Here is a 279,467-nt window from a genome sequence, read left to right as displayed (position 1 = left end):
TCTGAGGACCTTCACAGCAATCCTAACAATTATTCATAAAGCAGCTGTCATTACTGAGCATAGTTTATCAGGTTATTTCTAGGCATATAATGAAAATCACAATAAATAGCCTACATTATTGAGTGACTGCTAAGAACATGGTAGCATTTCACTGTGTACATCACATATATTAACTATGTAGTTCCCCGCCAACACCATATAAGGCAGATACCAGCACTATTCTAGGTTTATATATGACACAATAATAATGTGGGTAACCTTCCCTAAGTCACATAGTTAAAATGGGCAGAGCTATGATCCAGGCTTCCTGGATCCAGAGTCTTCCTTATTAGTTCAACTGCTTGCTTCCTATGAGAAGTAGAAGAATATAGCAATCTCTGATTGTCAATCCACCCTATATCCTTATAAAGAAGACACTTTTGTTACTGCAATTTTAGAGAAATGCAAAGTGAGCCTCAGAGAGGCAAAGTGACTACGAATAAACAAATATCTGCATCTCTCAGGGTGACAATCTCTGATTGTCAAGTTACCAAATATCCTTACAAAGAAGACATCAAAAGAGAAAGCAAGAGGCAGCTGTAGGTTTTGAAAGTACTGTGATGTAACTCCAAGCCTGTTGCTTTTCAGTCAATACCCTGTAACTGGTTTCCTGAGCCTGGTCTGGAAAGAGATGATCTGAGATGGAGGAGGAAGAACCACCTCCCAATGCCACCCTGGGCCATGCTAGTGTCATCCTGCGGGGTGAGTGCCCCGTGGTCGTCTGGCTGGGTGAGCTTCTGAACTCCTTTCCTATTCAGAATCCATAGAGTGGATGTGTCTTTTTTCAATTTATTCTGACACACTCACTAAATAGTTATTAGGTTCCTTCAGGGAATCTCTATTTGGGAGTCTCAAAGAGGGGCCTCAGCTTATAGAAATGTATCAACTAACACACCAGACAACGGTGGAAGTGTTATCCATGTCCCTGCAAAAGACATGAGCTCATCCTTTTTTGTGGCTACACAGTATACCATGGTGTATATGTGCCACATTTTGTATCCAGTCTATCATTGATGGGCATTTGAGTTGGTTCCAAGTCTTTGCTATTGTGAACAGTGCCGCAGTAAACATACGTGGAAACCACCATTCTCAGCAAACTGACGTAAGAACAGAAAACCAAACACCGCACGTTCTCACTCATAAGTGGGTGTTGAACAATGAGACCACGTTGAACACATGAACACAGGGAGGGGAACATCACTGTTGAGGGGTGGGGAGCAAGCGGAGGGATAGCAGGGGGTGCGGGGATTGGGGAGGGATAAGCATTAGGAGAAATACCTAATGTAGATGACGGGCTGGTGGATGCAGCAAACCACCATGGCACATGTATACCTATGTGACAAACTTGCACATTCTGCACATGTACCCCAGAACTTAAAGTAAAATAAATAAATAAAAAAATAAAGAGTAGGACGAGGAGGAAGAGGAGAAGGAGGAGGAGGAGGAGGAGGAGGAGGAGGAGGAGGAGGAGGAGGAAGAGGAAGAGGAGGAGGAAGAGGAGAAATAAAACAGTGGAAGCAGTGTTGGCTCCTAGACTCTGACCATGGTGCTGAAACTACAGTGCATGGCAACATCCCAGTCAGCACCATGGACAGCGACCACAAGAGCCACTCTCCTGGGACTGGGTCCCGATAGAGGAAATAGGGTGTCTAGGTACAGAGCCAGGTGTGTTGGAGACCTTGAGTAGGAGCCACAACTGAACAGGATGTGGGGAAGCTGAAGAGGTAGATGACATCTAGTTGGACCATGGAATGTTGCTGTCTGGATAGACAATTATTTTTCTACTTTACACCAGGGCAGGCAAAGAGGAAGCCAAGATGGAAGCATCCTGGAACTTCCTTGGTCATATAGAATACTGACTTTCCTTGGTTGTTTAATGAGTGTATATTATGAGTGGAATAAGATTTGAATATGATTATCCCTTAGACTAAAATCTGTTTTTGCAAGGTTCTTCAGAGAAATGGAACTAACAAGATGTTTATTTATGTATATACCTATCTATATGTCTAAGTATCTATTTCTCTAGGAGTGTACATTATGAGTGCAATGTGGCTCCATTTACTGTGGGCCAACTTTTGCTCCATGTTTTAGCCAATAAACCAGACAGACTGTTAGAGCCACGTGTGGCCCACTGAGATGCAGCATTAATTGCAGTGTCTCTTCTTAGTAGGTCCATATCAATAACATTGAGCTGGCTCATCTTTATCTTCCTTTCACCATTATCCAAAACCCTTATGTCCATTTGTACACATGTTCTCTAGATTTGTATGTTTATAAATCAGAAAAACTTAGTAGTCACTTTGCAGTGTAGCACATTTCCTCAGGGATCACACACTCAGCCTATGGCTTAGAAGCAAAGATGGGTAGCGGGGGTGGATCCTGAGGAAGATTAGCACTGTCTTGCATGGCAACTGCCTGGGGGGTGCATTATTGTTTCCTCTGACAGTGCAGGGTTAATCTTCTCAGAGGCAGCTGGAGGGAATGCTTCCATTGTCAAAGAGAATTAAGGAGCTCACTGTCTTTACCCTCTTCAGGGTCTTTCACACATCCCTATGCCAAATCTCAAGATTCCATACCTTCCCAATCAGTGCCCTCAAAGTAGACACCCTTTCAGGCTGGGAATTCCATTTGCATTCTAATTCAGCCCTTGAAGGATGAGTTTCTGGGTTTGATTTTTCAAAATCCTCAGCCCTGTGGCTACAAACAATGAGTATCTTTTAGGATGGACATAGAAACTTTAGGTCATTTATGTTTGCACTTGAAGTGAAAATTCAGATCGTTGAACCCACGCTCTTCCTTCCCCAACTTTGTCCAGTGGCAACCCAGCCAGTCTCATTATGCTCATTTGTTTACAAAACCATTTAAAGGTATTATGTACAGGCAATGGGATATGTGTAGCATTTTTCAAAAGAAGGAATACACATGGCCAAAAAGCATATGAACATATGTCCAGCATCACTAGTCACCAGAGAAATGCAAATGGAAACCACGGTGAGATATTATCTTACAGTAACCAGAATGGCTATTGTTAAAATTATAAAGCATATGACAGATGTTGGCAAGAATGTGGAGAAGAGGAAACTCTTACATGCTGTTGGTCAGTATGTAAATGAGTATAGCTTCTGCGGAAGACAGGATGGAGATTTGTCAGAGAAACAAAAATAGAAACACCACTTGATCTAGTGGTCCCCCTACTGGGTATCTACCCAAAGGAGAAGAAACAATTATGACCAAAAAAAATGTCTACGCATATCCCTTTGCCCATACATTAATATCTTTGAATGGTTTTGAAAATGAGCATAATGAGATTGGCTGGGTTGTCACTGGACAAAGTTGGGGAAAGAAGAGTGTGTACCTGTATGTTTACGGCAGCACTGTTCACAGTAGCAAAGGTATGAAATCAATCTAAGAGTCTGTTAATGAGTCACCGGATTAAGAAAATGTGGCATGTATACACAATGAAATACTATTTAGCCACCAAAAAAAAAAAATGAAATCATGTCTTTTGCAGCAACATGGATGAAACTGGGGGCCGTTGTTTTACATAAAACAACTCAGAAAGACAAATACCACATCTTCTCACTCGCTGGGAGGTGAGTAATGTGTCCACATGAACATAGAGTATGGAATGACAGACAATGGTGACTTGAAATCGCTCTGTGATGAGAGGTCGGGGACTTCTGGAAATGGGTCATGGCGGGCAGCCAGTACCACCTCTAGTCTTTCCAACCTGAGCCTGGCCTTTCATGTTCCCAAGTCAGTACTGATGCTGCTTAAATGTGTCCCCTGTGGGCCTCTGTGCAATGAATGGGAAGTGGCTTCTGTGGCCTGGGCTCTATCTGCAAGCTTCATGTAGAGTTGCAGTTACCACCCAAAACCCTGTTGTGGTCTCTCTGCCTCGTCTGTCTGTGTCTCTTTCTGTATGTTTTCTCTAGGTCTCTTCTATCAGCATCTCTGGCTGACACCCCCATGACCATCTGAGTCTCCCCGGATGTGGTCATTGTAGTCCATCTGAGTCCCACTATTTGGGGAAGAGATAGCTTCCTCACCTGTGACAGAAATGGGCAGTGGGTCACTTGGGGCTGACCACTCTTAGGAAGTGTCAGGGAAAGAGCCGAAGCATCTGTAGGTCCCTCCGTGAGTGGCAGGGTCCAGAGGGAAGTGGGCCTGCAATGTTCCACTGACATTCAGCACTGCAAGGAGCCTATGTTCAGGGGCCTCCCCCTCCCTGGATAGATGGTACAGGTCAAACCAGTTCCAGAAGCTGCAGGACAAGGTCACGTTTTCTCCTGGCCGAACCGTGGGGCCCGGCTGGGCTGAGAGAGAAGGTTTCCTGTATCGACCTGGAAGGAGAAGAGGCAGTTTACTGAGGAGGCTCTTCCCTGTCACAGCTCTTTCACACCTGAGCTGAGAACTCATGCCCCTGCTCTGTGAGCTAATGCTCTCTCACCCTCCAGCCCGTCTCTCTTCATGTCTGTTTTCTCCTTCTACCTTCCCTGTCTCTCTAGGTCTCTCCCCTCACTTCGCCACCCGAGGTAGGTTTTCCCTTTTTGTACTGTTTTATTCTCTCTGATGTTCCTTGGAGTGGTTGACTTGATCTTCCTTTTTCCTTCCTTGTCAGTCTCTCACTTTCTGTCTTGTTCATAACTTTCTGCATATTTCTATTATTTATCAATCTATCTACTTATCTATTTGGTATCTACAGATTTTCTCTCATCTAAGCAATGTAACATCTATCTCTCTATCTTTCAATTCTCTATCAGTCATCTGTTATCTATAGCTATGTGTCGTCTGTCTGTATTCATCATCATCATCTCTATGTATCATTTATCTGTCAATCACTCATGTATATATCTGTAACCTATCTGTATATCTATAACCTATGTGTCATCTACCTATTTATCATCGATCTATCTCTGTCTATCCATCCATTTATCGTCTGTCTCTTCATCTCCTTGTCTTTCTCTGCCTCTCCATCTCTCTAGTTCTCTTTGGAATCTCTGCAATCCGTCCCACATCTCCATCTTTCTCTCTCCTTGTGCCCCTCCCGCAGGGCCCTGATTTTAGGGCATTTCTCCGCTCCCTTCCATCATTCTCTCCACTACTCTGCCCTCTTTTCTCTCCCTTGATGTGTCTATGAGTCTCTCAATCCCCTTTCCCTGGCTCATTGTGTGTGTGTGTTCATGTCTTTACTTTTTGATGTCAGTGATTTCTCTCTGTGTTTCTCTATGGGAATTTGTTCTCAGTAATCTTATATTATGTGGGGTTATTTGGAATATGAGCCTCAGAATCCAGTCTGGGGACCCCAAGTACACACAGCACACAGGGCTGGTGTTCTGGGGCCATGGTATCCTGGGATCCACTGCACGGAAGGCAGAGGTGTCAGAATAAACACGGTATCTGTAGGTGCCACGAGGTCGCAGGACCCAACTCAGGCCAGATTCATGTGTGTCTTTGGGTTCTCCTGGTAGAGAACACTTTGTGGAAATAAAACAGAAACAAAACTTCTAACCTGTGCCAGGTCTCTGAACAGAGCCAGCCTGGAAGGACCCCTCTCCCTGTGACGTGTGTCCTTCTCTGTGTGTCTCCTTGACCTTTTCTCTTTTTTCTCACTCCCTGTATGGCCCCTGTGTCTGTCCTCTATGTTACGATGTGTAGCCAGTCTCTGTTGGTACAGACCTCACCAAGTCAGTATAAGAACCCCACTCTCATCTTCCTCATGACCACGTGCTGCTTCCAAGTTGTGGATCATTCACTCTGTGTCCCAATGACAATGAGAAGAATGTGTGGGCACTCTCACCTGTATGACGATGTCCAGGGGGTCACGGGGAGATGACCACTCACAGGGGGAGTGAGTGACAGAAGCGTAGCATCAGTAGGTCCCTACAAGGGCAGGCATCATGGGACCTATGGAGAAGTTGGCCTGGGAGCCACTATCACGGGGCTCTTCAGTGGGGAGCAAGGGGTCCTCAGAGATCCCCTTTCGGGGCAGAAGGAAGTGGTCAAACATGGTGTCTGACAAACATTGCAGGATGACCGTCTCTCCTGATTTCACCAGGGGACCTGGGAGGGCCTGGAGGGAAGGTTTTCTGTGGAATCCTAGGAAGAGAGGTCGTGAGTTTAGAAGGCACCTTCCTTGGGACCTGGAATAAATGAGGCTTCCTCTCCCCGGTGTCTGACTCTCTCTCCCTCTCTGCGTCTCCGCGCTCTTTTCTGTGCCCATCACCCTGGTGCAGGTCCCTTCATCTGTCTCCCTCCCTCTTCTCTGGCTCTGTCTCTAGCAGCCCCTGACTCCTTCCCACTGGGCTCAGCCTCGTCCCTTGGGCTGTGGTTTCTGTTTCCCACTAATCTCTCTCTTCCTGTCCATGTGAGGGTGGAAGAGGAACCACGACAGGCCGCACGTCCAGGCTCTGAACAGCCTGGTTCAATCTGTTGTGGACAAAGTGGAATCCCTGGCAGGAGGTATGAACTGATGAGTAAGGCGGGCACCAGTGTCTGCACACCCTGTTCCTGGTGGGGACTGGGAGCCTCTCCTGCCATGTCTGTGCTCCTCCATGGTCCCAGCTTCCATAGGGTGGCCCCTGGTGCTGGTTCCAGGAGCATCGACCCCTCCCTATGTGGATCGAGCCTGGTGGTGGCCTCAGCATCCCACCCTTGCTGACCTCGGGGTAGCAACCCTTCTTCTGGTGTGGGTTCTTAACTTGTCCTTGCCCTGGGGTTTCTATATTTGTTTCCTGTTGTTGCTGTAGAAAATTATCCCAAACATGGCGTCAGGAGAGAACACACTGAGCCCTTCCACTTCTGGGGACAGAAATCAGACCCAGTCCTCCTGGGCTATAATCAGGGCATCTGCAGGGCTGCGTTCCCTCTGGAGACTCAGGGGAGAATCAGTTCCCTTGTCTTCTCCAGCCCCTAGAGGCCACCTGCATTCATGGCTCCTGGCCTTCCTCCACCTTCAGAGCCCGCAGTGGCTGCTGGATTCTCCCTCCCACTGCGCTGCTCTAATCCCCACTCCCCTCTTCCTCCTCCTCTCGTGTGGGCCCTTGTCATGACACTGAGCCCAGCTGGACAGTCCAGGCAGCCTCCCCACCTCAAGGTCAAGTCGTCAACAACCTGAGCTCCATCTTCCCTCTTCAGTCCCCTGCCCTGTAACAGAAATAGTCACAGGCTCCAGGGATGAGAATGTGGCCATCACTCACTGGGGGACAGTTATTCTTCCCCCGGCACTTATTTCTCTGTATTCAATTCCCCTTTACCCCATGTATAGTCAGGGCCTGAATAATCAGAACCTGATGGACACCTCACCAGAAGCTCTGGGATTCAGGAGGTGGGACAATGAGAAACCCAGACAGGAGCCCTCTGACCTGTGACTGTGATCTCTGACCCAGGCTGGAGTGCAGTGGTGCAATCTCGGCTCACTGCCACCTCGGCCTCCTAGGTCCAAGGAATTTTTTTTTGTTGTTTTTTGGTCCAAGCGATTCTTGTGCCTCAGCCTCCCAACTAGTGGGGATTACAGGCACCAGCCACCATGCCTGGCTAATATTTTCTTTTTTTCTTTCTTTCTTTATTTTTTTTTTTTAATAGAAACAAGGTTTCACCATTGGCCAGGCTGGTCTCAAACTCCAGATCTCAGGTGATCTGCCCACCTCAGCCTCCCAAAGTGCTGGAGGAAACTTGATTTTCTATACCATTATGTTACTGGATATTCCTGTAAAATTTAAAATGAGGGAAAGAGAGAGAGAACCATTAGTTTGGACTGTGGATTTGGGTTATGAGACAAATTCTAGATAAAACTACAAAATCTAGAATTTACGTGTTGTGTTTTTGCTAATAAAGTACAGTTCTAAGACTGTAAGTAACTGGAAAATCCTTCCCTGGAATTTAAATCATTTTAACTTCTTCTGGCTTAGTACAAGAAATACGAGCAAGAAAAATACTAGTGATTTTTTGTCACAATTACTGTAATAATGCTGATAATACCTATTAGATATTTTGCATACTACACATGCAGAAGAGTTTGAATCTCAGAAAAAAACAAAAATGCATCAAAAGTCTTCAATATCAGCACAGATTCAGTCACGTCGTGTGTGAGAGATTGGATGGGAGACGTGTTTTGAGTTGGTCATGGTGAAGGAGACGAGGTTACGATTCTGGTCAGAACAGTTTCCAGGAAGCCATGTTCCTCTCTTGACCGAACGCCCAGTGGGCCTCATGCGAGGCGGAAAGAGCCTGCGTACGTCACCATCCCATGATGTGGTCAGCATGTAAAGTGCACGGGCGGGGCACCAAGCAACATCCTGTGCGCTGCTGAAGGGGCTGGGGCGCAGCCGCCGGTCTGCACAGGCAGCACCATGGTGCTCACGGTGGTCAGCATGGCGTGTGTCGGTGAGTCCTGGAGGGAATCCAGGGAGGGAGCGATGGAGTGGGGATCTGGGCCTGGGGTGGGGATATGGGCCTGGGGTGGAGATATTGGCCTGGGGTGGAGATATGAGCCTGGGGTAGAGATATCCCCTGGGCCTGGAGGCTGGGCCTCTGCACAGCCCAGAGCCCTGTTGTCTGGGGTCAGATGGGCAACGAGGCTGAGTTTACCTTCAACCTAAAAAGCTCCTGGCTGCCAAGGCACACAGCCCATTCGGGGCAGCAGGGCAGGCCTGGTGTGTGTGCAGATGGATCGTCCATCATGCTCTTTCTTTCCAGAGTTCTTCTTGGTCCAGGGGGCCTGGACACAAAAGGGTGAGTCCTTCCCCAAATGTTAGGGTGTCATCTCCCCACATAAGGGAGTTTCCTGAAACAGAAGAAACATCCTGTGGGGGAGTCTCTCATAAACTAGGAAGAGGGGGCCCTGGGGTGCTCGGCGCACAGTTCTGACCCAGCCCTTCCCAGCCTTGCCTTCCCTTGGCTGAGTCAAGCTCTGCGGGGACTGGGGTGAGACTGGGGTGCTCCAAGCTGGGCTGTGCGGGGAGGAAGTCGTGTCACCGGCAGAGGAAGGGAGGGAAGCAGTGCTAGGGAAGGCCGACCCTCTGAGGACAAAGGTGTAACTCACACCCTCCAGCATCTCCATGACGGGAGGGGCTGCCGTGTGGCTGCTGGCATTCTACCAGAAGAGGTGGGGGAACCCCAGCCATGAGCTTCGTGTTCTAAGTCCTCTGATGGGGGCTCCGTTGTTTATTGTGGTTCACGCAGTGGCCGATACTCCATTCGCAAAGGACGTGCCCTGCAGCCCATGTCTACTTCGTGTTGTTTTATGAAAGCAGTTTTGCTGTGTTAAAATCTACTAAGAGTCCCTCATTCAGCACTTGCTCAGATTTCTCTGCTAATGCGTTTGTTGTAGGGAGACGCCATGTCTGTGCAGGATGGGTCCTTCCTGTATCTCTGAGCACCCAGGTGTGGCAGGAGCCTTAGGAACGTGGAAAGGGAGAGAATCTCCTGAGCACGGGGAGGGAGGGGCGGCTCCACATCTTCCTCTCTAAGGCGACACCTCCTTCTCCCCCAGGTGGTTGGGACACGCCCTCCCTGTCTGCCTGGCCCAGCGCTGTGGTGCCTCGACAAGGACACGTGAGTCTTCAGTGTCAATATGGTGGTGGATTTAACAACTTTACCCTGTACAAAGAAGACAGACTCCATGTTCCCATCCTCCAGCGCATTGTGTCCCGAGAGAACTTCCTCATGGGCCCCGTGACTGCAGCACACGCAGGGACCTACAGATGTCGGTGTTCTCACCGACACTCCCCTACTTCATGGACGGCACTCAGCAACCCCCTGGTGATCATGGTCGCAGGTCAGAGGGCTCCTGTCTGGGCTTCTCACTGTCCCACCTCCTGAATCCCAGAGTGGAGTGTCCAACAGGGTCCGATCACCCAGGCCCTGACTGTATTTGGGGTAAAGGGGATTAAATACAGGGAAGTGGGTGCTGTGGTGGGAGGAATAACTGTCCCCAGTGATGGCCACATTCTCATCTCTGGAGCCTGTGACTATTTCTGTTACAGGGCAGGGGACTGAAGGGGAAGATGGAGCTCAGGTTGTGGATGAGTTCACCTTAAGATGGGGAGGCTGCCTGGACTGTCCAGCTGGGCTCAGTGTCATGACAAGGGCCCACACGAGAGGAGGAGGAAGAGGGGAGTGGGGATTAGAGCAGCGCAGTGGGAGGGAGACTCCAGCAGCCACTGCGGGCTCTGAAGGTGGAGGAAGGCCAGGAGCCATGACTTCAGGTGCCTATAGGGGCTGGAGAAGACAAGGAAATTGATTCTATCCCGAGTCTCCAGAGGGAACACAGCCCTGGAGATGCCCTGATTTTAGCCCAGGAGGACTGGGTCTGATTTCTGTCTCCAGAAGTGGAAGGAGTCAGTGTGTTCTCTCCTGCTGCCATATTGTGATAATTTTCTGCAGCAGCAACAGGAGACAACACAGGAACCCAGAGTAAGGACAAGTTAAGAACCCACACCAGGAGAAGGGTGGCTACCCCGAGGTCAGCAAGGCTGGGATGCTGAGGCCACCACCAGGCTCGATTCACATAGGGAGGGGTCGATGCTCTTGGAACCAGCACCAGGGGCCGCCCTGTGGAAGCTGGGACCATGGAGGAGCACAGACATGGCAGGAGAGGCTCCCAGTCCCCACCAGGAACAGGGTATGTGGACACTGGTGCCCGCCTTACTCATCAGTTCATACCTCCTGCCAGGGATGCCACTTTGTCCACAACAGATTGAACCAGGCTGTTCAGAGCCTGGACGTGCGGCCTGTCGTGGTTCCTCTTCCGCCCTCACGTGGACAGGAAGAGAGAGATTAGTGGGAAACAGAAACCACAGCCCAAGGGACGAGGCTGAGCCCAGTGGGAAGGAGTCGGGGGCTGCTAGAGACAGAGCCAGAGAAGAGGGAGGGAGACAGATGGAGGGACCTGCACCAGGGTGACGGGCACAGAAAAGAGGGCGGAGCCGCTGAGAGGGAGAGAGAGTCAGACACCGGGGAGGGGACACCTCACTCCTTCCAGGTCCCATGGATGGGATGAGAAAGGGAGACGCCTTCTAAACTCACAATCTGTTTTTTTTTCTCTTTTTTTTTTTTTTTGTCTTTTATTTTTTTCCTTTTTGTGGAGAACGGGATCTCGCTATATAGCCCAGGCAGGTCTCGAACTCCTTGGCTCAAGCTATCCTCCCACTTCTGCCTCCCTAACAGCTGGGATTACAGGCGTGAGCCACAGCGCCCAGCTAAACTCACAATTTCTTTTCTTAGGATTCCACAGAAAACCTTCCCTCCAGGCCCTCCCAGGTCCCCTGGTGAAATCAGGAGAGACGGTCATCCTGCAATGTTGGTCAGATGTCGTGTTTGAGCACTTCCTTCTGCACAGAAAGGGGATCACTGAGGATCTCTTGCACCTCGTTGGAGAGCCCCGTGATGGGGGCTCCCAGGCCAACTTCTCCATAGACCCCATGAAGCCTGACCTTCAAGGGACCTACAGATGCTACGGTTCTGTCACTCAATCCCTCTATGAGTGGTCGGCTCCCAGTGACCCCGTGGACATCGTGATGACAGGTGAGAGTGTCCAGACATTCTTCTCATTGTCACTGGGACACAGAGGGAATGATCCAGGAGTTGGAAGCCCCAGGTGCGCATGAAAAAGATGAGCGTGGGGTTCTTACGGAGAGAGACTGACTTGGTGAGGTCTGTACCAGCTGAGACAGAGAAACAGGAGACCCAAGTAGAGACCACACATCATAACAGAGGACAGACACGGGGGCCATACAGGGAGTGAGAAAACAGAAAGAGGTAAAGGGGACACACAGACAGACATGTCCCAGAGAGAGGTGTCCTTCCATGCTGGCTTGTTCAGACACCTGGCACAGGGTAGAAGTTTTATTTCTGTATTTCCTCCGTGAAGTGTTCTCTACCAGGAGAACCCAAAGACACCCAGATTTCTGACCTGAGTCGGGCTCTGTGGCCTCAGGCCTTGCGGCACTTACAGATGCCATGTTTATTCTGACACGTCTGCCTTCTGTGCAATGGAGGTGTAATCGTCCCAGGATACCACGGTCCCGGAACTCTAACCCCAGCGTGCTGTGTGTACTTGGGGTCCCCAGACTGGATTCTGAGGCTCATATTCCGAATAACCCCACATAGTATAAGATTACTGAGAGACACAGAGAGAAATCAGTGCTATCAAAATGCAAAGACGTAAACACACAGAGAATGAGCTGGGGAAGAGGATTGAGAGACTCACAGACACATAAAGAGAGAGAAAAGAGGGCAGAGAAGTGGAGGGAATGATGGAAGGGAGCAGAGAAATGCCCTAAAATCAGGGCCCTGCGGGAGGGGCACAAGGAGAGAGAAAGATGGAGATGTGGGACGGACTGCAGAGATTCCAGAGAGAACTAGAGAGACCAAGAGGCAGAGAGAGACAAGGAGGTGGAAAGAGACAGATCATAGGTGGAGAGATAGCGATACATAGATGATAAAGAGGGAGATGACAGATCACAGATAGGTTATAAATACATAGATGATTGATTGACAGATGATACATAGAGATGATGATGATGATAGATAGAGATAGGCAGACAGTCAGATAATAGAGAGATGATGCATAGATATAGATAATAGATGATTGACACATAGATAGACATGTGATCAAGAGATAGATAGACAATACATAGATAAAGATGATAGATAATTTGTAGACACCAAATACAGAAATAGACAGGTACATAATAGAAACAGGCAGAAAGTTATGAACAAGACAGAAAGTGAGAGACTCAGGATTAAAGGAAAAAGATCAACCAATCCAAGTAGAGTCAGAGAGAATAAAACAATACAAAAAAACAGAAAACCTACCTCGGGGTGGGGAAGTGAGGGGAGAGACCTAGAGAGTCAGGGAAGGTAGAAGGAGAAAACAGACATGAAGAGAGACGGGGTGGAGGGTGGCAGAGAGCGTTAGCTCACAGAGCAGGGGCGTGAGTTCTCAGCTCAGGTGTGAAGGAGCTGTGACAGGGAAGAGCCTCCTGAGTAAACTGCCTCTTCTCCTTCCAGGTCAACACGGGAAACCTTCTCTCTCAGCCCAGCTGGGCCCCACGGTCCGGACAGGCGAGAACGTGACCTTGTCCTGCAGCTCTTGGACCTCATTTGACGTGTACCATCTATCCCGGGATGGGGAGGCCCCTGAACTCAGGCTCCCTGCAGTGCCCAGCGTCAGTGGAACATTCCAGGCCCACTTCCCTCTGGGCCCTGCCAGCCACGGAGGGACCTACAGATGCTTTGGCTCTTTCCGTGGCACTCCCTACCACTGGTCAGACCCAAGTGACCCACTGTCCGTTTCTGTCACAGGTGAGCAAACCCCATACCTGTCCCATGTCTGATGATCCTGGAGCCATAGCTGAGGAACTTCCTGCTGATGATGGAGGGAAGCATGGACAGACGCAGAGAGAAGACGAACCCTGGGTGTGAGGGCGGGGTCAGGGGCACGATGGCAGACAGGGCACCTCCAAGCCCTGCTCCACGGCCCGCATGGAGGCCCGTGTTCAGGGCTCCGGGCACCCAGGCAGATGGAGAGAGCGGTCAGGACAGGCCCAGAGGAGGGGAGACGGGGCTCAGTTTGGGGAGATCAGAAGTTCCCTCCGCCCCTCAACCTCACCCATTTCCCAGAAGCCCATCCTGGCCTCTCACCCACAGAGAGACGTCATCACCAGCAACCCCCATGCCCTTTTCTTTCCATTTAGAAAAATATTTCTTGAGGTTAAATATACCTGTATAATTTACTGCCTTTACCTTTTCTTGAGACGGAATCTTGCTCCATTGCCCAGGCTGGAGTACAGTGGCATGATCTTGGCTCACTGCAACCTCTGCTTCCTGGTTTCAAGCAATTCTCCTTCCTCAGCCTCCCAAGCAGTTGATCCCAACAGGTGGACGCCACCATGCCCAGTTATTTTTTGTATTTTTAGTAGAGATGAGGTTTCACCATGTTGGCCAGGCTGGTCTTGAACTCCTGACCTTGTGGTCTGCCACCTTGGCCGCCCAAAGTGCTCAGATTACAGGCGTGAACCCCTGCGTGCGGCCTCACTTTTACCATTTCTAAGTGTAAAGTCCAGTGGTCATGGATACATTTATATTCTTTTTTATTGTTGTTACCCTCTCCGCTTCGCTTCCTGGGCCCCTGTAGCCACCATTCTCTCTACCTTCATGAGACTCACCTGTTAGCTCCTGCACGTGGGTGAGAAATGGCAATCTGTGTCATGCCCTCCTGTTCCATCCTGGTGGCTGGAAGTGGCAGGACGTCATTGCTCTTATGGAGGAGGGTTCTCCACTGTCTGTATGTGCTACGTTCTCTCTATCCACCCATCCACTGATGGGCAGGTGGGTTCACTCCACACCTCGGTTATTGTGAATTGGGCTGCACCAATCGTGGGAGCGCAGATGTCACTGCGATTCACTGATGGCCTTTCCTTTGAGTGTAAACCCAGTCGTGAGATGCAGCGGCACCATCTTGGCTCACTGCAACTCTGTCTCCTGGGTCACAGGATTCTCCTACCTCTGCCTCCCTAGCAGGAATTTTCCCTCTTTGATACAAGGGCCCTCCTTGCCATTGACCTTAGCTAAACCATGGCAACTCATAAATAGTGGAAACATGAATGAATTAAAAGCTTTCCTTAGTTTTGTAACTAATACTAGCACGTTTTCTTAGTCTCTTTCCAAGTCCTTGGAAATTACAGGTGCACGCCACCACGCCTGGCTAAGCTTTGTATTTTTTAGTACAGACAGGGTTTCGCCAGGTTGGCTAGCCTGCTCGCAAACTCCTGACCTCAAGTGAGGTGCCCGCCTCGGTTTCCCAAAGTGCTGGGATTACAGGCTTGAGCCACCACGCCTGGCCTCTTTTTAGCTTTTTTTTTTTTTAAAGACCTTCCACACTTTTCTCCATAAAACAAATTTCCATTCCTGCTGACAGGGTACCAGTGTTCTCCTTTCTCTACCTTCTTGCCAGCATTTGCTTTGCCTGTCTTGCAAAAAAGTCATTTTAGTGAGGTGAGAGGAAAACTCACTGTGATTTAAATTTCTCTGACGATGCGTGATGCTGAGCACTTTGTCATAGACGTGATGGCTATTTGTATGTGTTTTTTCTGGAGAAATGTCTGTCCATGGCTTTTGCTCTTTTTTTAATTAAATTATTTGTTTTATTGAGTTGTTTGAGCTCCTTATATTTCTAGTTTTTCATTTGTTTTTTTTTTGTTGTTGTTGTTTCATTTTGTTTTGTTTTGGGACGGAGTCTCTGTTGCCCAGGCTGGAGTGCAATGGTGCCATCTCGTCCCACTACAACCTCCCTCTCCCAGGCTCAAGGCTTCTCCTGCCTCACCCTCCTGAGTAGCTGGGATTATAGGCATGTGCCACCATGCCCGGATGATTTTGTATTTTTAGTAAAGACAGGGTTTCTCCATGTTGGTCTGGCTGGTCTCAAACTCACAATGGCACCCTTGTCAAAGTCCACTGAACGGGCTGTGCATGGTGGCTCACACCTGCAATCCCAGCACTTTGGGAGACCAAGGTAGGTGGATCACCTGTGACCTGGAGTTCGACACCAGCCTGGCCAACATGATGAAACCCCTTCTCCACTACAAGTACAAAACTTAGCTCACCATAGTGGTTGGTGCCTATAATACCACTAGTTGGGTGTCTGAGGCAAGAGAATTGCTTGAAACCAGGAGACGGAGGTTGCAGTGACCTGAGACTGCACCTCTGCACTACAGCCTGGGTGACAGAGCAAGATTCCATCTCAAAAAAAAAAAAAAAAAAAAAAAAGCCATTGGCTGTGAATGCATGGGTTATGTCTGCGTTCTTCATTCTCCTCCACTGTTCTATGTGCCTTTCTTTATGCCAGTGTCATGCTGTTTTGCTTACTACGGCTCTGTAACATATTTTTAAGTCAGGTAGTGTGATGCCCCTGTTTTCTCCTTATACCTTGAAGTCTCAAGACAGTGGGCATCACATACAATAGTTATGGAGCAGAGGACCCCAGGACTCCCAGGCCAGGGCCCAACATCAGATAACAGAGTGTGGGCCATGAACCGACCTCACAGATTTCCACTGAGTACAAGACAGGCATCCTCATTGCCACACCTCTCTCCTGTCCCGTGTTCTAGGAAATCCTACAAGCGGTTGGCCTTCACCCACTGAACCAAGCTCCAAAACTGTTGAGTAAAGGACCCTCCTGTCTCTGCTTTAGGAAACCTGGGGAGGCGGAAGCCTTGGATTCAAGTGTTGGCTCAGCACCTCTCAGCTCGGTGACTGAGGGCCTGTCTTCTACCATCTCTGAACCCCAGACACTCCAACAGTGCAAGGGATCTGGGGCCAGCGCAGGGCTCAGTGAAGTCTCTTACTCTCCAATTTTCTGCAGCTGAGACCTCCTTGAGGCTAGAAGAGTGATTGCAAATCTGACATCCTTCTCAGGAAAAAATGCAGTGTTTGTTCTGCCTGCATTCCTAACTGGAGGATAAATGCCTGGGGGGCTGGAGAGGGAAAGAAAGGGAACATCTGATGAGGGTGGGCGTTTTAGAGAAGTTCCACTTGCCAAGGAATTAACTCCTGTGGGTCATGATGCAAACCTGGCTGACTCAGCGGAGCAAGAGCGTTGGAGTAAGAGAACCGAGCTCACGCACGTACACTTTGACTCCATCACTCACTCGATGCAATCACTCACTGCAATCTCCGCCTCCTGGGTTGAAGTCCCTCCGCCTCCTGGGTTGAAGATGACTTCAACCCAGGAGGCGGAGGTTGCAGTGAGCCGAGGTTGCAGCACTGCACTCCAGCTTGGGTGACACAGGGAGGCTCCATTTCAAAAATCAAAATTAAAAAATACGTAAATATTGTATAACACACACAAATGACAAAGGCACCTGAATTCCAATCATCATTTTTCTACTTCTCTATAATTACTGTTTTGATCCCTAATCTTATACATTAGAAAATCAGCCTAGACCCTCTTCCCTATTTGGAAAGCATCAGATCATATGGAAAATGGGAAAGCCCTCGACCCACCAGCACAGGTCCTGAAATAGAGAAAGTGCTCTATTCATGGCATAAAAGTTGCCCCCTCACCCAAATCCCCGCCTCACCCCTACTTCCAATCACGTGTGGAGATACAGATAGATGATGGGGGGGGGGGGGGAAACTAATATTCTTTGAGTGAGCTCAGTTCTTGGACTCAGAGAGCAAAGCCAGCACTATCTCCTGGTCCCCTTTCCTACTAATTCACAGAAGGACAGGCTGTATTTTGAAGCAATAGATGATGGAGGGGGTTGTTCCTCCCCCTGCCTCTCAGGTAGACCAGCAGCCTATTATACGTCTCACGAGATCACACAAAGTAACACGTTGCCCACAGGCTTCTGCACTATTTCCTGGCTGTTCCATGTAAGACAGTTCTATTTCACTTCTTTTGATTTCGATTTCACTTTTTTTTTCCTTTTCTTGGAGAATGTAATTTGTTTGAGTCAAGGGCGTTGTGGATGTAGAAGTTGTAACGCACGTTCACTGTGTATCAGTCCCCGTCCAGTCTTCCTGGAGAAGACTCTGAACACCTCCTGGCCTGCACCTGGCGCCATGCCAGTTTCTATCACTGACAGTCACTCCAGGGAGACAGAGCACAGACAGAATACATTACATAAAGCAGGTTCATTACTCACAGATCAGCGGCAAGTGACGGCAGAAGCCTACCTTTCAGGGCCAGCCAGTCCCCCGAGGCTCAGAAAAGCTGCCCAGGACACACAGAGTCACCCCATATGCAGTGTCCCTGGGGGAACTGAAAAGCAGCCCCGCCTGGGTTTTGCATCCTGGAGCCACAGGAAGCACTGGGCTAAAGCACTGCATCACACCCTCCTCTAGGAAGAGCAGGAGAAGAGCCAAGGCTGTTCTGAGACGTTCCTCCTGATCTCAGGACGGTGCTGTCTTAGTCCATTTTTGTTGCTGTCAAGGAACACGTGAGCCTCGGTAACTTCTAAAGAAAACAGATGTGTGTGGCTCACGGTTCTACAGGCTGCACTAGAAGCATGGCACCAGCCTCTATTTTTTGTGATGCCTCAGGCTGCTCCCACTCTGGCAGAAGAGAAATGGAGTGTGTGTGTGCAGAGACCACAGAGATCACATGGCAAGAGAGGGAGCAGGAGGTGGAGGGGCGATGGAGCTTCAGGGTTCTCTTTCACAACCCACTCTCCAGGAACTAGTAGAGGGAAAACTTGCTAATCTCGTCTCATGGGGACAGCATTAATCTATTCATGATGGATCCACCCCATGAACCAACCACCTCCCACTAAGCCCAGCCTCCCACACTGGGGGTGAAATTTCAATGTGAGGTTTGAAGAGGATCAAACATCTAAACCAAAGCAGTTGTATCATCAGCTCTTTCTGTGGTTACTATGAGAACTGTAAGTGAGAAAGCAGGAGAAAGCCGAGTCTCCCGCCACATGGGTGCTTGTCCTAAAGAGACGTTGTGTGTGGTTACCTGGCAATGAAGAGATGAGAGACAGTCCATGTAGAGGAACTGCTGTGGTCAGCCTCTTCTTGGATTCCCATCTTCCTCCAGGTAACCCCAGACACCTGCACGTTCTGATTGGGTCCTCAGTGGTCATCATCCTCTTCATCATCCTGCTCTTGTTTCTCCTTCATCGCTGGTGGTCCACGAAAAACAGTAAGTCTCATGAAGCAGAGGCCAGAGACCTCAGGGCCATCTGCAGAAGCAGGATGGAGCACACAGGTGTGTGTTCCTCACTGGCAGGATGGTCCCTGGCCCAAGTCAGGAACCGCAGAAGCAGGGCTTTCTAGAGAGAGCACCAGACACCCTGCCCCTGCTCACAGATCATTGCCTGATTCTGAACTGTATCCTCACCCCTCCTCCAGCCACTGACATCAGGAGAAGGTTCCATGCCAGGCAGCAAGTGAGAGACAGAATCAATGGGATGGGAATTGCAAGCTCTTCATGGGAGGGGTCCTTGTACTCAGAGAGGTAGAATGTGTGAGTCAGGCTGTTGGCAGCGGAGGGCCCTCAGGCACCCATGGCCTCCCCCTGTGTGTTGGTGTCTGCACATGAAATGAGGACCCAGAAGGACCCTCTCAGGTGTTTTGATGACTTCCGTCTCCTTCAGATGCTGCAGTAAAGGACCAAGAGCCTGAGGCAGACAGAAGAGTGAACAGGGAGGTAGGTGCTCCTTGGCCCAGCCTCGGGGATGGGGTCTTATTCCCTAATAGTCCCGAAGAATGTGAGCCCCTCCCTCACTCAACATTTCCCTCTCTCCAGGACTCTGGAGAAAAAGACCCTCAGGAGGTGACATACGCACAGCTGGATCACGACGTTTTCACACAGAGAAAAATCACTCGCCCTTCTCAGAGGCCCAAGAGACCGCCACCAGAAACCAGTGTGTACATGGAACTCCCAAATGTGGAGCCCAGATTGAAAGTTGTCTCCTGTCCGTGAGCCACAGACAGGCCCTGAGGGGTCCTCTAGGGAGACAATGGCCCTGACTCAAACCCAGCTTGCCAGCTCCAGTGTAGCAGCAGCTGGGACCTGAAGGCGTGAGTCTGTGTCTTAGGGGATCGCTCTTCCTCACACCATGAATCTGAACGTGGCTCTCTCTCGCTTACAAATGTCTGCGGTCCTCGCTGCCTGCTGGACAGAAAACACACTCGGCTTAACACAAAATTCTCCATTTCACTTGACCCCTGCCCACCTCTCCAAACTAACTGGGTTACTTCCTGGTCCTACCTGAGGCTGCAGTCACAGTGAGAAACTCACAAGTCCAGACTTCCAGACATACAGGAGGCTCCCTCTTAACACAGCACTTAGACACGTGCTATTCCACCTCCCCTCATGCTGTTCCACCTGCCCTCAGACTTTGAGGGATTTTGCAGCCTTCTGTCATCAGTAAAATTTTTAAGCTCTTTTTATATATAATTTCAATGTCGTTCTCTTCAAATAAACACGTCTGCCCTCATGAGTTAGGTAATGTGAGTCTTTTTTTGCCTAAGCTTTTGGTGTTATCATGACTATTTCCATATAACCACATATGTTCTCCACTGGGTTCTCATCCCTGGACTGGGAGCTTCTGGAAACAGGTGGAGCCTGGTTTGTCCCTGGGACTCCAATTTCCATCCAAAGATGCAGCACATAGAAGATCCCAGAACCGTGAATCAGATGGACACGTGCTCTTCTTACTCTCTGCAGACCTGGAAAGCTCACAGAGTAATTCCAAGATGAAGCATCTGCTGGGTCATCGCCTTGTTAGTCTCATCTCCACGAGGACACTTATCAAAACACCATCTTTCACAGGATAAATACACAGTCGGTCCTCCGTATCTGTGGGGTTTACAGCTGTGTATCAAACCAAGTATAAAGCAAAAATATTCAGAGGAAAAAAATCCACAAAGTTCCAAAAGGCAAGACTATATTGAATGGACCCGAGTGAAGCTGTGCGTAGCCTGTATCAGGAATTATAAGTCATCTAGAGAGGATCCGACGTATACAGGAGGATGTGCAGGGTGATATGCACTCACTAAGCCATTTCATGTAAGAGGCTGGAGCATCTGCAGATTTTGGCATCTGAGTGAGGATCCTGGGACCAGTCACCCAGAAGAGTAAAGGACAACTGTATGTAATTTTTATTTGTCAATTTTATAAATAAATCGTAAAATATTTACAATAAGAAGATAAAAAAGAAGCAGTGTTTTCACAAGGCCAGAATACATTTACATTTATGTTTCAGACAAGTCACTCTTTGGTCCAGTGTTATTTATTGAGAAGACATTCTATTCCACCTTAAAGCACATGGCAGCCTTTGTCAACTCTAAAGGGCCTATGTGTGCACGGATGTGTTTTAGACACTGTTTTCTGCTCACTGGCTGTGTCCACTCTCATTAGGATGCTGCAGTTTATGTGACTTTATACAACCCCTTAAAATTTGGTAGCCTGAGTCCTCTAATTTCTTATTAGAGGCTGTTTTCCAATTTTTTTTTTTTTTTTTTTTTTTGATACAGACTCTCCATCTCTGACCCAGGCTGGAGTGCAGTGATGCGATCTTGGCTCACTGCCACCTATGCCTCCTAGGTCCAAGCGATTCTTGGGCCTCGGCCTCCCAACTAGAGGGATTACAGGCACCCACCACCATGCCTGGCTAATTTTTTTTTTTTTTTTTTTTTTTTTTGCGTATAAACAAGGTTTCACCATATTGGCCAGGCTGGTCTCGAACTCCAGATCTCAGGTGATCCACCCACCTCATTGGCCTCACAAAGTGCTGGGCAAAAGTTGATTTTCTATAGGATTATATTACTGGATATTTCTGCAAATTTTAAAATGAGGAAAAGAGAGAGAGAGAATCATTAGTTTGGACTCTGGTTTTGGGTTATGAGACAACTTCTAGATAAAACTACAAAATCTAGAATTTACAAGTTGTGTTTTTGCTAATAAAGTACACTTCTAAGACTGTAAATAACTGGAAAGTCCTTCACTGAGAATTTAAATCATTTTACCTGCTTCTGGCTTAGTACAAGAAATACGAGCAAGAAAAATACTAGTTTTTTTTGTCACAATTACTCTAATAATGCTAATAATAGCTCTTAGGTATTTTGCATACTACACATGTAGAAGATTGGATCCGAGACGTGTTTTGAGTTGGTCATGGTGAAGGAGGCGAGGTGACGATTCTGGTCAGAACAATTTCCAGGAAGCCATGTTCCTCTCTTGACCGAACACCCAGTGGGCCTCATGCGAGGTGGAAAGAGCCCGCGTACGTCACCTGGCTGCATACGTCACCGTGGCTGAAGTGAGGTGTAGGACAGCTCCAGCCCTCAGCTCCCCATCCCAACCCAGCAGGCCCTCAGGACCAGCTTGTCCCTCCCACAGAGTCTGATCCCCGGAGTGGTGAGTGAGGGGCTCTGAGTGGGAGGTGGGCGGGGAGGGGGGCAGGGTCCAGGTGAGGCAGGGCTGGGTTCTGTCATTGGATTAAGGCTCCTCTGGAGATGGTGACGTGGATAGGCCCCTCCCCTATTTGGGCCTCAGTTTCTCCAAGTGTAAAGGAGAGAGGCCTGTGCTGTGGGACTGTGACTGGGGAGGGCAGGGCCCCTCGGCTGGGGCACTGGCGACTGGCAGCTTTGGGCACAGGGCCCGCTCACACTTCCCTCCTGAAGAAGTGGCGCTCAGTTTTGCTCTGGGGACACGCAAATGTGCCAGGTTTCTCCATACTCTCCCTGGACCTGGGGCAGCAGGGGCCAAGGCAGAGGTGGCAGTGAATTCAAAGGACTTCTCAGGGGCTTCTGAGAATGGGGCTTTCAGAGGGCATCCAGCCAGGGCCACAGTGTTCAGGTGGGGGCGGGACGGGTACACTGGGGCCCTGAAGCTGGCAAGCCGCATTTAGCAGGAAGGAAGCCCCATTTAGCAGGAAGGAAGGCCCATTTAGCTGGAAGCAACAGAAGTGAGCGAGCCATGGGGTGCTCAGCTTGGCTGCTTCTGTGCCCCAGCTGTCATATTTATCCTCGGAGCCCACAGAGGTGCCTGGCCTCCTCCCTCCCCGCTAAGGCAGCGGCAGCTGGACCCAGTCTGCTCAGCGATCAGAATCCTGTGAGATTCCATGTGGGCTCTGGAGGCACCTCTGCCAAGTCTCCAGGAACTCCTTGTGTGCCTCTGCAGGCCAAGGTGGGTCAGGGGTTCTTCTGTGAGCAGGATTGCAAAGGGCCAAGATAGGGGCGTGGATCCCAGGGCTCACACCCACTCACCTCTTCCCAGTGTTAGGGAGCCTCTCACCCACTCACCCCTTCCTCATGTTAGGGAATCTGTCACTCACTCACCACCTCTCCATGTTAGGAACCTCTCCTGGCTCTCAGCTTTTTCCTGTGCTTTCCATGTCCTCAGTCTCTGCTGAGCCCCAGTGCGCTCTCTTAGAAGATCCTCTTGGTATTTTGGTATTTACTCACCATTTTGATTCCTCTTAACGAGAGAGGCACATGCCAGCTATTTCCGTTCAGCCAACTTGAACCTGAACCCCCAGTCATTTTTCCTCCACTTTTTCCTTTGGGAAATCCAGTCCCAATGTGCTTGTCATTCATTTCAGAATAATTTGTATTTTCTCCAGTAGTTTTAAAATGACTTTTTATTTATTCTAAATATCCTTCACTCTACCACAGTAAGACATTAATTTCATTTATAAATTTATGCACATTAAGATTATGTTCTTTCATCATTTCTGTAAAAATGTCAACTATTTTCTTTGCAGGTATTTACTGACGAACATGCCCCTTATTTCTTTCATTCTGAAAGTGTGACACAGAGATATCAGCTCACTCCTGTCATTCTATTTCTTGTGTGCATTAATTATCTTTGCTATTTTTTTCATTTCTAAGGTTTCTCTGATGACTTATGAAAATTTTAATAATATTCTACACCAATATAGTATTTATCATTTTAGCTGTGTCTTGTTCTTGCTGAAATTATTTCTAAGTACGTTAATATAATTTACTATTTTTCATCTGACAATATCTATCCAATTCATTTCTATAATTGCCTGTTTTTTCTCTAATGGACTCTGTGATTTTCATTCCTCTGGGGTGGTTTTCCTCTCACACACCTGATCTTCCATACAGAGTTTCTCCCAGGGCTGACTCAGGAATGAAAACTCATGAGGTATTGCTGTAGCCACTCCTGCCCTGCAGTGTCCACACTCCCAAGCTTGGAATCAGCTCTGTGACATGCCCAGCACGGCGGGGCCCACGTGAGCCTCACACACATGTGCGAGAGATGCCCGGTCCAACAATGATAAAGCACTTCTGTGTCATGTGCACCAGGGCGAGGTGGCTCTGTGCTGAGTGTGGCCTGAGTCACTGAACTGAGCTATTCCAGATTCTGTCCACAAACACAGATGAGGGGGAGCCACGGTCTCCCCAGGGTCCCACGGTTTCCTCCACTTTTCTCTTTGTTCTGAGAGAGAGACAAAGGGCCATGCCTGCTCTGTGGGCTGGACGGATGCATGTTTTACCTGCAGCCTTGAACTCAAGCTGAGGTCTTGAACATTCCCAGTTTCTGATAAAGCACCTTAGGTTGTTTCTAGAAAACACTGAAAAATTAATCCTTTTGCTATTGGTGTGGAAACAAGCCCTGCCTTGAACCAAACTCCTGAAATTCTCAGGTTAAATTTCATTACCCAATCCCCTCACTGCAGGCACCCAACAGAAAAGTCACAGATGCAGGATGAGATGACTCACTTTTAAAACGGGGAAGCTGAGAAGGGAACTATTTTGTTGAAAGGAAACCCACAATCCAGTGCCAAGAAAGAAGTCAACTTTTCTTCCCATTTCCCTGCATCTCTTCTCTGTGCTCGCGGCCACACGCAGCTCAGCCTGGACTGCACGGCCAGGTGTCAGGTGCGTCTCTGCTGACCTGAGCCGGCCTGCAGCATGGACCTGCATCTTCCCTGAAGCATCTCCAGGGCTGGAGAGAGGACAGCTGTGGTAATGCCCCTGCACTGCTGTGCAGATGGACGAGGTGAGGGAGGGAGGGAGACCCCATGGGGAGGCTGTGAGGAGGAAGGGGAAGCCCTCGCTCACCCTCGTCTGGAAGGGCAGATGTAGAAAAGCACCAGTTCTATTTGCTGCTACATCCCAGCTCCCAGTGAGATGAAAACAAATGAGACAGACAGTGGCTGGTGGTCAGGAAAGACCCCATTACAGTCTGAAATGTCTGCATAGGGGTTGGGCCCACCCCCACCTCAGCCCTAAAGGAATGAGAGCCAGGCTCCTGGGGAGGGCAGTTTTGCTTCCTGTGTGGGTGCAGATGACACAATCCCATGACAAGAAGGACGCAGCCTCCAAGTGTCCACACCCTGTGTGTCTCTGTCCTGCCAGCACCGAGAGCTCATCCATCCAGAGAGCAGGGCAGTGGGAGGAGACGCCATGACCCCCATCCTCATGGTCCTGATCTATGTCGGTGAGATTTGAAGAGGGAGCTGAGATTCTAACCTAGGAGGGACCTCACCCCACAGCCAAACTCTGGTCCATGAGGAGACCCCAGGGCTCACGAATACCCCAGGGAGGGACGGACCTGCTCAGGCTTCAGGGGCAAATCTCTCACAGGAAACTCTCTTCCAGGGCTGAGTCTGGGCCCCAGGACCCACGTGCAGGCAGGTGAGTCTGTCCCCAGCTGGCCCAGGTCCTCCTCCTCACTGGGGACAAGGGCCTCCCCCGTGCAGCTGGGGAGGGGAATAGCAGTTCTGGGCTGACTGATGGGGGTCTGGAGGGTCCTGGGCTGAGAGCTGGAATCTGTTGGGTTGGATGGAAATGACTTAGAATCTGACCTCTGCTTTCCTGCCAGGGACTGTCCCCAAGCCCACCCTCTGGGCTGAGCCAGGCTCTGTGATCACCCCGGGGAGTCCCGTGACCCTCAGGTGTCAGGGGAGCCTGGAGACCCAGGAGTACCGTCTATATCGAGGAAGGAAAGCAGCATCCTGGATAATGCGGATCCCACAGGAGCTTGTGAAGAAGGGCCAGTTCCCCATCCAGTCCATCGCCTGGGAACACACAGGGCCGTATCGCTGTCAGTATCGAGGACGCACTTACTGGTCAGCGTTCAGTGACCTCCTGGAGCTGGTGGTGACAGGTGAGAGGACACTCGGGTCCCAGCCACAAGCTCTGAGGGGGTCTGCATTCAGGGGCATCTCCCTTTCATAGCCCAGCCCTGGGGATCATGTGGGAGGTGTGAGCCCCACTTAACACGATGCCTCCTTCTCATCTAGGAGCCTACATCAAACCCACCCTCTTAGCCCTGCCCAGCCCTGTGGTGACCCCAGGAGGAAACGTGACCCTCCAGTGTGGCTCACAGGTGGCATTTGATGGCTTCACTCTGTGTAAGGAAGGAGAAGATGAACACCCACCATGCCTGAACTCCCATGTCCGTACCCATGGGTCGTCCTGGGCCGTCTTCCCCGTGGGCCCCGTGAGCCCCAGTCGCAGGTGGACGTACAGGTGCTATGGTTATGGCTCAAGCTCTCCCTATGTGTGGTCTTTACCCAGTGATGTCCTGGAGCTCCTGGTCCCAGGTGAGAAATTCACAGCATTGCCTGGAGATCCCTGAGTCTCTGGGCAGGTGGGGAGGAGCCGCGTCTCAGGGCAGCTCCAGGTGGGACGATGTTGGGGTGAGAGGGCTCAGGGCTCCTGGGTCAGAGACACAGGAATATCAGCAGTGGTGAGGCCGAGGGAGAGGGAGGATTTGTGGGGAGCCTGAGGGTCGGCTCCTGGAGACCATGACCACCTTTCCCAGGTGTCTCTAAGAAGCCATCACTCTCAGTGCAGCCGGGTCCTGTCGTGGCCCCTGGGGAGACCCTGACCCTCCAGTGTGGCTCTGATGTCGGCTATGACAGGATCGCTCTGTACAAGGAGGGGGAACATGACCTCCTCCAGCGCCCTGGCCGGCAGCCCCAGGCTGGGCTCTCCCAGGCCAACTTCACCCTGAGCCCTGTGAGCCACTCCCACGGGGGCCAGTACAGATGCTCCGGTGCACACAACGTCTCCTCCGAGTGGTCGGCCCCCAGTGACCCCCTGGACATCCTGATCGCAGGTGAGGAGCCCAGCGGGTTCAGTCAGGGGCCCAGGCTCTGCACAGGCCCTTCCAGGGAGCCCAGGTGATGGCCGGGATGAGGGGTGGGGGTCCCAAGGGAGGGAGAGACAGACAGAGACAGGGGATGGGCGGGGAGGGGGAGACTCAGAGAAAACAGAGACTGAGGGTCCCAGAGAGAGGCCTGGGGAGGTCTCAGCTCAGAACAAGTTGGGGCAGCCCCTCACGCATCCTCTTCTCTCCAGGACAGATCCCTGACACACCCTCCCTCTCAGTGCAGCCGGGCCCCAGGGTGGCCTCAGGGGAGAACGTGACCCTGCTGTGTCAGTCACAGGGGTGGATGGACACTTTCCTTCTGACCAAGGAGGGAGCAACTGATGCCCCACTGTGTCTAAGATCAAAGTACCAAGCTCATAAGTACCAGGCTGAATTCCCCATGAGTCCTGTGACCTCAGCCCATGCGGGGACTTACAGGTGCTACGGCTCACGCAGCTTCACCCCCTACCTGCTGTCTCACCCCAGTGAGCCCCTGGAGCTCATGGTCTCAGGTGAGGGCCCTGACCCTGTCCTCTCTGAGCTCAAAGGCTCAGCTCAGGCCCTGACCCCAGGAGAGCTCTGGGCTGGGATGGAGGGAGGGGGCTCTGAAGGAGGCTCAGCCAGAGGAGCCTCAGCCCTCAGAGGGAAGGAGGACAGTGGGGCCCTCCCAGGCACACCCACCCTCAGCCGCATCACCAGCATCAGGAAGGCGGGGGGAGCAGACGGGAACTTGGCCTCCCCCAGGGCAGTCCTGAGGCTCCCAGAGGATCCCGTTCCTCTCAAGGACCAAGCACAGACTTCCCTCCAGGGAGCTGGACAGAGACAGAGCGAGGACCACAGGCTCCCAGGGGCTCTGAGGCTGCGCTGGTGAGGGGTGGGGTTGAGGCAGTGGGAGATCTTGGGGCCCAGCCTGGGCGAGGAGCAGCCAGGCTGAAGTGGGGAGTAGGACAGCCCCAGCCCTCTGATCCCCATCCCACCCCAGCAGGTCCTCAGGACCAGCTTGTCCCTCCCACGGAGTCAGATCGCCGGAGTGGTGAGTGAGGCGCTCTGAGCGGGAGGTGGGCGGGGAGGTGGGCAGGGTCCGGGGAGGCAGGGGTGGGTTCTGTCATTGGATTAAGGCTCCTCTGGAGATGGTGACATGGATAGGCCCCTCCTCTGCCTGGGCCTCAGTTTCTCCAAGTGTAAAGGAGAGAGGCCTGCACGGGTGGGAAAGTTCCTTTCAGCTCTGACTCCCAGGTTTGACCTCCTGGGAGAGGAGGCCCCCCAGGGAAGCCTCCAGACCTGATTCCTCAGGGGCCTGGGCTGTCCCACCTGCAGCAGTAACGGCTACCTGGGGCAGGGGAGGGGAGCAGGGCCCTGGGTTGGAGCATTCAGGCTCTTTCCCTCAGCTCCGGGGCTCGGCTCAGTGCATGGAAGAAGGGCTGCAGGTCAGACTCCTGGGTCCCCTTCCCAGCTCTGCCACTTCCTGGCTGGGGATCCTGGGGCAGGTGATTCCCCTCTCTGAGCCTCAGGTTTTCATCTGTAAAGTGGGTTGGGTGGATGTTTCAATTCCCCAAGGTAATCCTGTGTCTCCCAGAAGATCCTGTTCCCCTCAAGAACTCAAGCATGGGCTTCCCTCCAGGAGCTGGGCAGAGACAGAGGAGGAGCCACAGGCTCCAGGGGAGGTTATATAAGTTACATCTAACCTTACATACCACCTGTTATATAACTTATATCTGAATATGTCTCTCCTCCTGGTTTTGAGTCTCAGGAGCAGCTGAGACCCTCAACTCATCACAAAACAAGTCTGACTCCAAGGCTGATGAGGGAGGAGATGCTTGAGGTGACGGAGCTGGCACAGAGTGTTGGGTCCTGTCAAGGGGAGGTGGGTGCCCTGGGTGGACATCCAGAGGTCCTGGGTGATGCTGATCCTCCTTGATCTCTGTGACCTCTTTGTCCACTCTCCCCAGCCTCACAGCCCCAGGATTACACAGTGGGGAATCTCATCCGCATGGGCATGGCTGGCTTGGTCCTGGTGGTCCTCGGCATTCTGCTATTTGAGGCTCAGCACAGCCAGCGAAGCCCCCAAGATGCAGCCAGGAGGTGAACAGCAGAGAAGATAGTGCAGCCTTCAGAGTGCTGGAGCCTTGGGAACAGATCTGATGATCCCAGCAGGTTCTGGAGACCATTTAGGGCTGATGCTATCTGGACTGTCTGCTGATGATTTCTAGAGGGAGGAAATCAGAGTTCGAGCACAGAGACATTTTCCAGGGTGATCCATGGAGGACCATGAACATGTGATACTTTCCTCTCTATGAATGTTGACTTCCCATCGTTGGGTCCCCTTCTTTTCCTCCCCCACACATGAGGCTCCATCCCACGTGGCAGCCTCGGGTCCGCACCTCTGCACACCGGCGTGCTCTGGTCCATGGCGTGTAACACAGTCTTCCTTATTCATCATTGCCACACTCCCTGGTGAGAATTATTGAGCCTCCATCTCCTCAGTTCAGAGTTCCAAATGTGGTCCAGTAAATAAATCAATGGGAGAGCATTGGATTTCAATCAGGAAAAGATCAATCCACCCGGATGCCCCAACACCCTCTCCAGACCCTACGAGCCCTTCCTTCTTTCTCAGATGCTATCTCTGTGACTTCCCCTCAGATCATTGTGTGACCATCACTGCCATCCTGTTCCACAGCATCATCCTCACCTGACACCCGCTCAGCAGTCACTCCCATTTCCTCTCCCTCCAGCACCTGGTAACCACGAGTGTGCTTTCTGTCTCTATGGATTTGCATATTCGGTCTGAAAACATTTCAATCCACCCATGACCTGTGAGTTCCTCACTTCATGACGTCCCGCCTTTCTAGGCAGAGCCAAAGTACACCGTGTGAAAACAATGATAAGCATTTACAATGTGTTGGTGATCCACGGAAGGAAAATCACGGAAGTAGGAGAGACATCCAGCTGAAGACGAGACCTCAGGCCAATGAATCTTGTCAATGGGTTGAGCTGTTTCTTTCTACTCACTGTGACAGTCAGATAGAAACATGCAAAAATGACTGAGGCTGATTCTTCTCTGACTTCTCCCAAACAGCAAGAGGACTTGAGTCCCAGCATTAAAGCGTTAAACTTTCCTAGGTCAAAGACCACTGTGTCTGAAGGATGTAAAACAGCCTCATAGGATGGAATGGTTGGGGGAAGGATCCTGAGGGACCAAAGAATCCTGAACTTTCTAGGACAAAGGGAACAGCCATTCCCCGTTTACCATGTAGAATAAATACATTCCATTAGGGACATTTTCAAAGACTCAACAGAATATGAATGATTACAGTATTATGGTTATAGGTAAAGCATAATATTGTATACATGTTAATATTTGAGAATATCTTCCAAGTCATAGTTTGATTGTGCCAAGCCAAAAACTTGAGCCAGATTTCAGTGATGTCAAGCGGGAGACTATGGTATCTGTCACCAATTACCTTCCTGCATACCTGGCCACCAGCCTTTCCCATGGATCCACGTGTGTCTCGTGACTCTCTGATACGAATCCTGTGAACACACTGACCTCTGCCTTCTACGTGACTGACTTGTAGGGTACTTTTTCAACATCTCCTGGCCTTTTGTTTTTCTGTTGGGAAGTCCAATCCCAATGTGCATGCTACTCTACTGACAGGCTGAGTTGAAAATCACAGAACACAAACATGCGTTTTAGACTATACAATTTATGCCGGACAACTTGAGTCTAGCATATATACTTTTTAATCTACTCCTGATATTTTTCAATGTATTGTGGTAGGTCAAGATTTGCATTTCACGTTTAAATGTGTGCACCCTAGCACTTAATTAGTCTTCCCTCGTCTCTGTCGAATGTTCAACTCTGTAATTCGTGAGTTGTTGCCTGATGTCATTCCCCCTTCTTTCCTTCTGACATGTGCAGTAGATATGAGGTCCTCCCTCCTCACAATATTCCCCCAAGGATGGTGAATTTCCACTTTCGGTGCCTCCATGGTGCATTTTGGAAAATTCTATTTTGTTTTCCAATTTCATAAATGTCTCTTCAGCTGTATCTTGACCCTGATAGAATAAATATTTTGATTGTATTCTTCAATAGAAATTTTCACCTCTAGGATTTCTTACTCATTTCTCTGATGCCCATTTTTCACCAGGATAATCCATATTTTTGTCTCAAAAATTTAATTTCCTCTTTTTTCAGATATTTAAACATGTTTAAGTGAAGAGGGGTCTCATACATTCCTAGAATTCTATTTTCTACACTGTTGTAAATAGTGCTGTAACAAATATAATGAGTGCTGCTGTCTTTTTTATATAATTACTTTTTTTTAAGCTGGATACCATGAAATGGGATTGCAAAGTGAAATGGTAGTTTTATTTTTAGTTCTTTGAGATAGCTCCCTACTGTTTTCTGTGAAAGATAAACTCATTTACATTCCTACCAACAATGTATCCTTGCTAACATCTGTTGGTTTTGACTTCTTAAGAGTCGCCATTCTGACTGTTGTCAGTTGATATACTCAGTGTGGTTTTAAGTTGATTTTCTCTGATGATTAATCATGTGGAGCATTTTTTAATGTGTTTGTTGGCCACCTATATTTCTTCTTTTGAGAAATGTCTGTTGATGTTGATGTGCTTTACTCAGTTTTCTATAAATCTGTGGGCCTTTCCATGTGGTTTTTCACGTTCATGAAGTTGTTTGTGGTTTTTTTTTCAGGTGGAATTCTTTGACTTCCTTGTAGATTCTGGACACTAGTCTTTTGTTGATGGCATAATTGGCAAATATTTTCTTCCATTTTGTAGGCTGTCTGTTCATTCTGTTGATTGTTTCTTTTGCTGTGCGGAAGCTTTTAATTTTAATCATGTCTCATTTGTATATTTGGGGTTTTTTTTTTTTTTTTGCATTTTTAAAGAGTCTTTATCATAAGTTCTTTGCCTGGGGCAATGTTCAGAAGAGTTTTTCCTAAATTTTGTTTTAGGATTTACATAGCTTCCGGGTCTCACATTGAGGTCTTTAATTTATCTCGAGTTAATTTTTCTACATGGTGGGATTTAGGGATCCAGTTTTACTCTTTTGCAGACAGCTACCCAGTTTTCCCAGCATCCTTTATTGAATAGGGTGTCTTTCTCCATTGTTTATTTTTGTTGACTTTAGCAAAGCTCAGTATGTTGTAGGCAGGCAGCTTTATTTCTAGTTTCTCTATTCTGTTTCCTTGGCATCTCTGTACATTTTTGTACTACTAAATGCTGTTATAGTTACTATGGCCTCATAATATAATTTGAAATCAGACAGTGTAACGCTTCCAGGTTTGTTCTTCTTGCATAGAATTGCTTTAGCTGTTCAGGCTAATTTTTGCTTTCAAGTGAATTTAACAATTGCTTTTTCTCTAATTCTGTTAAAGAAATGACATTTGTAATTTGATAGGAATTGTGTTGAATCTGTAGTATGCTTTGGGCAATATACTCATTTTAACAATATTGATTCTTCCAATTTGTGAGCAAGGAATGTTTTTCTATTTGGTTGTGTTGCCTAAAGTTCCTTCCATCTGCGTTTTGTCATTCTCTGTGTAGAGGTCTTTCACCTGCTTGGTTAAATATACTTCTCAATCTCTCTCTCTCTCTCTCTCTCTCTCTCTCTCTCTCTCTCTCTCTCTCTCTCTGTGTGTGTGTGTGTGTGTGTGTGTGTTCTTAATTTGGTTCTCAGCTTGAATGGTACTGATGTATAGATAGGCTATTGATTTTTCTACCTTGATTTTGTATACAGAGACTTTACTGAAGTCATTTATCAAGTCTACAAGACTTCTGGAAGAATCTGCAGGATTTTCTAGGTATACAGTCATGTCATCAGCACACACAGATAATTTCACTTCCTCTTTTCCAATTTGGATGCGCTTCCTTCTGTTGCCCGAGTGCTCTGGTGAGGACTTCTATATCTGTGTTGAACAGGAGTGGTGAGAGTGGATATCCTTATCTTGTTCCATTTCTTGGGAAAAACTTTCACTTCTCCCCCTTCAATTTGATGTTGGCTGTGTGTTTGTCATGCAGGGCTCTTATTATTTTGGGCTGTGTTTCTTTTATGCCTAGTGCATTGAGGGATTTTATCATGAAGGGATGTTGAACTCTATTGAATAGTTTATCTGCATCTGTTGAGATGATAAAATGCTTTTTGTTTTTAGTTCAAGTTTATATCATGAGTCACCTTTGTTGACTTGCATATATTGAACCATCCTTTGATCTCTGGAATAAAGCCAACTTGATCATGATGAATTATGTTTTTGATACACTGTTAGATTCCATCTGTTCATATTTTCTTGAGGATTTTAGCATCTGTGTTCCTCAGGTCTCTTGGCCTGTGGTTTTATTTTTCTGTTGAGTCCTTGTCTGACTTTACTATCAGGGTGATACTGATTTCACACGAAGAGTTAGGAAAGAATCCCCATCCTCGATTTCTTGGGAATAGTTTCAGTATGATTGGTGTCAGCTCTTCTCTGTATATATGGCAAAGATTGTCTGTGAATCCATCTATTGCTGGAAGAAGTTTTAGTACTGATTCTTTTTCATTAATTATTGTTGGTCTGCTTAGGGTTTCTATTTTTTCCTGTGCAATCTTGGGAAGTTGTATGTGTCTAGGAAGTCATCCATTTTCTCTAGGTTTTCTGGTTGATGTGCATAAAGGTGTTCACAGTTTTCTCTGATGATCGTTTGTATTTCTGTGGTGTGAGTTATAATGTCATCTTTATCATTTCTGATTGTGCTCATTTAAATCTTCTCCTTTTTTGGTTAGTGTAGTCAGCCATCTGTCAATATTGTTTATACTTTCAAAAAACCAACTTTTTATTTCATTGATTCTTTGTAATGTTTTTGTCTTAATCTCATTCTTTTTCTGTTCTTTCAGAGTTTCCATTGTTTTCAGGGTCTGATGCTAGAGAGTGAATGCGATCCTTTGGTGGTGCCACCATATTCAGATTTTTCACACATCAGAATCCTCACACTGATTCCTTCTCATCTGGACAGGCTGCCACTCATTCTCTTTGGATTTATTGTCACTGGGATGGGGTTTCTCTGCACATTTCCCCCAGCCCCGCAGGGAGTGTGACTGTAGAGCACGTTGGGAAGAGTCTCTAGGCTTTGTCCCATAGTCTTGGGGGCTTCTGCAGCAGGGTTTGTGTTGGGCTGTGCGGCTCAAATGCAGGCCGGGAGCTGGTGCTTAAGGGGAAGAGCCAGCCTCTGCACAAGCAGGTGGGTGTGGACCTGCCGCTTCCTGTGAAGTGCTGTCTGTTGTTTCAGGTGAAGGGCTGGACTGTGGAGTGTCTGGAGCCCTGAGCTTCCTGTTCCGCGGGGTGAGGAAACACAGCTGGGCAGAGCCGGAACCCCTGGTTTGCCCACAAATACCCTAATGATGAGTGCCGGCCGCAGTCCTGAAGCGTGTGGCTTGGGCAGCATGTGGGAAATGCCCTGAGGTCTCTGTTGGGGGTGAAGGAGCTACATCCATTTCCAGTCCCATAGGGAGGAACATCACCTGTTTCTCTATCACACGCCTGCTCCAGGGCTCTTGAGTCTCAGTTCAGACACACACTGTTGTCCCTCCCCAGGCCACTGTGTGGCTGACAGCCATGGGAAATACCTGCCTGCCACTCTCTGCAGGAATCATCCCAAGGTAGAACCTCCTGACTCAGCGCAGTGCAGACCCCTCAGCGGCTGCCTGTGTCTGACGTGGTCACGCTGCTGCTTCATGCAGCTGGGATGTGGGGCTTCTGCCTTTCTGGCTGGACAAGCGGAAATCAGTTGTGGTGTTGCTGGCTGGGGGCACCCGACCTCAGGCCCTGGGGTGAGTGGTCAGGTGCCAGCAGAGTGGGAAAGGGCTGGCAGTTCCCCGGATCACATGCCTCTAGGTGGCCAGCTGGACAATGTGAGTCCTAAAGGGGCTGGACTGGGATTTGGCTGTTCCAGGGTTCAGGTGCCGGCTGTGATCAGGAGGGATGGGCCGGTCCCCAGGTCATCGGCAGAACTCTCAGGCGGCGCAGGCAGAACGCTTAGGTGGTAGAGTCCCGGGGCAGATCACAGGCCTGTGGGGACCGGGCTCTCAGAAGAGCTGGAGGCTTCGGCTGAAATGTCCAGGTGGGGGCCGGGCGGCTGTGCTGTGGGCCTGTGACTGGGGAGGGCAGGGCCCCTCGGCTGGGGCACTGGAGACTGGCAGCTGTGGGCACAGGGCCCGCTCACACTTCCCTCCTGAAGAAGTGGCACTCAGTTTTGCTCTGGGGACACGCAAATGTGCCAGGTCTCCCTACTCCCTCCCTGGGCCTGGGGCAGCAGGGGCCGAGGCAGAGGTGGCACTGACTGCATAGGGCTCGTCAGGGGCCTCTGAGCATTGGGCTTTCAGAGGGCACCCAGCCAGGGCCACAGTGTTCAGGCGGGGGCAGGACGGGTGCACTGGGGACATGAAGCTGGCAAGCCCCATTTAGCAGGAAAAAAGTCCCATTTAGCAGGAAGCGACAGAAGTGAGCGAGCCATGGGGTGCTCAGCTTGGCTGCTTCTGTGCCCCAGCTGTCATATTTATCCTGGGAGCCCACAGAGGTGCCTGGCCTCCTCCCTCCCTGCTAAGGCAGCGGCAGCTGGACCCTGTCTGCTCAGGGATCAGAAGCCTGTGGGATTCCATGTGGACTCTGGAGGCACCTCTGCCAAATCTCCAGGAACTCCTTGTGTGCCTCTGCAGGCCAAGGTGAGTCAGGGGCTCTTCTGTGAGCAGGATTGTAAAGGGCCAAGACAGGGGTGTGGAACCCAGGGGCTCACAGCCACTCACCCCTTCCCTTTGTTAGGGAGCCTCTCACCCACTCACCCCTTCCTCATGTTAGGGAATCTGTCACTCACTCACCGCTTCTCCATGTTAGGAACCTCTCCTGGCTCTCAGCTTTTCTTCCCTGTGCTTTCCATGTCCTCAGTCTCTGCGGAGCCCCAGTGCGCTCTCTTAGAAGATCCCCTTGGTGTTTTGGTATTTACTCACCATTTTTATTTCTCTTAACGAGAGAGGCACATCAGCTGTTTCCGTTCAGCCAACTTGAACCTGAACCCTCAGTCATTTTTCCTCCACTTTTTATTTCGGGAAATCCAGTCCCAATGTGCTTGCCATTCTTTTCAGAATAATTGTATTTTCTCCAGTAGTTTTAAAATGACTTTTTATTTATTCTAAATATCCTTCACTCTACCACAGTAAGACATTAATTTCATTGATATATTTATGCACATTAAGATTATGTTCTTTTGTCATTTCTGTAAAAATGGCAACTATTTTCTTTGCAGGTATTTACTGACTATCATGCTCCTTATAAGTGTGACACAGAGATATCAGTTCACTCCTATTTCTTGTGTGCATTAATTATTTTTACCAATTTTTTCATTTTTAAGGTTTCTCTGATGACTTATGAAAATTTTAATAATATTCTACACCAATATATTATTTATCATTGTAGCTGTCTCTTGTTCTTGATGAAATTATTTCTGAATATGTTAATATAATTTGTATTTTTCATCTGACAATATTTATCCAATTCCTTTCTGTAATTGCCTGTTTTTTCTCTAATGGACTCTGTGATTTTCATTCCTCTGGGGTGGCTTTCCTCTCACACACCTGATCTTCCATGCAGAGTTTCTCCCAGGGCTGACTCAGGAATGAAAACTCATGAGGTATTGCTGTAGCCACTCCTGCCCTGCAGTGTCCACACTCCCAAGCTTGGAATCAGCTCTGTGACATGCCTGGCACGGCGGGGCCCACGTGAGCCTCACACGCATGTGCGAGAGATGCCCGGTCCAACAATGATAAAGCGCTTCTGTGTCATGCGCACCCGGGACAGGAGTTCAGTGCTGAGTGTGGCCCGGGTCACTTAGTTGAGCTATCCCAGATTCTGTCCACAAACACAGACAAGGGGGAATCACCGTCTTCCTAGGGTCCCATGGTTTCCTCCACTTTTCTCTTTGTTCTGAGAGAGAGACATAGTGCCATGCCTGCTCTGTAAGCTGGATGGATGCATGTTTTACCTGCAGACTTGAACTCAAGTTGAGGTCTTGAACATTCCTAGGTACTGATAAAGGAGCTTAGGTTGTTTCTAGAAAACACTGAAAAATTAACCCTTTTGCTAATGATGTGGAAACAAGCCCTGACCTGAACCAAACTCCTGAAACTGTCAGGTTAAACTTCATTACCCAATCCCCTCACTGCAGACACCCAACAAAAGTCACAGATGCAGGATGAGATGACTCATTTTTAAAACAGGGAAGTTGAGAAGGGAACTATTTTGTTGAAAGGAAACCCACAATCCAGTACCAAGAAAGAAGTCAACTTTTCTTCCCATTTATCTGCATTTCTTCTCTGTGCTCGCGGCCACACGCAGCTCAGCCTGGACTGCACGGCCAGGTGTCAGGTGCGTCTCTGCTGACCTGAGCCGGCCTGCAGCATGGACCTGCATCGTCCCTGAAGCATCTCCAGGGCTGGAGAGATGACAGCTACGGTAATGCCTTTGCACTGCTGTGCTGATGGACGGGGTGAGGGAGGGAGGGAGACCCCATGGGGAGGCTGTGAGAAGGAAGGGGAAGCCTTCGCTCACCCTCATCTAGAAGGGCAGGTGCAGAAAAGCACCAGTTCTATTGGCTGCTACATCCCAGCTCCCAGTGAGATGAAAACAAACCAGACAGACAGTGGCTGGGGGTTAGGAAAGACCCCATTACAGTCTGAAATGTCTGCAGAGGGGTTGGGCCCACCCCCACCTCAGCCCTACTGGGGATGGCAGCTTTGCTTCCTGTGTGGGTGCAGATGACACAACCCCATGACAAGAACGACCTAGCCTCCAAGTGTCCACACCCTGTGTGTCTCTGTCCTGCCAGCACCGAGGGCTCATCCATCCGCAGAGCAGGGCAATGGGAGGAGACGCCATGACCCCCATCCTCATGGTCCTGATCTGTGTCGGTGAGATTTGAAGAAGGAGGGGAGATTCTAACCTAGGAGGGACCTCACCCCACAGCCAAACTCTGGTCCATGAGGAGACCCCAGGGCTCACGAAGACCCCAGGGAGGGGCGGACCTGCTCAGGCTTCAGGGGCAAATCTCTCACAGGAAACTCTCTTCCAGGGCTGAGTCTGGGCCCCAGGACCCACGTGCAGGCAGGTGAGTCTGTCCCCAGCTGGCCCACGTCCTCCTCCTCACTGGGGACAAGGCCCACCCCCATGCAGCTGGGGAGGGGAATAGCAGTTCTGGGCTGACTGATGGGGGTCTGGAGGGTCCTGGGCTGAGAGCTGGAATCTGTTGGGTTGGGTGGAAATGACTTAGAATCTGACCTCTGCTTTCCTGCCAGGGACCGTCCCCAAGCCCACCCTCTGGGCTGAGCCAGGCTCTGTGATCACCCAGGGGAGTCCCGTGACCCTTAGGTGTCAGGGGAACCTGGAGACCCAGGAGTACCATCTATATCGAGAAAAAAAAGCAGCATCCTGGATTAGGCAGATCCCACAGGAGCTTGTGAAGAAGGGCCAGTTCCCCATCCAGTCCATCGCTTGGGAACACACAGGGCAGTATCGCTGTCAGTATCATGGACACACTCACTGGTCAGAGCTCAGTGACCCCTTGGAGCTGGTGGTGACAGGTGAGAGACACTCAGGAGCCCCAGCCCCAGGCTCAGTCCAGGAGGACGGTTGGCTCTCAGGGGCATTTCCCTCTCACAGCCCAGCCCTGGGGATCATGTGGGTGTGAGCCCCACTTAACATGGTGCCTCCTTCTCTCCTAGGATCCTACAGCAAACCCACCCTCTCAGCCCTGCCCAGCCCTGTGGTGACCCCAGGAGAAAACGTGACCCTCCAGTGTGGCTCACAGGTGCCATTTGATGGCTTCAATCTGTGTAAGGAAGGAGAAGATGAACACCAGGCCCGTACCTGTGAGTCATCCTGGGCCGTCTTCTCCGTGGGCCCCGTGAGCCCCAGTCACAGGTGGACGTACAAGTGCTATGGTTATAACTCTCACTCTCCCTATGTGTGGTCTTCACCCAGTGATCTCCTGGAGCTCCTGGTCCCAGGTGAGAAATTCACAGCATTGCCTGGAGATCCCTGAGTCTCCGGGCAGGTGGGGAGGAGCCGCGTCTCGGGGCAGCTCCAGGTGGGACGATGTTGGGGTGAGAGGGCTCAGGGCTCCTGGGTCAGAGACACAGGAAGATCTGCAGTGGTGAGGCCAGGGGAGAGGGAGGATTTGTGGGGAGCCTGAGGGTCGGCTCCTGGAGACCATGACCACCTTTCCTAGGTGTCTCTAAGAAGCCATCACTCTCAGTGCAGCCGGCTCCTGTCGTGGCCCCTGGGGAGACCCTGACCCTCCAGTGTGGCTCTGATGTCGGCTATGATAGGTTCGCTCTGTACAAGGATTGGGGAACTGACCTGCTCCAGCGACCTGGCCGGCAGCTCCAGGCCGGGCTCTCCCAGGCCAACTTCACCCTGAGCCCTGTGAGCCGCTCCCACGGGTGCCAGTACAGATGCTCCGGTGCCCACAACCTCTCTTCCGAGTGGTCGGCCCCCAGTGACCCCCTGGACATCATGATCGCAGGTGAGGAGCCCAGCGGGTTCAGTCAGGGGCCCAGGCTCTGCACAGGCCCTGCCAGGGAGCCCAGGTGGTGATGGTTGGGATGAGGGATGGGGGTCCCAAGGGAGGGAGAGCCAGAGACAGGGGGTGGGCAGAGATGGGGAGACTCAGAGCAAACAGAGACAGAGACTGAGGGTCCCAGAGAGAGGCCTGGGGAGGTCTCAGCTCAGAACAAGGCGGGGCAGCCCCTCACCCATCCTCTTCTCTCCAGGACAGATCCCTGACACACCCTCCCTCTCAGTGCAGCCGGGCCCCACTGTGGCCTCAGGAGAGAATGTGACCCTGCTGTGTCAGTCACAGGGGTGGATGGACACTTTCCTTCTGACCAAGGAGGGAGCAGCTGATGCCCCGCTTCGTCTAAGATCAAAGTACCAATCTGATAAGTACCAGGCTGAATTCCCCATGAGTCCTGTGACCTCAGCCCATGCGGGGAACTACAGGTGCTATGGCTCACGTAGCTCCAACCCCTACCTGCTGTCTAACCACAGTGAGCCCCTGGAGCTCGTGGTCTCAGGTGAGGCCCCTGACCCTGTCCTCTCTGAGCTCAAAGGCTCAGCTCAGGCCCTGCCCCAGGAGAGCTCTGGGCTGGGATGGAGGGAGGGGGCTCTGAAGGAGGCTCAGCCAGAGGGACCTCAGCCCTCAGAGGGAAGGAGGACAGTGGGACCCTCCCAGGCACACCCACCCTCAGGGGCATCGCCAGCATTGTCAAGAGCAGAGGCGGGTTGGGGAGGGGACTGGAGGGCCACAGGGCCAATGTGGAGAAATTTGGTTTGAGGTGGAGGCTTCAGGCAAGACTCAGCTCCTCCGCCTCCTCTCATTCTTTACCCAGGACCCTCCAGGGGACCCAGCCCCCCATCCAGCAGTCCCACCCCCACATCTGGTGAGTGACTAAGGCCTCTTGTTGAGGAGGGACTGTGGCCTCCCCCAGGGCAGTCCCAAGTCTCCCAGAGGATCCTCAAGGACTCAGCACAGGCTCCCAGGGTCCCTGAGGCTGGGCTGCTGAGGGGTTGGGGCTCGAGGTAGAGGGAGATGTTGGGGCCCTGCCTAGGGGAGGAGCAGCCGGGCTGATGTGGGGAGATGGACAGCCCTAGCCCTCACCTCTGTGTCCTGACCCAGCAGGCCCTGGGGACCCGCTTGTCACTCCCCCGGATTCAGATCCCCAAAGTGGTGAGTGAGGGCCTCTGAATGGCAGGTGTGCAGGGTCCAGGGGAGGCAGGGGTGGGTTCTGTCACTGGATTAAGGCTCCTCTGGAGATGGTGACGTGGACAGGCCCCTCCCCCACCTGGGCCTCAGTTTCTCCAAGTGTAAAGGAGAGAGGCTTGCACAGGTGGGAAAGTTCCTTTCAGCTCTGACTCCCAGCTGTGACCTCCTGGGGGTGGAGGCCTCCCAGGGAAGCCTTCAGACCCGATTTGTCAGGGGCCTGTCCTGTCCCACCTGCAGCAGTGACAGTGACACTGACCTGGGGCAGGGGAGGGGAGCAGGGCCGTGGTTCAGGAGATCAGGCTCTTTCCCTCCAGCTCTGGGTTTCAGCTCAGGTGCAGGGAACAAGGGCTGCAGGTCAGACTCCCGGGTTCCCTTCCCTGCTCTGCAGCTGCCTAGCTGGGGGGCCTGGGGCAGGCAACTCCCCTCTCTGAGCCTGTTTTTTGTCTGTAAAGTGGGTGGGGTAGACATGTCAATTCTGTGCTGCTCGACTGTTGTGGGGGTTGGAAATGAATGAGGGCCAGCAGTCACCTGCACACAGTAGGCGCTCAATCAGTGACATCACCCCATTCCTGACGTCATCATGCTCAAGGTCTGGGAAAGCACCTGGGGGTTGTGACCGGGGTCTCAGTGGCCCTCGTCCTGCTGCTCTTCCTCCTCCTCCTCTTCCTCGTCCTCCGACGTCGACGTCAGGGCAAACACTGGACATCTGGTGAGTACAGAAGGGGGGATTCTGTGGGCCGACCGAGGGTGGGCTCAGGGCAGCAACCAAACAGAATCCAAAGCACTGGGAAAATGCAGCTTTGCGAAACTGTTCCAGCATTTCTCACCAGGCGAATCGAGAAAGCACTTAATGTCAGTCCCCACGTACAAATGTAAAGTGTCCTTCGGGCTCTCTCCGTCTGAGACATTTGGAGCATGGAAGCAGGAGTGTTTCCAGGTTTCCTCCCTTACCTTTGAGCTGCGTGTGCAGGGCAGGTGTTCCCAGGGCTGAGACTCTGTCCTTCTTCACGCAGCCCAGAGAGAGGCTGATTTCCAACATCCTGCAGGGGCTGCGGAGCCAGAACCCACAGGCAGAGGCCTGCAGAGGAGGTAATTCTGCCCGAAGACCCCAGACTCCCCCCACCCCAGCCCACACACTGCTCCTAAAGCTCCCGTGTCCTCTCCTAGGTCCAGCCCAGCTGCTGACACCCAGGAAGAAACCCTCTGTGAGTGAGAGGAAGAGGAGGTGACCCCAGCCAGGAGGGAGATGGGGGCCCACAGTTTCCATAGCAATGGGGAAAGGGCACAGGCTGGAAGGGGTCTGAGGCTCAGGGTGACAGGATCTCACCCCACACTGTGGGACCTCCAGACATCACAGCCCCTCCCTGGATCTCAGTGGCCGGGTCTGGGAGCTGGGCAGGGGCTGGTGGGGCTGAGAGGTCCCAGGGAACCTTCCCAGGAGATGAACCCCTTGCTCTGCCCAGCAGATGCTGTCGTGAAGGGCACACAGCCTGAGGATAGGGTGGAGCTGGACACTCAGGTGAGACCCCACCCCTGTCCCGGGCACCAAAGGCCTCCTGGTGCCGGATCTAAGCCAGCAGGACTTCTCTGTCCTCCTTCCCCTGCTCTCAGCATCATCCAGGGTGGACCCTCCATGTCCAGCATGCTGCCTCCCGCCTGCTGTGACCTCACTCTCTCCTGGTGTCCTGGGACCTCGTGGGCCTCCTCCCGGGTCCCCTGCCTGCTCCTCATCCTCTGTTTGGCCGTCTGGTTGTTAGAGGACTCCCCAGGCCTCAGGAGGATAAGGAATGAACCACCCCGGTGCCTTGGGCTCCCCTTCATTCATTCACCCAGCGAGTGTTCCCAGGAGCTCACTGTGGTTGGGGCTCCCCGTGGGAGCTGCAGACACAGCAGGGAGCAAAGCCGCCCCTGCCCTCCTGAGCTCACCTCGTGGTGGGAGACAAAATGCAAATAAACACACAGTGTCCAGGAGTGCGACGTGCTGTGAGGACAATAAACCAGGGAAAGGGCAGAGAGTGCAGGGCAGTGGGGCCAGTCTGAATGGTGAGGGGAGGGCTGTCTGGTCAGCTGTCATCTGAGAAGCCCGGACGGAGAGGGCCACACCATCCTCTAATGGACAAGCCCCTGCAGGCAGAGGAAACAGCAGTGCCAAGGCCCCGAGGCAGCAGTGAGCTCTTGTGGGAAGGCGGGTGTGAGGCTGCAGCCAAATGGGCAAGGTCAGAGTGAGGAGGAGAGGCCAGAACCGCAGGGACTGAGCAGCGAGACCCTCCACAGCCTTAGCGCGTCCCTGAGATTCCATCAGGAAAGGGATGTAAACGGATCACTCTGGAAACACTGGGAGAACTGACTCCAGGGGGTCAGGGGGACTCAAGGGCACCCCCCACCACTGTCTCTCCAGCACAGCCCACATGATGAAGACCCCCATGCAGTGACCTATGCTAAGGTGAATCACTCCAGACCTAGGAGAGAAATGGCTTCCCCTCTTTCCCCTGTCTGGGGAATTCCTGAACACAAGGGACACACAAGCAGAAAAGGACACGCAGGACAGGCAGGCAGGTCCTTTCCTCTCTCTCACCCCCACCACGTTTCTTCCCTCTCATTCTCCCCTCTCTGCAGGCTGCTGCATCTGAAACCCCCCAGGATGTGACCTACGCCCAGCTGCACAGATTGACCCTTAAACGGGAGGCAACTGAGTCTCCTTCGTCCCAAGCAGGGGAACCTCCAGCTGAGCACAGCATCTACGCCACTGTGGCTGTCCACTAGTCCAGGGAGGACCCAGACTCTACACACTATGAAGACTCAGGACCCCAGAAGGCATGGAAGCTGCCCCCAGTGGGCACCATTGAACCCCAGCCAGCCTGAACCCCTAACATAGACCACCAGAAGATTCTGGGAACTTTGGGAGTCACCTGATTCTGCAAAGATAAATAGTATCCCTGTATTATTAAAATAAAGAAGCAGGCCTCTCAGTTCACAATGAGTTAACTGGTAAAACAAAACAGAAGTCTGAAAATGTTTTTAAATTGATTGATCATGTAAATATTACACATCAAACCAATGACATGGGAAAGTAGCTTCTAATCAGGACAAACAAAAGATAGAGGAAAAAGTAATAAAGTCAAAAGGTTTATTCTTGAAAACATAACGATACATGAATCTTGGTCACAATGAGGAAAAAAAAAAAAGAGCAGGCACACATTTCCATACAGGAACAAAACAGGAGGCAGCACTACAGACCCTACACACAGCTTTACAAGGTGAAAGAAAACTGAGCAATTCTGCACTGACGTAACAGAAAACGCAGATGAGATAGATGAAATATTCAAAACTACAGTGTATTTAATGAACTTAAGGATAAATGGAAAATCTGAATCATCATATGTAAACATATATAAAATGTATTCATCCTGTAATCAAAAATGTTCCCACAAAGCAAATGTCACTTCAGGAAGGTTTGTTGGTGGCTTTTTCAAACACTTATGCACTCAAGAAACACACACACACACACACACACACACACACACACACACACCCCATACCGAAACTTGCATAAATTTTCCCTGAGAATATTTTGTATATATTTACATGAATAAATTTTATCACACTAGGAACAAATTGATACCAAAACTTGACAAGGAAACTACAAAATGGGAAAGTCATAGAAGATCTCTCAAAGAAATTTAAATCCCTTAACAAATATTAGCAAGTAAGATTCATGTCTTTATAAAATAGACAATATATCATGACCACACTGTTTTTTATTATTTTTTTATTTTGTTTATGAAAAGCAAGAGTAGCCAGGGGAGGGATAGCAGGGGGTGGGGAGGTCGGGGAGGAATAACATTAGGAGAAATACCTAATGTCGGTGACGGGGATGGAGGCAGCAAACCACCATGGCATGTGTATACCTATGTAACAATCCTGCAACATCAGCACATGTACCCCAGAACTTACAGTAAAATTAAAAAAACTCAATGTAATTCAACCTTTTTTTTTTTTTTTTTTTTTTTTTTGAGACGGAGTTTCGCTCTTGTTACCCAGGCTGGAGTGCAATGGCGTGATCGCGGCTCACCGCAGCCTCCGCCTCCTGGGCTCAGGCAATTCTCCTGCCTCAGCCTCCTGAGTAGCTGGGATTACAGGCACGCGCCACCATGCCCAGCTAATTTTTTTTTTGGTATTTTTAGTAGAGACGGGGTTTCAACATGTTGACCAGGATGGTCTCGATCTCTCGACCTTGTGATCCACCCGCCTCGGCCTCCCAAAGTGCTGGGATTACAGGTTTGAGCCACTGCGCCCGGCCTGTAATTCAACCTTTTAACAAAATTAACAAAAATGACCAACTCAATAGACAAAGCTTTTGTCTTAGCACTTTTTCATATACATGCTGACCATTTGCATGTCTGCTTTTGAGAAATGCCTGGTAAGCTCCTTTGCCTGTTTCAAGTAGTTTCTGGTTTGTTGCTCTTTCGTTCTTTTAGTTCCTCATATATTTTTGAATATTAATCCTTTATCAGGTATAGAGCGTGAAACAATTTTCTCCCATGTCTGCATTGTCTCTTGATTCTGTTGTTTGCTGTGCAGAAGCTGTTTAGTTTGGAGCCACACCCTTTGTCTATTTCTGCTTTTGTTGCTTGTGTTTTCAGGGTCATATCCAAAAAACCTTGCCCAAACCAACTTTTTGAAGCTTTTCTTCTGCCTGTTTTGTATATGGGATAAGATAAGGGTTTGATTTCATTCTTCTTCATATGAATATTCCGGGATGTGACCTGTGCCCAGCTGCACAGCTTGACCCTCAAACAAGAGATAACAGAGCCTCCTTCCAGGAAAGGGAACCTTCAGCTGAGCCGAGCCTGTATGCTGCTCTGACCATCCACCCGCCCAGGGAGGAGCCAGACCGCTTGGCTAATTTTTGTATTTTTAGTAGAGACGGGTTTCACCACGTTGGCCAGGATGGTCTCGATCTCTTGACCTCATGATCCGCCCGCCTCGGCCTCCTAAAGTGCTGGGATTACAAGCGTTCCGTTTAATCTTTGAAGCTGGTGATTTCGGGAGTGTCTGAGTGACGTTTTTTTCTGTTGAGTTGGAGCTGTACCTCTTTTGGCCTGTAGAGGGCGGTGCTGGGCTCTCGGGTTCAGGCAGGTTGCTGGGTGGGCGGGCCCTCCCTGGAGATGGTTTGCAGGTGGGATGGGCCCCGCCTTCCCTGGAGATGGTTTGCAGGTGGGATGGGCCCCGCCTTCCCTGGAGACGGTTTGCAGGTGGGATGGGCCCCGCCCTCCGAATAGCGTCTCCCAGAGCTCCAGCTTCCTGGTTGGGGTCAAGCTGGTGTATTTGCGGCCTGAGTTCTGCGGAGGTGCGGCCTGCCAGGCCTTAGGGTCTGCTTCCCTGCTTTCATCTCTGCCCCCCTCTGTGGGATGGTCAGTCCTGCTGGCCTTGGTCCAAACTCCGCCCAGGTCCCTGCGACAACGGGCCTCATCCCGAGGTAGCTGCTGCTCCGGTTTGCATGGCCCACCCGCAGCGCCCCACCGTCTGGCGCGTCTCTCGTGGACCGGACCGTGGGTTGCAGGAGAGATGAGGTAAGCACAGGGTACGAAACGGGGCAGCGAGGGGGTTAAGTCCCCCAACCCTCCCAGCCAGCTGCACATTTCAGGTGGGGACGTGTCCCCAGCCCCGTCTTTATTTGCCCTCCTTGGGCAGCTCTCGCCCTGCGGCTCCTTCTCTGGGTCTATTTTAGGGTCCTATCAGTCCCGCAGAAATGAACCTGGCACCTTGTTCAGAATCGTGAAGTCCCTTAGCCCTCTGAGTCTCATTCTGGGGGAGCTGCATTCCGGTGCTGGCTTCTCTGCCATCTTGGTACCGCCCCCTCCCACACACATTCTCACTTCTTTTTCTAAAAGGGTAACAAATTATCTTCAGCTTGCACCCCTCTGTAATGCACTCTAAACCCTGGAACTTCCTTCACCTCAAAACTTTAAAAAGAAGGGACTCATTTTCTTATGCACAAGGGCATGGCGTCTTTACTAAACCTTTGCAAGTGTTGTAAAATCAAGCCAGCTATTTTACCAATCATACCAGGCAGGCCTAGGGAAATAGTTCTCCAAATTAGAAGAGCAACTTTCAGGGGAACCATTGAATAACCCCCCTTATGTGAAGCCCCCTCAAGTTCCCTTCTCATTACAGAAGCTTAGGCAAATAAACGGAAACTTAGGCCAATTTTCTAAAAACCCGGATGGTACATAAAACTTTCCAAAATTTAACTCAGGTGTTTAACTCATGGAGGGATGTTATTTTGCTCCTAAACCAAACCCTAAGAGCAACTAAAAAGCAGGTAAGGCTGCAAACAGCAAATAATTTTTTAAAGATAAGCAATATGTCTTCTGTCACACACTAAAAGGGGGGAAAACATAGGGAAGGCAAAGAAATAGCAGAAACACCATTTCCGAAAGGGAGGAAAGCAGGCCAGTAAACAACCGTAACTGAAACCCCATAGCTCAGAAAATAAATGGAAAAAGAGGCACTTTTTAATATGCATTTGAAAAGGCCTACGGAAAACCAGGGCCAAACCCTCAATCACTCTAAACTGTCTATAATGGACCAAAAGCCGAATAAAAATCCTGTAGCCTTTAAAAATGGCTAAAAGAGGCTCTAATAAGGTGCACCTCCTTAGCTCCAATTTCAGTTAAGGCCCAGCTCATCCTGAGGACAAATTTATTACACAGACATCTCCCAATATTTAAATTAAAAAAAAAGAAAGAAAAACAAAACTACAAAAGCAAGCTGTAGGGCCAAATAGCACCTTTAAAAGCCTCCTGAATGTGGCCACTTCGGTCTTTCATAACAGGTACCAGGAGTCGTCCCAAAAGAAAGAGAAAAGCTCAGGAGAAGGACAAAGCCTCTTGCAGCAGCTTTGCAGGCTCGCGAAGTCCAGGATCACCAAGGTGCATCCCCTAGTTGCTGTCAGTGTGGCAGGCCAGGGCATTTTAAAAAGAAATGTCCAGGGAGCAAAATGAAACAACCTCGACCCTGTTCAGCCTGTGGCCAAAACCACCGAAAACGGAACTTCTCCCAGAAGTGGACGCCACTGAGTTCAAACTCCAGCCTCAGATGGTCCAGCGAAACTGAGAGCTCCTGGGGCTTGAACCTTGGCTCCAGTGGCTCAAGCTGCCCTTACAGCACAGGAGCCCTGAATAATTCTGGAAAAAAAGTTAAAGAAAAGTAGACTTCCTTGTAAACACTAAAGCCAGTCTCTCTTTTCTCTAACCCAGGCCTCCCTTCTTCCCATAGCACGACCATAAGGGGCATCTCGGGAAAAAGTCTAATCCAATATTTTCTCAACCTTAGTTAACACGTGTTTTGAAGCTACTGTCATGATAGCTCTACTGGTCAGAAAAGCCCAAGTTAACCCTAGAGAATTATTTAACTGCTTACAATTCTCATAATGGGGCAGGATCACTGTCCTCTAGGGGGCGCTCTTAGCTGATAAACAGGCGGTAAATCAAAAAGTACATAAGGCAGAAGCAGCAGGAGTTGCTCTTCCCAGGCCAAGCACTCAATTAGCTGAGCTAACAGCTCTTACAATAGCACTTAAATTAAGCAAGGAGCCGGGCGCGGTGGCTCAAGCCTGTAATCCCAGCACTTTGGGAGGCCGAGGCGGGTGGATCACGAGGTCAAGAGATCGAGACCATCCTGGTCAATACGGTGAAACCCCGTCTCTACTAAAAATACAAAACATTAGCTGGCCATGGTGGCGCATTCCTGTAATCCCAGCTACTCAGGAGGCTGAGGCAGGAGAATTGCCTGAACCAGGAGGCGGAGGTTGCGGTGAGCCGAGATCGCGCCATTGCACTCCAGCCTGGGTAACAAGAGCGAAACTCCGTCTCAAAAAACAAAACAAAAAATTAAGCAAGGAAAAGGTAGCTAACGTTCCCACTAACTCCAAGTATGCTTTCTTGGTTCTCCATGCTCATGCTGCCATTTAAAACAAATTTTTTTTCTTACTGTTAATAAATCTCCTATAAAAATATCACCCAATGGGCGGGCATGGTGGCTCACGCCTGTAGTCTCAGCACTCCACCTGGCCTCGGAGGCCAAGGTGGGCGGTTCACCTGAGTTCAGGAGTTCAAGATCAGTCTGGCTAACATGGTGAAACCCCGTTAGTACTAAAAATACCGAAAAAAAAAAATTAGCTGTATATGGTGACACACACTTGTAATCCCAGCTACTGGGGAGGCGGAGGCAGGAGAATTGTACCTGGGAGGCAGAGGTTACAGTGAGCTAAGAGCGCACTATTGCACTCCAGCTTGGGCAATGAGCAAAACTCCGTGTCAAAATAAATAAATAAATAAATAAATAATCAGGTTATTATCCTCAGTTTTTCTTCCACAAAAATTTAGCAGGGATACATTGTCAGAAACATGAAAAAATAAGGTGGCTGAAAGAAAGAAATTAGCCAATCAGGCAGCTAATTGGCTTCAAGACAGTAACACACTTGAAGCTCTTTCTAATCTAAAAAGGCTTCTCAAGAGAAATTAAACCTCAGTATTCCCCTTAAAAAGAATAAACCACTTCTCGAGGGCATACTTTTCAGCCCTTAGGATGGCTACAGTCAGGATGGCAAACTCTATTTGCCAGGCCCTAGCCGAAAGAAAGTCCTTAAAATCCTTCACCATGCTTTTGACTTGGGAAATGATAAAACTTATCAATGTGCTCAAGAATTGTTTTCAGGCAGGAAACCTCTAACGTGGTTAAGCATGTAACCTCTCTAGCTCACTTCCAGCAAAAATTAGCAAAACTAGCAGAAGCCCATCCTCAGGAAATAAAACCACCTTTATCTAACCCAGGAAATTTGGTATTAGTAAAAACTCTCACCTCTGTTGCCTTCCCTAAGCGAAGCTAAAAAGGGCCCTGCTCCGTTCTTCTTTCCCCCTCGGCAGCAAAACTTAGAGGAATCCATTTCTGAATACATCATGCTCAAGTCAGAGCCCAGAAAGCTAAAAAAGTAACCCTTAACAGCCTCCCCAACCCCGAAAAAAAAAATACTAAATAGCAAAGTAAAAACTAGAAAATCTTCAGCTAAAAATTATTAAAAAAATAACTAAGGGCCACTCCTCTTACTCAGTCCCACTCCTACTCACCAAATAGTTTTCATTATTTCTAACTTTTCCTCACAAAGTTCACTGCCACAGTAAAACTCCTTTTTAATGCATATTTGCAGGGAAATTAAATTATTCATAGAATCGCATTTGTAACTTTATAAATCCCCAAAGGAAAATGTTATATCTTGGCCAGTAAAGTTTTTTGTTTTGTATATCTATATCACCTATCTATATATATATAATTGTGTTTTAGGTTATGGGGTACCTGTGAAGAACATGCAGGATTGTTGCATAGGTACAAACATGGCAATGTGGTTTGCTGCCTTCCTCCCCATCACCTATATCTGACATTTCTCCCCATGCTGTCTCTTGCCAACTCCCCACTCCCCACTGTCCCTCCTCTAGACTCCCTCCACAGACCCCAGTGTGTGATGCTCCCCTCCCTGTGTCCATGTGTTCTTATTGTTCAACACCCACCTATGAGTGAGAACATGCGGTGTTTGGTTTTCTGTTCTTGTGTCAGTTTGCTGAGAATGATGGTTTCCATGTTCATCCGTGGCCCTACAAAGGACACAAACTCATTTTTTATGGCTACATAGTATTCCATGGTGTATATGTGCCACATTTTCCCTGCCCACTCTATCATTGATGGGCATTTGGGTTGTTTTAAACAAAATTATTTACTATGCCACTCTTATGAAAACTGTTGTAGTCATGCTACTATTTGCAATAAAACTATACATGGTGGCATCCACAAGGTAGAATTCTGGTTGTAAAATTCTAATTGCTATAATATTTTGCCTGATTATCATCCTAATAACAAAATTAATAATTGCAGAAAAAAATTAGTCAAGGTGGTTATGCTTATAGCAGAAGTAATAGTAATGAATAAAAAGCAAGCATAAAAGTGTACTGTCATTAAGTTTAGTAAAACTTTTTTAAACTAAACTGTCATTAAGTTTAGTAAAACTTTTTAATAAGGTTCATAATATAATACACTCTAAGCTATAAAAAGGTTATAAAAATTTACATAAAGAAGGATTTTGTACAGTAAATACTGTCCTAAAAGGAAACACATGGTTGTTTAAAGGAAGAATATTTAGGACAAGTCAAAAAGTTTAAGTATATTATAAGAGGGTCAGTGAAAGTCATAAAGAAATTTAATAGTAAACAAATGTCAAAATTAATGCTAAGGTCATTTAACCACCCAATATATATTTCTCCCAATCATATTTCAAGTTGTAAAAATGGCCTAAGCCTAACGTTGTTATCTAATGGCAAATTCAGAAGGAAATGCATGCTTTTCTCCAGGTAAAGGTTGCTTTTATAGTAACGTTTCTGGTGATGGACAGCAGCATCTACTGGAGGCAAACCTGTATTTCAGTCCATTGGTGAAACTAGCAGGTGTTAAACTCCACTGTAGTTATGGTCTGTAGGGCCCCCACTAACAATAGTAATCTTCTTCTCCCCCCACCCCCGAGACAGAGTCTTGCTCTATTTCTCAGGCTAGACTGCAGTGGCACAATCTCACCTAACTGCAACCTCCACCTCCTACGTTCAAGTGATTCTCCTGCTTCAGCCTCCCAAGCAGCTGGGACTACAGGCACACGCCACCACGCCCAGCTAATTTTTGTATTTTTGGTAGAGACGGGGTAGATCACTCTAACGATAGAGGAAATTGCATTTCTCCTATTTCTCTCTCGTCTGAAGCTCCAACCATTCATAACTACCTGGTGCTCCCTGAGTATACTGAGTTCACTTTCATTGGGGTTGTTCTCTACCTTCACCTTCTTCTTCCTTCTTTCCTGGGTCAGATGCTGCTTCTTCAGGTATCACCTGAGAACTTTCCACTTCCAAAAAGGTTAACCCCAATTCTTAGGGGAAAAAGTGCTTCCTCCCTTGTGTTTCATCACCACCTAATCTTCCAGGAGCATCATTCTATTATTAAATTGTGTTTGTTTTCAGATTCAGAGTCTGTTAAAGGCAGTGAGCAAAGGACATGAGCTCATCCTGCATTGGATGTGGCACATCAGAGACCCAGGAGTTGTTTTCTAAATGAATCTAGGAATAAACAAATACCAGGATCCCTCAGGGCTGATAGAGTCTAAAACATCATATGGAGAGTCTGGAACATTAGAACATAAACCAGAGAATGTGTCAGATGTCTAAAGACCTTCACAGCAATCCTAGCAATTATTCATAAAGCAGCTGTCATTACTGAGCATAGTTTATCAGGTTATTTCTAGGCAAATAATGAAAATCACAATAAATAGCCTACATTATTGAGTGACTGCTAAGAACATGGTAGCATTTCACTATGTACATCACATGTATTAACTATGTAGTTCCCTGCCAACACCATATAAGGCAGATACCAGCACTATTCTAGGTTTATATATGACACAATAATAATGTGGGTAACCTTCCCTAAGTCACATAGTTAAAATGGGCAGAGCTGTGATCCAGGCCTCCTGGATCCAGAGTCTTCCTTATTAGTTCAACTGCTTGCTTCCTATGAGAAGTAGAAGAATATAGCAATCTCTGATTGTCAATCCACCCTATATCCTTATAAAGAAGACACTTTTGTTACTGCAATTTTAGAGAAATGCAAAGTGAGCCTCAGAGAGGCAAAGTGACTACAAATAAACAAAGACCTGCATCTCTCAGGGTGACAATCTCTGATTGTCAAGCTACCAAATATCCTTACAAAGAAGACACCAAAAGAGAAAGATAGCAAGAGGCAGCTGTAGGTTTTGAAAGTACTGTGATGTAACTCCAAGCCTGTTGCTTTTTAGTCAATACCCTGTAACTGGTTTCCTGAGCCTGGTCTGGAAAGAGATGACCTGAGATGGAGGAGGAAGAACCACCTCCCGATGCCACCCTGGGCCATGCTAGTGTCACCCTGCTGGGTGAGTGCCCAGTGGTCGTCCTGCTGGGTGAGTGCCCCGTGGTCGTCTGGCTGGGTGAGCTTCTGAACTCCATTCCTATTCAGAATCCATAGAGTGGATGTGTCTTTTTTCAATTTATTCTGACACACTCACTAAATAGTTATTAGGTTCCTTCAGGGAATCTCTATTTGGGAGTCTCAAAGAGGGGCCTCAGCTTATAGAAATGTATCAGCTAACACCCCAGAAAACGGTGGAAGCGTTATCCATGTCCCTGCAAAGGACACGAGCTCATCCTTTTTTGTGACTACACAGTATACCATGGCGTATATGTGCCACATTTTGTATCCAGTCTATCATTGATGGGCATTTGAGTTGGTTCCAAGTCTTTGCTATTGTGAACAGTGCCGCAGTAAACATACGTGGAAACCACCATTCTCAGCAAACTGACGTAAGAACAGAAAACCAAACAGTGTAGTTCTCACTCATAAGTGGGTGTTGAACAATGAGACAACGTTGAACACATGAACACAGGGAGGGGAACATCACTGTTGGGGGTTGGGGAGCAAGGGGAAGGATAGCAGGGGATGGAGGGATTGGGGAGGGATAGCATTAGGAGAAATACCTAATGTAGATGACGGGCTGGTGGATGCAGCAAACCACAATGGCACATGTATACCTATGTGACAAACCTGCACGTTCTGCACATGTACCCCAGAACTTAAAGTAAAATAAATAAATAAATAAAGAGTAGAAGGAGGAGGAAGAGGAGAAGGAGGAGGAGGAGGAGGTGGTGGAGGAGGAAGAAGAGGAAGAGGAGGAGGAAGAGGAGAAATGAAACAGTGGAAGCAGTGTTGGCTCCTAGACTCTGACCATGGTGCTGAAACTACAGTGCATGGCAACATCCCAGTCAGCACCATGGACAGCGACCACAAGAGCCACTCTCTTGGGACTGGATCCTGATAGAGGATACAGGAAGGGTGTCTAGGTACAGAGCCAGGTGTGTTGGAGACCTTGAGTAGGAGCCACAACTGAACAGGATGTGGGGAAGCTGAAGAGGTAGATGACGTCTAGTTGGACCTTGGAATGTTGCTATCTGGATAGGCAATTATTTTTCTACTCTACAACAGGGTAGGTAGAGGGGAAGCCAAGATGGAAGCATCCTGGAACTTCCTTGGTCATATAGAATACTGACTTTCCTCGGTTGCTTATGAGTGTATATTATGAGTGGAATAAGATTTGAGTATGATTATCTCTTAGACGAAAATCTGTTTTTGCAAGGTTCTTCAGAGAAATGGAACGAACAAGATGTTTATTTATGTATATACCTATCTATCTGTCTAAGTATCTATCTATTTCTCTAGGAGTGTACATTTTGAGTGCAATGTGGCTCCATTTACTGTGGGCCAACTTTTGTTCCATGTTTTAGCCAATAAACCAAACAGACTATTAGAGCCACGTTTGGCCCACTGAGATGCAGCATTAAATGCAGGTCTCTTCTTAGTAGGTCTATATCAATAACATTGACCTGGCTCATCTTTATCTTCCTTTCACCATTATCCAAAACCCTTAATGTCCATTTGTACACATGTTCTCTAGATTTGTATGTTTATAAATCAGAAAAACTTAGTAGTCACTTTGCAGTGTAGCACATTTCCTCAGGGATCACACACTCAGCCTATGGCTTAGAAGCAAAGATGGGTAGTGGGGGCGGATCCTGAGGAAGATTAGCACTGTCTTGCGTGGCAACTGCCTGGGGGGTGCATTATTGTTTCATCAGACAGTGCAGGGTTAATCTTCTCAGAGGCAGCTGGAGGGAATGCTTCCATTGTCAAAGAACAGAATTAAGGAGCTCACTGTGTTTACCCTCTTTAGGGTCTTTCACACATCCCTATGCCAAATCTCAAGATTCCATACCTTCCCAATCAGTGCCCTCAAAGTAGACACCCTTTGAGGCTGGGAATTCCGTTTGCATTCTAATTCAGCCCTTGAAGGATGAATTTCTGGGTTTGATTTTTCAAATCCTCAGCCCTGTGGCTACAAACAATGAGTATCTTTTAGGATGGACATAGAAACCTTAGGTCATTTATGTTTGCACTTGAAGTGAAAATTCAGATCGTTGAACCCACCCTCTTCCTTCCCCAACTTTGTCCAGTGGCAACCCAGCCAATCTCATTATGCTCATTTATTTACAAAACCATTCAAAGGTATTATGTACAGGCAATGGGATATGCGTAGCATTTTTCAAAAGAAGGAATACACATGGCCAAAAAGCATATGAACATATGTCCAGCATCACTAATCACCAGAGAAATGCAAATGGAAACCACAGTGAGATATTATCTTACAGTAACCAGAATGGCTATTGTTAAAATTATAAAGCATATGACAGATGTTGGCAAGGATGTGGAGAAAAGGAAACTCTTACATGCTGCTGGTCAGTATGTAAATGAGTATAGCTTCTGCGGAAGACAGGATGGAGATTTGTCAGAGAAACAAAAATAGAAACACCACTTGATCTAGTGGTCCCCCTACTGGGTATCTACCCAAAGGAGAAGAAACAATTATGACCAAAAAAAATGTCTACGCATATCCCTTTGCCCATACATTAATATCTTTGAATGGTTTTGAAAATGAGCATAATGAGATTGGCTGGGTTGTCACTGGACAAAGTTGGGGAAAGAAGAGTGTGTACCTGTATGTTTACGGCAGCACTGTTCACAGTAGCAAAGGTATGAAATCAATCTAAGAGTCTGTTAATGAGTCACCGGATTAAGAAAATGTGGCATGTATACACAATGAAATACTATTTAGCCACCAAAAAAAAAAAATGAAATCATGTCTTTTGCAGCAACATGGATGAAACTGGGGGCCGTTGTTTTACATAAAACAACTCAGAAAGACAAATACCACATCTTCTCACTCGCTGGGAGGTGAGTAATGTGTCCACATGAACATAGAGTATGGAATGACAGACAATGGTGACTTGAAATCGCTCTGTGATGAGAGGTCGGGGACTTCTGGAAATGGGTCATGGCGGGCAGCCAGTACCACCTCTAGTCTTTCCAACCTGAGCCTGGCCTTTCATGTTCCCAAGTCAGTACTGATGCTGCTTAAATGTGTCCCCTGTGGGCCTCTGTGCAATGAATGGGAAGTGGCTTCTGTGGCCTGGGCTCTATCTGCAAGCTTCATGTAGAGTTGCAGTTACCACCCAAAACCCTGTTGTGGTCTCTCTGCCTCGTCTGTCTGTGTCTCTTTCTGTATGTTTTCTCTAGGTCTCTTCTATCAGCATCTCTGGCTGACACCCCCATGACCATCTGAGTCTCCCCGGATGTGGTCATTGTAGTCCATCTGAGTCCCACTATTTGGGGAAGAGATAGCTTCCTCACCTGTGACAGAAATGGGCAGTGGGTCACTTGGGGCTGACCACTCTTAGGAAGTGTCAGGGAAAGAGCCGAAGCATCTGTAGGTCCCTCCGTGAGTGGCAGGGTCCAGAGGGAAGTGGGCCTGCAATGTTCCACTGACATTCAGCACTGCAAGGAGCCTATGTTCAGGGGCCTCCCCCTCCCTGGATAGATGGTACAGGTCAAACCAGTTCCAGAAGCTGCAGGACAAGGTCACGTTTTCTCCTGGCCGAACCGTGGGGCCCGGCTGGGCTGAGAGAGAAGGTTTCCTGTATCGACCTGGAAGGAGAAGAGGCAGTTTACTGAGGAGGCTCTTCCCTGTCACAGCTCTTTCACACCTGAGCTGAGAACTCATGCCCCTGCTCTGTGAGCTAATGCTCTCTCACCCTCCAGCCCGTCTCTCTTCATGTCTGTTTTCTCCTTCTACCTTCCCTGTCTCTCTAGGTCTCTCCCCTCACTTCGCCACCCGAGGTAGGTTTTCCCTTTTTGTACTGTTTTATTCTCTCTGATGTTCCTTGGAGTGGTTGACTTGATCTTCCTTTTTCCTTCCTTGTCAGTCTCTCACTTTCTGTCTTGTTCATAACTTTCTGCATATTTCTATTATTTATCAATCTATCTACTTATCTATTTGGTATCTACAGATTTTCTCTCATCTAAGCAATGTAACATCTATCTCTCTATCTTTCAATTCTCTATCAGTCATCTGTTATCTATAGCTATGTGTCGTCTGTCTGTATTCATCATCATCATCTCTATGTATCATTTATCTGTCAATCACTCATGTATATATCTGTAACCTATCTGTATATCTATAACCTATGTGTCATCTACCTATTTATCATCGATCTATCTCTGTCTATCCATCCATTTATCGTCTGTCTCTTCATCTCCTTGTCTTTCTCTGCCTCTCCATCTCTCTAGTTCTCTTTGGAATCTCTGCAATCCGTCCCACATCTCCATCTTTCTCTCTCCTTGTGCCCCTCCCGCAGGGCCCTGATTTTAGGGCATTTCTCCGCTCCCTTCCATCATTCTCTCCACTACTCTGCCCTCTTTTCTCTCCCTTGATGTGTCTATGAGTCTCTCAATCCCCTTTCCCTGGCTCATTGTGTGTGTGTGTTCATGTCTTTACTTTTTGATGTCAGTGATTTCTCTCTGTGTTTCTCTATGGGAATTTGTTCTCAGTAATCTTATATTATGTGGGGTTATTTGGAATATGAGCCTCAGAATCCAGTCTGGGGACCCCAAGTACACACAGCACACAGGGCTGGTGTTCTGGGGCCATGGTATCCTGGGATCCACTGCACGGAAGGCAGAGGTGTCAGAATAAACACGGTATCTGTAGGTGCCACGAGGTCGCAGGACCCAACTCAGGCCAGATTCATGTGTGTCTTTGGGTTCTCCTGGTAGAGAACACTTTGTGGAAATAAAACAGAAACAAAACTTCTAACCTGTGCCAGGTCTCTGAACAGAGCCAGCCTGGAAGGACCCCTCTCCCTGTGACGTGTGTCCTTCTCTGTGTGTCTCCTTGACCTTTTCTCTTTTTTCTCACTCCCTGTATGGCCCCTGTGTCTGTCCTCTATGTTACGATGTGTAGCCAGTCTCTGTTGGTACAGACCTCACCAAGTCAGTATAAGAACCCCACTCTCATCTTCCTCATGACCACGTGCTGCTTCCAAGTTGTGGATCATTCACTCTGTGTCCCAATGACAATGAGAAGAATGTGTGGGCACTCTCACCTGTATGACGATGTCCAGGGGGTCACGGGGAGATGACCACTCACAGGGGGAGTGAGTGACAGAAGCGTAGCATCAGTAGGTCCCTACAAGGGCAGGCATCATGGGACCTATGGAGAAGTTGGCCTGGGAGCCACTATCACGGGGCTCTTCAGTGGGGAGCAAGGGGTCCTCAGAGATCCCCTTTCGGGGCAGAAGGAAGTGGTCAAACATGGTGTCTGACAAACATTGCAGGATGACCGTCTCTCCTGATTTCACCAGGGGACCTGGGAGGGCCTGGAGGGAAGGTTTTCTGTGGAATCCTAGGAAGAGAGGTCGTGAGTTTAGAAGGCACCTTCCTTGGGACCTGGAATAAATGAGGCTTCCTCTCCCCGGTGTCTGACTCTCTCTCCCTCTCTGCGTCTCCGCGCTCTTTTCTGTGCCCATCACCCTGGTGCAGGTCCCTTCATCTGTCTCCCTCCCTCTTCTCTGGCTCTGTCTCTAGCAGCCCCTGACTCCTTCCCACTGGGCTCAGCCTCGTCCCTTGGGCTGTGGTTTCTGTTTCCCACTAATCTCTCTCTTCCTGTCCATGTGAGGGTGGAAGAGGAACCACGACAGGCCGCACGTCCAGGCTCTGAACAGCCTGGTTCAATCTGTTGTGGACAAAGTGGAATCCCTGGCAGGAGGTATGAACTGATGAGTAAGGCGGGCACCAGTGTCTGCACACCCTGTTCCTGGTGGGGACTGGGAGCCTCTCCTGCCATGTCTGTGCTCCTCCATGGTCCCAGCTTCCATAGGGTGGCCCCTGGTGCTGGTTCCAGGAGCATCGACCCCTCCCTATGTGGATCGAGCCTGGTGGTGGCCTCAGCATCCCACCCTTGCTGACCTCGGGGTAGCAACCCTTCTTCTGGTGTGGGTTCTTAACTTGTCCTTGCCCTGGGGTTTCTATATTTGTTTCCTGTTGTTGCTGTAGAAAATTATCCCAAACATGGCGTCAGGAGAGAACACACTGAGCCCTTCCACTTCTGGGGACAGAAATCAGACCCAGTCCTCCTGGGCTATAATCAGGGCATCTGCAGGGCTGCGTTCCCTCTGGAGACTCAGGGGAGAATCAGTTCCCTTGTCTTCTCCAGCCCCTAGAGGCCACCTGCATTCATGGCTCCTGGCCTTCCTCCACCTTCAGAGCCCGCAGTGGCTGCTGGATTCTCCCTCCCACTGCGCTGCTCTAATCCCCACTCCCCTCTTCCTCCTCCTCTCGTGTGGGCCCTTGTCATGACACTGAGCCCAGCTGGACAGTCCAGGCAGCCTCCCCACCTCAAGGTCAAGTCGTCAACAACCTGAGCTCCATCTTCCCTCTTCAGTCCCCTGCCCTGTAACAGAAATAGTCACAGGCTCCAGGGATGAGAATGTGGCCATCACTCACTGGGGGACAGTTATTCTTCCCCCGGCACTTATTTCTCTGTATTCAATTCCCCTTTACCCCATGTATAGTCAGGGCCTGAATAATCAGAACCTGATGGACACCTCACCAGAAGCTCTGGGATTCAGGAGGTGGGACAATGAGAAACCCAGACAGGAGCCCTCTGACCTGTGACTGTGATCTCTGACCCAGGCTGGAGTGCAGTGGTGCAATCTCGGCTCACTGCCACCTCGGCCTCCTAGGTCCAAGGAATTTTTTTTTGTTGTTTTTTGGTCCAAGCGATTCTTGTGCCTCAGCCTCCCAACTAGTGGGGATTACAGGCACCAGCCACCATGCCTGGCTAATATTTTCTTTTTTTCTTTCTTTCTTTATTTTTTTTTTTTAATAGAAACAAGGTTTCACCATTGGCCAGGCTGGTCTCAAACTCCAGATCTCAGGTGATCTGCCCACCTCAGCCTCCCAAAGTGCTGGAGGAAACTTGATTTTCTATACCATTATGTTACTGGATATTCCTGTAAAATTTAAAATGAGGGAAAGAGAGAGAGAACCATTAGTTTGGACTGTGGATTTGGGTTATGAGACAAATTCTAGATAAAACTACAAAATCTAGAATTTACGTGTTGTGTTTTTGCTAATAAAGTACAGTTCTAAGACTGTAAGTAACTGGAAAATCCTTCCCTGGAATTTAAATCATTTTAACTTCTTCTGGCTTAGTACAAGAAATACGAGCAAGAAAAATACTAGTGATTTTTTGTCACAATTACTGTAATAATGCTGATAATACCTATTAGATATTTTGCATACTACACATGCAGAAGAGTTTGAATCTCAGAAAAAAACAAAAATGCATCAAAAGTCTTCAATATCAGCACAGATTCAGTCACGTCGTGTGTGAGAGATTGGATGGGAGACGTGTTTTGAGTTGGTCATGGTGAAGGAGACGAGGTTACGATTCTGGTCAGAACAGTTTCCAGGAAGCCATGTTCCTCTCTTGACCGAACGCCCAGTGGGCCTCATGCGAGGCGGAAAGAGCCTGCGTACGTCACCATCCCATGATGTGGTCAGCATGTAAAGTGCACGGGCGGGGCACCAAGCAACATCCTGTGCGCTGCTGAAGGGGCTGGGGCGCAGCCGCCGGTCTGCACAGGCAGCACCATGGTGCTCACGGTGGTCAGCATGGCGTGTGTCGGTGAGTCCTGGAGGGAATCCAGGGAGGGAGCGATGGAGTGGGGATCTGGGCCTGGGGTGGGGATATGGGCCTGGGGTGGAGATATTGGCCTGGGGTGGAGATATGAGCCTGGGGTAGAGATATCCCCTGGGCCTGGAGGCTGGGCCTCTGCACAGCCCAGAGCCCTGTTGTCTGGGGTCAGATGGGCAACGAGGCTGAGTTTACCTTCAACCTAAAAAGCTCCTGGCTGCCAAGGCACACAGCCCATTCGGGGCAGCAGGGCAGGCCTGGTGTGTGTGCAGATGGATCGTCCATCATGCTCTTTCTTTCCAGAGTTCTTCTTGGTCCAGGGGGCCTGGACACAAAAGGGTGAGTCCTTCCCCAAATGTTAGGGTGTCATCTCCCCACATAAGGGAGTTTCCTGAAACAGAAGAAACATCCTGTGGGGGAGTCTCTCATAAACTAGGAAGAGGGGGCCCTGGGGTGCTCGGCGCACAGTTCTGACCCAGCCCTTCCCAGCCTTGCCTTCCCTTGGCTGAGTCAAGCTCTGCGGGGACTGGGGTGAGACTGGGGTGCTCCAAGCTGGGCTGTGCGGGGAGGAAGTCGTGTCACCGGCAGAGGAAGGGAGGGAAGCAGTGCTAGGGAAGGCCGACCCTCTGAGGACAAAGGTGTAACTCACACCCTCCAGCATCTCCATGACGGGAGGGGCTGCCGTGTGGCTGCTGGCATTCTACCAGAAGAGGTGGGGGAACCCCAGCCATGAGCTTCGTGTTCTAAGTCCTCTGATGGGGGCTCCGTTGTTTATTGTGGTTCACGCAGTGGCCGATACTCCATTCGCAAAGGACGTGCCCTGCAGCCCATGTCTACTTCGTGTTGTTTTATGAAAGCAGTTTTGCTGTGTTAAAATCTACTAAGAGTCCCTCATTCAGCACTTGCTCAGATTTCTCTGCTAATGCGTTTGTTGTAGGGAGACGCCATGTCTGTGCAGGATGGGTCCTTCCTGTATCTCTGAGCACCCAGGTGTGGCAGGAGCCTTAGGAACGTGGAAAGGGAGAGAATCTCCTGAGCACGGGGAGGGAGGGGCGGCTCCACATCTTCCTCTCTAAGGCGACACCTCCTTCTCCCCCAGGTGGTTGGGACACGCCCTCCCTGTCTGCCTGGCCCAGCGCTGTGGTGCCTCGACAAGGACACGTGAGTCTTCAGTGTCAATATGGTGGTGGATTTAACAACTTTACCCTGTACAAAGAAGACAGACTCCATGTTCCCATCCTCCAGCGCATTGTGTCCCGAGAGAACTTCCTCATGGGCCCCGTGACTGCAGCACACGCAGGGACCTACAGATGTCGGTGTTCTCACCGACACTCCCCTACTTCATGGACGGCACTCAGCAACCCCCTGGTGATCATGGTCGCAGGTCAGAGGGCTCCTGTCTGGGCTTCTCACTGTCCCACCTCCTGAATCCCAGAGTGGAGTGTCCAACAGGGTCCGATCACCCAGGCCCTGACTGTATTTGGGGTAAAGGGGATTAAATACAGGGAAGTGGGTGCTGTGGTGGGAGGAATAACTGTCCCCAGTGATGGCCACATTCTCATCTCTGGAGCCTGTGACTATTTCTGTTACAGGGCAGGGGACTGAAGGGGAAGATGGAGCTCAGGTTGTGGATGAGTTCACCTTAAGATGGGGAGGCTGCCTGGACTGTCCAGCTGGGCTCAGTGTCATGACAAGGGCCCACACGAGAGGAGGAGGAAGAGGGGAGTGGGGATTAGAGCAGCGCAGTGGGAGGGAGACTCCAGCAGCCACTGCGGGCTCTGAAGGTGGAGGAAGGCCAGGAGCCATGACTTCAGGTGCCTATAGGGGCTGGAGAAGACAAGGAAATTGATTCTATCCCGAGTCTCCAGAGGGAACACAGCCCTGGAGATGCCCTGATTTTAGCCCAGGAGGACTGGGTCTGATTTCTGTCTCCAGAAGTGGAAGGAGTCAGTGTGTTCTCTCCTGCTGCCATATTGTGATAATTTTCTGCAGCAGCAACAGGAGACAACACAGGAACCCAGAGTAAGGACAAGTTAAGAACCCACACCAGGAGAAGGGTGGCTACCCCGAGGTCAGCAAGGCTGGGATGCTGAGGCCACCACCAGGCTCGATTCACATAGGGAGGGGTCGATGCTCTTGGAACCAGCACCAGGGGCCGCCCTGTGGAAGCTGGGACCATGGAGGAGCACAGACATGGCAGGAGAGGCTCCCAGTCCCCACCAGGAACAGGGTATGTGGACACTGGTGCCCGCCTTACTCATCAGTTCATACCTCCTGCCAGGGATGCCACTTTGTCCACAACAGATTGAACCAGGCTGTTCAGAGCCTGGACGTGCGGCCTGTCGTGGTTCCTCTTCCGCCCTCACATGCACAGGAAGAGAGAGATTAGTGGGAAACAGAAACCACAGCCCAAGGGACGAGGCTGAGCCCAGTGGGAAGGAGTCGGGGGCTGCTAGAGACAGAGCCAGAGAAGAGGGAGGGAGACAGATGGAGGGACCTGCACCAGGGTGACGGGCACAGAAAAGAGGGCGGAGCCGCTGAGAGGGAGAGAGAGTCAGACACCGGGGAGGGGACACCTCACTCCTTCCAGGTCCCATGGATGGGATGAGAAAGGGAGACGCCTTCTAAACTCACAATCTGTTTTTTTTTCTCTTTTTTTTTTTTTTTGTCTTTTATTTTTTTCCTTTTTGTGGAGAACGGGATCTCGCTATATAGCCCAGGCAGGTCTCGAACTCCTTGGCTCAAGCTATCCTCCCACTTCTGCCTCCCTAACAGCTGGGATTACAGGCGTGAGCCACAGCGCCCAGCTAAACTCACAATTTCTTTTCTTAGGATTCCACAGAAAACCTTCCCTCCAGGCCCTCCCAGGTCCCCTGGTGAAATCAGGAGAGACGGTCATCCTGCAATGTTGGTCAGATGTCGTGTTTGAGCACTTCCTTCTGCACAGAAAGGGGATCACTGAGGATCTCTTGCACCTCGTTGGAGAGCCCCGTGATGGGGGCTCCCAGGCCAACTTCTCCATAGACCCCATGAAGCCTGACCTTCAAGGGACCTACAGATGCTACGGTTCTGTCACTCAATCCCTCTATGAGTGGTCGGCTCCCAGTGACCCCGTGGACATCGTGATGACAGGTGAGAGTGTCCAGACATTCTTCTCATTGTCACTGGGACACAGAGGGAATGATCCAGGAGTTGGAAGCCCCAGGTGCGCATGAAAAAGATGAGCGTGGGGTTCTTACGGAGAGAGACTGACTTGGTGAGGTCTGTACCAGCTGAGACAGAGAAACAGGAGACCCAAGTAGAGACCACACATCATAACAGAGGACAGACACGGGGGCCATACAGGGAGTGAGAAAACAGAAAGAGGTAAAGGGGACACACAGACAGACATGTCCCAGAGAGAGGTGTCCTTCCATGCTGGCTTGTTCAGACACCTGGCACAGGGTAGAAGTTTTATTTCTGTATTTCCTCCGTGAAGTGTTCTCTACCAGGAGAACCCAAAGACACCCAGATTTCTGACCTGAGTCGGGCTCTGTGGCCTCAGGCCTTGCGGCACTTACAGATGCCATGTTTATTCTGACACGTCTGCCTTCTGTGCAATGGAGGTGTAATCGTCCCAGGATACCACGGTCCCGGAACTCTAACCCCAGCGTGCTGTGTGTACTTGGGGTCCCCAGACTGGATTCTGAGGCTCATATTCCGAATAACCCCACATAGTATAAGATTACTGAGAGACACAGAGAGAAATCAGTGCTATCAAAATGCAAAGACGTAAACACACAGAGAATGAGCTGGGGAAGAGGATTGAGAGACTCACAGACACATAAAGAGAGAGAAAAGAGGGCAGAGAAGTGGAGGGAATGATGGAAGGGAGCAGAGAAATGCCCTAAAATCAGGGCCCTGCGGGAGGGGCACAAGGAGAGAGAAAGATGGAGATGTGGGACGGACTGCAGAGATTCCAGAGAGAACTAGAGAGACCAAGAGGCAGAGAGAGACAAGGAGGTGGAAAGAGACAGATCATAGGTGGAGAGATAGCGATACATAGATGATAAAGAGGGAGATGACAGATCACAGATAGGTTATAAATACATAGATGATTGATTGACAGATGATACATAGAGATGATGATGATGATAGATAGAGATAGGCAGACAGTCAGATAATAGAGAGATGATGCATAGATATAGATAATAGATGATTGACACATAGATAGACATGTGATCAAGAGATAGATAGACAATACATAGATAAAGATGATAGATAATTTGTAGACACCAAATACAGAAATAGACAGGTACATAATAGAAACAGGCAGAAAGTTATGAACAAGACAGAAAGTGAGAGACTCAGGATTAAAGGAAAAAGATCAACCAATCCAAGTAGAGTCAGAGAGAATAAAACAATACAAAAAAACAGAAAACCTACCTCGGGGTGGGGAAGTGAGGGGAGAGACCTAGAGAGTCAGGGAAGGTAGAAGGAGAAAACAGACATGAAGAGAGACGGGGTGGAGGGTGGCAGAGAGCGTTAGCTCACAGAGCAGGGGCGTGAGTTCTCAGCTCAGGTGTGAAGGAGCTGTGACAGGGAAGAGCCTCCTGAGTAAACTGCCTCTTCTCCTTCCAGGTCAACACGGGAAACCTTCTCTCTCAGCCCAGCTGGGCCCCACGGTCCGGACAGGCGAGAACGTGACCTTGTCCTGCAGCTCTTGGACCTCATTTGACGTGTACCATCTATCCCGGGATGGGGAGGCCCCTGAACTCAGGCTCCCTGCAGTGCCCAGCGTCAGTGGAACATTCCAGGCCCACTTCCCTCTGGGCCCTGCCAGCCACGGAGGGACCTACAGATGCTTTGGCTCTTTCCGTGGCACTCCCTACCACTGGTCAGACCCAAGTGACCCACTGTCCGTTTCTGTCACAGGTGAGCAAACCCCATACCTGTCCCATGTCTGATGATCCTGGAGCCATAGCTGAGGAACTTCCTGCTGATGATGGAGGGAAGCATGGACAGACGCAGAGAGAAGACGAACCCTGGGTGTGAGGGCGGGGTCAGGGGCACGATGGCAGACAGGGCACCTCCAAGCCCTGCTCCACGGCCCGCATGGAGGCCCGTGTTCAGGGCTCCGGGCACCCAGGCAGATGGAGAGAGCGGTCAGGACAGGCCCAGAGGAGGGGAGACGGGGCTCAGTTTGGGGAGATCAGAAGTTCCCTCCGCCCCTCAACCTCACCCATTTCCCAGAAGCCCATCCTGGCCTCTCACCCACAGAGAGACGTCATCACCAGCAACCCCCATGCCCTTTTCTTTCCATTTAGAAAAATATTTCTTGAGGTTAAATATACCTGTATAATTTACTGCCTTTACCTTTTCTTGAGACGGAATCTTGCTCCATTGCCCAGGCTGGAGTACAGTGGCATGATCTTGGCTCACTGCAACCTCTGCTTCCTGGTTTCAAGCAATTCTCCTTCCTCAGCCTCCCAAGCAGTTGATCCCAACAGGTGGACGCCACCATGCCCAGTTATTTTTTGTATTTTTAGTAGAGATGAGGTTTCACCATGTTGGCCAGGCTGGTCTTGAACTCCTGACCTTGTGGTCTGCCACCTTGGCCGCCCAAAGTGCTCAGATTACAGGCGTGAACCCCTGCGTGCGGCCTCACTTTTACCATTTCTAAGTGTAAAGTCCAGTGGTCATGGATACATTTATATTCTTTTTTATTGTTGTTACCCTCTCCGCTTCGCTTCCTGGGCCCCTGTAGCCACCATTCTCTCTACCTTCATGAGACTCACCTGTTAGCTCCTGCACGTGGGTGAGAAATGGCAATCTGTGTCATGCCCTCCTGTTCCATCCTGGTGGCTGGAAGTGGCAGGACGTCATTGCTCTTATGGAGGAGGGTTCTCCACTGTCTGTATGTGCTACGTTCTCTCTATCCACCCATCCACTGATGGGCAGGTGGGTTCACTCCACACCTCGGTTATTGTGAATTGGGCTGCACCAATCGTGGGAGCGCAGATGTCACTGCGATTCACTGATGGCCTTTCCTTTGAGTGTAAACCCAGTCGTGAGATGCAGCGGCACCATCTTGGCTCACTGCAACTCTGTCTCCTGGGTCACAGGATTCTCCTACCTCTGCCTCCCTAGCAGGAATTTTCCCTCTTTGATACAAGGGCCCTCCTTGCCATTGACCTTAGCTAAACCATGGCAACTCATAAATAGTGGAAACATGAATGAATTAAAAGCTTTCCTTAGTTTTGTAACTAATACTAGCACGTTTTCTTAGTCTCTTTCCAAGTCCTTGGAAATTACAGGTGCACGCCACCACGCCTGGCTAAGCTTTGTATTTTTTAGTACAGACAGGGTTTCGCCAGGTTGGCTAGCCTGCTCGCAAACTCCTGACCTCAAGTGAGGTGCCCGCCTCGGTTTCCCAAAGTGCTGGGATTACAGGCTTGAGCCACCACGCCTGGCCTCTTTTTAGCTTTTTTTTTTTTTAAAGACCTTCCACACTTTTCTCCATAAAACAAATTTCCATTCCTGCTGACAGGGTACCAGTGTTCTCCTTTCTCTACCTTCTTGCCAGCATTTGCTTTGCCTGTCTTGCAAAAAAGTCATTTTAGTGAGGTGAGAGGAAAACTCACTGTGATTTAAATTTCTCTGACGATGCGTGATGCTGAGCACTTTGTCATAGACGTGATGGCTATTTGTATGTGTTTTTTCTGGAGAAATGTCTGTCCATGGCTTTTGCTCTTTTTTTAATTAAATTATTTGTTTTATTGAGTTGTTTGAGCTCCTTATATTTCTAGTTTTTCATTTGTTTTTTTTTTGTTGTTGTTGTTTCATTTTGTTTTGTTTTGGGACGGAGTCTCTGTTGCCCAGGCTGGAGTGCAATGGTGCCATCTCGTCCCACTACAACCTCCCTCTCCCAGGCTCAAGGCTTCTCCTGCCTCACCCTCCTGAGTAGCTGGGATTATAGGCATGTGCCACCATGCCCGGATGATTTTGTATTTTTAGTAAAGACAGGGTTTCTCCATGTTGGTCTGGCTGGTCTCAAACTCACAATGGCACCCTTGTCAAAGTCCACTGAACGGGCTGTGCATGGTGGCTCACACCTGCAATCCCAGCACTTTGGGAGACCAAGGTAGGTGGATCACCTGTGACCTGGAGTTCGACACCAGCCTGGCCAACATGATGAAACCCCTTCTCCACTACAAGTACAAAACTTAGCTCACCATAGTGGTTGGTGCCTATAATACCACTAGTTGGGTGTCTGAGGCAAGAGAATTGCTTGAAACCAGGAGACGGAGGTTGCAGTGACCTGAGACTGCACCTCTGCACTACAGCCTGGGTGACAGAGCAAGATTCCATCTCAAAAAAAAAAAAAAAAAAAAAAAAGCCATTGGCTGTGAATGCATGGGTTATGTCTGCGTTCTTCATTCTCCTCCACTGTTCTATGTGCCTTTCTTTATGCCAGTGTCATGCTGTTTTGCTTACTACGGCTCTGTAACATATTTTTAAGTCAGGTAGTGTGATGCCCCTGTTTTCTCCTTATACCTTGAAGTCTCAAGACAGTGGGCATCACATACAATAGTTATGGAGCAGAGGACCCCAGGACTCCCAGGCCAGGGCCCAACATCAGATAACAGAGTGTGGGCCATGAACCGACCTCACAGATTTCCACTGAGTACAAGACAGGCATCCTCATTGCCACACCTCTCTCCTGTCCCGTGTTCTAGGAAATCCTACAAGCGGTTGGCCTTCACCCACTGAACCAAGCTCCAAAACTGTTGAGTAAAGGACCCTCCTGTCTCTGCTTTAGGAAACCTGGGGAGGCGGAAGCCTTGGATTCAAGTGTTGGCTCAGCACCTCTCAGCTCGGTGACTGAGGGCCTGTCTTCTACCATCTCTGAACCCCAGACACTCCAACAGTGCAAGGGATCTGGGGCCAGCGCAGGGCTCAGTGAAGTCTCTTACTCTCCAATTTTCTGCAGCTGAGACCTCCTTGAGGCTAGAAGAGTGATTGCAAATCTGACATCCTTCTCAGGAAAAAATGCAGTGTTTGTTCTGCCTGCATTCCTAACTGGAGGATAAATGCCTGGGGGGCTGGAGAGGGAAAGAAAGGGAACATCTGATGAGGGTGGGCGTTTTAGAGAAGTTCCACTTGCCAAGGAATTAACTCCTGTGGGTCATGATGCAAACCTGGCTGACTCAGCGGAGCAAGAGCGTTGGAGTAAGAGAACCGAGCTCACGCACGTACACTTTGACTCCATCACTCACTCGATGCAATCACTCACTGCAATCTCCGCCTCCTGGGTTGAAGTCCCTCCGCCTCCTGGGTTGAAGATGACTTCAACCCAGGAGGCGGAGGTTGCAGTGAGCCGAGGTTGCAGCACTGCACTCCAGCTTGGGTGACACAGGGAGGCTCCATTTCAAAAATCAAAATTAAAAAATACGTAAATATTGTATAACACACACAAATGACAAAGGCACCTGAATTCCAATCATCATTTTTCTACTTCTCTATAATTACTGTTTTGATCCCTAATCTTATACATTAGAAAATCAGCCTAGACCCTCTTCCCTATTTGGAAAGCATCAGATCATATGGAAAATGGGAAAGCCCTCGACCCACCAGCACAGGTCCTGAAATAGAGAAAGTGCTCTATTCATGGCATAAAAGTTGCCCCCTCACCCAAATCCCCGCCTCACCCCTACTTCCAATCACGTGTGGAGATACAGATAGATGATGGGGGGGGGGGGGGAAACTAATATTCTTTGAGTGAGCTCAGTTCTTGGACTCAGAGAGCAAAGCCAGCACTATCTCCTGGTCCCCTTTCCTACTAATTCACAGAAGGACAGGCTGTATTTTGAAGCAATAGATGATGGAGGGGGTTGTTCCTCCCCCTGCCTCTCAGGTAGACCAGCAGCCTATTATACGTCTCACGAGATCACACAAAGTAACACGTTGCCCACAGGCTTCTGCACTATTTCCTGGCTGTTCCATGTAAGACAGTTCTATTTCACTTCTTTTGATTTCGATTTCACTTTTTTTTTCCTTTTCTTGGAGAATGTAATTTGTTTGAGTCAAGGGCGTTGTGGATGTAGAAGTTGTAACGCACGTTCACTGTGTATCAGTCCCCGTCCAGTCTTCCTGGAGAAGACTCTGAACACCTCCTGGCCTGCACCTGGCGCCATGCCAGTTTCTATCACTGACAGTCACTCCAGGGAGACAGAGCACAGACAGAATACATTACATAAAGCAGGTTCATTACTCACAGATCAGCGGCAAGTGACGGCAGAAGCCTACCTTTCAGGGCCAGCCAGTCCCCCGAGGCTCAGAAAAGCTGCCCAGGACACACAGAGTCACCCCATATGCAGTGTCCCTGGGGGAACTGAAAAGCAGCCCCGCCTGGGTTTTGCATCCTGGAGCCACAGGAAGCACTGGGCTAAAGCACTGCATCACACCCTCCTCTAGGAAGAGCAGGAGAAGAGCCAAGGCTGTTCTGAGACGTTCCTCCTGATCTCAGGACGGTGCTGTCTTAGTCCATTTTTGTTGCTGTCAAGGAACACGTGAGCCTCGGTAACTTCTAAAGAAAACAGATGTGTGTGGCTCACGGTTCTACAGGCTGCACTAGAAGCATGGCACCAGCCTCTATTTTTTGTGATGCCTCAGGCTGCTCCCACTCTGGCAGAAGAGAAATGGAGTGTGTGTGTGCAGAGACCACAGAGATCACATGGCAAGAGAGGGAGCAGGAGGTGGAGGGGCGATGGAGCTTCAGGGTTCTCTTTCACAACCCACTCTCCAGGAACTAGTAGAGGGAAAACTTGCTAATCTCGTCTCATGGGGACAGCATTAATCTATTCATGATGGATCCACCCCATGAACCAACCACCTCCCACTAAGCCCAGCCTCCCACACTGGGGGTGAAATTTCAATGTGAGGTTTGAAGAGGATCAAACATCTAAACCAAAGCAGTTGTATCATCAGCTCTTTCTGTGGTTACTATGAGAACTGTAAGTGAGAAAGCAGGAGAAAGCCGAGTCTCCCGCCACATGGGTGCTTGTCCTAAAGAGACGTTGTGTGTGGTTACCTGGCAATGAAGAGATGAGAGACAGTCCATGTAGAGGAACTGCTGTGGTCAGCCTCTTCTTGGATTCCCATCTTCCTCCAGGTAACCCCAGACACCTGCACGTTCTGATTGGGTCCTCAGTGGTCATCATCCTCTTCATCATCCTGCTCTTGTTTCTCCTTCATCGCTGGTGGTCCACGAAAAACAGTAAGTCTCATGAAGCAGAGGCCAGAGACCTCAGGGCCATCTGCAGAAGCAGGATGGAGCACACAGGTGTGTGTTCCTCACTGGCAGGATGGTCCCTGGCCCAAGTCAGGAACCGCAGAAGCAGGGCTTTCTAGAGAGAGCACCAGACACCCTGCCCCTGCTCACAGATCATTGCCTGATTCTGAACTGTATCCTCACCCCTCCTCCAGCCACTGACATCAGGAGAAGGTTCCATGCCAGGCAGCAAGTGAGAGACAGAATCAATGGGATGGGAATTGCAAGCTCTTCATGGGAGGGGTCCTTGTACTCAGAGAGGTAGAATGTGTGAGTCAGGCTGTTGGCAGCGGAGGGCCCTCAGGCACCCATGGCCTCCCCCTGTGTGTTGGTGTCTGCACATGAAATGAGGACCCAGAAGGACCCTCTCAGGTGTTTTGATGACTTCCGTCTCCTTCAGATGCTGCAGTAAAGGACCAAGAGCCTGAGGCAGACAGAAGAGTGAACAGGGAGGTAGGTGCTCCTTGGCCCAGCCTCGGGGATGGGGTCTTATTCCCTAATAGTCCCGAAGAATGTGAGCCCCTCCCTCACTCAACATTTCCCTCTCTCCAGGACTCTGGAGAAAAAGACCCTCAGGAGGTGACATACGCACAGCTGGATCACGACGTTTTCACACAGAGAAAAATCACTCGCCCTTCTCAGAGGCCCAAGAGACCGCCACCAGAAACCAGTGTGTACATGGAACTCCCAAATGTGGAGCCCAGATTGAAAGTTGTCTCCTGTCCGTGAGCCACAGACAGGCCCTGAGGGGTCCTCTAGGGAGACAATGGCCCTGACTCAAACCCAGCTTGCCAGCTCCAGTGTAGCAGCAGCTGGGACCTGAAGGCGTGAGTCTGTGTCTTAGGGGATCGCTCTTCCTCACACCATGAATCTGAACGTGGCTCTCTCTCGCTTACAAATGTCTGCGGTCCTCGCTGCCTGCTGGACAGAAAACACACTCGGCTTAACACAAAATTCTCCATTTCACTTGACCCCTGCCCACCTCTCCAAACTAACTGGGTTACTTCCTGGTCCTACCTGAGGCTGCAGTCACAGTGAGAAACTCACAAGTCCAGACTTCCAGACATACAGGAGGCTCCCTCTTAACACAGCACTTAGACACGTGCTATTCCACCTCCCCTCATGCTGTTCCACCTGCCCTCAGACTTTGAGGGATTTTGCAGCCTTCTGTCATCAGTAAAATTTTTAAGCTCTTTTTATATATAATTTCAATGTCGTTCTCTTCAAATAAACACGTCTGCCCTCATGAGTTAGGTAATGTGAGTCTTTTTTTGCCTAAGCTTTTGGTGTTATCATGACTATTTCCATATAACCACATATGTTCTCCACTGGGTTCTCATCCCTGGACTGGGAGCTTCTGGAAACAGGTGGAGCCTGGTTTGTCCCTGGGACTCCAATTTCCATCCAAAGATGCAGCACATAGAAGATCCCAGAACCGTGAATCAGATGGACACGTGCTCTTCTTACTCTCTGCAGACCTGGAAAGCTCACAGAGTAATTCCAAGATGAAGCATCTGCTGGGTCATCGCCTTGTTAGTCTCATCTCCACGAGGACACTTATCAAAACACCATCTTTCACAGGATAAATACACAGTCGGTCCTCCGTATCTGTGGGGTTTACAGCTGTGTATCAAACCAAGTATAAAGCAAAAATATTCAGAGGAAAAAAATCCACAAAGTTCCAAAAGGCAAGACTATATTGAATGGACCCGAGTGAAGCTGTGCGTAGCCTGTATCAGGAATTATAAGTCATCTAGAGAGGATCCGACGTATACAGGAGGATGTGCAGGGTGATATGCACTCACTAAGCCATTTCATGTAAGAGGCTGGAGCATCTGCAGATTTTGGCATCTGAGTGAGGATCCTGGGACCAGTCACCCAGAAGAGTAAAGGACAACTGTATGTAATTTTTATTTGTCAATTTTATAAATAAATCGTAAAATATTTACAATAAGAAGATAAAAAAGAAGCAGTGTTTTCACAAGGCCAGAATACATTTACATTTATGTTTCAGACAAGTCACTCTTTGGTCCAGTGTTATTTATTGAGAAGACATTCTATTCCACCTTAAAGCACATGGCAGCCTTTGTCAACTCTAAAGGGCCTATGTGTGCACGGATGTGTTTTAGACACTGTTTTCTGCTCACTGGCTGTGTCCACTCTCATTAGGATGCTGCAGTTTATGTGACTTTATACAACCCCTTAAAATTTGGTAGCCTGAGTCCTCTAATTTCTTATTAGAGGCTGTTTTCCAATTTTTTTTTTTTTTTTTTTTTTTGATACAGACTCTCCATCTCTGACCCAGGCTGGAGTGCAGTGATGCGATCTTGGCTCACTGCCACCTATGCCTCCTAGGTCCAAGCGATTCTTGGGCCTCGGCCTCCCAACTAGAGGGATTACAGGCACCCACCACCATGCCTGGCTAATTTTTTTTTTTTTTTTTTTTTTTTTTGCGTATAAACAAGGTTTCACCATATTGGCCAGGCTGGTCTCGAACTCCAGATCTCAGGTGATCCACCCACCTCATTGGCCTCACAAAGTGCTGGGCAAAAGTTGATTTTCTATAGGATTATATTACTGGATATTTCTGCAAATTTTAAAATGAGGAAAAGAGAGAGAGAGAATCATTAGTTTGGACTCTGGTTTTGGGTTATGAGACAACTTCTAGATAAAACTACAAAATCTAGAATTTACAAGTTGTGTTTTTGCTAATAAAGTACACTTCTAAGACTGTAAATAACTGGAAAGTCCTTCACTGAGAATTTAAATCATTTTACCTGCTTCTGGCTTAGTACAAGAAATACGAGCAAGAAAAATACTAGTTTTTTTTGTCACAATTACTCTAATAATGCTAATAATAGCTCTTAGGTATTTTGCATACTACACATGTAGAAGATTGGATCCGAGACGTGTTTTGAGTTGGTCATGGTGAAGGAGGCGAGGTGACGATTCTGGTCAGAACAATTTCCAGGAAGCCATGTTCCTCTCTTGACCGAACACCCAGTGGGCCTCATGCGAGGTGGAAAGAGCCCGCGTACGTCACCTGGCTGCATACGTCACCGTGGCTGAAGTGAGGTGTAGGACAGCTCCAGCCCTCAGCTCCCCATCCCAACCCAGCAGGCCCTCAGGACCAGCTTGTCCCTCCCACAGAGTCTGATCCCCGGAGTGGTGAGTGAGGGGCTCTGAGTGGGAGGTGGGCGGGGAGGGGGGCAGGGTCCAGGTGAGGCAGGGCTGGGTTCTGTCATTGGATTAAGGCTCCTCTGGAGATGGTGACGTGGATAGGCCCCTCCCCTATTTGGGCCTCAGTTTCTCCAAGTGTAAAGGAGAGAGGCCTGTGCTGTGGGACTGTGACTGGGGAGGGCAGGGCCCCTCGGCTGGGGCACTGGCGACTGGCAGCTTTGGGCACAGGGCCCGCTCACACTTCCCTCCTGAAGAAGTGGCGCTCAGTTTTGCTCTGGGGACACGCAAATGTGCCAGGTTTCTCCATACTCTCCCTGGACCTGGGGCAGCAGGGGCCAAGGCAGAGGTGGCAGTGAATTCAAAGGACTTCTCAGGGGCTTCTGAGAATGGGGCTTTCAGAGGGCATCCAGCCAGGGCCACAGTGTTCAGGTGGGGGCGGGACGGGTACACTGGGGCCCTGAAGCTGGCAAGCCGCATTTAGCAGGAAGGAAGCCCCATTTAGCAGGAAGGAAGGCCCATTTAGCTGGAAGCAACAGAAGTGAGCGAGCCATGGGGTGCTCAGCTTGGCTGCTTCTGTGCCCCAGCTGTCATATTTATCCTCGGAGCCCACAGAGGTGCCTGGCCTCCTCCCTCCCCGCTAAGGCAGCGGCAGCTGGACCCAGTCTGCTCAGCGATCAGAATCCTGTGAGATTCCATGTGGGCTCTGGAGGCACCTCTGCCAAGTCTCCAGGAACTCCTTGTGTGCCTCTGCAGGCCAAGGTGGGTCAGGGGTTCTTCTGTGAGCAGGATTGCAAAGGGCCAAGATAGGGGCGTGGATCCCAGGGCTCACACCCACTCACCTCTTCCCAGTGTTAGGGAGCCTCTCACCCACTCACCCCTTCCTCATGTTAGGGAATCTGTCACTCACTCACCACCTCTCCATGTTAGGAACCTCTCCTGGCTCTCAGCTTTTTCCTGTGCTTTCCATGTCCTCAGTCTCTGCTGAGCCCCAGTGCGCTCTCTTAGAAGATCCTCTTGGTATTTTGGTATTTACTCACCATTTTGATTCCTCTTAACGAGAGAGGCACATGCCAGCTATTTCCGTTCAGCCAACTTGAACCTGAACCCCCAGTCATTTTTCCTCCACTTTTTCCTTTGGGAAATCCAGTCCCAATGTGCTTGTCATTCATTTCAGAATAATTTGTATTTTCTCCAGTAGTTTTAAAATGACTTTTTATTTATTCTAAATATCCTTCACTCTACCACAGTAAGACATTAATTTCATTTATAAATTTATGCACATTAAGATTATGTTCTTTCATCATTTCTGTAAAAATGTCAACTATTTTCTTTGCAGGTATTTACTGACGAACATGCCCCTTATTTCTTTCATTCTGAAAGTGTGACACAGAGATATCAGCTCACTCCTGTCATTCTATTTCTTGTGTGCATTAATTATCTTTGCTATTTTTTTCATTTCTAAGGTTTCTCTGATGACTTATGAAAATTTTAATAATATTCTACACCAATATAGTATTTATCATTTTAGCTGTGTCTTGTTCTTGCTGAAATTATTTCTAAGTACGTTAATATAATTTACTATTTTTCATCTGACAATATCTATCCAATTCATTTCTATAATTGCCTGTTTTTTCTCTAATGGACTCTGTGATTTTCATTCCTCTGGGGTGGTTTTCCTCTCACACACCTGATCTTCCATACAGAGTTTCTCCCAGGGCTGACTCAGGAATGAAAACTCATGAGGTATTGCTGTAGCCACTCCTGCCCTGCAGTGTCCACACTCCCAAGCTTGGAATCAGCTCTGTGACATGCCCAGCACGGCGGGGCCCACGTGAGCCTCACACACATGTGCGAGAGATGCCCGGTCCAACAATGATAAAGCACTTCTGTGTCATGTGCACCAGGGCGAGGTGGCTCTGTGCTGAGTGTGGCCTGAGTCACTGAACTGAGCTATTCCAGATTCTGTCCACAAACACAGATGAGGGGGAGCCACGGTCTCCCCAGGGTCCCACGGTTTCCTCCACTTTTCTCTTTGTTCTGAGAGAGAGACAAAGGGCCATGCCTGCTCTGTGGGCTGGACGGATGCATGTTTTACCTGCAGCCTTGAACTCAAGCTGAGGTCTTGAACATTCCCAGTTTCTGATAAAGCACCTTAGGTTGTTTCTAGAAAACACTGAAAAATTAATCCTTTTGCTATTGGTGTGGAAACAAGCCCTGCCTTGAACCAAACTCCTGAAATTCTCAGGTTAAATTTCATTACCCAATCCCCTCACTGCAGGCACCCAACAGAAAAGTCACAGATGCAGGATGAGATGACTCACTTTTAAAACGGGGAAGCTGAGAAGGGAACTATTTTGTTGAAAGGAAACCCACAATCCAGTGCCAAGAAAGAAGTCAACTTTTCTTCCCATTTCCCTGCATCTCTTCTCTGTGCTCGCGGCCACACGCAGCTCAGCCTGGACTGCACGGCCAGGTGTCAGGTGCGTCTCTGCTGACCTGAGCCGGCCTGCAGCATGGACCTGCATCTTCCCTGAAGCATCTCCAGGGCTGGAGAGAGGACAGCTGTGGTAATGCCCCTGCACTGCTGTGCAGATGGACGAGGTGAGGGAGGGAGGGAGACCCCATGGGGAGGCTGTGAGGAGGAAGGGGAAGCCCTCGCTCACCCTCGTCTGGAAGGGCAGATGTAGAAAAGCACCAGTTCTATTTGCTGCTACATCCCAGCTCCCAGTGAGATGAAAACAAATGAGACAGACAGTGGCTGGTGGTCAGGAAAGACCCCATTACAGTCTGAAATGTCTGCATAGGGGTTGGGCCCACCCCCACCTCAGCCCTAAAGGAATGAGAGCCAGGCTCCTGGGGAGGGCAGTTTTGCTTCCTGTGTGGGTGCAGATGACACAATCCCATGACAAGAAGGACGCAGCCTCCAAGTGTCCACACCCTGTGTGTCTCTGTCCTGCCAGCACCGAGAGCTCATCCATCCAGAGAGCAGGGCAGTGGGAGGAGACGCCATGACCCCCATCCTCATGGTCCTGATCTATGTCGGTGAGATTTGAAGAGGGAGCTGAGATTCTAACCTAGGAGGGACCTCACCCCACAGCCAAACTCTGGTCCATGAGGAGACCCCAGGGCTCACGAATACCCCAGGGAGGGACGGACCTGCTCAGGCTTCAGGGGCAAATCTCTCACAGGAAACTCTCTTCCAGGGCTGAGTCTGGGCCCCAGGACCCACGTGCAGGCAGGTGAGTCTGTCCCCAGCTGGCCCAGGTCCTCCTCCTCACTGGGGACAAGGGCCTCCCCCGTGCAGCTGGGGAGGGGAATAGCAGTTCTGGGCTGACTGATGGGGGTCTGGAGGGTCCTGGGCTGAGAGCTGGAATCTGTTGGGTTGGATGGAAATGACTTAGAATCTGACCTCTGCTTTCCTGCCAGGGACTGTCCCCAAGCCCACCCTCTGGGCTGAGCCAGGCTCTGTGATCACCCCGGGGAGTCCCGTGACCCTCAGGTGTCAGGGGAGCCTGGAGACCCAGGAGTACCGTCTATATCGAGGAAGGAAAGCAGCATCCTGGATAATGCGGATCCCACAGGAGCTTGTGAAGAAGGGCCAGTTCCCCATCCAGTCCATCGCCTGGGAACACACAGGGCCGTATCGCTGTCAGTATCGAGGACGCACTTACTGGTCAGCGTTCAGTGACCTCCTGGAGCTGGTGGTGACAGGTGAGAGGACACTCGGGTCCCAGCCACAAGCTCTGAGGGGGTCTGCATTCAGGGGCATCTCCCTTTCATAGCCCAGCCCTGGGGATCATGTGGGAGGTGTGAGCCCCACTTAACACGATGCCTCCTTCTCATCTAGGAGCCTACATCAAACCCACCCTCTTAGCCCTGCCCAGCCCTGTGGTGACCCCAGGAGGAAACGTGACCCTCCAGTGTGGCTCACAGGTGGCATTTGATGGCTTCACTCTGTGTAAGGAAGGAGAAGATGAACACCCACCATGCCTGAACTCCCATGTCCGTACCCATGGGTCGTCCTGGGCCGTCTTCCCCGTGGGCCCCGTGAGCCCCAGTCGCAGGTGGACGTACAGGTGCTATGGTTATGGCTCAAGCTCTCCCTATGTGTGGTCTTTACCCAGTGATGTCCTGGAGCTCCTGGTCCCAGGTGAGAAATTCACAGCATTGCCTGGAGATCCCTGAGTCTCTGGGCAGGTGGGGAGGAGCCGCGTCTCAGGGCAGCTCCAGGTGGGACGATGTTGGGGTGAGAGGGCTCAGGGCTCCTGGGTCAGAGACACAGGAATATCAGCAGTGGTGAGGCCGAGGGAGAGGGAGGATTTGTGGGGAGCCTGAGGGTCGGCTCCTGGAGACCATGACCACCTTTCCCAGGTGTCTCTAAGAAGCCATCACTCTCAGTGCAGCCGGGTCCTGTCGTGGCCCCTGGGGAGACCCTGACCCTCCAGTGTGGCTCTGATGTCGGCTATGACAGGATCGCTCTGTACAAGGAGGGGGAACATGACCTCCTCCAGCGCCCTGGCCGGCAGCCCCAGGCTGGGCTCTCCCAGGCCAACTTCACCCTGAGCCCTGTGAGCCACTCCCACGGGGGCCAGTACAGATGCTCCGGTGCACACAACGTCTCCTCCGAGTGGTCGGCCCCCAGTGACCCCCTGGACATCCTGATCGCAGGTGAGGAGCCCAGCGGGTTCAGTCAGGGGCCCAGGCTCTGCACAGGCCCTTCCAGGGAGCCCAGGTGATGGCCGGGATGAGGGGTGGGGGTCCCAAGGGAGGGAGAGACAGACAGAGACAGGGGATGGGCGGGGAGGGGGAGACTCAGAGAAAACAGAGACTGAGGGTCCCAGAGAGAGGCCTGGGGAGGTCTCAGCTCAGAACAAGTTGGGGCAGCCCCTCACGCATCCTCTTCTCTCCAGGACAGATCCCTGACACACCCTCCCTCTCAGTGCAGCCGGGCCCCAGGGTGGCCTCAGGGGAGAACGTGACCCTGCTGTGTCAGTCACAGGGGTGGATGGACACTTTCCTTCTGACCAAGGAGGGAGCAACTGATGCCCCACTGTGTCTAAGATCAAAGTACCAAGCTCATAAGTACCAGGCTGAATTCCCCATGAGTCCTGTGACCTCAGCCCATGCGGGGACTTACAGGTGCTACGGCTCACGCAGCTTCACCCCCTACCTGCTGTCTCACCCCAGTGAGCCCCTGGAGCTCATGGTCTCAGGTGAGGGCCCTGACCCTGTCCTCTCTGAGCTCAAAGGCTCAGCTCAGGCCCTGACCCCAGGAGAGCTCTGGGCTGGGATGGAGGGAGGGGGCTCTGAAGGAGGCTCAGCCAGAGGAGCCTCAGCCCTCAGAGGGAAGGAGGACAGTGGGGCCCTCCCAGGCACACCCACCCTCAGCCGCATCACCAGCATCAGGAAGGCGGGGGGAGCAGACGGGAACTTGGCCTCCCCCAGGGCAGTCCTGAGGCTCCCAGAGGATCCCGTTCCTCTCAAGGACCAAGCACAGACTTCCCTCCAGGGAGCTGGACAGAGACAGAGCGAGGACCACAGGCTCCCAGGGGCTCTGAGGCTGCGCTGGTGAGGGGTGGGGTTGAGGCAGTGGGAGATCTTGGGGCCCAGCCTGGGCGAGGAGCAGCCAGGCTGAAGTGGGGAGTAGGACAGCCCCAGCCCTCTGATCCCCATCCCACCCCAGCAGGTCCTCAGGACCAGCTTGTCCCTCCCACGGAGTCAGATCGCCGGAGTGGTGAGTGAGGCGCTCTGAGCGGGAGGTGGGCGGGGAGGTGGGCAGGGTCCGGGGAGGCAGGGGTGGGTTCTGTCATTGGATTAAGGCTCCTCTGGAGATGGTGACATGGATAGGCCCCTCCTCTGCCTGGGCCTCAGTTTCTCCAAGTGTAAAGGAGAGAGGCCTGCACGGGTGGGAAAGTTCCTTTCAGCTCTGACTCCCAGGTTTGACCTCCTGGGAGAGGAGGCCCCCCAGGGAAGCCTCCAGACCTGATTCCTCAGGGGCCTGGGCTGTCCCACCTGCAGCAGTAACGGCTACCTGGGGCAGGGGAGGGGAGCAGGGCCCTGGGTTGGAGCATTCAGGCTCTTTCCCTCAGCTCCGGGGCTCGGCTCAGTGCATGGAAGAAGGGCTGCAGGTCAGACTCCTGGGTCCCCTTCCCAGCTCTGCCACTTCCTGGCTGGGGATCCTGGGGCAGGTGATTCCCCTCTCTGAGCCTCAGGTTTTCATCTGTAAAGTGGGTTGGGTGGATGTTTCAATTCCCCAAGGTAATCCTGTGTCTCCCAGAAGATCCTGTTCCCCTCAAGAACTCAAGCATGGGCTTCCCTCCAGGAGCTGGGCAGAGACAGAGGAGGAGCCACAGGCTCCAGGGGAGGTTATATAAGTTACATCTAACCTTACATACCACCTGTTATATAACTTATATCTGAATATGTCTCTCCTCCTGGTTTTGAGTCTCAGGAGCAGCTGAGACCCTCAACTCATCACAAAACAAGTCTGACTCCAAGGCTGATGAGGGAGGAGATGCTTGAGGTGACGGAGCTGGCACAGAGTGTTGGGTCCTGTCAAGGGGAGGTGGGTGCCCTGGGTGGACATCCAGAGGTCCTGGGTGATGCTGATCCTCCTTGATCTCTGTGACCTCTTTGTCCACTCTCCCCAGCCTCACAGCCCCAGGATTACACAGTGGGGAATCTCATCCGCATGGGCATGGCTGGCTTGGTCCTGGTGGTCCTCGGCATTCTGCTATTTGAGGCTCAGCACAGCCAGCGAAGCCCCCAAGATGCAGCCAGGAGGTGAACAGCAGAGAAGATAGTGCAGCCTTCAGAGTGCTGGAGCCTTGGGAACAGATCTGATGATCCCAGCAGGTTCTGGAGACCATTTAGGGCTGATGCTATCTGGACTGTCTGCTGATGATTTCTAGAGGGAGGAAATCAGAGTTCGAGCACAGAGACATTTTCCAGGGTGATCCATGGAGGACCATGAACATGTGATACTTTCCTCTCTATGAATGTTGACTTCCCATCGTTGGGTCCCCTTCTTTTCCTCCCCCACACATGAGGCTCCATCCCACGTGGCAGCCTCGGGTCCGCACCTCTGCACACCGGCGTGCTCTGGTCCATGGCGTGTAACACAGTCTTCCTTATTCATCATTGCCACACTCCCTGGTGAGAATTATTGAGCCTCCATCTCCTCAGTTCAGAGTTCCAAATGTGGTCCAGTAAATAAATCAATGGGAGAGCATTGGATTTCAATCAGGAAAAGATCAATCCACCCGGATGCCCCAACACCCTCTCCAGACCCTACGAGCCCTTCCTTCTTTCTCAGATGCTATCTCTGTGACTTCCCCTCAGATCATTGTGTGACCATCACTGCCATCCTGTTCCACAGCATCATCCTCACCTGACACCCGCTCAGCAGTCACTCCCATTTCCTCTCCCTCCAGCACCTGGTAACCACGAGTGTGCTTTCTGTCTCTATGGATTTGCATATTCGGTCTGAAAACATTTCAATCCACCCATGACCTGTGAGTTCCTCACTTCATGACGTCCCGCCTTTCTAGGCAGAGCCAAAGTACACCGTGTGAAAACAATGATAAGCATTTACAATGTGTTGGTGATCCACGGAAGGAAAATCACGGAAGTAGGAGAGACATCCAGCTGAAGACGAGACCTCAGGCCAATGAATCTTGTCAATGGGTTGAGCTGTTTCTTTCTACTCACTGTGACAGTCAGATAGAAACATGCAAAAATGACTGAGGCTGATTCTTCTCTGACTTCTCCCAAACAGCAAGAGGACTTGAGTCCCAGCATTAAAGCGTTAAACTTTCCTAGGTCAAAGACCACTGTGTCTGAAGGATGTAAAACAGCCTCATAGGATGGAATGGTTGGGGGAAGGATCCTGAGGGACCAAAGAATCCTGAACTTTCTAGGACAAAGGGAACAGCCATTCCCCGTTTACCATGTAGAATAAATACATTCCATTAGGGACATTTTCAAAGACTCAACAGAATATGAATGATTACAGTATTATGGTTATAGGTAAAGCATAATATTGTATACATGTTAATATTTGAGAATATCTTCCAAGTCATAGTTTGATTGTGCCAAGCCAAAAACTTGAGCCAGATTTCAGTGATGTCAAGCGGGAGACTATGGTATCTGTCACCAATTACCTTCCTGCATACCTGGCCACCAGCCTTTCCCATGGATCCACGTGTGTCTCGTGACTCTCTGATACGAATCCTGTGAACACACTGACCTCTGCCTTCTACGTGACTGACTTGTAGGGTACTTTTTCAACATCTCCTGGCCTTTTGTTTTTCTGTTGGGAAGTCCAATCCCAATGTGCATGCTACTCTACTGACAGGCTGAGTTGAAAATCACAGAACACAAACATGCGTTTTAGACTATACAATTTATGCCGGACAACTTGAGTCTAGCATATATACTTTTTAATCTACTCCTGATATTTTTCAATGTATTGTGGTAGGTCAAGATTTGCATTTCACGTTTAAATGTGTGCACCCTAGCACTTAATTAGTCTTCCCTCGTCTCTGTCGAATGTTCAACTCTGTAATTCGTGAGTTGTTGCCTGATGTCATTCCCCCTTCTTTCCTTCTGACATGTGCAGTAGATATGAGGTCCTCCCTCCTCACAATATTCCCCCAAGGATGGTGAATTTCCACTTTCGGTGCCTCCATGGTGCATTTTGGAAAATTCTATTTTGTTTTCCAATTTCATAAATGTCTCTTCAGCTGTATCTTGACCCTGATAGAATAAATATTTTGATTGTATTCTTCAATAGAAATTTTCACCTCTAGGATTTCTTACTCATTTCTCTGATGCCCATTTTTCACCAGGATAATCCATATTTTTGTCTCAAAAATTTAATTTCCTCTTTTTTCAGATATTTAAACATGTTTAAGTGAAGAGGGGTCTCATACATTCCTAGAATTCTATTTTCTACACTGTTGTAAATAGTGCTGTAACAAATATAATGAGTGCTGCTGTCTTTTTTATATAATTACTTTTTTTTAAGCTGGATACCATGAAATGGGATTGCAAAGTGAAATGGTAGTTTTATTTTTAGTTCTTTGAGATAGCTCCCTACTGTTTTCTGTGAAAGATAAACTCATTTACATTCCTACCAACAATGTATCCTTGCTAACATCTGTTGGTTTTGACTTCTTAAGAGTCGCCATTCTGACTGTTGTCAGTTGATATACTCAGTGTGGTTTTAAGTTGATTTTCTCTGATGATTAATCATGTGGAGCATTTTTTAATGTGTTTGTTGGCCACCTATATTTCTTCTTTTGAGAAATGTCTGTTGATGTTGATGTGCTTTACTCAGTTTTCTATAAATCTGTGGGCCTTTCCATGTGGTTTTTCACGTTCATGAAGTTGTTTGTGGTTTTTTTTTCAGGTGGAATTCTTTGACTTCCTTGTAGATTCTGGACACTAGTCTTTTGTTGATGGCATAATTGGCAAATATTTTCTTCCATTTTGTAGGCTGTCTGTTCATTCTGTTGATTGTTTCTTTTGCTGTGCGGAAGCTTTTAATTTTAATCATGTCTCATTTGTATATTTGGGGTTTTTTTTTTTTTTTTGCATTTTTAAAGAGTCTTTATCATAAGTTCTTTGCCTGGGGCAATGTTCAGAAGAGTTTTTCCTAAATTTTGTTTTAGGATTTACATAGCTTCCGGGTCTCACATTGAGGTCTTTAATTTATCTCGAGTTAATTTTTCTACATGGTGGGATTTAGGGATCCAGTTTTACTCTTTTGCAGACAGCTACCCAGTTTTCCCAGCATCCTTTATTGAATAGGGTGTCTTTCTCCATTGTTTATTTTTGTTGACTTTAGCAAAGCTCAGTATGTTGTAGGCAGGCAGCTTTATTTCTAGTTTCTCTATTCTGTTTCCTTGGCATCTCTGTACATTTTTGTACTACTAAATGCTGTTATAGTTACTATGGCCTCATAATATAATTTGAAATCAGACAGTGTAACGCTTCCAGGTTTGTTCTTCTTGCATAGAATTGCTTTAGCTGTTCAGGCTAATTTTTGCTTTCAAGTGAATTTAACAATTGCTTTTTCTCTAATTCTGTTAAAGAAATGACATTTGTAATTTGATAGGAATTGTGTTGAATCTGTAGTATGCTTTGGGCAATATACTCATTTTAACAATATTGATTCTTCCAATTTGTGAGCAAGGAATGTTTTTCTATTTGGTTGTGTTGCCTAAAGTTCCTTCCATCTGCGTTTTGTCATTCTCTGTGTAGAGGTCTTTCACCTGCTTGGTTAAATATACTTCTCAATCTCTCTCTCTCTCTCTCTCTCTCTCTCTCTCTCTCTCTCTCTCTGTGTGTGTGTGTGTGTGTGTGTGTGTGTGTTCTTAATTTGGTTCTCAGCTTGAATGGTACTGATGTATAGATAGGCTATTGATTTTTCTACCTTGATTTTGTATACAGAGACTTTACTGAAGTCATTTATCAAGTCTACAAGACTTCTGGAAGAATCTGCAGGATTTTCTAGGTATACAGTCATGTCATCAGCACACACAGATAATTTCACTTCCTCTTTTCCAATTTGGATGCGCTTCCTTCTGTTGCCCGAGTGCTCTGGTGAGGACTTCTATATCTGTGTTGAACAGGAGTGGTGAGAGTGGATATCCTTATCTTGTTCCATTTCTTGGGAAAAACTTTCACTTCTCCCCCTTCAATTTGATGTTGGCTGTGTGTTTGTCATGCAGGGCTCTTATTATTTTGGGCTGTGTTTCTTTTATGCCTAGTGCATTGAGGGATTTTATCATGAAGGGATGTTGAACTCTATTGAATAGTTTATCTGCATCTGTTGAGATGATAAAATGCTTTTTGTTTTTAGTTCAAGTTTATATCATGAGTCACCTTTGTTGACTTGCATATATTGAACCATCCTTTGATCTCTGGAATAAAGCCAACTTGATCATGATGAATTATGTTTTTGATACACTGTTAGATTCCATCTGTTCATATTTTCTTGAGGATTTTAGCATCTGTGTTCCTCAGGTCTCTTGGCCTGTGGTTTTATTTTTCTGTTGAGTCCTTGTCTGACTTTACTATCAGGGTGATACTGATTTCACACGAAGAGTTAGGAAAGAATCCCCATCCTCGATTTCTTGGGAATAGTTTCAGTATGATTGGTGTCAGCTCTTCTCTGTATATATGGCAAAGATTGTCTGTGAATCCATCTATTGCTGGAAGAAGTTTTAGTACTGATTCTTTTTCATTAATTATTGTTGGTCTGCTTAGGGTTTCTATTTTTTCCTGTGCAATCTTGGGAAGTTGTATGTGTCTAGGAAGTCATCCATTTTCTCTAGGTTTTCTGGTTGATGTGCATAAAGGTGTTCACAGTTTTCTCTGATGATCGTTTGTATTTCTGTGGTGTGAGTTATAATGTCATCTTTATCATTTCTGATTGTGCTCATTTAAATCTTCTCCTTTTTTGGTTAGTGTAGTCAGCCATCTGTCAATATTGTTTATACTTTCAAAAAACCAACTTTTTATTTCATTGATTCTTTGTAATGTTTTTGTCTTAATCTCATTCTTTTTCTGTTCTTTCAGAGTTTCCATTGTTTTCAGGGTCTGATGCTAGAGAGTGAATGCGATCCTTTGGTGGTGCCACCATATTCAGATTTTTCACACATCAGAATCCTCACACTGATTCCTTCTCATCTGGACAGGCTGCCACTCATTCTCTTTGGATTTATTGTCACTGGGATGGGGTTTCTCTGCACATTTCCCCCAGCCCCGCAGGGAGTGTGACTGTAGAGCACGTTGGGAAGAGTCTCTAGGCTTTGTCCCATAGTCTTGGGGGCTTCTGCAGCAGGGTTTGTGTTGGGCTGTGCGGCTCAAATGCAGGCCGGGAGCTGGTGCTTAAGGGGAAGAGCCAGCCTCTGCACAAGCAGGTGGGTGTGGACCTGCCGCTTCCTGTGAAGTGCTGTCTGTTGTTTCAGGTGAAGGGCTGGACTGTGGAGTGTCTGGAGCCCTGAGCTTCCTGTTCCGCGGGGTGAGGAAACACAGCTGGGCAGAGCCGGAACCCCTGGTTTGCCCACAAATACCCTAATGATGAGTGCCGGCCGCAGTCCTGAAGCGTGTGGCTTGGGCAGCATGTGGGAAATGCCCTGAGGTCTCTGTTGGGGGTGAAGGAGCTACATCCATTTCCAGTCCCATAGGGAGGAACATCACCTGTTTCTCTATCACACGCCTGCTCCAGGGCTCTTGAGTCTCAGTTCAGACACACACTGTTGTCCCTCCCCAGGCCACTGTGTGGCTGACAGCCATGGGAAATACCTGCCTGCCACTCTCTGCAGGAATCATCCCAAGGTAGAACCTCCTGACTCAGCGCAGTGCAGACCCCTCAGCGGCTGCCTGTGTCTGACGTGGTCACGCTGCTGCTTCATGCAGCTGGGATGTGGGGCTTCTGCCTTTCTGGCTGGACAAGCGGAAATCAGTTGTGGTGTTGCTGGCTGGGGGCACCCGACCTCAGGCCCTGGGGTGAGTGGTCAGGTGCCAGCAGAGTGGGAAAGGGCTGGCAGTTCCCCGGATCACATGCCTCTAGGTGGCCAGCTGGACAATGTGAGTCCTAAAGGGGCTGGACTGGGATTTGGCTGTTCCAGGGTTCAGGTGCCGGCTGTGATCAGGAGGGATGGGCCGGTCCCCAGGTCATCGGCAGAACTCTCAGGCGGCGCAGGCAGAACGCTTAGGTGGTAGAGTCCCGGGGCAGATCACAGGCCTGTGGGGACCGGGCTCTCAGAAGAGCTGGAGGCTTCGGCTGAAATGTCCAGGTGGGGGCCGGGCGGCTGTGCTGTGGGCCTGTGACTGGGGAGGGCAGGGCCCCTCGGCTGGGGCACTGGAGACTGGCAGCTGTGGGCACAGGGCCCGCTCACACTTCCCTCCTGAAGAAGTGGCACTCAGTTTTGCTCTGGGGACACGCAAATGTGCCAGGTCTCCCTACTCCCTCCCTGGGCCTGGGGCAGCAGGGGCCGAGGCAGAGGTGGCACTGACTGCATAGGGCTCGTCAGGGGCCTCTGAGCATTGGGCTTTCAGAGGGCACCCAGCCAGGGCCACAGTGTTCAGGCGGGGGCAGGACGGGTGCACTGGGGACATGAAGCTGGCAAGCCCCATTTAGCAGGAAAAAAGTCCCATTTAGCAGGAAGCGACAGAAGTGAGCGAGCCATGGGGTGCTCAGCTTGGCTGCTTCTGTGCCCCAGCTGTCATATTTATCCTGGGAGCCCACAGAGGTGCCTGGCCTCCTCCCTCCCTGCTAAGGCAGCGGCAGCTGGACCCTGTCTGCTCAGGGATCAGAAGCCTGTGGGATTCCATGTGGACTCTGGAGGCACCTCTGCCAAATCTCCAGGAACTCCTTGTGTGCCTCTGCAGGCCAAGGTGAGTCAGGGGCTCTTCTGTGAGCAGGATTGTAAAGGGCCAAGACAGGGGTGTGGAACCCAGGGGCTCACAGCCACTCACCCCTTCCCTTTGTTAGGGAGCCTCTCACCCACTCACCCCTTCCTCATGTTAGGGAATCTGTCACTCACTCACCGCTTCTCCATGTTAGGAACCTCTCCTGGCTCTCAGCTTTTCTTCCCTGTGCTTTCCATGTCCTCAGTCTCTGCGGAGCCCCAGTGCGCTCTCTTAGAAGATCCCCTTGGTGTTTTGGTATTTACTCACCATTTTTATTTCTCTTAACGAGAGAGGCACATCAGCTGTTTCCGTTCAGCCAACTTGAACCTGAACCCTCAGTCATTTTTCCTCCACTTTTTATTTCGGGAAATCCAGTCCCAATGTGCTTGCCATTCTTTTCAGAATAATTGTATTTTCTCCAGTAGTTTTAAAATGACTTTTTATTTATTCTAAATATCCTTCACTCTACCACAGTAAGACATTAATTTCATTGATATATTTATGCACATTAAGATTATGTTCTTTTGTCATTTCTGTAAAAATGGCAACTATTTTCTTTGCAGGTATTTACTGACTATCATGCTCCTTATAAGTGTGACACAGAGATATCAGTTCACTCCTATTTCTTGTGTGCATTAATTATTTTTACCAATTTTTTCATTTTTAAGGTTTCTCTGATGACTTATGAAAATTTTAATAATATTCTACACCAATATATTATTTATCATTGTAGCTGTCTCTTGTTCTTGATGAAATTATTTCTGAATATGTTAATATAATTTGTATTTTTCATCTGACAATATTTATCCAATTCCTTTCTGTAATTGCCTGTTTTTTCTCTAATGGACTCTGTGATTTTCATTCCTCTGGGGTGGCTTTCCTCTCACACACCTGATCTTCCATGCAGAGTTTCTCCCAGGGCTGACTCAGGAATGAAAACTCATGAGGTATTGCTGTAGCCACTCCTGCCCTGCAGTGTCCACACTCCCAAGCTTGGAATCAGCTCTGTGACATGCCTGGCATGGCGGGGCCCACGTGAGCCTCACACGCATGTGCGAGAGATGCCCGGTCCAACAATGATAAAGCGCTTCTGTGTCATGCGCACCCGGGACAGGAGTTCAGTGCTGAGTGTGGCCCGGGTCACTTAGTTGAGCTATCCCAGATTCTGTCCACAAACACAGACAAGGGGGAATCACCGTCTTCCTAGGGTCCCATGGTTTCCTCCACTTTTCTCTTTGTTCTGAGAGAGAGACATAGTGCCATGCCTGCTCTGTAAGCTGGATGGATGCATGTTTTACCTGCAGACTTGAACTCAAGTTGAGGTCTTGAACATTCCTAGGTACTGATAAAGGAGCTTAGGTTGTTTCTAGAAAACACTGAAAAATTAACCCTTTTGCTAATGATGTGGAAACAAGCCCTGACCTGAACCAAACTCCTGAAACTGTCAGGTTAAACTTCATTACCCAATCCCCTCACTGCAGACACCCAACAAAAGTCACAGATGCAGGATGAGATGACTCATTTTTAAAACAGGGAAGTTGAGAAGGGAACTATTTTGTTGAAAGGAAACCCACAATCCAGTACCAAGAAAGAAGTCAACTTTTCTTCCCATTTATCTGCATTTCTTCTCTGTGCTCGCGGCCACACGCAGCTCAGCCTGGACTGCACGGCCAGGTGTCAGGTGCGTCTCTGCTGACCTGAGCCGGCCTGCAGCATGGACCTGCATCGTCCCTGAAGCATCTCCAGGGCTGGAGAGATGACAGCTACGGTAATGCCTTTGCACTGCTGTGCTGATGGACGGGGTGAGGGAGGGAGGGAGACCCCATGGGGAGGCTGTGAGAAGGAAGGGGAAGCCTTTGCTCACCCTCATCTAGAAGGGCAGGTGCAGAAAAGCACCAGTTCTATTGGCTGCTACATCCCAGCTCCCAGTGAGATGAAAACAAACCAGACAGACAGTGGCTGGGGGTTAGGAAAGACCCCATTACAGTCTGAAATGTCTGCAGAGGGGTTGGGCCCACCCCCACCTCAGCCCTACTGGGGATGGCAGCTTTGCTTCCTGTGTGGGTGCAGATGACACAACCCCATGACAAGAACGACCTAGCCTCCAAGTGTCCACACCCTGTGTGTCTCTGTCCTGCCAGCACCGAGGGCTCATCCATCCGCAGAGCAGGGCAATGGGAGGAGACGCCATGACCCCCATCCTCATGGTCCTGATCTGTGTCGGTGAGATTTGAAGAAGGAGGGGAGATTCTAACCTAGGAGGGACCTCACCCCACAGCCAAACTCTGGTCCATGAGGAGACCCCAGGGCTCACGAAGACCCCAGGGAGGGGCGGACCTGCTCAGGCTTCAGGGGCAAATCTCTCACAGGAAACTCTCTTCCAGGGCTGAGTCTGGGCCCCAGGACCCACGTGCAGGCAGGTGAGTCTGTCCCCAGCTGGCCCACGTCCTCCTCCTCACTGGGGACAAGGCCCACCCCCATGCAGCTGGGGAGGGGAATAGCAGTTCTGGGCTGACTGATGGGGGTCTGGAGGGTCCTGGGCTGAGAGCTGGAATCTGTTGGGTTGGGTGGAAATGACTTAGAATCTGACCTCTGCTTTCCTGCCAGGGACCGTCCCCAAGCCCACCCTCTGGGCTGAGCCAGGCTCTGTGATCACCCAGGGGAGTCCCGTGACCCTTAGGTGTCAGGGGAACCTGGAGACCCAGGAGTACCATCTATATCGAGAAAAAAAAGCAGCATCCTGGATTAGGCAGATCCCACAGGAGCTTGTGAAGAAGGGCCAGTTCCCCATCCAGTCCATCGCTTGGGAACACACAGGGCAGTATCGCTGTCAGTATCATGGACACACTCACTGGTCAGAGCTCAGTGACCCCTTGGAGCTGGTGGTGACAGGTGAGAGACACTCAGGAGCCCCAGCCCCAGGCTCAGTCCAGGAGGACGGTTGGCTCTCAGGGGCATTTCCCTCTCACAGCCCAGCCCTGGGGATCATGTGGGTGTGAGCCCCACTTAACATGGTGCCTCCTTCTCTCCTAGGATCCTACAGCAAACCCACCCTCTCAGCCCTGCCCAGCCCTGTGGTGACCCCAGGAGAAAACGTGACCCTCCAGTGTGGCTCACAGGTGCCATTTGATGGCTTCAATCTGTGTAAGGAAGGAGAAGATGAACACCAGGCCCGTACCTGTGAGTCATCCTGGGCCGTCTTCTCCGTGGGCCCCATGAGCCCCAGTCGCAGGTGGACGTACAGGTGCTATGGTTATAACTCTCACTCTCCCTATGTGTGGTCTTCACCCAGTGATCTCCTGGAGCTCCTGGTCCCAGGTGAGAAATTCACAGCATTGCCTGGAGATCCCTGAGTCTCCGGGCAGGTGGGGAGGAGCCGCGTCTCGGGGCAGCTCCAGGTGGGACGATGTTGGGGTGAGAGGGCTCAGGGCTCCTGGGTCAGAGACACAGGAAGATCTGCAGTGGTGAGGCCAGGGGAGAGGGAGGATTTGTGGGGAGCCTGAGGGTCGGCTCCTGGAGACCATGACCACCTTTCCTAGGTGTCTCTAAGAAGCCATCACTCTCAGTGCAGCCGGCTCCTGTCGTGGCCCCTGGGGAGACCCTGACCCTCCAGTGTGGCTCTGATGTCGGCTATGATAGGTTCGCTCTGTACAAGGATTGGGGAACTGACCTGCTCCAGCGACCTGGCCGGCAGCTCCAGGCCGGGCTCTCCCAGGCCAACTTCACCCTGAGCCCTGTGAGCCGCTCCCACGGGGGCCAGTACAGATGCTCCGGTGCCCACAACCTCTCTTCCGAGTGGTCGGCCCCCAGTGACCCCCTGGACATCATGATCGCAGGTGAGGAGCCCAGCGGGTTCAGTCAGGGGCCCAGGCTCTGCACAGGCCCTGCCAGGGAGCCCAGGTGGTGATGGTTGGGATGAGGGATGGGGGTCCCAAGGGAGGGAGAGCCAGAGACAGGGGGTGGGCAGAGATGGGGAGACTCAGAGCAAACAGAGACAGAGACTGAGGGTCCCAGAGAGAGGCCTGGGGAGGTCTCAGCTCAGAACAAGGCGGGGCAGCCCCTCACCCATCCTCTTCTCTCCAGGACAGATCCCTGACACACCCTCCCTCTCAGTGCAGCCGGGCCCCACTGTGGCCTCAGGAGAGAATGTGACCCTGCTGTGTCAGTCACAGGGGTGGATGGACACTTTCCTTCTGACCAAGGAGGGAGCAGCTGATGCCCCGCTTCGTCTAAGATCAAAGTACCAATCTGATAAGTACCAGGCTGAATTCCCCATGAGTCCTGTGACCTCAGCCCATGCGGGGAACTACAGGTGCTATGGCTCACGTAGCTCCAACCCCTACCTGCTGTCTAACCACAGTGAGCCCCTGGAGCTCGTGGTCTCAGGTGAGGCCCCTGACCCTGTCCTCTCTGAGCTCAAAGGCTCAGCTCAGGCCCTGCCCCAGGAGAGCTCTGGGCTGGGATGGAGGGAGGGGGCTCTGAAGGAGGCTCAGCCAGAGGGACCTCAGCCCTCAGAGGGAAGGAGGACAGTGGGACCCTCCCAGGCACACCCACCCTCAGGGGCATCGCCAGCATTGTCAAGAGCAGAGGCGGGTTGGGGAGGGGACTGGAGGGCCACAGGGCCAATGTGGAGAAATTTGGTTTGAGGTGGAGGCTTCAGGCAAGACTCAGCTCCTCCGCCTCCTCTCATTCTTTACCCAGGACCCTCCAGGGGACCCAGCCCCCCATCCAGCAGTCCCACCCCCACATCTGGTGAGTGACTAAGGCCTCTTGTTGAGGAGGGACTGTGGCCTCCCCCAGGGCAGTCCCAAGTCTCCCAGAGGATCCTCAAGGACTCAGCACAGGCTCCCAGGGTCCCTGAGGCTGGGCTGCTGAGGGGTTGGGGCTCGAGGTAGAGGGAGATGTTGGGGCCCTGCCTAGGGGAGGAGCAGCCGGGCTGATGTGGGGAGATGGACAGCCCTAGCCCTCACCTCTGTGTCCTGACCCAGCAGGCCCTGGGGACCCGCTTGTCACTCCCCCGGATTCAGATCCCCAAAGTGGTGAGTGAGGGCCTCTGAATGGCAGGTGTGCAGGGTCCAGGGGAGGCAGGGGTGGGTTCTGTCACTGGATTAAGGCTCCTCTGGAGATGGTGACGTGGACAGGCCCCTCCCCCACCTGGGCCTCAGTTTCTCCAAGTGTAAAGGAGAGAGGCTTGCACAGGTGGGAAAGTTCCTTTCAGCTCTGACTCCCAGCTGTGACCTCCTGGGGGTGGAGGCCTCCCAGGGAAGCCTTCAGACCCGATTTGTCAGGGGCCTGTCCTGTCCCACCTGCAGCAGTGACAGTGACACTGACCTGGGGCAGGGGAGGGGAGCAGGGCCGTGGTTCAGGAGATCAGGCTCTTTCCCTCCAGCTCTGGGTTTCAGCTCAGGTGCAGGGAACAAGGGCTGCAGGTCAGACTCCCGGGTTCCCTTCCCTGCTCTGCAGCTGCCTAGCTGGGGGGCCTGGGGCAGGCAACTCCCCTCTCTGAGCCTGTTTTTTGTCTGTAAAGTGGGTGGGGTAGACATGTCAATTCTGTGCTGCTCGACTGTTGTGGGGGTTGGAAATGAATGAGGGCCAGCAGTCACCTGCACACAGTAGGCGCTCAATCAGTGACATCACCCCATTCCTGACGTCATCATGCTCAAGGTCTGGGAAAGCACCTGGGGGTTGTGACCGGGGTCTCAGTGGCCCTCGTCCTGCTGCTCTTCCTCCTCCTCCTCTTCCTCGTCCTCCGACGTCGACGTCAGGGCAAACACTGGACATCTGGTGAGTACAGAAGGGGGGATTCTGTGGGCCGACCGAGGGTGGGCTCAGGGCAGCAACCAAACAGAATCCAAAGCACTGGGAAAATGCAGCTTTGCGAAACTGTTCCAGCATTTCTCACCAGGCGAATCGAGAAAGCACTTAATGTCAGTCCCCACGTACAAATGTAAAGTGTCCTTCGGGCTCTCTCCGTCTGAGACATTTGGAGCATGGAAGCGGGAGTGTTTCCAGGTTTCCTCCCTTACCTTTGAGCTGCGTGTGCAGGGCAGGTGTTCCCAGGGCTGAGACTCTGTCCTTCTTCACGCAGCCCAGAGAGAGGCTGATTTCCAACATCCTGCAGGGGCTGCGGAGCCAGAACCCACAGGCAGAGGCCTGCAGAGGAGGTAATTCTGCCCGAAGACCCCAGACTCCCCCCACCCCAGCCCACACACTGCTCCTAAAGCTCCCGTGTCCTCTCCTAGGTCCAGCCCAGCTGCTGACACCCAGGAAGAAACCCTCTGTGAGTGAGAGGAAGAGGAGGTGACCCCAGCCAGGAGGGAGATGGGGGCCCACAGTTTCCATAGCAATGGGGAAAGGGCACAGGCTGGAAGGGGTCTGAGGCTCAGGGTGACAGGATCTCACCCCACACTGTGGGACCTCCAGACATCACAGCCCCTCCCTGGATCTCAGTGGCCGGGTCTGGGAGCTGGGCAGGGGCTGGTGGGGCTGAGAGGTCCCAGGGAACCTTCCCAGGAGATGAACCCCTTGCTCTGCCCAGCAGATGCTGTCGTGAAGGGCACACAGCCTGAGGATAGGGTGGAGCTGGACACTCAGGTGAGACCCCACCCCTGTCCCGGGCACCAAAGGCCTCCTGGTGCCGGATCTAAGCCAGCAGGACTTCTCTGTCCTCCTTCCCCTGCTCTCAGCATCATCCAGGGTGGACCCTCCATGTCCAGCATGCTGCCTCCCGCCTGCTGTGACCTCACTCTCTCCTGGTGTCCTGGGACCTCGTGGGCCTCCTCCCGGGTCCCCTGCCTGCTCCTCATCCTCTGTTTGGCCGTCTGGTTGTTAGAGGACTCCCCAGGCCTCAGGAGGATAAGGAATGAACCACCCCGGTGCCTTGGGCTCCCCTTCATTCATTCACCCAGCGAGTGTTCCCAGGAGCTCACTGTGGTTGGGGCTCCCCGTGGGAGCTGCAGACACAGCAGGGAGCAAAGCCGCCCCTGCCCTCCTGAGCTCACCTCGTGGTGGGAGACAAAATGCAAATAAACACACAGTGTCCAGGAGTGCGACGTGCTGTGAGGACAATAAACCAGGGAAAGGGCAGAGAGTGCAGGGCAGTGGGGCCAGTCTGAATGGTGAGGGGAGGGCTGTCTGGTCAGCTGTCATCTGAGAAGCCCGGACGGAGAGGGCCACACCATCCTCTAATGGACAAGCCCCTGCAGGCAGAGGAAACAGCAGTGCCAAGGCCCCGAGGCAGCAGTGAGCTCTTGTGGGAAGGCGGGTGTGAGGCTGCAGCCAAATAGGCAAGATCAGAGTGAGGAGGAGAGGCCAGAACTGCAGGGACTGAGCAGCGAGACCCTCCACAGCCTTAGCGCGTCCCTGAGATTCCATCAGGAAAGGGATGTAAACGGATCACTCTGGAAACACTGGGAGAACTGACTCCAGGGGGTCAGGGGGACTCAAGGGCACCCCCCACCACTGTCTCTCCAGCACAGCCCACATGATGAAGACCCCCATGCAGTGACCTATGCTAAGGTGAATCACTCCAGACCTAGGAGAGAAATGGCTTCCCCTCTTTCCCCTGTCTGGGGAATTCCTGAACACAAGGGACACACAAGCAGAAAAGGACACGCAGGACAGGCAGGCAGGTCCTTTCCTCTCTCTCACCCCCACCACGTTTCTTCCCTCTCATTCTCCCCTCTCTGCAGGCTGCTGCATCTGAAACCCCCCAGGATGTGACCTACGCCCAGCTGCACAGATTGACCCTTAAACGGGAGGCAACTGAGTCTCCTTCGTCCCAAGCAGGGGAACCTCCAGCTGAGCACAGCATCTACGCCACTGTGGCTGTCCACTAGTCCAGGGAGGACCCAGACTCTACACACTATGAAGACTCAGGACCCCAGAAGGCATGGAAGCTGCCCCCAGTGGGCACCATTGAACCCCAGCCAGCCTGAACCCCTAACATAGACCACCAGAAGATTCTGGGAACTTTGGGAGTCACCTGATTCTGCAAAGATAAATAGTATCCCTGTATTATTAAAATAAAGAAGCAGGCCTCTCAGTTCACAATGAGTTAACTGGTAAAACAAAACAGAAGTCTGAAAATGTTTTTAAATTGATTGATCATGTAAATATTACACATCAAACCAATGACATGGGAAAGTAGCTTCTAATCAGGACAAACAAAAGATAGAGGAAAAAGTAATAAAGTCAAAAGGTTTATTCTTGAAAACATAACGATACATGAATCTTGGTCACAATGAGGAAAAAAAAAAAAGAGCAGGCACACATTTCCATACAGGAACAAAACAGGAGGCAGCACTACAGACCCTACACACAGCTTTACAAGGTGAAAGAAAACTGAGCAATTCTGCACTGACGTAACAGAAAACGCAGATGAGATAGATGAAATATTCAAAACTACAGTGTATTTAATGAACTTAAGGATAAATGGAAAATCTGAATCATCATATGTAAACATATATAAAATGTATTCATCCTGTAATCAAAAATGTTCCCACAAAGCAAATGTCACTTCAGGAAGGTTTGTTGGTGGCTTTTTCAAACACTTATGCACTCAAGAAACACACACACACACACACACACACACACACACACACACCCCATACCGAAACTTGCATAAATTTTCCCTGAGAATATTTTGTATATATTTACATGAATAAATTTTATCACACTAGGAACAAATTGATACCAAAACTTGACAAGGAAACTACAAAATGGGAAAGTCATAGAAGATCTCTCAAAGAAATTTAAATCCCTTAACAAATATTAGCAAGTAAGATTCATGTCTTTATAAAATAGACAATATATCATGACCACACTGTTTTTTATTATTTTTTTATTTTGTTTATGAAAAGCAAGAGTAGCCAGGGGAGGGATAGCAGGGGGTGGGGAGGTCGGGGAGGAATAACATTAGGAGAAATACCTAATGTCGGTGACGGGGATGGAGGCAGCAAACCACCATGGCATGTGTATACCTATGTAACAATCCTGCAACATCAGCACATGTACCCCAGAACTTACAGTAAAATTAAAAAAACTCAATGTAATTCAACCTTTTTTTTTTTTTTTTTTTTTTTTTTGAGACGGAGTTTCGCTCTTGTTACCCAGGCTGGAGTGCAATGGCGTGATCGCGGCTCACCGCAGCCTCCGCCTCCTGGGCTCAGGCAATTCTCCTGCCTCAGCCTCCTGAGTAGCTGGGATTACAGGCACGCGCCACCATGCCCAGCTAATTTTTTTTTTGGTATTTTTAGTAGAGACGGGGTTTCAACATGTTGACCAGGATGGTCTCGATCTCTCGACCTTGTGATCCACCCGCCTCGGCCTCCCAAAGTGCTGGGATTACAGGTTTGAGCCACTGCGCCCGGCCTGTAATTCAACCTTTTAACAAAATTAACAAAAATGACCAACTCAATAGACAAAGCTTTTGTCTTAGCACTTTTTCATATACATGCTGACCATTTGCATGTCTGCTTTTGAGAAATGCCTGGTAAGCTCCTTTGCCTGTTTCAAGTAGTTTCTGGTTTGTTGCTCTTTCGTTCTTTTAGTTCCTCATATATTTTTGAATATTAATCCTTTATCAGGTATAGAGCGTGAAACAATTTTCTCCCATGTCTGCATTGTCTCTTGATTCTGTTGTTTGCTGTGCAGAAGCTGTTTAGTTTGGAGCCACACCCTTTGTCTATTTCTGCTTTTGTTGCTTGTGTTTTCAGGGTCATATCCAAAAAACCTTGCCCAAACCAACTTTTTGAAGCTTTTCTTCTGCCTGTTTTGTATATGGGATAAGATAAGGGTTTGATTTCATTCTTCTTCATATGAATATTCCGGGATGTGACCTGTGCCCAGCTGCACAGCTTGACCCTCAAACAAGAGATAACAGAGCCTCCTTCCAGGAAAGGGAACCTTCAGCTGAGCCGAGCCTGTATGCTGCTCTGACCATCCACCCGCCCAGGGAGGAGCCAGACCGCTTGGCTAATTTTTGTATTTTTAGTAGAGACGGGTTTCACCACGTTGGCCAGGATGGTCTCGATCTCTTGACCTCATGATCCGCCCGCCTCGGCCTCCTAAAGTGCTGGGATTACAAGCGTTCCGTTTAATCTTTGAAGCTGGTGATTTCGGGAGTGTCTGAGTGACGTTTTTTTCTGTTGAGTTGGAGCTGTACCTCTTTTGGCCTGTAGAGGGCGGTGCTGGGCTCTCGGGTTCAGGCAGGTTGCTGGGTGGGCGGGCCCTCCCTGGAGATGGTTTGCAGGTGGGATGGGCCCCGCCTTCCCTGGAGATGGTTTGCAGGTGGGATGGGCCCCGCCTTCCCTGGAGACGGTTTGCAGGTGGGATGGGCCCCGCCCTCCGAATAGCGTCTCCCAGAGCTCCAGCTTCCTGGTTGGGGTCAAGCTGGTGTATTTGCGGCCTGAGTTCTGCGGAGGTGCGGCCTGCCAGGCCTTAGGGTCTGCTTCCCTGCTTTCATCTCTGCCCCCCTCTGTGGGATGGTCAGTCCTGCTGGCCTTGGTCCAAACTCCGCCCAGGTCCCTGCGACAACGGGCCTCATCCCGAGGTAGCTGCTGCTCCGGTTTGCATGGCCCACCCGCAGCGCCCCACCGTCTGGCGCGTCTCTCGTGGACCGGACCGTGGGTTGCAGGAGAGATGAGGTAAGCACAGGGTACGAAACGGGGCAGCGAGGGGGTTAAGTCCCCCAACCCTCCCAGCCAGCTGCACATTTCAGGTGGGGACGTGTCCCCAGCCCCGTCTTTATTTGCCCTCCTTGGGCAGCTCTCGCCCTGCGGCTCCTTCTCTGGGTCTATTTTAGGGTCCTATCAGTCCCGCAGAAATGAACCTGGCACCTTGTTCAGAATCGTGAAGTCCCTTAGCCCTCTGAGTCTCATTCTGGGGGAGCTGCATTCCGGTGCTGGCTTCTCTGCCATCTTGGTACCGCCCCCTCCCACACACATTCTCACTTCTTTTTCTAAAAGGGTAACAAATTATCTTCAGCTTGCACCCCTCTGTAATGCACTCTAAACCCTGGAACTTCCTTCACCTCAAAACTTTAAAAAGAAGGGACTCATTTTCTTATGCACAAGGGCATGGCGTCTTTACTAAACCTTTGCAAGTGTTGTAAAATCAAGCCAGCTATTTTACCAATCATACCAGGCAGGCCTAGGGAAATAGTTCTCCAAATTAGAAGAGCAACTTTCAGGGGAACCATTGAATAACCCCCCTTATGTGAAGCCCCCTCAAGTTCCCTTCTCATTACAGAAGCTTAGGCAAATAAACGGAAACTTAGGCCAATTTTCTAAAAACCCGGATGGTACATAAAACTTTCCAAAATTTAACTCAGGTGTTTAACTCATGGAGGGATGTTATTTTGCTCCTAAACCAAACCCTAAGAGCAACTAAAAAGCAGGTAAGGCTGCAAACAGCAAATAATTTTTTAAAGATAAGCAATATGTCTTCTGTCACACACTAAAAGGGGGGAAAACATAGGGAAGGCAAAGAAATAGCAGAAACACCATTTCCGAAAGGGAGGAAAGCAGGCCAGTAAACAACCGTAACTGAAACCCCATAGCTCAGAAAATAAATGGAAAAAGAGGCACTTTTTAATATGCATTTGAAAAGGCCTACGGAAAACCAGGGCCAAACCCTCAATCACTCTAAACTGTCTATAATGGACCAAAAGCCGAATAAAAATCCTGTAGCCTTTAAAAATGGCTAAAAGAGGCTCTAATAAGGTGCACCTCCTTAGCTCCAATTTCAGTTAAGGCCCAGCTCATCCTGAGGACAAATTTATTACACAGACATCTCCCAATATTTAAATTAAAAAAAAAGAAAGAAAAACAAAACTACAAAAGCAAGCTGTAGGGCCAAATAGCACCTTTAAAAGCCTCCTGAATGTGGCCACTTCGGTCTTTCATAACAGGTACCAGGAGTCGTCCCAAAAGAAAGAGAAAAGCTCAGGAGAAGGACAAAGCCTCTTGCAGCAGCTTTGCAGGCTCGCGAAGTCCAGGATCACCAAGGTGCATCCCCTAGTTGCTGTCAGTGTGGCAGGCCAGGGCATTTTAAAAAGAAATGTCCAGGGAGCAAAATGAAACAACCTCGACCCTGTTCAGCCTGTGGCCAAAACCACCGAAAACGGAACTTCTCCCAGAAGTGGACGCCACTGAGTTCAAACTCCAGCCTCAGATGGTCCAGCGAAACTGAGAGCTCCTGGGGCTTGAACCTTGGCTCCAGTGGCTCAAGCTGCCCTTACAGCACAGGAGCCCTGAATAATTCTGGAAAAAAAGTTAAAGAAAAGTAGACTTCCTTGTAAACACTAAAGCCAGTCTCTCTTTTCTCTAACCCAGGCCTCCCTTCTTCCCATAGCACGACCATAAGGGGCATCTCGGGAAAAAGTCTAATCCAATATTTTCTCAACCTTAGTTAACACGTGTTTTGAAGCTACTGTCATGATAGCTCTACTGGTCAGAAAAGCCCAAGTTAACCCTAGAGAATTATTTAACTGCTTACAATTCTCATAATGGGGCAGGATCACTGTCCTCTAGGGGGCGCTCTTAGCTGATAAACAGGCGGTAAATCAAAAAGTACATAAGGCAGAAGCAGCAGGAGTTGCTCTTCCCAGGCCAAGCACTCAATTAGCTGAGCTAACAGCTCTTACAATAGCACTTAAATTAAGCAAGGAGCCGGGCGCGGTGGCTCAAGCCTGTAATCCCAGCACTTTGGGAGGCCGAGGCGGGTGGATCACGAGGTCAAGAGATCGAGACCATCCTGGTCAATACGGTGAAACCCCGTCTCTACTAAAAATACAAAACATTAGCTGGCCATGGTGGCGCATTCCTGTAATCCCAGCTACTCAGGAGGCTGAGGCAGGAGAATTGCCTGAACCAGGAGGCGGAGGTTGCGGTGAGCCGAGATCGCGCCATTGCACTCCAGCCTGGGTAACAAGAGCGAAACTCCGTCTCAAAAAACAAAACAAAAAATTAAGCAAGGAAAAGGTAGCTAACGTTCCCACTAACTCCAAGTATGCTTTCTTGGTTCTCCATGCTCATGCTGCCATTTAAAACAAATTTTTTTTCTTACTGTTAATAAATCTCCTATAAAAATATCACCCAATGGGCGGGCATGGTGGCTCACGCCTGTAGTCTCAGCACTCCACCTGGCCTCGGAGGCCAAGGTGGGCGGTTCACCTGAGTTCAGGAGTTCAAGATCAGTCTGGCTAACATGGTGAAACCCCGTTAGTACTAAAAATACCGAAAAAAAAAAATTAGCTGTATATGGTGACACACACTTGTAATCCCAGCTACTGGGGAGGCGGAGGCAGGAGAATTGTACCTGGGAGGCAGAGGTTACAGTGAGCTAAGAGCGCACTATTGCACTCCAGCTTGGGCAATGAGCAAAACTCCGTGTCAAAATAAATAAATAAATAAATAAATAATCAGGTTATTATCCTCAGTTTTTCTTCCACAAAAATTTAGCAGGGATACATTGTCAGAAACATGAAAAAATAAGGTGGCTGAAAGAAAGAAATTAGCCAATCAGGCAGCTAATTGGCTTCAAGACAGTAACACACTTGAAGCTCTTTCTAATCTAAAAAGGCTTCTCAAGAGAAATTAAACCTCAGTATTCCCCTTAAAAAGAATAAACCACTTCTCGAGGGCATACTTTTCAGCCCTTAGGATGGCTACAGTCAGGATGGCAAACTCTATTTGCCAGGCCCTAGCCGAAAGAAAGTCCTTAAAATCCTTCACCATGCTTTTGACTTGGGAAATGATAAAACTTATCAATGTGCTCAAGAATTGTTTTCAGGCAGGAAACCTCTAACGTGGTTAAGCATGTAACCTCTCTAGCTCACTTCCAGCAAAAATTAGCAAAACTAGCAGAAGCCCATCCTCAGGAAATAAAACCACCTTTATCTAACCCAGGAAATTTGGTATTAGTAAAAACTCTCACCTCTGTTGCCTTCCCTAAGCGAAGCTAAAAAGGGCCCTGCTCCGTTCTTCTTTCCCCCTCGGCAGCAAAACTTAGAGGAATCCATTTCTGAATACATCATGCTCAAGTCAGAGCCCAGAAAGCTAAAAAAGTAACCCTTAACAGCCTCCCCAACCCCGAAAAAAAAAATACTAAATAGCAAAGTAAAAACTAGAAAATCTTCAGCTAAAAATTATTAAAAAAATAACTAAGGGCCACTCCTCTTACTCAGTCCCACTCCTACTCACCAAATAGTTTTCATTATTTCTAACTTTTCCTCACAAAGTTCACTGCCACAGTAAAACTCCTTTTTAATGCATATTTGCAGGGAAATTAAATTATTCATAGAATCGCATTTGTAACTTTATAAATCCCCAAAGGAAAATGTTATATCTTGGCCAGTAAAGTTTTTTGTTTTGTATATCTATATCACCTATCTATATATATATAATTGTGTTTTAGGTTATGGGGTACCTGTGAAGAACATGCAGGATTGTTGCATAGGTACAAACATGGCAATGTGGTTTGCTGCCTTCCTCCCCATCACCTATATCTGACATTTCTCCCCATGCTGTCTCTTGCCAACTCCCCACTCCCCACTGTCCCTCCTCTAGACTCCCTCCACAGACCCCAGTGTGTGATGCTCCCCTCCCTGTGTCCATGTGTTCTTATTGTTCAACACCCACCTATGAGTGAGAACATGCGGTGTTTGGTTTTCTGTTCTTGTGTCAGTTTGCTGAGAATGATGGTTTCCATGTTCATCCGTGGCCCTACAAAGGACACAAACTCATTTTTTATGGCTACATAGTATTCCATGGTGTATATGTGCCACATTTTCCCTGCCCACTCTATCATTGATGGGCATTTGGGTTGTTTTAAACAAAATTATTTACTATGCCACTCTTATGAAAACTGTTGTAGTCATGCTACTATTTGCAATAAAACTATACATGGTGGCATCCACAAGGTAGAATTCTGGTTGTAAAATTCTAATTGCTATAATATTTTGCCTGATTATCATCCTAATAACAAAATTAATAATTGCAGAAAAAAATTAGTCAAGGTGGTTATGCTTATAGCAGAAGTAATAGTAATGAATAAAAAGCAAGCATAAAAGTGTACTGTCATTAAGTTTAGTAAAACTTTTTTAAACTAAACTGTCATTAAGTTTAGTAAAACTTTTTAATAAGGTTCATAATATAATACACTCTAAGCTATAAAAAGGTTATAAAAATTTACATAAAGAAGGATTTTGTACAGTAAATACTGTCCTAAAAGGAAACACATGGTTGTTTAAAGGAAGAATATTTAGGACAAGTCAAAAAGTTTAAGTATATTATAAGAGGGTCAGTGAAAGTCATAAAGAAATTTAATAGTAAACAAATGTCAAAATTAATGCTAAGGTCATTTAACCACCCAATATATATTTCTCCCAATCATATTTCAAGTTGTAAAAATGGCCTAAGCCTAACGTTGTTATCTAATGGCAAATTCAGAAGGAAATGCATGCTTTTCTCCAGGTAAAGGTTGCTTTTATAGTAACGTTTCTGGTGATGGACAGCAGCATCTACTGGAGGCAAACCTGTATTTCAGTCCATTGGTGAAACTAGCAGGTGTTAAACTCCACTGTAGTTATGGTCTGTAGGGCCCCCACTAACAATAGTAATCTTCTTCTCCCCCCACCCCCGAGACAGAGTCTTGCTCTATTTCTCAGGCTAGACTGCAGTGGCACAATCTCACCTAACTGCAACCTCCACCTCCTACGTTCAAGTGATTCTCCTGCTTCAGCCTCCCAAGCAGCTGGGACTACAGGCACACGCCACCACGCCCAGCTAATTTTTGTATTTTTGGTAGAGACGGGGTAGATCACTCTAACGATAGAGGAAATTGCATTTCTCCTATTTCTCTCTCGTCTGAAGCTCCAACCATTCATAACTACCTGGTGCTCCCTGAGTATACTGAGTTCACTTTCATTGGGGTTGTTCTCTACCTTCACCTTCTTCTTCCTTCTTTCCTGGGTCAGATGCTGCTTCTTCAGGTATCACCTGAGAACTTTCCACTTCCAAAAAGGTTAACCCCAATTCTTAGGGGAAAAAGTGCTTCCTCCCTTGTGTTTCATCACCACCTAATCTTCCAGGAGCATCATTCTATTATTAAATTGTGTTTGTTTTCAGATTCAGAGTCTGTTAAAGGCAGTGAGCAAAGGACATGAGCTCATCCTGCATTGGATGTGGCACATCAGAGACCCAGGAGTTGTTTTCTAAATGAATCTAGGAATAAACAAATACCAGGATCCCTCAGGGCTGATAGAGTCTAAAACATCATATGGAGAGTCTGGAACATTAGAACATAAACCAGAGAATGTGTCAGATGTCTAAAGACCTTCACAGCAATCCTAGCAATTATTCATAAAGCAGCTGTCATTACTGAGCATAGTTTATCAGGTTATTTCTAGGCAAATAATGAAAATCACAATAAATAGCCTACATTATTGAGTGACTGCTAAGAACATGGTAGCATTTCACTATGTACATCACATGTATTAACTATGTAGTTCCCTGCCAACACCATATAAGGCAGATACCAGCACTATTCTAGGTTTATATATGACACAATAATAATGTGGGTAACCTTCCCTAAGTCACATAGTTAAAATGGGCAGAGCTGTGATCCAGGCCTCCTGGATCCAGAGTCTTCCTTATTAGTTCAACTGCTTGCTTCCTATGAGAAGTAGAAGAATATAGCAATCTCTGATTGTCAATCCACCCTATATCCTTATAAAGAAGACACTTTTGTTACTGCAATTTTAGAGAAATGCAAAGTGAGCCTCAGAGAGGCAAAGTGACTACAAATAAACAAAGACCTGCATCTCTCAGGGTGACAATCTCTGATTGTCAAGCTACCAAATATCCTTACAAAGAAGACACCAAAAGAGAAAGATAGCAAGAGGCAGCTGTAGGTTTTGAAAGTACTGTGATGTAACTCCAAGCCTGTTGCTTTTTAGTCAATACCCTGTAACTGGTTTCCTGAGCCTGGTCTGGAAAGAGATGACCTGAGATGGAGGAGGAAGAACCACCTCCCGATGCCACCCTGGGCCATGCTAGTGTCACCCTGCTGGGTGAGTGCCCAGTGGTCGTCCTGCTGGGTGAGTGCCCCGTGGTCGTCTGGCTGGGTGAGCTTCTGAACTCCATTCCTATTCAGAATCCATAGAGTGGATGTGTCTTTTTTCAATTTATTCTGACACACTCACTAAATAGTTATTAGGTTCCTTCAGGGAATCTCTATTTGGGAGTCTCAAAGAGGGGCCTCAGCTTATAGAAATGTATCAGCTAACACCCCAGAAAACGGTGGAAGCGTTATCCATGTCCCTGCAAAGGACACGAGCTCATCCTTTTTTGTGACTACACAGTATACCATGGCGTATATGTGCCACATTTTGTATCCAGTCTATCATTGATGGGCATTTGAGTTGGTTCCAAGTCTTTGCTATTGTGAACAGTGCCGCAGTAAACATACGTGGAAACCACCATTCTCAGCAAACTGACGTAAGAACAGAAAACCAAACAGTGTAGTTCTCACTCATAAGTGGGTGTTGAACAATGAGACAACGTTGAACACATGAACACAGGGAGGGGAACATCACTGTTGGGGGTTGGGGAGCAAGGGGAAGGATAGCAGGGGATGGAGGGATTGGGGAGGGATAGCATTAGGAGAAATACCTAATGTAGATGACGGGCTGGTGGATGCAGCAAACCACAATGGCACATGTATACCTATGTGACAAACCTGCACGTTCTGCACATGTACCCCAGAACTTAAAGTAAAATAAATAAATAAATAAAGAGTAGAAGGAGGAGGAAGAGGAGAAGGAGGAGGAGGAGGAGGTGGTGGAGGAGGAAGAAGAGGAAGAGGAGGAGGAAGAGGAGAAATGAAACAGTGGAAGCAGTGTTGGCTCCTAGACTCTGACCATGGTGCTGAAACTACAGTGCATGGCAACATCCCAGTCAGCACCATGGACAGCGACCACAAGAGCCACTCTCTTGGGACTGGATCCTGATAGAGGATACAGGAAGGGTGTCTAGGTACAGAGCCAGGTGTGTTGGAGACCTTGAGTAGGAGCCACAACTGAACAGGATGTGGGGAAGCTGAAGAGGTAGATGACGTCTAGTTGGACCTTGGAATGTTGCTATCTGGATAGGCAATTATTTTTCTACTCTACAACAGGGTAGGTAGAGGGGAAGCCAAGATGGAAGCATCCTGGAACTTCCTTGGTCATATAGAATACTGACTTTCCTCGGTTGCTTATGAGTGTATATTATGAGTGGAATAAGATTTGAGTATGATTATCTCTTAGACGAAAATCTGTTTTTGCAAGGTTCTTCAGAGAAATGGAACGAACAAGATGTTTATTTATGTATATACCTATCTATCTGTCTAAGTATCTATCTATTTCTCTAGGAGTGTACATTTTGAGTGCAATGTGGCTCCATTTACTGTGGGCCAACTTTTGTTCCATGTTTTAGCCAATAAACCAAACAGACTATTAGAGCCACGTTTGGCCCACTGAGATGCAGCATTAAATGCAGGTCTCTTCTTAGTAGGTCTATATCAATAACATTGACCTGGCTCATCTTTATCTTCCTTTCACCATTATCCAAAACCCTTAATGTCCATTTGTACACATGTTCTCTAGATTTGTATGTTTATAAATCAGAAAAACTTAGTAGTCACTTTGCAGTGTAGCACATTTCCTCAGGGATCACACACTCAGCCTATGGCTTAGAAGCAAAGATGGGTAGTGGGGGCGGATCCTGAGGAAGATTAGCACTGTCTTGCGTGGCAACTGCCTGGGGGGTGCATTATTGTTTCATCAGACAGTGCAGGGTTAATCTTCTCAGAGGCAGCTGGAGGGAATGCTTCCATTGTCAAAGAACAGAATTAAGGAGCTCACTGTGTTTACCCTCTTTAGGGTCTTTCACACATCCCTATGCCAAATCTCAAGATTCCATACCTTCCCAATCAGTGCCCTCAAAGTAGACACCCTTTGAGGCTGGGAATTCCGTTTGCATTCTAATTCAGCCCTTGAAGGATGAATTTCTGGGTTTGATTTTTCAAATCCTCAGCCCTGTGGCTACAAACAATGAGTATCTTTTAGGATGGACATAGAAACCTTAGGTCATTTATGTTTGCACTTGAAGTGAAAATTCAGATCGTTGAACCCACCCTCTTCCTTCCCCAACTTTGTCCAGTGGCAACCCAGCCAATCTCATTATGCTCATTTATTTACAAAACCATTCAAAGGTATTATGTACAGGCAATGGGATATGCGTAGCATTTTTCAAAAGAAGGAATACACATGGCCAAAAAGCATATGAACATATGTCCAGCATCACTAATCACCAGAGAAATGCAAATGGAAACCACAGTGAGATATTATCTTACAGTAACCAGAATGGCTATTGTTAAAATTATAAAGCATATGACAGATGTTGGCAAGGATGTGGAGAAAAGGAAACTCTTACATGCTGCTGGTCAGTATGTAAATGAGTATAGCTTCTACGGAAGACAGGATGGAGATTTGTCAGAGAACCAAAAATAGAAACACCACTTGATCTAGTGGTCCCCCTACTGGGTATCTACCCAAAGGAGAAGAAACAATTATGTCAAAAAAAATATGTCTACGCATATCCCTTTGCCCATACATAATATCTTTGAATGGTTTTGAAAATGAATGAGCATAAGGAGATTGGCTGGGTTGTCACTGGACAAAGTTGGGGAAAGAAGAGTGTGTACCTGCATGTTTATTGCAGCACTGTTCACAGTAGCAAAGGTATGAAATCAGTCTAAGAGTCTGTTAATGAGTCACTGGATTAAGAAAATGTGGCATGTATACACAATGAAATACTATTCAGCCACACACAACAAAATGAAATCATGTCTTTTGCAGCAACATGGATGAAACTGGAGGCCATTGTTTTACATAAAACAACTCAGAAAGACAAATACCACATCTTCTCACTCGTTGGGAGGTGAGTAATGTGTCCACATGAACATAGAGTATGGAATGACAGACAATGGTGACTTGAAATCGCTCTGTGATGAGAGGTCGGGGGCTTCTGGAAATGGGTCATGGCGGGCAGCCAGTACTACCTCTAGTCTTTCCAACCTGAGCCTGGCCTTTCATGTTTCCAAGTCAGTACTGATGCTGCTTAGATGTGTCCCCTGTGGGCCTCTGTGCAATGCATGGGAAGTGGCTTCTGTGGCCTGGGCTCTATCTGCAAGTTTCATGTAGAGTTGCAGTTACCACCCAAAACCCTGATGTGATCTCTCTGCCTCGTCTGTCTGTCTGTGTCTCTTTCTGTATGTTTTCTCTAGGTCTCTTCTATCAGCATCTCTGGCTGACACCCCCATGGCCATCTGAGTCTCCCCTGATGTGGCCATTGTAGTCCATCTGAGTTCCACTATTTGGGGAAGAGATAGCTTCCTCACCTGTGACAGAAATGGGCAGTGGGTCACTTGGGGCTGACCACTCGTAGGAAGTGCCATGGAAAGAGCCGAAGCATCTGTAGGTCCCTCCGTGAGTGGCAGGGTCCAGAGGGAAGTGGGCCTGCAATGTTCCACTGACATTCAGCACTGCAAGGAGCCTATGTTCAGGGGCCTCCCCCTCCCTGGATAGATGGTACAGGTCAAACCAGTTCCAGAAGCTGCAGGACAAGGTCACGTTTTCTCCTGGCCGAACCGTGGGGCCCGGCTGGGCTGAGAGAGAAGGTTTCCTGTATCGACCTGGAAGGAGAAGAGGCAGTTTACTCAGGAGGCTCTTCCCTGTCACAGCTCCTTCACACCTGAGCTGAGAACTCATGCCCCTGCTCTGTGAGCTAATGCTCTCTCACCCTCCACCCCATCTCTCTTCATGTCTGTTTTCTCCTTCTACCTTCCCTGTCTCTCTAGGTCTCTCCCCTCACTTCCCCACCCGAGGTAGGTTTTCCCTTTTTGTACTGTTTTATTCCTCTGATGTTCCTTGGAGTGGTTGACTTGATCTTCCTTTTTCCTTCCTTGTCAGTCTCTCACTTTCTGTCTTGTTCATAACTTTCTGCATATTTCTATTATTTATCAATCTATCTACTTATCTATTTGGTATCTACAGATTTTCTCTCATCTAAGAAATGTAACATCTATCTCTCTATCTTTCAATTCTCTATCAGTCATATGTTATCTATATCTATGTGTCATCTGTCTGTATTCATCATCATCATCATCTCTATGTATCATTTATCTGTCAATCACTCATGTATATATCTGTAACACATCTGTATATCTATAACCTATCTGTCATCTACCTATTTATCATCTATCTATCTTTGTCTATCCATCCATTTATCATCTGTCTCTTCATCTCCTTGTCTTTCTCTGCCTGTTCATCTCTCTAGTTCTCTTTGGAATCTCTGCAATCCGTCCCACATCTCCATCTCTCTCTCTCCTTGTGCCCCTCCCCTCCCCCCACAGGGCCCTGATTTTAGGGCATTTCTCCGCTCCCTTCCATCATTCTCTCCACTACTCTGCCCTCTTTTCTCTCCCTTGATGTGTCTATGAGTCTCTCAATCCCCTTTCCCTGGCTCATTCTGTGTGTGTGTTCATGTCTTTACTTCTTGATGTCAGTGATTTCTCTCTGTGTCTATGTGGTTTTGTTCTCAGTAATCTTATACTATGTGGGGTTATTTGGAATATGAGCCTCAGAATCCAGTCTGGGGACCCCAAGTACACACGGCACACAGGGCTGGTGTTCTGGGGCCATGGTATCCTGGGATCCACTGCACGGAAGGCAGAGACGTGAGAATAAAGGCAGTATCTGTAGGTGCCACGAGGTCACAAGACTCAACTCAGGCCAGATTCATGTGTCTTTGGGTTCTCCTGGTAGAGAACACTTTGTGGAAATAAAACAGAAACAAAACTTCTAACCTGTGCCAGGTCTCTGAACAGAGCCAGCCTGGAAGGACCCCTCTCCCTGTGACATGTGTCCTTCTCTGTCTGTCTCCTTGACCCTTTCTCTTTTTTCTCACTCCCTGTATGGCCCCTGTGTCTGTCCTCTATGTTACGATGTGTAGCCAGTCTCTGTTGGTACAGTCCTCACCAAGTCAGTATAAGAACCCCACACTCATCTTCCTCATGAGCACGTGGGGCTTCCAAGTTGTGGATCATTCACTCTGTGTCCCATTGACAATGAGAAGAATGTCTGGACACTCTCACCTGTCATCACGATGTCCAGGGGGTCACTGGGAGATGACCAGTCATGGGGGAGTGAGTGACAGAAGCGTAGCATCAGTAGGTCCCTACAAGGGCAGGCATCATGGGACCTATGGAGAAGTTGGCCTGGGAGCCACCATCACGGGGCTCTTCGGTGGGGAGCAAGGGGTCCTCAGAGATCCCCTCTCTGGACAGAAGGAAGTGGTCAAACATGGTATCTGACCAACATTGCAGGATGACCGTCTCTCCTGATTTCACCAGGGGACCTGGGAGGGCCTGGAGGGAAGGTTTTCTGTGGAATCCTAGGAAGAGAGGTCGTGAGTTTAGAAGGCATCTTCCTTGGGACCTGGAATGAGTGAGGCGTCCCCTCCCCGGTGTCTGACTCTCTCTCCCTCTCTGTGTCTCCGCGCTCTTTTCTGTGCCCGTCACCCTGGTGCAGGTCCCTCCATCTGTCTCCCTCCCTCTTCTCCGGCTCTGTCTCTAGCAGCCCCTGACTCCTTCCCACTGGGCTCAACCTCGTCCCTTGGGCTGTGGTTTCTGTTTCCCACTAATCTCTCTCTTCCTGTCCATGTGCGTGTGGAAGAGGAACGACGACAGGCCGCACGTCCAGGCTCTGAACAGCCTGGTTCAATCTGTTGTGGACAAAGTAGAATCCCTGGCAGGAGGTATGAACTGATGAGTAAGGCGGGTGCCAGTGTCCACACACCCTGTTCCTGGTGGGGACTGGGAGCCTCTCCTGCCATGTCTGTGCTCCTCCATGGTCCCAGCTTCCACAGGGCAGCCCCTGGTGCTGGTTCCAGGAGCATCGACCCCTCCCTATGTGGATCGAGCCTGGTGGTGGCCTCAGCATCCCACCGTTGCTGACCTCGGGTTAGCCACCCTTCTCCCGGTGTGGATTCTTAACTTGTCCTTCCGCTGGGTTCCTATATTTGTTTCCTGTTGTTGCTGTAGAAAATTATCCCAAACATGGCGTCAGGAGAGAACACACTGAGCCCTTCCACTTCTGGGGACAGAAATGAGACCCAGTTCTCTCTGGGCTATAATCAGGGCATCTGCAGGGCTGCGTTCCCTCTGGAGACTCAGGGGAGAATCAGTTCCCTTGTCTTCTCCAGCCCCTAGAGGCACCCGCATTCATGGCTCCTGGCCTTCCTCCACCTTCAGAGCCCGCAGTGGCTGCTGGAGTCTCCCTCCCACTGCGCTGCTCTAATCCCCACTCCCCTCTTCCTCCTCCTCTCGTGTGGGCCCTTGTAATGACACTGAGCCCAGCTGGACAGTCCAGGCAGCCTCCCCACCTCAAGGTCAAGTCATCCACAACCTGAGCTCCATCTTCCCTCTTCAGTCTCCTGCCCTGTAACAGAAATAGTCATAGGCTCCAGGGATGAGAATGTGACCATCACTCACTGGGGGACAGTTATTCTTCCCCCAGCACTTATTTCTCTGTATTCAATTCCCCTTTACCCCATGTATAGTCAGGGCCTGAATAATCAGAACCTGATGGACACCTCACCAGAAGCTCTGGGATTCAGGAGGTGGGACAATGAGAAACCCAGACAGGAGCCCTCTGACCTGTGACTGTGATCTCTGACCCAGGCTGGAGTGCAGTGGTGCAATCTCGGCTCACTGCCACCTCTGCCTCCTAGGTCCAAGGAATTTTTTTTTTTGTTTTTTGGTCCAAGCGATTCTTGTGCCTCAGCCTCCCAACTAGCAGGGATTACAGGCACCAGCCACCATGCCTGGCTAAGTTTTTCTTTTTTCTTTTTCTTTCTTTTTTTTTTTTTTTTTTTTACTAGAAACAAGGTTTCGTCATTGGCCAGGCTGGTCTCAAACTCCAGATCCCAGGTGATCTGCCCACCTCAGCCTCCCAAAGTGCTGGGGGAAACTTGATTTTCTATAGCATTATGTTATTGGATATTACTGTAAAATTTAAAATGAGGGAAAGAGAGAGAGAGAGAAACCATTAGTTTGGACTCTGGCTTTGGGTTATGAGACAACTTCTAGATAAAACTACAAAATCTAGAATTTACATGTTGTGTTTTTGCTAATTAAGTACACTTCTAGGATTGTAAATAACTGGAAAGTCCTTCACTAAGAATTTAAATCATTTTAACTTCTTCTGGCTGAGTATAAGAAATACGAGCAAGAAAAATACTAGTGATTTTTTGTCACAATTACTGTAATAATGCTAATAATACCTATTAGGTATTTTGCCTGCTACATATGCAGAAGAGTTTGAATTTCAAAAACAAAAATGCATCAAAAGTCTTCAATATCAGCACAGATTCAATCACGTCGTGCATGAGAGACTGGATCAGAGACGTGTTTTGAGTTGGTCATGGTGAAGGAGGCGAGGTGACAATTCTGGTCAGAACAGTTTCTAGGAAGCCGTGTTCCTCTCTTGACCGAACACCCAGTGGGCCTCATGCGAGGCGGAAAGAGCCTGCGTACGTCACCGTCCCATGATGTGGTCAGCATGTCAACTGCACAGGCGGGGTGCCAAGCAATATCCTGTGTGCTGCTGAAGGGGCTGGGGCGCGGCCACCGGTCTGCACAGGCAACACCATGGCGCTCACGGTGGTCAGCATGGCGTGTGTCGGTGAGTCCTGTAGGGAATCGAGGGAGGGAGCGATGGGGTGGGGATCTGGGCCTGGGGGGCAGATCTGGGCCCGGTGGGGTGATCTAGGCCTGGGGTGGAGATATGGGCCTGGGGTGGGGATATTGCCTCTAGTGGAGATAAGAGCCTCGTGGTATAGATCTGGGCCTGGAGGCTGGGCCTCTGCACAGCCAAGAGCCCTGTTGTCTGGGGTCACATGGGCAACGAGGCTGAGTTTACCTTCAACCTGAAAAGGGCCTGGCTGCCAAGGCACACAGCCCTTTCGGGGCAGCAGTGCAGGCCTGGTGTGTGTGCAGATGGATCGTCCATCATGATCTCTCTTTCCAGGGTTCTTCTTGGTCCATGGAGTCTGGACACAAAAGGGTGAGTCCTTCCCCAAATGTTAGGGTGTCATCTCCCCACATAAGGGAGTTTCCTGAAACAGAAGAAACATCCTGTGGGGGAGTCTCTCATAAACTAGGAAGGGGGGCCCTGGTATGCTCGGCGCACTGTTCTGACCCAGCCCTTCCCAGCCTTTCCTTCCCTTGGCTGAGTCAAGCTCTGCGGGGACTGGGGTGAGACTGGGGTGCTCCAAGCTGGGCTGTGTGGGGAGGAAGTCGTGTCACCGGCAGAGGAAGGGAGGGAAGCAGTGCTAGGGAAGGCCGACCCTCTGAGGACAAAGGTGTAACTCACACCCTCCAGCCTCTCCATGACGGGAGGGGCTGCCGTGTGGCTGCTGGCATTCTACCAGAAGAGGTGGGGGAACCCCAGCCATGAGCTTCACGTTCTAAGTCCTCTGATGGGGGCTCCGTTGTTTATTGTGGTTCACGCAGTGGCCGATACTCCATTTTCAAAGGGCATGCCCTGCAGCCCATGTCTACTTTGTGTTCTTTTATGAAAGCAATTTTGCTGTATTAAAATCTACTAAGAGTCCCTCATTCAGCACTTGCTCAAAGTTCTCTGCTGATGTGTTTGTTGTAGGAAAGACGCCATGTCTGTGCAGGATGGGTCCTTCCTGGAGCTCTGAGCACCCAGGTGTGGCAGGAGCCTTAGGAAAGTGGAAAGGGAGAGAATCTCCTGAGCACAGGGAGGGAGGGGCGGCTCCACATCTTCCTGTCTAAGGCGATGCCTCCTTCTCCCCCAGGTGGTCAGGAAAAGCCCATTTTTTCTGCCTGGCCCAGCGCTCTGGTGCCTCAAGGAGGAAACGTGACTCTTCGGTGTCGTCACCGAAGATTCAGGTTGTACAAGGAAGACAGGATCCTCAATCCTGACTTCCAGGGCGAATTATTCTGGAACAGCTACCTCATGGGCCCTGTGACCACAGCACATGCAGGGACGTACAGATGTCAGGGTTTTCACCCAGACTCCCCCACTCCATGGACGGCACTCAGCAAGCCCCTGAAGATCATGGTCACAGGTCAGAGGGCTCCTGTCTGGGCTTCTCACTGTCCCACTTTCTGAATCCCAGAGCTTCTGGTGGGGTGTCCATCAGGGTCCGAACACCCAGGCCCTGACTGTATTTGAGGTAAAGGGGATTGAATACAGGGAAGTGGGTGCTGTGGTGGGAACAATAACTGTCCCCAGTGATGGCCACATTCTCATCCCTGGAGCTTGTGACTATTTCTGTTACAGGGCAGGGGACTGAAGGGGAAGATGGAGCTCAGGTTGTTGATGAGTTGACCTTGAGATGGGAAGGCTGCCTGGACTGTCCAGCTGGGCTCAGTGCTATCACAAGGGCCCATGTGAGAGGAGGAGGAAGAGGGGAGTGGGGATTAGAGCAGCGCAGTGGGAGGGAGATTCCACCAGCCACTGCGGGCTCTGAAGGTGGAGGAAGGCCAGGAGCCATGAATGCAGGTGGCCTCTAGGGGCTGGAGAAGACATGGGAACTGATTCTCCCCTGAGTCTCCAGAGGGAACGCAGCCCTGCAGACCCCCTGATTTTAGCCCAGGTAGGACTGGGTCCGATTTCTATCTCCAGAAGGGGAAGGGTCAGTGTGTTCTCTCCTGCTGCCATATTGTGATAATTTTCTACAGCAGCAACAGGAGACAACACAGGAACCCAGAGCAAGGACAAGTTAAGACTCCACACCAGGAGAAGGGTGGCTACCCCAAGGTCAGCAAGGGTGGGATGCTGAGGCCACCACCAGGCTCGATCCACATAGGGAGGGGTCGATGCTCCTGGAACCAGCACCAGGGGCCGCCCTATGGAAGCTGGGACCATGGAGGAGCACAGACATGGCAGGAGAGGCTCCCAGTCCCCACCAGGAACAGGGTGTGTGGACACTGGCGCCCGCCTTACTCATCAGTTCATACCTCCTGCCAGGGATTCCACTTTGTCCACAACAGATTGAACCAGGCTGTTCAGAGCCTGGACGTGCGGCCTGTCGTGGTTCCTCTTCCAACCTCACATGGACAGGAAGAGAGAGATTAGTGGGAAACAGAAACCACAGCCCAAGGGACGAGGCTGGGCCCAGTGGGAAGGAGTCAGGGGCTACTAGAGACAGAGCCAGAGAAGAGGGAGGGAGACAGATGGAGGGGCCTGCACCAGGGTGACGGGCACAGAAAAGAGCGTGGAGACGCAGAGAGGGAGAGAGAGTCAGACACCGGGGAGGGGACGCCTCATTCATTCCAGGTCCCAGGAATGGGATGAGAAAGGGAGACGCCTTCTAAACTCACAATCTGTTTTTTTTCTTTCTTTTTTTTTTTTGTCTTTTGTATTTTTCCTTTTTCTGGAGAACGGGGTCTCGCTATATAACCCAGGCAGGTCTTGAACTCCTGGGCTCAAGCTATCCTCCCACCTCTGCCTCCCTAACAGCTGGGATTACAGGCGTGAGCCACAGCGCCCGGATATACACACAATCTCTTTTCGTAGGATTCCACAGAAAACCTTCCCTCCAGGCCCTCCCAGGTCCCCTGGTGAAATCAGGAGAGACGGTCATCCTGCAATGTTGGTCAGATATCATGTTTGAGCACTTCCTTCTGCACAGAAAGGGGATCTCTGAGGATCTCTTGCACCTCGTAGGAGAGCCCTGTGATGGGGGCTCCCAGGCCAACTTCTCCATAGACCCTATGAAGCCTGGCCTTCCAGGGACCTACAGATGCTACGGTTCTGTCACTCAATCCCTCTATGAGTGGTCGGCTCCCAGTGACCCCGTGGACATCGTGATGACAGGTGAGAGTGTCCAGACATTCTTCTCATTGTCACTGGGACACAGAGTGAATGATCCAGGACTTGGAAGCCCCAGGTGCTCATGAAAAAGATGAGCGTCGGGTTCTTATGGAGAGAGACTGACTTGGTGAGGTCTGTACCAGCTGAGACAGAGAAACAGGAGACCCAAGTAGAGACCACATGTCATAACAGAGGACAGACAGGGGGGCCATACAGGGAGTGAGAAAACAGAAAGAGGTAAACGGGACACACAGACATGTCCCAGAGAGAGGTGTCCTTCCATGCTGGCTTTGTTCAGACACCTGGCACAGGGTAGAAGTTTTATTTCTGTATTTCCTCCACAAAGTGTTCTCTACCAGGAGAACCCAAAGACACCCAGATTTCTGACCTCAGTTGGGCTCTATGGCCTCAGGCCTTGCGGCACTTACAGACGCCGTGTATATTCTGACACGTCTGCCTTCTGTGCAACGGAGGTGTAATCGTCCCAGGATACCACGGCCCCAGAACACTAACCCCAGTGTGCTGTGTGTACTTGGGTTCCCCAGACTGGATTCTGAGGCTCATATTCCAAATAACCCTGCATAGTATAAGATTACTGAGAGACACAGAGAGAAATCAGCGCTATCAAAATGCAAAGACATAAACACACAGAGAATGAGCTGGATAAGGGGATTGAGAGACTCACAGACACATAAAGAGAGAGAAAAGAGGGCAGAGAAGTGGAAGGAATGATGGAAGGGAGCAGAGAAACGCCCTAAAATCAGGGCCCTGCGGGAGGGGCACAAGGAGAGAGAAAGATGGAGATGTGGGACGGATTGCAGAGATTCCAAAGAGAACTAGGGAGACCGAGAGGCAGAGAGAGACAAGGAGGTGGAGAGACAGACGATAGATGGATGGATAGACAGAGATAGGTGATAAATAGGTAGCTGGTAGATCATAGATAGGTTATAGATACATAGATGATTGACTGATTGACAGATGATACATAGAGATGGTGATGATGAAGACAGATAATAGAGAGATAGATGATACATAGATATAGATGATAGACAATTTGTAGACACCAAATACAGAAATACATAGAGACATACATAATAGATAGAAATATGCAGAAAGTTATGAACAAGACAGAAAGTGAGAGACTCAGAATTAAGGGGAAATGATCAACCAATCCAAGCAGAGTCAGAATAAAACAATGCAAAAAACGGAAAACCTACCTGGGGTGGGGAAGTGAGGGGAGAGACCTAGAGAGTCAGGGAAGGTAGAAGGAGAAAACAGACATGAAGAGAGACGGGCTGGAGGGTGAGAGAGCGTTAGCTCACAGAGCAGGGGCGTGAGTTCTCAGCTCAGGTGTGAAGCAGCTGTGACAGGGAAGAGCCTCCTCAGTAAACTGCCTCTTCTCCTTCCAGGTCGATACGGAAAACCTTCTCTCTCAGCCCAGCCGGGCCCCAGGGTTCAGGCAGGAGAGAACGTGACGTTGTCCTGCAGCTCCTGGAGCTCATTTGACGTGTACCATCTATCCCGGGATGGGGAGGCCCCTGAACTCAGGCTCCCTGCAGTGAGGAGCGTCAATGGAACATTTCAGGCCCACTTCCCTCTGGGCCCTGTCACCCACGGAGGGACCTACACATGCTTCGGCTCTTTGAGTAACTCTTCCTACAGGTGGTCAGCCCCGAGTGACCCACTGTCCGTTTCTGTCACAGGTGAGCAAACCCCATACCTGTCCCATGTCTGATGATCCTAGAGCCACAGCTGAGGAACTTCCTGCTGATGATGGAGGGAAGCATGGACAGATGCAGAGAGAAGACGAAGCCTGGGTGTGAGGCGGGGTCAGGGGCACGATGGCAGACAGGGCACCTCCAAGCCCTCCTCCACGGCCCGCACCCGTGTTCAGGGCTCCGGGCACCCAGGCAGATGGAGAGAGCGGTCAGGACAGTCCCAGAGGAGGGGAGACGGGGCTCAGTTTGGGGAGATCAGAAGTTCCCTCCGCCCCTCAACCTCACCCATTTCCCAGAAGCCCATCCTGGCCTCTCACCCACAGAGAGATATCATCACCAGCAACCCCCATGCCCTTTTCTTTATGTTTGAAAAAATACTGATTAAGGTTAAATCTACTTATATAATCTACCACCTTTACCTTTTTTTTTTTTTTGGAGACAGTCTCTCACTCTGACGCCAGTTGCCAGGCTGGAGTGCAGTGGCACCATCTGGGCTCATTGCAATCTCTGCCTCCTGGGTTGGAGCGATCCTCATGCCTTAGCCTCCAAAGTAGCTGGGACTAGAGGTGCATGCCACCACGCCCAGCTAATTTTTGTGTTTTAGTAGAGACGGGGTTTCACTATGTTGGCCAGGATGGTCTCAATCTCTTGACCTCATGATTCGCCCGCCTCTGCCTCCCAAAGTGCTGGTATTACAGGTGTCAAGCACTGCGCCTGGCCCACCTTTACCATTTTTAAGCATAAAATCTAGTGGACATAAATACCTTTATATGCCAGGTGTGGTGGCTCATGCCTATAGCCTCAGCACTTTGAGAGGCTCAGGTGGTGGATCATTTAAGATAAGGCGCTCAAGACCACCCTGGCCAACATGGGGAAAACCCATCAGTACTAAAACAACAACAACAAAAATCAGCCAGGCATGGTGGCACGTGCCTGTAGTCCCCGCTACTTGGGAAGCTGAGGCTGGAGAATTGCTTAAGCCCGGGAGGCAGAGGTTACAGTGAGCTGAGATCATGCCACTGCACTGCAGCCTGGGCAACAGAGAGAGCCTCCGTCTCTAAATAAATAAATAAACAAACAAACAAACAAACAGACAGACAGACCAACAGACAAACATATTCTTTTTGCTGTTACCCTCCACCGTTCCTTTCGTGGCCTCTGGTACCCGCCATTCCCACGAGGTCCACGTGTTAGCTCCTGCATGAGGTCCTCACCCAAGGTCCTAACACGTGGACCTCGTGAGAATCGTGTCTCAATCTTCACGAGGTCCGCCTGCTAGCTCCTGCATATGGGTGAGAAATGGCAATCTTTGTCATGCCCTCCAGTTCATCCAGGTGGCTGGAAGTGACAGGACCATTCTGTTTTTACGGAGGGGTGGTCTCCACTCTGTGCATGTGCTATGTTCTCTATCGACCCATCCAATGATGGACAGGTAGGTTGACACTACGTCTTGGCTACTGTGAACCGTGCTGGAAGAGTCGTGGGGGTGCACATGTCACCTGGATACACTGATGTCCCTTCCCTTGGGTTTACACCTGGTAGCGGAATACCAGATCCTATGGAAGTTCTCCTGTTAGGTTTCTTTATATATACATATACTTTACGTTCTGGGGTGCATGTGCAGATCGTGCAGGGTTGTTACCTAGGTATACACAGGCTATGGTAGTTTGTTGATCCATCCCCTGTCATCTACATTAGGTATTTCTCCTAATGTTATCCCTCCTCAGTCTCCCCACCCCCTGCCATCCCTTCTCTAGCCCCCCACCACCCAGCAGGCCCCGGTGTGTGATGCTCCCCTCCCTGTGTCCATGTGTCTCCTTGTGCAACACCCACTTATGAGTGAGAACATGCAGTGTGTGGTTTTCTGTTCTTATGTCAAACAAAAGCCAAAAGAGACAAATGGGATGTAATTAAACTTAAGAGCTTCTGTACAGCAAAAGAAACTATCATTAGAGTGAACCAGCAACCAGCAGAATGGGAAAATTTTTTTTTTCTTTTTTTTTTTTGAGATGGAGTTCTGCTCTTGCTGCCCAGGCAGGAGTGCAGTGGTACCATCTGGGCTCACTGCGACCTCCACCTCCAGGATTCAAGCAATTCTCCAGCCTCAGCCTCCTGAGTAGCTGGGATAACAAGTGTCCACCACCACGCCTGACTAATTTCTCTATTTTCAGTAGAGACGGGGTTTCAGTATATTGGCCAGGATGGTCTCCAACTGCTCACCTCAGGTGATCCACCCACCTTGGCCTCTCGAAGTGCTGGGAATACGGGCGTGAGCCACAGTGCCCGACCTCTCTTCATTTTTTGAGGAACTTCCATACTCTTCTCCTTCGTAATGGCTAGACTAATTTACATTCCTATCAACAGTGTACAAGGGTTCTGCTTTCTCTATCCCCCTTCCAGCATTTGCTTTTTGTTGATCCTTCAGATAAAAGCCGTTGTAATTGGGTGAGAAGAGAGCTCACTGTGATTTCACTTTGCATGATTAGTGATACTGAGCACCTCTTCATGTATGTGATAGCCATGTGTATGTTTCGTTCATTAAAAAATATCTGTTCAGGGAGGGATCGCAGGGGGTGGGGAGATCTTAAAGTATAATAATAATAATAACAGAAATACCTGTTTGGAACATTTACTAATTTTTTAAATTATTTTTTTAAATTAAAGTGTTTGAGCTTCTTATATATTGTAGTTACTAATCCCCTCTCAGATGAATACTTTGCAAATATTTCTTCCCATCCAAGCTCTTTTTAAGAACCAGCTCTCCAGGAACTAATAGAGGGAGAACTTCCTAACCCTGTCTCGTGGGGACAGCATTGATCTATTCATGATGGCTGCACCCCCATGACACAGGCACCTCCCAATAAGTCCAACCTCCCAAACTGTGGGTTAAATTTCAGTGTGAGGTTTGGAGAGGTCAGACTTCCAAACGATAGCAGTGGTATCCCAGCACGTTCTCTGATAATTTTGAGAACTCTAACTGAAAAGGCGGAAGAAAGCTGGGTCACCGTCATCAGGGGACTTGTCCTAAAGAGACGTCGTACATGGTTACTTGGCAATCAAGAGATGAGAGACAGTCCACGAAGAGGAAGCGCTGGGCTCAGCTTCTTGTTGGATTCCCATCTTCCTCCAGGTTTCCCCGGACACCTGCACATTCTCCTTCGGTGCTCAGTGGTCATCACCCCCTTCACCATCCTCCTGTTCTTGCTCCTTCATCTCTGGTACTCTCACAAAAGAGTAAGTCTCACAAAGCAGACGCCAGAGACCTCCATGCCATGTGCGGAAGCAGGATGGAGCACACAGGTGTGTGTTTTTCACTGGCAGGACGGTCCCTGGCCCAAGTCAGGAGCCGCAGAGGCAGGGCTTTCTAGAGAGAGCACCAGACACCCTGCCCCTGCTCACAGATCACTGCCTGAACTGTATCCTCACCCCTCCTGCAGCCACTGACATCCAGGAGAAGGTTCCATGGCAGGCAGAAAGTGGAAGACAGAATCAATGGGATGGGAATTGCGAGCTATTGATGGGAGGGATTCCTGTACTCAGATAGAATGTCTGAATCTGGCCATTGGTAGCGGAGGGGCCTCAGGCACCCATGGCCTCCCCCTGTGTGTTGGTGTCTGCACATGAAATGAGGACCCAGAAGTGTCCTCCCAGGTGTTTTGATAACTTCCGTCTCCTACAGATGCTGCAGTAAAGGACCAAGAGCCTGCGGTGGACAGAACAGTGAACAGGGAGGTAGGTGCTCCTTGGCCCAGCCTCGGGGATGGGGTCTTATTCCCTAATAGTCCCGAAGAATGTGAGCCCCTCCCTCCGTCAACATTTCAGTCTCCCCAGGACTCTGAAGAACAAGACCCTCAGGAGGTGACATACGCACAGCTGGATCATGGCGTTTTCACACAGAAAAAAGCCACTAGCCCTTCTCAGAGGCCCAGGAGACCCCCACCAGAACCCAGTGTGTACACGGAACTCCCAAATGTGGAGCCCAGATTGAAAGTTGTCTCCTGTCCGTGAGCACCACAGACAGGCCCTGAGGGGTCCTCTAGGGAGACAATGGCCCTGACTCAAACCCGGCTTGCCAGCGCCAGTGTAACAGCAGCTGGGACCTGAAGGCGTGAGTCTGTGTCTCAGGGGATCGCTCTTCCTCACACCATGAATCTGAACGTGGCTCTTTTTTGCTTACAAATGTCTGTGGTCCTCACTGCCTGCTGGACAGAAAACACACTCCTTTGCTTAACACACAATTCTCCATTTCACTTGACCCCTGCCCACCTCTCCAAACTAACTGGCTTACTTCCTGGTCCTACCTGAGGCTGCAGTCACAGTGAGGAACTCACAAGTCCAGACATACAAGAGGTTCCCTCTTAACACAGCACTTAGACACGTGCTGTTCCACCTTCCCTCATGCTGTTCCACCTTCCCTCATGCTGTTCCACCTTCCCTCAGGCTTTGAGGGATTTTGCAGCCTTCTATCATCAGTAAAATTTTTAAGTTCTTTTTATATATAATTTCTATGTACTTCTCTTCAAATAAACACGTCTGCCCTCATGAGTTAGGTAATGTGACTCTTTTTTTGCCTAAACGTTTGGAGTTATCATTGCTATGTCCATATAACCCCATATGTTCCCCACTGGGTTCTCGCCCCTGGACTGGGAGCTTCTGGAAGCAGGTGGAGCCTGTTTGTCCCTGGAACTTCAATTTCCATCCAAAGATGCAGCACGTAGGAGATCCCAAATACCGTGAATCAGGTGGACACGTGCTCTTCTTACTCCCTGCAGACCCGGAAAGCTCGCAGAGTAATTCCAAGATGAAGCATCTGCAGGGTTATCGCCTTGTTTGACTCATCTCCATGAGGACACTTATCAAAACATCATCTTTCACACTATGAATACACAGTGGGTCCTCCGTATCTGTGGGGTTTACAGCTGTGTATCAAACCAACTATAAAGAAAGAATATCAAGCCGGGCATGGTGGCTCAAGCCTGTAATCCCAGCACTTTGGGAGGCTGAGGCGGGTGGATCACGAGGTCGAGAGATCGAGACCAGCCTGGTCAACATGGTGAAACCCTGTCTCTACTAAAAACACAAAAATTAGCTGGGCATGGTGGCGCGTGCCTGTAATCCCAGCTTCTCAGGAGGCTGAGGCAGGAGAATTGCCTGAACCCAGGAGGCGGAGGTTGCGGTGAGCCGAGATCGCGCCAGTGCACTCCAGCCTGGGTAACAAGAGTGAAACTCTATCTCAAAAAAAAAAAAAAAAAAAAAAAAGAATATCAGAGAAGAAAATCCACAAAGGTCCAAAAAGCAACACTATGTTGGATGGATCCGAGTGAAGCTGTGCGTAGCCTATATCAGGAATTATGTCATCTACAGAGGATCCGACGTATACAGGAGGATGTGCAGGGTGATATGCACTCACTAAGCCATTTCACGTAAGAGGCTGGAGCATCTGCAGATTTTGGCATCTGAGTGAGGATCCTGGGATCAGTCACCCAGAAGAGTAAAGGACGACTGTATGTAATTTTTATTTGTCAATTTTACAAATAAATCATAAAATATTTACAATAAGAAGGTAAAAAAGAAGCAGTGTTTTCACAAGGCCAGAATACATTTACATTTATGTTTCAGACAAGTCACTCTTTGGTCCAGTGTTATTTATTGAGGAGACATTCTATTCCACCTTAAAGCACATGGCAGCCTTTGTCAACTCTAAAGGGCCTGTGTGTGCACGGATGTGTTTTAGACACTGTTTTCTGCTCACTGGCTGTGTCCACTCTCGTGAGGATGCCGCAGTTTATGTGACTTTATACAACCCCTTAACATTTGGTAGCCCGAGTCCTCTAATTTCTTATTAGAAGCTATTGGTTTTCCTTCTCTTTTTTGAGACAGACTCTCCCTCTCTGACCCAGGCTGGAGTGCAGTGGTGCGATCTCGGCTCACTGCCACCTCTGCCTCCTGGGTCCTAGAGATTCTTGTGCTTCGGCCTCCGAACTAGTGGGGATTACAGGTGCCTGCCACCATGCGTGGCTAAGTTTTTTTTTTTGAAACAGAGTTTCGCTCTTGTTACCCAGGCTGGAGTGCAATGGCACGATCTCGGCTCACCGCAACCTCCACCTCCTGGGTTCAGGCAATTCTCCTGCCTCAGCCTCCTAAGTAGCTGGGATTACAGGCACACGCCACCATGCCCAGCTAGTTTTTTGTATTTTTAGTAGAGACGGAGTTTCACCATGTTGACCAGGATGGTCTCGATCTCTCGACCTCATGATCCACCCGCCTCGGCCTCCCAAAGTGCTGGGATTACAGGCTTGAGCCACCGCGCCCGGCCAGTTTTTGTTTTTTTTGGTAGAAACAAGGTTTCACAATATTGGCCAGGCTGGTCTCGAACTCCAGATCTCAGGTGATCCACCCACCTTGTCAGCCACCCAAAGTGCTGGGAGAAACTTCATTTTCTATAGCATTATGTTACTGGATATTCCTGTAAAATTTAATACGAGCGAAAGGGAGAGAGAACCATTAGTTTGGACTCTGAATTTGGGTTATGAGACAAATTCTAGATAAAACTATAAATACTAGAATTTACATGTTGTGTTTTTGCTAATAAAGTACAATTCTAAGATTGCAAATCACTGGAAAATCCTTTGCTGAGAATTTAAATCATTTTAACTGCTTCTGGCTTAGTAGAGGAAATACGAGCCAGAAAAATACTAGTGATTTTTTTGGTCACAATTACTGTAATAACGCTAATAATACCTATTAGGTATTTTGCATACTACACATGTAGAAGAGTTTGAATCTCAGATTGAAACAAAAATGCATCAAAAGTCTTCAATATCAGCACAGACTCAATCATGTCGTGCGTGAGAGATTGGATGAGAGACGTGTTTTGAGTTGGTCATGGTGAAGGAGGCGAGGTGACGATTCTGGTCAGAACAGTTTCCAGGAAGCCATGTTCTTCTCTTGACCGAACGCCCAGTGGGCCTCATGCGGGGCGGAAAGAGCCTGCGTACGTCACCGTCCCATGATGTGGTCAGCATGTCAACTGCACGGGCGGGGCGCCAAGCAACATCCTGTGCGCTGCTGAAGGGGCTGGGGCGCGGCCGCCGGTCTGCACAGGCAGCACCATGGCGCTCACGGTGGTCAGCATGGCGTGTGTCGGTGAGTCCTGCAGGGAATCGAGGGAGGGAGCCATGGGGTGGGGATATGGGCCTGGTGTGGAGATCGGGGCCCAGAGGGGACATACGGGCTTGGGGTGGGGATCTGGGCCTGCGGGGGAGATTTGGGCCTGGGGGGCAGATCTGGGACAGGAGGGGTGATCTAGGCCTGGGGTGGAGATATGGGCCTGGGGTGGGGATATGGGCCTGGAGTAGGGATATTGCCTCTAGTGGAGATAAGAGCCTCGCGGTATAGACCTGGGCCTGGAGGCTGGGCCTCTGCACAGCCAAGAGCCCTGTTGTCTGGGGTCAGATGGGCAGCGAGGCTGAGTTTACCTTCAACCTGAAAAGGGCCTGGCTGCCAAGGCACACAGCCCATTCGGGGCAGCAGTGCAGGCCTGGTGTGTGTGCAGATGGATCGTCCATCATGATCTCTCTTTCCAGAGTTCTTCTTGGTCCATGGAGTCTGGACACAAAAGGGTGAGTCCTTCCCCAAATGTTAGGGTGTCATCTCCCCACATAAGGGAGTTTCCTGAAACAGAATAAAAGTCCTGTGGGGGAGTCTCTCATAAACTAGGAAGAGGGGGCCCTGGGGTGCTCGGTGCACAGTTCTGACCCAGCCCTTCCCAGCCTTGCCTTCCCTTGGCTGAGTCAAGCTCTGCGGGGACTGGGGTGAGACTGGGGTGCTCCAAGCTGGGGTGTGCGGGGAGGAAGTCGTGTCACCGGCAGAGGAAGGGAGGGAAGCAGTGCTAGGGAAGGCCGACCCTCTGAGGACAAAGGTGTAACTCACACCCTCCAGCATCTCCATGACGGGAGGGGCTGCCGTGTGGCTGCTGGCATTCTACCAGAAGAGGTGGGGGAACCCAGCCATGAGCTTCACGTTCTAAGTCCTCTGTTGGGGGCTCCGTTGTTTATTGTGGTTCACGCAGTGGCCGATACTCCATTCACAAAGGACGTGCCCTGCAGCCCGTGTCTACTTCGTGTTGTTTTATGAAAGCAGTTTTGCAGTATTAAAATCTACTAAGAGTCCCTCATTCAGCACTTGCTCAACTTTCTCTGCAGACAGGTTTGTTGTAGGGAGACGCCATGTCTGTGCAGGATGGGTCCTTCCTGTAGCTCTGAGCACCCAGGTGTGGCAGGAGCCTTAGGAACGTGGAAAGGGAGAGAATCTCCTGAGCACGGGGAGGGAGGGGCGGCTCCACATCCTCCTGTCTAAGGCGAGGTCTCCTCCTCCCCTAGGTGGTCGGGACAGTCCCTTCCTGTCTGCCTTGCCCAGCGCTGTGGTGCCTCGAGGAGGACACGTGACTCTTCGGTGTCAATATGGTGGTGGGTTTAACAACTTCACCCTGTACAAAGAAGACAGACTCCATGTTCCCATCCTCCAGGGCGTTATATCCCAGGAGAGCTTCCTCATGGGCCCTGTGACTGCAGCACACGCAGGGACCTACAGATGTCGGGGTTCTCACCGACACTCCCCTACTTCATGGACGGCACTCAGCAACCCCCTGAAGATCATGGTCACAGGTCAGAGGGCTCCTGTCTGGGCTTCTCACTGTCCCACCTCCTGAATCCCAGGGCATCTGGTATCTGTCAGGGTCCGATCACCCAAGCCCTGACTGTATTTGGGGTAAAGGGGATTGAATACAGGGAAGTGGGTGCTGTGGTGGGAGGAATAACTGTCCCCAGTGATGGCCACATTCTCATCCCTGGAGCCTGTGACTGTTTCTGTTACAGGGCAGGGGACTGAAGGGGAAGATGGAGCTCAGGTTGTTGCTGAGTTGACCTTGAGATGGGGAGGCTGCCTGCACTGTCCAGCTGGGCTCAGTGTCATCACAAGGGCCCACGTGAGAGGAGGAGGAAGAGGGGAGTGGGGATTAGAGCAGCGCAGTGGGAGGGAGACTCCAGCAGCCACTGCGGGCTCTGAAGGTGGAGGACGGCCAGGAGCCATGAATGCAGGTGCCTCTAGGGGCTGGAGAAGTCAAGGAAACTGATTCTCTCCCAAGTCTCCAGAGGGAACGCAGCCCTGCAGATGCCTCGATTTTAGGCCAGGGACGACTAGGTATGATTTCTGTCTCCAGAAGTGGAAGGGCTCAGTGTGTTCTCTCCTGCTGCCATATTGTGATAATTTTCTACAGCAGCAACAGGAGACAACACAGGAACCCAGGGCAAGGACAAGTTAAGACCCCACACCAGGAGAAGGGTGGCTACCCCGACGTCAGCAACGGTGGGATGCTGAGGCCACCACCAGGCTCGATCCACATAGGGAGGGGTCGATGCTCCTGGAACCAGCACCAGGGGCCGCCCTATGGAAGCTGGGACCATGGAGGAGCACAGACATGGCAGGAGAGGCTCCCAGTCCCCACCAGGAACAGGGTGTGTGGACACTGGCGCCCGCCTTACTCATCAGTTCATACCTCCTGCCAGGGATGCCACTTTGTCCACAACAGATTGAACCAGGCTGTTCAGAGCCTAGACGTGTGGCCTGTCGTGGTTCCTCTTCCGCCCTCACGTGGACAGGAAGAGAGAGATGAGTGGGAAACAGAAACCACAGCCCAAGGGACGCGGCTGAGCCCACTGGGAAGGAGTCAGGGGCTGCTAGAGACAGAGCCAGAGAAGAGGGAGGGAGACAGATGGCGGGACCTGCACCAGGGTGACGGGCACAGAAAAGAGCGCGGAGACGCAGAGAGGGAGAGAGAGTCAGACACCGGGGAGGGGACGCCTCACTCATTCCAGGTCCCATGGATGGGATGAGAAAGGGAGACGCCTTCTAAACTCACGATCTCTTTTCTTAGGATTCCACAGAAAACCTTCCCTCCAGGCCCTCCCAGGTCCCCTGGTGAAATCAGGAGAGACGGTCATCCTGCAATGTTGGTCAGATATCGTGTTTGAGCACTTCCTTCTGCACAGAGAGGGGATCGATGAGAACCTCTTGCGCCTCGATGGAGAGCCCCGTGATGGGGGCTCCCAGGCCAACTTCTCCATAGGCCCCATGACGACTATCCTTTCAGGGACCTACAGATGCTACGGTTCTGTCACTCACTCCCCCTATGAGTGGTCGGCTCCCAGTGACCCTGTGGACATCGTGATCACAGGTGAGAGTGTCCAGACATCCTTCTCATTGTCACTGGGACAGAGAGTGAATGACCCAGGACTTGGAAGCCCCATGTGCTTATGTAAAAGGTGAGCGTGGGGTTCCTATGGAGAGAGACTGACTTGGTGAGGTCTGTACCAGCAGAGACAGAGAAACAGGAGACACAAGTACAGACCACACGTCATAACAGACGACAGACATGGGGCCATACAGGGAGTGAGAAAACACAGAAAGAGGTAAAGGACACACAGACAGACAGACATGTCCCAGAGAGAGGTGTCCTTCCATGCTGTCTTTGTTCAGACACCTGGCACAGGGTAGTTTTATGTCTGCATTTCCTCCCCAAAGTGTTCTCTACCAGGAGAACCGAAAGTCGCTCAGATTTCTGACCTGAGTTGGGCCCTCTGGCTTCAGGCCTTGTGGCACCTACATATGCCGTGTTTATTCTGGCACCTCTGCCTTCTGGGCAGTGGAGCCGTAATCGTTCCATGATACCACGGACCCAGAACACCAGCCCCTGTGTTCTGTGTGTACTTAGAGTCCCCAGACTGGATTCTGAGGGTCATATTCCAAATAGCCCCACATATTATACAATTACCGAGAGACCGAGAGAAATCAGGGACATCAGAATGCAAAGATGTAAACCCAGACAGTATGAGCCAGGGAAAGGGGATTGAGAGAATCACAGACACATAGAGAGAGAGAAAAGAGGGCAGAGAAAGGCCCTAAAATCAGGGCTCTGCAGGAGAGGCACAAGGAGAGAGAAAGATGGACATGTGGGACGGATTGCAGAGATTCCAAAGAGAACTAGAGAGACCGAGAGGCAGAGACAAGGAGATGGAGAGAGACAGATGACAATGGATCAATAGACAGAGAGAGATAGATGATAAATAGGTGGATGACAGATCGTAGATAGGTTATAGATACATACATGATTGATTGACAGATGATACATAGAGATGATGATGATGATAGATAAGTAGATAGAGATAGGCAGACAGTGAGATAATAGAGAGATGATACAAAGATATAGATAATAGGTGATTGATGCGTAGAAAGATAGACAGTTGATAGACGATACATAGATATAGATGACAGACAATTTGTAGACACCAAATACAGAAATAGGTAGAGACGTACATAATAGATAGAAACAGGCAGAAAGTTATGAACAAGACAGAAAGTGAGAGACTCAGAATTAAAGGAAAAAGATCCACCAATCCAAGTAGAGTCAGAGAGAATGAAACAATGCAAAAAACAGAAAACCTACCTGGGGTGGGGAAGTGAGGGAAGAGACCTAGAGAGTCAGGGAAGGTAGAAGCAGAAAACAGACATGAAGAGAGACGGGCTGGAGGGTGACAGAGCGTTAGCTCACAGAGCGGGGGTGTGAGTTCTCAGCTCAGGTGTGAAGGAGCTGTGACAGGGAAGAGCCTCCTCAGTAAACTGCCTCTTCTCCTTCAGGTCGACCCGGGAAACCTTCTCTCTCAGCCCAGCCGGGCCCCAGGGTTCAGCCAGGAGAGAACGTGACCTTGTCCTGCAGCTCCCGGACCTGGTTTGACATGTACCATCTATCCCGGGATGGGGAGGCCCCTGAACTCAGGCTCCCTGCAGTGCCCAGCGTCAACGGAACATTCCAGGCCCACTTCCCTCTGGGCCCTGCCACCCATGGAAGGACCTACAGATGCTTTGGCTCTTTACCTGGCACTCCCTACCACTGGTCAGCCCCGAGTGACCCACTGTCCGTTTCTGTCACAGGTAAGGAAACCTCATACCTGTCCCATGTCCGATGATCCTAGAGCCACAGCTGAGGAACTTCTCGCTGATGATGGAGGGAAGCATGGACAGATGCAGAGAGAAGACGAAGCCTGGGTGTGAGGGCGGGGTCAGGGCACAGGATGACAGACAGGGCACCTCCAAGCCCTCCTCCACGGCCCGCATGGAGGCCCGCGTTCAGGGCTCCAGGCACCCAGGCAGATGGAGAGAGCGGTCAGGACAGGCCCAGAGGAGGGGAGACGGGGCTCAGTTTGCGGAGATCAGAGGTTCCCTCCGCCCCTCAACCTCACCCATTTCCCAGAAGCCCATCTGGCCTCTCACCCACAGAGAGACGTCATCACCAGCAACCCCTACGCCCTTTTTGATTCATTTGGAAAAATATTTATTGAGGTTAAATATACCCATATAATTTACCACCTTTACCTTTTTTTTTTGGAGACAGAGTCTCACTCTGTCGCCAGTTGCCAGGCTGGAGTGTAGTGGCACCATCTTGGCTCATTGCAATCTCCGCCTCCTGGGTTGAAGCGATCCTCATGCCTTAGCCTCCGAAGTAGCTGGGACTAGAGGTGCATGCCACCACGCCCAGCTAATTTTTGTATTTTAGTAGAGACGGGGTTTCACTATGTTGGCCAGGATGATCTCAATCTCTTGACCTCATGATTCGCCCGCCTCTGCCTCCCAAAGTGCTGGGATTACAGGTGTCAACCACTGCGCCCGGCCCACCTTTACCATTTTTAAGCATAAAATCTAGTGGACATAAATACCTTTATATGCCAGGTGTGGTGGCTCATGTCTATAATCTCAGCACTTTGAGAGGCTGAGGTGGTGGATCATTTAAGACATGGCGCTGAAGACCACCCTGGCCAACTTGGAAAAACCCATCAGTACTAAAACAACAACAACAAAAATCAGCCAGGCATGGTGGCACGTGCCTGTAGTCCCAGCTACTTGGGAGGCTGAGGCTGGAGAATTGCTTAAGCCCAGGAGGCAGAGGTTACAGTGAGCCGAGATCATGCCACTACACTGCAGCCTGGGCAACAGAGAGAGCCTCTGTCTCTAAATAAATAAATAGACAAACAGACAAACATATTCTTTTTGTTGTTACCCTCCACCGTTCCGTTCCTGGTCTCTGGTAGCCGCCATTCTCACGAGGTCCACCTGTTAGCTCCTGCACGAGGTCCTCACTCAAGGACCTAACACGTGGACCTTGTGAGAATCGTGTCTCCACCTTCATGAGGTCCGCCTGCTAGCTCCTGCATATGGGTGAGAAATGGCAATCTTTGTAATGCCCTGTAATTCAGGGCTTCGGGCACCCAGGCAGATGGAGAGAGCGGTCAGGAGAGGCCCAGAGGAGGGGAGACGAGGCTCAGTTTGGGGAGATCAGAGGTTCCCTCAGCCCCTCAACCTCACCCATTTCCCAGAAGCCCATCCTGGCCTCTCACCCACAGAGAGACGTCATCACCAGCAACCCCCATGCCCTTTTCTTTTCATTTAGAAAAATATTTCTTGAGGTTAAATATACCTGTATAATTTACTGCCTTTACCTTTTCTTGAGACGGAATCTTGCTCCATTGTCCAGGCTGGAGTGCAGTGGCATGATCTTGGCTCACTGCAACCTCTGCTTCCTGGTTTCAAGCAATTCTCCTTCCTCAGCCTCCCAAGTAGTTGATCCCAACCGGTGGACGCCACCATGCCCCGTTATTTTTTGTATTTTTAGTAGAGATGAGGTTTCACCATGTTGGCCAGGCTGGTCTTGAACTCCTAACCTTGTGGTTCGCCGCCTTGGCCACCCAAAATGCTCAGATTACAGGCGTGAACCCCTGCATCTGGCCTCAACTTTACCTTTTTTAAGTGTAAAGTCCAGTGGTCATGGATACATTTATATTCTTTTTTATTGTTGTTACCCTCTCCGCTTCACTTCCTGGGCCCCTGTAGCCACCATTCTCTCTACCTTCATGAGATCCACCTGCTAGCTCCTGCAGATGGGTGAGAAATGGCAATCTGTGTCATGCCCTCCAGTTCCATCCAGGTGGCTGGAAGTGACAGGACGTCATTGCTCTTATGGAGGAGGGGTCTTCACTGTGTGTATGTGCTACCTTCTCTCTATCCACCCACCCACTGATGGGCAGGCGGGTTCACTCCACACCTCGGTTATTGTGAATTGGGCTGCACCAATTGTGGGAGCGCAGATGTCACTTTGAGTCACTGATGTCCTTTCCTTTGGGTGTAAACCCAGTAGTGAGACGGCTAGATACTGTGAAAATCCTCTTTTTAGCTTTTTTTTTTCTTGAGATGGAGTTTCCCTCTGTAGCGCAGGCTGGAGGGCAGCGGCGCCATCTTGGCTCACGGCAACTCTGCGTCCTGGGTTCACAGGATTCTCTTACCTCTGCCTCCCTGGTAGGAATTTTCCCTCTTTGACACAAGGGCCCTCCTTGTCATTGACCTCAGCTAAACCATGGCAGTTCATAAATAGAGGAAACATGAATGAATTAAAAGCTTTCCTTATTTCTGTAACTAAGAGTTGCATGTTTTCTTAGTCTCTTTCCAAGTTCTTGGAAATCACAGGTGCACGCCACCACGCCTGGCTAAGTTTTGTATTTTTTAGTACAGACAGGGTTTCGCCAGCTTGGGTAGCCTGTCGCAAACTCCTGACCTCAAGTGAGGTGCCCGCCTCAGTTTCCCAAAGTGCTGGGATTACAGGCATGAGCCACCACACCTGGCCTCTTTTTAGTTTTTTTTAAAAGACCTTCCATACTTCTCCATAATGCCTGTACAAATTTACATTCCTGCCGACAGGGTACCAGTGTTCTCCTTTCGCTACCTTCTTGCCAGCATTTGCTTTGCCTGTCTTGCAAATAAAAGCCGTTTTAATGAGGCGAGATGAAAACTCACTGTGATTTTAGTTTGCATTTCTCTGATGATGAGTGATACTGACCACTTCTTCATAGACATGATGGCCATTTGTATGTGTTGTTTGTGGAGAAATGTCTCTTCATGTTTTTTCTTCTTTTTTAAATTAAATTATTTGTTTTATTGAGTTGTTTGAGCTTCTTATATTTCTAGTTGTTTGTTTGTTTGTTTGTTTTGGGACAGAGTCTCACTCTGTTGCCCAGGCTGGAGTGCAATGCTACCATCTCGTCCCACTGCAGCCTCCCCCTCCCAGGTTCAAGGGCCCTCCTGCCTCAGCCTCCTGAGTAGCTGGGATTACAGGCATGTGCCGCCATGCCCAGATAATTTTGTACTTTTAGTAGAGACAGGGTTTCTCCATGTTGGTCAGGCTGGTCTCAAATTCGCAGCCTCAGGTGATCTGCCTGCCTGGGCCTCCCAAAGTGCTGGGATTACAGGCGTGAGCCACCATGCCTGGCCGATTTCTAGTTATTAATCCCATCTCAGATGCATAGTTAGTGAATAGTTGCTCACATTCTGTGGGTTGTCTCATCACTTCTTTGGTTTGTCTTTCGTGGTGCAGAAGTTGCTTAGTTTGATGCAATCCCAATGGTCTATTTTTTGCTTTGATTACTTGTGTTTTTAAGGTTTTAAACAAAATGTCTTTTCTCAGCCAAATGTTCTGGAGCATTTCCCCAGTGTTTTCTTCTACACATTTCATAGGTTTAGGCCTTAGACTCACGTCTTTTATCCATTTTCATTTGATTTTTGCGTACGGTGAGGTAGAGATGCAGTTTCATCCCTCTGCGTGTAGATACTGTTTTTCCTGTACCGTTTACTGAAAAGACTGTCCTTTCCTGAGTGTAGGTTCTTGGCACCCTTGTTAAAGTCCACTGGACGGGCTGTGCATGGTGGCTCACACCTGCAATCCCAGCACTTTGGGAGACCAAGGTAGGTGGATCACCTGCGGCCATCAGTTTGAGACCAGCCTGGCCAACATGGTGAAACCCCTTCTCCATTAAAAGTACAAAACTTAGCTCAGCATAGTGGTTGGTGCCTGTAATACCACTAGTCGGGTGTCTGAGGCAAGAGACTTGCTGGAAACCAGGAGACGGAGGTGGCAGTGACCTGAGACTGCACCTCTGCACTGCAGCCTGGGTGACAGAGCGAGATTCCATCTCAAAAAAAAAAAAAAAGCCATTGGATGTGAATGCATGGGTTATGTCTGTGTTCTTCATTCTCCTCCACTGTTCTATGTGCCTTTCTTTATGCCAGTGTCATGCTGTTTTGCTTACTACGGCTCTGTAACATATTTTTAAGTCAGGTAGTGTGATGCCCCTGTTTTCTCCTTATACCTTGAAGTCTCAAGACAGTGGGCATCACATACAAAAGTTATGGAGCAGAGGACCCCAGGACTCCCAGGCCAGGGCCCAACATCAGATAACAGAGTGTGGGCCATGAACCGACCTCACAGATTTCCACTGAGTAGAAGACAGGCATCCTCACTGCCACACCTCTCTCCTGTCCCGTGTTCTAGGAAATCCTACAAGCGGTTGGCCTTCACCCACTGAACCAAGCTCCAAAACTGGTGAGTAAAGGACCCTCCTGTCTCTGCTTTAGGAAACCTGGGGAGGCGGAAGCCTTGGATTCAAGTGTTGGCTCAGCATCTCCGAGCTCTGTGACTGAGGGCCTGTCTTCTACCATCTCTGACCCCCAGACTCTCCAACAGGAAAAGGGATCTGGGGCCAGCACAAGGCTCAGTGAAGTCTCTTACTCTCTAATTTTCTGCAGCTGAGACCTCCTTGAGGCTAGAAGAATGATTGCAAATCTGACATCCTTCTCAGGAAAAAATGCAGTGTTTGTTCTGCCTGCATTCCTAACTGGAGGATAAATGCCTGGGGGGCTGGAGAGGGAAAGAAAGGGAACATCTGATGAGGGTGGGGCGTTTTAGAGAAGTTCCACTTGCCAAGGAATTAACTCCTGTGGGTCATGATGCAACCCTGGCTGACTCAGCAGAGCAAGAGCATTGCAGTAAGAGAGAACTGAGCTCATGCACGTACACTTTGACTTGATCACTCACTCGATGCAATCACTCACTGCAACCTCCGCCTGAAGATGACTTCAACCCAGGAGGCGGAGGTTGCAGTGAGCCGAGATTGCAGCACTGCACTCCAGTTTGGGCGACACAGGGAGGCTCCATTTCAAAAACTAAAATTAAAAAATACGTAAATATTATATAGCACACACAAATGACAAAGGCACCTGAATTCCAATCATCATTTTTCTACTTCTCTGTAATAACTTTTTTGATCCCTAATCTTATACATTAGAAAATCAGCCTAGACCCTCTTCCCTATTTGGAAAGCATGAGATCATATGGAAAATGGGAAAGCCCTCGACCCACCAGCGCAGGTCCTGAAATAGAGAAAGTGCTCTATTCATGGCATAAAAGTTGCCCCCTCACCCAAATCCCCGCCTCACCCCTACTTCCAATCACGTGTGGAGATACAGATAGATTATGGGGAGGTGAAACTAATATTCTTTGCAGTGAGCTCAGTTCTTGGACTCAGAGAGCAATGCCAGCACTATCTCCTGGTCACCTTTCCTACTAATTCACAGAAGGACAGGCTGTATTTTGAAGCAATAGATGATGGAGGGGGTTGTTCCTCCCCCTGCCTCTCAGGTAGACCAGCAGCCTATTATAGGTCTCACGAGATCACAAAAAGTAACACGTTGCCCACAGGCTTCTGCACTATTTCCTGGCTCTTTGATATAAGACAGTTCTACTTCACTTCTTTTGATTTTGATTTCACTTTTTTTTCTTTTCTTGGAGAATGTAATTTGTTTGAGTCAAGAGCGTTGTGGATGTAGAAGTTGTAAAGCACGTTCACTGTGTACCAATCCCCGTCCAGTCTTCCTGGAGAAGACTCTGAACACCTCCTGGATTGCACCTGGGGCCATGCCAGTTTCTATCACTGACAGTCACTCCAGGGAGACAGAGCACAGACAGAATACATTACATAAAGCAGGTTCATTACTCACAGATCAGCAGCAAGTGACGGCAGAAGCCTGACTTTCAGGGCGAGCCAGTCCCCTGAGGCTCAGAAAAGCTGCCCAGGACACACGGAGTCACCCCATTTGCAGTGTCCCTGGGGGAACCGAAAAGTGGCCCCGCCTGGGTTTTGTACCCTGGGGCTACAGGAAGCACTGGGCTAAAGCACTGCATCACACCCTCCTCTAAAAAGAGCAGGAGGAGAGCCCAGGCTGTTCCGAGATGTTCCTCCTGAGCTCAGGACGGTGCTGTCTTAGTCCATTTTTGTTGCTGTCAAGGAACACGTGAGCCTGGGTAACTTCTAAAGAAAACAGATGTGTGTGGCTCATGGTTCTACAGGCTGTACTAGAAGCATGGCACCAGCCTCTATTTTTTGTGACGCCTCAGGCTGCTGCCACTCTGGCAGAAGAGAAGTGGAGTGTGTGTGTGCAGAGACCACAGAGATCACATGGCAAGAGAGGGAGCGGGAGGCGGAGGTGCAATGGAGCTTCCAAGTTCTCTTTCACAACCAACTCTCCAGGAACTAGTGGAGGGAAAACTTGCCAATCTTGTCTCATGGGGACAGCATTAATCTATTCATGATGGATCCACCCCATGAACCAACCACCTCCCACTAAGCCCAACCTCCCAAACTGGGGGTTAAATAATGTGAGGTTTGAAGAGGATCAAACATCTAAACCAAAGCAGTTGTATCATCAGCTCTTTCTGTGGTTACTATGAGAACTGTAACTGAGAAAGCAGGAGAAAGCCGGGTCTCCCACCATCTGGGTGCTTGTCCTAAAGAGACATTGTGTGTGGTTACCTGGCCATGAAGAGATGAGAGACAGTCCACGAAGAGGAACTGCTGTGGTCAGCTTCTTATTGGATTCCCGTCTTCCTCCAGGTAACCCCAGACACCTGCACATTCTGATTGGGTCCTCAGGGGTCATCATCCTGTTCATCATCCTGCTCTTTTTTCTCCTTCATCGCTGGTGGTCCAGGAAAAACAGTAAGTCTCATGAAACAGAGACCAGAGACCTCAGGGCCATGTGCAGAAGCAGGATGGAGCACGCAGGTGTGTGTTTTTCACTGGTAGGATGGTCCCTGGCCCAAGGCAAGAACCCCAGAGGCAGGGCTTTCTAGAGAGAGCACCAGACACCCTGCGCCTGCCCTCAGCTCACAGACCATTGCCTGATTCTGAACTGTATCCTCACGTCCCTGCAGCCACTGACATCCAGGAGAAGTTTCCATGCCAGGCAGAAAGTGGGAGACAGAATCAATGGGATGGGAATTGAGAGCTCTTCATGGGAGGGGTCCTTGTACTCAGAGAGATAGAATGTGTGAGTCAGGCTGTTGGCAGCGGAGGGGCCTCAGGCACCCATGGCCTCCCCCTGTGTGTTGGTGTCTGCACATGAAATGAGGACCCAGAAGGGCCCTCCCAGGTGTTTTGATGACTTCCATCTCCTTCAGATGCTGCAGTAAAGGACCAAGAGCCTGCAGTGGACAGAACAGTGAACAGGGAGGTAGGTGCTCCTTGGCCCAGCCTCGGGGATGGGGTCTTATTCCCTAATAGTCCCGAAGAATGTGAGCCCCTCCCTCCGTCAACATTTCCCTCTCTCCAGGACTCTGATGGACAAGACCCTCAGGAGGTGACATACGCACAGCTGGATCATAACGTTTTCACACAGAGAAAAATTACTCGCCCTTCTCAGAGGCCCAGGAGACCCCCACCAGAACCCAGTGTGTACATGGAACTCCGAAATGCGGAGCCCAGATTGAAAGTTGTCTCCTGTCCATGAGCCACAGACAGGCCTTGAGGGGTCCTTTAGGGAGACAATGGCCCTGACTCAAACCTGCCTTGCCAGCTCCAGTGTAGCAGCAGCTGGGACCTGAAGGCGTGAGTCTGTGTCTCAGGGGATCGCTCTTCCTCACACCATGAATCTGAACGTGGCTCTCTCTTGCTTACAAATGTCTGCGGTCCTCACTGCCTGCTGGACAGAAAACACACTCGTTTGCTTAACACACAGTTCTCCATTTCACTTGACCCCTGCCCACCTCTCCAACCTAATTGGCTTACTTCCTGGTCCTACCTGAGGCTGCAGTCACAGTGAGGAACTCACAAGTCCAGACATACAAGAGGCTCCCTCTTAACACAGCACTTAGATACGTGCTGTTCTACCTTCCCGCATGCTGTTCCACCTGCCCTCAGACTTTGAGGGATTTTGCAGCCTTCTGTCATCCGTAAAATTTTTAAGCTCTTTTTGTGTATAATTTCGATGTCGTTCTCTTCAAATAAACATGTCTGCCCTCATGAGTTAGGTAATGTGACTCTATTTTTGCCTAAGCTTTTGGTGTTATCATTGCTATGTCCACATAACCCCATATGTTCTCCACTGGGTTCTCACCCCTGGACTGGGAGCTTCTGGAAGCAGGCGGAGCCTGGTTTGGCCCTGGAACTCTAATTTCCATCCAAAGATGCAGCACGTAAGAGATTCTCAAGGACCTTGAATCAAATGGACACGTGCTGTTTTTACTCTCTGCAGACCCGGAAACCTCGCAGAGTAATTCCAAGATGAAGCATCTGCAGGGTCATCGCCTTGTTAGTCTCATCTCCGCAATGACGCTTATCAAATCATCATCTTTCACACTGAATACACAGTCGGTCCTCCGTATCTGTGGGTTTACAGCTGTGTATCAAACCAACTATAAAGAAAGAATATTCAGAGAAAAAGATCCACAAAGTTCCAAAAGGCAAGACTATGTTGAATGGACCCGAGTGAAGCTGTGCGTAGCCTGTATGAGGAATTATAAGTCATCTAGAGAGGATCCGACATATACAGGAGGATGTGCAGGGTGATATGCACTCACTAAGCCATTTCATGAAAGAGGCTGGAGCATCTGCAGATTTTGGCATCTGAGTGAGGATCCTGGGACCAGTCACCCAGAGGAGTAAAGGAACACTGTATGTAATTTTTATTAGTTAATTTTACAAATAAATCGTAAAATATTTACAATAAAAATATTTTTAAAAAGATAAAAAAAGAAGCAGTGTTTTGACAAGGCCAGAATACATTTACATTTACGTTTCAGACGAGTAACTCTTTGGTCCAGTGTTATTTATTGAGAAGACATTCTATTCCACCTTAAAGCACATGGCAGCCTTTGTCAACTCTAAAGGGCCTGTGTGTGCACGGATGTGTCTTAGACACTGTTTTCTGCTCACTGGCTGTGTCCACTCTCGTGAGGATGCCGCAGTTTGTGTGACTTTATACAACCCCTTAACATTTGGTAGCCTAATAATTTCTTATTAGAGGCTATTTGTTTTCCTTTTTCTTTCTTTTCTTTTCTTTGTTTTTTGTTTGTTTGTTTGTTTGTTTTGTTTGTTTGTTTTTGTTTTTGAGACAGACTCTCCCTCTCTGACCCAGGCTGGAGTGCAGTGGTGGGATCTCGGCTCACTGCCGCCTCTGCCTTCTGGCTCCAAGCGATTCTTGTGCCTCGGCCTCCCAACTAACAGGGATTACAGGCACCCATCACCATGCCTGGCTAATTTTTTTTTTAGTAGAAACAAGTTCTCACTATATTGGCCAGGCTGGTCTCAATCTCCAGATCTCAGTTGATCCACCCACCTCATCAGCCTCCCAAAGTACAGGGGGAAACTTGATTTTCTATAGCATTATGTTACTGGATATTCCTGTAAAATTTAAAATGAGGGAAAGAGAGAGAGAACCATTAGTTTGGACTCTGGCTTTGGGTTATGAGACAAATTCTAGATAAAACTACAAAATCTAGAATTTACATGTTGTGTTTTTGCTAATAAAGTACACTTCTAAGACTGTAAATAACTGGAAAGTCATTCACTGAGAATTTAAATCATTTTAACTGCTTCTGGCTTAGTACAAGAAATACAAGCAAGAAAAATACTAGTGATTTTTTGTCACAATTACTCTAATAACGCTAATAATGCCTATTAGATATTTTGCATACTACACATGCAGAAGAGTTTGAATCTCAGATAAAAACAAAAATGCATCAAAAGTCTTCAATATCAGCACAGATTCAATCACGTCGTGCATGAGAGATTGGAATGGAGACGTGTTTTGAGTTGGTCATGGTGAAGGAGGCGAGGTGACGATTCTGGTCAGAACAGTTTCCAGGAAGCCATGTTCCTCTCTTGACCGAACACCGAGTGGGCCTCATGCGAGGCGGAAAGAGCCTGCGTACGTCACCGTCCCATGATGTGGTCAGCATGTCAACTGCACGGGCGGGGCGCCAAGCAACATCCTGTGCGCTGCTCAAGGGGCTGGGGCGCGGCCGCCGGTCTGCACAGGCAGCACCATGGCGCTCACGGTGGTCAGCATGGCGTGTGTCGGTGAGTCCTGCAGGGAATCGAGGGAGGGAGCCATGGGTAGAGATCCGGGCCTGGGGTGGGGATATGGGCTCGGAGCAGAGATATAGGCCTGGGGTGGAGATAGGGGCCTGGGTTGGGGATATCAGCCTGGGGTGGGGATATGAGCCTGGGGTAGGGATATTGCCTCCAGTGGAGATAAGAGCCTCAAGGTACAGACCTGGGCCTGGAGGCTGGGCCTCTGCACAGCCAAGAGCCCTGTTGTCTGGGGTCAGATGGGCAGCGAGGCTGAGTTTACCTTCAACCTAAGAAGGGCCTGGCTGCCAAAGCACACAGCCGTTCAGGGCAGCAGTGCAGGCCTGGTGTGTGTGCAGATGGATCGTCCATCATGATCTCTCTTTCCAGAGTTCTTCTTGGTCCAGGGGGCCTGGCCACATGACGGTGAGTCCTTCCCCAGACCTTAGGGTGTCATCTCCCCACATAAGGGAGTTTCCTGAAACAGAATAAAAGTCCTGTGGGGGAGTCTCTCATAAACTAGGAAGAGGGGGCTCTGGGGTGCTCGGCCCACAGTTCTGACCCAGCCCTTCCCAGCCTTGCCTTCCCTTGGCTGAGTCAAGCTCTGCGGGGACTGGGGTGAGACTGGGGTGCTCCAAGCTGGGGTGTGCGGGGAGGAAGTCGTGTCACCGGCAGAGGAAGGGAGGGAAGCAGTGCTAGGGAAGGCCGACCCTCTGAGGACAAAGGTGTAACTCACACCCTCCAGCATCTCCATGACGGGAGGGGCTGCCGTGTGGCTGCTGGCATTCTACCAGAAGAGGTGGAGGAACCCCAGCCATGAGCTTCACGTTCTAAGTCCTCTGTTGGGGGCTCCGTTGTTTATTGTGGTTCACGCAGTGGCCGATACTCCATTCGCAAAGGACGTGCCCTGCAGCCCATGTCTACTTCGTGTTGTTTTATGAAAGCAATTTTGCAGTATTAAAATCTACTAAGAGTCCCTCATTCAGCACTTGCTCAAATTTCTCTGCAGACAAGTTTGTTATAGGCAGACACCATGTCTGTGCAGGATGGGTCCTTCCTGTAGCTCTGAGCACCCAGGTGTGGCAGGTGTGGCAGGAACGTGGAAAGGGAGAGAATCTGGTAAGCACAGGGAGGGAGGGGCGGCTCCACATCTTCCTGTCTAAGGTGACGCCTCCTTCTCCCCAGGTGGTCGGGACACGCCCTCCCTGTCTGCCTGGCCCAGCGCTGTGGTGCCTCGAGGAGGAAACGTGACTCTTCGCTGTCACCGTTACTCTCGGTTTAGAACGTTCAGGTTGTACAAGGAAGACAGGATCCTCAATCCTGACTTCCAGGGCGGAATATTCCGGGACAGCTACCTCATGGGCCCTGTGACCACAGCACACGCAGGGACGTACAGATGTCAGGGTTTTCACCCAGACTCCCCCACTCCATGGACGGCACTCAGCAGCCCCCTGAAGATCATGGTCACAGGTCAGAGGGCTCCTGTCTGGGCTTCTCACTGTCCCACCTCCTGAATCCCAGAGCTTCTGGTGGGGTGTCCGTCAGGGTCCGATCACCCAGGCCCTGACTGTATTTGGGGTAAAGGGGATTGAATACAGGGAAGTGGATGCTGTGGTGGGAGGAATAACTGTCCCCAGTGATGGCCACATTCTCATCCCTGGAGCCTGTGACTGTTTCTGTTACAGGGCAGGGGTCTGAAGGGGAAGATGGAGCTCAGGTTGTGGATGAGTTGACCTTGAGATGGGAAGGCTGCCTGGACTGTCCAGCTGGGCTCAGTGTCATCACAACGGCCCACGTGAGAGGAGGAGGAAGAGGGGAGTGGGGATTAGAGCAGCGCAGTGGGAGGGAGACTCCAGCAGCCACTGCGGGCTCTGATGGTGGAGGACGGCCAGGAGCCATGAATGCAGGTGCCTCTAGGGGCTGGAGAAGACAAGGAAACTGATTCTCTCCCGGGTCTCCAAAGGGAACACAGCCCTGCAGACCCCCTGATTTTAGCCCAGGAAAACTGGGTCTGATTTCTATCCCCAGAAGTGGAAGGGCTCAGTGCGTTCTCTCCTGCTGCCATATTGTGATAATTTTCTACAGCAGCAACAGGAGACAACACAGGAACCCAGGGCAAGGACAAGTTAAGACCCCACACCGGGAGAAGGGTGGCTACCCCGAGGTCAGCAAGGGTGGGATGCTGAGGCCACCACCAGGCTCGATCCACATAGGGAGGGGTCGATGCTCCTGGAACCAGCACCAGGGGCCGCCCTGTGGAAGCTGGGACCATGGAGGAGCACAGACATGGCAGGAGAGGCTCCCAGTCCCCACCAGGAACAGGGTGTGTGGACACTGGTGCCCGCCTTACTCATCAGTTCATACCTCCTGCCAGGGATGCCACTTTGTCCACAACAGATTGAACCAGGCTGTGCAGAGCCTGGACGTGCGGCCTATTGTGGTTCCTCTTCCACCCTCACATGGACAGGAAGAGAGACATTAGTGGGAAACAGAAACCACAGCCCAAGGGACGAGGCTGAGCCCAGTGGGAAGGAGTCGGGGGCTGCTAGAGACAGAGCCAGAGAAGAGGGAGGGAGACAGATGGAGGGACCTGCACCAGGGTGACGGGCACAGAAAAGAGCGCAGAGACGCAGAGAGGGAGAGAGAGTCAGACACCGGGGAGGGGACGCCTCACTCATTCCAGGTCCCAGGGATGGGATGAGAAAGGGAGACGCCTTCTAAACTCACAATCTCTTTTTTTTTTTTTTTTTTTTTTTTTTGTCTTTTTGTATTTTACCTTTTTGTGGAGAACGGGGTCTCGCTATATAGCCCAGGCAGGTCTCGAACTCCTGGGCTCAAGCTGTCCTCCCGCCTCTGCCTCCCTAACAGCTGGGATTACAGGCGTGAGCCACAGCCCCCGGCTAAACTCACAATTTCTTTTCGTAGGATTCCACAGAAAACCTTCCCTCCAGGCCCTCCCAGGTCCCCTGGTGAAATTGGGAGAGACGGTCATCCTGCAATGTTGGTCAGATGTCGTGTTTGAGCACTTCCTTCTGCACAGAAAGGGGATCTCTGAGAATCTCTTGCGCAGCATTGGAGAACCCCATGATGGGGGCTCCCAGGCCAACTTCTTCATAAATTCCACGCTGCCTGGCCTTGCAGGGACCTACAGATGCTACGGTTCTGTCACTCACTCCCTCTATGAGTGGTCAGCTCCCAGTGACCCCTTGGACATCGTGATCATAGGTGAGAGTATCCAGACATTCTTCTCATTGTCACTGGGACACAGAGTAAATGATCCAGGAGTTGGAAGCCCCATGTGCTCATGAAAAAAATGAGCGTGGGGTTCTTATGGAGAGAGACTGACTTGGTGAGGTCTGTACCAGCTGAGACAGAGAAACAGGAGACACAAGTAGAGACCACACGTCATAACAGAGGACAGACACGGGGGCCATACAGGGAGTGAGAAAACACAGAAAGAGGTAAAGGGGACAGACAGGGAGACAAACATGTCCCAGAGAGAGGTGTCCTTCCATGCTGGCTTTGTTCAGACACCTGGCACAGGGTAGAAGTTTTATTTCTGCATTTCCTCCACAAAGTGTTCTCTACCAGGAGAACCCAAAGACACCCAGACTTCTGACCTGAGTTGGGCCCTCTGGCCTCAGGCCTTGCGGCACCTACAGACACCGTGTTTATTCTGACACGTCTGCCTTCTGTGCAGTGCATCTGTAATCGACCCAGGATAACATGGCCCCGGAACACTAACCCCAGTGTGCTGTGTGTACTTGGGGTCCCCAGACTGGATTATGAGGCTCATATTCCACATAACCCCACATAGTATAAGATTACTGAGAGACACAGAGGGAAAACAGCACTATCAAAATGCAAAGACATAAACACACAGAGAATGAGCTGGGGAAGAGGATTGAGAGACTCACAGACACATAAAGAGAGAGAAAAGAGGGCAGAGAAGTGGAGGGAATGATGGAAGGGAGCAGAGAAAGCCCTAAAATCAGGGCCCTGCGGGAGGGGCACAAGGAGAGAGAAAGATGGAGATGTGGGACGGATTGCAGAGATTCCAAAGAGAACTAGAGAGACGGAGAGGCAGAGAGAGACAAGGAGGTGGAGAGAGACATGATAGATGGAGAGATAGAGAGAGATAGATGATAAATAGGTAGATGACAGGTCATAGATAGGTTATAAATACATAGATGATTGCTTGACAAATGATATGTAGAGATGATGATGATGATAGATAAATAAAGATAGGCAGACAGTGAGATAATAGATGATACATAGATATAGATAATAGATGATTGATGCATAGAAAGATAATTGACAGAGACATAGATAGATGATACATAGATATAGATGATCGATATTTTGTAAACACCAAATACAGAAATAGAGACATACATAATAGTTAGAAATAGTTCAAAAGTTATGAACAAGACAGAAAGTGAGAGACTCAGAATTAAAGGAAAAAGATCAAGTCCACGAATCGAAGTAGAGTCAGAGAGAATAAAACAATGCAAGAAATAGAAAACCTACCTTGGGTGGGGAAGTGAGGGGAGAGACCTAGAGAGTCAGGGAAGGTAGAAGTAGAAAACAGACATGAAGAGAGACGGGCTGGAGGGTGAGAGAGCGTTAGCTCACAGAGCAGGGGCGTGAGTTCTCAGCTCAGGTGTGAAGGAGCTGTGACAGGGAAGAGCCTCCTCAGTAAACTGCCTCTTCTCCTTCCAGGTCGATACGGAAAACCTTCTCTCTCAGCCCAGCCGGGCCCCACGGTTCGACCAGGAGAGAACGTGACCTTGTCCTGCAGCTCGAGCACCTCATTTGACGTGTACCATCTATCCCGGGATGGGGAGGCCCCTGAACTCAGGCTCCCTGCAGTGCGGAGCATCAATGGAACATTCCAGGCCCACTTCCCTCTGGGCCCTGCCAGCCACGGAGGGACCTACACATGCTTCGGCTCTTTGAGTAACTCTTCCTACAGGTGGTCAGCCCCGAGTGACCCACTGTCCGTTTCTGTCACAGGTGAGCAAACCCCATACCTGTCCCATGTCTGATGATCCTAGAGCCACAGCTGAGGAACTTCCTGCTGATGATGGAGGGAAGCATGGACAGATGCAGAGAGAAGACGAAGCCTGGGTGTGAGGGCGGGGTCAGGGGCACGATGGCAGACAGGGCACCTCCAAGCCCTGCTCCACGGCCCGCATGGAGGCCCACGTTCAGGGCTCCGGGCACCCAGGCAGATGGAGAGAGCGGTCAGGACAGGCCCAGAGGAGGGGAGACGGGGCTCAGTTTGGGGAGATCAGAGGTTCCCTCCGCCCCTCAACCTCACCCATTTCCCAGAAGCCCATCCTGGCCTCTCACCCACAGAGAGACGTCATCACCAGCAACCCCCATGCCCTTTTCTTTTCATTTGGAAAAATATTTCTTGAGGTTAAATATACCTGTATAATTACTGCCTTTACCTTTTCTTGAGATGGAATCTTGCTCCATTGCCCAGGCTGGAGTGCAGTGGCATGATCTTCGCTCACTGCAACCTCTTCCTCCTGGTTTCAAGCAATTCTCCTTCCTCAGCCTCTCAAGTAGATGGGATTACAGGCTCACGCCAGCACACCTGGCTGATTTTTGTATTTTTAGTAGAGATGAGGTTTCACCATGTTGGCCATGCTGGTCTTTAACTCCTGACCTTGTGGTCCGTCATCTCGGCCGCCCAAAGTGCTGGGATTACAGGCATGAACCACTGCGTCCGGTCTCACCTTTACCATTTTTAAGTATAAAGTCCAGTGGTCATGGATACATTTATATTCTTTTATGTTGTTGTTACCCTCTCCGCGTCGCTTCCTGGCCCCCTGTAGCCACCATTCTCTCTATCTTCATGAGACCCACCTGCTAGCTCCTGCAGATAGGTGAGAAATGGCAATCTGTGTCATGCCCTCCAGTTCCATCCAGGTGGCTGGAAGTGACAGGATGTCATTGCTCTTATGGAGGAGGGGTCTCCACTCTGTGTTATGTGCTACATTCTCTCTATCTACCCATCCTCTGATGGGCAGGCGGGTTCACTCCACACCTCGCTTATTGTGAATTGGGCTGCACCAACCGTGGGAACGCAGATGTCACTGCGATTCACTGATGTCCTTTCCTTTGGGTGTAAACCCAGTAGTGAGATGGCTGGATACTGTGAAAATCCTCTTCTTAGCTTTTTTTTTTTTTTTCTTGAGATGGAGTTTCCCTCTGTAGCTCAGTCTGGAGGGCAGTGGCGCCATCTGGGCTCATTGCAACTCCGCCTCCTGGGTTCACAGGATTCTCCTACCTCTGCCTCCCTAGCAGGAATTTTCCCTCTTTGACACAAGAGCCCTCCTTGTCATTGACCTCAGCTAAACCATGGCAGTTCATAAATAGAGGAAACATGAATGAATTAAAAGCTTTCCTTTTTTCTGTAACTAAGAGTTGCATGTTTTCTTAGTCTCTTTCCAAGTCCTTGGAAATTACAGGTGCACGCCACCACGCCTGGCTAAGTTTTGTATTTTTTAGTACAGACAGGGTTTCGCCAGGTTGGCTAGCCTGCTCGCAAACTCCTGACCTCAAGTGAGGTGCCCGCCTCGGTTTCCCAAAGTGCTGGGATTACAGGCTTGAGCCACCACGCCTGGCCTCTTCTTACTTTTTTTTATAAAGACCTTCAACACTTTTTTCCGTAAAAAAAATTTAAACTCCTGCCGACAGGGTACCACTGTTCTCCTTTCTCTACCTTCTTGCCAGCATTTGCTTTGTCTGTCTTGCAAATAAAAGCCGTTTTAATGAGGTGAGATCAAAACTCTTGTGATTTTCATTTGCGTTTCTCTGATGATGAGTGATGCTGGGCACTTTGTCATAGACGTGATGGCTATTTGTATGTGTTGTTTGTGGAGAAATGTCTGTCCATGGCTTTTGCTCTTATTTAAATTATTTGTTTTATTGAGTTGTTTGAGCTCTTTATATTTCTAGTTTTTCATTTGTTTGCTTGTTTTTTTGTTATTTTGTTTTGTTTTGGGACGGAGTCTCACTCTGTTGCCCAGGCTGGAGTGCAATGGTGCCATCTCGTCCCGCTACAACCTCCACCTCCAGGTTCAAGGATTCTCCTGCCTCAGCCTCCTGAGTAGCTGGGATTACAGGCATGTGCAACCATGCCTGGATAATTCTGTATTTTTAGTAGAGACAGGGTTTCTCCATGTTGGTCAGGCTGGTCTCAAACTCACAATGGCACCCTTGTCAAAGTCCACTGGACGGGCTGTGCATGGTGGCTCACAACTGCAATCCCAGCACTTTGGGAGACCAAGGTAGGTGGATCACCTGTGGCCAGCAGTTTGAGACCAGCCTGGCCAACATGGTGAAACCCCTTCTCCATTTAAAGTACAAAACTTAGCTCAGCATAGTGGTTGGCGCCTGTAATACCACTAGTCGGGTGTCTGAGGCGAGAGACTTGCTGGAAACCAGGAGACGGAGGTTGCAGTGACCTGAGACTGCACCTCTGCACTGCAGCCTGGGTGACAGAGCGAGATTCCATCTCAAAAAAAAAAAGCCATTGGCTGTGAATGCATGGGTTATGTCTGTGTCCTTCATTCTCCTCCACTGTTCTATGAGCCTTTCTTTATGCCAGCGTCATGCTGTTTTGCTTACTATGGCTCTGTAACATATTTTTAAGTCAGGTAGTGTGATGTCCCTGTTTTCTTGTTATACCTTGAATTCTCAAGACAGTGGGCATCACATACAAAATTTATGGAGCAGAGGACCCCATGACTCCCAGGCCAGGGCCCAACATCAGATAACAGAGTGTTGGCCATGAACCGACCTCACAGATTTCTGCTGAGTAGAAGACAGGCATTCTCATTGCCACACCTCTCTCCTGTCCCGTGTTCTAGGAAATCCTACAAGCGGTTGGCCTTCACCCACTGAACCAAGCTCGAAAACTGGTGAGTAAAGGACCCTCTTGTCTCTGCTTTAGGAAACCTGGGGAGGCGGAAGCCTTGGATTCAAGCGTTGGCTCAGCACCTCCCAGCTCTGTGACTGAGGACCTGTCTTCTACCATCTCTGAACCCCAGACACTCCAACAGTGCAAGGGATCTGGGGCCAGCGCAGGGCTCAGTGAAGTCTCTTACCCTCCAATTTTCTGCAACTGAGACCTCCCTCCTTGAGGCTAGAAGAATGTTTGCAAATCTGACATCCTTCTCAGGAAAAAATGCAGTGTTTGTTCTGCCTGCATTCCTAACTGCAGGATAAATGCCTGGGGGGCTGGAGAGGGAAAGAAAGGGAACATCTGATGAGGGTGGGGCGTTTTAGAGAAGTTCCACTTGCCAAGGAATTAACTCCTGTGGGTCATGATGCAACCCTGGCTGACTCAGCAGAGCAAGAGCGTTGCAGTAAGACAGAACTGAGCTCACGCACGTACACTTTGACTCCATCACTGGCTCGACGCAATCACTCACTGCAACCTCTGCCTCCTGGGTTGAAGATGACTTCAACGCAGGAGGCAGAGGTTGCAGTGAGCCGTGGTTGCAGCACTGCACTCCAGCATGGGTGACACAGGGAGGCTCCATTTCAAAAATTAAAATTAAAAAATACGTAAATATTATATAACACACACAAATGACAAAGGCACCTGAATTCCAATCATCATTTTTCTACTTCTCTATAATTACTTTTTTGATCCCTAATCTTATACGTTAGAAAATCAGCCTAGAACCTCTTCCCTATTTGGAAAGCATCAGATCATATGGAAAATGGGAAAGCCCTGAACCCACCAGCACAGGTCCTGAAATAGAGAAAGTGCTCTATTCATGGCATAAAAGTTGCCCCCTCACCCAAACCCCCACCTCACCCCTACTTCCAGTCACGTGTGGAGATACAGACACATGATGGGGAGGGGAAAACTAATATTCTTTGGAGTGAGCTCAGTTCTTGGACTCAGAGACCAGTGCCAGCACTATCTCCTGGTCCCCTTTCCTACTAATTCACAGAAGGACAGGCTGTATTTTGAAGCAATAGATGATGGAGGGGGTTGTTCCTCCCCCTGCCTCTCAGGTAGACCAGCAACCTATTATACGTCTCACGAGATCACAAAAAGTAACACGTTGCCCACAGGCTTCCGCACTATTTCCTGGCTGTTCCATGTAAGACAGTTCTACTTCACTTCTTTTGATTTTGATTTCACTTTTTTTTCTTTTCTTGGAGAATGTAATTTGTTTGAGTCAAGAGCATTGTGGATGTAGAAGTTGTAAAGCACGTTCACTGTGTATCAGTCCCCATCCAGTCTTCCTGGAGAAGACTCTGAACACCTCCTGGACTGCACCTGGGGCCATGCCAGTTTCTATCACTGACAGTCACTCCAGGGAGACAGAGCACAGACAGAATAAATTACATAAAGCAGGTTCATTACTCACAGATCAGCAGCAAGTGACGGCAGAAGCCTACCTTTCAGGGCGAGCCAGTCCCCTGAGGTTCAGAAAAGCTACCCAAGACATAGGGAGTCACCCCATATGCAGTGTAGCTGGGGGAACCAAAAAGCAGCCCCGCCTGGGTTTTGTACCCTGGAGCCACAGGAAGCACTGGGCTAAAGGACTGCATCACACCCTCCTCTAGAAAGAGCAGGAGGAGAGCCCAGGCTGTTCTGAGACGTTCCTCCTGATCTCAGGACGTTGCTGTCTTAGTCCATTTTTGTTGCTGTCAAGGAACACGTGAGCCTGGGTAACTTCTAAAGAAAACAGATGTGTGTGGCTCACGGTTCTACAGGCTGTACTAGAAGCATGGCACCAGCCTCTATTTTTTGTGATGCCTCAGGCTGCTCCCATTCTGGCAGAAGAGAAGTGAGTGTGTGTGTGCAGAGACCACAGAGATCACATGGCAAGAGAGGGAGTGGGAGGCGGAGGGGTGATCGAGCTTCCAAGTTCTCTTTCACAACCAACTCTCCAGGAACTAGTAGAGGGAAAACTTGCCAATCTCGTCTCATGGGGACAGCTTTAATCTATTCATGATGGATCCACCCCATAAACCAACCACCTCCCACTAAGCCCAACCTCCCACACTGGGGGTGAAATTTCAATGTGAGGTTTGAAGAGGATCAAACATCTAAACCAAAGCAGTTGTATCATCAGCTCTTTCTGTGGTTACTATGAGAACTGTAAGTGAGAAAGCAGGAGAAAGCCGGGTCTCCCGCCATCTGGGTGCTTGTACTAAAGAGACGTTGTGTGTGGTTACCTGGCAATGAAGAGATGAGAGACAGTCCATGAAGAGGAACTGATGTGGTCAGCTTCTTTTGGATTCCCGTCTTCCTCCAGGTAACCCCAGACACCTGCACGTTCTGATTGGGTCCTCAGTGGTCATCATGCTGTTCATCATCCTGCTCTTGTTTCTCCTTCATCGCTGGTGGTCCACGAAAAAGAGTAAGTCTCATGAAGCAGAGACCAGAGACCTCAGGGCCATGTGCTGAAGCAGGATGGAGCACACAGGTGTGTGTTCCTCACTGGCAGGACGGTCCCTGGCCCAAGGCAGGAGCCGCAGAGGCAGGGCTTTCTAGAGAGAGCACCAGACACCCTGCCCCTGCCCTCAGCTCACAGACCATTGCCTGATTCTGAACTGTATCCTCACATCCCTGCAGCCACTGACATCCAGGAGAAGATTCCATGCCAGGCAGAAAGTGGGAGACAGAATCAATGGGATGGGAATTGGGAGCTCTTCATGGGAGGGGTCCTTGTACTCAGAGAGGTAGAATGTGTGAGTCAGGCTGTTGGCAGCGGAGGGGCCTCAGGCACCCATGGCCTCCCCCTGTGTGTTGGTGTCTGTACATGAAATGAGGACCCAGAAGGGCCCTCCCAGGTGTTTTGATGACTTCCGTCTCCTTCAGATGCTGCAGTAAAGGACCAAGAGCCTGCGGTGGACAGAACAGTGAACAGGGAGGTAGGTCCTCCTTGGCCCAGCCTCGGGGATGGGGTCTTATTCCCTAATAGTCCCGAAGAATGTGAGCCCCTCCCTCCGTCAACATTTCCCTCTCTCCAGGACTCTGATGGACAAGACCCTCAGGAGGTGACATACGCACAGCTGGATCACGATGTTTTCACACAGAGAAAAAATGCTCGTCCATCTCAGAGGCCCAAGAGACCCCCAGCAGAAACCAGTGTGTACATGGAACTCCCAAATGCGGAGCCCAGATTGAAAGTTGTCTCCTGTCCGTGAGCACCACAGACAGGCCCTGAGGGGTCCTCTAGGGAGACAATGGCCCTGACTCAAACCCGGCTTGCCAGCTCCAGTGTAACAGCAGCTGGGACCTGAAGGCGTGAGTCTGTGTCTCAGGGGATCGCTCTTCCTCACACCATGAATCTGAACGTGGCTCTTTTTTGCTTACAAATGTCTGCGGTCCTCACTGCCTGCTGGACCGAAAACACACTCCTTTGCTTAACACACAATTCTCCATTTTACTTGACCCCTGCCCACCCCTCCAAACTAACTGGCTTACTTCCTGGTCCTACTTGAGGCTGCAGTCACAGTGAGAAACTCACAAGTCCAGACATACAAGAGGCTCCCTCTTAACACAGCACTTAGACACGTGCTGTTCCACCTTCCCTCTGACTATCTTTCAGCCTTCTGTCATCAGTAAAACTTAAAATTTTTTTTATAATTTCAATGTAGTTCTCTCCTCTTTAAATAAACATGTCTCATGCTTTAGGTAATGTGACCCTTATTTTGCCTAAACTTTTGGTGTTATCATTGCTGTGTCCACATAACCCCATATGTTCTCCAATGGGTTCTCACCCCTGGACTGGGAGCTTCTGGAAGCAGGTGGAGCCTGGTTTGTCTCTGGGACTCCAATTTCCACCCGGATATGCAGCACGTAGGAGGTTCCAACGATCGTGAATCAGATGGACACGTGCTCTTCTTACTCTCTGCAGACCTGGAAAGCTCGCAGAGTAATTCCAAGATGAAGCATCTGCAGGGTCATCGCTCTTGTTAGTCTCGTCTCCACGAGGACACTTATCAAAACATCATCTTTCACACAATAAATACGCAGTGGGTCCTCCATATCTGTGGGGTTTACAGCTGTGTATCCAACCAACGATAAATAAAAAATATTCAGAGAAAAAAATTCCACAAAATTCCAAAAAGCAAAACTGTGCTGAATTAACACAAATGAAGTGGTGTGTAGGCTGTATCAGGAATTATAAGTAATCCAGAGAGGATTTGGTTTATACAGGAGGATGTACAAGGTTATATGCAAATGCTATGCCATTTCATGTAAGACGCTTGAGCATCTGCAGTTTTTACTATCTTATGGGGAGGGGGCTTTCCTGGAACCAATCACCCAGGAATAGCGAAGGATGACTATATTTTTATTCAATTTTTAAAATAAATCAAAATGTATAATAATAGGATTTTAAAAAGCGGTGTTTTAATGGTGTGAAAATAAGCTTAGGTTTATTTTTTCCTACATGTAACCCTATGGTCCAATGTTATTTATTGAGAAGACATTCTATTCCACCTTAATCCACACAGCAGCCTTTGCCAACTGTGAAGGGACTGAGTGTACACGGATGTATTTTACACACTGTTTTCTGCTCAGTGGCTCTCTGTGTCCACTTGTGAGGATGCTACACTTTAGATGACCTTATAGAACCCCTTAAAATTTGGTAGCCTGAGTCTTCTAGTTTCCCCTTTTTCTTTAAGATTGTCATTATTATTATAGGCTATTTGCTAGGCCAGGTGTGGTGGCAGGTGCCTGTAATCCCAGCTACTGAAGAGGCTGAGGCAGGGAATTCCTTGATCCCAGGAGGCAGAGGTTGCAGTGAGCCGAGATTGTGTCACTGCGCTCCAGCCTGGGAAACAGAGCAAGACTCATCTCAAAAAACAAACAAACAAAAAGATAGGAGCATGGAAGCTATAGTAGTCAGGATCCTCCAGAAAAAAATAATAGAATAATAATGCTAATAATGATATATATATTGATAGTAATTATAGACAATGATGGATGAATAATGATAGGTATATAATGATATCACAAAGTGATAGACAGATGGATGATGATAGATATATAATGATTGTTACACAGATAGAATATTTATACATTGGCTCACGCAGCTATGGAGGCTGCCATCTGCAAACTGGAGACCCAGGAGAGTTCGTGTGTGGGTCCAGTCTAAGTGCAAAAGTCTGAGAACCAGGAGAGTCAGTGGTATACACAGTCCAAAAGCTGGCAGGCTCGTGCCACGTGCAGTGGCTCACGTCAGTAATCCCAGCACTTTTGGAGGCCAAGGCAGGCAGATCACCTGAGGTCAGAGTTCAAGACCACCCTGGCCAACATGGAAAAACCTCATCTTTACTAAAAACATGAAAATTAGGATTAGTGGCACTCGCAGGTAATCCCAGCTACTCAGAGGCTGAGGTATGAGAATTGCTTGAACCCAGGAGGTGGAAGTTTGCAGTGAGCCAAGATCGTGCCACTGTACTCCAGCCTAGGCAACAGAGCAAGACTCCATCTCAAAAAAAAAAAAAGAAAAGAAAAGAAAAAGAAAAAAGAAAAAAGCTGGCAGGCTCAACATCTAAAGAGTCAACATTTTAATGAGAGTCCAAGGGCCAGAAAAGACAGCTGTCAGGCTGGACATGGTGGCTCACACCTGTAATCCTACCACTTTGGGAGGCTGAGGCAGGCAGATCACGTGAGGTTGGGAATTCGAGACCAGCTTGGTCAACATGGAGAAACCCCATCTCTACTAAAAATATAAAATTAGCCAGGTATAGTGTCACATGCCTGTAATCCCAGCTACTCGGGAGGCTGAGGCACGAGAATCACTGGAACCCAGGAGGTGGAGATCATGGTAAGCCAAGATCATGCCACTGTGCTCCAATGTGCCTTATAAATTCTACCAAGTCCAGTGATAATCTCATTCAGAAACACCCCCACAGACACAGAATAATGTTTAACCACATATCTGGGCACCCCATGGCGATTTTACCATTCCTGTTCCACAGATGAAGAAAACAAAAAACCATCTCCAATGTTGTGGAAAGTTGACACAGTCTGTCCCTGCCCATTAGTCAATGTCGGCCACTGAGTTTCCCAAAATTCAACCAGTTAGTAAGCATCTATCTCCTGATAGAAAGCCATATCATTTGTAAACAATAACAATCTTTTTTTTTTTTTTTTGAGACACAGTCTCACTCTATTGCCCAGGCTGGAGTGCAGTGGCACGATCTCAGCTCACTGCAACCTCCACCGCCCGAGTTCAAGTGATTCTCCTGCCACAGCCTCCCAAGTAGCTGGGATTACAGGTGTCTGCCACCACGCCTGGCTAACTTTTCATATTTTTAGTAGAGGTGGGGTTTCACTATGTTGGCCAGGCTGGTCTCAAACTCCTGACTTGAGTTGATCCACCCGCCTCAGCCTCTCAAAGTGCTGGGATTACAGGTGTGAGCCATCGCACCTGGTTCCTTAAATTTATACAAATTTTAAAAAACACACAGTAAAATAAATTAGGAGATTCTTTCTTTAGCGATGACAAATAGCACCACAGAAAATGCCTCCACATTCAGCATTAAGATAATCTCCAGGGTAAGGGTATACTTATACTGCATGCCTGATCAAGCCCAAGAAAATATACTCTGACTGTGAATCCCAGGGATGAAACCTAAGTTCAGAACAGACAAAGCCACAGAGCTTTTGAGTGATGGCCCAGTGAAGACCATCTCTGCCTGTATGCCATCCACCTTACATTCTGTCCCAGGACCCTCCATTTGGATGTAGGAACGGGTTCACAGATGGATTTGAACACCATTAGACCCTGGCTTGAGGAAAATTCACTTCTCATTTGAAACATAAATAGAAATATAGGTCTTAGGCAGGAGGATTTCTTGAGGCCAGGAGTTAGAGACTATCCTGGCCAACACAGCAAGATCCCATCTCTATTTAAAAAAAAAAGAAAGAAAGAAATATAGGTCTTCTCTTAGGCTCCACCCAAGAACAACCCGGAACTAAGTTCTTTGGGAATGCACTGTTCCTCTTCGCTCTGAGTCAACAGATGTAGAAATTCTCGACGGGGGGCTCTGTCCTCATACTTCCTGAGAAGCTTATACTTGTGAGTGTCAGTCATCCTGCTAATGTGCATTAAAAAGAGGCCAACGGGCTGAGGCTGTGTCAGCATGATGGCCCCCAAAGAGACCACCCTCCTCTGTCTTGGTGAGTTTCAGAGTAAAGTGGGTTAGAGGGGAAGATGGGAGAATCCCAAAATAACCAGGGTGTCTCTTAACAGTATGACTAGGAGATTTTAATGGCTGCGAAGGAGAGTCTGATCTCCTTAGTAGAAGGGCAGTCTTTGCCAACATATCTATAACTTTGTCTCTGCCCAAGTCCAAGCTAGGTTGTGGGGCTCAGTTATTTTTGTTAAACCCATGGTGTGTTGTCTGGGATTCATGATGGTTCCAGGGTTCCTGTCAAGGAGAGACTTAGAGGTTGGACTCTAAAAGGGAAAAATAAAGCATAAGCCTCAAAACGGTGATTGCTGTAGAAGGAAAAAAATATGATTGAACCCCATGTAGTAATACGGTTACTAGTATTTTGTTGAAGATTTTTGCATTTATGTTCAACAAAGATACTGTCCCAAAGTTTTCTGCTTTTGCCGTGTCTCTGCCATGTTTTGTTATCAGGATGATGCTGGCCTCGTAAAATGAGTTGGGGAGCAGTCCCTCTGCCTGGATTTTTCTTTGAATAGTTTCAGTAGGAATAATACCAGCTCTTTTTTATATACCTGGTGGGATTCAGCTGTGAATCCATCTGGTACTGGGCTTTTTCTGGTCTGTCATTACGGAGGGTGATTTGTCGTAAAGGTTGGAAATGGAAGCTTGATTTTCCGTAAATCTCTCTCTTCCAGTGCTCTGTCTGGGCCAGAGGATTCAGGCACAGGAAGGTAAGTGTCCCATCAATCTCTCCCAGCCCTTTAGACCCTCTTGGAAACTCTGGGATAAAGAAATTGAGGAATAGCCTGAAGCACAGAGGGATTCCTATTTTAGTCCCCATTCTAGCTGTTTCTGCTGTGCCTCCCTTGATTAGTTCCATCTCACTTCGTTATCTCCAGACCCTTCAGACTCATTTGTGCTCAGGCCTGGATTTACAGTTAGTCCTTGCCTCTGTTAGACTGTCCGTGAGGGACCTGTCACCTGCTGATTGCTCCCCACCACAGGAGTGAGGAAGTCAGGAGTCATTTGCCCAACATCCTTCCTTACAGTGATTCTATTTTGTTTTAGCAACCTACTTCCTCCTGTCTATTTACATCACTTCATTTAAAGGAAACCTGCCATAGTCTAACCCTACGGAACATTCTAGTACTCTACAGTGCTGCTGCAGCACTAAGCATGAAGCCGTCTTAGAGTACTACTGAGTATTCTGCCACCCCAACTTCTACTGCCTTAGCCTCCTAGTGGGTGTGAGCCCCATGTCCATCCATGTCTCCTCTCTTCCCACTCCTTCCAAAGACCATACCCTGAATTCTTTGTGTGTTGAACTATATTCATGCTTCGTATCCGTGAGCATGGAATGTTTTTCCATGTGTTGTGTCATCTCTGATTTCTTTGACAGGGTTTTTGTAGTTCTTGCAGAGATATTTCAGCTCCCCTGTTAGCTGTCTTCCTAGGCATTTTATACTTTTTGTGGTAATTGTGAATGAATTCTGTTCTTGATTTGGCACTCAGCTTAGACATTTTTGGTGTGCAGAAATGCTGCTGATTTTTGTATATTGATTTTTCTGTCCTGGACCTTTGCCAGACTTGTTTATCAGATTAAGAAGCATGACTGGGCACAATGGCTGACGCCTGTAATCCCAGCACTTTGGGAGGCTGAGGTGGGCAGATCACCGGAGGTTAAGAGTTCAAGACCAGCCTGGCCAATGTGGTGAAACCCCGTCTCTACTAAAAACACAAAAAATTAGCCGGGTGTGGTGGTGCATGCTGTAATCCCAGCTACTCCAGAAGCTGAGACAGGAGAATTGCTTGAACCCTAGAGACAGAGGTTGTAGTGAGTCAAAATTGAGTGACAGAATAAGACTCTGTCTTAAGAAAAAAAAAAAAAAAGGATTTGGGCAGAGACTGGTTTTCTAGATACAGAATCATATCATCTGCAAACAAGGATAGTTTTACTTCCTTTCTTCCTATTTAGATGCCCTTTTATTTATTTCTCTTGCCTGATTGCTCTGGCCAGGACTTTCAGTACTATGTTGAGTAGAAGTTGTAAGGTTATTGCCGAGTTTAAAATGAGGAAACGGAGACCAGCATAAGAAGATTAAATGCCAATTTATTTAACTCCCAGGCGAGGTTCCACGGTCCTGGGGGAAAGGGCCAGGGAAGTCGCACCAACTTCCTGGGCGTGGGGTTTTTATGGCTAGGAGGACCGAGTAACAGCTGGGTGCTCTGATGGACTCCAGGGGAGCGGGCTTGGCCATTGGTTGGCTGGTTGTTGGGCGGGTTTTCCGGTGGGAGAGCTGACCAGGAGCCTTGCATCAGCTGGAACCTTCCAGGGGAGCCATGCGGCAGAGTTAGGTGCTGTGTTCAGATCCTGGTGCCGGGTGCAGAGATGGGTATGTCCAATCCCCAAGTGAGGCAACCGGCCTTACAGAAGTGATGAGAGAGGGCATCCACGTCTTGTGCCAGTTTTCGTGGGGAATGCTTCCAGCTTTGCCCATTCACTATGATGTTGGCTGTGAGTTTGTCAGATCATTCTTATTATTCTGAAATACGTTTCTTCAGTGCCTAGTTTGTCTAGGTTTTTTAACATAAAGGGATGTTGAATTTCATCAAAAGCCTTATTGAGGTGATTATGTGGGAGTTTTTTTTCGTTCTGTTGATGTGATGAATCACATTTAAGATTTGTGTATATTGAATCGATCTTGTATCCCAGAAATAAACCCTACTTGATGGTAGCGGATTTGCTTTCTGATGTGCAGCTGGGTGGTTTGCTAGTGTTTTCTTGAGGATTTTTGCCTTTGGGTTCAACAAGGATATTGTCCCGAAGTTTGCTAGTTTTGATATGTCTCTGCCACATTTTTGCATCAGGATGATGCTGGCCTCACAGAATGCGTTGTTGAGGGCTCCCTCCTCCTTCGTTTTTTGGAATAGTTTCAGTAGGAGTAGCACCAGCTCTTCTTTATATATCTAATGGGATTCAGCTGTGAGTCTGTTTGCAACTGGGCTTTCTCTGCTCTGTAGGATTTTTATTACTGATTCCGTTTTGGAGCTCATTATTAGTCTGTTTATGGCACGATCTCGACTCACTGCAACCTCCGCCTCCCAGGTTCAAGCAATTCTCCTGCCTCAGCCTCCCAAGTAGCTAGGATTACAGGTGTGCACCATCACGCCCAGGTAACGTGGTTTGGGTTTTTTTTTTTGTTTGTTTTTTGTTTTTTTGGTATTTTTATTAGACGTGGAGTCTCATCATGTTGGCCAGGCTGGTGTCGAACTCCTGACCTCAAGTGATCCGCCCACCTCAGCCTCCCAAAGTGCTGGGATTATAGGCATGAGCCACCACGCTGATCTCTTGCTTCTTTATCCAAATTGCCACTCCCTGCGTTTTAATTAGGACATTTAGGCCATTTACATTCTAGGTTCATATTTGTATGTGCGGATTTTCCCCTGACATATTGTTAGCTGGTTATCATGCAGACTTGTTTGTGTGGTTGTTTCATAGTATCCCTGGTTTGTATACGTAAGCGTGTTTTTGTAGTGACTGGTGATGGTCTTTTCTTTCCATATTTAGAGCTCCTCTTAGGACCCCTCGTAAGACAGGCCTGGTGGTAATAAATTCTCTCAGTATTTGCTTGTCTGAAAAGGATCTTATTTCTCCATCACTTATGAAACTTAGTTTGGCTGGGAATGAGATTCTTGGTTGGAAATTCTTTTTTTTTTTTTTTTTTTTTTCCGAGACAGAGTCTTGCTCTGTCGCCCAGGCTGGAGTGCAGTGGCAATGATCTGAGCTCACTGCAACCTCCACCTCCCAGGTTCAAGCAATTCTCCTGCCTCAGCCTCCCAAGTAGCTGGGACTACAGGCACGCACCACCACGCCTGGCTAATTTTTGTATTCTTGGTAGAGACAGGGTTTCACCATGTTGGCCAGGCTGGTCTCAAACTCCTGATCTCGTGATCCGCCTGCCTCAGCCTTCCAAAGTGCTGGATGACAGGCGTGAGCCACCGCGTCCGGCCTGAAGCCCTCAGAGTCTTTCTTTGCCCCTTCCCCAGTCTGAGGGCAGCAGGAGCAGCACCACTGCCGTGGGAGCAGCAGAGGCACTTTCTGGAAGCTCCGCCACAGAGAAATGCAGACCCACTGCGACTGGGAAAGCTCCGCCAGAAGGTGGGGCTGCTGTGCTGCTGGCTCAGTCTGTGGCTTGGTGGAGAGCAGGGGTTTGAGGGCTCACAGGGAGGGGAGACTGAGCTCCTGCCTGCATGGAGGCTGTGGTTGCTGGAAGCATGAATGAAGCCCCCAGCCTCTTTGTTTCTCCCAGCAGGGGCAGAGGGGTTGTCAGTTGCCTCTGGGAGTCACTCCCAAGAGCTACTCCGCAGAGAAACACAGAGCCAGGACCAGGGAGCATGCCAAGGGTAGGGCGGCCGCTCTGCAGTCCCGAGCTGGGAGCCCTGCCTGGTAAAGTGGGGGTAGGGACTCACAGGGAAGAGAGACTGGACTCCTGTCTGCATGGTGGCTGCGGCATGCTGGAGGTGAGGTGCCAGCATAGCGACCAGGCCCCGACACGTGAAAAAGAATCGACACAGCTGGGCACAGCGGCTCACGCCTATAATCCCAGCACTTTGAGAGGCCGAGGAGGATGGATCACAAGGTCAGGAGTTCAAGAGCAGCATGGCCAACACGGTGAAACCTCATCTCCCCTAAAAATACAAAAATTAGCCGGGCATGGTTGCAGGTGCCTGTAATCCCAGCTACTCAGGAGGCTGAGGCAGGAGAATCGCTTGAACCTGGGAGGTGGAGGTTGCAGTGAGCCGAGATCACGCCATTGCACTCCAGCCTGCCAGACTAGAGTGAGACTGAGACAAAAAAAGAAAAATTGACACAAGAACTCTGGGAACTCAAAAAGCCAGTTTGTCCCTACTGTGGATTCCTTGGATTGTTTCAAATTTGTCCTCAATTTCAATGAGCTCCCCAGACATCCAGATTCTGAATTCCACGTCCCTCATGTCTGTCATCTCAGTCTAGCTGAGAACCAGATTTCCAGGGGACTATTAAGTTGCCAGCGTTCTTGTGTTGATTCTGTGTGTGTGTGTGTGTGTGTGTGTGTGAGTCTCACTCAGTCACCCAGGCTGGAGTGCTGTGGCATGATCTCAGCTCAGCGCTGCAGCCTTCACCTCCTGGGTGCAAGTGCTTCTCCTGTCTCAGCCTCCCAAATAGCTGGGATTACAGGCGTGTGCCACCACACCCAGAAAAGTTTCATATTTTTAATAGAGACCAGGTTTTGCCATGTTGGTCAGGCTGGAGTGGAGCTCCTGACCTCAGGTGATCTGCCCACCTCAGCCTCCCAAAGTGCTGGGATTACAGACGTGAGTCACCACACCCAGGCTTCGTGTTGATTCTTCCTCATGTGCGAGGGCTGCCATTCCTTTAACTGTGATGTCAGTGGAGTACAGTGACTTGTCTTCATTTTTGGATGTTTTCAGATGCTGGGACTCTGCACAGAATCTTTAATTGTGGCTGGATTTTTTCCTTCATTTTCACGGGCGCTGTGTAACGGTAAAATATTTCAGTGCTGTATTTTGAGTTGTGATCCAGTAGGTGGCACTCGGGAGCGCTGGCCAGCATGTAGAATCTCAGCCACAAGCCTCTTCATGTGTTTGTTCTGTTTTTTGACACAGGATCTTGCTCTGTGGCCCAGGCTGGAGGGCAGTGACTCAATCTCGGCTCACCGCAGCCTCCACCTATCGGGCTAATTGATCCTCCTGAGTAGCTGGGACTACAAGCACACACCACCACACCCAGAAAATTTTGGGGTTTTTCTCTCTCTTTTTTTTTTTTTTTTTTTTTTTTTTTTTGGTAGAGATGGGGTTTCGGCATGTTTACCAGGCTGATGAACCCTTCTCTTAGTATTTGTCAGTGTGCCGGCATTCAGATGTGGGATCTCCAGAGTTTTAAATGCTGCTGCGCTGCTGCCATCATTCAAATCGTCCAGCGAGGATTCGTCAGGCTGGTCTTGAACTCCTGACCTTGTGATCCACCCTCCTCGGCCTCCCAAAGTGCTGGGATTACAGGCATGAGCCACTGCGCCCGGCCTATTTAAAAAAATTTTTTAAATAAAGCATTATAGGTTCTCCACACCCTAATTTATTTTTAATTCCCCCGCAGAGAAGGAAAGGAATGGCTTCCCCCTGGCGGGCCACCTGAGTCTGGGCTTTCTTTTCTTCCAGGGAACTTTCCCATGCCTCTCATATTTGCCAGATCAAGTCCTGTGGTTCCCCGGCATGGATCTGCAAAAATCCAGTGCCGGAGCAGTCCTGAATCTTTCCTGACCCAGCTGGTGATCCAAAAAAACTCCACGTACAAGGAGGTAGACAGGAAACTGGGGTTTTGGAATGAGAGTGAGTTCCTCGTCGACCACATGGATACAAACACAGCAGGGCGCTATCACTGCCGATACAGGAGAGGCTTCAGCTGGTCACATTACAGTGACGCCCTGGAGCTGGTGGTGACAGGTAAGGAAACATCCAGGTTCACGGCCCGGGGGTGGGTTTTTTTCTTATTTTTAATAGAGTTTATTTTTTGAGAAGTTTTAGATTTGCAAAAAAAAAAAAAAAGAGAGAAAAAAAATTCAAGATGGTTGCTTCAGAGTTCTCAGATATCTGGCACCCCATTTTCCCCAGAGTTAGCATCTTACATTACTATGGTACATTTCTTTCTTTTTTTATTATTATTATGCTTTAAGTTCTGGGGTACGTGTGCGGAACGTGCAAGTTTGTTACCTACGTATACACGTGCCATGGTGGTTTGCTGCACCCATTAACCCATCATCTACATTAGGTATTTCTCCTAATGCTGTCCCTCCCTAGCCCCCCACCCCTCAATGGGTCCCAGTGTGTGATGTTCCCCTCCCTGTGTCCATGTGTTCTCATTGTTCAACTCCCACTTATGAGTGAGAACATGCGGTGTTTGGTTTTCTGTTTAGCATGGCACATTTCTTACATTAATGAACATCGACACATTCTCAGATAAAGTCTATAGCTGACTTAGATTTTCTTAGTTTTTACCTGATATTCTCTCTCTGTTCCAGAATCTCATTCAAGATTTCACTTTGCGGCCGGGCGCGGTGGCTCACGCCTGTAATCCCAGCACTTAGGGAGGCCAAGGTGGGGGGATCGCGAAGTCAGGATTCGAGACCAGCCTGGCCAACATGGTGAAACCCCATCTCTACTAAAAATACAAAAATTAGCCAGGCATGGTGGCGTGCACCTGTAGTCCCAGCTACTCAGGAGGCTGAGACAGGAGAATTGCTTGAACCGGGAGGTGGAGGTTGCAGTGAGCTGAGATCGTGCTACTCCACCCCAGCCTGGGTGACAGAGAGAGACTCTGTCTGAATTAAAAAAAAAAAAAAAAAGATTACACACTGCATTCAGATGTCACGTATATTTAGGTTTCTCTTGGCTGTCACAGCTTCTCAGATGATCCTGGTTTTCCATGACTTTGTTAGTTTTGAGAGTAGCGGTCCATTAGTTTCGAGGGTACTCCCGCTATTGGAAATTGCCTGATGTTTTGCTTATGGCTAGACTGGGTTATGGGTTATTGCAAGGAAGACCACAGAAGCAAAGTGCCATTTCCACCTCCTCGTAGCAAAGGTTTATGCTGTACATGTGAATATGGCTATTGATGTTGGGTGACAGAGTGAGACCCTCTCTAAAAAAAAAAAAATATTTCTTTTTAAAAATAGATAAATCTTTAAAAAGAAAAAAGAGGCTGGGCATGGTGGAACAAACCTGTAATCCCAATGCTTTGGGAGGCTGCGACAGGTGGATCACTTGAGGTCAAGAGTTCCAGACCAGCCTGGCCAACATGGTGCAACTCTGTCTCTACTAAAAATACAAAAGTTACCTGGGTGTGGTGGCAGGTACCTGTGATCCCAGCTACTCAGGAGGCTGAAACAGGAGACTGGCTTGAACCTGGGAGGCAGAGGTTGCAGTGAGCCAAGATCGCGCCACTGCATTGCAACCTCAGTGACAAAGCAAGACTCCGTCTCAGAAAATAATAATAAATAAAAAGAATAAAGAAGAAACGTTCTTGCTAATATCTCACTCTTTTCTCTCTTAGGCTTGTATGACAAACCCTTCCTCTCTGCAGATCAGGGTCGTGTGGTGAGGCCGGGAGAGAATATTTCCTTCACGTGTACCTCGGCACACCTCCCATTTGATAGGTTTTCACTGGCCAAGGAGGGAGAACTTTCTCTGCCACAGCACCAAAGTGGGGAACACCCGGCCAACTTCCCTCTGGGTCCTCTGGACCTCAACGTCTCAGGGAGCTACAGGTGCTACGGTTGGTACAGCAGCAGTCCCTATGTGTGGTCCGCCCCCAGTAATGCCCTGGAGCTTGTGATCACAGGTAGGTGCCTCCCAGGCCAGCCCCGTGTCCGGGTCGGCTGTCAGGGCTATGTCACTGGGATCTGAAGAGGTGCACGCAGGGTAAAGTGAAGAGAAGCAGAGACTCTCTCAATCCAGGACAGAGGAGAGGGGAGGGCTTCCCCGACTCTACGCTTGGCTTTCACTTTCTCGCTAGTTCTCCAGTCTGTGTTCCTTGAAAACGTGTGGTCTGTTGAGAAAAGAAGGGCTAAACTTTTTTTCTTTTGAGACGGAGTCTCACCTCGTGGTCCAGGCTGGAGTGCAGGGGCACTATCTCAGCTCACTGCAACCTCTGCCTCCCGGGTTCAAGGGATTCTCCTGCCTCAGCCTCCCGAGTAGCTGGGATTACAGGTGTCTGCCTCCACACCTGGCTAATTTTTTAGTATTTTTCGTGAAGACAGGGTTTCACTATGTTGGCCAGACAGGTGTTGAACTCCTGTCCTCAGGTGATCCAGCAGCCTCAGCCTCCCAAAGTGCTGGGATTACAAGTATGAGTCCCCACTACTGGCCACAAAGAGCTAACTTTTATTTTATTTTGTTTTCTGATATGGAGTCTTGCTCCGTCACCAAGCATGGAGTACAGTGGCGCGATCTTGGCTCACTGCAACCTCTGCCTCCCGGGTTCAAGCAATTTTCCTGCCTCAACTTCCTGAGTAGCTGGGACCATAGAGATGGGGTTTCACCAGGTTGGCCAGGCTGGTCTCAAACTCCTGACCTTGTGACCCACCCGCCTCAGCCTCCCAAAGTGCTGGGATTACAGGCATGAGCCACCGTGCCCGGCCAAGAAGGGTTGACTTTTAGAGTCACATGTTTGTGGGCTGTTGAGACAGTAGACACCAGGCTCAGCCTCGACTAACATACCCCTCCTTTCCAGTTGCAGCTGGAAATCCTTGAACTCACCAACAGTACTAGAGTTCACTGTGACGATCAAGTGGGGACTGAGAGCTCATAGGAAAGGCTTTTAAAACCTCTATCATGAGCCCCATTTCTATTTTATTTATTTACATATTGATTTATTTTGAGTCAGAATCTCGCTCTGTCACCCAGGCTGGAGTGCAGTGGCTCAATCTCTGGTCACCCTGCAGCCTCCGCCTCCCGGGTTGAAGCAATTCTCGTGCCTCAGCCTCCCGACTAACTGAGACCACAGTCATGCACCACCACGCCCGGCTAATTTTCGTACTGTTAGTAGAGATGGGGTTTTGTCATGTTGCCCAGGCTAGTCTCACACTCCTAACCTGACTTCAGGTGATCCTCCCACCTCGACCTTCCAAAGTGCTGGGATTGCAGGCGTGAGCCACCTCGCCTGGCCTGTAATTTCAGAGCGATACATCCTTGAGAGGAACATAGCCTTATGCAGTTCATATAACAAATGAAGAAAGGAAGAAAAAAGATTCGGAAAAAGCAGTGTCTAGCAAAAAAAATCACCCAATAGTAGAGGTAAATTTTACCTAAGTTAATCTGAAATCTTCCCCCTCTAGTTTCCATGTACCAACAGTGTAATATTGTTTGTATGAGAGGAACACCAACTGTTTTCCAGGGTGAGGACAGAGGAGAGAATTCAGGTTTCTGAACGTGTGGTGGTGTTGTAGAGACATGAGTAGACATTCAGTGAAATCACCAAGTGAGGAGAGAAGGAAAAGAAAACACAGCCTGGCTGACCAGGTGCGGCGGCTCACACCTGTCATCCCAGCACGTTGGGAGGCTGAGGTGGGCGGATCACAAGGCCAGGAGTTCAAGACCAGCCTGACCAACATGGTGAAACTCTGTCTCTACTAAAAATACAAAAAATTAGCTGGGTATTGTGGCGCACACCTATAATCCCAGCTACTCGGGAGGCTGAGGCAGGAGAATCGCTTGAACCTGAGAGGCAGAGATTGCAGTGAGTCGAGATCATATCACTGCACTCTAGCCTGGGTGACAGAGCAAGACTCTGTCTCAAAAAAAAAAAAAAAAGAAAAGAAAAGAAAGAGGCCGGGCGCGGTGGCTCACACCTATAATCCCAGCACTTTGGGAGGCCAAGGCGGGTGGATCACGAGGTCAAGAGATCGACACCATCTTGGTCAACATGGTGAAACCCCATCTCTACTAAAAATACAAAAATTAGCTGGGCATGGTGGTGAGTGCCTGTAATCCCAGCTACTCAGGAGGCTGAGGCAGGAGAATTGCCTGAACCCAGTAGGCGAAGGTTGCGGTGAGCCGAGATCGTGCCATTGCACTCCAGCCTGGGTAACAAGAGCGAAACTCCGCCTCAAAAAAAAAAAAAAAAAAAGAAAGAAAGAAAGAAAGAAAAAACACAAGCTGCCCATGATCACCTCCTTCCCAGTTTATGGGACTTCCTTGGAAACCAAAGTTCCTTGTCTATGGACACAGTCTTGGTAACTGATCAGCGTGGTGCTGGTGAAGTGTGAGCTCATTGAGGAGATGTCTGAGGGAGTCACATTTTGGCAAACGAATAGGGAAATGAGCTCCCATGGCAGGGCTCTGGGGCTGGGATGGAATGAAACACAGCCGCCAACCATTCCTCTCCTTCGGTTATGTCTCTAGACTCCGTGAGCCAAGATTACACAGTGCAGAACCTGATCCGCATGGCCGTGGCAGGACTGGTCCTCATGGCTCTCTTGGCCATACTGGCTGAAAATTGGCACAGCCATAGAGCGTTAGGCAAGGAAGCCTCGGCTGACGTGGCTGAACTGAGCTGGAGCAAACAGACATGTCAGACAGAATTGACCTTTGGACAAACACCACGTGTCTGCAAGTGAACACCTGGATGTGAAGGGAGAGATGACTCGGGACTTGTGGAGTCCTACGAAGCCCCTGAAGGACATGGGGGAGAAGAGCCCACTAACAAGCTTGAATCCGTTTTCTTTTCCTTTTCCTTTTTTCAGACGGAGTCTCACTCTGTCGCCCAGGCTGGAGTGCAGTGCAGCAATTTCAGCTCACTGCAACCTCCGCCTCCCAGATACAAGCGATTCTTGTGCCTCCACCTCCCAAGTAGCTGGACCTTCAGGTGCACGCCACCACACCTGGCTAATTGTTGTATTTTTAGTACAGATGGGGTTTCGCCATGTTGGCCAGCTGGTCTCGAACTCCTGACCTCAAGTGATCCACCCACCTTGGCCTTCCAAAGTGCTGGGATGACAGGCGTGAGCCACCGTGTCCCGTCAGATTCATTTTCAAACCAAATCAAATGGTATTTCCTTGTGCAGACCTGACACCATTTGCAGCCTACCTTTCTGAACATCCGTTATGGTTTTCCATCTTTATCTGTCTTCTGATTTTTTATATCCTGTTTAATATATATTGTCCTTCTTTTTATATTTGTAATGTGTTTTCCCTGAATATAAATAGCTGGTGACCATGGCAAACATATTCAGTAACCCTCCTCCTTTATTTTTGTTGTTGAGATGAGGAGCTCCCTGTGTTGCCCAAGCTGGTCTTGAACTCCTGGTCTCAAGCAACCCTCCTACCTCAGCCTTCTGTTGTGTTCATCTACAAATTGATGAGGGTGAAAGTCATAATCCTACAGTGAGGATTATCCTATTTATTTCACAAACCCTGTTTCTTTCTTTCTCTCTCTCTCTCTCTCTTTTTTTTTTTTTTTTTTTTTTTTTTTTTTTTTTTTTTTTTTTTGATGGAGTTTTACTCTTGTTGCCCAGGCTGGAATGCAATGGCATGATCTTGACTCACTGCAACCTCCACCTCCCGGGTTCCAGCAATTCTGCCTCAGCCTCCCAGGTAGCTGGAATTACAGGCATGAGCCGCACCATACCCAGCTAATTTTGTATTTTTAGTGGAGACGGGGTTTCTCCATGTTGGTCAGGCTGGTCCCAACCTCAGGGGATCTGCCTGCCTCGGCCTCACAAAGTGCTGGGATTACAGGCGTGAGCCACTGCGCCTGGCCCACAAACCCTATTTCTAAGGGATTTTCATACAAAGAACAGAGGCATGTGTTTCACATCAACCCATTAATTTATTTTTTCAGTTAGTTTTCTTAATAATTGGAGGTCTGTATTATTTAATCATTATAGGGCTTAAGGTTTTTCGCTGTGTCCCCAGGGGCAGGCAAGCTCTGAAATGAATCTGGATAACTCATCTTTATCTTCAGACTGGAGTTCATCATCCATTGGAATTCTAATGTCATGAAGCTGGTTCATCAACATAAACAGTGAATTATATGAGCAACTTAAAAACAATAAATTGGCCGGCTGCAGTGGCTCACGCCTGTGATTCCAGCACTTTGGGAGGCTGAGGCAGGTGGATCACGAGGTCAAGGGATCAAGACCATCCTAGTCAACATAGTGAAACCCCGTCTCAAAAAATAAATAAATAAATAAAAATAAATCATCCATCTCAAACTCAGAAGGCAACTTGTGTTAGTGTGATGCTGGCTGTTATAAAAATAAATAAATAAGCTTCAAATAGCTTTGGCTTCAAATGAAGGCTAAGGAGTTCTGGGACTGAGTTCTGTCTTCTTCTTTTTTTTTTTTTTTTTTTTTTTTTTTGAGATGGAGTTTTGCTCTCGTTACCCAGGCTGGAGTGCAATGGCGTGATCTCGGCTCACTGCAACCTCCGCCTCCTGGGTTCAGGCAATTCTCCTGCCTCAGCCTCCTGAGTAGCTGGGATTACAGGCACGCGCCACCATGCCCAGCTAATTTTTTGTATTTTTAGTAGAGACGGGGTTTCACCATGTTGACCAGGATGGTCTCGATCTCTTGACCTCGTGATCCACCCGCCTCGGCCTCCCAAAGTGCTGGGATTACAGGCTTGAGCCACCACGCCTGGCCGAGTTCTATCCTTTTATCTCACCTTCCATATGTCTCCCTTTCCCTCTCATCACTCCCACTGGTAGGGTCCCATTACAGGCAAGTAATTCTCCTCCTCAGCCTCCTGAGTAGCTGGGATTACAGGCACGCGCCACCATGCCCAGCTAATTTTTTGTATTTTTAGTAGAGACGGGGTTTCACCATGTTGACCAGGATGGTCTCGATCTCTTGACCTCGTGATCCACCCGCCTCGGCCTCCCAAAGTGCTGGGATTACAGGCTTGAGCCACCACGCCTGGCCGAGTTCTATCCTTTTATCTCACCTTCCATATGTCTCCCTTTCCCTCTCATCACTCCCACTGGTAGGGTCCCATTACAGGCAAGTAATTCTCCTCCTCAGCCTCCTGAATAGCTGGGATTACAGGTGCCTGCCACCACGCCCAGCTCATTTTTTGTATTTTTAGTAAAGACGGGGTTTCACCATGTTGGTCAGGCTGGTCTCAAATTCCTGACCTCTGGTGATCTGCCTGCCTGGGCCTTCCAAAGTGTTAGGATTACAGGTTTGAGCCACCACACCGAGACTTCCAGTCAGAGTGTTTTATTAGGAGAGTAGAGTGCCTCCTTTTTTCACAGACCTGGAGGTATATTAACAGGACTTCTCTAATGGTAGGAGTGTTTTTTTCCCTTTTGAAATGGGGGCCTCACTCAGTTATCCAAGTTGGAGTGCAGTAGTATAATCATAGCTCACTGCAGCCTTGATCTCTTGGGCTGAAGTGAATATCCCACCTCAGCCTCTCAAGTAGCTGTAAACATAGGCACATGCCACCATGGCTGGCTATTTTATTATTATTATTATTATTAGTTTTGTAGAGAAGAAGGAATCTCACTTTGTGGCTTACACTCCTACCTATAATAACTTAGAAGACAGAAAATATATCTAATGAACTTGTTATCTGGTAATATGATTTCTAAACAGAATCTTGAAGGGGTCAAATGACTTTCTAAGCTGCCTATAAAAGAGAAAGATGGTCAGGTGCAGTGGCTCATGACTGTAATGCCACCACTTTGGGAGGCTGAGGCAGGCGGATAACAAGGTCAGGAGTTCGAGAACAACCTGCCCAATATGGTCAAACCCTGTCTCTACAAAAATACAAAATACAAAAAATTAGCTGGGTGTGGTGGTGGGTGCCTGTAATCCCAGCCACTTGGGAGGCTAAGGCAGGGGAATCACTTGAATTTGGGAAGCAGAGGTTGCAATGAGCCAAGATAGTGCCACTGCACTCCAGCTGGGGTGACAAGAGCGAAACTCCATCTCAAAAAAAGAAAAAAAGATAAGCTAAAGGGAAAAAAAATTTATGTTGGCAAACATAATTTTCAAAGACTATAAAGGGGATGGTCAGCGAAGGTTTTCTGGTTCGAAAAATAAAATTGTTTCTCTTTCCCAATATTTACAGCTACTAGAATGTTCTCAGAGTGAAATGAAGCCTAAGCTGAAGAGGAGAGATATCAGTGGTGTAACTCAGTGTTTCTCTGCTGGCCAATTTTACTTTTCAGAAGACATTTGGAGACTGTCTGGAGATGTTTTCTGTTGTCATAACTGGGAAGGGATGCTTCTGGCATCTAGTGGGTAGAGGCCAGGGGTGCTGCTAAACATTCTACAATGCACAGGACAGCTTTCCACAGCAAAGAATCATCTAGCCCAAATGTTAATAGTGCCCCAGAAGAGAAGGTCTGAAGTCACTGTGACTCTTTGTTAAGCCATTGGAAAGATTCAAGATGGTGTCAAGTAAACCCTTCAGCTAGACTTAAGGTCATATAAAAATCATATGGTCACAGTCCCATAGCAGTCTTAAATGCCCAAAAGGTGCACAGTCCTGTCTTGCAAAGAATTGGGGGTATATTTTTTTCCAAAAGAGAATAATCTGATACACAGGAAACCCACAAAGTTTTAAGGGAGTAGTCATAGAGGCAAAATGGCCACTATGTTGGAGTAAATGAATCTAAAGACACGTACATTGCAAAAGTATTTTTTATTTCCCTGGCTTTCTTTTCTTTTCTTTTCTTTTCTTTCTTTCTTTTCTTTCCTTCTTTCTTTCCTTTCCAATAAGCCTTTTGCACTCCTAAATCCTCAGCTTTGAAAAGACAGGAATCAGGCTGAGACATACACTTATTAGTCAATATGGGTCATTTCTCATAGAAAAGGAAAGATTTCTCACGCCTTACATCTGAGAGTCTTAACAGCAGAACCAAAGACAGTTGAGAGCAATGAAACGGGAAGCCAAACCCAAAGAGAGAAATCAGACCCTAATCAGAGCCCCCTCTCTCCCTGCAGAGTTAGGAGCCTGGTGTTATGTACCCAGCTTGGTTTCATTATTTGGATGAGCAGTGATTGTTACATGTTTCTCATTCTACTCTCTTTTTGTGTTTCAGTGTTTCTCATCTACTCTTTTTTTTTTAATTTACAGATTAGAATAAAACAAAATACGGAAAACCACAGTACAAAAAAAAAAACCCAGATAACTTAAAATGTCTTAAGGTAAATTATCTGGCTGTCATCATTCTAGTCTAGAAATAGAACTTTTCCTGCAGCCAAAAGCTCTTTTGTGTCTCTCATTCTAAACATATCCTGACACTTTCCATAATTACTTCCTTGGATATTTCAAGACTATCCCTCAAGGGTCCATCCCTAGACACTATAATGTAGATTTTCCTATTTTTAACAATGTATATTTTATGTCTTCTTTAATCTATAATATTCCCCTTTATCCCTTTCATTTCCAAAAATAAAGAGAGAGAATGTTAGAATGAATTTTATAGTGTTGGGTTGAAGTAAGAGACATCAGCATGAACCCATGGCTGTGTGTGTGTGATACGGATAGGTGATAGGCAGAAGACAGATAGATAGACAGATGAAGATAATTGATAGATAGAGATGTGTGTATACAAATTAGCATGCATACTTACATTTTCTTTTCTTTTTTCTTTTTTGAGACAGATTCTCACTCTGTTGCCCAGGCTGGAGTGCAATGGCACAGTCTCATCTCACTGCAACCTTCGCCTCCTGGATTAAGTGATTCTTCTGCCTCAGCCTCCTGAGGAGCTGGGATTACAGGCATATGCCACCATGCCCGGCTAATTTTTGTACTTTTTAGTAGAGATGGGATTTCTCCATGTTGCTTGGGCTGGTCTCGAAATCCCAACCTCAGGTGATCCACCCGCCTTGGCCTCCCAAATCGCTGGGATTACAGGTGTGAGCTTCTGCGCCCAGCCTTAGAGTTTTATTTTATTTTTTTAAGAGACATGACAATTAAATAAGTTGCATAATCTTGGATTAAATCCTAAACCAAATACACGTCACTGCTGAAACAAGTGGTGAAATTTGAATAAAGTCGATAGCTTAGGCAACAGTGTCCTATCAATGATATTTCTTGACTTTGAACATCAATAACGTAACAAAATGTCCTTGGATTTAGAACTATAACTTGAAGTGATTCAAGGTTAGGGCATCAGCCCTGGGCATGACTTCTACATCGCAGAATTGAGAAGTTAACCCAGGAAAAAAAAAAAGAAGAAAAGAGGCGGGGCTCAGTGGCTCACGCCTGTAATCCCAGCACTTTGGAAGGCCAAGGCGGGTGGATCACTTGAAGTCAGAGGTTCGAAACCAGCCTGTCCAACATGGTGAAACCCCATCTCTAAAAAAAAAAGAAAAACAAGAAGAAGAAATGAAACGAAAAAAGGGGTGTGGCAGAGAAATTTTTAAAAAAGAGAGAGAAAGAGAGAAGTTGACCCAGAATTCTATTTCAGGCTGAGCAGAAAGTTGTCAGAGGAGCTGGCTAGACCACAGCTGTGTCATAGAGACCGTGGCTTTTCCGTAGACTCACGGTCAGAGGTGGAGGGGAATTGTGAACGTTCTTATGAAAAAAGTCAACGTGAAAGCCACGTGGTGATGAGGGTTGGCCTCATCCACCACTTCCTCTGCATCTCCCTGGCACGCTGGGCTCAGTCACCACCTCACTGCCAGCAGAATCAGAGCGATGCCTTCCACACTCCCTGCCCTGCTGTGCCTCGGTGAGTTCTTGCCTGGATGGGGAATGGAATCAGGGTGTGCCCGGGAAGCAACGGGTCTCATTACTCCCATCTTGCAGGACTGTGTCTGAGCCAGAGGATTAGCACCCAGCAGCGTGAGTCATTCCTTCAAAGCTCAGGGTCGCTTTTACGGGTTCAGGCCAAGCACCCTCCACCCAAACACAGCTGAGGAGAGGGGGCAGGGCGCGGGGCTTCCCAGGAGGGCTTAGGGCCAGCAGCTGGGTGGAGCCTAGGGTGGGGAGGTGGGCTCGGCTGGGACTCCAGCGTCTGATTCCCTTCCAGAGACTCTCCCAAAACCCTCCATCTGGGCCAAGCCCAGTTTCATGGTTCCAAAGGAAAAGCCGGCGACCATCTGTTGCCAGGGAAATTATGGGGCTGTTGAATACCAGCTGCATTTTGAAGGAAGTCTTTCTGTCGTGGAGAGACCAAAACCCCCTGAGCGCATTAACAAAGTCAAGTTTCACATCCCGGCCATGACGTCCCGCACGGCAGGGCAATACAGCTGCTTCTATCGGGTTGGGGAGCTCTGGTCAGAGCCCAGCGACCCACTGGATCTGGTAGTAACAGGTAAGTGTCCCCCTCCCTAACTGGAGAGTCAGCTCAGTCTACAGCCGGGATGGAGCCTCATCTATTAACTCTTCCAAGCCCCACTCAGATGCTGCTTCTCTCGGAAGGAGGTTGGGTGGACGGGTGGACTCATCACATCCCTGCCTACAAGGGCTTGTCTGCAGACAGCATCTCTGTGTCCTAGGAGCAGACGTGTCCTGGGTCAAGTTCTCCAAGGAACAGATTCTGAGATAGATAATTGTGTGCAGGAGTATGACTGACAAATGTTCTCAACAACATCACCTGTGGGCCAGGCACAGCGGCTTGCTCTTCACTTTCCTCACCCATCACAGGTGGTGGGTTTTTTAAAAAGGATTTTAGCTTTTTTTTTTTTTTTTTTTTTGACAGTCTCACTCTGTTCACCAGGCTGAAATGCAGTGGTGCAATCTCAGCTCACTGCAACCTCTACCTCCTGGATTCAAGCAATTATCCTGCCTCAGTCTCCCAAGTAGTTGAGACTACAGGCACCTACCACCGCGCCTGGCTAATTTTTGCATTTTTAGTAGGGACAGGATTTCACCTTGTCAGCCAGGCTGGTCTCGAACTCCTGATCCAGGAGGTTGAGGCTTCAGTGAACCAAGATAGTGTCATGGCGCTCCAGCCTGAGCAACAGAGCAAGACCCTGTATCATTATTTTTTTTGTTTTTCTTTTTCTTTTTTTGTTTTTATATCAACTGATACCGTATTAGGTATAAAACATGTATCATTTTTTAAAAATGGTTTAGGCTGGGCGTGCTGGCTCAAGCCTGTAATCACAACGCTTTTGGAGGCCAAGTTGGGCGGATCGTGACCTCGAGAGATCAAGACCAGCCTGCTCAAGATGGTGAAACCGTGTCTCTACTAACAATACAAAATTTAGTTAGGCGTGGTGGCAGGCACCTGTAGTCCCACCCACTTGGGAGGCTGAGGCAGGAGAAACACTTGAACCTGGGAGGCGGGGGTTGCACTGAACTGAGATCATGCCACTGCACTCCAGCCTGAGCGACAAGGTGAGACTCCATCTCTCAAACAGATAAATAAATTTAAAAATGGCTTAGATGGTAAATCTTCTGCTTCGTGTATTTGACCAAAATAATAATAATTTTCCTAAAATAGCTGGCTGCTCGTCACTGAGTTTCTGGTGCGGGGCCCCGCCTTCTCTCGTAGGAATGTATGACACACCCACCCTCTCGGTTCATCCCGGACCGGAAGTGATCTCGGGAGAGAAGGTGACCTTCTATTGCCATCTGGGGACTGCAACGAGCACCTTCTTTCTGCTCAGGGAGGGAAGATCCGGCGTACGGCGTGGATACGGGAAGGTCCAGGCAGAATTCCCCATGGGCTCTGTGACCACGTCCCACAGAGGGACATACCGCTGTTTTGGCTCCTATAACAACCATGCATGGTCTTTCCCCAGTGAGCCAGTGAAGCTCCTGGTCACAGGTGAGGAGAGCCCCGATTCCCACACCTCCCGCTGCCATGTCCTACCTGGAGCCCTAAGGGATCCCCAGATCGTGATGGGGAGGGTATGAAAGGGACGTCAGCTTCCTGGGGGCCCAGTTGGTGGTGTGAGGAAGATCGCCAGAAACAGGAAGGAAGAGGGTGCAGAGAAAGAAATGGTAAGACCAGAGGAAACCCAAAAGCCTTACTTATGTTCTTTATCTCCTTTTCCAGGTGACACTGAGAACACCAGCCTTGCACCTACAGACCCCACCTCTCCTGGTGAGTAACTGGTCCTTCTAAGCTCAGAGGAGGGATCAGAGCCTCCCAATGACACTAGAAACGGGGCATTCATTCAAAATATTCGTCGAGGCCTAGCACAGTGACTCACACCTGTAATCCCAGCACGGTGGGAGGCTGAGATGGGTGTATCACTTGAGGTTAGGGGTTCGAGACCAGCCGGGCCAACATGGTGAAACCCTGTCTCTACTAAAAATACAAAAATTAGCCAGATGTGGTAAGGGGCATCTGTAATCCCAGCTACTCTGGAGGCTGAGGCAGGAGAATCGCTTAAACTAGGGAGGCAGAGGTTGCAGGAGCCAAAATTGTACTATCTCACTCCAGCCTAGGCTTTGTGGCACTTAGATTCTAGCAGAAGGAGACAGACCATGGGTCGATGTCAGGACAGCACACAGGAGAAGATGAGGCTGTGGAAGGTGAAAGACAAAGAAGAACAGACTTACAGTGTTTGGGAGGGCAGGTAGCACTATGAAATGGGTTGTCCAGATTGGCCTCCCAGAGAAGAAGACATCTGAGCAAACGCCTTCAGACTTGACTTTGTCCTGTGGCTCTCAGGAGAAAGGAGGGTCAGAGAGCGGAAACGTCCTGTGCCTGTGCCCTGAGGCAGGAAGAGGACCAGGGTGACAGAACAGCTGTATGGCCTGCAGGGTTGCAAATGACATCTGGAAGATGATGGTGGGGATGGGATGGGGCTGGGGCTGGGGCTGCGTGGTTAAGACACTGAAAAAAACAGTGAGACTTTGAATTTGACTATGTGTGAGGAAAAAGGAGTGATGATGACTCAGTGAGGAAAACGAGGCTTAAGTAGAAGACGTGGGCTGGGCATGGTGGCTCACACCTGTAATCCCAGCACTTTGGGAGGCTGAGGCGGGCACATCACTTGAGGTCAGGAGTTCAAGGCCAGCCTGGCCAACACAGGGAAACCCCTGTCTCTACTAAAATTACAAAAATTAGCTGGGCATGGTGGTGCATGCCTGTAATTACAGCTACTCGGGGCTGAAGCAGGAGAATCACTTGAACTTGGCAGGCAGAGATTGCAGTGAGCTGAGATTGTGCCATTGCACACCAGCCTGGGTGACAAGAGCGAAACTGCGTCTCAAAAAAAAAAAAAAAACACCAGAAACGTAGAAGACGTGACTGTTGCAAAGACACATGCTCATGAGTGCTAGAGTGGAATTCCTCCTCAGGCGTGTCCATCTGTGGACCCTTCCACTTTATCTGCTGGATGAAGCTCTGGGGTCTGCAGGGTGGGTGGGACCTTGCAGAACATCACTGGGTATACCCAAGGGAAGGAGCGCTGGGGTGGAGGAGGCCAACATCAACCCTTTTCTTTACTTCCCTTATTATTGGCAGACTCTGAGGACACCTACCTTTTAACCACAGAGACAGGACTCCAGAAAGGTAAGTAGACACCCGGGGTCAAAGGCTGTAAAGGAAGGAGCTGGGCATAGAGTCATAAGCTGGGAAGGAGATGGGGATCAGTGGAACAAGAGGGTGTCCTTGGCCAGGTGTGGTAGCCAGCACCTGTAATCCCAGCACACTGGGACGCCAAGGCAGGCGGATCATCTGAGGTCAGGAGTTTGAGACCAGCCTGGCCAACATGGGGAAACCCTGTCTCTAGTAAAAATACAAAAATTGGCTGGGCACGGTGGTTCAAGCCTGTAATCCCAGCACTTTGGGAGGCTAAGTCGGGCAGATCACAAGATCAAGAGATCGAGACCATCCTGGCCAACATAGTGAAACTCTGTTTCTACTAAAAATACAAAAATTAGACGGGTATAGTGGCATGCGCCTGTAGTCCCACCTACTTGGGAGGCTGAGGCAGAAGAGTTGCTTGAACCAAGGAGGCGAAGGTTGCAGTGAGCTGAGATCAAGCCACTGCACTCCAGCCTGGGCAACAGAGTGAGACTCCATCTCAAAAAAAAAAAAAAAAAAAAAATTAGCCAGGTGTGGTGGCGCGTAACTGAAGTCCCAGCTACTTGGGAGGCCGAAACGGGAGGCAGAGGTTGCAGTGAGCTGAAGATCGCACTGTTGCATTCCAGCCTGGGCAACAAGATCAAGGCTCTGTCTCAAGAAAAAAACAGAGGGTGTCCTTACGTCCCTGTCAGCAATCACCCTGTTCTCCTGCCCACAGAGCGTACTCTCTGGGACCACACTGCCCAGAATCTCCTTCGGGTGGGCCTGGCCTTCCTGGTCCTGGTGGCTCTGGTGTGGCTCCTCGTTGAAGACTGGCTCAGCAGGAAGAGGACCAGAGAGCGAGCCAGCAGAGCTTCCACTGGACAATGCAGGAGAAGCTTGAACACAGAGACTCTCTGAAGAACGACCAAGAGGTGCAGGAGCCGTGGGTGGAACTGAAAGCTGGTGTTGAGCCTGTGTTGAACCCACAGAGGAGGAAGTCACTGCAGGAAACAAGGGACAATGCCATTCCACTTGTCAGAGCATCCCAGATGGCACAGGAGGTGGGAGAAACAAGCTAAATTTCTTCATTATTTTTTCCTGAGATGGAGTCTGGCTCTGTCACCCAGGCTGGAGTGCAGTGGTGCAATCTCAGCTCATGAAACCTCTGCCTCCCAGGTTCAAGCAATTCTCCTGCCTCAGCCTTCTGAGTAGCTGGGATTACAGGTATGCACCACCATGCCCAGCTAATTTTTTGTATTTTTAATAGAGACGGGGTTTCACTGCATTAGCCAGGATGGTCTCGATCTCCTGACCTCATGATCCACCTCGGCCTCCCAAAGTGCTGGGATTACAGGCATGAGCCACCGCCCTGGCCACTAAATTTCTTTTGTAGACAAATCCCATGGTCTCTTCTAGACTCTAAATATGTTTGTGCAACTTACTGCAAACCATACTTTTAACAGCTCTAGTCTTTTCTGAAAAGATCTCTCCTTTAACAGAACGGCCATGGAAATATTTTCTTCCTACTCTGGTCTTTATTTCTTCCCTTTCTCTGCAGGAAGTCATTCAAAATCGTTAATAACCGGCCATGCACTGTGGCTCATGCCTATAATCCTAGCACTTGGGGAGGCTGAGGCAGAGATCAAGACTCTCTGGGTCAACATGGTGAAACCCCATCTCCACTAAAAATACAAAAATTAGCCGGGCATGGTGTCAAGCACCTGTAATCCCAGCTACTCAGGAGACTGAGGCAGGAGAATCACTTGAACTGGGGAGACGGAGGTTGCAGTGAGCCGAGATCGTGCCACTGCACTCCAGCCTGGCAACAGAGCAAGCCTCCTTCTCAAAAAAAAAAAGAAAGGAAGAAAAGTTAATAACTAGTATAGAATAGGTCTGAATCAAATGGTTCAGGAGGCCTTGTGGTCACAACCAGTCATAGAGAAGCAGCTTTGTAGGTGAATCCTGCTGGGCACGGTGACTCATGCCTGTAATCCCAGCACTCTGGGAGGCCAAGGTAGGTAGATCACCTGAGGTCAGGAGTTCGAGACCAGCCTGGCCAACATGGTGAAACCCTTATCTCTACTAAAAATACAAAAATTCAGCCCGACAGCACAGTGGTTGGAAAAATGCAGCCTTGATTCCATGTGACTGTGTGGCAGGCTAAATATTGATACTTTTCATGAACTAGAAAGTGAAGGGTTTTGTAACAAGTATCTCCCGTCTCTGTTACGAGCACCTCCTATGTGCCAGGCTCTGGTGAAAGCATTGCCCATAAAACAAACATGGCCCCTGCCGTGATAGGATCGGTTATCCAGGACTGCAGACCTCAAATAAATGAATCAATAAACAGGGAATCAGTCTTCCGTCGCTGCTGTTTCTTCTTTTTCTTTTTTAGGCTGAGGTGCAGTGGTGTGATCACAGCTTACTGTAGCGTCAACCTCCTGGGCTCAAGTGATCCTCCCACCTTGGCCTCCTGAGTAGCTGGGACTACAGCACATGCCACCACACCTAGCTATTTTTTAAATTATTGTTTGTAGAAATAAGGTCTCACTATGTTGCCCCGGGTAGACTCAAACTCCTGGGCTCAAGCAATTCTCCCTCCTTGGGTTCCCAAAGTGCTGGGATTATAGGTATGAGCCAGCATGCCAGACGATATTTTTAGGTTTGGTTTTGTTTTGCTTTGCTTTGTTTTTGAGATTCTCTTTTGAGTTTTGCTCTGTTGCCCAGGCTGGAGTGCAGTGGCACGATCTCTGCTCACTGCAGCCTCCGCCTCCCAGGTTCAAGTGATTCTCCTGTTTCAACCTCCTAAGTAGCTGGGATTACAGGCATGCGCCACCACACCTGGCTAATTTTGTATTTTTAGTACAGATGGGATTTCTCCACATTGGTCAGGCTGGTCTTGAACTCCTGACCTCAGGTGATCTGCTCACCTTGGCCTCCCAAAGTGCTGGGATTACAGTCACCGTGCCCAGCCATTTTTAGTTTTTGTGGGTACACGGTAAGTATATATATTTCTGAGGTACATGGGATACTTTGAGGCATGCAATGCCTAATAATCACGTCAGGGTACATGAGGTATCCATCACCTCAAATATGTACCCTTTGTGTTGCAAACAATGCAATTATAATCTTAATTATTCTAAAATGTTCAATTACATTATGTTTTACTGTAATCACTCAGTTGTGCTAGCAAATACTAGGTCTTAGTCATTCTTTCTATTTCTTGTGCCCATTAATCATCCCCTCTGCCCCCACCACCCTTCCCAGCCTCAGTAACCATCATTCTACTTTCTAACGCCATGAGTTCAGTTGTGTTCATTTTTAGCTCCCACAAATAAGTGAGAACAAATGAAGTTTGCCTTTTTTTTTTTTTTAAGGCATATGCTCTCACTCTGTTGCCCCCAAGCTGGAGTGCAATGGCACAATCTCAACTTACCACAACCTCCGCCTCCCGAGCTCAAGTGATTCTCCTGCCTCAGCCTCCCCAGTAGCAGAGATTATAGGCATGTGCCAGCATACCCGGCTAATTTTTGTATTTTTACCAGAGACAAGGTTTTATTATGTCAACCAGGCTGGTCTCGAACTCCTGACCTCAGGTGATCCACCCACCTCAGCCTCCCAAATTGCTGGAGTTCTGAGATTGCAGGCATGAGCCAGCGCCCCTGGCCTGAAGTGTGTCTTTCTGTGCCTGGCTTATTTCTCTTAACATAATGAGCTCCAGTTCCATCCATGTTGTTGCAGATGACAGGCTTGGGACAGATGAAATCCCGTGCAGATGCCATTTAATAGGGACCTTGAGGAAGCTGTGGATGTAGGGAAGGCGAACATGGTGATAGAGACTGAGACACAAGACGGGAGTGAAATGCGCTCGGTGTAACCAGAGCTTTGAATGGGAGGGAAAGGTGGCTCTGCGTCACGCTGTTACCAACTAACCCGTGCACCGCAATGCAGCAGTAGCTTTTATGAGGTATCACCTGGAGTTCTTTGTATCACATCTAAAATGGTTAAGGAGTGGGACACAAGGGTGAGGTTGGAGTGAAAGTTTAATACGCAAAGTAAGAAAGCTCTCTGCAGCAGAAAGGGAATTCTGAGCAGACTGCCAGGTTGTTTTGTTTTGTTTACTGTGACAGTGTTGCTCTGCTGTCACCAGGCTGGAGTGCAGTGGCGCAATCTTGGCTCACCGCAACCTCCACCTCCTGGGTTCAAGTGATTCTCCTGCCTCAGCCTCCTGAGTAGCTGGGATTACAGGCATGCACCACCACGCCCAGCTAATTTTTGTATTTTTAGTAGAGACAGGGTCTCACCATGTTGGCCAGGATGGTCTCGATCTCTTGACTTCGTGATCCACCCGCCTCGGCCTTCCAAAGTGCTGGGATTACAGGTATGAGCCACTGTGCCCGGCCCAGATTGCTGTTTTTATAGTCAAATCCAAAAGCTTTTATAAGAAACTGCTCTCAGGCCAGGCGTGGTGGCTCACACCTGTAATTCCAGCATTTTGGGAGGCTGAGTCGGGCGGATCATGAGGTCAGGAGATCAAGACCATCCTGGCTAACACTGTGAAACCCCGTCTCTACTAAAAATACAAAAAATTCACCGGGTGTGGTGGTCGGCACCTGCCGGCTACTCATGAGGCTCAGGCAAATCGCACCACTGCACTCCAGCCTGGGCAACACAGGCAGACTCTGTCTCCAAAAAAAAAAAAGAAAAGAAACTGCTCTCATCTCAATAGCAGTTTTTCTTCTCTATAAAACTGCACAACTCTGTCTTTTTAGCTGTGGGTATTTCTCTAGGTAAGCACAAAGCAGTCCTTCTCTTGTTTAGGTAACTGTGGGTCTGTTTTACCTAAGCCCCCCCTCCTCCCTGAGCAAGTTCCCACAGATCCCGCCACATCATACCTGAAAAGGGGAGGGAACTTTTTCCTGGGAGCTGGCTAATCACACAAAGAACAGAGGGCTTCTGTGCTTTGCTGGCTCCTTATCTGTCCGAGCTTCTCAGCAGGCGTGTGCAGCTGTGATTCGTCAGCCAGGCTGCTTCCCCAAGGACCAGCCCGAACTGTTTACCTGACTATTTTTCCTTTTCTCCTCCCTCAGTGCTGGGCAAATGCAGGAGACAGACAAATCACGGCCATGAAAGCCACATTAATAATAAATGCACATTTTACCCTTAGCGCTCAGTAAACACTTTGATCATGGATGTGATGTGATGCTTTCTGCATTGTGTAAAGGCTCTTCTGATTGCGAAGAAGAGAAGGAAACATAAGGGAGAAAAGAAAAATCAGGGAAAAACACAGGAGTTCAGAATGGCTGACCAAGAGGGTTGACAGTGGAAGATGAGTGTTGCTCGACCATTACTGCAAACCCAGAAGTATGTCACCCAGCTACATACAAGTGATGGGTCCTTGATCTTGAGATTCGGTAGCAGAATATATTCGCCATCTTCACTCCTTTTTTTTTTTTTTTTTCTCGAGACAGGATCTCACTCTGTTGTCTAGGCTGGAGTGCAATGGTGTGATCTTGTCTCACTGCAACCTCTGCCTTCTGGGTTCAAGCGATTCCCCTGCCTCAGCCTCCACTGTAACTGGGATTACAGGCATGCACCACCACGCCCAGCTAATTTTTATCTTTTTAGTGGAGAAAGGGTTTTGCCATGTTGGCCAGGCTGGTCTGGAACTCCTGACCTCAGGTGATCCACCTACCTCGGCCTTTCAAAGTGCTGAGATTACAGGTATGAGCCACCACACCCGGCCTCCATCTTCACTTTTCAAGATTTATGTTGGGTCCTTTAGACTTCAAGGTTAAGTTTAGAATGACAGCATCAATTTCCGTAAAAACCTTCTGGGTTTCACAAGAGATTGTGTTGAAGGTAAAGATCAATTTAGGGAAAATTGCCATCTCCTCGGTCTTTCAGTCCATGGAAGTTTTGACTTCTAAATCTGATATGTTTCAACATTTAATTTTACTGGTCTCTAATTTATCTAAGTGGTATCTTCTAGTCCCCTATATAGAAAATGTACATATCTTTTGATAGGTTTATTCCTAGTTGTATGGTTTTTATTTTGTAAATGGTAAATCATTCTTTAAATAATTTCATTGTTATTGTTTTTTGCTGGCAATGTAAAAATAAAATTGGCTTTTGTATATTGAATTTGTATTCTGTGGTCTTGCAATGTTTACTTCTTAACAGTTTTAGACTATTTTAGATGTTTTAGCTACAGAATTTTAGAATTTTCTCTAAACTTACTTTCTTTAATTGAGACAGGGTCTCATTCTGTTGCCCAGGCTGGAGTGCAGTGGCACCATCATGGCTCCCTGCAGCCTCCACCTCCTTGGCTCAAGCCTCAGCGTCCCAAGTAGCTTGGACTACAGGCATGTGCCGCCATACCCAGCTAATTGTATCTTTTGTAGATACAACAGGGTTTCACCATGTTGCCCAGGCTGGCCTCAAGCAATCTGCCCACCATGACCACCCAAAGGGTTGAGATTACAGACGTGAGCCACCACACCTGGTCCCTTATAACTTTCTAAAATAGAAAGTTTACAGGAAATTTTGCCAGAATAGTGAAAGGAAATCTTGTATGGTTTTACCTAAATACAGCAGTTGATTACATCTTATATATTTGCATAATAGATAGATTGATAGATGAGATGATAAATGATAGATTGATTAATAGGTGATAGCTGGATGATGGACAGATGATTGAAAGATGATAGGTAGAGAGATGTATGACGGACAGATGATTGATAGGTAGATGACTGATGATAGATAGATAGATAGGTAGATAGATTTGTTATACAGGTAAGTTATATGTCATGAGGGTTTGATGTACAGATTATTTTGTCACCCAGGTAATAAGCACAGCACTGGATAGATAGTTTTTCAATCCTTTCCTTCCTCCCTTTCTGTTCCTGAGTTAGTTTGCTTAGGATAATGGCCTTCAGCTCCATCGATGTTGGACTCAAGCTGTAACTGCCCAAGGGATTCAGCTTGCCTGGTGCCTAGACAGAGCCAATTCATCAAGACAGGGGAATTGCAACAGAGAAAGAGTCATTTGGCCAGGTGCAGTGGGCCACACCTATAATCCCAGGACTTTGGGAGGCTGAGGTGGACGGATCACCTGAGGTCAGGCGTTCAAGACCAGCCTGGCCAACATGGTGAAACCCCATTTCTAAAAAAAAAAAAAAAAACAAACCTGTTCATGTTAACCATAATCCCCATACTGTGTATCAAATCCTCAGAACTAACTCATCTTATAACTGCCCTTTGACCAACATCTCACTCCCCTCCTACCCACACCCCGGTAACCTCTACCTACTCTCACTTCTAGGAGATCAACCTTTCTTTTTTTTTTTTTAGACAGTCTCACTCTGCACACCCAGCCTGGAGTGCAGTGGCGCAATCTCAGCTCATGCAACCTCCACTTCCCAGGTTGAAGCGATTCTCCTGCCTCTGCCTCCAGAGTAATTGGGATTACAGGCGTGAGCCACCACACCCAGCCAGAAGACCCACTCCCAGTGACCCTCACTGGTCCGTGGCTCTGGGCCCCGCGTTCCCTAAGGCATAACCCACACTGGCCGCCTTTGTTCTGACCTCTTGCATGCGCTCCCCACCTGCTGGAAACTGGCCCCTCTCACCTCCTCTGAAGCTGTCTGTGTGACCAACGCTAATGAGCTTCCTGGAACAGACAGTGACCTGCTCAGCCGTTCTCATGATTGCTCCTCCACGCTTGTACTTGACACGTTGACCACTTCCTCCTCAAAAGAGTCAGTTCGCTGGCTCTCTCGGACACTTCCTGCTAGTTTTTTGACGGTTAGAGCACACACAAGTTTACCGACACCTCCAACACCAGAGCCAACGTCTGGGGGCCATGGCTTCCAGCCTGGTGGCTCTCATGCCACTCCACTGCTCCCGGTGCTCTAAGACTGGCATCCATGTCTGCTTCTCTGAGCACTAGTGATTTTGTTCTTTTTTGTTTGTTTCTTATATAAAACAAAGTTGAATTGGTTAAAGTCCAATTATCAGTTGATAATGACCAATTTTTATTTTGTTGTTTGTGCTTTTGGTGTCAAATGTAAGAATTCACTGCTAGATCCGAAGTAATGAAGAATTGCCACTGTTTTCTTCCCCTTCCTCCTCCTGTTCTTCCTTCTTCTCCTTCTTCTCTTTTTTTTTCCTATTTTTATTATTATTATTATTTTTGAGACAGAGTCTTGTTCTGTTGCCCAGGCTAGAGTGCAGTGGAGCAATCTCGGCTCACTGCAGCCTCCGCCTCCCGGGTTCAAGCGACTCTTCTGCCTCAGCCTCCTGAGCAGCTGGGATTACAGATTCCTGCTACCATGCCTGGCTAATTTTTGTGTTTTTAGAAGAGACAGGGTTTCACCATGTTGGCCAGGCTGGTCTCAAACTCCTGACCTTGTGATCCTCCTGCCTCAGCCTCCCAAAGTGCTGGGATTATAGGCCTGAGCCACCGCCCGCAACCTCTTCTTTTTTTTTTTTTTTTTTTTTTTTTTTTCAGTTAGAGACAGAGTCTCACCATGTTGCCCAGGCTAGTCTCAAACTCCTGGGTTCAAGTGATGCCCTTGCCTAAGCCTCCCAAAGTCCTGGCATTACAGGTATGATGTTATAAACTGCTATAAACATTCATGTGCAAGCTACTCTGTGGACATATATTTTCTTTTTTTTTTTTTGAGACAGAGTCTCGCTCTGTTGCCCAGGATGAGAGCAGTGACTCGGTTTCGGCTCACTGAAACCTACTGCCCCAGTTCAAGTGATTCTCCTGCCTCAGCCTCACAAGTAACTGGGATTACAGGCATGCCCCATCACGCCTGGGTAAATTTTTTTTTTTTTTTTTTTTAGTTGGAGTTTCGACCTTGTAGCCCAGGTTGGAGTGCAATGGCACAGTCTCAGCTCACCACAACCTCTGCCTCCTGGGTTCAAGCAATTCTCCTGCCTCAGCCTCCCGAGTAACTAGGATTACAGGCATGTGACACCATGCCCAGCTAATTTTGTATTTTTAGTAGTCATGGGGTTCCTCCATGTTGGTCAGGCTGGTCTCGAACTCCTGACCTTGTGATCCACCCACCTCGGCCTCCCTAAGTGCTGGGATTACAGGCGTGAGCCACCAGGTCTGGCTGGAAACAAGCATTTTTATGTCTACTTTCTTTTAAAATTCTGACCAGGTAAACGTCTCCTATGTAAACATCTTTAGAGGGTTGTCTTCTTATAATCAACAGGGTTTCCCATCCTCAGCGCTCTGGTTTTGGGACCCAGACAATCCTGTATGGCGGAGGATAGTCTTAGTCAGCTCAGGTTGCTATAATGAAATACTGAGCGGCTTAAACAACAGAAATTTATTTTCTCCCACTTTCGGAGCCCAGGAAGCCCATCATCAGGGCGCCAGTGGATGCAGTTCCTGGAGAAGACTCTCGGCGGGGGGCTTGCGACAGCAATCTTCTGTCTCTGTGGCCTTTCATCCCGCAGTGCATGTGTGAGCTCACCCACGTTTTTTTTGTTGTTGTTGTTTTCTTTTTCGAGACCGAGTCTCACTCTGTTGCCCTGGCTGGCATGCAGTGGTGAGATCTTGGCTCACTGCAAATGTTATACCCGAGCGAGTAGATAGGAAAACGCCACGCTCTGAAATCTGATTGTCAGTCCTGTATTGCTGGCAACCGAGAGTCAGCTCACACTTAAAATCTCGCGGCCCCGAGGAAGGGGTTTGATTTCCATTTATATGTTGCTCAGGGTAAGGGGGCAGAGCGGAATTTTACAGAAGCAGAACAGGCAGGTTAGGGGAGGAGGCTGGTAACTAGGAGGCAGGAGGCTCCTGTGATTGTTGATTAACTGAGGAGGGTGTACACGAGCAGTTCCCGTGATTGCTGGTTACCAAGGGGGGCGTTCGGTACTTTCCATATAATCAGTCAAGGGGGGATCACGGCAGCAAGGGGGCCTGTCCAGCAGGATGTGTTTACAACGGTTACATGTTTCTATAGTTCTAAGCACAACATGACCCAGCACAGTGTGGCCCAGGTATGCACTCAAGGGAGAAACGGTGGGGCGGGGAGAAGCCAAGATGGAGTCGGTCAGGCTCACAGCCAAGATGGAGTCGGTCAGGCTCACAGCCAAGATGGCGTCGGTCAGGCTCACAGCCAAGATGGAGTCGGTCAGGCTAGCACAAGTTAGGTTGTCACATTTCCCACTTGTTTTCAGGGAGTTAAAGCATTGACTTTTTCGTTATAACAAGAGGGTTATATTGGGTTTTGAGATGCAAAAGCTTGACAGACGCTATGCGCTGTTGAATGAAATTTAGGAAGTAATTGAGGGAGCAGGTAGAGGAGATATAAACAAGCAGGATTCGGGCGTGCTTCCTGGGGGAGTGGCCGGCCGATGTCTTGAACCTGTCGGAGAGACTGCAGGTACTGTAACAAGTTCGCTTGGGGTATTTTTGCTAGGTGGGTATTTTTTAGTTTAGGCGATATAGGCAGAGGCCTTTTATACATGATTTTAAAAGGAGAGAAACCTGCCTTCAAGGAGTGCATTCGACTTTAAGAAGGGCTAAAGGAAGGAGGTTTGTTTAACCCTTACCGTTTTTTAAGATTGATTTTGTGAGAGTACTTTTTTAAGGTTTGAATTATGCGTTTTAAGGTTTAAATTACGCGTTTAGAGCTTTGAGGTTGATAGGCATCATGGAGTTTTTATTGAACGTTTAATGCCTTACTGACTGAGCTATGGACGAGGTGAAGGCTGGCCCATTATTAGATTTTATAGCAAATGGCAGCCCATGTTGAGGGATGATTTTATTGAATAAGAATTTACGGTGGAGGCAGGTTTGTTTTTGGTGGCAAATGCCTTCATTCATTTAGAAAAAGTGTTTGCCATTACTAGGAGACACATATTCCGCCCAGTGTGGCTTTGTTTTCGTGAAGTTTATTTTTTTACCTATGTTGGGGCCATGTTCCCGGAGGCAGTGACCCAGCTTAGGCTTTGGTTTTTATTTGGCGTTTACCCGTGCGCAGGCTGTGCGTTGGGAGGCTGCTTGGTTACGTTTTGAAGGCGAGGAATTTAAAACAATTTTTTTTTTTTTTTTTTTTTTTTTTGAGACGGAGTTTCGCCCTTGTTACCCAGGCTGGAGTGCAATGGCGCGATCTCGGCTCACCGCAACCTCCGCCTCCTGGGTTCAGGCAATTCTCCTGCCTCAGCCTCCTGAGTAGCTAGGATTACAGGCACGCGCCACCATGCCCAGCTAATGTTTTGCACTTTTAGTAGAGACGGGGTTTCACCATGTTGACCAGGATGGTCTCGATCTCTCGACCTCGTGATCCACCCGCCTCGGCCTCCCAAAGTGCTGGGATTACAGGCTTGAGCCACCGCGCCCGGCCTAAAACAATTTTTTTAAAAGCTGGGCTCATTTTACTTTTTTAAGTGGGTGGAAGAATGGAGGCAACCAGCCAAGGCTTTTTTCAGGGCACAGGGCAGGAAACGTTTGGAATTTGGGAGAATTTACCGACTATTTGTGTTTTTACTGGCCTCAATGTTCGATGCTTGTTTTTGTTTTTTGTTATTGTTGCTGCTTTTTTCTTTAGAGAGTGTGTTGGGTGGTTGGGTAGGTCAGGCTGCCAGAGGACACAGCAGGCAGTCGGGTTAAAGGCATGACCGGGAGCTGGGCTGCCTTTTGGGTGGCGGAGTTTGCCCTTTGATTTTTTTTGGATGATGACTGTGTTTTGGGTTTTTGTTGTTGTTGTTGCTGCTGTTTTGATGTTTTTTTGTTTTTATTTGTTTATTTCTAAGACGGGGTTTCACCATGTTGGTCAGGCTGGTCTTGAACTCCCGACCTCAGGTGATCCACCCGCCTTGGCCTCCAAAGTGCTTGCATTACAGGCGTTAGCCACCACGCCCGGCCTGTTTTGATGTTTTTTGCAGTGGATTGCAGGCACCCCACTGCAGAGCTTGAGTGAAGGCAGCCAACTTAGCTTTTTTGCGTTGAAGTTCTGGCTGGCAGGGCGTGGGCCCGCAGAACATTTGTTTTTGTGGTGATGGCCACACCGGCTTTTTGCACTTTTTTGCTTAAGGAAGCTGCTACTGTTAGTAAATACTGCGGCATCTGCCTTTTTTAAAGGAACATCCTGGAGATGAGGTTGGCCAGTTTTTGCAGTTTTTAACAGCTTTTGGCGATTATGGACAGGTGCAGTTAGGTTTGGATTAGGAAGTAGAGTAGCTGGATTTGAGCACCGTGTGGGGAAGAAGGTTAAACGAGGCTGATTGAACAGCAAACGTTGGTACTGTGATATGCGGGCGTTTGACATTGATTTACCGGAAGCACCGTGCACCCACGTTTTCACAGCATGGGGAACTGTAAGGGTTAAATTCTGGCCCAGGGTTAATTTATTAGCTTTTTGGACCAGACTTGCCGATGCCGTTAAGGCTTATAGACAACTTGGAAGGCTTGTGTTGAACTTTTTGGAGTGCGGCCACTAAGAGTTTTGCCTGCCTTTTTGAGGCCTTTCTAGCTGCCAGAGCAGGCTGTTTTTGTTTTTTATGGTTTTGATTGTTACAAAACCTTTTGAGCTATTTTTAGGAGCTGGGAAATGTTTATTTTAATGAATTTTTTAGGTTTTTGTAACTTTTTCGTAAATATTTGGACTTACCTGGGCCACAAATGCCGAATTAATAGCACGGCTGTTTTGGGGGGCCACTGGATTAACTGGGGTGTAAATTTGATAGGCCTTTTGGAGGCTTTTTAAAAATGCTTTAGGTTACTCATCGGGCCCCCGGACAACTTTAGTTGTTTTAGACAGATTTATGGGGTTTTTAAAAAATTGTACTTTAGGTTCTGGGGTACATGTGCAGATCATGCAGGATTGTTGCATAGGTGCACACATGGCCAGGTGGTTTGCTGCCTTCCGTCACCTCTCTCTGGTATTTCTCCCCAGGGTATCCCTCCCCACCCTCCCCACCCACCCCACCCACTGCTCTCCTTCCCTTAGTCCCCACAACTGACCGCAACGTGTGATGCTCCCCTCCCTCTGTCCGTGTGTTCTCATTGTTCAACGCCCGCCTATGAGTGATACCATACAGTGTTTGATTTTCTGTTCTTGTGTCAGTTTGCTGAGAATGATGGTTCCAGATTCATCCACATCCCTACGAAGGACACAAACTCCTCGTTTTTCGTGGCTGTGTAGTATTCCATGGTGTATATGTGCCACATTTTCTTTATCCAGTCTATTGTTGATGGACATTTGGGTTGGCTCCAGGTCTTTGCTATTGTAAACAGTGCTGCAATGGATTTGCGTGCTTTTGAGCGGCTTTTCTAATGCCCACAAGGAGATGCTGGTGGAAATTGCTTAAAGCTTTACTTCCCTCTGAGGTATTTGGGTTCCAGTTAGGCTGAGTAGAAGGAAAAACTTTTTTAGGAGGTTTTTGGGGTTTTTTTTTTTCCACACTGGCTGAACTAAGGAAAAACGGGGGCAGAACTGGGTGAGGTCTGGCTTAGGACCTTGGAGCATGGACTGTGAATGACACAAGAGCTCTAGAGCCACAGAGGCGGATTTTGGACTAAAGCCGTTGTTTAAGGAAACTGGTTTGGGTAACCTGCCATTTCAGTAACAACTCGCCAGGGTGTCCGGACCATTGGAGCATTTAAAGACCCCTGTGGGTGGCTGTTTTGTTTTAAAGCTTGGCTATTTTACTTTACAGGGAGTTAGGAGTTTATCTGTAGTGAGGCAGACTTTGTAGTTACTTGAAAAACCCAAGGAGCAAAATGTTTTTTGACATGCACTGGAAGGAAGCGGATGGATGAGGAGAGGCAGCACCCTTTATGGAAGGTATCTGGGGGAACTAGGTGGTTGGGGAATCTTTTTGGCTTTATATCCAAGATACCTTTGATGTCTTTACGACTTAAAGGCAGAGGACTTGAACAGTGTTTTGTTTGCTAAGGGTTTTAGGAGCGACAAGAGAGCCAACTTTCGGAGACACTGGACTTGATGTGATAAGGGAACAAGGCTAGGCAGTTCCCGTCCATGGGAAGTGTGCAGAGAAACTGAGTGTCAACAGGGGAAGTGGTCAGGTGAGGAGAGGGAGGGCCCAGCCAACGGTTAGCATTCTGCATGGGTATGAAGTCCCTGCACAGAATTTGTTAAAAATAAAGATGCAAAGATAGACACAAAAGATGACGCCACTGCACTCCAGCCTGGGCGACAAAGACTCCATCTCCAAAAAGAAAACCGACTTTGTCATATAAGCTTTCACCCAAAAGCCTGAGCCACAGGCCCTTGTTTCTGTGACTGGGACCATGACAACCTCCCCATATCAATGTTCTTATTCTTTTTTTTTTTTTTTTTTTTTGAGACGGAGTTTCGCTCTTGTTACCCAGGCTGGAGTGCAATGGTGCGATCTTGGCTCACCGCAACCTCCGCCTCCTGGGTTCAGGCAATTCTCCTGCCTCAGCCTCCTGAGTAGCTGGGATTACAGGCACGCACCACCATGCTCAGCTAATTTTTTGTATTTTTAGAAGAGACGGGGTTTCACCATGTTGACCAGGATGGTCTCGATCTCTCGACCTCGTGATCCACCCGCCTCGGCCTCCCAAAGTGCTGGGATTACAGGCTTGAGCCACCGCGCCCGGCCTGTTCTTATTCTTAAAATAGTTTCACCCCTACCAAAAGTCTGCTAGAGAGTCAAGTGAGGAGAGGGGTCCATCACTTTGGTCAGCACCTGGAAGCCAGTGCTAACATAAAGTAACAACTTTTCGTTAAGGAAAAATCGCAGAGTGGCTTTTTGTTCCCTGACTGGGAATTGAACCTGGGTTGCAGCAGTGAGAGCACCAAACCGTAACCACTAGACCACCAGGGAGCAGAGTGACTTCTGTGCATTTTCTGTGAATGGCCTAATACAGGTGTAAAAGCTGTGTCTCCCAGGGCAGTGGGAAGTAAAGAGAAGGGGGGAGGCGAGAGACAGACATACAGAGACTCCCAGAGACAGTCACACATACAGACTCAGAGATAGAGACAGATACACACAGAGATAGAGACACACAGAGACCGAGACAACAGAGAGACAGAGACAGACAGCCAGGTGCAGTGGCTCGCACCTGTAATCCCAGCACTTTGAGAGGCCAAGGCAGTTGGATCACAAGGTCAGGAGATCGAGACCATCCTGGCCAACATGGTGAAACCCTGTCTCTACTAAAAGTACAAAAATCAGCTGGGTATGGTGGCGCGTGCCTGTAATCCCAGCTACGCTGGAGGCTGAGGCAGGACAATGACTTGAACCAGAAAGGCAGAGGTTGCAGTGAACACTCCCACGGCACTGCACTCCCAACTGGTGACACAGCAAGACTCCATTTCAAGAAAGAAAAACAAAAACAATCATCCCTGAACTTCTTAGTAGTACTTCCTAGACTCGGCACAAAGCACTGTATGTATTGCAGGTTTGCTCTTGGGCATGTCAATAAACACAGCTCCAACGAGACTGCTCCAGCTTTTTATTATCCCGGTGAGAAAGTGCACAGCATGACGTGAAGGGCGTGTGTGGCTTTTGCAGAATCTCCCACAAACAGCGAGAAAAGCAGTGTCAAGTCCTACAGAATTAACATGTGACCCTCTGACCCACATTCGTAAGACATCTTGGAGACCAGATGCCCACTTCTCATGTAATTCGCATGGCAATCCCTGTCTGCTCAGCAAAAAGAGTCGCAGCACGGAGGTGCTGCCTCCCCGGAAGCATTGCAATCAATCATCAGCTCGGGATTCTTCTCTTTCACTTCCTCTGACAGCTTCTCAATTTCCAAACTAGTGTCGTAGGTCTTCACCCTGAAGGATCAGAGAACACACACGTTTGCAGAGTACCTACAGTTTCAGTGTCCCAAGAAATTCATTCTCAATTACTCAGGATGCCTGCATATGTTTTTTTGTTTTGTTTTATTTTGTTTTTTTTTAAGAGACAGGGTTTCGCCATGTTCGCCAGGATGGTCCTGATCTCCTGACCTCGTGATCCACCTGACTCAGCCTCCCAAAGTGCTGGGATTACAGGCATGAGCCACCACGCCCAGCCAGAACATCTGTTTTAAAACACTCAAAGCAGGAAATGTTTTTGTTTTTTGTTTGTTTGTTTGTTTTGGAGACAGGGTCTTGCTCTCTTGCCCAGGCTGGAGTGCAATGGTGCCACTTGGCTCACTGCAACCTCCAGCTCCTGGGTTCAAGTGATTCTCATGCCTCAGCCTCCTAAGTAGCTGTGATTACAGGTGTGCACCACCATCCTCAGCTAAGTTTTGTATTTTCAATAGAGATGGGCTTTGTTTTTTGTTTTTTTTTTTTTTTTTAAGATGAGGTTTCACCATGATGGCCAGGCTGGTCTTGAACTCCTGACTTCAGGTGATCCACTGACCTCAGCCTCCCAAAGTGCTAGGATTACAGGTGTGAGCCACCACTCCTGGCCGAGATGGGTTTTCAACATGCTTGCCAGGCTGGTCTCAAACTTCGGGTCTCAAGTGATCCACCCACCTTGGCCTCCCAAAGTCATGGGATTACAAACAGGAGCCACCATGCCCAGCCGGAAACTTATAAAGAACTTCTAAAGCCGGAAAATTTCTAAAGAATTTAGACCCACAAAATGGGAATCCTTGTAAGTCTAAAAAAAAAAAAAAAAACACATTATGGCCAAACAGCTCGTTGGGAGGCCACAGGAGGCAGATCCCTTGAGCTCAGGAGTTCAAGACCTGCCTTGGCAACACAGTGAATCCTGTCTCTACTAAAACTACAAAAAGTTAGCCAGGTATGGGAGTACACACCTATAGTCCCAGCTACGCAGGAGGCTGAGACAGGAGGATCACTTAAGCCCAGGAAGCAGAGGTTGCAACGAGCTAGAGATTGCCCTACTGCACTCAGTCTGGGTAACAAAATATGTCTTTAAAAAATAAATTTAGGCTAGGCGCGGTGGCTCAAGCCTGGAATCCCAGCACTTTGGGAGGCCGAGGCAGGTGGATCACGAGGTCAAGAGATCGAGACCATCCTGGTCAACATGGTGAAACCCGGTCTCTCCTAAAAATACAAAAATTAGCTGGGCATGGTGGCGCGTGCCTGCAGTCCCAGCTACACAGGAGGCTGAGGCCGGAGAATTGCCTGAACCCAGGAGGCGAAGGTTGTGGTGAGCCGAGATCGCACCATTGCACTCCAGCCTGGGTAACAAGAGCGAAACTCCATCCCCCAAAAAAAATAAAATAAAAATAAATTTAAAAATTAGATAATCAGACTAAAGCCCATTGTAATAGGCTCATATAGCTTCAGTTTGTCTATAGCTATTGTGTGGTGTCTAGGGCGAGCTCTAATCCTGCTGTCTCTATCCACAGTGTAACTCTTCACATGTTGATGCCTTCTGACAACTTCTGTGCACCCCTGACTTCAGGAGCCCACAGCTGCTACCCCCCTCCACCCAGAGATAAAGGGAGTATATGTAAGTATTCAGCTCATCCAATTACCCTCAGTTAATCTGATTACCCTTCAGGAACTTTGGTTAAAAAGAAAGTGGCAAATCATGGCCATTTGTTGTGGTTGACGCTTGTAATCCCAGCACTTTGGGAGGCAGGAGGATCGCCTGAGGTGCTGAGTTCAAGACCAGCCTGACCAACATGGTGAATCCCCGTCTGTACTAAAAATACAAAGATTAGCTGGGCGTGGTGGCAAAGGGACTGTAATCCCAGCTACTCAGGAGGCTGAGGCAGGAGAATCGCTTAAACCCAGGAAATTACAGCGAGCTTAGATAGGGCCCCTGCATTCTAGGCTGGGCAACAGAGTGAGATTCCACCTCAGAATACATGTATATATACACAAAAATTACCCAGGCATGGTGGTGCGTACCTGTAATCCCAGCTACTCAAGAGGCTGAGCAGGATAATTGCTTGAACTTGTGAAGCAGGGGCTGCAGTGAGTCAAGACTGCACCACTGCACTCCAGCCTGGGCAACACAGCGAGACTCCATCCCAAAAAGAAAAAACAAACAAAAAGGCCAGGTGCAATGGCTCAAGTCTGTAATCCCAGCACTTTGGAAGGAAGGCCGAAACTGGTGGCTCACCCGAGGTCAGGAGTTTAGACCGGCCTGGCCAAGATGGTGAAAACCCCCTTTCTTTTTTTTCTTTTTTTTTTTTTTTTGAGACGGAGTTTTGCTCTTGTTACCCAGGCTGGAGTGCAATGGCGCGATCTCGGCTCACCACAACCTCCGCCTCCTGGGCTCAGGCAATTCTCCTGCCTCAGCCTCCTGAGTAGCTGGGATTACAGGCACACGCCACCATGCCCAGCTAATTTTTTTGTATTTTTAGTAGAGACGGGGTTTCACCATGTTGACCAGGATGGTCTCGATCTCTTGACTTCGTGATCCACCCACCTCGGCCTCCCAAAGTGCTGGGATTACAGGCTTGAGCCACCGCGCCCGGCCTGAAAACCCCCTTTCTACTAAAAATACAAAAATTAGCTGGGTGTAGTAGTAGGCATCTGTCATCCCAGCTACTTGGGACCAAGGTGGGAGAATCGCTTGAACCCAGGAGGCGGAGGTTGCAGTGAGCTGAGATCATATCACTGCACTCCAGCCTGGGCTACAAGAAAGAAACTCCATTTCAAAAAAAAAAAAAAAAGGAAAGAAATAAAAAAATTAGCTGGGCATGTTGGCACACCTGTAGGCCCAGCTACTCAGGAGGCTGAGGCAGGAGCATTGCCTGAACCTGGGAGGCAGAGGCTGCAGTGAGCCAAGATCACACCACTGCACTCCAGCCTGCATGACAGAGCAAGACTCCATCTCAAAAAAAAAAAAAAAAAAAGAAAAAAAGAAAAAAGAAAAAAGCTATACCTGAGTGTCTTCAAGGATCCAGTTCTTTGTTTTAGAAACTCAAAGAGCTTAATTATGCCACTTTTCCACAAATGGTTCTGGCCCAGGTCCAGAGTTTCCAGTTTCTGATTGCTGATGAGAGCAGATCCAAGATGTTGACAATAGAAAGGCAGAAGGGAGCAGCTCCAGAGGCTGTTGAGGAAGCACATGGAAACCCATGCATTCACTGAGCAGGTGGTGGCCGGATGCAGTGGCTCACGTCTGTAATCCCAGCACTTTGGGAGGTGGGTGGATCACTTGAGGCCAGGAGTTCGAGGCCAGCCTGGCCAACATGGTGAAAACCTGTCTCTACTAGAAATAAAAAAATTAGGCCGGGCATGGTGGTAGGCACATGTAATCCTAGCACTTTGGGAAGCCAAGGAGGGCAGATCACCTGCGGTCAGGAGTTTGAGACCAGCCTGACTAACATGATGAAACTCTTTAAAAAATAAATAAATAAAATTAGCTGGGCGTGGTGGCACATGTCTTTAATCCCAGCTACTCAAGAGGCTGAGGCTCGAGAATTGCTTGAGCCTGGGAGGCAGAGGTTGCAGTAAGCTGAGATCACGCCACTGCACTCTAGCCTGGGCAACAGAGTGAGACTCCATCTCAAATAAGGGGAAAAAAAAAAGTACCCTGTGTTCTAGCTTTTTTATCTTGTCTCTACTGCAAAGCTAATTAGTAATGACATGATAAAGATTCTCTTTGCATTAGGATTGCAGGTTCTGGTTGGAAGATAGGCTGCAACCAAGACATGCAATTGACAGACCTGGAAGACAGAATATAAAGAGCTCACCGTTCCATTTGTGAGCCTTTGCATTTCCTGGGGGTGGTATCCCATCTATCCCTGGGTTTATGAGCAGGGGCAGGATCACTGCTTCCCGATTACTGGATCTCGGCACAAGTGGCTTATTTCTGAAGTCCACATCCCTGGGGGCCATTCTCATCTATATTTCACTTCTCCAGTCCCTGTATATGACTTTGGAAGCACCCAGCCACCTATATTCAGTGTCTGGAGGGATTTGCTCTTAAAATTCAATCCAGAGTGACACAGTCTGAGACATTGAGAATGTAGAAATTAAAGATTTCCAAACACTTTGAAAATGAAGCCGGGTGTGATGGCTCATGCCTGTGATCCCAGAACTTTGGGAGGCCAAGGCAGGCAGATCACCTAAGGTAAGGAGTTGGAGACCAGCCTGGCCAATATTGTGAAACGCCATCTCTACTAAAAAATACAAAAACTAGCCAAGCGTGGTGCCTCACGCCTTAATCCTAGACTGTGGAGAAACCCTGTCTCTACTGAAAATACAAAATTAGCTGGGTATGGTGACACATGCCTATAAATCCAGCTACTCAGGATGCTGAGGCAGGAGAATCCCTTGAACCTGGGAGGTGGAGGTCACAGTGAGCTGAGGTTGTGCCATTGCAGTCTCGCCAGGGCAACAAAAGTGAAAAAAAAAAAAAATCAAAGATTTCCAAACACTTTAAAAATGAGGCCAGGCGTGATGGCTCATGCCTGTAATCCTAACACATGGGGAGGCTGAGGCGGGAGGATTCCTTGAGCCCTGGAGTTCAAAACCAGCCTGGGAAAGATGATGAGACCTCATCTCTACACAAAAATGTTAGCTGGCCATGGTAACCCATGCCTGTAGTCCCAGCTACTCAGGAGGCTGAGATAGGGCCATTAAGCCTGGAAGATTGAAGCTTCAGTGACTCATGATCACACCACTGTGCCCCAGCCTGGGGAACAGAGCAAGACCCTACCTCAAAAAAAAAAGAAAAAAATCACCTACCGTAAGTGTTTTAGGTTGCAGTCTGGATTCTCTAATGCCTGACAGAGAATCCACAATCCACAACCTATGTGGTTGAGGCTCAAGTCCAAGTCTGTGAGGCTGCAGACTCCTTGGAGAACCTTCGAGATAGCTCTGCAGCCATGCTTGGTTATGTTGCATTGCTGTAACCTGCAGGATAATCAGATGAAGAGAAGCCTGTTATCCCTCCAGCTTATGCCCTGTGAAGTAGTTGTTACTCCGAACACCATGCATCTTCCACCTTGACCTATATACTTCCAGGCGGGCTTGTACATAAAAGCATGCAAATGGGCCAGGTGTGGTGGCTCATGCCTGTAATCCCAGCACTGTGGAAGGCCGAGGCAGGTGGATCACGAGGTCAAGAGATCGACACCATCCTGGTCAACATGGTGAAACCCCATCTCTACTAAAAATACAAAAAATTAGCTGGGCATGGTGGCGCGTGCCTGTAATCCCAGCTACTGAGGAGGCTGAGGCAGGAGAATTGCCTGAACCCAGGAGGCGGAGGTTGTGGTGAGCCGAGATCGTGCCATTGCACTCCAGCCTGGGTAACAAGAGCGAAATTCTGTGTCCAAAAAAAAAGAATCTCAGAAATGAGAACTAGCTAGAATTTCTGAACAGTAATAGGTCTTTAGCCCTATGCTATCTCTTGAATGCTGGTCTAACCATGGTTTTAATGTGAACAGGCAGCGCACACTGAGCTGCTTCCCATGTTGCAAGATTCATGAGCCAGTTCATGGGCCAATCCCAGCCTGACACCTACGGTTTTTTTCTTCAGGTGGAATCTCACTAAATCGCCAGGCTGGAGTGCAGTGGTGCGATCTCAGCTCCCTGCAACCTCTGCCTCCCAGATTTAAGTGATTCTCCTGCCTCAGCCTCGCGAGTAGCTGGTACTACAGGCTTGCCCCACTACGCCAGGCTAATTTTTCTATTTTTAGTAGAGACAGAGCTTCACCATGTTGGCCAGGCTGGTCTCAAACTCCTTGACCTTAGGTGATCTGTCCACCGTCCACCACCTGTTCTCCAATAACGTATGCAAATAAAATTTTTTTTTTTTTTTTTTTTTTTTTGAGACGGAGTTTCGCTCTTGTTACCCAGGCTGGAGTGCAATGGCGCGATCTCGGCTCACCGCAACCTCCGCCTCCTGGGTTCAGGCAATTCTCCTGCCTCAGCCTCCTGAGTAGCTGGGATTATAGGCACGCACCACCATGCCCAGCTAATTTTTTGTATTTTTAGTAGAGACGGGGTTTCACCATGTTGACCATGGTTGGTCTCGATCTCTCGACCTCGTGATCCACCCGCCTCGGCCTCCCAAAGTGCTGGGATTACAGGCTTGAGCCACCGCGCCCGGCCGCAAATAAAAATTTTTTAAAAAGATGTCACTGCCCCTACCACATAACTCAGTCTACCTCTGATAACAGGCAGTGCTGTCGTGAAATTGAAAGAACATACACAAAGCATCAGATCCAAGAACGAATTGCCCGTCTCAAATCTTCCTTCGCAGCAGCAAGACGTATGCAAATATTAACATATTTTTACCTGTCTGTGCCCATTTTTTTTTTTTTTTTTTTTTGAGATGGAGTCTCACTCTCTGGCCCATGCTGGAGTGCAATGGCATGATGTCGGCTTACCACAACCTCTGCCTCTGATTACAGGCACATGCCACCACGCCTGGCTAATTTTTTGTATTTTCATAGAGACAAGGTTTCACCGTGTTAGCCAGGACAGTCTCGATCTCCTGACCTCGTGATCTGCCCACCTTGGCCTCCCAAAGTGCTGGCATTACAGGCATTAGCCACTGCACCCAGCCTTCTTTAATTCTTACCACGTTCTTACCAGTTACATTTTAAATGAATTAACAAGGACTTGCATATCTCTCCTGCTTGAATTCATGTACACACACACACACGCACACACACACGTACGCACACACATGCAGCCAGCAGGGACTTACACCAGGGTCTGCAGTTTACAGTCAGGGTAACTCAAGCCCTCACACAGCAACTGCACCCCTTTATCCCCGATGGGGTTCTTGGCCAAGCACAGGTGTGTCAGATGCTGGTTGACAATCAAGACCTCAGCAAGCTCCTTGCAACTGGCTTCTGTAAGATGACAGTTTTCCAACCTGCAAAAATAAGAAACAAATGCTAATATGATGAGAACGCTTCCAAAATTCCAACCTGCTCACCATGCCCACAGTTAGGGTCCTCGGCATCAGCCCTTCCCGTTAATCCCCTGCCCTCTGTCCTGTGCTGGTCATCACAGCCACGAAAGACCAGGAACGCGAGAAGGCCGAGACGCAGCCGTCCACCTGGAATCATCTCAGGAAGCAGGTGTTTGTTTTTGAGATGGAGTCTTGCTCTGTCACCCAGGTTCGAGTGCAATGGTGCCATCTCGGCTCATAGCAACCTCTGCCTCCTGGGCTCAAGCAATTCTCCTGCCTCAGCCTCCTGAATGAAATGCACCAGACATGCACAGCCACACCTGTCCATTTTCTTTTATTTTTAGTAGAGACAGGGTTTTGCCATGTTGGCCAGGTTGGTCTCGAACTCCTAACCTCACATGATCTACCCTCTTCGGCCTCCCAAGGTGCTGAGATTACAGGCATGAGTCACCATGCCCAGCCTGAAGCAGGTGTTTATATCAGTGAAAGGTACCATGTGGGCGGCCCAGCAAGTCGGGTGTTACAGTTTCTCTTCTCTTTTACCTGATCTAAACCAGAGCTCCCCATGGGAAGAAACTCACGACAACTTCTGCAGCAAGTTCGTTGGGTGTCCCAGAGTCTCATACAGCAACTTGGCACCCTCGTCCAGGAGCAGATTGGCTGAGAGGTGTAGGTGCCTCAGGGACTGGTTGGCTTTGAGGAGAAGGGAGAAATCGCCCCACTGCTCTGGCGTAGCTGAGTGACCCCCAAACCTGTGGCAAGAGTGGGAGTAAGTCATTCATTTGTGAGGAAAGAGGGTACCAGATTATTTTTTTTAAAGGAGACGGAGTTTCACCCTGTTGCCCAGGCTGGAGCCCAACGGCACAAACTCAGCTCACTGCAGCCTCCGCCTCCCAGGTTCAAGCGATTCTCCTGCCTCAACCTCCCAAGTAGCTAGGATTACAGGCACATGGCACCATGCCTGGCTAATTTTTGTATTTTCTTAGAGAGGGGTTTGCCATGCTGGTCTCAAACTCCTGACCTCAGGTGATCCGCCCACCTCGGCCTCCCAAATGATGGGATTCCATCAGCTTCTTATGCTTCACTTCCCAAAACATTGTCTTTGGTTTATCTCATTCTACTCTTTCTCCAACCCTGGCCTGAATTATTGGAGAGATCTCATCTTTCCTCTGCTTCAAGTTTCTTCACAGCCCCTGAAGCTACATCCAGCCTCATCTCCAAGAGACTGTAATACAATTCTGTGTAACGTTTCACCAACACGGCCCGTGGGGATGATTTTGTAGGAGGAAAAATTGTTTTTGAGACAGGAACTCGCTCTGTTGCCCAGGCTGGAGTGCAGTGGCATGATCATGGCTCCCCACCACCTCTGTCTCCCGGGCTCAAGCGATCCTCCCACCTGAGCCTCCAGCATAGCTGGGACTAGAGGGGGGAAATGCTTAATACTCAAAATAAAGTTTATCCTGACCAGGCAGGATGGCTCATGCCTATAATCCTAGCACTTTGGGAGGCGGAGGCAAGTTGATCACTTGAGGCCAGGAGTTCAAGACCAGCCTGGCCAACGTGGTGAAACCCCGTCTCTACTAAAAATACAAAAATTAGCCAGGCGTGGTGTTGTGTGCCTGTAATCCCAGCTACTTGGGAGGCTGAGTCAGGAAAATCGCTTGAACCTGGGAGGCAGAGGTTGCAGTGAGCCGAGATCATGCCATTGCACTCCAGCCTGGGTGACAAGAATAAAACTGTTTCAAAAAAAAAAAAAAATCTCATAGGAGTATGGAGAAGGTTGCATGCTCCCTGTGAGTCCCTAGCTCCTGAGGATCCAGATTGATGATCCATCCACCTCAGGCTCCCAAAGTGCTGGGATCACAGCACTGCACGGGGCTCAGGCCCCAGAGCCTGATGACCTGAGATTGAACAGTTTCATCCCAAAACTACCCCAAACCCCTGTCTGTGAAAAACCTGTCTTGCACAAAACCAGTCCCCAGTGCAGAAAAAGCTGGGGGCTGCTGCTCTCAATCCAAACAGGTAGGCGAGAGGCAGTCAGGAGCAGCACGTCCCTAAAGCTGCAACACAGCACAGAATTCTGGGTGTTTCTTTGCATCGAGAGCTGCTTATATCACACCGAAGTCAAGCTGGTGGGGGAAAGAGAGGCTGACACCCCACACGGGCCTGTTTGAGAAATACGTTCCCTGCCTGGCACGGCATCCAGAGCGGTTACACTTTTTCCTGGATCCTCCAGCAACACGGTGTAGAGGACTCTGGGTCCTCAGGAGAGCCATGACCGTGAGACCCACCTCAGGTACTGGAGGTTGCCTTTGGGAGTTCTGAACAGATCACACAACAGCAGCAGCATCGTGTGTTCCCACTCGATGTGCCCTTCCAGGGTCAGGTGAGTGAGGGTCGTCTTCCCAATGAAAGCAAGACAGAAGTCCCGGTAAGCCGTGTCAGGGGTGACATTTTTAATCCTAGGAAAAAGCAAAAGAGATTCCACTTTGAGTGTTTAATCCTCACGTTGTGTACAGGCGTGTATAAACAAAAAGCTATTCCAGATTTAGAAACAATTAGAAGTTCTTGGCCAGGCGCAGTGGCTCGTGTCTGTAATCGCAGCACTTTGGGAGGCCGAGACAGGAGGATAACCCAAGGTCAAGAGTTCGAGACCAGCCTGAGCAACATGGTGAAACCCCATCTCTACAAAAAATACAAAAATTAGCTGCGGCCGAGGTGGGCAGATCACCTGAGTTCAGGAGTTCAAGACCAGCCTAGCCAACATGGTGAAACCCTGTCTCTATTAAAAATACAAAAATTAGCTCGGCATGGTGGTGGGCGCCTGCAATCCCAGCTACTTGAGAGTCTTAGGTAGGAGAATTGCTTAAACCTGGGAGGTACAGGCTGCAGTGAGCCTGGGCTAGAGAGCAAGACTCCGTCTCAAAAGAGAAAAAAAAAAAGGCAAGAAGCAGAAGATCAGGAAAAACCACCAATGGGTACTACGCTTGATTCCTGGGTGATAAAATAATCTGTACAACAAACTCCCACGCCACACGCTTACCTGTGTAACGAGGCTGCACTTGTACCTACTTATTTGGTTTTAGTAACAAACCAAAAAAAAAAAAAAAAAAAAGCTGAAAAATCCCCGAATACACAGAGATGAAAACACATTTCTATCTTTTTTTAAAGTGCAAGAAGCCTAGTCAGGGTTTAGGATCTTCCTTGCAAGAGGAACTTCTCCTTACTCTGCTTTCTGCAGATGACAGGTGTTACGGGCTATGTGGTCGCAAAGAACCCGCACGGATGACTCGCTCAGGAAGCTTTGTCTCACTTCCAGAAACTTCAGATTGCTGTTTGAGCTGACGAGAGAGCAGAAATCCTTCCAGACGTGAAGAGAGTGGAGGTCCTGCTGCACCCATTTCGGAAGGGCGACGTAAGTGTACCTGCAGGAGAGCACATGTTCATATCATGTGGCCAGTCACCGCATGGGGGGATGGGTGGGTTTTTCTTTTTTTTTTTGAGACAGGGTTTTGCCCTGTCACCCAGGCTGGAGTGCAGTGGCACAATCTTGGCTCACTGCAACCTCTGCCTCCTGGGTTCAAGCGATTCTCCCGACTCAGCCTTCCAAGTAGCTAGGATTACAGGCTCGCGCCACCACACCCAGCTAACTTTTTTGTATTTTGAGTAGAGACGGGGTTTCACTATGTTGGCCAGGCTGGTCTTGAACTCCTGACCTCAGGTGATCCACCTACTTCAGCCTCCCAAAGTGCTGGGATTACAGGCCTGAGCCACGGGCGCCCAGCTACAAACCACATTTCAATAGCAAAAATCACAATTACTTTTGCACCCAGCTAATACTACATAAGTACAGTGTCTATAGTAAACAATAGCACATCATATCTTTGCTAAGTGTAGAGATCTTAAGTTTTCCCAAAACATCAAATAACAGATAAGGCTGGGCGAGGTGGCTCATGCCTGTAATCCTGACACTTCCGGTAGGCCAAAGTGGGAAGATCGCTTGAGCCCATGAGTTTAAGACCAGCCTAGGCAAGAAACCAAGACCCCATAAAATAAAATAACCGGGCATGGTGGTGCACACCTGTAGTCCCAGCTACTCGGGAGGCTGAGGCAGGAAAATCTGAGAGACTGAGGCTGCAGTGAGCCATGCTCACTCTAGCCTGGACAACAGAGCAAGACACTATCTCCAAAAAAAAAAAAAAGAAAGAAAAAGAAAAAGAAGATAGGCCGGGTGCAGTGGCTCACGCCTGTAATCCCAGCACTTTAGGAGGCAGATGGATGAGGTCAGGATTTTGAGACCAGCCTGGCCAAGATGGTAACACCCCCGTCTCTACAAAGAAATACAAAAATTAGCCAGGTGTGGTGAGGCAGAGGCGGCAGTGAGCCAAGATCACTCCACCGAACTCTAGTCTGGGAGACAGAGCAAGACTCCATCTCAAAAAATAAGACAACGAATGGCCTGTAATCCTAGCACTTTCGGAAGCCGAGATGGATGGATGACCTGAGGTCCGGGTTTGAGACCAGCCTGGCCAACATGATGAAACCCCATCTCTACTAAAAATACAAAAGTTAGCTAGGTACAGTGGCTCATGCCTGTGATCACAGCTACTCATGGAGCTGACACACAAGAATCGCTTGAACCCGGGAGGTGGAGGTTGCAGTGAGCCAAGATCATGCCATTGCACTCGAGCCTGGGCAACTAGGGCAAAACAGTCTCAATTTTTTTAAAAAACTCAATTCCTCATTGCCAAATTGTATCTCTGCATTGAACATGAAGCAGGAACAAAGTCCAGCCAGAGGGAAATTCTGACCCTCAGCCACAAGGCACAGGAGACACTGGCCTCTTCCCGGTGGAGCATGGGATGAGCAAACTGTTCTTACCTCTCTAACTCAAAGTCTGGGTCGAAGTCCACGTAGTTCTCCAGGAACACCCCCTTTGCTACCTGCAGTGAGAGTTTCTCCAAGTCTGGACAGTGCTTCAGGCTGAAATAACACTGCATCATTTCAGACGTATTTGTCAAGTGAATAGACATTTCCTGGAACGGGGCCATCACCACCTTTGCCAGCTCATCCTCCTGAGACTCATACAGGCAGCACAAGATCTCCTTCAGGCCTGCCATCGACGACGGCTTCTTTACGTGAAGATGTGCTTTGCACCGCAGCAATTCCTGTTTGATCTCCCGTGACATCACGCAGCCAAAAGTGGTCTCCAACTCTGTGGCTCTCTTCTCGTTGGCAAGGCCGAATAAGAAGTGTCCTGCTTGGATCAGGTCGGGGTTCTGGACTCTTTCTTCACTGGAAAGCAGCTTCTGCACATCCCCAATGTCCCAGGCATGGCGGTCCCTGTCCTCCTCCTCCTTCTCCAGGGCGTAGAACAGCGCAGTGAAAAACTGCTGGAGGCTGAGGTGGAGGAAGGAGTAGTAGTCTTTGGAGTCTCTATCCTGGCGGAGGATGCCTCTGTCCAGGAACGGGCGGAGGTCGGACTCCTGCACCCCGAAGCTCTCCAGGTCCTCTGCGTGGAACACGGACATCTGTGCCCACAGGCCCTGTGCAGCCAGGGCGCTCAGTGCCCGCAGCGTGTCCCCGAGCTGTGCACCCTTCGGGAAGCGGCTGCAGAGAAAGTGCAGGAACAGCCCCGTGCGGGTGTGGCAGGTGGGGGCCGGATCCTCCCCGTTCTCCATCTGCAGCTTCAGACTGGTGCACACCATCCAGCACACCGTGGGCGCCGAGCCCAGCTGGAACAGGGCTGCGTTGCTTCTCATCAGCTCAAAGGCATGCATGGCTTGGTCTTCGTCTCCAAAGTGTCTCAGGAAATAGGCCCTCCTGTCCTCCTCCAGGAACCCCTCCACCCTTATGTAGATGGGCTTCTCAGCCAGGAGCTGCAGATCCTTCAGGGGCGTGGGCCGTGTGGTGACCAGCAGGGCGGCCTTGGGTAACATCTTCCTCTTCAGCAAACTCCCCAGGAGGACCGGCACCGGCTTTGGCTTCTTCCAGTCCCCGCAGATGTCGTGGATCAGCGCCCCGGGGGGGACTCTCAGCTCATCAAGGCCATCGACCACGAACAGGATTCTCTGTGCTTCGGCTAGGATGTTTGGAATGTCATCCTGCAATTCCGGCCGGTCTTTGGCGATCAGCTCTGCAAAACTGCACGGGCCCAGGCGGCTGAGCTCCTTGCAGCTGAGGTAGAATGCGTACCTGGCCTTCGGGCCGAGGTTATAGTCTTTCCAGTCCAGCATACACTTTTTGGCCAGCGTGGTTTTCCCCACGCCCGCAGGACCGTGCAGAACCACCGTGTAAGGGGATGGCTGCGTGGGTCTTCCGGGATTCAAGAATGGAATGAACCTTTGGTTTCTCTGAGTGACGTGGTCGTGGAAATTGTCACTGTCTCCTCGCCAAAAGCTGTTCCTCCAGACCAAAGACTGTTGGTCCATCACGTTTCTCGATTCTTCCTTCTCACCTGCAGTGACAGGCCATAGGACAGGTGAGGTTGGTGATGATACTCATCTGAAAATTACTGTGTAAAGTACCAGAGGTAAAGAAAACCAGGAAGAAGTAACGTGCGTTGCACGCTCTCAAGCACCAAACTCACCACCACAAGACTGAATTCACCCACCTGGCTTTGCTGGCTCCAAGTCCTCTTCTGAGTCCGCCAGCTCACGGTGATCTGCGTCTGCCACCTGTCCGTCCTCTGTAAAAATACACAGATGTAAGTCATGGTGATTTGTACTCCCTGAATCAGACATTGTAGAAAAGCAAGCATCAAATACATACATACGTATTTAGAGATGGGGTCTTGATATGTTCCCAAGACTGGATTTGAACCCCCAGATTTAAGCAATCCTCCCACCTCAGCCTCCTGAGTATCTGGGACTGCAGGAGCATTATCACTGCCTTTGGCTCAAATATTCTTGAGTCTTTTTTTCGGTGCGGGGGGGCGGGGCTGGAGCCCTATTGGCTCCGCCCTTGTAACCTCATTTAATCTTTACTTCTGAAGCCCTATCTCCAAATACACAGTCACATCGAGGGAGTCAGAGCATCAGTATAAGTTCTCTGGACACAATTCAGTACCCAGTTTGGAGACGGATTTTTTGTTTCTCTGTAAGTAACATGTCATTTCCTCACAAATACAAAGTAATCTTTCCCACACTTAAAAATAGAACAGCTTGGTTCTTCAAAAACACCGAATTACGATATGACCTAGCAATTTTGCTCCCACAAAACGGAGTCAATAGGAGTTCTTCCAGGCGAAAGATCATTTGTCTATCTTATTTCTTTTGAGGCAGAGTCTTGCTCCGTCACCCCGGCTGGAGTGCAGTGGCACCATCTCGGCCCACTGTAACCTCTGCCTCCTGGGTTGAAAGAATTCTTGTGCCCCAACCTCCTGGGTAGCTGGAATTACAGGTGCCTACCACCACACTTGACTAATTTTTGTACTTTTTAAAAAAATATATTTTTTATTGCATTTTAGGTTTTGGGGTACATGTGAAGAACATGCAGGATTGTTTCATAGGTACATACATGGCAATGTGATTTGCTGCCTTCGTCCCCATCACCTGTATCTGGCATTTCTCCCCATGTGATCCCTCCCCAACTCCCCACCCCCCGCTGACCCTTCCCTAGTTCCCCCGCACAGACCCCAGTGTATGATGCTCCCCTCCCTGTGTCCACGTGTTCTCATTGTTCAACACCCACCTATGAGTGAAACGGGCTTTTGTCATATGGGTCAGGCTGGTCTCGCACTCTTGATCTCAAGTGATCAGCCCACTTTGGCCTCTCAATGTGCTGGGATTACCTGAGCCTACTTTTATTGTGGTAAAAAATAAGAGTTACCATTTTAACACGTAATTCATGTGTTCTAAGGAAACATGAATTACTAAATGAAGAAAACCAGGAAGAAGTGATGCGCCTTGAACCCTCTCAAACACCAGGCGACTGTATTCACCCACCTGGCTTTGCTAACGCCAAGTCCTGTTCTGAGTCTCCCAGCTCAGGGTTATCTACTTCTTCCACCTGTCCGTCCTCTGTAAAATACACAGACGTAAGCCTGTACCTCCACAATACAGTGTAACCACCCCAACTTGGAAAAAGCCCCAAAACCTTATCATCCCAAATGAATCCCCCGTTCCCATTTAAGCAGACACCCCCATTTCTTCCCTTCCCCCAGCCTCTGGCGCCCACTCATCTTTATCTTCTCTCTGTGGCATTTGAGATAGTTCAAGTAAATGGAATCCCAAAATGTGTCCTCTCGGGTGACTCATTTCCCTCAGGTACAGGAATTTGATCTTCATTCATGTTGTGGTATCAGCACTCTGTTCCTTTAGGTGGCTGGATAGTAATCCACTGCATGAACAGTGGATTGATCCGTTTCCCTATTCATGTACATTTGACTTGTTCTTTTTTTTTTTTTTTTGAGACGGAGTTTCGCTCTTGTTACCCAGGCTGGAGTGCAATGGCGCGATCTCGGCTCACCGCAACCTCCGCCTCCTGGGTTCAGGCAATTCTCCTGCCTCAGCCTCCTGAGTAGCTGGGATTATAGGCACGCACCACCATGCCCAGCTAATTTTTTGTATTTTTAGTAGAGACGGGGTTTCACCATGTTGAGCAGGATGCTCTCGATCCCTTGACCTCGTGATCCACCCGCCTCGGCCTCCCAAAGTGCTGGGATTACAGGCTTGAGCCACTGCACCCGGCCGTACATTTGACTTGTTCCTATCTTCTGAGTATTATGAGTCATGTTGCTCATTTTCCTGGTTTTTTCATTTCTGGTACTGTACCAAAGTAATTTTCAGATGAGTATCATCAACCTCAACTGTTGTACTGCATGTCACTGCAGGTAAAAAGGAGGGTCATACATATGGAGAAGCCAGCGCAGTGGCTCACGCCTGTAATCCCAGCACTTTGGGAGGCTGAGGCGGGCACATCACGAGGTCAGGAGATGGAGAGGAGCCTGGCCAACACGGTGAAGCCCCATCTCTGCTAAAACTACAAAATTAGACTTGGTGTGGTGGCTCACACCTGTAATCCCAGCACTTTGGGAGGCCGAGGTGGGCAGATCACAAAGTCAGGAGACCAAGACCATCCTGGCTAACACAGTGAAACCCCGTCTCTACTAAAAATACAAAAAATTGGCCAGGTGTGGTGGCACACACCTATAATCCCAGCTACTCAGGAGGCTGAGGCAGGACAATCGCTTGAACCCGGGAGAAGGAGGTTGCGGTGAGCCGAGATCACACCACTGCATTCCAGCCTGGGCCACAGAACGAGACTCCATCTCAAAAATAATAAATCAAATAAATAATAAATGAAATAAATTTCTTTTTTTTTTTTTTTTGAGACGCTCTTGTTACCCAGGCTGGAGTGCAATGGTGCGATCTCGGCTCACCGCAACCTCCGCCTCCTGGGTTCAGGCAATTCTCCTGCCTCAGCCTCCTGAGTAGCTGGGATTACAGGCACTCACTACCATGTCCAGCTAATTTTTTGTATTTTTAGTAGAGACGGGGTTTCACCATGTTGACCAGGTTGGTCTCGATCTCTTGACCTCGTGATCCACCCGCCTCGGCCTCCCAAAGTGCTGGGATTACAGGCTTGAGCCACCGCGCCCGGCCGAAATAAAATTATTCTAAAACAAAATTGTTAGAATGCTGCCAGACATGGTGGCTCACATCTGTAATCTCAGCCCTTTGGGAGACTGAGGTAAGAGTATTATCTATACAAAAGAGAAGAAAAAATAAGTTTGGAAGGCTGAGGTGGGAGGTTAACAGGACCCCAGGGTTGGAGGCTACAGCGAACCACGATCGCACCACTGCACTCCAACCTGGGTGACAGACTGAAATCCTGTCTCAAAAAAAAAAAAAAAATGAGCCAAGCACAAGACATGTACGTGTATCTCCAGCTCCTCGACAGGCTGGGGCAGGAAGATTGTTTTGTTGTTGTTTTGTGCTTTTTTTCTTATACTGCAAAACTAAAAAGTACTTCCCCCCCCACCCCCGCTTTTCTTTTTTGAGATGAAGTCTTGCTCTGTCACCAGGCTGGAGTGCAGGGGCACAATCTCAGCTCACTGCAACCTCCACCTTCTGGGTTCAAGCGGTCTTCCTGACTCAGCCTCCTGAGTAGCTGGGATTACAGGTGCCCACCACCAAAGCTGGCTAGTTTTGTTTTTTGTTTTAAGTTTAGTAGAGATGCGGTTTCACCATGTTGGCCAGGATGGTCTTGATTTCCTGACCTCACGATCCACCCACCTCATCTCCCAAAGTGCTGGGATTACAGGCATGAGCCACTGCACGTGGCCAGGAAGATTGTTTAAGGTGAGGAGTTTGAGGCTGCAGTGTACCGTGATTATGCCTGTGAAGAGCCTGGGCAATGTACCAAGACCACATCTCCTAGAAGGTGCTTGAAAATGCAAAACGGGTCATAGGAAAATTAAAATCATGAGTATATATATGCATGAGGCTATCATCTTATTTTTTTAATTCTTTTCTGATTTCTGTTTTCTTTTTTAGCTTGTTCATTTTTTTATTTTTTAAAGATGGAGTCTTGCTATGTTGCCCAGGCTGGAGTGCAATGGTGCCATCTCGGCTCACTGCAACCTCCACCTGCCACGTTCAGGAAATTCTGCCACAGCCTCCCAAACAGCTGGGATTACAGGTGCCCACCACCCCACCAGGTCCAGATAAGTTTTGTCTTTTTAGTAGAGATGAGGTTTTACCATGTCAGGCCGATCTCCAACTCCTGATCTCATGTGATCCAACCACCTCAGCCTCCCAAATTGCTAGGATTACATGCATGAGCCACCGCCCCCGGCCAGAGCTCATTCCCTGTTACAAACAACCAGGACACCCCATGTTCTACTCACCCAGCAACTCCTCCTTTGCCATCTTAGTCAATTCTGGGAGATTCAGCTCTTCAAAGACCTTCACAGTCACATTCCTTATCCAGCATTCTGAGGATGTGTTGACCAGAATTTCTGCCAGTTTCTGGCCATTGGCCTCTTCCACCTCAGACCATGGGGTCTTCTGTAGCACATCTTCTAGGGGAAAAGCCCACAAGATGGATTTGAAAGTCCCCAATTCACCCTCGCTCAGCTGCTCCAGAAGGGTCTGCAGAGTGTACTGTAGCTGTGGTGATGTCATAGTGCTCCACGTGTGAGACCTTAGGTTAAGGGAACTAGGAGAAAAAGGAACAGTTCACAAGTGACCATCATTAAATGAAAACAGTTGCCTGTGTGCCGAGAACAACTGTCCGTGCTGTACCCTGAGTGGTGAAAGGTGAGGTAGACTCAATGAAGAGATGGAAAATCTGGCCCAGCATGGTGGCTCACACCTGTAATCCCAGCACTTTGGGAGGCTGAGGTGAGCAGATCACCTAAGGTCAGGAGTTTGAGACCAGCCTGGCCAACATGGCAAAACCCTCTCTACTAAAAATTAAAAATTAGCTGGGCATGGTGGTCCATGCCTGTAATCCCAGCTACTTGGGAGGCTGAGACAGGAGAATCGCTCCAACCCAGGAGGTGGAGGTTGCACTGAGCCAAGATGGTGCCACTGTACTCCAGCCTGGGCAACAAGAGTGTAACTCCGTCTCAAAAAAAAAAAAAAAAAAAATTGTCAGGACACGGTGGCCCACACCTGTAATCCCATCACTTTAGTAGGCTGAGGTGGGTGAATCACTCGAGTCTGGGGAGTTAGAGACCAACCTGAACAACAAGGCAAAACCCTGTCCCCACTCTAGCTACTTGGGAGGCTGAGGCAGGAGGATTTCTTGTGCCCAGAAAGTTGAGGATGCAGTAAGGCACAATCACACCACTGCATTCCAGCCTGAGTGACAAAGTTAAACTGCCTCAAAAACAATACAAGAGGGAGGCAGGCTGGAAAATGAAAACCAGAAAGTGACTTGCCAAGCCCAGGTGGTGGTACAAGTGGACAGCTTTACCCTGAGGAAGGGCAGCTCTTTCTCCTCGGCTTTGAGGTACAATTACGTATACACAATGTTAGGATGGAGCGGGAAGGGTGTGTGAGCCCAGGAGTTCCAGACCAGCCTAGGCAACCCAGGGAGACCTTGTCTCCATTTTTTAAAAGTATTTTTAAAGTAATATATGCAATTTTTACTTGCCAAACTGTAGAAGATGAAGTTGTTATATATACAGTGAAATGATTACCATCATCAAGCTACTTAGCATCCACTGCCTCATATAGTTGCGTTTCCTTTTTGCTGTGAGAACCTGTGATTCACGTAGACTCTACATGGTTTTTTTCCTGAAATGGAGTCTCACTGTGGCCCCCAGGCTGGAGCACAGTGGCACAATCTCAGCTCACTGCAACCTCTGCCTCCCAGGTTCAAGTGATGCTCCTGCCTCAGCCTCCCAAGAAGCTGGGATTACAGGTGTGCGCCACCACTCCCTGCTAAGTTTTATATTTTTAGTAGAGATGGCCTTTCACCATGTTGGCTGGTCTCGAACTCCTGACCTCAGATGATCCACGCACCTCAGCCTCCCAAAGTGCTGGGATTACAGGTGTGAGCCACCATGCCCAGCCATCTACATTTTAAAAAGAAAGAAAACAGGGTCTCCCTCTCATCCAGGCTGGAGTGCAGTGGCATGATCACAGCTCATTGCAGCCTCCACCTCCCAGGCTCAGGTGATCCTCCTACCTCACCCCATAAGTAGCTTAGACCCACCACCAAGTCTGGCCTTTTTTTTTTGAGATGGAGCAGGCTTCCCCAAACTACAGCCTGCAGGCCGCATGCGGCCCCCTGAGGCCATTTATCCGGCCCCCCACCGCACTTCAGGAAGGGGCACCTCTTTCATTGGTGGTCAGTGAGAGGAGCACAGTATGTGGCGGCCCTCCAACGGTCTGAGGGACAGTGAACTGGCCCCCTGTGTAAAAAGTGTGGGGACGCCTGAGATGGAGTCTCACTCTGTCTCCCAGGCTGAGTGCAGTGGCCCTATCTCAGCTCAAAGCAACCTCTGCCTCCCAGGTTTACGCTATTCTCCTGCCTCAACTTTCCAAGTAGCTGGTATTACAGGCATGCACCACCAAATCTGGCTAATTTTTGTGTTTTCAGTAGACACGTGTTGGTCAGGCTGGTCTCCTGACCTCAAATAATCCACCCACCTCAGCCTTCCAAAGTGCTGAGATAAGCAGGCATGAGCCACCACGCCCAGCCTTGTATTTTTTGTAGAGACAGATTTTACCATGTTGCGCAAGCTAGTCTCAAACTCCAGAACTCCTCTAAACTATATATGAATAGAAGTCTTTAAGACAACATTAGGCTGGGCACGAGGGCTCACACCTGTCATCCCAGCACTCCGGGAGACCGAGGCAGACTGATGACCTGAGGTCAGGAATTTGAGACCAGCCTGACCAACTAAAAATACAAAAATTAGCCAGGTGTGGTGATGCATGCCTGTAATAGCAGCTACTCGGGAGGCTCAGGCAGAAGAATCGCTTGAACTCAAGAGTTGGAGTTTACAGTGGTGGAGATCCCACCACTGCACACCAGCCTGAGCGGCAGAGTGAGACTCTATCTCAAAAAAAAAAAAAAAAAATCAAAAATCACACCAACCATTAGGAGTTGGGAAGGGCCATGGTAGAAACTCAACCAATTACTTCTCCCGGGGCGGAGCAGGGGAAAAAAAAAAAAAAGTAAAAGAAAAAAAAATTACGTCTCCCTTAAAAGAAGAGACAAAGAGCTTTGCGCAGTGGCAGTATCGTAGCCAATGAGGTTTATCCGAGGCGCGATTACTGCCAATTTAAAACGTTTCCCAATACCCTGCCAAGATGACTTGAAATATGGTCAGCATTGGCAATTTTTGACAGTCTCTACGGAGACTGAATAAAATAAACAAATAAGTAATAAAAAATAAAGAAGGGACGAAGAAACGGATGCAAGAATCAGCACTCACCTCCGCCGGGCAGGACTTGCTTCCAGCCTGTGTTTTCTGCAAAGGACATGGGTAATAAGAGGGTAAGGGAGCTCTGGGATTGGCCCTGGGGACACGGGGTGGAGGCAGGTGTTTCCCACCCAGGTGGAGCTGCCTGCTGAGATTAACATTGGTTGGCTCCCAACCACTGACCTCAGACTAACCTTGACATCACCTGGGCCCCATCCTCAGGGATTCAGCTGTAATTGAGCTGCAGGGGGCTTTGGGGAGCAGGGCTGGCTAAAACTCCCCAGGTGAGATTACTGTGCAATTCCCTTCCTAGACCACTGAGGTCAGGTGTGATCGGTGACAAAACCGGAAATTATACATTTTGGGTTTTGCAACGTAGCTGGCTTCCAGCTCTAAAAACTCATGCAGAGAAAAAAAAAATTAAACATAAATAACTGTTTTTTTTAAAAAAGATAAGTCTTGTGACGGCCTGTAATCCCAGCACTTTGGGAGGCGGAGGTGGGTGGATCACGAGGTCAAGAGTTCAAGACTAGTCTGGCCAACATAGTGAAACCCCATCTCTATTAAAAATACAAAAATTAGCTGGGCATAGTGGCCTGTGCCTATAATCCCAGCTACTCAGGAAGCTGAGGTAGGAGAATTGCTTGAACAAGGGCCTGGGAGGCGGAGGTTACAGTGAGCCAAGATTGAGCCACCTCACTCCAGCCTGGGCTGCACAGAAAGACTGTCTCAAAAAGATTAAAAAAAAAAAAAAAAAAGAATCAGGCCGGGCGCGGTGGCTCAAGCCTGTAATCCCAGCACTTTGGGAGGCCAAAGCGGGTGGATCAGGAGGTCAAGAGATCAAGACCATCCTGGTCAACATGGTGAAACCCCGTCTCTACTAAAAATTCAAAAAATTAGCTGGGCATGGTGGCGCATGCCTGTAATCCCAACTACTCAGGAGGCTGAGGCAGGAGAATTGCTTGAACCCAGGAGGCGGAGGTTGCGGTGAGCCGAGATCGCGCCATTGCACTCCAGCCTGGGTAACAAGAGCCAAACTCCGTCTCAAAAAAAACAAAGAATCAAAAGAAAAAGTGTGGGTTGGGTGAGGCTGCACTCTGGCCCCTGTCGTGCACTAGATACTGCACATTTGCATGCTCATTGTTCCTGTAGATAAGATTTCTGACAGGAGGGTCCTCAGACCTATTTGCATCTGCAGGGTTCCTGTAGATAAACTCTGGGACATTAGAATTATAAGGCTTTTGCCCTCCCCTCCCCTGCCCTTTGCTTCCTTCTTTCAAAAAAAAAAAAAAAAGAATTATAAGGCTTTTGTTTAAGGATGGTTTCAGATGTTTTTCCGTCCCTGAATTCCAGCAAAACAGCTGACACCAACCCGTTTGCAGACCCCACCAAGGAATGGGATCAGCATGAGAATACTGCGACCCCATCTCCCTGTCCCTGACTTCGCCTTGCTCTCTGCAAGCCATCCGCATGCCCACACTTTGGCCCACACCAAAACACCTAAAAACCCTAGCCCCAGCTGGGTGCAGTGGCTCACACCTGTAATCCCAGCACTTTGGGAGGCCAAGGCAGGTGAATCCCCTGAGGTCAGGAGTTTAAGACCAGCCTGGCCAACATGGTGAAACCCCATCTCTACCAAAAACACAAAAATTAGTTGAGCATGTTAGCAGGCAGCTGTAATCTTAGCTGCTCAAGAGGCTGAGGCAAGAGAAGCACCTGAACCCGGGAGGCAGAGGTTGCAGTGAGCCAAGATCCCTGCCACTGCACTCCAACCTGGATGACAGAGCAAAATTCCATCTCAGAAAACCTAGCCCCAAACTTCTGGGGGAGATGGATCGGAGGTTTCCTCCCATCTCCTCATTCCTCTGTCCTATAATTAAACTTCCTTCTCCTCTGCAACTGAGTGGCCCGGCGAACTGACTTACAGCACGCATTGGACAATGGATCTACTGTCAGAGGCATTTGAACCAGAGCAACTCCATCTTGAATAGGAGCTGAGTAAAACAAGCCTGAGATCTACTGCACTGCATTCCCAGTTAAGGCATTCTCCAAAAAAAAAAAAAAAAAAAAAAACCAGGCATGGTGGCTCACATCCGTAATCCCAGCACTTTGGGAAGGTGGGTCACCTGAAGATCACCCAAGGTCGAGAGCTCAAGACCAGCCTGACCAACATGGTGAAAACCCATCTCTACTGAAAATACAAAAATTAGCCAGGCATGGTTGCACATGCCTGTGATCCCAGCTACTCTGGAGGCTGAGACAGGAGAATTGCTTGAGCTCGGGAGGCAGAGGTTGCCGTAGACACAAAACAAAATTTAAAAGGACATTTGAAGTCATGGGATGGGATGGAAGGTCAGCACAAAACACACGTCATAAAGACCTTGCTGATAAGGCAGTAAAGAAGCCTTATCTAAAGCTAAATTCTACCAAAACCAAGATGTTGATGATGAGAGGGACCAATGGTTGTCCTCACTGGTTTTTTGTTTGTTTGTTTGTTTTGAGAGAGTTTTGCTCTGTTGCCCAGGCTGGAGTGCAGTGGTGTGATCTCGCCTCAGTCTCCTGAGTAGCTGGGATTACAGCCATGAGCCACATGCCTGGCCCCTCCTTCTGTTTTAAAAAGAGAAATGTGGAGCTGTTGTTTTTCAATAATTTACCCTCCATTCTGAAATATATTGAGCACTTACTGCTGTATGCCAAGCACTTTTCTTTTTTTCTTTTTTCTTTTTTTTTTTTTTTGAGACGGAATCTCACTTGCTCTGTCACCCAGGCTGGAGTGCAGTGGTACCATCCTGGCTCACTGCAACCTCCACCTTCTGGGGTCAAGTGATTCTCCTGCCTCAGCCTCCCACGTAGCTGGAATTACAGACGCTCGCCACCATGCCTGGCTAATTTTTGTATTTTTAGTAGAGACGGAGTTTCACCATGTTAGCCAGGCTGGTCTTGAACTACTGACCTTGTGATCTGCCTGCCTTGGCCTTCCAAAGTGCTGGTTTACAGGCGTTAGTCACCATGCCCGGCCTGCCTTTCTAGTTATTTGAAAATGGCTAAGAACAAAGCAGAAAAAGTCACCTTGTCCCTAGAGGATATCTCTGTGTGAGGGAAGAAATGATCAACCAGATTCATAACCTGAGAATTAATCATTAGTGCTTCAGCCAGGTGCAGTGGCTCATGCCTGAATCCCAGCACTTTGGGAGGTTGAGGTGGGAGGATCCCTTGAGCCCAGGAGTTCAAGTCCAGCCTGGGCAACATAGTGAGACCACATTTCCGATTTTAGTGTATATACTGCTGAAGCTAGTCCTGTGAGACCGTGTTTCTACAAAAAATAAATAAAAATTATTTATTTATTTATTTATCCTCTCATGGATGTCTGTAGGAACTAAATGGAGACAGCTTCATTTGACCCACATGCTGTGCTTTAGGACCGCTCTTGAGCCTCTGCTGTTCCCAGCCAGGCCCCCCTGGGCACTGCCTCCTGGCTGCAGAGCCTTGTTAGAAGCAGGTAACACAGACTGAGACCCAAGGCCTGGTTTAGACAGGCTTTAACAGACCTGGGCACTCTATTGAATTATTCATGAATTGTGGTTTCTTATCAGTTCTTCCAGTGCTCCCCTCTGGCCTCACGGTTCCTCTTTTACCTCTGCAGGCCCTGTCTACACCACCCAAACTCACTTACTCCAACAGAAGTCTGCTTAAATCCATCCTTCTCCCCAGGCACCCACGCATTCTGTGACCTGGGGTTTGCTACTTCACAATAAAGTCTCAACTTCCTCCATAGAACAAAAGTTAGCAAGAGTAACAAAAGATAATTTCTTAATCCCACGCATTTGAGTGTTTTCTTTTTCCAGTTTACAAAGGCTTTATTGGCACAAATATGCTCTACAAAAGAATGATCAATCCTGTTGCTTCTCTTTTTTTCTTTTTCTTTTTTTTTTTTGAGATGGGGTTTCACCATATTAGCCATGCTGGTCTTGAACTCCTGACCTCAGGTGATCTGCCCACCCCAGCCTCCCAAAGTGCTGGGATTACAGGTATGAGCCCAGCCTTTCCTTTCTTTTCTTTTCTTTTTTTTTTTTTTTTTTTTTTGTAAAATAGAAATAGAGATGGGGTTGTCAGGCGGCCGGTTAGCTCAGTTGGTGAGCACACTGACCTCCTGACAATGAAAATAAATAAATAAATAAAAAGGAAAAAAAAATAGAGAAGGGGTTTCACCATGTTGGCCAGGGTGGTCTCGAACTCCTGACCCCAGATGATCCACCCACCTCGGCCTCCCAAAGCACTGGGATTACAGGCCTGAGCCACTGCGCCCGGTCAATGCTGTTGCTTCTAAGTCGGTGACATGAAGAGCTGTGTCCAGGGACACACCGAGCCACGCTGAAGCAGATGCTGCTGGGTCCACCCCTTATTCACAGACGCAGTCGTGCGCACAAACTTGTAGTCACTCAGCTCTTCAGGCTTCGCCATAGGCTGATTTCTTTTGCAGCACGTTTTACTGAGTCACTGCCATGAATGACGTCCCCGCCACGTGAATTCAGAGGTCCCCAAAAATGGTGTCTGGCTTAGAATCCGCTGCCTTGGTCTGCCCAAGCATCACCTGGGCCGTCTGCACCACATTCAGCCCCTACCAGACTATGGCCACCACCGGCCCTGAGTTCACCGACTTCATCAACCCAGGGAAGAATGGGCGGCCTTTCAGGTCAGTGTAGCGCTGCTTCAGGGGTTCCTCAGAGGCCAGGAAGAACTTCATGGCCAGAGGTGGGACCCCTTCTGCTCGAAGCACTACATGACCTCGTCCACCAGGCGGCGCTGCAGGCCGTCCGGCTTGATGGCAAAGAAGGTGCGCTCGAGATTGGCCATGGGCCGGGCAGCTGGGTGGGCCGGGCAGCCACGCTGCGCTGCCCGAACCGCATTTGAATCTTTTTTATTTTATTTTTTTTTTTTGAGACGGAGTTTCGCTCTTGTTACCCAGGCTGGAGTGCAATGGCGCGATCTCGGCTCACCGCAACCTCCGCCTCCTGGGCTCAGGCAATTCTCCTGCCTCAGCCTCCTGAGTAGCTGGGATTATAGGCACGCGCCACCATGCCCAGCTAATTTTTAGTATTTTTAGTAGAGACAGGGTTTCACCATGTTGACCAGGATGGTCTCGATCTCTCGACCTCGTGATCCACCCGCCTCTGCCTCCCAAAGTGCTGGGATTACAGGCTTGAGCCACCGCGCCCGGCCCATTTGAATCTTTAAAAAAAAAAAAAATTTTTTGACCAGGCGCGGTGCCTCATGCCTGTAATCCCAGCACTTTGGGAGGCCGAGGTGGGTGGATCACAAGGTCAAGAGATCGAGACCAACCTGGTCAACATGGTGAAACCCCGTTTCTACTAAAAATACAAAAAAAAATTAGCTGGGCATGGTGGCGCGTGCCTGTAATCCCAGCTACTCAGGAGGCTGAGGCAAGAGAATTGCCTGAACCCAGGAGGCGGAGGTTGCGGTGAGCCGAGATCGCGCCATTGCACTCCAGCCTGGGTAACAAGAGCGAAACTCCGTCTCAAAAAAAAAAAAAAAATACAAAAATTAGCCGGGCGTGGCTGTAGTCCTAGCTACTCAGGAGGCTGAGGCAGAAGAATCGCTTGAACCCAGAAGGCAGAAGCTGCAGTGTGCTGAGACTGCCCCACTGCACACTGCAGCCTGGGTGACAGAGCCAGACTCTGTCTCAAAAAAAAAAAAAAAAAAAAAATCAGTCAGGCATAGTTGTGTGCACCTGTAATCCCAGCTACTTGGGAGGCTCAGGCAGGAGAATCGCTTGAACCTGGGAGGCGGAGTTGCGGTGAGCCGAGATGGAGCCACTGCACTCCAGCCTGAGCAACACAGGGAGACTCTGTCTCGAAGAAAGTAAGCAAGAGGCAGGACTCAGACAGAGCACATCAGCTGCTCCGTTTCTCGCCTCCGTCTTTTTTCACCACTGCATCCATGATGACAGCAGGAAAGAAAGGTGAGAATTGTCTTGTGGGCGTGGGCTAGTGTCAGTAGACTAGAGACACAACCTCCACTTCAGGGTGCTTTAGTGGGGCTGCCTGGCTGCCCCTTCTGTAACCATCTGTCCTAAGCCAGGCTCGGCTGCCTGGACTCCTACCGCAGAGGGCCAAGTGCCTCAGTGGTCCTCATGGCCATGATGATGACCCTGGTGCAATGAGAAGAGGTCCCTCAACAGAGTCAGGGGAACGCCAGCTGGAGTCTAGCCACAGACACCAGCACCCTCTGCTGACATCAAAGGGCTTTGCTCAGCCGGACGTAGTGGTTCACACCTATAATCCCAGCACTTCAGGAGGCCAAGTCAGGCAGATCATCTGAGGTCAGCAGTTCGAGACCAGCCTGGCCAACATGGTGAAACCCAATCTCTACTAAAAATACAGAAATTAGCCAGGCGTGGTGGCACGTGCCTACAATCCCAGCTACTCAGGAGGCTGAGGCAGGAGAATCGCTTTAACCCATGAGACAGGCTGCAGTGAGCCAAGATTGTGCCACTGCACTCCAGGCCAGGTGACAGAGTGAGACTCCTTCTCAAAAAAAAGATCTACTCTCTTAGCAAATTTCAAATATACAATGCAATATTGTTAACTCTCATCACATTCCTGTATATTACATCTCTAGAACTCATTCAAGCTGCATAACTGACACTTGGTACCCTGTGCAAATATTTCCCCATGATTCCCTCCCCCCAGTCTCTGGCATTCCACTTTCTGTTCCTATGAATTGGACTACTTTAGATTCCACACATAAGTGAAATCATACAGTATTTGCCTTTTTTTTGGTGTGGTTTATTTAACTTAGCACAATGTCCTTCATTCCTTCATGTTCTTCCATGTTGTTGGAAATAAAAGAATTTCTTTCTTTATTTCTTTCTTTCTTTTTTTGCGATGGAGTCTTGCTCTGTCACCCAGGCTGGAGTGCAGTGGCATGATCTCAGCTCACTGCAGCCTCCACCTCCTGGGTTCCAGCGATTCTCCTGACTCAGCCTCCTGAGTACCTGGGATTACAGGTGCACTCCACCATGCCCGGCTAATGTTTGTATTTTTAGCAGAGGCGGGATTTCATCATGTTGGCCAGGCTTGTCTCGAACTTCTGACCTTGTGATCTGCCTGCCTCCACCTCCCAAAGTGCTGGGATCACAGGCGTGAGCCACCTCACGGGCCTGGCTTCTAATTTAAATGATAACCGTCCTTCCCCAAAACTAGACTACCCTTGGGAAACTAAGGAAAGGCCAGCAAGTGAGGGAAATGAGAGAGGCCTGAGTTCAGCCATGGTTCCGGAGGGCGGAAGATTTGCAACTTCCACAATTACTCCTGTAAATAACATCGTGATTGTGGAACCTGAGATTGGCCTTTTGAGGTGTCTTTTCAGCCTTCTGCTTTATTTTTTTTTTTTCTTTTGAGACGGAGTCTTGCTCTGTCCCCCAGCTGGAATGCAGCAGCACAATCTCAGCTCACCAAAACCTCTGCCTCCTGGGTTCAAGTGATTCTCCTGCCTCAGCCTCCCGAGTAGCTGGGACTGCAGGCACACACTGCCACGCCCAGCTAATTTTTTGTATTTTAGTAGAGCCAGGGTTTCACCATGTTGGCCAGGCTGGTCTCCAACTCCTGACCTTGTGATCTGTCCACCTCCGCCTCCCAAAGTGCTGGGATTACAGACGTGAGCCACTGCACCTGGCTGATCTCTGTTAAGGGTTCTTATCACAGCTAAAAGAAAAAAAGAAGAAGGAGAAGGAGAAGAAAGAAGGAAGAAAGGAGGAAGAGGAAGAAGAAGGAAAAGAATATATTGAAATGTGCGACCTCCTGACAATGAAAATAAATAAATAAAAAGGAAAAAAAAGTAGAGATGGGTTTCACCATGTTGGCCAGGGTGGTCTCGAACTCCTGACCCCAGATGATCCACCCACCTCGGCCTCCCAAAGCACTGGGATTACAGGCCTGAGCCACTGTGCCCGGTCAATGCTGTTGCTTCTAAGTCGGTGGCATGAAGAGCTGTGTCCAGGGACACACCGAGCCACGCTGAAGCCAATGCTGCTGGGTCCACCCCTTATTCACAGACGCAGTCGTGCGCACAAGACTTGTAGTCACTCAGCTCTTCAGGCTTCACCACAGGCTGATTTCTTTTGCAGCACGTTTTACTGAGTCACCGCCATGAATGACGTTCCTGCCCACGTGAATGCAGAGGTCCCCAAAAATGGTGTCTGGCTTAGAATCCACTGCCTTGGTCTCCCCAAGATTCACCTGGGCCATCTGCACCACATTCAGCCCCTACCAGACTATGGCCACCACCGGCCCTGAGTTCACCGACTTCATCAGCCCAGGGAAGAATGGGCGGCCTTTCAGGTCAGTGTAGCGCTGCTTCAGGGGTTCCTCAGAGGCCAGGAAGAACTTCATGGCGAGAGGTGGGACCCCTTCTGCTCGAAGCACTACATGACCTCGTCCACCAGGCGGCGCTGCACGCCGTCCGGCTTGATGGCGAAGAAGGTGCGCTCGAGATTGGCCATGGGCCGGGCAGCTGGGTGGGCCGGGCAGCCACGCTGCGCTGCCGGAACCGCATTTGAATCTTAAAAAAAAAAAAAAAGAAAAGAAAACTTTGACCAGGAACAGTGCCTCACGCCTGTAATCCCAGCACTTTGGGAGGCCGAGACGGGTGGATCACAAGGTCAGGAGATCAAGACCATCCTGGCCAACACGGTGAAACCCTAACTCTGCTAAAAATACAAAAATTAGCCGGGCGTGGCTGTAGTCCTAGCTACTCAGGAGGCTGAGGCAGAAGAATCGCTTGTACCCAGAAGGCGGAAGCTGCAGTGTGCTGAGACTGCCCCACTGCACACTCCAGCCTGGGTGACAGAGCCAGACTCTGTCTCCAAAAACAAAAAAAGAAAGGAAAAAAAAAAATCAGTCAGGCATAGTTTTGTGCACCTGTAATCCCAGCTACTTGGGAGGCTGAGGCAGGAGAATCGCTTGAACCTGGGAGGCGGAGTTGCGGTGAGCCGAGATGGAGCCACTGCACTCCAGCCTGAGCAACACAGGGAGACTCTGTCTCGAAGAAAGTAAGCAAGAGGCAGGACTCAGACAGAGCACATCAGCTGCTCCGTTTCTCGCCTTCGTCTTTTTTCATCACTGCATCCATGATGACAGCAGGAAAGAAAGGTGAGAATTGTCTTGTGGGCGTGGGCTAGTGTCAGTAGACTAGAGACACAACCTCCACTTCAGGGTGTTTTAGTCGGGCTGCCTGGCTGCCCCTTCTGTAACCATCTGTCCTAAGCCAGGCTCGGCTGCCTGGACTCCTACCGCAGAGGGCCAAGTGCCTCAGTGGTCCTCATGGCCATGATGATGGCCCTGGTGCAACGAGAAGAGGTCCCTCAACAGAGTCAGGGGAACGCCAGCTGGAGTCTAGCCACAGACACCAGCACCCTCTGCTGACATCAAAGGGCTGTGCTCAGCTGGACGCACCTATAATCCCAGCACTTCAGGAGGCCAAGGCAGGCAGATCATCTGAGGTCAGCAGTTCGAGACCAGCCTGGCCAACATGGTGAAACCCAATCTCTACTAAAAATACAGAAATTAGCCAGGCGTGGTGGCACGTGCCTACAATCCCAGCTACTCAGGAGGCTGAGGCAGGAGAATTGCTTTAACCCAGGAGACAGGCTGCAGTGAGCCAAGATTGTGCCACTGCACTCCAGGCCAGGTGACAGAGTGAGACTCCTTCTCAAAAAAAAGATCTACTCTCTTAGCAAATTTCAAATATACAATGCAATATTGTTAACTCTAATCACATTCCTGTATATTACATCTCTAGAACTCATTCAAGCTGCATAACTGAAACTTGGTGCCCTGTGCAAAACATTTCCCCATGATTCCCTCCCCCAAGTCTCTGGCATTCCACTTTCTGTTCCTATGTATTTGACTACTTTAGATTCCACGTATAAGTGAGATCATACAGTATTTGCCTTTTTTTTTTTTTTTTTTTTTTTTTTTTTTTTTTTTTGGTCTGGTTTATTTAACTTAGCACAATGTCCTTCATTCCTTCATGTTCTTCCATGTTGTTGGAAAAATAGAATTTATTTATTTCTTTATTTTTTTTTTTTGAGACGGAGTCTTGCTATGTCCCCCAGCTGGAATGCAGCAGCACAATCTCAGCTCACCAAAACCTCCGCCTCCTGGGTTCAAGTGATTGTCCTGCCTCAGTCTCCCCAGTAGCTGGGACTGCAGGCACACACTGCCACGCCCAGCTAATTTTTTGTATTTTAGGAGAGCCAGGGTTTCACCATGTTGGCCAGGCTGGTCTCCAGCTCCTGACCTTGTGATCTGTCCACCTCGGCCTCCCAAAGTGCTGGGATTACAGACGTGAGCCACTGCACCTGGCTGATCTCTGTTAAGGGTTCTTATCACAGCTAAAAGAAAAAAAAGAAGAAGGAGAAGGAGAAGAAAGAAGGAAGAAGAAAAAGAGGAGGAGGAGGAAGAAGAAGAAGGAAAAGAATTTATTGAAATGTGCGACCTCCCGACAATGAAAATAAATAATTAAAAGGAAAATAAAAATAGAGAAGGGGTTTCACCATGTTGGCCAGGCTGGTCTCGAACTCCTGACCCCAGATGATCCACCCACCTCGGCCTCCCAAAGCACTGGGATTACAGGCCTGAGCCACTGCGCCCGGTCAATGCTGTTGCTTGTAAGTCGGTGGCATGAAGAGCTGTGTCCAGGGACACACCGAGCCACGCTGAAGCCGATGCTGCTGGGTCCACCCCTTATTCACAGACGCAGTTGTGCGCACACAAACTTGTAGTCACTCAGCTCTTCAGGCTTCGCCATAGGCTGATTTCTTTTGCAGCACGTTTTACTGAGTCACCGCCATGAATGATGTTCCCGCCCACGTGAATGCAGAGGTCCCCAAAAATGGTGTCTGGCTTAGAATCCACTGCCTTGGTCTCCCCAAGCAACACCTGGGCCGTCTGCACCACATTCAGCCCCTACCAGACTATGGCCACCACCGGCCCTGAGTTCACCGACTTCGTCAGCCCAGGGAAGAATGGGCGGCCTTTCAGGTCAGTGTAGCGCTGCTTCAGGGGTTCCTCAGAGGCCAGGAAGAACTTCATGGCGAGAGGCGGGACCCCTTCTGCTCGAAGCACTACATGACCGCGTCCACCAGGCGGCGCTGCACGCCGTCCGCCTTCACTTCACGGCCGCGAGGCAAGACCCCTTCTGCACGAAGCACTAATGATCTCGTCCACCAGACGGCGCTGCACGCCGTCCTGCTTGATGGCGAAGAAGGTGCGCTCGAGATTGGCCATGGGCCGGGCAGCTGGGTGGGCCGGGCAGCTGGGTGGGCCGGGCAGCCGCGCTGCACTGCCCGAACCGCATTTGAATCTTAAAAAAAAAAAAAAAAAAAATCTTTGACCAGGCGCGGTGCCTCATGCCTGTAATCCCAGCACTTTGGGAGGCCGAGGCGGGTGGATCACAAGGTCAGGAGATCGAGACCAATCTGGTCAACATGGTGAAACCCCGTTTCTACTAAAAATACAAAAAAAATTAGCTGGGCATGGTGGCGCGTGCCTATAATCCCAGCTACTCAGGTGGCTGAGGCAGGAGAATTGCCTGAACCCAGGAGGCGGAGGTTGCGGTGAGCCGAGATCGCGCCATTGCACTCCAGCCTGGGTAACAAGAGCGAAACTCCGTCTCAAAAAAAAAAAAAAAAATACAAAAATACAAAAATTAGCCGGGCGTGGCTGTAGTCCTAGCTACTCAGGAGGCTGAGGCAGAAGAATCGCTTGAACCCAGAAGGCAGAAGCTGCAATGTGCTGAGACTGCCCCACTGCACACTGCAGCCTGGGTGACAGAGCCAGACTCTGTCTCAAAAAAAAAAAAAAAAACAGTCAGGCATAGTTGTGTGCACCTGTAATCCCAGCTAGTTGGGAGGCTCAGGAAGGAGAATCGCTTGAACCTGGGAGGCGGAGTTGCGGTGAGCCGAGATGGAGCCACTGCACTCCAGCCTGAGCAACACAGGGAGACTCTGTCTCGAAGAAAGTAAGCAAGAGGCAGGACTCAGACAGAGCACATCAGCTGCTCCGTTTCTCGCCGCCATCTTTTTTCATCACTGCATCCATGATGACAGCAGGAAAGAAAGGTGAGAATTGTCTTGTGGGCGTGGGCTAGTGTCAGTAGACTAGAGACACAACCTCCACTTTAGGGTGCTTTAGTTGGGCTGCCTGGCTGCCCCTTCTGTAACCATCTGTCCTAAGCCAGGCTCGGCTGCCTGGACTTCTACTGCAGAGGGCCAAGTGCCTCAGTGGTCCTCATGGCCATGACGATGACCCTGGTGCAAGGAGAAGAGGTCCCTCAACAGAGTCAGGGGAACGCCAGCTGGAGTCTAGCCACAGACACCAGCACCCTCTGCTGACATCAAAGGGCTTTGCTCAGCCGGACGTAGTGGTTCACACCTATAATCCCAGCACTTCAGGAGGCCAAGTCAGGCAGATCATCTGAGGTCAGCAGTTCGAGACCAGCCTGGCCAACATGGTGAAACCCAATCTCTACTAAAAATACAGAAATTAGCCAGGCGTGGTGGCACGTGCCCACAATCCCAGCTACTCAGGAGGCTGAGGCAGGAGAATTGCTTTAACCCAGGAGACAGGCTGCAGTGAGCCAAGATTGTGCCACTGCACTCCAGGCCAGGTGACAGAGTGAGACTCCTTCTCAAAAAAAAGATCTACTCTCTTAGCAAATTTCAAATATACAATGCAATATTGTTAACTCTCATCACATTCCTGTATATTACATCTCTAGAACTCATTCAAGCTGCAAAGCTGACACTTGGTACCCTGTGCAAATATTTCCCCATGATTCCCTCCCCCCAGTCTCTGGCATTCCACTTTCTGTTCCTATGAATTTGACTACTTTAGATTCCACACATAAGTGAAATCATACAGTATTTGCCTTTTTTTGGTGTGGTTTATTTAACTTAGCACAATGTCCTTCATTCCTTCATGTTCTTCCATGTTGTTGGAAATAGAAGAATTTCTTTATTTCTTTCTTTCTTTTTTTGGGATGGAGTCTTGCTCTGTCACCCAGGCTGGAGTGCAGTGGCATGATCTCAGCTCACTGCAGCCTCCACCTCCTGGGTTCCAGCGATTCTCCTGACTCAGCCTCCTGAGTACCTGGGATTACAGGTGCACTCCACCATGCCCGGCTAATGTTTGTATTTTTAGCAGAGGCGGGATTTCATCATGTTGGCCAGGCTTGTCTCGAACTTCTGACCTCGTGATCTGCCTGCCTCCACCTCCCAAAGTGCTGGGATTACAGGCGTGAGCCACCTCACGGGCCTGGCTTCTAATTTAAATGATAACCGTCCTTCCCCAAAACTAAACTACCCTTGTGAAACTAAGGAAAGGCCAGCAAGTGAGGGAAATGAGAGACGCCTGAGTTCAGCCATGGTTCCGGAGGGCGGAAGATTTGCAACTTCCACAATTACTCCTGTAAATAACGTCGTGATTGTGGAACCTGAGATTGGCCTTTTGAGGTGTCTTTTCAGCCTTCTGCTTTATTTTTTTTTTTCTTTTGAGACGGAGTCTTGCTCTGTCCCCCAGCTGGAATGCAGCAGCACAATCTCAGCTCACCAAAACCTCTGCCTCCTGGGTTCAAGTGATTCTCCTGCCTCAGCCTCCCGAGTAGCTGGGACTGCAGGCACACACTGCCACGCCCAGCTAATTTTTTGTATTTTAGTAGAGCCAGGGTTTCACCATGTTGGCCAGGCTGGTCTCCAACTCCTGACCTTGTGATCTGTCCACCTCAGCGACCCAAAGTGCTGGGATTACAGACGTGAGCCACTGCACCTGGCTGATCTCTGTTAAGGGTTCTTATCACAGCTAAAAGAAAAAAAGAAGGAGAAGGAGAAGAAAGAAGGAAGATGAAAAAGAGGAGGAGGAGGAAGAAGAAGAAGGAAAAGAATTTATTGAAATGTGCGACCTCCTGACAATGAAAATAAATAAATAAATAAAAAGTAAAATAAAAATAGAGAAGGGGTTTCACCATGTTGGCCAGGCTGGTCTCGAACTCCTGACCCCAGATGATCCACCCACCTCGGCCTCCCAAAGCACTGGGATTACAGGCCTGAGCCACTGCGCCCGGTCAATGCTGTTGCTTGTAAGTCGGGGGCATGAAGAGCTGTGTCCAGGGACACACCGAGCCACGCTGAAGCCGATGCTGCTGGGTCCACCCCTTATTCACAGACGCAGTCGTGCGCACAAGACTTGTAGTCACTCAGCTCTTCAGGCTTCACCACAGGCTGATTTCTTTTGCAGCACGTTTTACTGAGTCACCGCCATGAATGATGTTCCTGCCCACGTGAATGCAGAGGTCCCCAAAAATGGTGTCTGGCTTAGAATCCGCTGCCTTGGTCTCCCCAAGCATCACCTGGGCCGTCTGCACCACATTCAGCCCCTACCAGACTATGGCCACCACCGGCCCTGAGTTCACCGACTTCATCAGCCCAGGGAAGAATGGGCGGCCTTTCAGGTCAGTGTAGCGCTGCTTCAGGGGTTCCTCAGAGGCCAGGAAGAACTTCATGGCGAGAGGCGGGACCCCTTCTGCTCGAAGCACTACATGACCGCGTCCACCAGGCGGCGCTGCACACCGTCCGGCTTCACTTCACGGCCGCGAGGCGGGACCCCTTCTGCACGAAGCACTACATGATCTCGTCCACCAGGCGGCGCTGCACGCCGTCCGGCTTGATGGCGAAGAAGGTGCGCTCGAGATTGGCCATGGGCCGGGCAGCTGGGTGGGCCGGGCAGCTGGGTGGGCCGGGCAGCCGCGCTGCACTGCCCGAACCGCATTTGAATCTTAAAAAAAAAAAAAAAAAAAAAATCTTTGACCAGGCGCGGTGCCTCATGCCTGTAATCCCAGCACTTTGGGAGGCCGAGGCGGGTGGATCACAAGGTCGAGAGATCGAGAACAACCTGGTCAACATGGTGAAACCCCGTTTCTACTAAAAATACAAAAAAAATTAGCTGGGCATGGTGGCGCGTGCCTGTAATCCCAGCTACTCAGGAGGCTGAGGCAAGAGAATTGCCTGAACCCAGGAGGCGGAGGTTGCGGTGAGCCGAGATCGCGCCATTGCACTCCAGCCTGGGTAACAAGAGCGAAACTCCGTCTCAAAAAAAAAATAATACAAAAATACAAAAATTAGCCGGGCGTGGCTGTAGTCCTAGCTACTCAGGAGGCTGAGGCAGAAGAATCGCTTGAACCCAGAAGGCAGAAGCTGCAGTGTGCTGAGACTGCCCCACTGCACACTCCAGCCTGGGTGACAGAGCCAGACTCTCTCAAAAAAAAAAAAAAGCAAAAAAAAAAACAGTCAGGCATAGTTGTGTGCACCTGTAATCCCAGCTACTTGGGAGGCTCAGGCAGGAGAATCCCTTGAACCTGGGAGGCGGAGTTGCGGTGAGCCGAGATGGAGCCACTGCACTCCAGCCTGAGCAACACAGGGAGACTCTGTCTCGAAGAAAGTAAGCAAGAGGCAGGACTCAGACAGAGCACATCAGCTGCTCCGTTTCTCGCCGCCATCTTTTTTCATCACTGCATCCATGATGACAGCAGGAAAGAAAGGTGAGAATTGTCTTGTGGGCGTGGGCTAGTGTCAGTAGACTAGAGACACAACCTCCACTTTAGGGTGCTTTAGTGGGGCTGCCTGGCTGCCCCTTCTGTAACCATCTGTCCTAAGCCAGGCTCCGCTGCCTGGACTTCTACTGCAGAGGGCCAAGTGCCTCAGTGGTCCTCATGGCCATGATGATGACCCTAGTGCAACGAGAAGAGGTCCCTCAACAGAGTCAGGGGAAAGCCAGCTGGAGACTAGCCACAGACACCAGAACCCTCTGCTGACATCAAAGGGCTGTGCTCAGCCGGACGTAGTGGTTCACACCTATAATCCCAGCACTTCAGGAGGCCAAGGCAGGCAGATCATCTGAGGTCAGCAGTTGGAGACCAGCCTGACCAACATGGTGAAACCCAAGCTCTACTAAAAATACAGAAACTAGCCAGGCGTGGTGGCACGTGCCTACAATCCCAGCTACTCAGGAGGCTGAGGCAGGAGAATTGCTTTAACCCAGGAGACAGGCTGCAGTGAGCCAAGATTGTGCCACTGCACTCCAGGCCAGGTGACAGAGTGAGACTCCTTCTCAAAAAAAAGATCTACTCTCTTAGCAAATTTCAAATATAAAATGCAATATTGTTAACTCTAATCACATTCCTGTATATTACATCTCTAGAACTCATTCAAGCTGCATAACTGACACTTGGTGCCCTGTGCAAATATTTCCCCATGATTCCCTCCCCCCAGTCTCTGGCATTCCACTTTCTGTTCCTATGAATTGGACTACTTTAGATTCCACACATAAGTGAAATCATACCGTGTTTGCCTTTTTTTGGTGTGGTTTATTTAACTTAGCACAATGTCCTTCATTCCTTCATGTTCTTCCATGTTGTTGGAAATAAAAGAATTTCTTTCTTTCTTTCTTTCTTTTTTTGCGATGGAGTCTTGCTCTGTCACCCAGGCTGGAGTGCAGTGGCATGATCTCAGCTCACTGCAGCCTCCACCTCCTGGGTTCCAGCGATTCTCCTGACTCAGCCTCCTGAGTAGCTGGGATTACAGGTGCACTCCACCATGCCCGGCCAATGTTTGTATTTTTAGCAGAGGCGGGATTTCATCATGTTGGCCAGGCTTGTCTCGAACTTCTGACCTCGTGATCTGCCTGCCTCCACCTCCCAAAGTGCTGGGATTACAGGCGTGAGCCACCTCACGGGCCTGGCTTCTAATTTAAATGATAACCGTCCTTCCCCAAAACTAGACTACCCTTGGGAAACTAAGGAAAGGCCAGCAAGTGAGGGAAATGAGAGACGCCTGAGTTCAGCCACGGTTCCGGAGGGCGGAAGATTTGCAACTTCCACAATTACTCCTGTAAATAACGTCGTGATTGTGGAACCTGAGATTGGCCCTTTGAGGTGTCTTTTCAGCCTTCTGCTTTATTTTTTTTTTTTCTTTTGAGACGGAGTCTTGCTCTGTCCCCCAGCTGGAATGCAGCAGCACAATCTCAGCTCACCAAAACCTCTGCCTCCTGGGTTCAAGTGATTCTCCTGCCTCAGCCTCCCGAGTAGCTGGGACTGCAGGCACACACTGCCACGCCCAGCTAATGTTTTGTATTTTAGTAGAGCCAGGGTTTTACCATGTTGGCCAGGCTGGTCTCCAACTCCTGACCTTGTGATCTGTCCACCTCAGCGACCCAAAGTGCTGGGATTACAGACGTGAGCCACTGCACCTGGCTGATCTCTGTTAAGGGTTCTTATCACAGCTAAAAGAAAAAAAGAAGAAGGAGAAGGAGAAGAAAGAAGGAAGATGAAAAAGAGGAGGAGGAGGAGGAAGAAGAAGAAGGAAAAGAATTTATTGAAATGTGCGACCTCCTGACAATGAAAATAAATAAATAAATAAAAAGGAAAATAAAAATAGGGAAGGGGTTTCACCATGTTGGCCAGGCTGGTCTCGAACTCCTGACCCCAGATGATCCACCCACCTCGGCCTCCCAAAGCACTGGGATTACAGGCCTGAGCCACTGCGCCCGGTCAATGCTGTTGCTTCTAACTCGGTGGCATGAAGAGCTGTGTCCAGGGACACACCGAGCCACGCTAAAGCAGATGCTGCTGGGTCCACCCCTTATTCACAGACGCAGTCGTGCGCACAAACTTGTAGTCACTCAGCTCTTCAGGCTTCACCACAGGCTGATTTCTTTTGCAGCACGTTTTCCTGAGTCACCGCCATGAATGATGTTCCTGCCCACGTGAATGCAGAGGTCCCCAAAAATGGTGTCTGGCTTAGAATCCACTGCCTTGGTCTCCCCAAGCATCACCTGGGCCGTCTGCACCACATTCAGCCCCTACCAGACTATGGCCACCACCGACCCCGAGTTCACCGACTTCATCAGCCCAGGGAAGAATGGGCGGCCTTTCAGGTCATTGTAGCGCTGCTTCAGGGGTTCCTCAGAGGCCAGGAAGAACTTCATGGCGAGAGGTGGGACCCCTTCTGCTCGAAGCACTACATGACCTCGTCCACCAGGCGGCGCTGCACGCCGTCCGGCTTCACTTCACGGCCGGGAGGGGGGACCCCTTCTGCACGAAGCACTACATGACCTCGTCCACCAGGCGGCGCTGCACGCCGTCCGGCTTGATGGCGAAGAAGGTGCGCTCGAGATTGGCCATGGGCCGGGCAGCTGGGTGGGCCGGGCAGCCACGCTGCGCTGCCGGAACCGCATTTGAATCTTAAAAAAAAAAAAAAAAGAAAGAAAACTTTGACCAGGAACAGTGCCTCACGCCTGTAATCCCAGCACTTTGGGAGGCCGAGGCGGGTGGATCACAAGGTCAGGAGATCAAGACCATCCTGGCCAACACGGTGAAACCCTGACTCTGCTAAAAATACAAAAATTAGCCGGGCGTGGCTGTAGTCCTAGCTACTCAGGAGGCTGAGGCAGAAGAATCGCTTGAACCCAGAAGGCGGAAGCTGCAGTGTGCTGAGACTGCCCCACTGCACACTCCAGCCTGGGTGACAGAGCCAGACTCTGTCTCCAAAAATAAAAAAAGAAAGGAAAAAAAAATCAGTCAGGCATAGTTGTGTGCACCTGTAATCCCAGCTACTTGGGAGGCTCAGGCAGGAGAATCCCTTGATCCTGGGAGGTGGAGTTGCGGTGAGCCGAGATGGAGCCACTGCACTCCAGCCTGAGCAACACAGGGAGACTCTGTCTCGAAGAAAGTAAGCAAGAGGCAGGACTCAGACAGAGCACATCAGCTGCTCCGTTTCTCGCCTCCGTCTTTTTTCATCACTGCATCCATGATGACAGCAGGAAAGAAAGGTGAGAATTGTCTTGTGGGCGTGGGCTAGTGTCAGTAGACTAGAGACACAACCTCCACTTCAGGGTGCTTTAGTCGGGCTGCCTGGCTGCCCCTTCTGTAACCATCTGTCCTAAGCCAGGCTCGGCTGCCTGGACTCCTACTGCAGAGGGCCAAGTGCCTCAGTGGTCCTCATGGCCATGATGATGGCCCTGGTGCAACGAGAAGAGGTCCCTCAACAGAGTCAGGGGAAAGCCTGCTGGAGTCTAGCCACAGACACCAGCACCCTCTGCTGACATCAAAGGGCTGTGCTCAGCTGGACGCACCTATAATCCCAGCACTTCAGGAGGCCAAGTCAGGCAGATCATCTGAGGTCAGCAGTTCGAGACCAGCCTGGCCAACATGGTGAAACCCAATCTCTACTAAAAATACAGAAATTAGCCAGGCGTGGTGGCACGTGCCTACAATCCCAGCTATTCAGGAGGCTGAGGCAGGAGAATTGCTTTAACCCAGGAGACAGAGGCTGCAGTGAGCCGAGATTGTGCCACTGCACTCGAGGCAGAGTGACAGAGTGAGACTCCCTCTCAAAAAAAAGATCTACTCTCTTAGCAAATTTCAAATATACAATGCAATATTGTTAACTATCATCACATTCCTGTATATTACATCTCTAGAACTCATTCAAGCTGCATAATTGACACTTGGTGCCCTGTGCAAAACATTTCCCCATGATTCCCTCCCCCAAGTCTCTGGCATTCCACTTTCTGTTCCTATGTATTTGACTACTTTAGATTCCACGTATAAGTGAGATCATACAGTATTTGCCTTTTTTTTTTTTTTTTTTTTTTTTTGGTCTGGTTTATTTAACTTAGCACAATGTCCTTCATTCCTTCATGTTCTTCCATGTTGTTGGAAATAAAAGAATGTCTTTCTTTCTTTCTTTCTTTCTTTCTTTCTTTTTTTGCGATGGAGTCTTGCTCTGTCACCCATGCTGGAGTGCAGTGGCATGATCTCAGCTCACTGCAGCCTCCACCTCCTGGGTTCCAGTGATTCTCCTGACTCAGCCTCCTGAGTACCTGGGATTACAGGTGCACTCCACCATGCCCAGCTAATGTTTGTATTTTTAGTAGAGGCGGGATTTCATCATGTTGGCCAGGCTTGTCTCGAACTTCTGACCTTGTGATCTGCCTGCCTCCACCTCCCAAAGTGCTGGGATTACAGCTGTGAGACACCATGCCGGCCAATTTTTGTATTTTTAGTAGAGACGTGGTTTCGCCATATTGACCAACCTGGTCTCGAACTCCTGATCTCACCTCATGATCTGCTTACCTCAGCCTCCCAAAGTACTGGGATTACAGAGGTAAGCCACCATGCCCGACCAAGGACTTGCTTTTGTAAGGAAACTTGAGATGACTTGTCCAATGTTCCAAACTTATATTCCTTCTGTGAAACTAAAGCTGCCTTTGCATAATTAGGACCTAAGAGAAATGTGATGCCACTGACTCCAGCTAGCCTCACGGACTGGCTGTCTTCCCTCATTCTTGGATGGGACCAAGTTAACTTTGGAGATAAACTGAATTTATAATTTCTTTTTTTTTTTTTTTAAGAGATGGGGTTTCACCGTGTTGGCCAGGCTGGTCTCAAACCCCTGACCTCCGGTGATCCACCCACCTCAGCCTCCCAAAGTGCTGCGATTACAGGCGTGAGCCACCTCACGGGCCTGGCTTCTAATTTAAATGATAACCGTCCTTCCCCAAAACTAAACTACCCTTGTGAAACTAAGGAAAGGCCAGCAAGTGAGGGAAATGAGAGAGGCCTGAGTTCAGCCACGGTTCCGGAGGGCGGAAGATTTGCGACTTCCACAATTACTCCTGTAAATAACGTCGTGATTGTGGAACCTGAGATTGGCCCTTTGAGGTGTCTTTTCAGCCTTCTGCTGGTTTTTTTTTTTTTTTTTTTTTTTTTTTTTTTTTTTTTGAGACGGAGTCTTGCTCTGTCCCCCAGCTGGAATGCAGCAGCACAATCTCAGCTCACCAAAACCTCTGCCTCCTGGGTTCAAGTGATTCTCCTGCCTCAGCCTCCCGAATAGCTGGGACTGCAGGCACACACTGCCACGCCCAGCTAATTTTTTGTATTTTAGTAGAGCCAGGGTTTCACCATGTTGGCCAGGCTGGTCTCCAACTCCTGACCTTGTGATCTGTCCACCTCCGCCACCCAAAGTGCTGGGATTACAGACGTGAGCCACTGCACCTGGCTGATCTCTGTTAAGGGTTCTTATCACAGCTAAAAGAAAAAAAGAAGAAGGAGAAGGAGAAGAAAGAAGGAAGATGAAAAAGAGGAGGAGGAGGAGGAAGAAGAAGAAGGAAAAGAATTTATTGAAATGTGCGACCTCCTGACAATGAAAATAAATAAATAAATAAAAAGGAAAATAAAAATAGGGAAGGGGTTTCACCATGTTGGCCAGGCTGGTCTCGAACTCCTGACCCCAGATGATCCACCCACCTCGGCCTCCCAAAGCACTGGGATTACAGGCCTGAGCCACTGCGCCCGGTCAATGCTGTTGCTTGTAAGTCGGTGGCATGAAGAGCTGTGTCCAGGGACACACCGAGCCACGCTGAAGCCGATGCTGCTGGGTCCACCCCTTATTCACAGACGCAGTTGTGCGCACACAAACTTGTAGTCACTCAGCTCTTCAGGCTTCGCCATAGGCTGATTTCTTTTGCAGCACGTTTTACTGAGTCACTGCCATGAATGATGTTCCCGCCCACGTGAATGCAGAGGTCCCCAAAAATGGTGTCTGGCTTAGAATCCACTGCCTTGGTCTCCCCAAGCATCACCTGGGCCGTCTGCACCACATTCAGCCCCTACCAGACTATGGCCACCACCGGCCCTGAGTTCACCGACTTCGTCAGCCCAGGGAAGAATGGGCGGCCTTTCAGGTCAGTGTAGCGCTGCTTCAGGGGTTCCTCAGAGGCCAGGAAGAACTTCATGGCGAGAGGCGGGACCCCTTCTGCTCGAAGCACTACATGACCTCGTCCACCAGGCGGCGCTGCACACCGTCCGCCTTCACTTCACGGCCGCGAGGCGGGACCCCTTCTGCACGAAGCACTACATGATCTCGTCCACCAGGCGGCGCTGCACGCCGTCCTGCTTGATGGCGAAGAAGGTGCGCTCGAGATTGGCCATGGGCCGGGCAGCTGGGTGGGCCGGGCAGCTGGGTGGGCCGGGCAGCCGCGCTGCACTGCCCGAACCGCATTTGAATCTTAAAAAAAAAAAAAAATCTTTGACCATACGCGGTGCCTCATGCCTGTAATCCCAGCACTTTGGGAGTCCGAGGCGGGTGGATCACAAGGTCAGGAGATCGAGACCAACCTGGTAAACATGGTGAAACACCGTTTCTACTAAAAATACAAAAAAAATTACCTGGGCATGGTGGCGCGTGCCTATAATCCCAGCTACTCAGGTGGCTGAGGCAGGAGAATTGCCTGAACCCAGGAGGCGGAGGTTGCGGTGAGCCGAGATCGCGCCATTGCACTCCAGCCTGGGTAACAAGAGCGAAACTCCGTCTCAAAAAAAAAAAAAAAAAAAAAAATACAAAAATTAGCCGGGCGTGGCTGTAGTCCTAGCTACTCAGGATGCTGAGGCAGAAGAATCGCTTGAACCCAGAAGGCAGAAGCTGCAGTGTGCTGAGACTGCCCCACTGCACACTCCAGCCTGGGTGACAGAGCCAGACTCTGTCTCAAAAAAAAAAAAAAAAAAAAAAAAAAAACAGTCAGGCGTAGTTGTGTGCACCTGTAATCCCAGCTACTTGGGAGGCTGAGGCAGGAGAATCGCTTGAACCTGGGAGGCGGAGTTGCGGTGAGCCGAGATGGAGCCACTGCACTCCAGCCTGAGCAACAGGGAGACTCTGTTTTCTTTGAAAACAGAAGAAGAAGAAAGTAAGCAAGAGGCAGGACTCAGACAGAGCACATCAGCTGCTCCCTGTTTCTCACCGCCGTCTTTTTTCACCACTGCATCCATGATGACAGCAGGAAAGAAAGGTGAGAATTGTCTTGTGGGCGTGGGCTAGTGTCAGTAGACTAGAGACACAACCTCCACTTCAGGGTGCTTTAGTCGGGCTGCCTGGCTGCCCCTTCTGTAACCATCTGTCCTAAGCCAGGCTCGGCTGCCTGGACTCCTACTGCAGAGGGCCAAGTGCCTCAGTGGTCCTCATGGCCATGATGATGGACCAGTGCAACGAGAAGAGGTCCCTCAACAGAGTCAGGGGAACGCCAGCTGGAGTCTAGCCACAGACACCAGCACCCTCTGCTGACATCAAAGCGCTGTGCTCAGCCGGACGCAGTGGTTCACACCTATAATCTCAGCACTTCAGGAGGCCAAGGCAGGCAGATCATCTGAGGTCAGCAGTTCGAGACCAGCCTGGCCAACATGGTGAAACCCAATCTCTAATAAAAATACAGAAATTAGCCAGGCGTGGTGGCACATGCCTACAATTCCAGCTACTCAGGAGGCTGAGGCAGGAGAATTGCTTTAACCCAGGAGACAGAGGCTGCAGTGAGCCGAGATTGTGCCACTGCACTCGAGGCAGGGTGACAGAGTGAGACTCCCTCTCAAAAAAAAAGATCTACTCTCTTAGCAAATTTCAAATATACAATGCAATATTGTTAACTATAATCACATTCCTGTATATTGCATCTCCAGAACTCATTCAAGCTGCATAACTGGAACTTGGTGCCCTGTGCAAAACATTTCCCCATGATTCCCTCCCCCCAGTCTCTGGCATTCCACTTTCTGTTCCTATGAATTTGACTACTTTAGATTCCACGTGTAAGTGAGATCATACAGCATTTGCCTTTTTTTTGTCTGGTTTATTTAACTTAGCACAATGCCCTTCATTCCTTCATGTTCTTCCATGTTGTTGGAAATAAAAGAATGTCTTTCTTTCTTTCTTTCTTTCTTTCTTTCTTTCTTTCTTTTTTTGCGATGGAGTCTTGCTCTGTCACCCATGCTGGAGTGCAGTGGCATGATCTCAGCTCACTGCAGCCTCCACCTCCTAGGTTCCAGCGATTCTCCTGACTCAGCCTCCTGAGTACCTGGGATTACAGGTGCACTCCACCATGCCTGGCTAATGTTTGTATTTTTAGTAGAGGCGGGATTTTGTCATATTGGCCAGGCTTGTCTCGAACTTCTGACCTCGTGATCTGCCTGCCTCCACTTCCCAAAGTGCTGGGATTACAGCTGTGAGACACCATGCCAGCCAGCCAATTTTTGTATTTTTAGTAGAGACATGGTTTCACCATATTGACCAAGCTGGTCTCGAACTCCTGATCTCACCTCATGATCTGCTTACCTCCGCCTCCCAAAGTACTGGGATTACAGAGGTAAGCCACCATGCCCGACCAAGGGCTTGCTTTTGTAAGGAAACTTGAGATGACTTGTCCAGTGTTTCAAACTTATATTCCTTCTGTGAAACTAAAGCTGCCTTTGCATAATTAGGACCTAAGAGAAATGTGATGCCACTGACTCCAGCTAGCCTCACGGACTGGCTGTCTTCCCTCATTCTTGGATGGGACCAAGTTAACTTTGGAGATAAACTGAGTTTATAATTTCTTTTTTTTTTTTTAAGAGATGGGGTTTCACCGTGTTGGCCAGGCTGGTCTCAAACCCCTGAGCTCCAGTGATCCGCCCACCTCAGCCTCCCAAAGTGCTGCGATTACAGGCGTGAGCCACCTCACGGGCCTGGCTTCTAATTTAAATGATAACCGTCCTTCCCCAAAACTAAACTACCCTTGTGAAACTAAGGAAAGGCCAGCAAGTGAGGGAAATGAGAGAGGCCTGAGTTCAGCCACGGTTCCGGAGGGCGGAAGATTTGCAACTTCCACAATTACTCCTGTAAATAACGTCGTGATTGTGGAACCTGAGATTGGCCTTTTGAGGTGTCTTTTCAGCCTTCTGCTTTTTTTTTTGAGACGGAGTCTTGCTCTGTCCCCCAGCTGGAATGCAGCAGCACAATCTCAGCTCACCAATACCTCTGCCTCCTGGGTTCAAGTGATTCTCCTGCCTCAGCCTCCCGAGTAGCTGGGACTGCAGGCACACACTGCCACGCCCAGCTAATTTTTTGTATTTTACTAGAGCCAGGGTTTCACCATGTTGGCCAGGCTGGTCTCCAACTCCTGACCTTGTGATCTGTCCACCTCCGCCACCCAAAGTGCTGGGATTACAGACGTGAGCCACTGCACCTGGCTGATCTCTGTTAAGGGTTCTTATCACAGCTAAAAGAAAAAAAAGAAGAAGGAGAAGGAGAAGAAAGAAGGAAGAAGAAAAAGAGGAGGAGGAGGAGGAGGAAGAAGAAGGAAAAGAATTTATTGAAATGTGTAGCCTAAAAACTGCTCCTGGCACATTTTCTTTTCTTTTTTTTTGAGATAAAGTCTCCCTCTGTCAGAGGCTGGAGTGCAATGGCGAGATCTGGGCTCACTGCAACCTCCTCCCCCCGGATTCAAGCAATTCTCCTGCCTCAGCCTCCCAAGTAGCGGGGACTACAGGCACACACCACCACCCCTGGCTAATTTTTCTGTATTTTTAGTAGAGACAGGGTTTCATCATGATGGCCAGGATAGGTCTCGATCTCTTGACCTTGTGATCCACCGGCCTCGGCCCCCCAAAGGGCTGGGATTACAGGTGTGAGCGACCTTGCCAGGCCTGGCAGATTTAATTCATCGTTTCTCTTCCCTCCATCCCTCACTTTCTGACTCTTTCTAGAATAGAGCTGGGCTTCCGAAGCTGACAGCTGTTTGTGATCTACAAGACCTCAGACAGGTTTTCTAAATATTTCTTGCCTTCATTTTCTCAAGGAACGTGAAAAATGGGTAGGATCCTGGCAATCCCTACTGTGGAGGAGAGTATAAAGGACCTTGTAAGTAAACACAGGGTCAAGCATGGGGGCTCATGCCTGAAATCCCAGCACTTTGGAAGGCCATGGTGGCGGGAAGATCGCTTAAGCCCATGGGATTGAGACTAGCCTGGGCAACATCGCGAGACCACCATCTCTACAAAAAATGTGAAAATCGAGTCAGGCGTGATGGTGTATGCCTGTAGCCTGCAGTGAGCTATGATTGTGCCGCTGCACTCCAGCCAGGGTGACAGAGTGAGACCCTGACTCAAAAAGAAAAGAAATACAGATGCAGACATACATATGTTGGTTCTAAAACATGAAAAAGGCTGGGTGCGGTGGCTCACGCCTGTAATCTCAGCACTCTGGGAGGCCAATGCGGGCGGATCAAGAGGTCAGGAGTTTGAGACCAGCCTGACCAATATCGTGAAATCCCATCTCTACTAAAAATACAAAAAAAAAAAAAAAAAAAAAAACCTAGCCTGGTGTCTGTAGTCCCAGCTACTTGGGAGGTGGAGGCAGGAGAATCTCTTGAACCCACAAGGCAGAGGTTGCAGTGAGCCAAGCTTGTCCCACTTCACTCCAGCCGGGGTGGCAATGCAAGACCCCATCTCAAAAAAAAAAAAGGAAAGAAAGAAAAGAAAATAAAAAAGCTGTAAAACTCAAATGTTTAGCCTTTATTTATTTATTTTATGTATGTATGTATGTATTTTTGAGACGGAGTTTTCCGCTCTTGTTGCCCAGGCTGGAGTGCAATAGTGCGATCTCTGCTCACCGCCACCTCTGCCTCCTGGGTTCAAGCAATTCTCCTGCCTCAGCCTCCTGAGTAGCTGAGATTACAGGCATGCACCACCCAGCCTGGCTATCTTGTATTGTTAGTAGAGACGGGGTTTCTCTATGTTGGTCAGGCTGGTCTCAAACTGCTGACCTCAAGTGATCTGCCAGCCTCAGCCTCCCAAAGTGCTGGGATTAGAGGTGTGAGCCACTGTGCCCGGCCAAATTTTTAGTCTTATTTACATGTTTACAAAATTAATACTGCTGGCCGGGCACGGTGGCTCATGCCTGTAATCCCAGCACTTTGGGAGGCTGAGGCTGGGGGATCACCTGAGGTCAGGTCTTCAAGAGCAGCCTGGCCAGCATGGCAAACACCATCTCTACTTTAAAAATTCAAAAAATTAGCTGAGCATGGTGGTGCATGCCCGGAGTCCCAGCTACTCGGGAGACTGAGGCAGGAGAATCTCTTGAACCCAGGAGGTGGAGGTTACAGTGAGCCAAGATTACACCATTGTACTCCAGCCTGGGCAACAGATCAAGACTCCATCTTAAAAAAAAAAAAAAAAAAAAAAAAAGAATTGGTTGGGTGTGGTAGCTCATGCCTGTAATCCAAGCACTTTGGAGGCCAAGGCAGGCAGCTCACCTGAGGTCGGGAGTTCAAGACCAGCCTGACCAACATGGTGAAACCCCGTCTTTATAAAAAATAAAAAAATAAAAAATAAAAAAAGAATTAGTCTGGGCATGGTGGCTCAAGCCTGTAATCCCAGCACTTTGGGAGGCTGAAGCAGGTGGATCATGAGATCAGGAGTTTGAGACCAGCCTGGCCAAGATGGTGAAACCTTATCATCTCTACTGAAAATACAAAAATTAGCCAGGTGCGGTGGCAGGCACCTGTAATCCCAGGTACTCGGGGGAGGCTGAGGCAGGAGAATCACTTGAACCCAAGAGACGGAGATTGCAGTGAGCTGAAATTGCACCATTGCACTCCAGCTTGGGCAACAAGAGTGAAACTGTCTCAAAAATAAATTAATTAATTGATTAATACTGCCAGTGGCTGGGCATGGTGGCTCACACCTGTAATCCTAGCACTTTGGGAGGCCGAGGTGGGTGGATCACCTGAGGTCAGGAGTTCAACACCAGCCTGGCCATCATGGCGAAACCCCACCTTAAAAAAAAAAAATACTGCCAGTGTAAAACTGATGAATTTGGTGCTTTTCATGTGTCTCATAGTTGACGTGTCATTGTTAATTAACTGGAAATGCAGTTGGATTTTTATTAATAATATGCCTCGTGTGATGGAGAAGGTAGCCAATCACAGCTGAGGCTTCTAAGCAGTGATTCTCAGACTCCGCAACAGTCGTAATTATCTGGGACTCTAAAGAACTCCAGTATCTGAGCAGCCCGAATCTAACCAACCAACCAGAATCTCTGGGCGTTCGTGCTTTGAAATGAAGCCCCAGATAGGTGAGTTTAACAGGCAGCCAAGATTGAGAACCACAGGTGAAGATGGGGAAGCTCAGGTGAGGAGTCAGCACCCACCTCTCAGGATTCCTGATGGGTACAGGAAGTGCCCAGCAGCGGTCAGGCCCTGAGGACCAATCACAGGTTGGAGCTGAAAGAGAAACCTTTTTATTAGCGCTTTCTCAGCCTCCAGCGCTCAGAGCCGGGGAGTAGGGCCGGGCCTTGGGAGGTGAGTAGCTGCTGGGCAACTCCGCAGCTTCATTTCTGTATTTCTCCATTCCACGGTTAGTTGTTGTCTCTGCGGTAAAATTCCTCCTTTTTTTTTTTTTTTTTTTTTTTTTTTTGAGACAGTCTCACTTTGTCACCCAGGCTAGAGTGCAGTGGTGCAATCACGTTCAAGTCTGAATACCTCCCAGATTCAAGGGAGTTTCAGGCCTCAGTCTCCTGAGTAGCTGGAACTATAGGCAGGAGCCACCACACATGGCAAACATTGAATAACTTTCCTTCTCTTGCTGGAAGCTCAATTCACCGTTGCCTTCCCCCTGCCACACCCCTTTTCTGAGGGTTTTACTCTGTTGCCCAGGCTGGAGTGCTGCGGCACGATTTTGGCTCACTGCAGCCCGGACCTCCCAGGCTCAATCAAGCAATCCTCCCACCTCAACATCTGCAGTATCTGGGACTATGGGAGTGTGCTACCACGTCTGTTCCGGCTGAAAGTAATAAAATTACTTATTTCTAGAGACTCACTATATGTAGGGTCTTAGTATGTTACCCAAGCTGGTTTCTTTTATTATTTATTTATTTATTTATTTATTTATTTTTGAGACAGTTTTGCTCTTGTCACCCAGGCTGGAATGCAATGGTATGATTTCAGCTCACTGCAACCTCCGCATTTTAGGTTCAAGGGATTCTCCTGCTTCACCCTCCTGAGTAGCTGGAACTACAGGCATGCACCACCACGCCGGCTAATTTTGTATTTTTAGTAGAGATGGGGTTTTTCCATGTTGGTCAGGCTGTTCTCGAACTCTTGACCTCAGGTGATCCGCCTGCCTCAGCCTCCCAAAGTGCTGGGATTACAGGGAGGAGCCACCTTGCCCAGGCTAAACCTTTTCATCTGTTAGAAGTTCAGTGGTTTGGGCAAGGTGGCTCACACCTGTCACTCCTAGCAATTTTTATTTTATTTTGAAATGGAATCTTGCTCTGTCACCCATGCTGGAGTGCAGTGGTACGATCTTGGCCCACTGCAACGTCCATCTCACGGGTTCAAGCAGTTCTTCCTCAGCCTCCTGAGTAGCTGGGACATTTCAGCACTTTGGGAGGCTGAGGTGGGCAGATCACCTGAAGTCAGGAGTTCAAGACCAGCCTGACCAACATGGAAAAACCCCATCTCTACTAAAAATAGAAAATTAGCCGGGTGTGGTGGCACATTCCTGTAATCCCAGCTACTCGGGAGGCTGAGGCAGGAAAATTGCTTGAACCCAGGAGTTCAAGCAGTGAGCCAAGATGGCGCCATCGCATTCCAGCCTGGGTGACAGAGCGAAACTCAGTCTTAAAAAAAAAAAAAAAACTCAGTGGCTCTGACTTGGGAAAGAGTAGCAGATGCTTAGATCTGGAGACTCTAGTTTACATTGGCTCATAACAGGATAGGGTTTGTGTGCTTCCATTTCTGTTCTCCTGGGAGATTTAGGGTATACAGAGAGCTATAGAGAACTCAAAAAAAAAAACAGAAGAATTGTAACAGGTCAGAAGCTGTGGTTGCTGTGTGGAGTCCTGGGCAGTGCCAAGGTTTGGTGTTGACTGAGTCCCTCTCTTAACAGAAGCTATTGTCTTTCATTCATTGAGGTGATGGAACCTCTTAGCATCATTCTAGTTCAGCTTCCAGACCTGAGGCTTATGCAGGTACCTGTGCCAGCTGCCATGCTCACGTCATTGACAGCTATCACATAAAGTGGTTTTATTCCTAGCCAGACCTGGTGGCAGGTACCTGTAATCCCTCCTGTCATCAGGAGGCTGGTCTCGAACTCCTGACCTCACGTGATCTGCCCTCCTCAGCCTCCCAAAGTGCTGGGATTACAGGGAGGAGCCACTGAGCACTGGCTATAAAAAAAGAGAGACAGAGGTGTTGTACCCGCTTTGTAAAGTTTTTGTTGCTACTTCTATTTTTTTATTTTTTTGAGACAGCGTTTCGCTCTGTTGCCCCGGCTGGAGTGCAGTGGCACAGTCTTGGCTCACTGCAACCTCCGCCCCGCGGGTTCAAGCGATTGTCCTGCCTCAGCCTCCCAAGTAGCTGGGATTACAGGTGCCCGCCTCCATGCCCGGCTAATTTTCATATTTTTAGTAGACGTGGGGTTTCACCATGCTGGCCAGGCTAGTATCAAACTCCTGGCCTCAGATGATACTTCCACCTCGGCCTCCCAAAGTGCTGGGATTACAGGCGTGAACCACCATGCCCAGCCCTGCAGCTGTTTTTAAAATAGAGACAGGGTTTTGTTACGTTAACAGGCTGGTCTAGAACTTCTGGACTGGGGTGATACCCCACCACAGCTTCCCAAAGTGCTGGGATTACAAGCGTGAGCCACTGCACCCAGTGTTTTGTTTTGTTTTTTTTTTTTTCTGTTATTTGTTTTTACCAAGCTGGAGTGCAGTGGTGCGATCACGGCTCACTGCAACCTTAACTTCCCGGGCTCAGCCTCCTTAGTAGCTAGGACTACAAGTGCATGCCACCGTGCCCAGCACATTTTCTTTGTATTTTTTTGTAGAGAGAGGGTTTTGCCATGTTCTGCAGGCTGGTCTCAAACTCCTTGGCCCAAACAGTCCTCCCACCTTGGCTTCCCAAAGTGTTGGGGTTACAGGTGTGACCCACGGCACCTGGCCAGCTTCGGTCAAGTAAAAGCCACACACCTGTGTCCTGAGACCAGGCTCCACCGCTCATTCACCTTCAAGCCAATTTTTGTTTCCTTTTTATTTTGAGATGGAGTCTAGCTCTGTCGCCCAGGCTGGAGTGCAATGGCACAATCACGTCTCACTGCAACCCCTCCCTCCTAGAGTTCAAGTGATTCTCCTACTTCAGGCTCCCAAGTAGCTGTGACTACAGGCGCACACCACTGCGCTTGGCCATGTTTTGTATATTTTTAAAATAGAGATGGGGTTTCACCATGTTGGTCAGGCTGGTCTTGAACTCCTGACCCCAAGTGATCTGTCTGCTTCGGCCACCCAAAGCGCTGGGATTACAGGTATGAGCCACCTCACCTGGCCTCAAGCCTCTTATAAACTTGCCATTTTACTTCCATTTCAGCAAACTCCATTCACTAGCTCCTTGTTTTCCACTTATTCTGTGTGAATCCAACCCACCTGGGGAGTGGTCAGAGCCACAAAGAGTGGCTAATAAACAGCATTGGCCAGGCACGGTGGCTCACAACTGTGATCTCAATGCCTTACGTGGGCTGAGGTGGGCAGATCACTTGAGGTCAGGGGTTTGAGATCAGCCTGGCCAATATTAAAAAAAAACCTATCTCTACTAAAAATACAGAAATCAGCCAAGCATTGTGGCTGACACCTGGAATCCTAGCTACTCAAGAAGCTGAGGCAAGAGAATCGCTTGAACCCGGGAAGCAGAGGCTGCAGTGAGCCGACATTGTGCAACTGCACCCCAGCCTGAGTGACAGTGAGACTGTCTTTAAAAAAAAAAAAAAAAAAAAAAAAAAAACAGCCAGGCGCAGTGGCTCAAGCCTGTAATCCCAACACTTTGGGAGGCCAGGGCGGGTGGATCACGAGGTCAAGAGATCAAGACCATCGTGGTCAACATGGTGAAACCCCGTCTCTACTAAAAATACAAAAAACCAGCTGGGCATGGTGGCGCGTGCCTGTAATCCCAGCTACTCAGGAGGCTGAGGCAGGAGAATTGCCTGAACCCAGGAGGCGGAGGTTGCAGTGAGCCGAGATCACGCCGTTGCACTCCAGCCTGGGTAACAAGAGCGAAACTCCGTCTCAAAAAAAAAAAAAAAAAAACAAAAACTTATTTGTAATGCGATCTATATAAAGAACCAGGTGTTAACTCTTTGTCCAGTACCACTGCCATGTGTACTCACTGTGCAAGTCCTTTTTTTTTATTGAAATTATGTTATCTGTTAATTTATAAAGGCTAGGCACAGTAACGCATGCCTGTAATCCTAGCAGTTTGTGATGCCAAGGCGGGCAGATAACTTCAGATCAGGAGTTCAAGACCAACCTGGCCAACTTGGTGAAACCCCATCTCTACTAAAACTACAAGATTAAGTGGCCGGGCATGGTGGCTGACTCCTGTAATCATAGCACTCTGGAAGCCCGAAGTGGGTGGATCACCTGAGGTCAGGAGTTCAAGACCAATCTGACCAACATGGAGAAACCTTGTCTCCCCTAAAAATACAAAAAATTATCCAGGTGTGGTGACGCATGCCTGTAATCCCAGCTACTCGGGAGGCAGAGGTGGGAGAATCCCTTGAACTTGGGACGCAGAGGTTGCGGTGAGCTAAGATGGTGCCATTGCACTCCAGCCTGGGCAATGAGAGCAAAACTCCATCTCAAAATAAATAAATAATAAAATAAAATGAGGAGCTGGGCGTGGTGGGCATGCACGTGTAATCTCATCTACTGAGGAGGCTGAGGCAGGAGAATGGCTTGAACCCGGGAGGCGGAGGTTGCAGTGAGCCAAGATCGTGCCATTGCAGTCCAGCCTGGGGGACAAAGTGAGACTCTGTCTCAAAAATAAAATAAATTAAAAAGGGATGAGGTCTCTGTTGCCCAGATGGGAGTGCAGTGGCACAGTCAAGGCTCACTGCAGTTTTAACCTCCCAGGTTCCAACAAGCTTCCCACCTCAGCCTCCTGAGTAGCTGAGACCACAGCTGCACACCACCTCCCCCACCACGAACTTATTTTTTGTGGAGATGGGGGTCTCACTATGTTGCGCAGGCTGGGAATTTGCTCCTGAAGAAGCAGGGTAGACGGTGAGTGTATGCTTGTTCATGGCGCAGAGCGGGCTGGCTGTGAGGCAGGGGTGCTGACTCGCCGTCTCTGTCCATCCTCATGGGAGCTCCCACGTGGGACGAGATGGCGTCTTCTGTGCGGCTGGACTTCAACCTGCAGGCCCTTCTGGAGGAGCTCAGCCAGGATGAGCTGAGCCAGTTCAAGTCTCTGATCAGGACCATCACCCTGGGAAATGGGCTGCAGAAGATCCCCCAGACAGAGGTGGATGAGGCTGATGGGAAGCAACTGGCGGAAATCCTCAGCAGCCATTGCCCCAGCTACTGGTTGGAGATGGCCACCCTCCAGGTCCTTGAAAAGATGCATCGAGCGGATCTGTGTGAGAGAGTGAAGGAGGAACTCAGAGGTGAGCGGAACTCGGTCCACACTGTGTCTTAGGGGAAAGCAGAAGTCCTCCCAGGACGTCAGAAACTCAGAAATGGCATTGAGGCTTGGAGAGAGCCTGCCTGTCCCGAACACAGATGCCGGATCTTCATAAACTCTGGTGCCTGTCCTGGTCCTTATTATCTACCTATTTTTTTTGTTTTGTTGTGAGACGGAGTCTCGCTCTGTGGCCCAGGCTGGAGTGCGGTGGCACAATCTGGGCTCACTGCGACCTCTGCCCCTGGGTTCAAGCAATTCTCCTGTCTCCCCCTCCCAAGTAGCTGGGATTACAGGCCTGTGTACCACGCCTGGCTAATTTTTTATTTTTTGTATTTTTAGTTGAGACGGTGTTTCACGATGTTGGCCAGGCTGGTCTCAAATTCCTGACCTCAAGTGATCCACCTGCCTCGGCCTCCCAAAGTGCTGGGATTACAGGCTTGAGCCTCCACGTCCCGTCCCGTCCCGTCCCATCCCGTCCCGTCTCTTCTCTTCCTCCCTCTCTCTCTCTCTCTCTCTCTCTCTCTCTCTCTCTCTCTCCCCCCTTCCTTCCTTCCTTCCTTTCTTCCTTTCCTTCCTTCCTTCCTTTCTTCCTTCCTTCCATTTCACCCTGATGGCCAGGCTGGTCTTGAACTCCTGACCTGAGATGATCCACCCACCTCGGCCTCCCAAAGTGCTAGGATTACAGGCGTGAGCCACCGCGCCCGGCCCTTTTCTACCTATTTCTATCCCTTTCAGGTATTGTACAGTTGGCCTGACATATCCGTGGATTTAATCCCAGATAAAAAATATTGGGGGAAAAAACAAAAATAATACAATAAAATAATGCACATGAACTATGGTTATTTAACTTTTTTTTTTTTTTTTTTTTTGAGACGGAGTTTCGCTCTCGTTACCCAGGCTGGAGTGCAATGGCGCGATCTCGGCTCACCGCAACCTCCGCCTCCTGGGTTCAAGCAATTCTCCTGCCTCAGCCTCCTGAGTAGCTGGGATTACAGGCACGCGCCACCACGCCCAGCTAATTTTTGTATTTTTAGTAGAGATGGGGTTTTACCGTGTTGACCAGGATGGTCTCGATCTCTTGACCTCGTGATCCACCCGCCTCGGCCTCCCAAGTGCTGGGATTATAGGCGTGAGCCACCGCGCCCGGCCTTATTTAACTTTTTTGAAAGAGGATCTCACTCTGTCACCTAGGCTGGAGTACAGTGGTGCGATCTCGGCCCACTGCAACGTCTGTCCCTCAGGTTCAAGCCATCCTTCCACCTCAGCCTCCCAAGTAGCTGGGTTCACAGATTTGTCACTACACCCCGAAATTACTTATTTTTTGACACGGAGCCTCTCTCTGTTGCCCACACTGAGTGCAGTGGTGCAATCTCTTCTCACTGCAACCTCTGATTCCTGAGTTCAAGCGATTCTCCTGCCTCAGCCTCCTAAGTAGCTGGGATTACAGGCACCCGCTATCAGAGCCTGCTAATTTTTTTTTTGCACGGTGGGGAGGTGGTGGGTTGCGGTTGTTTTTGTTTTTTGTTTTGAGACAGAGCCTTGCTGGAGTGCAGTGGCACAATATCGGCTCACTGCAACCTCTGATTCCCAGGTTCAAGCAGTTTTCCTGCCTCAGCCTCCCGAGTTCATGGGATTACAGGCACATGCCAACATGCCTGGCTAATTTTTTGAATTTTTAGCAGAGATGGGGTTTCACCATGTTACGCAGGATGATCTCAGTCTCCTGACCTCATGATCCACCTACCTTGGCCTCCCAAAGTACTGGGATTACAGGCATGAGCTACCTTACCCAGCCCTAATTTTTGTATTTTTAGATAGGATTTCCTTAAGGTTGAAGAGTATTTCATGGTGTAAGTGATACCATGTTTCCCTTTTGAGGCTTGGGGTCCCAACAATCTCCTAACCCAGGAAGGTGTAAGCCACTGCACCCAGCCATATTTTTCTTTAAAAATTGCCAGTTTTAGGGACCAGGTGCAGTGGCTCACGCCTATAATCCCAACACTTTGGGAGACCTAGGTGGGTGGATCATGAGGTCTGGAAATCAAGACCATCCTGGCTAACACAGTGAAACCCCATCTCTACTAAAAATACAAAAAATTAGCCAGGCATGGTGGTGGGCACCTGTAATGCCAGCTACTTGAGAGGCTGAGGCAGGAGAATCGCTTGAACCTGGGAGGCGGAGGCTGCAGTGAGCTGAGATCATGTATCTGCACACCAGCCTGAGTGACAGAGCAAGACTCCATCTCAAAAAAAAAAAAAAATATGGCCGTGCTGTTTTGTTGTTTGTTTGTTTGTTTGTTTTGAGATGAAGTTTCGCTCTTGTTACCCAGGCTGGAGTGCAATGGCGTGATCTCAGCTCACCGCAACCTCCACCTCCTGGGTTCAGGAAATTCTCCTGCCTCAGCCTCCTGAGTAGCTGGGATTACAGGCACGCGCCACCATGTCCAGCTAATGTTTTGTATTTTTAGTAGAGACGGGGTTTCACCATGTTGACCAGGATGGTCTCGATCTCTTGACCTCGTGATCCACCTGCCTCGGCCTCCCAAAGTGCTGGGATTACAGGCGTGAGCCACCGCGCCCGGCTACATTGCCGTTTTTATTCCAGCTAGAGATCACTTCTTAGCATAATGTTTCCTGTCTTTAATGGACAGATTAGGGTTTTTAACTCTAGCTGGGCTCCAGAGATCACAAATTGGAAAACAGCAGGAGGAAACCCAGAGAGTTGTACACTTACGACGGGCTGGGCTCTTAAAAAGATACAGGTTTTCTTTCCGTGCTGATAACGCTCATGCAAACGTAGTGAATGTTCCTAAAACCCCCCAGACTTTCTGTAAGAAGTGTAGCAAGCACCAACCCCACAAAGTGACACAGTACAGGAAGAGCGGTGATTCTCTATACCCAGGGGAAGCGGCGTGACGACAGGTACCAGAGTGGCCATGGTGGGCAGACGAAGCCTATTTTCCAAAAAACAGGCTAAAAATACAAAGATTGCACTAAGGCTTGGCTGCATGGAGCCCCACTGCAGATCTAAGAGAGTGCTGGCTACTAAAAGATGCAAGAGGCTGGGCGCAGTGGCTCACGCCTGTAATCCCAGCACTTTGGGAGGCTGAGGGGGGTGGATCACAAGGTCAGGAGTTCGAGACCAGCCTGGCCAAGATGTTGAAACCCGGTCTCTACTAAAAATACAAAAATTAGTTGGGCGTGGTGGCGCGCGCCTGTAATCCCAGCTACTCAGGCGGCTGAGGCAGGAGAATCGCTTGAACCCAGGAGGCGGAGGTTGCGGTGAGCCGAGATCGCGCCAGTGCACTCCAGCCTGGGTGACAGAGTGAGACTCTGTCTCAAAAAATCAAAAAAAAAAAAAAATGCATTTTCAACTGGGAGCAGGTAAGAAGAGAAAGGGCCAAGTAATCCAGTTCTCCAGTTCCGAGTGTCATCTTTTCTTTCATTATGAAGACAATAAAATCTTGCGTTTCTGTTAAAAATGTAAATTTCTCCCCCTTTTTCTTTTTCAGAAGCAGCTTTGCGATCATTTAATAAAAACAAGCCTCTATCGTTAGGTAAGTTACCTCATTGACAACTTTTATACTTCATGTGAGGTTTGGGGACTCCAGGCTGTGTTTTAAGAAAGACACTGTGGCCGAGTGTGGTGGCTCATGCCTGTAATCCCAGCACTTTGGGAGGCCGAGGCGGGTGGTTCACCTTAGGTCAGGAGTTTGAGACCACCCTGGCCAACATGACAAAACCCTGTCTCTACTAAAAATACAAAATTCAGGCCAGGCACGGTGACTCATGCCTGTAGTCCCAGCACTTTGGGAGGCCAAGGGGGGGCGGATCACAAGGTCAAGAGTTCAGGACCAGCCTGACCAAAATGGTGAAACACCATCTCTACTAAAAATACTAAAATTAGGTGGGCATGGTGGCAGGTGCGTGTAATCTCAGCTACTCAGGAGGCTGAAGCAGGAGAACTGCTTGAACCCGGAAGACAGAGTTTGCAGTGAGCCAAGATCATGCCACCGGACTCCAGCCTGGGCAACAGAGCGAGACTCCATCTCAAAGAAAAATACAAAAGCTGGGCGCGGTGGCTCAAGCCTGGAATCCCAGCACTTCGGGAGGCCGAGGCGGGTGGATCACGAGGTCAAGAGATCGAGACCATCCTGGTCAACGCGGTGAAATCCGTCTCTACTAAAAATACAAAAAATTAGCTGGGCATGGTAGTGTGTGCCTGTAATCCCAGCTACTCAGGAGGCTGAGGCAGGAGAATTGCCTGAACCCAGGAGGCGGAGGTTGCGGTGAGCCGAGATCACGCCATTGCACTCCAGCCTGGGTAACAAGAGCGACACTCCGTCTCAAAAAAAAAAAAAAAAAAGAAAAGAAAAATACAAAATTAGCCAGGCATGGTGGCACATGCCTGTAATCCCAGCTACTGGGGGAACCCACAAAGGAGAATCACTTGAACCTGGGAGGCAGAGGCTGCAGTGAGCCCAGATCATGTCACTGCACTCTAGCCTGGGCAACAGAGCAAGACTCCATCTCAAAAAAAACAAACAAACAAAAAAAAACAAAACAAAACAAAACAAAAAAAACAAAGAAACAAACAAACAAAAATACTCTGCTGAATACTAAGAATGTAAAGAAATCCGCCAGGCGCGGTGGCTCAAGCCTGTAATCCCAGCACTTTGGGAGGCCGAGGCGGGTGGATCACGAGGTCAAGAGATCGAGACCATCCTGGTCAACGCGGTGAAACCCCGTCTCTACTAAAAATACAAAAAATTAGCTGGGCATGGTGGCTCGTGCCTGTAATCCCAGCTACTGAGGAGGCTGAGGCAGGAGAATTGCCTGAACCCAGGAGGCGGAGGTTGCGGTGAGCCGAGATCACCCCACTGCACTCCAGCCTGGGTAACAAGAGCGAAACTCCGTCTCAAAAAAAAAAAAAAAAAAAAGAATGTAAAGAAATCCCAGAGTTCTCATCCCTGCTCCCAGGGAGGAGCTGGTTGGGCAGGCGTGTAGCAGTAAGACCTGGGAAGCTGAAACACGATAGTATTTGTTGGAAACTGGTACATATATACCCAGTGGGGAAGGATAAGCTTGGCCTTTCAGTATGGATAATCTAGAGACTTTTTCTTTTTTGAGATGGAGTCTTGCTCTGTTGACTAGGCTGGAGTGCAGTGGCATGATCGTGGTTCACTGTAACTGCTGCCTCATGGGTTCAAGCAATTATCCTGCCTCAACCTCCTGAGTAACTCGGATTACAGGCACCTACCATCATGCCTGGTTAATTTTTTGTAGTTTTAGTAGAGAAGGTTTTACCATGTTGTCCAGGCTGGTCTCAAACTCCTGAACTCAAGTAATCTGCCCTCCTCAGTCTCCCAAAATGCTGGGATTACAGGCATCAGCCAGCAAGCCTGGCTTTTTTTTTTTTTTTTTTTTTAAGAGATGGGGTTTCACTATGTTGGCCAGGATGGTCTTGATCTCCTGACCTTGTGATCCGTCCACCTCAGCCTCCCAAAGTGCTGGGATTACAGGCATGAGCCACTGCACCCAGCCTTTTTTTTTTTTTTTTTTTTAAAACAGGGTTTCACTGTGTCACTTACGCTGGAGTGCAGTGGTGCAATCATGGCTCACTGCAGCCTTGACCTCCCAGGCTCCTGCCTCAGCCTCCTGAGTAGCTGGAACCACAGGCACTTGCCACTACACCTGGCTAATTTTTTTTTCACTTTTTGTGGAGATAGGGTCTTGCTATATTGCCCAGGCCAGTCTGGAATTTATGAGCTCAGTCAGCCCTCCTGCCTCAGCCTCCCGAAGTGCTGGGGACTGGGTGTGAGCCATGACACCTGGCCCTTACCAACTACTCATATCCTGAAGATTTTTTTTGTTTGTTTTTGAGACAGAGTCTTGCTCTGTTGCCCTGGCTTGATGGTGGTGTCATGATCATAGTTCATTACAGCCTCAACCTTCCAGGCTCCAGTGATCCTCTTACCTCAGCCTCCTGAGTAGCTGGGACTACAGAACTGAGTACTGCCATACGTGACTAATATTTGTATTTTTGGTAGAGACAGTTTCACCATGTTGCCTTTACGGTGTCAAACTCCTGGTCTCAAGCGATCCTCCCACCTTGACCTCCCAAAGTGCTGGAATTGCAGACATGATCCACCACACCTGGCCATGAAGACCCTTTTTGAGACAGGGTCTTGCTCTGTTGCCCAGGCTGGAGTGCATTGGTGCAATCTCACTGTGGCCTCTGCCTCCTGGGTTCAAGTTTCTTCTGCCTCAGCCTCCCGAGTGGCTGGGATTACAGGCACCTACCACCACGTCTAGCTAATCGTTGTATTTTTAGTAGAGATGGGGTTTTACCATGTTGGGCAGGCTGGTCTTGAACTCTTGACCTCATGATCTGCTAACCTCAGCCTCCCAAAGTGCTGGGATTACAGGCAGGAGCCACCGCACCTGGCCCATTTTAATTTTACCTACCTCATCAGAAACTAGGGAGTTAGACCGGTAGTGACTCACACCTGTAATCCCAGCATTTTGGGAGGCCGAGGTGGGCAAATCACCTGAGGTCAGGAGTTTAAGACCAGCCTGACCAACATGGATAAAACTCCTTCTCTACTAAAAATACAAAATTAGCCAGGCATGGTGGCACATGCCTGTAATCCCAGCTACTCGGGAGGCTGAGGCGGGAGAATTGCTTGAAGCTGGGAGACAGAGGTTGCTTTGAGCTGAGATTGCACCATTGCACCCCAGCCTGGGTAACAAGAGGGAAACTCCACCTCAAGAAAAGAAGAAAAAAACTAGGGAATTTTAAAAAGAGAAGAAAAGAAAGTAGGGAGTTAATCCTCAAAGCCCTTCCAGCGACCTTATGCGTGAGTCCCGTGTGTGTGTTTATCACACCATGTGTTCTGAACTCACCAGAAAGGCATGGAAACCTGGGGGATCATGGCCTAACGTTCTTTCTTTTTCTTTCTTTCTTTTGAGACAGAGTCTTGTTCTGTCACCCAGGCTGAAGTGCCGTGGCGTGATCTTGGTTCACTGCAACCTCTGCCTCCCTGGGTCCAGTGATTCTCCTGCACAACCTCCCTCATAGCTGGGATTACAGGTGCCCACCCCCACACCCAGCTAATTTTTGTATTTTCAGTAGAGACAAGGTTTCTCCATGTTGGCCGGGCTGGTCTCGAACTCCTGATCTCGTGATCCACCTGCCTTGGCCTCCCAAAGTGCTGGGATTACAGGCATGAGTCACTGTGCCCGGCCCAGCCACATACTTCCATTTTTATATCCGGTACCTTGTCAACATCCTCTGTCCTAATCTAGCAAATTAGCTAATCTAGGCGTAACTGTTGAGACTCAGTGGTTACACTTGAGCCAACGTGGAGTCCCACTGCCAGCACAGCCACGGGCCCCTGGGGTCCCCTCTGTTTTTTTGCAGAGACAATACGGAAAGGAGAGCCAAAGCCTGTAGACCTGGATGAAATGCTGGTGCGTTTCGAAGCAGAAGCACAAGGTGGGTGTTAGGACATCCAGCGTCGGAGTCTGCTGAGGGAAGCTGGCCCCTCTTGCTGCTTTCTCCTGTTCCTCTGGAGAACCCCATCTCTTCCCAAACTCATTTTCTCCACTATTTTTAATTTGCCCACTGTCTGCTAGAGAATGCCAACCTCCCTTCCGTAAGAGTAGAGGGAAGAATGAACGTTGCAGAGAATTGGAGCTCAATTTGTACAAAGTTCGGAACATGTTACAGAGAGGTTTTTGTTTGTTTTTCATTTTTTTTACAGACACACCACCACACCTGGCTAATTTTTGTATTTTTTTTTTCTTTTTTTTTTTGAGACGGAGTTTCGCTCTTGTTACCCAGGCTGGAGTGCAATGGCGCGATCTCGGCTCACCGCAACCTCCACCTCCTGAGTTCAGGCAATTCTCCTGCCTCAGCCTCCTGAGTAGCTGGGATTATAGGCACGCGCCACCATGCCCAGCTAATTTTTTGTATTTTTAGTAGAGACGGGGTTTCACCGTGTTGACCAGGATGGTCTCGATCTCTTGACCTCGTGATCCACCCGCCTCGGCCTCCCAAAGTGCTGGGATTACAGGCTTGAGCCACCGCGCCCGGCTAATTTTTGTATTTTTAGTAGAGACAGAGTTTCTCCACATTGGCCAGGCTGGTCTCAAACTCCTGAACTCAAGTGATCTGCCCACCTCAGTCTCCCAAAGTGCTGGGATTACAGGCATGAGCCACCGCACCAAGCCGGAAGACATATCTATAGCTTATTTGCTTTATCTGTTACCCTCTGGGTCCAGTCACCTGACTCCTTTTCCCTGTTTGGGACTCCACAGGAAATTCACCTGTTTTTGTGTCAAGCTCACATGAGTTTGTTGTACTTTGTAGCGTTTACAGAAACAGAGGAAGATGTCAGCGGCCTGAGAGAAGCTAAAGTCTTGAAAAAAGAAATGCCAGGTCTGTATCCTGTCTTCCTGGGGTGAGCAGCTTGGGGTCAGGTTTCTCTTTATAAACTTCAAGTCCTCTTTTTATTTATTTATTTATTTACTTTTTTTTTTTGAGACAGAGTTTCGCTCTTGTTATCCAGGCTGGAGTGCAGTGGTGCAATCTCAGCTCACCGCAACCTCCGCCTCCTGGGTTCAGGCAATTCTCCTGCCTCAGCCTCCTGAGTAGCTGGGATTACAGGCACGCACCACCATGCCCAGCTAATGTTTTGTATTTTTAGTAGAGATGGGTTTCACCATGTTGACCAGGATGGTCTCGATCTCTTGACCTCGTGATCCACCCGCCTCGGCCTCCCAAAGTGCTGGGATTACAGGCGTGAGCCATCACGCCCAGCCTTCTTACTTTTTTATTTTTGAGATGGAGTCTCGCTCTGTCACCCAGGCTGAAGTGCAGTGGCATGATCTCGGCTCACTGCAACCTCCACCTCCTGGGTTCAAGGAATTCTCTGCTTCAGCCTCCCAGGAAGCTGGGATTACAGGTGCACACTACCACGCCCAGCTAGTTTTTGTATTTTTAGTAGAGATGGGGTTTTGTCATGTTGGCCAGGCTGGTCTTGAACTCGTGACCCGTGATCTGCCCGCCTCGGCCTCCCAAAGTGCTGGGATTGCAGGCGTGAGCCGCCACCTCAAGTCTTCTTTTAACTCTGTGTAACAGAAACATGTTTTGTTTTTTGCTGTGTTTCCCCACCGAAGGGAAAGAGGATAGGCACAGGAGTATACTGAAGATGAAGTTGAAGCAAATGTGGGAAGCCTGGCCCGGAGACAGCAAAGAGGTCCAAGCTGTGGCTCAGAGATACACCACGCTGATCCCGTTCAGCAACCCCAGGATGCTTCCCGGGCCCTTCCCACACACTGTGGTGCTGCACGGCCCTGCCGGCCTTGGAAAAACCACGCTGGCCAAGAAATTAATGTTGGACTGGACCGAGGACAACCTCAGCCACAAATTCAAATACGCTTTCTACCTCAGCTGCAAAAAGCTCAGCCGCCTGGGCCTGTGCAGTTTTGCAGAGCTGGTCTTCAGGGACTGGCCGGAATTGCAGGATGACATTCCAAACATCCTAGCCGAAGCACAGAAAATCCTGTTTGTGGTGGATGGCCTTGATGAGCTGGGAGCCCCCCCCGGGGCGCTGATCCACGACATCTGCGGGGACTGGCTGAAGCCGAAGCCGGTGCCGGTCCTCCTGGGGAGTTTGCTGAAGAGGAAGATGTTACCCAAGGCCGCCCTGCTGGTCACCACGCGGTCCTGGGCCCTGAGGGACCTCCGGCCCCTGATGGAGCAGCCCATCTTCATAAGGGTGGAGGGGTTCCTGGAGAAGGACAGGAGGGCCTATTTCCTGAGACACTTTGGAGACGAAGACCAAGCCGTGCGTGCCTTTGAGCTGATGAGAAGCAACGCAGCCCTGTTCCAGCTGGGCTCGGCGCCCACGGTGTGCTGGATGGTGTGCACCAGTCTGAAGCTGCAGATGGAGAACGGGGAGGATCCGGCCCCCACCTGCCACACCCGCACGGGGCTGTTCCTGCACTTTCTCTGCAGCCGCTTCCCGAAGGGTGCACAGCTCGGGGACACGCTGCGGGCACTGAGCACCCTGGCTGCGCAGGGCCTGTGGGCACAGATGTCTGTGTTCCACACAGAGGACCTGGAGAGCTTCGGGGTGCAGGAGTCCGACCTCCGCCCGTTCCTGGACAGAGGCATCCTCCGCCAGGATAGAGACTCCAAAGACTACTACTCCTTCCTCCACCTCAGCCTCCAGCAGTTTTTCACTGCGCTGTTCTACGCCCTGGAGGAGGAGGAGGAGGACAGGGACCGCCATGCCTGGGACATTGGGGATGTGCAGAAGCTGCTTTCCAGTGAAGAAAGAGTCCAGAACCCCGACCTGATCCAAGCAGGACGCTTCTTATTCGGCCTTGCCAACGAGAAGAGAGCCACAGAGTTGGAGACCACTTTTGGCTGCGTGATGTCACGGGAGATCAAACGGGAGTTACTGTGCTGCGACATCATTTGTGACGAGGACAGATACTCAACCTTGACGGACCTGAAGGAGGTCTTACACTGTCTGTACGAGTCTCAGGAGGAGGAGCTGGTGAAGGGGGCGATGGCCCCATTGAAAGAAATATCCCTGCACTTAAGTGCTGCAGACGTTGTGCCCTCTTCATTCTGCATCAAGCATTGTCGAAACTTGGAGAAAATGTCACTGCAGCTGATAAAGGCAAAGCTCCCAGAGAATGTCACTGCCTCTGAATCAGATGCTGAGGTTGAGAGGTAAGAACCGTTTCACTCTACTGGTCATTCCTTCTTCAGCCTCATCCCAGGGTCCCTTAGGAAGAGGCCAGAGCTTCCTATGACTGTGGCTTAGAGTCAGGAATTCCCTCTCGTTGGACTTCCTTTTTCATTGTTGTTTTGAGATGGATTCTTGCTCTGTTGCCCAGGCTGGAGTTGGAGTGCAGTGGTGCAATCTCAGCTCACTGCAACCTCCATCTCCCAAGTTCAAGCAATCCTCCTACCTCAGCCTACTGAGTAGCTAGAATTGCAGCATGCACCAGCATGCCTGGCTAATTTTTATATTTTTAGAAGAGATGGGGTCTCACCACGTTGCCCAAGCCACTCTTGAACTCTGGACCTCAAATAATCCACCTGCTTCGGCCTCTCAAATTGCCATGATTATAGGTGCAAGCCATCGCGCCCGGCCTTTTTTTTTTTTTTTAAAGTTTAAGGCTGGACTTAAACTCTTGGGCTCAAGCAATCCTTCCGCCTTAGCCTCCAGAGTAGCTGAGACTAGAGGTGTGTACTGCCATGCTTGGTGCCAATATACACTTCTTTTTTTTTGAGGCAGAGTCTTGCTCTGTCATCCAGGCTGGAGTGCAGTGATATAGTCTTGGTTCACTGCAACTTCACCTCCCAGGTTCAAGCGATTCTCCTACCTCAGCCTCCCCAGTAGCTGGCACTACAGGTGTGCACCACCATGCTTAGCTAACTATATTTTTAGTAGAGATGGAGTTTAACTATGTTGGCCAGGCTGGTCTGGAACTCCTGGCCTCAAATGATCTACCCACCTTGGCCTCCCAAAGTGCTGGGATTACAGGAGTGAGGCAGCACCCGGCCTCTTGCTGGACTTTCTTCCTGCTTCACATTCAAGGTGAAAGGTACAGTGTTGTGAACAGGAATAGAAGCTTTGGAGTCAGACCTTGTTTCGAGACCTAACTCCTCTTTAGGTGAGCAATTGTTGATAATAGCTCAACCTGTTTCTCTGCTTCTGTGTGTCATTGTGTAAACTTCAGGAGCTCTATAATGTGACTGTGACTGTCCACTTTTTTTGGCACCACTGATGGAAGGGCATTAAAGTTTGCACTTAGAGGATGATCTCCTAAAACCTGAGGTTTTAACTTAGTCTCTTTTTTCTTTTTTTTTTTTTTTTTTTTTTTGAGACGGAGTTTCGCTCTTGTTACCCAGACTGGAGTGCAATGGCGCGATCTCGGCTCACCGCAACCTCCACCTCCTGGGTTCAGGCAATTCTCCTGCCTCAGCCTCCTCAGTAGCTGGGATTACAGGCACGTGCCACCATGCCCAGCTAATTTTTTGTATTTTTAGTAGAGATGGGGTTTCACCATGTTGACCAGGATGGTCTCGATCTCTCGACCTCGTGATCCACCCGCCTCGGCCTCCCAAAGTGCTGGGATTACAGGCTTGAGCCACCGCGCCCGGCATTTAGTCTCTTTTTTTTGAGACAGAGTCTTGCTCTGTTGCCAGGCTGGAGTGCAGTGGCACAATCTCGACTCACCACAACCTCCGCCTCCCGGGTTCAAGTGATTCTCCTGCCTCAGCCTCCTGAGTAGCTGGGACTACAGGCACGTGCCACCATGCCCAGCTAATTTTATTTTTTTAGAGAGACAGGGTTTCACCACGTTGTCCAGGATGGTCTTGCTCTCTTGACATCGTGATCCACCCACCTCAGCCTCCCAACGTGCTGGGATTACAGGAGTGAGCCACCATGCCCAGCTAACCTAGTCTTGAAACAACAAGGGGCTCTAGAGCTAACAAAATTTAAGTTTTGAATTCTTTTGGGGTTGTGGGTATGGGAGCAGAGTCTTGCTCTGTCATCCAGGCTGGAGTGCAATGGCACAATCTCGACTCACTGTAACCTCCACCTCTGGGTTCAAGCAATTCTGCTGCCTCACCCTCCCGAGTAGCTGGGGCTACAGGCGCATACCACCACGCCTAGCTAATTTTTTTTCTCTTTTTCTTTTTGAGACGGAGTTTCACTTTTTTGCCTAGGATGGAGTGAAGTGGCATAATCTCAGCTCACTGCAAGCTAGCCCTCCACCCCCTCCATCTTCCCTGCAGTTTAATAATTGTCCTGCCTCAGCCTCCCTAGTACCAGGGATTGCAGGCACCCACCACCATGCCCAGCTAATTTTCATATTTTTAGTAAAGACAAGGTTTTGCCATGTTGGCCAGGCTGGTCTCCAACTCTTGACCTCAGGTGATCTACCTGCCTTAGACTCCCAAAGTGCTACGATTACAGGTGTGAGTCCCCATGCCCACACTGTATTCTCAATCTTTTATCAATGATATGTTTAGCATTTTAACTTATTTTTATCCTCTATTGGGTTTTTGTGTAAGAAGAGTAAGTTCAGCCAGGCACAGTGGCTCACACTTGTAATCCCAGCACTTTGGGAGGCCGAGACAATGGACAGATCACCTGAGGTCAAGAGTTCGAGACCACCCTGACTGACATGGAGAAACCCCTCTATTAAAAATACAAAATTAGCCGGGGCCAGACATGGTGGCTCATGCCTGTAATCCCAGCACTTTGGGAGGCCAAGGCAGGCAGATCACAAGGACAAGAGATCAAGACCATCCTGGCCAACATGGTAAAACCCCGTCTCTACTAAAAATACAAAAATTAACCAGGCATGGTGGCAGGCACCTGTAGTCTCAGCTACTCTGGAGGATGAGGCAGGAGAATTGCTTGAACTCAGGGGCAGAGGCTGCGGTGAATGGAGATTGCGCCATTGCACTCCAGCCTGGTGACAGAGTAAGACTCCATCTAATAAAAAAAATAATGATAATTAGCCGGGCATGGTGTTACGTGCCTGTAATCCCAGCTACTTGGGAGGCTGAGGCAGGAGAGTCAGTTGAACTGGGAGATGGAGGTTTCAGTGAGCCAAGATTGCACCATTGCACTTCAGCCTGGGTAACAAGAGTGAAACTATGTCTCAAAAAAAAAAAAAAAAGAAAAAGAAAAAGAAAAGAAAACAGTAAAACTTCTTTCTCCTGTGATGTGTCTTGGGTGTTGAGTTGTCTGATAGTGGTGCTAAATGATTAAATGGTCCAGCTTTCAATTATACTTATTTATTAGGGGTGTATGCCCAGAGAAACCGTAAATACTTTGGCCATGATGGATGCACGTTTGGTGTAACCCCCTTCTTCTTATCCCTGTAGATCCCAGGATGATCAACACATGCTTCCTTTCTGGACGGATCTTTGCTCCATATTTGGCTCAAACAAGGATCTCATCATTCTAGAAATCAATAATAGCTTTCTTAGTGCCTCACTGTTAAGGATCCTGTGTGAACAAATAGCTTCTGACGCCTGTCATCTCCAGAGAGTGGTGTAAGTAGAAACTCATTCATGAACTAAAATTCTTAGGATGTGAAAGTTTTACATTTTTCATACTGGAGCAATATTCAAATTCCTGTCCTAGACTCAAGACACAAGGAATTGAGAGAGTCCTACCACCCTTAAATTTGTCTTGTGAGATAATCATATAAAGTAACTTTAGGGGCAGGGCACAGTGGCTCACGCCTGTAATCTCAGCACTTTGGGAGGCTGAGGCGAACAGATAACTTGACATCAGGAGTTCAAGACCAGCCTGGCCAACATGGTGAAACCCCATCTCTACTAAATATATATATATATATATATATATATATATATATATATATATATTTTTTTTTTTTTTTTTTTTTTGAGACGGAGTTTCACTCTTGTTACCCAGGCTGGAGTGCAATGGCGCAATCTCGGCTCACCGCAACCTCCGCCTCCTGGGTTCAGGCAATTCTCCTGCCTCAGCCTCCTGAGTAGCTGGGATCACAGGCACGCGCCACCATGCCCAGCTAATTTTTGTATTTTTGGTAGAGACGGGGTTTCACCATGTTGACCAGGATGGTCTCGATCTCTTGACCTCGTGATCCACCCGCCTCAGCCTCCCAAAGTGCTGGGATTACAGGCTTGAGCCACCGCACCCGGCTAAAAATATTTTTTTTTAATTAGCCAGCTGTGGTGGCAGGTGCCCGTAATCCCAGCTACTTGGGAGGTTGAGGGTTGAGGCAGGAGAATTGCTTGAACCCACGAGGCAGAGGTTCCAGTGAGCTGAGATCATGCCACTGCACTCCAGCCTAAGCAAACAGACTCCATCTCAAAAAAAAAAAAAAAATTAAAAGGGGCTGGGGGCGGTGGCTCACGCCTGTAATTCCAACACTTTGGGAAGTTGAGGCCAAGGGAATCACTTGAGGTCAGGAGTTCAAGACTAGCCTGGCCTAGACGGCAAAACCCCATCTCTACTAAAAATATAAAAATTAGCTGGGCGAGGTGGCAGGCACCTGTAATCCCAAGAACTTTTGAGGCTGAGGCAGGAGAATCACTTGAATCAGGGAGATGAAGGTTGCAGTGAGTCGAGATCATGCCACTGCACTCCAGCCTGGGTGACAGTGAGACTCTATCTCAAAAAAGAAGAAAACATCTGTAAAGATGGACAAAAATTTAAACATGAAAAAAAAATTTCTGAAGTTTAAATACATTGAGCCGTTCGTTTCTATTTAAGTACAATAGAGATACAGGCACTCAACATTTCACTTTTGATTTTTTTTTTCCCTAGGATCACAAACATTTCCCCAGCTGATGCTTATCGGAACCTCTGCCTAGCTCTTCAAGGTCACAAGACTGTAACACATCTAAGACTTGGAGGCAGTGCCCAGAATGATACGCTTCCTGCACTGTGTGAGGTCCTGAGACACCCAAAATGTAACCTGCAGTATCTCGGGTATACCTCTTCATCACTAAAATCCTTCATCATACCAACAGCTACCATAGCTTATACGGCAATTTTGTGTAAACTAGGAAAAGTTGGTGACTGACTAGAAAGAGTATTAAGGGCAGATGGCCCAGGATACAGCATGGGCTCAACTTGAGTTTCCGCTTGCCTTGAGCAGTGAACAACCTGGACAACCATACGTGAGGACCCTGAGTCCAGAGAAACTCCCAGAATCATCTTTACCATTTCTTTTTTTTTTTTTTTTTTTTGAGATGGAGTCTCGCTCTGTTGTCCAGGCTCGAATGCAGTGGCGTGATCTCAGCTCACTGAAACCTCTGCCTCCCATGTTCAAGCAATTCTCCTGCCTCATTCTCCCAAGTAGCTGAGATTACGGGTGCCTGCCACAACACCCGGCTAACTTTTGTGCTTTTTTTTTTCTTTTGAGACAGAGTCTTGTTCTGTCACCAGGCTGGAATGTGGTGGTGCAAACTTGGCCCACTGCAACCTCTGCCTCCTGGGTTCAAGCGATTCTCTTGTCTCAGCCTTCTGAATAGCTGGGACTACAGATATGCACCAACACACCCAGCTAGTTTTTGTATTTTTAGTAGAAACGGAGTTTCACCATGTTGGCCAGGCTGATCTCGAACTCCTGACCTCCAGTGACCTACCTGTCTTGGTCTTCGGCCAATTTTTGTATTTTTAGTAGAGACAGGGTTTGACCATGTTGGCCAGTCTGGTCTCAAACTCCTGACCTCAAGTGATCTGCTCACCTCAGCCTCATAAAGTGCTGGGATTATAATCATGGCTACCATACCTGGCTAGTTTCTGTATTTTTAGTAGAAATGGGGTTTCATCATGTTAGCCAAGCTGGTCTTAAACTCCTGGCCTCATGATCCACCTGCCTTGGCCTACCAAAGTGCTGGGATTACAAGCCTGAGTCACCATGCCCAGCCACTAATTTCTTCTTTTTTTTTTTTATTTGAGACGGAGTTTCGCTTGTTACCCAGGCTGGAGTGCAATGGCGCGATCTTGGCTCACCGCAACCTCCGCCTCCTGCGTTCAGGCAATTCTCCTGCCTCAGCCTCCTGAGTAGCTGGGATTACAGGCACGCACCACCACGCCCAGCTAGTTTTTGGTATTTTTAGTAGAGACGGGGTTTCACCATGTTGACCAGGTTGGTCTCGATCTCTCAACCTCGTGATCCACCCGCCTCGGCCTCCCAAAGTGCTGGGATTACAGGCTTGAGCCACCGCGCCCGGCTCTAATTTCTTAATGAATAAATTGATATCCAAAATGGGAAGAGAGTCTCCATACAAGTTCAGTGTTGTTAGGGGTTTTTCCTTTTTTTTTGGAAGCAATTAGCACACTACATTCCAATTTCCTACTGTTAACAGTTTAAGCTCTAAAAGAAAAAAAGCGGGCCAGGCACGGTGATTCATGCCTGTAATCCCAACAGTTTGGGAGACTAAGACATGGAGATCATGAGATCGAGATCAAGACCTTCCTGGCCAACATGGTGAAACCCCGTCTCTACTAAAAGTACAAATATTAGCCTGGTGTGGTGGTGGACACCTGTAGTCACCGCTACTTGGGAAGCTGAAGTAGGAGAATTGCTCGAACCCAGGTGGCGGAGGTTGCAGTGAGCCAAGATCATGCCATTGCACTCTAGCCTGGTGACAGAGCGAGACTCCATCTCAGAGAAAAAATTAAAGAAAAAAGTGGTTTTTAGCTGAATTCTAGTGAATTTTAGCTATGTGGCAGGTATTCCACTTGGCAATTCTTGTGGATTATGGATTATGAACTTGAATGCTTAAAATGGGAGTACGACTCATTTCTAATTGAAAGCTGAAAGAAATGAGGGTAGTAATTAGACCATGTTTTCATATATAAAAATAAAACCAGGATATAAATTTTTTTAAAAACCTGACTCCAGAGACCATAAGGATTTCTTTTTTTTTTTTTTTTTTTTTTTTTGAGACGGAGTTTCACTCTTGTTACCCAGGCTGGAGTGCAATGGCGCGATCTCGGCTCACCGCAACCTCCGCCTCCTGGGTTCAGGCAATTCTCCTGCCTCAGCCTCTTGAGTAGCTGGGATTATAGGCACGCGCCACCATGCCCAGCTAATTTTTTGTATTTTTTTAGTAGAGACGGGGTTTCACCATGTTGACCAGGATGCTCTCGATCTCTCGACCTCGTGATCCACCCGCCTCGGCCTCCCAAAGTGCTGGGATTACAGGCTTGAGCCACCGCCCCCGGCCAAGGATTTTTAAACGTTCCGGCGAGGTTCCTTTTGCCCATAGGAGGCTTTATGAATACAATATGGTGCCGTGTTCTAGGACGTGCTCAGTTGACTGGATTTCTGAGTGTTTCTCAGCCTGTGGACCGCAGAGCAAGAGAAGCCGCATCACCTGGAAACTTAGCAAAATGCAGATTCTTGGGCCCTATCCCACCTTCTCTGAATCATGGGATAGGGCCTAGGAATTTGTTCTAGCACATTTTCCGGATGAACACAGAGCACCTTGAAACGTAGGTTAGTGGGGCCAGGTGCGGTGGCTCATGCCTAAATCCCAGTACTTTGAGAGGCTGAGGCTGGCGTATCATTTGAAGTCAGGAGTTTGAGACCAGCCTGGTGTCTGGTCTCAAAGACCAGATGGTGAAATCCCATCCCTACTAAAAATGCAAAAATTATCCGGGCAAGATGGCACACACCTGTAGTCCCAGATACTCGGAGGCTGAGGCGGGAGAATTGCTTGAAACCGGGAGGTAGAGGTTACTGAGAGCTGAGGTTGAATCACTGCACTCCAGCCTGGGCAACGGAGCATGACTCTTTCGGGAAACAATGAAACACAGGTGAGTGGACTCTGCATCAAAGTTTTTGTTACATTGACTGAGGTTCGATATTTCTAGCTGACTCCTGGGCGATCCTGATGCTGCTGGTCCGGGCACCACCCTTTGACAACCAATGATCCAGATCATTCAAATCAGGGTGTAACATAACCAGTGAGATGGAAGCCAAAGACGGGTCCCTGGCATTTGGATCCTCAGAAATGACTGGAATGACTTGTTCCCATTTCTCCCACAGGTTGGTGTCTTGTTCCGCTACCACTCAGCAGTGGGCTGATCTCTCCTTGGCCCTTGAAGTCAACCGGTCCCTGACGTGCGTGAACGTCTCCAACAGTGAGCTCCTGGATGAGGGTGCCAAGTTGCTGTACACAACTTTGAAACACCCAAAATGCCTCCTGCAGAGGTTGTCGTAAGTCTCTTTTCTCTTCAGAGCTGCCGTGGTTTCCACCTGGGGCCGTAGTTGAGAAACAGTCATGGCCGACTTGGCTGCGTGGAACCTCTCACTGATAGGAACACCTGTTCCCATGTTGAGATCCGGACAGATGGCTTCTCAGTCTTGTTCTCTCATTGCTATTCCTTCAGATGATCACCAGGGCAGGAGAGAGGGTGGGGAGTTCACAAGAAGGGGATGCTAGCATTTGGAGACAGCCGAGAAGGCTGAAATTGGAAGTGTTCTCACCATGTTGCCATTTGTGATTCTTTTGTTCTAACACAGGTTGGAAAACTGTCACCTTACAGAAGCCAATTGCAAGGACCTGGCTGCCATTTTGGTTGTCAGCCGGGAGCTGATGCACCTGTGCTTGGCCGAGAACCCCCTCGGGGATACGGGGGTGAAGTTTCTGTGTGGGGGCTTGAGTTACCCCGACTGTAAACTACAGACCCTGGTGTGAGTCCCTGAGTCCCTGCTGACTGCCTGTGTGCGTGGGTGTATATGCATATCCCCACACATACACACTGGGTTCGAGTCCGGTGTTTATAAGCATACTTAATTTCTCTCAGTGCCCCAAGCATGATGCTAATGGTTGTAACTGGTGAGACCTGGGGAGATGATGATAGGAAAAAAGTATAAGAAGTGCTAGTAGTATAAAAAAAGAAAAAAGAAAAAAATGAAAATTAAAAAAGTAGTAATATTCTACAGGGATTTGGAGGATGTAGCTGGTTTTCAGGGTTTTTTTTTTTTTCTTCTCTTTTTGTATGTATATAGTTTAGACATGGGGGGTCTCACCATGTTGCCTAGGCTGGTCTCGAACTCCCGAGCTCAAGCAATCTGCCCATCTTGGCCTCCCAAAATGCTAGGATTACAGGCATGAGCCATCGCGCCCCACGCTATTTTTTCTCTTAATCTGTGTTCTTAGAACTATAGCTGTATAATGTAAATTACATGTAACTGGTTGTAGATGGAAGCTATTTTCTTTTTTTTTTTTTTTTTTGAGACGGAGTTTCACTCTTGTTACCCAGGCTGGAGTGCAATGGCGCGATCTCGGCTCACCACAACCTCCGCCTCCTGGGTTCAGGCAATTCTCCTGCCACAGCCTCCTGAGTAGCTGGGATTACAGGCACGCGCCACCATGCCCAGCTAATTTTTTGTACTTTTAGCAGAGACGGGGTTTCACTATGTTGACCAGGATGGTCTCGATCTCTTGACCTTGTGATCCACCTGCCTAGGCCTCCCAAAGTGCTGGGATTACAGGCTTGAGCCACCGTGCCCGGCCTTTCTCTTTTTTTTTTTTTATGAACGATTTGCAAATCAGGCAGCCTTCTGAGCCAGTGTATGCTGACTCTCTGTGGAAGCTATTGGAAGCTACATGCTCAATTTAATCCTCCCATTAATACTAAAATCACAGGACGGGTAGCTGGGTGCAGCAGCTCATGCCTGTAATCCCAGCACTTTGGGAGGCCGAGGCAGGCAAATCCCTTGAGAACAGAAGTTCGAGACCAGCCCGGCTAACACAATGAAACCCCATTTCTACTAAAAATATAAAAATTAGCCGGGTGGGGTGGTATATGTCTGTAATCACAGTTACTCAGAAAGCTGAGTCAGGAGAATCACTTGAACCCAGAAGGTAGAGGTGGCAGTGAGCTGAGACTTCACCACTGCAGTCCAGTGTGGGAAATAGAGCAAGAGTGTTTTTAAAAATAATAATAACAGGACAAATGTTTAGAAAGGAATGAGGGCTGGACACTGTGGCTCACACCTGTAATCTTGGCACTCTGGGAGGCCAAGGCAGGCAGGTCACCTGAGGTCAGGAGTTTGAGACCAGCCTGGCCAACATGGTGAAACCGTGTCTCTACTAAAAATACAAAAATTAGCCGAGCATGGTGGTGTGTGCCTACAGTCCCAGCTACTCAGGAGGCTGAGGCAGGAGAATCACTTGAACCCAGGAGGTGGAGGCTACAGTGAGCTGAGATGGCGCCTGAGTGACAGGTCAACACTGTCTCAAAAAAAGAAAAAGAAAAAAACTTGTGTCTACACTGATGGTTCAGAGACTTTTTTTTTTTCTTTTTTGAGAAGGAGTTTCCGAGTTTTGCTCTTGTTACCCAGTCTGGAGTACAATGGAGGGGTCTTGGCTCACCACAACCTCTGCCTTCCAGGTTCAAGCAATTCTCCCGCCTCGGCCTCTGAGTAGGTGGGATTGCCGATGTGTGCCATCACGCCCAGCTAATTGTGTATCTGTAGTAGAGATGGGATTTCTCCATGTTGGTCAGGCTGGTCTCAAACTCCTGACCTCAAGGGATCCACCCACTTCAGCCTCCCAAAGTGCTGGGATTAGAGGCGTGAGTCACTGTCCCCTGCTGAGAATCCTTTTTACTTCTCTGACTTCTGTTGCCGCCTGCACTCCTTGGCTTGTGGCCCTTCCTTCGACGTCAGCAGCATAGCATGTTCCAACATTGCTCTGGCTCCCTTGTCATGTCACTTGCTGGCTTCGACTCTCTGCTCTCTCTTATCAGGATCCCTGTGATTGCAATGGACCTACTCAAATAAACCAGGACAATCTCCCCATCTTAAGATTCTCAGTCAAATCTCAGCCAGGTGTGGTGGCTCACACCTGCAGTCCCAGCACTTGGGGAAGCTGAGGTGGGCGTATCACCTGAGGTTGGGAGTTTGAGACCACCCTGACCGACATGGAGAAAACCCATCTCTACTAAAAATACAAAAACATGGTGAAACTCTATCTCTACTAAAAATACAAAAATAGCTGTGCGTGGTGGTGCATGCCTGTAATCCCAGCTATCAAGCGATTCAAGGAGAATCGCTTGAACCCGGGAGGTGGAGGTTGCAGTGAGCCGAGATTGTGCCACCACACTTCAGCCTGGTCTAAAAGAACAAAACTCCATCTCAAAAAAAAAAGGTTCTGAGTCACATCTAGGAGGTCCCTGTTGCTGGCAGGTGCCAGGAGTTAGGACTTAGACATCTTGGGGGACGCCATTCTTCTGGCCACCGCCCCACCCCATGATTCCATTCCCATGTCACCATTGTCTCTAAGTGTGTCTGAAACCCATGGCTCAGAGTCGAAGGTGCGTCACACCCGTGAGAACTAACAGGTTTGGGTTTTTCTCTTCGTGTGGTTGGCTTCTAGGCTGTGGAACTGTGACATAACCAGCAACGGCTGCTGTCACCTCGCAAAGCTTCTCCACGAAAAATCAAGCCTAACGAACTTGGATCTGGGGCGGAATGACATAGGAGTTCCCGGAGTGCGGGGCCTATGTGAGGCTTTGAAGAAACCACTGTGTAACTTGAAACGTCTGTGGTGAGTTAGCTTATAAGTTCAACTTACAACTTTTATACCTTATTCAATCTGTGTCTAATGTAAAAACAAACAGTGAAGCAGACTTCCCGGTGATGTAATTGGGAGGTCAGTCGAGCATTCACTAGGATGGTTAAAGGAGTAAGTTCTAGTCTGTGTCAGGCAAAGACCAGCTGTGAAATTTTGAGGATACAATGCCTCAAGCCATGCAGATGAAACCACTGCCAACACCCCACATTCAGAGAGGTAGGAATTGGGCCGGGCACGGTGGCTGATACCTGTAATCCCAGCACTTTGAGAGGCTGAAGCAGGTGGATCACTTGAGGAGTTCGAGATTAGCCTGGCCAACATGGTGAAACCCCATCTCTACTAAAAATAGAAAATTTAGCCTGGCGTGGTAATCCCAGCTGCTCAGGAGGCTGAGGCAGCAGAATCACTTAAACCCAGGAGGTGTAGGTTGCAGTGAGCTGAGATCACATCATTGCACTCCAGCCTGGGTGACAAGAGCAAGACTCCCTCTCAGAAAAAAAAAGAGGTAAGAATTGGACATCATGCTGGAAAATGCTGGCTATATCTGCAGGCGAATAGTCTCAACCCAGCTGTTGTACAAATCCCATGTGAGTTAGGTACAATCAAATGCACTTGAACCTGAAATCCTCCCTGGGAGGGAATCTTAATTTGATTGCAGTTGGGTGAAGTGGCTTATGCCTGTAATCCTAGCATTTTGGGCATCCAAGGCAGGCAGATTTCTTGAGGCTAACAATTTAAAAACAGCCTGGCCAGTACAATGCAAACCCTGTCTCTACTAAAAGTACAAAAATTAGCTGGGCATGGCTGTGCAGGTCTGTGCTCTCAGCTACTCAGGAGGCTGAGGTGGGAGAATCACTTGAGCCTGGGAGGAAGAAGTTACAGTGAACTGAGATCACATCACTTCACTCCAGCCTGGATGACAGAGTGAGATCCTGTCTCAAAAAAAAAAAAAAAAAAAAAAAAAAAAAAAAAAAAAAGCACCTTTTTAATCACTCACTGACACGGGCAGAGAGGCAAAATGTTTGAGTTGCAGGACGACCCAGGTCGAGGCTGCAGTGAGCCAAGATGGTGTTAGCACAGTCCAGCCTGAGCAACAGAGTGAGACCTTGTCTCAAAAAAGAAAAAAAGTGGCTGGGCACAGGGGCTTACACTTGTAATCCCAGCACTTTGGGAGGCTGAGATGGGCCGATCACCTGAGGTCAGGAGTTCGAGACCAGCCTGGCCAACATGGTGAAACCACGTCTCTATTAAAAACACAAAAATTAGCCAGGCATGGTGGCACATAGCCGTAATCTCGTCTGTTTGGGAGACTGAGGCACGAGAATTGGCTTCAATCTGGGACACCGAAGTTGCAGTCCCCAAGATCACACCATAGCACTCAAGCTTCGATGACAGAGGGAGATTCCGTCTCAAAAGAGAGTAACTTATAAGATGGAAGTTACTTAATATTTAATCTCTCTGCTCAAAACCCTCAGTGCTTGCCTATGTCAGTCCAAGTGAAACTCTGTATTTACAGTGGCCTCAGGTCACCTATTCCCTGTGTTCTCATCCCTACAGTCCTCCCTGGCTCACTCTCACGAAGCTGCCTGGATGTTCCGTTTTATGTGTCAATCACATGCAACCTCAGGGCCTTTGCACAAGCTATTTCTCTGCCTGGAGAACCCCCAAACTCTGTGACTCAGCCTCTTTACCCTGTCACCTCCAACCATTGTAGCTGGAACACCCAGCTACTCCCTGTACGCCTTGCCCTTAACCCCTCGGACACTCCATATTTTCCTGTTAGATGAGTCTTGAGGGCAGAGTTTTTTTGTTTTTGTTTTAGATTTATTTATTTATTTTTTAATTTTTTAGCCAAGAGACTGAGTCAATGTTGTAGTTTTTTGTGGTTTTTTTTGAGACAGAGTTTCGTTCTGGTTGCTCAGGCTGGAGTGCAATGACACTATCCCTGCTCATTGCAAACTCCACCTCCTGGGTTCAAGCTATTCTCCTGCTTCAGCCTCCCAAACAGCTGGGACTATAGGCACACACCACCGCACCTGGCTAATTTTGTATTTTCAGTAGAGACGGGGTTTCTCCATGTTGCCTGTGCTGGCCTCGAACCCCTGACCTCAGGTGATCCACCTACCTCGGCCTCCCAAAGTGCTGAGACACAGGCCTGAGCCACCGCACCCGTCCGAGACTTCTGTTGCTCACGCAGATTCCCCAACACCCGAGGGTGCACTTGGCTCACAGGAGGATGCTGGTCAGCACTGGCTGAACGAACATATTGATTTCTGTCTTTCACCAGGTTGTGGGGATGTTCCATCCCTCCGGCCAGTTGTGAGAATCTCTGCTGTGTCCTCAGCTGCAACCAGACCCTCATCACTCTGGACCTGGGCGAGAATTCCTTGGGGTATAGTGGAGTAAAGTTGCTGTTTGAAACCCTGACACGTGCAAATGGCACCCTCCAGACACTCAGGTACGACCTATGTACTCCCCCTCAGGCTTTCTCCGGGGTAGCAGGTTTAGGGGAAGCATAATCCAGGAATCTGCTGTAGGAGACTGATCCAGCTCTCAGCCGGTGGTGTCTGTCCACCCAATGAGTCTCCCATAGATTCCTTCTGCTTTGTCGAGTAAGATGGCTCAAAGAATGAAATTCATACTTAGTCAGCAACCAAGAAGCTAGATTTATGGCTTTAGTGAAGGGGAGTACCGTCAGCTACTGTTTCCTGAGAGACACCAAATCACAGATCTCAAATGGTGCTCGCGGAAAGAGATCTGTCACTGTTAGCCTTGGACGTGTGTTCTCCGGATTGAGTCTGCTGTCTACTGACCGGAGTCTGGGATATAGATGCTGTCACCAGTTACCTGCTGTCATTTTTTCTTTTGTTTTGTTTTGAGATGCAATTTTGTTCTTGTTGCCCAGGCTGGAGTGCAATGGCATGGTCTTAGCGCGCTGCAACCTCCGCCTCCCGGGTTCAAGCGATTCTCTTGCCTCATCCTCTCAAATAGCTGGGATTACAGGTGGCTGCCACCACGCCTGGCTGATTTCTGTATTTTTTTTTCTTTTTCTTTTTTTTTTTTTTTGAGACGGAGTTTCGCTCTTGTTACCCAGGCTGGAGTGCAATGGCGCGATCTCGGCTCACCGCAACCTCCGCCTCCTGGGTTCAGGCAATTCTCCTGCCTCAGCTTCCTGAGTAGCTGGGATTACAGGCACGCACCACCATGCCCAGCTAATTTTTTGTATTTTTAGTAGAGACGGGGTTCCACCATGTTGACCGGGATGGTCTCGATCTCTTGACCTCGTGATCCACCCGCCTCGGCCTCCCAAAGTGCTGGGATGACAGGCGTGAGCCACCGCGCCCGGCTTGATTTCTGTATTTTTAGTAGAGACAGGGTTTTAACATGTTGGCTAGGCTGGTCTAGAACTCCTGACCTCAGGTGATCCACCTGCCTTGGCCTCCCAAAGTGCTGGGATTACAAGCATGAGCCACCGCACCCGGCCTGGGTTGTATTTTGATACCATGGCATCAGAACCAAGAGCCATTTCCTAGGAGTGCAGGAACTTGTAGAAATCCTCAAAACCAACATAGTCCACTGCTGGCTTAAAATAATCTTTATGTAGAAGAAATACAGATTGCCTGTTTACTTAACATAAATCTCAGCCTAAGACACTTTGTAAGTCAAAAGATATATGGACAGTAAGGATTTTATTAAGCTTTCATTTTTTCTATTTTATTTATTTATTTATTTATTTATTTATTTATTTTTTGGAGATGAAGTCTTGCTCTGTCACCAGGCTGGAGGGCAGTGGCACAATCTCAGCTCACTGCAACCTCTGCCTCCCGGTTCAAGTGATTCTAACACCTCAGCCTCCCAAGTCACTGGGACTACAAGCGCACACCACCATGGCCAGCGAATTTTTTGTATTTTTAATAGAGATGGGGTTTCACCATGTTGGCCAGGATGCTCTTGATCTCTTGACCTCATGAACCACCTGCCTCGGGCTGCCAAAGTGTTGGGATTACAGGCGTCAGCTACCACACCGGCTATTTTTATTTATTTATGAGACAGAGTTTCACTCTTGTTGCCCAGGCTGTAGTGCAATGGCAAGATCTCAGGCACCTGCCACCACGCTCAGCTAATTTTTTGTATTTTTTAGTAGAGGCAGATTTCACCATGTTGGCCAGGCTGGTCTTGAACTCCTGACCTCGTGATCTGCCAGCCTCAGCCTCCCAAAGTGCTGGGGTTACAGGTGTGAGCCACCGCACCCAGCCATACCCTCACATTATTTTAGCTGCAGACAAGGTACCTGCTCAAGCCAGTATGTGGCTGGATAGGCGTATTGAGAATCTCAAACAACAAAACTGATACCAAAAGTCAGAACTATAGTCCTAATAAGTATGACTACTAATATCTTCTGGTCTCTTAATTTTATTCATATTTTGCCTTAATGATTCCTTCTTCCTGTCCTGCCTCCCATTTCCACATACATCTGGCTAAATACGGCTACCACAGAATCAGGCCAGGTGCGGTGGCACATGCCTGTAATCCCAACACAGGCTGTCATCATCGCAGGCCAATAAATGGTTGTAGTAGGCTGGTATCTTGTAGCCAAGCTGGGTGCAGAGGACAAAAGCTGGTCTGGCTGGCTTGGTTCAACGTATGCATCTCCTCTGTTGAAGTGGTACTCCTGGGTCTGCCGAGTAGAAGTTGCCAAAGTGGGTGATGGAGCAGGTAGGTAGGTATTAGAGCTATAGCCCAGCCGTACTCAGCAATTCCATTTCTCTGTGTATGATACAGTTATTAACAACCATCTAAAACTGCACAGTGGCTTTATACCATTACAAGGTTAATCTGATGTTATCTTCTTCTCTATCGGATCAACATGGTTGGGAGTGAGAAGAAAGAGGAATGAACAAAAGGATTAAAAAGGGAAAGGAAAGTCTTTAATTGTATATTTATTTATTTTTGAGACAAGGTCTCATTCTGTTGCTCAGTCCTGGAGTGCAGTGGCCTCATCTTGGCTCACCACAACCTCTGCCTCCCAGGTTGAAGTGATTCTCCTGCCTCAACCTCCTGAGTAACCGCGACTATAGGCATGTACCTCCACACCCAGCTAACTTTTTTATTTTTAGTAGAGATGGGCCTCAACCATGTTGGCTAGGCTGGTCTCAAACTTCTGACCTCATTGATCCATCCACCTCACTTTCCCAAAGTGCTGGGATTACAGGCATGACCCACCACACCTGGCCTCATTTTATATTTAAAAATTAAAAATAAGCAAGTCAGGCCAGGTGCAGTGGCACATGCCTGTAATCCCAACACTTTGGGAGGCCAAAGTGGGCAGACCACTTGAGCCGAGGAGTTTGAGACCAGTCTGGGCAACATGGTGAAACCCCAACTCTACTAAAAACACAAAAATTAGCTGAGAGTTGTGGCAAGTGCCTGTAGTTCCACCTACTCAGGAGGCTGAGGGATCAGATGGCCTCAACCTGGGAGGCAGAGGTTGCAGTGAGTGTAGATGATGCCACTGCACTCCAGCCTAGGTGACAGAGATTCCATCTCAAAAAAAAAAAAAAAGTAAAGAAAGAAAATCAATATGGAATGCTTCTTTGCCACATAGAATAATCAGGAAAGGTGACCCATGCTCTGTGCCTCTTGGAAATTTGAAACAAACCTCCTTGACCCAAAAGGTAACCTTTTCTTCCCCCATTGTACCCCAGGTTGAAAATAGATGACGTTACTGATGAACTCGATACGCTGCTGAAAGAAATAGAAGGCAGCAACCCACAACTGACTATTGCTACTGAGAATCAAGAGCCCTGGAAAAAAAGGCCTTCTTCTGGCTACTTCATTGTCTGAATCCCCCCCCAGAGTCATTCATTCTCAATGAAGCCAAGGATTTCCCAGGTGTTGGTGAACTGTCTGTGACTCCCCCCCACACCCCACCCCCACTCCTCGGGGAAATGAGTTGATTGCCGGGCTAGATGTTTTAGTCACGGTTCTGCCTCTGTTTTAGGTAGAACATGTGTATGTCCTTGACCTTGTTATGTATGAAATATCTGTATCACGGGTATATGGAGAGAAATAAAGGTGAGAGCATTCACAAATGAAGCTGTTACTTAGTAATGGGCTTTGACAAGTTAGAGAAAAGATATCTTAATGGGGAGAACCTGAGGGCCGGGGGGAGGGACAGTGTTTAGTTGCACTGATTTCTGTTGCCTTGCCAATCTTTGACTTGGTATTTCCTCTTTTTTTTTTTTTTTTTTTTTTTCCTTGAGATGGAGTCACACTCTATTGCCCAGGCTGGAGTGCAGTGGTGTGATTTCAACTCACTGCAACCTCTGCCTCCCAAGTTTAAGCACTTCTCCTGCCTCAGCCTCCATCTCCCGTGCAGCTGGGATTACAGACACCCAGCTAATTTTAGTATTTTTAGTAGAGACAGGGTTTCATCATGTTGGCCAGTCTGGTCTTGAACTCCTGGCCTCAAGCAATCCACCTGCCTCAGCCTCCCCAAGTGCTGGAATTACAGATGTGAGCTACCATGCCTGGACTCCAGAGCGTGTTTATTCTCAGGTTCAGCGGGAGGAAGGGGGAAAGTTGGTAAAAGAGGCACGAAGTTTAAAAAGGACATTACATGAAGAAACCAAAGATTTCTTATTTTCCACACTATTAACATTTTGGGGCCAGATTACTGCTTGCTGGTAAACATGGTCCTGTACATTTATAGGGTGTTTGGCACCATCCCTAGCCTCCACTGACTAGACACCAGCATCCTCAGTTATGACCAAAAATGTCACTGGGAATTAGAAAATATTTCCTGAAATGCAAAATTTCCTTAGGTTGAGAACCATTGTAATCTAGCCCCACCTTTTTTTTTTTTTTTTTTTTTTGAGATGGAGTTTTGCTCTTGTTACCCAGGCTGGAGTGCAATGGTGTGATCTCAGCTCACCACAACCTCCACCTCTTGGGTTCAGGCAATTCTCCTGCCTCAGCCTCCTGAGTAGCTGGGATTACAGGCACGTGCCACCATGCCCAGCTAATTTTTTGTATTTTTAGTAGGGACGGGGTTTCACCATGTTGACCAGGATGGTCTCGATCTCTTGACCTCGTGATCCACCCGCCTCGGCCTCCCAAAGTGCTGGGATTACAGGCTTGAGCCACTGAGCCCAGCTATCTAGCCCCATCTTTGAGAAGAAATTGAGGCTAGGTGCAGTGGCTCACGCCTGTAATCCTAGCACTTCAGGAGGCTGAGGTGGGTGGATCACAAGGTCAGGAGTTCGAGACCAGTGTGGCCAATATGGTAAAACCCCATCTCTACCAAAAATACAAAAAATTAGGTGGGCATGGTGGCAGGCGCCTGTAATCTCAGCTACTTGGGAGGCTGAGGTACAAGAAGGGGGAGGTTGCAGTGAACAGAGATCATGCCACTGTACTCCAGCCTGGGCAAAAGAGCGAGACCTCTCAAAAAAAAAAAGGGAAGAAATTGAGTAATGTATGTGCATTCATTTAGGAACTGTATTGACACCCCAGGGGCCCATAAAATGTAACCTTGCACTCATAATTAACCATCTTTCTCCAACGTGTGTATTTCATCTGGCCACCCTCATGACAGGCACGTACTGAAAACTGAAACGGGGCACATGGGTGAATCTGTAGGTGTTCAGAGATGAACAAGTACTGCTGTCTTGCTTCTCACACCTCCTCACCTGTGACCACCTGCCTCTGCCCATCACTGAGTTCTGAAAATGTGGCCCCAGGCTCACAGCAGCATTAGCACTTGCTTGCTCTGGATCTCGTCACATTGGAGATCAAGAACAAAGTATTCACTGGGGTCTCTGATAAGGATACAAAAAAATGATTCCACAATCCCATGGCCGCATTTGCACCCAGGAAGCACAAGGGCTGGGTTAGCCCAGATAAGTGGGCTTGGGAAATGTTCTGGAGCAAAAAAAGCAGAGCCAGAGATCATGAGAGCCTGACCCCCTTGCCCAGCATACACACATACCCCTCTCTACCTCCAAGCCTCATTTTCAGGCTTCTCAAAGCTAAGGTCACTCCCATGAGTTAAGTCACACGTTGCTCAATCTTAGCTGTTCCACAAGAATAGAAAGAACTCTCTTCTATTCAAGATCCTCTGGCTCAGCCACAGCTGTGGCAGACAGACCTCGGTGAGGGTCATCCATTTTCACAATCCCCAATCCCAGACCACATCCTGTGCCCCAAAACAACTTCCATGGTAACCACATCCCTTCTTCTCTTGCTCATTCCTTGAGCCCTGGCCCAGGCTTCTCCAGGCTTCCCCTTCTCACCCAGACAGAGCAGTGTAGATCAAGAAAATGTCATGCACTGTGCAAGTAAAGGCAGGAAGTGCACACCTGTAATCCCAGCACTTTGGGAGGCAGAGGCAGGTGGACCACATGAGATCAGGAGTTCTAGACCAGCCTGGTCAACATGGTGAACCCCATCTCTACTAAAAATACAAAATTTAGCTGAGCATGGCAGTGCATGTCTGTAATCCCAGCTACTTGGGAGGCTGAGGCAGAAGAATTGCTTGAACCCAGGAGGTGAAGGGTGCAGTGAGATGAGATAGTAACTGCCCAAGGGGTTCACCTTGCCCACTGCCTAGACAGAGCTGATTTATCAAGACCAGGGAATCTCATAGAGAAAGAGTAATTCACTCAGAGCCAGCTGTGCGAGAAACCAGAGTTTTAGTGTCTCCAAGCATTCAGGGAACAGAGTGTTTAAGGATAACGTGATGGGTGAGTGGGAAGCCAGTGAGCCAGAAGTGCTGATGGGTCAGGGATGAGATCAGGGAGTTGACACTATCTTCTTGCAATCAGTCAGTTCCTGGGTGGGGGCCACAAGATCAGATAAGCCAGGCGTCCCCAAACTTTTTACACAGGGGGCCAGTTCACTGTCCCTCAGACCGTTGGAGGGCCGCCACATACTGTGCTCCTCTCACTGACCACCAATGAAAGAGATGCCCCTACTTGAAGTGCGGCCGGGGGCCGGATAAATGGCCTCAGGGGGCCGCATGCGGCCCGCGGGTCGTAGTTGGGGGACGCCTGAGATAAGCCAGTTTATTAAACTCAGTGGTGTCAGCTGATCCATTAAGTGCAGGGTCTGTAAATTATCTCAAGCACTGATCTTAGGAGCAGTTTGAGAGCAGTTTAGGGTAGCCTCCAGCTGCATGACTCCTAAACCTGCTGGGAACAAGTTGCCTCAGAAAACCCTTTCCACAAGCTGACCCCCCACCCGCCCCCCCAACGTGATTACTCCGCAGCTGCAATCCTGAACATCTATCTAGGTGCCACATCAAGGTTGCCAGATGGGTTACAATTAAGCAAAGGCCTGATTACAGCCATCTGGGCAGCCCAGGGGGAGGACAGGGAAAGCAAACCTTTGTTATCCATACTTGTAAATTCCTGTTTTACACATATCTGTAAAATCTTTTTTAAAACTGCCACCACAAAAGTCACAGGATGATGTAAGTCTGTTACTACCTTGGTCCTGAAACTCTCTTATGTCCGTCTCCCCATATAAACCTCTCATTTTGTAAGCTTGGGGCTGCCTCCTCTAATTGTTACAGGGCAGCCGGGCAGGTAAATAAAACTTGCTTACCTGACTTTGGGTCTATTATCCTTTCTCTCGGTTAACCTTACAAAACCGTAATTTCTAACCTTGTGGCTACTAGTCCTACACAGGCAATCTAGTCCCCAAGCAAGAAAGAGGTCTGCTTTGGGAAAGGGCTATCGTCTTTGTTTAAACTATAAACTGTAAACGAAGTTTCTCCTCAAGTTAGTTCAGCCTACGCCCAGGAATGAAAAAGGACAGCTTGGAGGTGAGAACCCAAATGGAATCAGTTAAGTGAAATCTTTTTCACTGACTCAGTTATAATTTTGCAAAGGCTGTTTCAAGGTCACACAACTGCTCTCCAGCCTGGGCGACAGAATGAGACCCTGTCAAAAAAAAAAAAAAAAAAAGGCCGGGCGCAGTGGCTCAAGCCTGTAATCCCAGCACTTTGGGAGGCCGAGGCGGGTGGATCACGAGGTCGAGAGATCGAGACCATCCTGGTCAACATGGTGAAACCCCGCCACTACTAAAAATACAAAAAACTAGCTGGGCGTGGTGGTGCGTGCCTGTAATCCAAGCTACTCAGGAGGCTGAGGCAGGAGAATTGCCTGAACCCAGGAGGTGGAGGTTGCGGTGAGCCGAGATCGCGCCATTGCACTCCAGCCTGGGTAACAAGAGCGACACTCCATCTCAAAAAAACAAAAAAAACCGGCAGGAAGTGAAATCAAGACAGGAAGCAAAGTCAGCAGACAGGAAGTGGCGAGAGAAGACAGGAAATGAGGACTTACACGCCGTCTGAAGGCAGGAAGTGACGTCAACACCGGACGTACTCTCAGAGGGCAGGCAGGAAGTGAAGTCAGAAGACCGGAAGTGGCCTGGGGGAACGTGTCTCTTCCCTCTCCTCCTCAGCCCCAAGTCAAAACGTAGCATCAGGTGTGCCATTTGAGTGACTCGGCTCAGCTCAGGCACCCACATCTCCCTTCAGCCCGTCAGAGACCTCTCCACTACCTTCTTTTGCTTTTTTCCTTCATTTCGGAGATGAAATTCCCAGATTACATGGCTTCAATTACTATGGAAAGTGATTGACCAAGGTAAGTCACAACTACCTTGTTTTTTTAATTTTGTTATCGTGACTCATTGAGTGTTAGCCTTCTAGCACACATAGCTTTGCATTTCCACTCTGCATTACTTGCATTTTTATGACGTTGTAATATTTGTAATGTGTTATTATAAAGCTGTGTTATTAGTTCGGATATTTTGAAGTTAAAATGTGATTTTTTAACTGCAAAGCAGCAGTATGCAAAGCAGGTGTTTCAGAACTTTCCCCCATCAATGTCTTCTCCCCTGAAGGAAACAATTTTGAGGCTTCCCTGTTTTTAATTCTGTTTAACAGCATACTTCTGAAAGAAAACATGTATACTGTTGTTATTTGTTTTGTTATAAAAATATACATGCATCTACTTTAAAAACTTCAATAGCACTAAAAGGGTATACACAAAATGCAATGGCTAACCAACCATCTCTAAATTGCTCTGCCTAAGAGACACACCTACTTTAAGCTGTTTTCTTTAGGTCTTGTTAATATTAGGTTTCTAAAAATGTGTAACCATGTGAATAATGAGCTTAGACTAGATTCCTATCATAATAGGCGGGGACTTAGTTCTCCTACAGTGTTGTTCTTGTTGTTTTTTCTCTTTCAATGTTGATGTCTATGTCTGTATATCAGTATTATCACATTTTTATACTCACAGATACTCACAGCTGAGAATTTTCAGGTAATATAACTTGCTTCCTTTATTTTTTTTTTTTTTCTTCCCCTAAAGTTTGTATTTTGTCTTTTTCATTTTCTTTTGAGGCAGGGCCTCACTCGTGTCACCAGGCTTGAGAGCAGTGGTGCAGTCATGGCTCACTGCAGCTTCAACCTCCCTGGGCTCAGGTGATTCCCATCCTCCCTGGGCTCAGGTGATCCCCATCCTCCCTGGGTTCAGGTGATCCCCATCCTCAGTCTCCTGAGTACCTGAGAGTAGGCATGTGCTACCATACCCAGCTAATTTTTGTGTTTTTTGTATATGAGATGGCGTTTCACCGTGTTGTCCAAGCTGGTCTGAAACTTCTGGGCTCAGGCGATCCTATCTCAGCCTCCAAAAGTGCTGAGATTACAGATATGAGCCACTGTGCCCAAGCTATACTTGTCTTTTTTAAATCTACTTAGTTTACTTGACTGCTATAATTATTTTTCCTCTGTCTTTTAATAGCTTCTCAGTATGATTTTCCACTTGTTAAGACAAACAATTGACTCATTCTTACATTTGGAGATTTCTCTAAGCAGCCTTCCCGTTCCTAAGGCTTCACCTAAGCTGTGTGCTCACTAGACCTGATTCAAAGCTGTCATCCTGAAGCTTCTGTCTGCTTCCTTCTGTCTTTTCCCAAGTGATCCACCCACTTCAGCCTCCTAAAGTGCTGGGATTACAGGCATGAGTTTTATTTACTAGCCATTCTTTTC

General features: G+C 49.0%; 13 protein-coding genes, 1 non-coding gene and 4 pseudogenes across 36 annotated transcripts; 12 read left to right on the top strand and 6 right to left on the bottom strand.

Annotated features, from left to right (window-relative positions):
* The first annotated feature begins 7,846 nt into the window (after nt 1-7,846).
* On the top strand, nt 7,847-19,982 carry LOC101036624 (killer cell immunoglobulin-like receptor 3DL3). The gene is given in 9 exon segments (XM_074385948.1): nt 7,847-8,424; nt 8,737-8,772; nt 9,533-9,817; nt 11,266-11,565; nt 13,054-13,347; nt 18,587-18,691; nt 19,146-19,198; nt 19,298-19,470; nt 19,472-19,982. Coding segments are annotated over 9 exon segments (1,377 nt in total). The 5' UTR covers nt 7,847-8,390; the 3' UTR covers nt 19,569-19,982.
* A 4,241-nt stretch (nt 19,983-24,223) lies between these two features.
* On the top strand, nt 24,224-43,703 carry LOC101036307 (leukocyte immunoglobulin-like receptor subfamily A member 3). 4 transcript variants are annotated; one of them, XM_074385938.1, is made up of 14 exons: nt 24,224-24,492; nt 37,496-37,577; nt 37,739-37,774; nt 37,962-38,246; nt 38,388-38,672; nt 38,894-39,190; nt 39,438-39,740; nt 40,056-40,106; nt 40,343-40,393; nt 41,019-41,138; nt 41,443-41,518; nt 41,597-41,634; nt 41,896-41,948; nt 43,046-43,703. In XM_074385938.1, the coding sequence occupies exons 2-14, from the start codon at nt 37,529-37,531 to the stop codon at nt 43,190-43,192; spliced, it is 1,791 nt and encodes a 596-aa protein (XP_074242039.1). In that variant the 5' UTR covers nt 24,224-24,492; nt 37,496-37,528; the 3' UTR covers nt 43,193-43,703. The 4 variants fall into 4 exon arrangements, with proteins under 4 accessions (XP_074242039.1, XP_074242037.1, XP_074242038.1 ...); XM_074385936.1 differs by lacking the exon at nt 24,224-24,492 and adding an exon at nt 36,983-37,122 and having other exon boundaries at nt 40,346-40,393; XM_074385937.1 differs by lacking the exon at nt 24,224-24,492 and adding an exon at nt 36,983-37,122 and having other exon boundaries at nt 41,476-41,518.
* Nucleotides 24,878-27,667, top strand: LOC141581237 (leukocyte immunoglobulin-like receptor subfamily A member 3). The gene is made up of 8 exons (XM_074385967.1): nt 24,878-24,967; nt 25,129-25,164; nt 25,352-25,636; nt 25,773-26,075; nt 26,297-26,593; nt 26,836-27,138; nt 27,226-27,245; nt 27,578-27,667. The coding sequence occupies exons 1-8, from the start codon at nt 24,934-24,936 to the stop codon at nt 27,665-27,667; spliced, it is 1,368 nt and encodes a 455-aa protein (XP_074242068.1). The 5' UTR covers nt 24,878-24,933.
* Nucleotides 43,704-59,553: 15,850 nt separating the features above from the next.
* LOC141581232 (killer cell immunoglobulin-like receptor 3DL3) lies at nt 59,554-71,689 on the top strand. The gene is given in 9 exon segments (XM_074385949.1): nt 59,554-60,131; nt 60,444-60,479; nt 61,240-61,524; nt 62,973-63,272; nt 64,761-65,054; nt 70,294-70,398; nt 70,853-70,905; nt 71,005-71,177; nt 71,179-71,689. Coding segments are annotated over 9 exon segments (1,377 nt in total). The 5' UTR covers nt 59,554-60,097; the 3' UTR covers nt 71,276-71,689.
* Nucleotides 71,690-76,579: 4,890 nt separating this feature from the next.
* On the top strand, nt 76,580-82,457 carry LOC104650253 (leukocyte immunoglobulin-like receptor subfamily A member 3). Its single transcript, XM_074385531.1, has 8 exons — nt 76,580-76,674; nt 76,836-76,871; nt 77,059-77,343; nt 77,480-77,782; nt 78,004-78,300; nt 78,543-79,200; nt 79,651-79,760; nt 80,283-82,457. Exons 1-8 carry the CDS (start codon nt 76,641-76,643, stop codon nt 80,417-80,419), a joined length of 1,860 nt encoding a protein of 619 aa, XP_074241632.1. The 5' UTR covers nt 76,580-76,640; the 3' UTR covers nt 80,420-82,457.
* Nucleotides 82,458-88,685: 6,228 nt separating this feature from the next.
* On the top strand, nt 88,686-95,406 carry LOC141581229 (leukocyte immunoglobulin-like receptor subfamily A member 3). 3 transcript variants are annotated; one of them, XM_074385940.1, is made up of 14 exons: nt 88,686-88,825; nt 89,199-89,280; nt 89,442-89,477; nt 89,665-89,949; nt 90,091-90,375; nt 90,597-90,893; nt 91,141-91,443; nt 91,759-91,809; nt 92,049-92,096; nt 92,722-92,841; nt 93,146-93,221; nt 93,300-93,337; nt 93,599-93,651; nt 94,749-95,406. In XM_074385940.1, the coding sequence occupies exons 1-14, from the start codon at nt 88,814-88,816 to the stop codon at nt 94,893-94,895; spliced, it is 1,833 nt and encodes a 610-aa protein (XP_074242041.1). In that variant the 5' UTR covers nt 88,686-88,813; the 3' UTR covers nt 94,896-95,406. The 3 variants fall into 3 exon arrangements, with proteins under 3 accessions (XP_074242041.1, XP_074242042.1, XP_074242040.1); XM_074385941.1 differs by having other exon boundaries at nt 92,046-92,096; nt 93,179-93,221; XM_074385939.1 differs by having other exon boundaries at nt 92,046-92,096.
* An 11,139-nt stretch (nt 95,407-106,545) lies between these two features.
* On the bottom strand, nt 106,546-110,060 carry LOC120362709 (killer cell immunoglobulin-like receptor 3DL2; annotated as a pseudogene).
* Nucleotides 110,061-111,744: 1,684 nt separating this feature from the next.
* On the top strand, nt 111,745-120,848 carry LOC141579957 (killer cell immunoglobulin-like receptor 3DL1). The gene is made up of 11 exons (XM_074385963.1): nt 111,745-111,847; nt 112,193-112,212; nt 112,967-113,261; nt 114,716-115,015; nt 116,422-116,715; nt 117,997-118,022; nt 118,833-118,846; nt 119,649-119,668; nt 119,861-119,968; nt 120,410-120,462; nt 120,562-120,848. Exons 1-11 carry the CDS (start codon nt 111,814-111,816, stop codon nt 120,736-120,738), a joined length of 1,341 nt encoding a protein of 446 aa, XP_074242064.1. The 5' UTR covers nt 111,745-111,813; the 3' UTR covers nt 120,739-120,848.
* Nucleotides 120,849-123,827: 2,979 nt separating this feature from the next.
* LOC120362786 (killer cell immunoglobulin-like receptor 3DL1) lies at nt 123,828-136,452 on the top strand. 12 transcript variants are annotated; one of them, XM_074385961.1, is made up of 10 exons: nt 123,828-123,876; nt 124,317-124,331; nt 124,821-124,841; nt 125,112-125,396; nt 126,665-126,964; nt 128,425-128,718; nt 133,160-133,210; nt 135,558-135,662; nt 136,124-136,176; nt 136,276-136,452. In XM_074385961.1, the coding sequence occupies exons 1-10, from the start codon at nt 123,843-123,845 to the stop codon at nt 136,450-136,452; spliced, it is 1,335 nt and encodes a 444-aa protein (XP_074242062.1). In that variant the 5' UTR covers nt 123,828-123,842. The 12 variants fall into 12 exon arrangements, with proteins under 12 accessions (XP_074242062.1, XP_074242052.1, XP_074242057.1 ...); XM_074385951.1 differs by lacking the exons at nt 124,317-124,331; nt 124,821-124,841 and adding an exon at nt 124,971-124,984 and having other exon boundaries at nt 123,843-123,876; nt 125,090-125,396; nt 126,665-126,739; nt 126,881-126,964; XM_074385956.1 differs by lacking the exons at nt 124,317-124,331; nt 124,821-124,841 and adding an exon at nt 124,971-124,984 and having other exon boundaries at nt 123,843-123,876; nt 125,090-125,389; nt 126,925-126,964.
* Nucleotides 136,453-138,931: 2,479 nt separating this feature from the next.
* Nucleotides 138,932-150,407, top strand: LOC101053728 (killer cell immunoglobulin-like receptor 3DL1). The gene is given in 11 exon segments (XM_074385962.1): nt 138,932-139,022; nt 139,404-139,439; nt 140,199-140,483; nt 141,939-142,238; nt 143,736-144,029; nt 146,900-146,950; nt 149,312-149,416; nt 149,878-149,930; nt 150,030-150,185; nt 150,187-150,223; nt 150,226-150,407. Coding segments are annotated over 11 exon segments (1,428 nt in total). The 5' UTR covers nt 138,932-138,988; the 3' UTR covers nt 150,303-150,407.
* A 3,644-nt stretch (nt 150,408-154,051) lies between these two features.
* On the top strand, nt 154,052-181,314 carry LOC101052345 (leukocyte immunoglobulin-like receptor subfamily A member 6). Its single transcript, XM_074385530.1, has 13 exons — nt 154,052-154,197; nt 154,889-154,924; nt 160,410-160,694; nt 162,301-162,588; nt 165,150-165,360; nt 169,700-169,719; nt 171,319-171,435; nt 171,513-171,548; nt 171,736-172,020; nt 173,206-173,481; nt 173,713-173,760; nt 175,132-175,179; nt 175,913-181,314. Exons 1-13 carry the CDS (start codon nt 154,161-154,163, stop codon nt 176,092-176,094), a joined length of 1,869 nt encoding a protein of 622 aa, XP_074241631.1. The 5' UTR covers nt 154,052-154,160; the 3' UTR covers nt 176,095-181,314.
* Nucleotides 181,315-190,631: 9,317 nt separating this feature from the next.
* On the bottom strand, nt 190,632-211,950 carry NLRP7 (NLR family pyrin domain containing 7). 3 transcript variants are annotated; one of them, XM_003944062.3, is made up of 11 exons: nt 211,892-211,950; nt 208,847-209,157; nt 205,941-206,015; nt 202,876-204,451; nt 201,222-201,419; nt 200,286-200,456; nt 198,576-198,746; nt 197,785-197,955; nt 195,813-195,980; nt 194,002-194,172; nt 190,632-190,976 (listed from the first exon to the last, which is right to left on the bottom strand). In XM_003944062.3, the coding sequence occupies exons 2-11, from the start codon at nt 209,121-209,123 to the stop codon at nt 190,844-190,846; spliced, it is 3,111 nt and encodes a 1,036-aa protein (XP_003944111.3). In that variant the 5' UTR covers nt 209,124-209,157; nt 211,892-211,950; the 3' UTR covers nt 190,632-190,843. The 3 variants fall into 3 exon arrangements, with proteins under 3 accessions (XP_003944111.3, XP_003944113.3, XP_003944112.3); XM_003944064.3 differs by having other exon boundaries at nt 201,222-201,335; XM_003944063.4 differs by lacking the exon at nt 194,002-194,172.
* Nucleotides 211,677-211,817, top strand: LOC120362931 (U4 spliceosomal RNA). The gene has a single exon (XR_005578717.1). It is a non-coding gene; the product is annotated as a U4 spliceosomal RNA (small nuclear RNA).
* A 4,328-nt stretch (nt 211,951-216,278) lies between the features above and the next one.
* LOC120362788 (nucleoside diphosphate kinase B-like) lies at nt 216,279-220,400 on the bottom strand (annotated as a pseudogene).
* Nucleotides 220,401-222,742: 2,342 nt separating this feature from the next.
* LOC141581236 (nucleoside diphosphate kinase B-like) lies at nt 222,743-223,188 on the bottom strand. The gene is made up of 3 exons (XM_074385966.1): nt 223,095-223,188; nt 222,878-223,010; nt 222,743-222,764 (listed from the first exon to the last, which is right to left on the bottom strand). The coding sequence occupies exons 1-3, from the start codon at nt 223,186-223,188 to the stop codon at nt 222,743-222,745; spliced, it is 249 nt and encodes an 82-aa protein (XP_074242067.1).
* Nucleotides 223,189-226,112: 2,924 nt separating this feature from the next.
* LOC141581235 (nucleoside diphosphate kinase B-like) lies at nt 226,113-226,655 on the bottom strand (annotated as a pseudogene).
* Nucleotides 226,656-229,592: 2,937 nt separating this feature from the next.
* On the bottom strand, nt 229,593-233,944 carry LOC141581233 (nucleoside diphosphate kinase B-like; annotated as a pseudogene).
* A 6,074-nt stretch (nt 233,945-240,018) lies between these two features.
* NLRP2 (NLR family pyrin domain containing 2) lies at nt 240,019-273,498 on the top strand. Of its 5 annotated transcripts, none has more exons than XR_005578603.2 (13): nt 240,019-240,111; nt 244,952-245,248; nt 248,778-248,822; nt 252,689-252,763; nt 253,640-253,708; nt 254,449-256,015; nt 259,196-259,366; nt 260,631-260,795; nt 263,869-264,236; nt 264,346-264,516; nt 267,209-267,379; nt 269,694-269,864; nt 273,112-273,498. XR_005578603.2 is itself a non-coding variant. In XM_039466749.2 (13 exons), the coding sequence occupies exons 2-13, from the start codon at nt 244,969-244,971 to the stop codon at nt 273,248-273,250; spliced, it is 3,195 nt and encodes a 1,064-aa protein (XP_039322683.1). In that variant the 5' UTR covers nt 240,019-240,111; nt 244,952-244,968; the 3' UTR covers nt 273,251-273,498. The 5 variants fall into 5 exon arrangements, 4 of the variants coding, with proteins under 4 accessions (XP_039322683.1, XP_039322684.1, XP_039322685.1 ...); XM_039466749.2 differs by having other exon boundaries at nt 263,869-264,039; XM_039466751.2 differs by lacking the exon at nt 240,019-240,111 and having other exon boundaries at nt 244,969-245,106; nt 245,176-245,248; nt 263,869-264,039; nt 273,112-273,250.
* The last annotated feature ends 5,969 nt before the right edge of the window (nt 273,499-279,467 follow it).

The sequence above is a fragment of the Saimiri boliviensis genome, chromosome 14 (assembly GCF_048565385.1).
Source record: "Saimiri boliviensis isolate mSaiBol1 chromosome 14, mSaiBol1.pri, whole genome shotgun sequence".
Taxonomy (NCBI): Eukaryota; Metazoa; Chordata; class Mammalia; order Primates; family Cebidae; genus Saimiri; species Saimiri boliviensis.
Note: the sequence above shows the minus strand (reverse complement) of the source record. Positions and strands in the feature narration are given on the sequence as shown.

Excerpts from the sequence above, each read along its gene's own strand:
- LOC141581237 (XM_074385967.1), top strand. The coding sequence starts at position 24,934 with ATGACCCCCATCCTCATGGTCCTGATCTATGTCG. Across the intron at positions 24,968-25,128 it reads CATGGTCCTGATCTATGTCG|GGCTGAGTCTGGGCCCCAGG; the intron begins GTGAGATTTGAA and ends ACTCTCTTCCAG. Across the intron at positions 27,246-27,577 it reads GGGGCTCTGAAGGAGGCTCA|CCCCAGCCCTCTGATCCCCA; the intron begins GCCAGAGGAGCC and ends GGAGTAGGACAG.
- LOC101036307 (XM_074385935.1), top strand. Across the intron at positions 37,578-37,738 it reads CATGGTCCTGATCTGTGTCG|GGCTGAGTCTGGGCCCCAGG; the intron begins GTGAGATTTGAA and ends ACTCTCTTCCAG. Across the intron at positions 38,673-38,893 it reads CCTGGAGCTCCTGGTCCCAG|GTGTCTCTAAGAAGCCATCA; the intron begins GTGAGAAATTCA and ends CACCTTTCCTAG.
- LOC104650253 (XM_074385531.1), top strand. The coding sequence starts at position 76,641 with ATGACCCCCATCCTCATGGTCCTGATCTATGTCG. Across the intron at positions 76,872-77,058 it reads CAGGACCCACGTGCAGGCAG|GGACTGTCCCCAAGCCCACC; the intron begins GTGAGTCTGTCC and ends CTTTCCTGCCAG. Across the intron at positions 78,301-78,542 it reads CCTGGACATCCTGATCGCAG|GACAGATCCCTGACACACCC; the intron begins GTGAGGAGCCCA and ends TCTTCTCTCCAG.
- LOC141581229 (XM_074385939.1), top strand. Across the intron at positions 89,478-89,664 it reads CAGGACCCACGTGCAGGCAG|GGACCGTCCCCAAGCCCACC; the intron begins GTGAGTCTGTCC and ends CTTTCCTGCCAG. Across the intron at positions 89,950-90,090 it reads CTTGGAGCTGGTGGTGACAG|GATCCTACAGCAAACCCACC; the intron begins GTGAGAGACACT and ends CTTCTCTCCTAG.
- LOC141579957 (XM_074385963.1), top strand. The coding sequence starts at position 111,814 with ATGGCGCTCACGGTGGTCAGCATGGCGTGTGTCG. Across the intron at positions 115,016-116,421 it reads CGTGGACATCGTGATGACAG|GTCGATACGGAAAACCTTCT; the intron begins GTGAGAGTGTCC and ends TTCTCCTTCCAG. Across the intron at positions 119,969-120,409 it reads GTACTCTCACAAAAGAGTAA|ATGCTGCAGTAAAGGACCAA; the intron begins GTCTCACAAAGC and ends CGTCTCCTACAG.
- LOC120362786 (XM_074385961.1), top strand. The coding sequence starts at position 123,843 with ATGGCGCTCACGGTGGTCAGCATGGCGTGTGTCG. Across the intron at positions 128,719-133,159 it reads ACTGTCCGTTTCTGTCACAG|GAAATCCTACAAGCGGTTGG; the intron begins GTAAGGAAACCT and ends CCCGTGTTCTAG. Across the intron at positions 133,211-135,557 it reads TGAACCAAGCTCCAAAACTG|GTAACCCCAGACACCTGCAC; the intron begins GTGAGTAAAGGA and ends GTCTTCCTCCAG.
- LOC101052345 (XM_074385530.1), top strand. The coding sequence starts at position 154,161 with ATGATGGCCCCCAAAGAGACCACCCTCCTCTGTCTTG. Across the intron at positions 154,198-154,888 it reads GACCACCCTCCTCTGTCTTG|TGCTCTGTCTGGGCCAGAGG; the intron begins GTGAGTTTCAGA and ends TCTCTCTTCCAG. Across the intron at positions 160,695-162,300 it reads CCTGGAGCTGGTGGTGACAG|GCTTGTATGACAAACCCTTC; the intron begins GTAAGGAAACAT and ends TTTCTCTCTTAG.
- NLRP7 (XM_003944062.3), bottom strand. The coding sequence starts at position 209,123 with ATGACATCACCACAGCTACAGTACACTCTGCAGACCCTTCTGGAGCAG. Across the intron at positions 206,016-208,846 it reads GGCAAAGGAGGAGTTGCTGG|AGGACGGACAGGTGGAAGAA; the intron begins GTGAGTAGAACA and ends TGTATTTTACAG. Across the intron at positions 190,977-194,001 it reads GGATCCTTGAAGACACTCAG|GGTGAAGACCTACGACACTA; the intron begins GTATAGCTTTTT and ends CTGATCCTTCAG.
- LOC141581236 (XM_074385966.1), bottom strand. The coding sequence starts at position 223,188 with ATGGCCAATCTCGAGCGCACCTTCTTCGCCATCAAGCAGGACGGCGTG. Across the intron at positions 223,011-223,094 it reads TAGTGCTTCGTGCAGAAGGG|GGGTCCCGCCTCTCGCCATG; the intron begins GTCTTGCCTCGC and ends TTCGAGCAGAAG. Across the intron at positions 222,765-222,877 it reads TCAGGGCCGGTGGTGGCCAT|GGAACATCATTCATGGCGGT; the intron begins AGTCTGGTAGGG and ends TTCACGTGGGCG.
- NLRP2 (XM_039466749.2), top strand. The coding sequence starts at position 244,969 with ATGGCGTCTTCTGTGCGGCTGGACTTCAACCTGCAGGCCCTTCTGGAG. Across the intron at positions 264,040-264,345 it reads TGCCTCCTGCAGAGGTTGTC|GTTGGAAAACTGTCACCTTA; the intron begins GTAAGTCTCTTT and ends GTTCTAACACAG. Across the intron at positions 267,380-269,693 it reads TGTAACTTGAAACGTCTGTG|GTTGTGGGGATGTTCCATCC; the intron begins GTGAGTTAGCTT and ends GTCTTTCACCAG.